Raw genomic sequence first — 288,358 nt, forward strand, 5'->3', positions numbered from 1 at the left:
ATGGAAATATCTACTCGGTCATCTGTGTATAGATGGAAATATCAACACCGCCATCTGTACAAACATGGAAATATCTGCACCGCTATCTGTATAAACATGGAAATATCTACACCGTGGTCTGTATAAACATGGAAATATGTACACCGCTATGTGTATAAACATGTTAATATATACACCGCTATCTCTATAAACATGGAAATATCTACACCGTGATCTGCATAAACATGGAAATATTTACAACGATATCTGTATAAACATGGAAATATCTACACCGCCTTCTCTATAAACATGGAAATATCTACACCGCCATCTGTATAAACATGGAAATACCTACAAGTCATCTGTACAAACATGGAAATATCTACACAGCCATCTGTATAAACATGGAAATATCTACACAGCCATCTGTATATACATGGAAATATCTACACCGCTATCTGTATAAACATGGAAATATCTACACCGCTGTCTCTATAAACATGGAAATAACTACACCGCTATCAGTAGAAACATGGAAATATCTACACCGCTGTCTCTATAAACCTGGAAATATCTACACCGTTATCTGTATTAACGTGGAAATACCTACACCGCTATCTGTATAGACGTGGAAATATCTACATCGCTATCTCTACAAACGTGGAAATATCTACACCGCTATCTGTATAAACATGGAAATATCTACACCGGTATGTGTATAAATGTGGAAATATCTGCACCGCTATGTGTATAAACTTTGAAATTTCTACACCACAATCTGTATAAAAGTGGAAATATATTCACCGCTATCTGTATAAACGTGGAAATATCTACACCGCTATCTCTATAAACGGGGAAATATCTTCAACGCTATCTGTATAAAAGTGGGAATATCTACACCGCTATCCCTATAAACGTGTAAACATTTACACGGCTATCTGTATGAACATGGAAATATTTACATCGCTATCTCTAAAAACATGGAAATATCTACACCGCTATGTCTATAAACATGAAAATATTTACACCGCTATCTGTATAATCATGGAAATATTTACACCGCTATCTGTAAAAACTTGGAAATATTTACACCGCTATGTCTATAAAAATGGAAATATCTACACCGCTATTTCCATAAACATGAAAATATCAACACTGATGTTTGTATGAACATGAAAATATCTACACCGCTACCTCTATAAACGTAGAAATATCTACATTGCTGTCTGTATAAACATGGAAATATCTACACCGCTATCTGTAAAAACATGGAAATATCTACACGGAAAACTGTATAAACATGGAAATAACTAGACAGTCATCTCTGTAAACATGGAAATATCTATACCGCTATCTGTATAAACATGGAAATACCCACACCGCTATCTATATAAACATGGATATACCCACATTGCTATCTGTATAAAGATGGAAATATCTGCACCGCTATCTTTATAAACATGGAAATAACTGCAACGCTATCTGTGTAAACATAGAAATATCTACACGGCTATTTGTGTAAACATGGAAATATCTGCACCGCTATCTCTATAAAGATGGAAATATCTACACCACTATCTGTAAAACGTGGAAATATCTACACCGCTCTCTGAATAAACCTGGAAATATCTACACCGATATCTGAATAAACATGGAAATATCTACATCGCTATCTGTATAAACAAGGAAATATCTACATCGCCATCTGTATAAACATGGAAAAACCTACACCGCAATCTGTATAAATATGGAAATATCCACACCGCTATCTCTATAAACATGGAAATACCTACACCGCTTTCCCTACAAACATGGAAATATCTACACTGCAATCTCTATATACATGGAAATATCTACACCGCCATCTCTATAAACATGAAAATATCTACACCGCCATCTTCAGAAACATGGATGTATCTACACCACCATCTGTATAAACATGGAAATATCTACACCGCTATATGTATAAACATAGAAATACCAACACCGTTATCTGTATAAACATAGAAATATCTACACCGCTATCTCTATAAACATGAAAATACTTACACCACCATATCTATAAGCAAGGAAATATTTACACCGCTATCTCTATAAACATAGAAATATCTACACCGCCATCCCAATAAACATGGAAATATCTACACCACCATTTGCATAAACATGGAAATATCTACACAGACATCTGTATAAAATGGAAATATCTACACTGCCATCTGTATAAACTTGGAAATATCTACACTGACATCTGTAGAAAGATGCAAATGTCTACAAAGTGATCAGTATAAACATGGGAATTTCTACACTGCTACCTGTATAAACATGGAAATATCTACACCACTATCTGTATCAACATGGAAATAACTACACCGCAATCTGTATAAACATGGAAATATCTACAATGCTATCTCTGTAAACATGGAAATATCTTCACAGCTATCTGTGTAAACTTGGAAATATCTACACCGCTATCTGTGTAAATTTGGCAAAACCTACACCGCAATCTGAGCAAAGATGGAAATATCTACACCGCTATCTCTGTAAACATGGAAATATCTACACCGCTGTCTGTATAAACAAGGAAATATCTACACCACCATCTGTAGAAACATGGAAATATCTTCACCGCAGTCTGTATAAACATGGAAATACCTACACCGCTATCTGTATAAATATGGAAATATCTACACTGCTATCTCTATAAACATGGAAATACCTACACCGCTTTCTCTATAAACATGAAAATATCTTCACTGCTATCTCTACATACATGGAAATATCTACACATCCATCTCTATAAACATGAAAATATCTACACCGCCATCTTCAGAAACATGGATGTATCTACACCGCCATCTGTATGAACATGGAAATATCTACACCACTATCTGTATAAACATGGATATACCTTCACTGCCATCTGTATAAACATGGAAATATCTACACCGCCATCTGTATAAAGATGGAAATATCTACACCGAAATCTGTATAAATATGGAAATACCTACACCGCTATCTCTATAGACATGGAAATATCTACACCGCAATCTGTATAAACATGAAAATATCTACACTGCCATCTGTATAAAGATGGAAAATTTACGCCGCAAGCTGTATAAACATGGAAATAACTACACCGCTATCTGTATAAACATGGAAATAACAACACCGGTATCTGTATAAACATGGAAATATTTACACAGCTATCTCTATAAACATGAAAATACTTACACCACCATCTCTATAAACATGGAGATATTTACACCGCTATCTCTATAAACATAGAAATAACTACACCGCCATCTCTATAAACATGGAAATTTCTACACCGCCATCTGAAAAAACATGGAAATACCTTCACAGACATCTGTATAAACATGGAAATATGTACACTGCCATCTCTATAAACTTGGAAATAACTACACTGACATCTGTAGAAAAATGGAAATGTCTTCAAAGCGATCTGTATAAACATGGGAATTTCTACACCGCTGCCTGTATAAACATGGAAATATCTACACCACTATCTGTAACAACATGGAAATAACTACACCGCAATCTGTATAAACACGGAAATATCTACACCGCTATCTGTATAAACATGGAAATATCTACAAAGCTATCTCTGTAAACATGGAAATATCTACGCAGCTATCTGTGTAAACTTGGAAATATCTACACAGATATCTGTGTAATTTGGCAATAACAACACCGCAGTCTGTGCAAAGATGGAAATACCTACACCGCTATCTCTGTAAACATGGAAATATCTACACCGATATCTGTATAAACATGGAAATATCTACACTGCCATCTGTATAAACATGGAAATATCTACACCGCCATCTGTAAACACATGGAAATATCTTCACAGCCATCTGTATAAACATTGAAATATCTACACCTCTATCTCTATAAACATGGAAATATCTACACCGCTATCTCTATAAACATGGAAATATCTACATCGCTATCTGTATAAACAGGGATATATCTCCACCGCTATCTGTATAAACATGGAAATATCTACACCGCTATCTGTATAAACAAGGAAATATCTACACCGATATCTGTAAAAACATGGAAATATCTACAACGCTATCTGTGTAAACATGGAAATATCTACACAGCTATCTGTGTAAAGTTGGAAATATCTACACAGCTATTTGTGTAAAAATGGAAATACCTAGACAGCAATCTGTGCAAAGATGGAAATAACTACACTGCTATCTCTGTAAACATGGCAATAGCTACACCGCTATGTGTATAAACATGGAAATATCTATACCGCAGTCTCTATAAACATGGAAATATCTCCACCGCTATCTGTATAAACATGAAAATATCTACACCGCTTTCTGTATAAACATGGACATATCTACACCGCACTTTGTATAAACATGGAAATATCTACAACACTATTTGTGGAAACATGGAAATATCTACAGAGCTATCTGTGTAAACTTGAAAATATCTACACAGCTATCTGCGTAAACATGGAAATATCTACACGGCAATCTGTGCAAAGATGGAAATAACTACACCGCTATCTCTGTAAACATGGAAATATCTACAACGCTACCTGTATAAACATGGAAATATCTGCACCGCTGTCTGTATAAACAAGGAAATATCTACACTGCCATCTGTAGAAACATGGAAATATCTACACCGCAATCTGTATAAACATGGAAATATCTACACTGTGATCTGAATAAACATGGAAATATCTACACCGCGATCTGTATAAACCTGGAAATAACTTCACGACGATCTGTATAAACATGGAAATATCTACACCGCTATCTGTATAAACATGGTAATATCTACACCACCAACTGTATAAACATGGAAATATCTACACTGCCATCTGTATGAACATGGTAATACCTACAATGCCATCTGTAGAAAGATGGAAATATCTACACCGCAATCTGCGTAAACATGGAAATATCTACAGCGATATCTGTATACACATGGAAATATCTACACCGTCATCTCTATAAACATGAAAATACCTACACCGCCATCTTCAGAAACATGGATGTATCTACAACGCCACCTGTGTAAACATGGAAATATCTACACCTCTATCTGTATAAACATGGAAATATCTTCACTGCCATCAGTATAAACATGGAAATATCTACACCGCCATCTGTATAAAGATGGAAATACCTACACCGCAATGTGTATAAATATGGAAATACCTACACCGCTATCTCTATAGACATGGAAATAACTACACCGCTATCTGTATAAACATGGAATTATCTACACTGCCATCTGTAAAAAGATGGAAATATCTATACCGCGAGCTGTGTAAACATGGAAATATCTACACCGCTATCTGTATATATATTAAAATACCAACAACGTTACCTGCATAAACATGGAAATATCTACACCGCTATTTCTATAAACCGGAAAATGCTTACACCACCATCTCTATAAACATGCAGATATTTACACCGCTATCTCTATAAACATAGGAATAACTACACCGCCATGTCTATAAATATGGAAATATCCACACCGCCATCTGCATAAACATGGAAATATCTACACAGACATCTGTATAAACATGGAAATATCTACACTGCCATTTCTATAAACATGAAAATATCTACACTGCCATCTTCAGAAACATGGATGTATCTACACCGCCATCTGAATAAACCTGGAAATATCTACACCACTATCTGTATAAACATGGAAATATCCTCACTGCCATCTGTATAAACATGAAAATATCTACACCGCCATCTGTATAAAGATGGAAATATCTACACCGCAATATGTATAAATATGGAAATACCTACACCGCTATCTCTATAGACATGGAAATATCTACACCGCTCTCTGTATAAACATGGAAATATATACACTGTCATCTGTATAAAGATGCAAATATCTACATCGCGAGATGTATAAACATGGAAATATCTACACCGCTATCTGTATAAACAAGGAAATACCAACACCGTTATCTGTATAAACATGGAAATATCTACACCGCTATCTGTGTAAATGTGGAAATATCTACAGCGATATCTGTAAAAACATGGAAATATCTACACCGCTATCTGCATAAACATGGAAATATCTACACCGCGATCTGTATAAACATGGAAATACCTACACCACGATCTGTATAAACATGGAAATATCTACACCGCCATATGTATAAACATGGAAATATCTACAAAGCTATCTCTATAAACATGGAAATATCTACACCGCGATCTGTATAAACATGGAAATATATACACTGTCATCTGTATAAACATGGAAATATCTAAACTGACATCTGTGGAATTATGGAAATATTTACACCACGATCTGTATAAATATGAAAATATCTACACCGATATCTGTGTAAAGATGGAAATATCTACACCGCAATCTGTGCAAAGATGGAAATATCTACACCGCTATCTCTGTAAACATGGAAATATCTACGCCAATATCTGTATAAACATGGAAATATCTACATCGCTATCTGTATAAACATGGATATATCTACACCGTTATCTGTATAAACATGGAAATATCTACACCGCTATCTGTATAAATATGGAAATATCTACACCGCCATTTGTGTAAACATACAAATATCTACAGAGTCATCTGTATACACATGGAAATATCTACACAGCCATCTGTATAAACATGGATGTATCTATAGAACTATCTCTATAAACATGGAAATACCTACAGCGCTATCTCTATAAACATGGAAATATCAACACCACAATCTCTACAAACATGGAAATATCTACACCGCCATGTATATGAACATGAAAATATCTACACTGCAATCTCCATAAACATGGGACTATCTACACCGCCTTCTGTATAAACATGGAAATATCTACACCGCTATCTGTATAAAGATGGAAATATCTACACCGCTATCTCTATAAACATGGAAATATCTACACAGCCATCTGTATAAACTTGGAAATATCTACAGTGCTATCCCTATAAATATGGAAATATCTACACCGCTATCTGTATAAACATGGAAATATCTACATCGCTATCTGTATAAACAGGGAAATATCTCCACCGCTATCTGTATAAACATGGAATAATCTGCACCGTAATCTTCATAAACATGGAAATATCTGCACTGCAATTTGGAAAAACATGGAAATCTCTACACAGTCATCTGTATAAACTTGGAAATATCTACACCTCCGTGAGTATAAACATGGAAATATCTACACTGCCGTCTGTATACACATGGAAACATCTCCACAGCTATCAGTATAAACATGGAAATATCTACACCGCTATCTCTATGAACATGGAAATACCTACACCGCTTTCTGTGTAAACATGGAAACGTCTACAGCGATATCTGTATAAACATGGAAATACCGACACCACTATCTGTATAAACTTGGAAATATCTACACTGCTATCTGTATAAACATGGAAATATCCACACTGCCATCTGTATAAACATGGAAATATCTGCACCGCTATGTGCATAAACATGGAAATATCTACTCTGCTATCTGTATAAACATGAAAATATCAACACCGCTCTCTGTATAAACACGCTAACATCCTCACCGCTATCTGTATAAACATGCAAATATCTACACCGCTATCTGTATAAATATGGAAATATCTACTCCACTGTCTCTGTAAAGATGGAAATGTCTACACCGCTATCTGTATAAGCATGGAAATATCTACACCGCTATCTCTATAAACATGAAAATATCTACACCGACGTCTATATAAAAATGGAAATACATACACAGTCATCTGTATAAACATGGAAATATCTACACTGCCATGTGTATAAACACGGCAATGTCAACACTGCTTCTGTATAAACATGGAAATATCTACACTGCTATCTGTATAAATATGGAAATATGTACAGCAATCTCTGTATAAAGATAGAAATATCTTCATCGCTATCTGTATAAACCTGGAAACATCTACACAGCTATCTGTATAAATATGGAAATATTTACACTGCTATCTCTTTAAACATGGAAATATCTACACCGCTATCTGTATAAACATGAAAGTATCTACACCGCTATTTGTAAAAATATGTAAATATCTACAACGCTTTCTCTATAAACATGGAAATATCTACACCGCTATCTTTATAAACATGGAAATCTCTACACCGCTGTCTCTATACACGTGGAAATATCTACACCGCCATCTGTTAAATCAAGGAAATATCTACACAGTCATATATATAAACTTGGAAATATCTAAACCACCATCTTTATAAACATGGAAATATCTACACCACTATCTTTATTAAGATGGAAATATCTACACCGCCATCTGTATAAACATGCAAATATCTACACAGTCATCTGTATAAACATGGAAATATCTACACCACCATCTCTATAAACATGGAAATATCAAGACTGCCAACTCTATACACATGGAAATATCTGCACAGCCATCTGTATAAACATGGAAATATCTACATCGCTATCTCTATAAACATGGAAATATCTACATGGCTATCTGTATAAACATGGAAATATCTACATCACTATCTGTATAAACATGGAAATATCTCCACCGCTGTCTCTATAAATATGGAAATATCTACACCACTATCTGTATAAACATGGAAATATCTACACCGCTATCTGTATAATCATGGAAATACCTACACCTTCTATCTGTATAAACATGGATACATCTACAACGCTATCTCTGTAAACATGGAAATATCTACAATGCTATCTGTGTAAACATGGAAATATCTACACAGCTGTCTGTGTAAACTCGGAAATATCTACACCACTATCTGTGTAAAGATGGAAATACCTACACCGCAATCTGTGAAAAGATGGAAATATCTACACCGCTATCTCTGTAAACACGGAAATATCAACACCACCATCTGCATAAACATGGAAACATCTACACTGCCATCTGTATAAACATGGAAATATCTACACAACCATCTCTATAAACATGGAAATATCTACACAGCCATCTGTATTAACATGGAAATATCTACACCTGTATCTGTATAAACATGGAAATACCTACACCGCTATCTGTATATACATGAAAATATCAACACCGCTATCTGTATAAACATGGAAATATCTACACCGCTATCCGTATAAACATGGAAATATGTACACCACTATCACTATAAACATGGAAATACCTACACCGCTATCACTATAAACATGGAAATATCTACACTGCTATATGTATAAATATGGAAATATCTACACCGCTATCTCTATAAACATGGAAATATCTTCACCACTATCTGTATAAACATGGAAATGTCTACACTGCTATCTCAATAAACATGGAAATATCTACACCGCCTTCTGTATAAACATGGAAATATCTACACTGCTACCCGTATAAAAATGGAAACATCTTCACCGCTATCTTTAAAAACATGGAATTATCTACACCGCGATCTGTAGAAACATGGAAATACCTACACCGCTATCTGTATAAACATGGAAATATCTACACCTCTGTCTCTATAAACATGGAAATATCTACACCGCTATCTCTATAAACATGGAAATATCTACACCGCCATCTTTAAAAACATGGAAATATCTACACACTCATCTGTATAAACATGGAAATATCTACACCATCATCTGTATAAACATGGAAATATCTACACTGCCAGGAGCTCAAGAGCAGCCTGGGCAATACAGCAAGGCCTCATCTCTACAAACAAATAAGAAATATTAGCTGGCCATGGTGGTGTGCACCTGTAGTCCCAGCTTCTTGGGAGGCTGAGGTGGGAGGATCCACGGAGCCCAGGAGTTTAAGGCTGCAGTGAGCTTGGATAACGACTGCACTCCAGCCTGGATGACAGAACAAGAATCTGTTTCAAAAAAGAAAAAAGAAAAAAAAACCTAAAAACTAAAAACTGGATGTAGTTTGCTAGTAACTAAACAGCAAATTAATTGTAACATGCTTACATATCAACGATGTCTTTCTTCTTTGATCATAAACCTGCTCACTAAGAAGCTGCTGAAGTCCATGTTAGTGACAGGTACATGTCTGCATCCTTGTCCTGACCTGCATCTTCTTTGATTGTCCCCATCTGTGTCTCCGACTGGCACTGCCGAACTGTCTTGCTACCTGATCTATGTTGTACTGAACCGGACTGCTAACTGATCAATGTTGTCGAGCTCACTGCACAAAGCTGTTCTTACAAGGTAGATTTCTGCCTGGAATAGCCATACTTACACTGTTTATATTCCTTACTCCTGACCCATCCAACGCAGCACAATTTCTATTTATTGCCATAGAAACATAGGTCATTTGGAAACACCTCCTTCATTTCTATGGAATGTTCAAACATTTCTGACATTTTGGACTCTGTTCTAGCCTCTTGTTAAGTATATCCAGAAAAGAGACAAAGCTTTATGGGGGGGGCTATATGCACACATATGCTATAGAATAAGCTATCTAAATGCTTAAAAATACTTTCCATCTGTCACCGCACCTTAATAGGTACACAGAAATTAAGTATGTGTATATCTGTCTGTATAGATACGTATAAATATATATCCCCAAAACAAAAACTCATTCTCTTACTTATACATAGGTAGAATATAGGTGAATATACATATACATTTATAGGTAGAACAAAAAAAACCTCAGCCTCTTTAGGGCCATGTGTTTTCTCTGAGTAATTGTCACAATTAATTAAAATACATGTGTATGCCTTTTTAGATAAATTTCATCAGACCAGTTTCTGTCTGGTTGGAAAATAATAACTGCCTATTTGCTAAGTGCCCCTGCCCCCATACTATGTTCCAGTGAACTAAAGACCTCTGGCAATCATATATTTACAACTCAGCAAGATTAAACAATTTATTGTTATTTATGACATCCAAGCTGTATCTTCTGTATTATATTCCACATTAGCATCTATCACCTTACATTTGGGAGATCCTGTCCAAAAAATGATTATGCCTCCTAACCAAACATTCAGCAGGGCTGCAGGAACAGGCCCCCTGAACAAACATTCTGCCAAAGTACTTTAAAGCACCGTGAGCTGCCACAGCTGTGCATTTTCAGATGACTCAGCAGATTAGCGTGGAGTCTCTTAGCCTCTGCTTGGTCTGTCCCTTTCAGTGATCTCTCACATGGCCCAGTCCATTCGGTTTGAAAATCCTCATGAAATGAGCAGATTATGATCTGGCTTCAGTAGAGGGCCATGGGGTGAGCATGGAGGGGAGAGGGTTTGCTCTTAACACAGCCTGAGCCTCAGAAAGGTTTCAGATGGAAAAGCATGGCACTGACTCAGCTCATGCTTAACAGGAAATAATGCACAGACCACACCAAAAAAGCCCTTTATGTTGTCTGAAAGTCTATGCCGGAGCAGCTGCTGCCACCTCATGTACTGTGATAGAGTGTGCATGTGTGTGTTTGTGTGTGCGTGAGTGTGAGTATGCACACAAATGTGTGCTGGGAGGGGGAGGAGATCACACCTTCCACAGTCGCCACCTCAGCCTTAGCTAGCAGCGTGGAGAATTGCCAAAAGTCAAGAGGAAGCTGCACCAAAGCAACTGTGATCACCACATCAGCAGGCGCTTTCTGGTTAGTAAAGCTACTGGGACTGAAAAACACACACGATCTCGTCCTTCTTTTATTTTAATCAGAGCAAACTATTTTTATAATAATTGTGTTATATGAATAAATAATTCATAATGCTGTAACCCATTATCACATTCAATCCTCCCAACAACCCTAGAAGATATGTAGACAAGTATTATTACTTTCCCTATTTTTATAAATGAGGAAATAAACCCCAGGAGGCTAGGCGACTTCCCCACGGTCATAGAAGTTGCAAACAGTAGTATCATGATTCAAATCCAAAGCTTCTCCTTTTGTCTTTATCATTTTAATTTTGAAGGTAATGCATATGCATGTATGATCTTTTAAATCCAGAGATGTATATGGAATAGATAGGAAAAGGGACTCTCCTTCCCCATTATACACCCCCTCCACCCAAGCTGTATACACTGTTGACTAGAGTATGTCCTTTCAATCCTATTTTCTATGCCTACATTATATACAGAAAAGCAGGATTACGTTACACACAATATTCCAGTCATTGCTGTTTTTCACCAACAAGCTATCATTCACATCTTTTTCATACTACATATAAATTTATATCATTTATTTTAGTGGCGTATATTGTGCAGTTGTGTCACAAGTTATGTACCTGTTCTCTGTTGAACATATAGATTTTTTCTGAGTTTTTCCTTAGCAAAATGCTGCAGTGAGTACCCTTGTACACAGATGTTTGTACATTTGTTCTAGAAAAATCTACAGCAAAGATTCTTAGATTAAGAGATTCCCAGGTTATTAGAAAACTACTCTATTAATTTAGATATATACTTCCAAATTGCCTGACCAAAAAGTTATGTCAATTTAACTTCTATGAACAGTATACAAACATGACAATTTTCCATCACCTACACCAACTCTGGGTAATTTCATCTTTTTTACAAGTTGATGGATTGTTTTAATTTATATTTCTCTGGTTATTAATAAGGTTGGCCACCTGTTCATGTGTTATTATTGATGATATTTGTATTGAATTGTTTGAATTTTCTTGATTTCAAAAAACGTTTTACATGTCATAGATATTAAATATTTGTTGTAAAACTCTCCTTCCAGTATTGTGTACGTGTTTGGTCAAGTAGAATAAACTCTCGTCCTCTGATTTCAGATTCCTTTCTCTTTCCATTAGAAATCCCTAAATGTAAAACTACATATTGATAGCTAAAAACCAGGATGTTTACTAGAGAAAAAGAATACAAAGGCAATAATTAAATATTATATTTATACAAAATACCTACTATTACAAACTTAAAAAGAGAAAGTAAAAGTCAAATGCTTCTACGACTTCAGACTAAGAAAAAGAACTTTTGAGGTTGAATGTTCCTGAAATTTTTCTTTTCATACAACTACGGACATGACTTCAAAAGTTGATGTGACTAAAAAATGTAAGATATGAAAGATATTTGAAGACTCAGAGAAGGTGGATTTTCATTTTAACAAGTCACATATATATTCTAGATATCCTCTTATTCGTAACTAAGAGAGTCAAATCAGATGAAAGAATCTAAAAATTTCCCTTTGACTGTGTTAAGTAGAAGTAGTAGAGGCATATTGGCCAAATCTTGAGTGTTTGCAAATTGACTCTTAAGGCTATAGGCTGGCACAGGTCATTGAAGCCCTAGCTTTTTATCTTTAATTTTAAAATCCCCAAACAATTTATACTAATTTTTCTTGTCCATTATTTCCAAATCATCTTGTTTAAAGGTTATTACAGTGCTTGCTCATGTTACTGTTGTCTAACAGAAGGGTATCCGGGGCCTTAAAACTGAGAGGGTTAGGATTAATGATTCCAATACCTATGCTTGGACATCTCCAAAAGTGGGTTCCAACTTCTTGTCCTCAAGTCTGTATAGAAACTAGCAAACTTCCAGAGTTCACAAAAGGCTCAAAGAGAACAGATGTTTTATAGAAAATTCTTAGAGCAAGTTTCACGCATAATGTTGCTGATGCGTGTCTGCCTTTTCAATAAACATCACTATGCTTTATCACAAGATTTAATAAAGCAGCTTAGTTAAAAATGCCATCTGGGTCTCTGGACACATTAAACAAAGCTTAAAATAACCACCCCAGCAACTGGGAGGACCCAGCTGTTCTCATAATCTGTCCCACTCCTTTTACTTCCCCATAAAAAGAGTGAATGAAGACCACAGACTAAAAGCATCCAGAAGGAACTGACACAAACAGGGAGATAGATGGAGCCAAGGGCTCCTGTAAGTTTGGTATTGCTCACATAATAGATTTGCTAATTCCACAACCTGCGGATGGTGATTAAGAACGGGAAGCAGAAAGAGGGAAGAGAGAATCATAGAAGGGCTCATTCAAGTTTTCTAATGTATCACAAACCTGTCCTCCCTAATGTCTGGATCATAGCAGCCCATTCCATTCACCTATTCTCTAGTGAACTCCAATAGAAAATACAAAGCCATCACCACCCAGTTCTTTCTCCCTTCTAGAGATGAGCTATTAGCCACCCAATCCCAGATTCTCAGATCCATTCCAGGAAAGAAGCCCTAGGTATTGAAGCACAGCTTTCCCTCCCTCCCTTCTTTCTTCCACCCCAAGATTTGTTCCCCAGATAGTTCTAGTAAATGCAAAACCAAGTATATTCTCATTCTTTAGAGCAACCAGCTTTTCATGGCCAACTGGAATCAAACACAACCTGCACAAACATCTATCTGGAGGACACTCCCAAGGCTCCTACTGAGCCAGCCTTCTGCATACCACTGCATTTCAGCTTCCTAGTTCACAAGACACTGAGACATTCTTGAATTCTGCAAGGTGCACTGTGTGTTAATATCTTGGCTGCTCAGCATGTGGCCAATAAAGGGCATGACTAGTCAACAAATAAATTTTCTCTTGGCTAAAACTTGCAACAAAACTGTAAGCTGTTTACCAAGGGGCCCACTACAGGTTATATTCAATATATACAGTCAAATCCTAACTATCTGAGATATATTCAGTTGACCATACACCTTTATATTGCAGTAAAAGGTCTTTACATTTCCCAGTGCTATCGATGTTACAAAGTGCTTTCATATGCAGTGCTTCATCTGATTTCCAGGATAATTAAATGATCCTGTCATACCTGATTTTTAGATGAGGAAACAAGTGGTTTCTGGGTATTTCAAGAGGCTAACGCATCTGCCCTCCAACTTGTATGTGAAAACCAAAAACAAAATTCCAAGGCCCTTCAACCATCTGAATGGAGTTTGACTCTTTTGGTCAATATATGGCAGAGCTAGGAAAAGAAGGTGAGTCTTCCAGCTGCTGATACAGGGTTTTTTCTGCCATACTCCATTACCTCCAAGGCTAAAGTCAAAAGAGGGTGTGGTTATCACATGAAAAAATCTGGTTTGGATTTCCCAAATGTGTATGTAGTATTTGGGGATTTACCTTAATTTAACCTACAGTTCTTTTGGGTTGTAACAGTCTGACTCCATTTTTGAAAACAAAACAAAATCGATTTTAAATGCTGAATTATAGATCTTTGCTGTCCAGTATGGTAGCTACTAACCACTTATGGTTATTTGCATTTCTATTTTAATTAATTAAAATTCAGTAAAATGCAAAATTCAGTTCTTCAGTTGCTCTAGCCACATTTCAAGTGTTACAGTAGTCACATATGGCTAGTGGCTGGGACAATGCAGATTATAGAACAGTTCCATCATCAAAGAAACTTCTATTAAACAGTGCTATTATATAATGTCATCTCCAGAGTAAGAAGACTTTAGAAAAAGTCAGAAACGGCCGGGTGCAGTGGCTCACACGTGAAATCCCAGCACTTTGGGAGGCCAAGGCAGGCAGATCCCTTGAGGTCAGGAGTTCAAGACCAGCCTGGCCGACATGGTGAAACCCCGTCCCTAGTAAAAATACAAAAAAATTAGCTAGGCGTGGTGGTGCATGCCTGTAACCCCAGCTACTCAGGAGGCTGAGTTGGGAGAATCACTGGAACCCAGGAGACAGAAGTTGTAGTGAGCCAAGATTGTGCCACTGCACTCTAGCCTGGGTGACAGAGCAAGACTCCATCTCAAAAAAAAAAAAAAAAGAAAAGAAATAGAAAAAGTCAGAAACATCTTGAGGCAGGCATAGTGCTGTCATCTGTCCAATATTGAAGATGATTTAAGAATAAGAAAGAAGAAGAGAACAAAGAAGAGAAAAAGAAGTTGCCTTAGGTGTACCTACCCAGAAAAGGACAAGGGCATTCCTGTAGTCATTGTGTTGTATTTTAGCTCTTAAACTTTTTAAGAGATTAGAATAATTTGACACATAGAAGATCTAAACCACTGAAGAGGCTCTGAAGCAGATAAAAGTAGAAAGAAAATAAAAAACTAATTAGTTACAAACTAAGCTTAACCACAATTCGTTTAAACGATACTATTTACTCTTCACATGATTGGTTTTTCTTTTGCTTTATAGTATGACATAGTTTATATCTTTAAAGGGGAATTAAAATATTTCTGGGAATTTTTAAAAGTAAGTTCACACAGCCGCATAAAAACTACAGAAACAGATAAAACCTATCTTCTCATTTATTCCCTAATCCATTCAAATTAAATATAAAAATCCAAGCAGCCAAAGTGATATTCAAAAAAGCAAAAGTGAGACAAAACAAAATTCATTTGTCACCTGTGGAGGTAGTTAGCTCACCTAATCTTCACTCCAAACACCAGTAATTTTTAAAAGACAGAAATAAACATATGTTCTGCCTTCCCGGAAGGAACTATGTTTCAGGGTAGCCAAATAACCCAGTTGTGAAGAAAATGGTCTGCTTATAGAAAAATGCCAGCTAAAACATGTAGATAGAATTAGAGAATTAGAAATTCACCATTTTGAAACCCCTAATGAAATAATCAACTCAAGCAAGGATCATTAATAAATGCTAAAACAATCAAGTAAGTATTGATACAGAATATAACTGAATATACACATGGTACAAAGTTCACGTCACAGACTACTGGCTTGACCCAAGGGGGAATATAGCAGAGGAGATAGGCAGTGATCACCCTAACCTTGCGATCATCTCACCATCACTAATGATGGGATGTGAATACACATTATTGCCTATGAAATAGTCTTTAAAAAAAGAAGTTGAACCTGAATCTAACTAAACCTTGCAATGGGCTGAACGTGTATGTCTTCCCCAAATTAATATGTTGACATCCTAACCCCAAAGGTGCTGGTATTAAAAGGTGGGGCCTTTAGGGGGTCATTAGATCATAAGGACAGAGGCTTCATGATTGGAATTAGTGCCCTTATAAAAGAGGCCCCAGAGAGCTAGCTAGTCTCTCCCACTATGTGAGGGCCCAGCAAGAAGGCCAATCTATGAACCAGAAAGTTGGTCCTAACCAGATATCAAAACCACATGCTCCTTGATTTTAAACTTGCTAGCCTCAAGGACTGTGAGAAATAAATTTCTGTTCTTTATAAGTCATCCAGTTTTTGGTATTTTGTTATAGCAGGCCTAAAAGCCTTTAGAACTAACTTCCAGTTAACCAGGAAAAAACAGAGTGAAAAGTTAAATGACACCATAAATAGCAACCAGAAAATTCCAGAAGGGGAAATATTCTACAGGACAACTGACTAGTTTTTCAACAAGTCAATTTCACTAAATAAATACATAAACAAAGAGTATGTGTATTTTCCAGGTTAAAACAGTCTTGAGCTAAATAATCAAATGCAATGTGTGTCCCTTGATTAGAAGAAACTAATTTGAACAAACCAGCCACAAAAGATATTTCAGGGAGACCAAGCTGGAAGGATCACTTGAGGCCAGGAGTTTGAGACCAGCCTGGGCAACGTAGTAAGACCTCCATCTCTACAAAAACAATAAATTAGCTGGGCATGGTGGTGTGCACCTCTAGTCCTAGCTACTCAGGAAGCTGAGGCAGGAAGATCACTTGAGCCCAGGAGTTTGAGGCTGCAATGAGCTATGATTGTTTCACTGCACTTCAGGCTGTGTGAAAGAGCAAGACTTTGTCTCAAAACATAAAAGGACATTTCATAATAATTGAGGAAATCTGAATGTGGACTGGGTAATAAATGATATAAAAAAGCCATTTTTTATTTTGTTTGAAAAGATGATTTTGTAGCTATACAGGAAAATGTTCTTATTTTTTTAGAAATCTGTACTAAAGAATTTAGGGGTAAAATATCATTTTCTTTAATATACTTTCAAACACAAGCAAAAAATAGTCATGACACAAATATAGCAAAATGTTTACAATCTATGTTCTATGCTTGCCTGTGAGTGCCATTAATCTCATCTCTCTGCTTTTCTGAAAGTTTGAAAATTTCAAAGTTTTATAATAAATTTTTTTACATCCCATAATTTTATAATAATTTTTTTAAAGTTTGAAGCAAATCAACAACTATAGCTTCAAAAATATCCTGACCCACAATAAACATTGAACAGGGTATATTTCTCCCATTTCCTAAAAAAGTTGGCCCAGGAAGGAGTATGAGAGCTGCCATAGCTCTCCCAAGGCTCATTATTCTCCATCACTCCATGGGAAATCCCAAAATAAATTTTTTAAAAAGTTGTTTAAATTTATAATGTTTTTGATTCTATAATAATTTTATAATAAAATAATTGTAAAATGTTTTTGATTTTATAATTTATAAAAATTTTTATACATGTTTATGTTTGAAATGTCTATTTCAAACTTTATGAGATATTAAAATATAAGTAATATAGTTCATCATTTTAGAAATGCCATGCTTTTCTTCTCCAGCAATTACATAATCAAAGAGTAACTGTAGTTTTTCCTAGAACATTGCTTTGTAGGCTGGGCATGGTGGTTCATGACACTTTAGGAGGCCAAGGCAGGCAGATCTCTTGAGATCAGGAGTTTGAGACTAGACTGGGCAACACAGAGAAACCCTATGAGTAGTAAAAACACAAAAATCAGCTGTGCGTAGTGGCGTGCACCTATAGCCCCAGCTACTCAGGAGGCTGAGGTGGGAAGATCACCTGAATCTGGGGAGGTCAAGGCTACAGTGAGCCAAGACTGTACCATTGCACTCCAGCCTGGGCAACAAAGTGAGACCCTGTGTCAAAAAAAAATGAAATTTAATTGAAAAAAAGAAAATTGCTTTGTAAAATTAACTTTTTCAATCAAAACCAAGATTTTTCAGATATAGAGAATGCAGCCCACTGGTCAGATTTGTCAGTTCAAAGAGAAAAAATTCTAGTTTCCTATTTTTCTAGCCTGCTTATGATTATCCAATAGGATATCAAAAAAGACCAAAGCCTTTGGGATCCATGTTCAGTATTCCTGAGTCTAACTCAGGATGCCAAATCAGGAGACAAGCACATTCTCATCAATTTTCAATCATTCGAGACCAATTTTGCTTATAATTATCCAGTTCTTTTAGACCACCTTTCTCCTGAAGCCAGCCTTATGGCTATTCACTTCACTTTAGCATAAGCCCCCAAGAAGGTGAACAAAATGAGGAAACGATTGGTTAAAGTTGGCGTTTGAAATTCTGAAACATGTCCACCATTCCCTTCACCCATGTCCGCCCCTCTTAGAAGTAGTACTTTCAGATTATTTAAGAGTCGATGCTTCTATGTGGATTTTGTCAGCTGTCCTTTATAACAGCTAGTGCGTTTAATTTGACTCTATTTCAAGCATATATTGACCTATGCTAATTATCTGTTAAAATAAATTCCACTCTTAGAGTTAATAAAGTGTGTTTGTCATGGAAGACCCATTGAAGTAAGAAGCTGAGGAGCCCTTATGGTAAAGTGGGACAAGAAATAATAAGACATAATAATTTTCCCATGCAAATCAACAACCGTAGCTTCAAAAATATCCTGACCCACAACAAGTATTGGACAGGCCATGTTTCTCTCACTCCCTAAAAAATTGGCTCGGGAAGGAGTATGAGAGCTCCCATAGCTCTCCCAAGGCTCATTATTCTCCATCACTCCACAGGAACAGCCTGTCAGAGAAGAGTGAAAGACCATTTGTCAACCTCTCTTCAACTCCCTGATTCTAGCCAAACTTCATCAATCTCAAGTGAGGAGCCAGAGAGAAATCAAACCCCATATATCCAGCATCATTGTCTACTGGAGTCAAAAATCACAATTCCACTACCCACCCCAACACCACTGGCCCTGTTTCTCCCAATTGCTTTTTATTGTGTTTTTTAAAAAATCCTCTTTTCCTATCCCTGCAACACCGAGAAGGAGGAATTATAGTAGATAAATATGAAGCATGGAGATCCTTTAAAAATGTTTCTAATAATAAATGAGAAAATGAAAAGGAAAGGGTTGGGAAGGAAGGAGGGAATACAAATGCCAGGGAAATGTTCAGTTTTGCTTTTAAAGATGTTAACACTCATTTATACATCTGCAAGACACTCCCCTTAAAGACAAGTTCTATGAGTGTGGGTCTGGTTGCATGAATAAGGATAAAATTACCTTTTTAGACGATGTTTCCCAGATATCATTCAGAGACCCCTGAAGTTAGGTAACCCTCTTGTAGATGTCCTTGAGATGCTGCTGGACCTGGGAAAGAGGAAACTGGGATACGGGTCTATGCCAAAAGGTGCTTCTAGTTATAGGACAGAGAGGAAAGGGGCAGAGGGAGAAAAACCCGAAGTCTGAGAATCTGGATTGCAGAAGACTACCGAGGTCGTGGGAGAAGGGAGAGAAAACAAGGATGAAAAGCGAAAGGGGAAGAGGCATGAAATGTTGTCAAATGTCAAAAGGCATTTGGAGAGAAGTTGGGAATTGCATTAAGAAAACCACTGCAAATCTCATTTCAGACCATTTAGAGATATGCCCCCTGGGAACTGCAAGCTCAGGCTGTTTAGCATCAAACAAATGGATCCACTCCATCCCTACCCTAATTAAATAAATCATTCAGTAATTCCACTGGGTTAAAGAACCAAAATATTAAAAACCTTCAGGACCTACTCTTGCCAAATATGTCAGGGATCGTGTGTGTGTGTGTGTGTGTGTGTGTGTGTGTGTGTTCTGAGACACCACTACTGTTAAATAGGCAGAGCTAAGACTTAGGGGACTGGCAGATTATTGCAAAAAGGGCACGGGGAAGAGGGACTATGTTGTGAGCCTGGGAAAGAAGTTTGTGTGGGGACTGTGGGCAGTGAACGCGTTGGGAACAATATGGAAAACTGGGAGCTGCCTTGGAATCTACAGGGCCGGGTAAGAGAATGTCCGAAAGAAAAATGAGCAGGTGCGGGATGTGTGCAGAGTCGGAGAAGAGTCCAGGGCACCCGGAGTGGCTCCAGGAACGACGGACACCCCTCAAGGCTTTTGGGGGCGGTGGGTACTAATAGAACCCAGTGTCCGGGGTGCGCCGGGGAGGCTGCGAGCGTGGCGGGAGTGGGGCGCTGGAGGGTGAGGACGCGGGAGTGAGGAAGCAAAGCCTGGGCCGGGCAGGGGCCTCCCAGCTGGGCCCGGAGGCAGCAGGGGGACAAGGGCTAGGAGAGGGCATGGCGGCAGCGCGGCGGGAAGCGAGGGGCATCCGGACACTCACCCCGTTGGCCGCAGCCATCTGCCCCACGATCTCGATGGCCGTCCTGCTAAAGTACCTGCCGTCGCTGCCCACCACCGTGGTGCAGCCCCGGCGGTCGCGCAGTTCGATGGACGATAGAACGCTCTGGATGAATTTGGGCAGGTAGTTGCGCTGGCCCTCGAAGAGGCCGGTAGGTCGCCGCAGACCCCCGCCGCCGGCCGGCCGCCGGTCCTCGTAGGGCGCGGTGGGCACTGTCAGCACCGGGATGGGGCTCCCCTCCGTGGCGCCTCCTGGCAGGTCCTGCTGAGGCTTCCGGGGCCGGAGGCAATCTGCAGCCTGCCGGGGGCCTCCGCCCACCTGGCGGCGCACCGGGACTCTGCCTCGCGCCCAGGCCCCCTCTCCAGCAGGTCGGCACCCTGCGCCCTGCACCCGCCCGCCTGGGGACTGCCCGCCCCTCCTCTCCGTGCGGCTGCTCGCTGACTCCCTCGGCGGAGATTGCTTCTGCCTTCCTGTAAAGTTTTCTCCCGCCCACCTTCTCCGCTGCCAGACCGCCCGAGGTGTCCTCAGTTTCTCCCCAAGTTGGACTCACTTTCGGGGTGTCCCAAAAGCCTGATTCCAGGGCCTGCTAGCCCGACCCCGGTGACGCCTGCACCCGCGCCTGGCCCCAGCCTTCACGCGTGATCGCCGCCCTCCGGGGCACACCCTCCGCCAGAAAACAGCCGGCGGGCGGCGAGACTTTGGGCAGAGTCCGGGTTCCTCTCCGGCGCCAGGCCCGTCTCCCTGCCTCCCTGGGAGTGCGCAGCCTACACGCACCAGTTTCTCCTTAGAACAAGCACGGGGAGGGATTTGGGAGGGGGCTGAAACCTTTTGCCATCAGCGAACAGCCTCAGCCAAAAATAACCCTGGAAAGGCGAGCTAAGAATGGTTATCTCCTGCCAGCGCTGAAATCGGAGGCTGGGCGCTGCATGTGGGGTGTGTGTGTGTGTGTGTGTGTCTGTGTGTGTGTACCCTCCCACCCCGACCATTTGTTGAAGGGAATCACCACTGTCAGACTTCAATCCAACAGGACCCACTCGAGCCATCCACACTTTCCCCAGCCTCCTCCAAAACAGCACACTTTCCGGTATGGACAATTCTTTTTTTTTTTTTTTTCACTTGTTTGTTTGTTGTGGTGGTTGCAACAGCAGCAACGCAGACGACACATATTTCCCTATTCTTCTCGCCCTTCTCACCCTCCCTACCCAGCTCCTGCCTTAGAAACAGGCTTGGCCTACACTGTATCTGTCCACACTGCCTGAACTCTTCCCTGAATTAATCGTTTTCAATAGGAGGGGGCTAAATCCCTTATTAATGCCCTACCAGGAGTGAATGAATAAAGCCAAGTTAAAGGGGAACTGGGTACCACATACTGTGCTAGGTTCCTTTGCATGTATCCTTTCATTCTGCTGGAGCTAAAGATGTTCTGCCTCCTCTCCATAAAACGCACCCAAACTCCAAAACCAGGAAATTCTCCATAGAAAATAGGAGTGAAGAGAGAAAAGACTAACAGGATAAACCCCAAAGCAGGAAGAAAGTTTTGTCTCCCATTTCGCTCAAGGAATTTTTGGACCCACCAAGGCTACTGTCCTGAAAGATCCTGCTGCTTCTCCTTCCCCAAATATTGTCCACTTCCTGAGAGTAAGGCTGACTTGCCGCAGGCTTATAAAGTGTTTGGTCACAGTAAGACAACTGTGAGTAATAACACACATTGTATACTGTTTTGCAATTGATAAAAGGCTTTGCATCTGTTTTTTCTTTGGAGGCTGAAGAAAAGAAGAATGGTATTCACGCAGTTCCCATTTTACAGAGGAAAACAAGAGGACTTTTTCTGTGAAGTCAGGAAAGTGGTTACAATGGTACTTTCTGCCTGTCCGAATTATGTATTGCCCCTCCCCTTTCTATTAATAACATTGAAGTGTGATGGGACAACCACTGAAGCTGTCAGTTGAAACCTGCTGGGACTTTTTAGCCATTCTCTTCAACATAAAGAATGGGTGTTTTTGGAGGGGGTGAGAGGAATGGGGAAATGTTGTCAAAGAGTACAATGTTTTAGTTGAGACAGGAAGAATACATTTTGTTGAGATCTACAGCACAGCATGGTGACTGTAGTTTACAATGAAGTATTGTGTATTTCAAAATTGCTAAGACAATAAATTTCAAATGTTCTCACCACAAAAAAGATAGGTTTTGAGGTGATGAATCTATTAATTCTCTGGATTTAATTATTCCACAATGTATACATATATCATAACATCACATAATACCTCCGTAAATACATACAATTTTAATTTGTCAATTAACAGTTTTTTAAAGGATAGTGTGGCCAGTTGGGGAGGTAGTTTTTTTTTTTTTTCCTCTAGTCTCTACTCAGTCTCCAAGATCCCATTCCCCATAAAATTCCTGTCACCCAGGTGGAGTGCAGTGGCACAATCATGGCTCACTGCACCCTCTCCCTCTTGGGCTCAAGCGATCCTCCCGCCTACAGGTACATGCCACCACGCCCAGCTAATTTTTGTAGCTTTTGTAGACATGGGGTTTCACCATGTTGCCTAGGCTGGTCTCGAACTCCTCAGCTCAATCAATCTGCCCACTTTAGCCTCCCACAGTGCTGGGATTACAGGTGGGAGCCACCAAGCCCAACCCATAAAGTTCCTAACTTTTTATCTCCCTGGGAGTGCACAGCCTACACACACCAGTTTCTTTTTAGAACATACTTAAGAGTCTTGGCTTAGCATCCAACAGACAGAACTTTAACACTTCCACGGATCTGTGCACCTGTCTATGGTGTGGGGTTTTTAAGATCTCTTTCTAATGACACTTTATTTTGCAAAGCAGGACAGTTTCATTCCCAGAAGAGCAGGTATGGTAAATCCTTTGTTCCAGTAATGAAGACAATGATCCAAACCCTAAGCCTCAGAGAATCCCAGAAACCCTCCAGGCCTCCATCTCTCTGCTCCTAGCACCTGCCTCTCTCTTGACATCAACATCATTCTCCCCTCTCACAGCCCAGCTCCTTCCACAGACCCAGGGATTAGGCACCAGCACCTCAGACTAGATTTTAGAGAATTACCATTCAAGAGGCAATCCTCTTCCCTTGGTTCCAATTTCAAGGTTCTCAAAGACTGGAACAGGGCAAGTTTGAGGCAATGTGCCCCATCGCATAGCCAGAAAGAACCTTACAGTGAAAAGGAAAACAATTCTTCCAAAGTAAGGGGGTGCTGATCCCCAGAGGGAGGACAGATGGGCAAACAAACAGTAACCGGGCCACCACATGCTTCACACTCACTGATCAAGGACTTCTAAAACCACTTTTCTTTTCTCTGAATTTATATAGGATTTTGTATCACTCATAAAGGAATGTCTTATAGGCTGATAACACCTTTCTATTCATGCTTACACTTAACGTTTAGGCTAGGATAATTTCCTAACCTCAGTGTCCTCACCTTAACATGGGAATTATTATAATCCCTACCTCATAAATTGTTGGGAGGATTAAAATACTTAGTAAAGTGCCTGACTAATAGAAAGGCATTCAATAAATGTTAGCTCTTCATGGTGTCATCATCATTATATTTACCATTATTACTAATCTCCTGTATTGCAAGAATTACAGTTTATATTTTTGTAGACCATCACTGTAGCTAAAGGGTCTTTGGGCCATAGGTGATATTCCATAAAGGTTGGTTAAATTGATCTGTGGTTTTTGACTATGGAAACTCAGAACTCCCTCAAAATGTACAAAACAGATTTACCTGCTAAATAAATCTGTTCAAAGCTGACCCCAGGTTTGATTGAATTAATTCCAATGAATTTGTCACAATGATGGAGAAAGGAAACTTAGAGGGCCCCACAGTTGTTTGCTGGTAAAATGAGAAGTTTGGATTAGATCAATGTTTCCCAAAATATTTTCCTCAGAATGTTAGTGCCCCTCGAATCCTGCACAAAGCAAGAGTTTCATGACCAAGTAGCTTTTAAAACTCCTGTACACTCTACTCCCATTCTTCACAATGCACACTTTCATATTAAAAGTTCTGAGAGGTCCTCAACAGAAGACATCACTTAACTTTTTTTTTTTTTAAGACAGATTCTCACTCTGTCACCCAGGCTGGAGTACAGTGGCCACCACTCCTGGCCTAAAAATTTTTTAACCTGGTGCTTCCCAATCTAAACTCACAGGGACCAGTTTTCTTAATGAAAGAGAATCAGACTAGCTTGTAACCATAGCTGGTGACACTCCCCTGTCCCATTCCTTGTATGTCCTCAGTGGACTAGGTCAGGAATAAATAAATTTTCCTGATTCTCAAGGGCTGGTCACTCCTTTGCACTGAGCTCAAAGCTTCTCTGTAGCATGGGTCACAATGAATGGTAGCCCTGATAGCCTAGAGTAGCCTTTCAGCCTTCTCTGAGCCTCTAAAGACTGAGGATCCTTGGCATGAAATGGAGCAACTGATATACCCTTGCTTCCCCTGGGGACTCTCTTGCTCTCAAAAAGGCATCAGCCATCATCTCCATCTAGAGAATATACTAGCTGACTCAGCTTGACCAGCCTGTACCAAAATGAGAATCTGGGTAAAATAAGCATTGAAACACTTCATTCCTTGTAGATTCACAAAACATATTAGCATATTAAAGACTATGAAGTTCTGCAGGAAAAAAAAACCTATTTAACTTTAATCCAACATTGCCAAGTTTTATTTGACCATGGAAGATTTTTCCAAACCACTTACAAACAGATCAAGGACATTAATCTTTCATGAAACACTAGATCCCCAGGGTCCTCTCCAGCTACATCATTCTGTGATTTTCTTTTTTATTTATGATGCATTAAAAGATTAATCTCTATCAGACTTCCATTTAGAAATTCACCAGAATGTGCAAAGGCAGCAGGTAAAATTGCTGAAGGGTATTATAAAAATACCCTCCAGTGATTTTTGAAACTTAAACTGAAATATTTATATAACTATATATTTCAGTTTGTATATTATATATATATGTATATACACACATATATATGTGTGTATATATATTGGTGTATGTATATCTATATCTATGTATATATGGCATTATATCCATTTTAGAGATGCAGAAACTGAGCTTTAGAGGGGGTGAGCAATTGGTCCAAAGCCACACAGCACACAGGTAGTCATTGATAAAGGTAAAAACAAGAGTTGAAGCCTGAGGTGTAAGGACACAGAGACAAGTACACAAATGTTTACAAGTTACACATATGACACGTGCCTTTAACATGAATTTCTTGAACATTCATTTAGAGGCCTTACAATGAAGACATCAGAGTGGCAGCAAGTTCTGTTGGAATCAGGGGAGCGTGTTCTTCTATAATCCCCTGGCTAACAGGAAAGCACACTGATTTGGCCCATGGTAGTTATACACTCCCATTGAGTCAGGGGCCACTTCTATGCACACAGGAGGTGCTAAAAATATGCTGTTGACTCATTGCCTCTAAGAGCAGAAGAAATGCCAAAAGTATAGGACAAGAGGCAGAAAAGCACACGGAAAAATGTCGTAGGGCAGTCCTCTGAGGAAGTGTTAGATCCCTTTGAAATCTGTCCAAACACTTTCTTGTGCTGGGGAAAGTCAATTACATATTTCAAGCAACCCCACATGTCATACGAGTATCTTGTACGTGTTTGTGTACTCGTGTCTGTGAACTTACATCTCAGACTTCAACTTCTCGCTCCCCACCCTTATCAATGACTGCCTGCATGGCCTTGGGCAAGTTGCTTTCCCTCTTCAAAGCTCAGTTTCTGCATCTATAAAATGGACATAATGCTACCTACCTCATGGGGTTAGTGATCACATTTAAGGAGCTAATATGTGGAAATTGCTTACACAGTACCTATCACATAATAAGGGTTTAATAAGTGTTTGATGTAATTGTTTTGATTATTACTACTATTACTAAAATAATAATTACTACAATAATAATGATTCTTATTCTCTATATTAGTATTATCTTTGAAAATGGGCATGGATTATGTCTATGTAACACTTTTGGCACAATATCTAGCATTATATCACACACAAATTAGAGAATTCATGTTATTAAGGATGAAAAAATATTTTTACTGACCCTTCAATTCTTCGTAAGTAACTGCAAAAGAAGCCATTATCCCAACACATGAAATAAAAAAGAAAATTCAGTTCCTCTGGAGTTTGTTTTTGGAGGTAGCCACAGGATACCTAAATTTTTTTTCTTTTCAGAGAGACCGAGGGGCTCACTAGGTTGACCAGGCTGGTCTTGAACTCCTGGTCTCAAGCCATCCTCCCACCTCAGCCTCCCAAAGTGCTGGGATTACATGCATGAGCCACCACATCCAGCCTACCTAAAATATTGAATGCTGTTAATAAATCTCCTGAGGCCAGCATAAGAAGGTGATGGGCAAAACTAATGCAGGTATGTTTTTCTGGCTTTTTCATGTATTGGGCCAAACTTTGAAAAGCACTTACTATTAATGGCTAACTTGCAAAATTTGTGATTTATTAAAAGCAGATTTTAATTGTTTTACCTAAAAATAATAGGCCTCTGATCTGCCAAACATGAAGATTTAATTTCTAGGTGTTCCCCACAATACCTAGAAACATCAGTGGAATCGATTATTAAACACTTTAGAACTATTCTCATCAAAGTTCTTTAATATATAATACAGCAAAAGAAAAGTTTCTTTTCTAAAGGCTTCTCTATACTTTTTTTAATAGTTGAATTTCATTTCTGAAGGCTCCTAAAAAGAATAGAATTTAGATCTTTATTAAAGAGGAAATATATTTTCCATGTTTAATTTAAATGACATTCCATCAGTCATTTGCAATCTTAGCCTACACGGAATTTCTTTTTTTGGTAGTTTTTATGTTTGGGCTTTAGGAGGGGATTCCCAATAATCTCTATATAAATATTTCTAATCTCTATATAAATATTTTAACATTTCAATGTAAATTAGTTTTTTAAAGCTATTTTATCCATAAAAATAATAAATTTGCATGGCTGAGGGTGAAATAATGTGTTACCAGGACCCCTCAGTTTTGGGGGTTGTGAGTAGTTCCCATCTTCATGTTCCTCCAGCCCAGCCCAAGCCTGGTTCTGGGCCTCCTCCCCATTTGCCAGGAACCACCATCCCCAGGGATTCTATGTGCCCTGCCTGACCAGTGTTCTCCATCAGAGTTTACCAATCTTTTGTTCATTCCCTCAGAGCACAGCTAAGCAAGAGTACACTAATTTGAAAATTAACTCAAGCAAATAGAGGAACAATATCCCCAACACATTGCATTTTAACATAGGGTTTCCTGGACACACTGTTTCAACCCAAGAGTTGGGCTAATAGTAGGAGTTCCATCTGCTAAAATACGGCTGTCAGCTTCAGAGGGAAATTCATGAACGTCTTCGTAGTTTGTTTTTACGTTTCACTTGGCACTGTTTCTAAAATTTCCTCTGAAGCCAAAAAATAAGTTATTTCCCAGCACACTGGGCACTTTTCATTTATCATTGGATTGATTTTTGTAACTTGCAGTAGGAGATGAAATCGACCAGGGGGTTCTTATCCAACAGACAGCAGCAAAACTCTTTGTGTATCTGCGTTCCTTTCAACAAGCGTGACTTCCTCAATGGCATCATTCGTGAGCGTAACACAGAGCTCAGCAATAACGTTTCTTCACTAACCCTACCAGGTATCCAACATAGGATGTTACTTCCTTTCACTGTTTTCCGACTCCTGGCAGATATTAATCATTGGGATTTGGGAACAAGGAAATAGAATTTCTGAGAATGCTTGGGAATTCCCAAATTCATACGATTTTCATAACACTTCACTTACAAGTTTTTGAAAAATAATAAGTGACTATAATAACAAGCAAATAGTCGTTTTTTTCTGTAACAGGATTATATGAAAAGTTTTAGTAGTCTTCTGTTTTTAAAAGATATGATAACAAATGATGATTTCTTATTATTAGGAGCCAACATATTGTAACAAGATTATAAAATCCAATAGCATTAATAGAGAAAACATTAAAAAGAAATGAATATTATCACAAAATAAATGCTAAAGAAAAGTCCTTTAAAGATTGAAAGGTAACACCACAAATACTTAATGCTTTAATCGTTGTTTACATGACATTGTTAAACAAGGCATCAATCATCCCCTCCAATACCATTTAAATAACATAACATTCTGATCTCCTGGCAAGATGAATAGCACTAGAAAGAAGCAACTGTCAAAATTGCCGATTTAAGGGCATATTCTGTTTCTAAAACTTGGCATTTCTTAGAAAACCTCTCATAGGATTTGTAAAACATATACTATGCCTAGGAACACATTAATATTTATTTGCAGAAATGGTTCACTGTTAGCAGTGGACAAGGCCATGAACACACACTTGTAACACAGCAACAGATACAAGAAAGTCTGACTGAGGCTCCTTTACTGCTCCTGTCCTGTTCACCTTAACTTTCATCTCCACATGTCAGTGCTTCCTCATCTTGCTTGACTTGAAGTCAGTGCATTTCTTCAAGCCAGTAAGTTCTCTATACTGACTATTAAGCTGTAATTTTCACAGGAAAATTAGAATGTTCCTTCCCATTTTCCTAATTTCTCAACTGATTTTTCTCAGAATTCAGAATCCATAAATATTGAAATGCCAGGAGAGAATTTCCAAATGGAAATGCTGTTCCCTTCGTCCATTTTCAGAAGAAACCGTAGGATAGTGTTATCCTTCTCTTCTCCAATTTTTTTTTTCCTGCAAACTTATGGTTATCACCTCTTTAAGTGAGTAGCTCACAATTTTGCCTCCCCTGCAAATGGTCCCAAAACAGTGAAGTGGGTCCTCTTTAGCTGTGTCTTTAGTACATAATCCTGCATTTCTGACCATATGCAGGGAGTGTGACCCAGGGAAGGATCCCTGACTCAATGGGATTTCTCTTGCTGTCTCTAGAATTTGAACACCGGAACCCAGACGTACAGAGGCTGGGAGCCATCGTGGTGTGCTATATTGATGACGGCAGCAGTGGGTGGTGTGGGGGCAGTTAATTGACAGCTACCTGTTGCTGACATCCCAGGAACTGCCTGAACCTCCTCTTTCCCAGTCATAAGATATCTAAGATTCTGCAGTATTCTTCGTTAAATCCTAGCATGGTTTAAGCTAGCCAGAATTAGGTTCTGTTGCTTTCAATCAACAGAACCTTAGCTAATACATTGTTATTTCCTGGTCTTTGTTCCTTTAATTTTCCAGGAAAAGAAGGGAAAATGGCTTACTGGTTTTAAAAAGAGACAAGGGACAACATACCATTTATGCAAAATTTAGAAGCACTCAAAGGAAACTCTGGAAAGTTCCTGAGACATATATATGTAGGATCAGCATAAAACTTGAACAGTGTATCTAGATCATGGTTGCCATGGTTGCCTTGACACAACGAACATCTGTATCAAGATCATATTTTCTTGGTGGGACAGAGAGAAGCACAAGGCGGGACTCACATTTACAGTAATCCTTGTTTTCCAGGAACCATACAACCCAGTTTGTCCAGAGCTGTTCATCTTAAGTTTGTTATCCCACCATAATTATAAATAGAACCTCCTTTTTCTCTCAAGAATATCCCACTTTGGATGATAATTTCTGTGACTACCCATTAAGAATATTTAATAACTATAGAAAACTGCTTCTCTATATTTTTTGTATGTTTGAAACATTTTATAACAGAAATATCTTTAAAGTTATCACCTACACAGAATATAGCTGCCAAATGCTCCTACTCTGCTATTCTAACCATGAATCCCTCTGGGGCCCCTTCCTCCTACGGCGCTTGTAAGGATGAAATGAAATAAGCTCTATGAAGTGCCCAACAGTGACCAACACTGAATAAAATACAGCCACCATAGGAGGCCTTCCCTTATGTTCACCAAACTCCTGATAAGTTATTCGGTGATGTTTTAATCTTAATATTTTATGTAGATTATACATTCATCTGATTCAAAATGCAAAAGGTACAAAAGCGTATACAGTTAAAAGTTTCCCAACCCACTACCATTTATCTCCCTGGAGGCAACTGTTTCCAGATTTTTGAATATCCTTAAAGAATATCATATGTATGGAAAAGAAAGATTATATATTTATATGCATCTGTGTATGCATTTTCCTATGAGAGGCTCACAAAGTCTCCTTGAAGAGATATCATTATTACAAATACCCCTCAATTTACAATGGGGTTATATTCCAATAAACTTATGAAAATATTGTAAGCTGAAAATGCATTTAATACACTTAACCTACTAAACATCATAGCTTAGCTCGGCCTACCTTAAACACTCACATTAACCTACAGTTAGGCAAAATCATCTAACAGAAAGCCCATTTTATAATAAAGTGGGCTTTGAATATCTCATGTAATATAATGAATACTGTACTGAAAGTGGAAAACAGAATGGTTGTATGAGTACTCAAAGTACAGCTTCTGCTGAATGTGTATTGCTTTCAAACTATCTTCAAGTTGAAAAATCATAAGTCAAAATATTCTAAGTCAGGGATTGTTTGTACTTCTACTTTACATGATGAAATTGAGCCTTGAAAAGATTAAGTGACTCGCCCAAGGTCACACTGGCAGTTAAATAGTGAAACTTGGATCCAAATTGTTCAGTCACTACATGTATTGTCTTGAAATTTGAAAAAGAGGAAGAGGAATTAAACTACTAAATTGAAGGACTATTTTAGGCATAGAAGAAGCAGATGCCTTCATGTCCAAGTGATTGTGAAAAGCCCACTTGCCCCAAAATATGTCTCCTGGTCATATGAAATTCCACCATTTCAGATTTTTACCTGGGGATTTAGAGTAATCTGCTGTTTTCCTAGAGCTCCCCTAAAATAGAAATAGAAAATTTTGGAAGGCTAAATATATGCTAACATTGGAAAACTCATTTTCTCCACTTCGTAAGGCAAGGTACTGAAGGAGGGGGCCCCACAGGCCGTGCAGGGACATCCTGGAGGCATGGGGAGAAGAAACTGAAAGGCAAGTTTGTATGGAACAAAGAATACCGATCTCAGGATTCTCCCTTGAACCTGCCCTAACTTTGTTCAAATAGACTTAGCCACTGACCTGCTGTCAAAAGACCACAGCCAATCTGACTTGTTTTCAATATAATGATGAATATTGATTTGGTCCCTTCATCCAACATTCTCAGCTGGATCTTTTTTGACCAAGGATATACATTACTAGGTGAGTACAGGCAGTTAATTCTTCCACACGGGACTTCGGAGTTTCTGAGTTAACCAGAATCACCCACCTTAACATCTGCCAGTTTATACCCCAAGTCCTGACCAGTGCCCCCTACCTGCTATGCCTCATGTTTTCAATAGAGCATAAAATCAGAAATGAAAGATGAAACATCATAGCCAATATCACACAAATACAAAGGATCCTAAGAAACTGCTAGGTATAATTACACACTAACTAATTGGATCATCTAGAAGAAATGGATAAATTCCCAGACACATAAAACCTACCAAGATTGACTCATGAAGAAATTTAAAAATCTGAACAGACTAATAGCAAGCAAGGAGGTTGAATCCGTAAGAAAATGTCTCCTATCAATGAAAAACCCAAAACCAGATAGCTTCCCAGATTAATTCTACCAAATATTTTAAGAAGAACTAATACCAGTCCTTCTCAAACTCTTCCAAAAAGCTGAAGTGGAGGGAATACTTCCAAACTCATCTTACAGGGCCAGCATTACCCTGATTCCAAAGCCAGACAAGAACACTACAAGAAAGGACAATGACAGGCCAATATCCTTGATCTACATAGATGCAAAAATCCTCAACAAAATCCTAGCAAACCAAATTCAATAGCACATTGAAAGAATCATTCACCATGATCATGTCATGGTTCAACATAAGCAAATCAATACATATAATATACCATATTAGAAAAATAAAGGATAGAAACTCTATGGCCATCACAATAGATATAGAAAAAGCTTTTGACAAAATTCGAAACCCTTTCATGGTGAAAAAAAAAAAAAACACCCAACAGATCACGTATTGAGGGACTGTATCCCAACAAAGTAAAGGTCATATATGACAAACCCATAGCTAACACCATGATCAATGGTGAAAAGTTGAAAATTTTCCTCTACCATCAGGAACAAGACAAGGATGCCCACAGACACCACTTCTCAGGGTAATTAGGCAAAAGAAAGAAATAAAAGGCATCCTAATAGGAAAGGAAGAAGTGAAACTGTCTCTACTGATGGCATGATCTTGTTATATATAGAAAACCCTACAAACTTCACGAAAAAAAGGTTAGAACTCAACACAAAGAAAGGAACAATAGACACTGGGGGACTCCAAAGGTGGGAGGGAAGGATGGTGGGAGCAAGGGTTGAAAAACTACCTATCGATTACTATGCTCACTGCTTGGGTGGTGGGATCATTAGAAGCCCAAACCTCAGCACCATGCAATATACCTGTTTAAGAAACCTGTACATCTACCCTCCTGACTCTAAAATGAAACATACAATATTTAAAAAACAAAAACAAATAAATACAATTTGAAAACTGTTAGAACTGAACTGATAGGTGAAATCAGTAAAGTTGTAGGATACAAAATCAACAGATAGAGCCTTGAACACAGCAACATCCAGCTGTCTGACACGAAAGTCTCAGGGGCAAGAAAACCTCTATATGAACTCAGAAACAATGAGCTAAGTTGTGTTTATGTCTGAAAGGATGTTAAGAACTTCATTCATGTTACATCAGAGCCAACAGAAAGAACCAACAGGAAACCTGTACCCAACAAACAGAAATGACAAGATGAAGGGAAAGCAGAGGTAAGGGCTTACCTTAGAAAGGGCAAGTGATTAGCTCAATATGCAATGCAATGTTTGCTCCTGAGCCAAAAATTTGTACAATAATTTGGACATTACTTGCACAACCAGAAAAATCAGCCACTCATTAGGAAAATGTGTTTCTGTAGAAGTCTTAGGACTCAGCTATCTATAATAACATGAAAAGACAATATTTTCATCCAAAATGAGTATTTTTGTTTGTCTTGGCTTGTTATTCTAACGTCAACAGCCTCTAAATAAACTGTTGAAGTACATGATATAACCACCTCTTTCTCCATCTTTCCCATTGCTCCCATAGGGTTTCAGTTGTGCAATTTCACCATTAGCAAAGCTTTTTGCTGAAATCTGGCTTTTCAAAGGGAGAGTATCCAGAAACAGAAGATGCTGATCTGGGAGGCTCTTCCTAATAGAACTGCTGCTTCAGTTTAACTTGAAAAAGCCCACACCCAGTTCCTAATGACAAACATCTGAACACCGGGTCTTCCCCTGAGCAAGACCATACTATGCCTCCTGCTCGCTCTGTTCTATAAGCAACCCACAGATTGCTTCCTGTGAAGAGGAGCCTGCAAGGGGAGCAGCATTCCACCAGACCCTGATTTAGCAAGATATTTCCATATCACTCCCCGAACCAGCTGGAAGTCCTCCACTGCTCTTGTGTAAAAATCTAACTCATCTCACTGAATTTCCTGATTTAAAAGTCTAATTCATTTCACCAAAAGTGTGACAGAAGGAAACCAAGTACACCATCTCTCTCTTACCAAACCAAAGCTATTGCATGTGCATTCTGGGGGGAAAACATGGTCCAAATATGTTATGGAGGGGGTGCCAGCCCAGTGTCATCCTCTTACTATTGCCATAGGATCTTGGCTGATGGCATCAGAGGAAAAACAAGTTTATCGATTACTTTCAACAATTAAGCTCACTCCTCCATGAAAAATATGTCACAAGTCCAATGTCTCTTATTAAAATAAGCACTGCAAAATATAAAGGAGTCACAGTTTTAAAATGGGACACACGTTCTCTAAGCAGTGAACCACGTTAGAGGTGCACTGTTTACAATGTATAAAGTCCCCTGGAGCCAGGGTTAGGAAGCGCATCTGTTCTTTGATGTTCTGGGATGAAGGAGAAAGGAAAATGTGCTGCCAGAAGTGAGTGGGAAGGAGCCCATGAGATAAAGGAAGTAAATCCATTTGCTGATTGCAATAATAATGGTAATACACGAAGCTATACATACATATATACATACATACATACATACATGCAAACTTTCACATTTTAAAAAAAAAAGAACTTAAGGCTTCCACTCATGTAATCAGCCCTTATGAACTCTCCTGATTAGCTGCAAGGAAAATCTTCCTTTCTCCTCTTTCTTGCACCATCCTGGGCTCCCTTTTGACTTTTTTTTTTTTTAACTTATAAACGAACAGCTCATATTCTGAAGTTTGTAGTCCCCTCCCGCCCCCTCTCTCTCTATACGGCTCATTTACATTGGCAGCTGTCGTGCTGCTGGGCATCCTCAAACCCACAAGTTTCCCTTTAATGTTTGAGCAGACAAACATGATCATGCACTAGGCATCACTGTGCCACTCAAAATGCTTTTTTGTTTTTTTTATTGCATCTGAGAGAAATCTCAAGGTTGCAAACCTGGAGTCAGAATTGTCTCCATGTGTCTCAGTGGGAAGAGTATCGTGTGAAGGAACAGGTTGATTCTACTAATCAAAAGGAATTTTTTTTGATATCAGGTCATCCTCCGAATGAATTTATATTACCGAGTGGAGGGTCACATGAAGAAAATGGTCAAACACCACCACCTAGAGCAAGAGCTGAGAAGTGCAGCGGAGCCGGGCTGTGTCAGGAAAGAAAAGCAAGCTGGGGCCTGGCTCAGCGCTCTCCCCTCTGCTCCTGTCTGTATGGAAAGATTAGGATGACAATGGCAGGAAGCCTGTGCACCTAGTGTGCATCACTTGAAGGGAACACACAGATTCCAGTAAACAGTTGGAAGGAAATGTTAATACCAGGCTCTACTAAACAATATCAAATGAGTCCTAGATGAGGCAAGCGACTTTCATCAAAGTTTCCTGATGCCTGAAAAGACACCCCAGGGGATCCTGCGCTACATGTGGTGTATGTAAATTAAGCGGGTTTTTTTCCCCTTTGTAATCAAGGCTCATACACAAACAAAATCACACTTTAGAAATGGCCTATTTCAACTTGTAACTAGCTTGCTTTCAGGGGCTCCAGGTCAAAATGAAATAGAGCACAAAGATGCTTTCTCCTTAGGGATCATACACAAATTCACTCTGTCCGTTTCTTTCCCACATGGAGCAACAAAGCCGTCAGACCTCTCCATCCACCCATCGGGTCCTTCCTGATTAAAGTGAGATAAATCACAGCCCTCTCTCTCCAGATGGCAGGCGACAAGAGGGGGATGCTTGCCTCAAGAAGTCCTCCCCATCCCTCTGCATTCATGCAAGCCCGAGCGGAGAGATGCAAGAAATTACGGATGCATTTTAATTCCCCAGACCCTGCAATTAAAAATGGAAATTTTTTGGCCACGCCTGTTGGCTCACGCCTGTAATCCCAGCACTTTCAGAGGCCGAGGTCGGCGGATCACCTGGGGTCAGGAGTTCGAGACCAGCCTGGCCAACATGGTGAAACCCTGTCTCTACTAAAAATACAAAAATTAGCTAGGAATGGTGGTGGGCGCCTGTAGTCCCAGCTACTCGGGAGGATGAGGCAGGAGAATCACTTGAACCCGGGAGGCAAAGTTTGCAGTGAGCCAAGGTCGCACCACTGCACTCCACTCTGGGTGACAAAGGAAGACTTCATCTCAAAAAATGTTTTTAAAAAATGGAAGTGTTGTTCTTTCATTTGTAAATGTGTTTTGGTAAAAGAGGGGCAGTTTAAGCAACCCTTTCTATTGTCTACATTGTTAAAATTCATCCGACATGGACTCTTGACTCCGTTTTGCCTGGGCAGACCCAATTCAAGCATTTACAACAGCTATAACCTCCTCAAATCAAAAAGAGGAATCAGCATTATTGCTAAGTTCAAATAAGGTCTTGTTTTATTTCATTTTTATTTTTGAATGCAGCCATTCCTCCATGTGCTGTCATCAGGTAAGATTGTCAGTCCTGATTAGGTAAAGGTATTATTACAAAATGCAATTCTTAAACATTCAGTGTCTAACTACACTTTTAATAAGCCTTTCCCCCTCCCCTATGTATTCTCCCTTAGACACCCCTTCTCAAATTTCAAATCACAGAAACTAAAATATGATGCCTAAAGAGAGCCTAGCGACTGCCCAGTCCTCTAATTTGATGAGTGGGAGTACTGAAGCCCAGAGGAGGTCAAGTAATTTGTTCCCAATGTCTTAGATAAGAAGAAGATGACCAGCTGGGAAATCCCACTCATGTCAAGGCAGAGGCACAGGGCCACAGACTGTGGTTGAATTGTGCCACACTCCTACATCCTTCTTTAGGAATCACAGAACATTCCTGTGTTGAGTCGGAGTCACTGACTTCCTTTTCAGGCTGATTGAGTTCTGTCCTTACAGGCTGCGACAAGAAGTTTTGGTATTATGCTACACCAAGACCATTTATCTAGTTCAAGAAATGCACAGTCCTTAGAGCCCAGCAACTTTCCCCATGTCCAGTAAATGTAGCTTCTCCATTAGAAGCTGTCAGAATGGAGCCTTCTGGCTCATCTTGATTTTGATTTGTGCCAGAATGAATGGTTGTGCTAAGACAGCTTTCCTAGCTGATAGAGAGCGAAACTTTTTTCTCATAATCTATAAAAAAATTAAATTAGAACTTTTTTCTCATAATCTGTGAAAAAATATTAAATTAAATCTGGCTCGTCTTGATTTTGATTTGTGCAAGAATGAATGGTTGTGCTAAGACAGCTTTCCTAGCTGATAGTGAGCAAAACTTTTTTCTCATAATCTATAAAAAATATTAAATTAGAAGCATAGAGTTTCTTTCATGACTTTTATCTTCCTGCAATTTTCTTGTGGGCATAAATGATTTGTTTTTATCCTGCCTGCCCCCCAATCCCTTTTCCAAGAGACTAAAAGAGTATCTAGTGCAAAGTGGAGACTCAAATATTTTTTAATAAACAGTGATCCCAGCCACCCAGTGCATGTTGCCAAATGCCAACCCCATAAATAATCAAACACATCATCTCATTCAGCCAATCAAAATCAAGTGCTACCTATTTTTTTAAGTTCTCATAGCCCTTGGGCATCTGCTTTCTCAGCATTTCCCAAACTTGAGTCATTCTCATCCTGCCTTCCTAATTTTGATCTGTCAATTACCTCTACTATTATTTATTTCATATATTTTTAAATAGACCCACTTTTGAAACTTAAATACACGCCTTTTAAAAGGAAGCTTTCTTACTACTATACATCAAAAGCCATTATTACTTGTTCTAAGTACTCATAACAACATGGTCACAACTATTAAAATTTACTAATGTGCATCCATATACTCTCTAAATTCATGGAGCATCTGCACACACTTTAAGAAACAATTCTGCATTACTCACTCAATTTTCTTGACATCCTTCTGAGGCAGGACAAACCTTGGGCCCAAAGAATTGAGGTAGGAGTCCAAGCAAGTTGCCAGCCACATAAAGGCAAACCTTGGCTCGGAAGTCAGGACTACCAGCCCCTAGGTTGTGGTTCATGCTCTTTCCTCTGCTCTCCAGAACCTCCTATCTCCAAGTGTAGTTAGCAGCCCAGATGCAGCAGCATCCTCTAGAGACTTGTTAAAAATGCAGAAGCTCAGGCTCCACACCAGGCCTATGCAGACTGAATCTGCATTTTAACAAGGTCCAGGTAATTCACGTGCACATTAAGTTTGAAAAGGCCTGGTCTAGATCAGCGGTTCTCTAACGTAGCAGCACATTAGAACCATCTGTAGAGACTTTAAAAATACCAGTGCCTGGGCTTCACCTCCCAGAGAATCTGACTTAAGTGTCTGGGGTTTGCCCTGAGTCTAGGTATTTTTAAAAACTCCTCAGCTTATACAAAGCTGGCAGGGCGGGCACAGTGGCTCATGCCTATAATCCCAACAGTTCGTGAGGCCAAAGTGGGCAGATTGCTTGAGTCCAGGAGTTTGAGATTAGCCTGGGCTAAAACCCCATCCCTACAAAAAAAAAAAATACAAAAAGTAGTTGGGCATGCTGGTGGCACATACCTGTAGTCCCGGCTACTCAGGAGGCTGAGTCCTCATTTCAACCCAGGAGGTCACGGTCTGGTCAACAGAGCAAGACCCTGTATCAAAACAAACAAACAAGCAAACAAAAAATGCTAGCAGCTTACCAGGTAGGGAGGCCTGTAGAGCCAAGTTTTCCAAATGGGGCTACATTAGTTGTTCCAGAACTTTAGCTGCATCAAAACCACCTGGATGGCTTGTTCAGCTACAGAGGGTCTGGCCATGCCCCTAGAGTTTCCAGCTGAGGGTCTGGAATGAGGCCCGATGATTTGCATTTCTAACAATCTCCAGGTGATGCTGATGCTGTGGGTCCAGGGACCACATTTTGAGAATCTATGCTAAATGAATCGGAGAAGACCAAAGCTCAAACTTATTCCAAGAACTTTTCAAGGCCCACCTGCAAGTTGTAGTGGAAGTAAGCATCTAAGGGTGCAAAAAAGTTTCACTGTAGACTAAGGCCTTTTACCTGAGCTCTCAAATGTTCACATTTCTCTTATCAACCTAAATAACAAACAGAGAGAGGCTCTCCACAAGAAAAAGATATTCGTTTGGAAACAGAGCCTTGCAATAGAAACAGGCAAGCCAGAGTAAACTATATGCATATTCACAGAGGTAAAGGAAGACAAAAGAAAAAATGAGGAAGATTATATGATCATTTGGAAATGATTATCCTTGGCTACAAAGATCAATAACAAAGGTGATGCCAGGCCCAGGTTGGACAGGCAGTTGTTGGGCAAATATCCTTCAGAATCATTGTTGTGTGCAAAGTTGCAATGGGCTTTGTGCAAGATTGTGTTTTTTGCAGTCTTCTGTGATAAGTTTTTGTTATCAGGCATACAAGCCCAAGAATCCTTTTTTGCATGGCCTTCCCTGGCTCTATTTGTCAGGGTTTTGGTTAGGGGAGGGGTATTTTTAACACTCTCAATGTAAAAAATGCCATAAGGTAGGTACCCCAATTGCTTGTTTCGTCTTCATAAAATAACTTTTCCACCCGAACAAAGTCTACACATAAATTGTAAAAATACCCTGGCATGCAGTCCGTGGAAAAGTCTGGAGTCATTCTCGGGGTTCCCACCCAGGTGGGCAAGCATAGCCACCACAGATAAACACAAAGTAGGGGTCCCCGCTGGGGTTCAGCGGCAGGCAGTGGCCCTGGTTCTGATATTTGGCTGAAAACACAGCTCCTCTTTGTCACCCTCAGGACATTTCAGCTATTTCCTAGATAATAATCTCACTTCACCCTGCACAAAACAGGCACATGATCATGTCACTCTGACCTGGTTTGAGTCCAAGGAGAATTTTGTTTTTAAAATAATTTAGGTTAGTAGTTAAAACATGAACTTTGGGCCAGGAGTGGTGGCCCATGCCTATAATCCCAGCACTTCATGAGGCCAAAGTGGGCAGATTGCTTGAGTCCAGGAGTTTGAGATTAGCCTGGGCTAAAACCCCATCCCTACAAAAAAAAAAAATACAAAAAGTAGTTGGGCATGGTGGTGGCACATACCTGTAGTCCCGGCTACTCAGGAGGCTGAGTCCTCGCTTGAACCCAGGAGGTCACGGACTGGTCAACAGAGCAAGACCCTGTATCAAAACAAAGAAACAAACAAACAAAAAATGCTAGCAGCTTACCAGCTAGGGAGGCCTGTAGAGGCAAGTTTTCCAAATGGGGCTACATTAGTTGTTCCAAAACTTTAGCTTCATCAAAACCACCTGGATGGCTTGTTCAGCTACAGAGGGTCTGGCCATGCCCCTAGAGTTTCCAGCTGAGGGTCTGGAATGAGGCCCGATGATTTGCATTTCTAACAATCTCCAGGTGATGCTGATGCTGTGGGTCCAGGGACCACATTTTGAGAATCTATGCTAAATGAATCGGAGAAGACCAAAGCTCAAACTTATTCCAAGAACTTTTCAAGGCCCACCTGCAAGTTGTAGTGGAAGTAAGCATCTAAGGGTGCAAAAAAGTTTCACTGTAGACTAAGGCCTTTTACCTGAGCTCTCAAATGTTCACATATCTCTTATCAACCTAAATAACAAACAGAGAGAGGCTCTCCACAAGAAAAAGATATTCGTTTGGAAACAGAGCCTTGCAATAGAAACAGGCAAGCCAGAGTAAACTATATGCATATTCACGGAGGTAAAGGAAGACAAAAGAAAAAATGAGGAAGATTATATGATCATTTGGAAATGACTATCCTTGGCTACAAAGATCAATAACAAAGGTGATGCCAGGCACAGGTTGGACAGGCAGTTGTTGGGCAAATATCCTTCAAAAGCATTGTTGAGTGCAAAGTTGCAATGGGCTTTGTGCAAGATTGTGTTTTTTGCAGTCGTCTGTGATAAGTTTTTGTTATCAGGCATACAAGCCCAAGAATCCTTTATTGCATGGCCTTTCCTGGCTCTATAAGCCAGGGTTTTGGTTAGGGTAGGGGTATTTTTAACACTCTCAATGTAAAAAATGACATAAGGTAGGTACCCCAATGACTTGTTTGGTCTTCATAAAATAAATTTTCATAAAATCTCTGTAAACGTGGAAATACCTACACCGCTATCTCTGTAAATGTGTAAACATTTACAACGCTATCTGTATAAACATGGAACTATTTACACCGCCGTCTCTATAAACATGGAAATATCTACACCGCTATCTCTATAAACATAGAAATATCTACACTGCTATCTCTATAAACATGGAAATATCTACACCGCTATATGTATAAACATGGAAATATCTACACTGCTGTCTCTATAAACATGGAAATATCTACACCTCTATCTGTATAAACATGGATATATCTACACCACTGTCTCTATAAACATGGAAGTATCTACAATGCTATCTCTATAAACACACAAATATCTACATCGCTGTCTCTATAAACATGGAAATATCTACACCGCTATCTCTATGAACATGGAAATATCTACACCGCTGTCTCTAGAAACATGGAAATATCTACAAGGCTATCTCTATAAACGTGGAAATATATACACCGCTATCTCTAAAAACATGGAAATATCTACACCGCTATCTCTATAAACGTGGGAACATCTACACCGCTAACTCTATAAACCTGGAAATATCTACACCGCTATAAGTATAAATGTGGAAATACCTACACCGCTATCTGCATAAACATGGAAATATCTACACCGCTATCTCTATAAACATGGAAATACTTACACCGCTATCTGTATAAACATGGAAATATTTACAAAGCTATCTCTATAAACATGGAAATATCTACACCGCTATCTCTATAAACATGGAAATATCTACACCACTATCTGTAAAACATGGAAACATCTACACCGTTGTCTGTATAAACATGGAAATATATACACGGCTATCTGTTTAAACATGGAAATATCTACACCACTGACTGTATAAACATGGAAATATCTACACCGCTATCTGTATAAACATGGAAATATCTACACCGCTGTCTCTATAAACATGGAAATATCTACACCGCTATCTGTAGAAACATGGAAATATGTACACCGCTGTCTCTATAATCCTGGAAATATCTACACCGTTATCTGTATTAACGTGGAAATACCTACACCACTATCTGTATAGACGTGGAAATATCTACATCGCTATCTTTACAAACCTGGAAATATCTACACCGCTATCTGTATAAACATGGAAATATCTACACCGGTATGTGTATAAACGTGGAAATATCTGCACCGCTATGTGTATAAACTTGGAAATTCGACACCGCAATCTGTATAAAAGTGGAAATATCTTCTCCGCTATCTGTATAAACATGGAAATATTTACAAAGTTATCTGTATAAACATGGAAATATCTACACTGCCGTCTGTATAAACATGGAAATATCTACACAGCCATGTGTATATACATGGAAATATCTACACCGCTATCTGTATAAACATGGAAATAACTACACCGCTATCTGTATAAACATGGAAATATCTACACCGCCATCTATATATCCATAGAAATATCTGTGACGCCACCTGTATAAACATGGAAATATCTACACTGTCATCTGTGTATAGATGGATATATCAACACTGCCATCTGTACAAAGATGGAAATACCTGCACCGCTATCTGTATAAACATGGAAATATCTACACCGCGGTCTGTATAAACATGGAAATATCTACACCGCTATCTGAATAAACATGGAAATATCTACACCGCTATCTCTATAAACATGGAAATATCTACACCTTGATCTGTATAAACATGGATATATTTACACCGCTGTCTGTATAAACATGGAAATATCTAAAACACTATCAGTGTAAACATGGAATTATCTACACAGCTATCTGGGTAAACATGGAAATATCTACACCGCTATCTGCATAAACATGGAAACATATACACCACGATCTGTATAAAAATGGAAATATCTACACCGCTCTCTGTATATACACGGAAATATCTACACCGCTATCTGCATAAACATGGAAAAACCTACAATGCCATCTGTATAAACATGGAAATATCTACACCGTGAGCTGAATAAACATGGAAATGTCTACACCGCTATGTGTATAAACATGGAAATATCAACACCACTATCTGTATAAACATGGAAATATCTACACCGCAATCTGAATAAACATGGAAATATCTACACCACTATTTCTGTAAACATGGAAATACCTACACCACCATCTCTATAAACATGGAAATATCTACACCGCTATCTCTGTAAACGTAGAAATATCTACTCCGCCATCTCTATATACATGGAAATATCTACACCGCCATCTGCATAAACATGGAAATATCTACACCTCTACCTGTATAAACATGCAAATATTTACACCGCTATCTGTATAAACATGGAAATATCTACACTGCTATCTGTATAAAGATGGAAATATCTCCACGGCCATCTGTATAAACATGGAAAGATCTCCACCGCTATCTGTATAAACATGGAAATATCTAAAACACTATCTGTATAAACATGGAAATATCTACAACACTATCTGTGTAAACATGGAAATATCTACACAGCTATCTGTGTAAACATGGAAATATTTACACCGCTACCTGTGTAAAGATGGAAATATCTACACCGCGATCTGTGCAAATATGGAAATATCTACACCGCTATCTCTGCAAACATGGAGATATCTAAACCGCTATCTGTATAAACATGGAAATATCTACACCTCTATCTGTATAAACGTGGAAATACCTACACCACTATCAGTATAAACATAGAAATATCTACACCACATTCTGTATAAACATGGAAATATCTACAACACCATGTCAATAAACATGGAAATACCTACACCGCTATCTGTATAAATGTGGAAATATCTACAACGCTATATCTATGAACATGGAAATGTCTACACTGTTATCTGTATAAACATGGAAATGTCTACATGGCTATCTCTATAAACGTGGAAATATCTACACCATAATCTGTTAAAACATGGATATATCTACACTGTCATCTGTATAAACATGGAAATATCTACAACTCCATCTATATAAACATGGAAATGTCTACAATGCCATCTGTATAAACATGGAAATATCTACACTGCCATCTGTATGAACATGGAAATATCTACACCGTTATCGCTATAAACATGGAAATACCTACACCGCCATGTGTATAAACATGGAAATATCTACACCGCTATCTGTAGAAACACGGAAATAACTTCACCGCTATTTGTAAAAACTTGGAAATATCTACACCGCCATCTGTATAAACATGGAAATAATTCCACCGCTATCTGTATAAACATCGAAATATTAAAACAGATATCTGTATAAATATGGAAATATCTACACTGCTATCTCTATGAACATGGAAATGTCTACACCAATATCTGTATAAACATGGAAATATCTACGTGGCTATCTCTATAAACATGGAAATATCTTCACCGATATGTCTATAAACATGGAAATGTCTACACCGCTATCTGTATAAACATGGAAAAATCTACACCGGCGTCTGTAAAAACATGAAAATATCAACACCGCTATCTGTATAAACATGGAAATATCTACACCGCTATCTTTATAAACATGGAAATATCTACACCGCTATCTGTATAAACTTGGAAATATCTACAACACTAGCTGTTGTAACATGGAAATATGTACACTGCTATCTGTGTAAACATGGAAATATGTACACCGCTATCTCTGTAACGATGGAAATATCTACACCACAATTTGTGCAAATATGGAAATATCTATGACGCTAAATCTGTAAACATGGAAATATCTACACCGCTATCTCTATAAACATGGAAATATCTACACCGCTATCAGTATAAACATGGAAATATCAACACCGCTATCTGTATAAACATGGAAATATCTACACCGCTATCTGTATAAATATGGAAATATCTACACCGCTATGTCTATAAACAGGGAAATGTCTACACCTCTATGTGTATAAACATGGAAATATCTACACAGTCATCTGTATAAACATGGAAATATCTGCACCTCCATCTGTATAAACATAGAAATATGTATAAACATGGAAATATCTACACAGCCATTTGTATAAACATGGAAATATCTACACCGCTATCTGTAGAAACATGGAAATACGTACACCGCAATGTGAATAAACATGGAAATATCTACACCGCCATCTCTAAAAACATGAAAATATCTACACAGTCATCTGTATAAACATGGAAATATCTACACCTCCATCGGTATAAACATGCAAATATCTACACTGCCGTCTGTATACACAAGGGAATATCTACACTGCCATCTGCATAAACATGGAAATATCTAAACCGCTATCTCTATAAACATGGAAATACCTACACCGCAATCTGTGTAAATATGGAAATATCTACACCACTATCTCTATAAACATAGAAATATCTACAATGCCATCTGTATAAACATGGAAATATCTACACTGCCATCTGTATGAACATGGAAATATCTACATCGCTATCTGTATAAACAGGGAAATAGCCACACCGCTATCTGTATAAACATGGAAATATCTACACCGCCATTTGTAAAAACATGGAAATATCTTCAATGCCATCTGTATAAACATGGAAATATCTACACTGCCATCTGTATAAACATGGAAATATCTACACAGCTATCTATATAAACCAGGAAATACCTACACCGCAATCTGTATATACATGGAAATATCTACACCGCTATCTGTATAAACTTGGAAATATCTACATCGCCGTCTGCATAAAGATGGAAATATCTCCACCGATATCTGTATAAACATGGAAATATCTACCTCGCTATTTGTATAAACATGGAAATATCTACATCGCTATATGTATAAACATGGATATATCTCCACCGCTATCTCTATAAACATGGATATACCTACACCACTATCTTTATAAACATGGAAATATCTACACCGCTCTCTGTATAAACATGGAAATATCTTCACCGCTATCTGTATAAACATGGAAATATCTACACCGCTATCTGTATATACATGGAAATATCTACACCGCTATCTGTATAAACATGGAATTATCTACACCGCTATCTGTATAAATATGGAAATACCTATACCGCTATCTTTATAAACATGGAAATGTCTACACCGCTATCTGCATAAACATGGAAATATCTACATGGCTATCTATATAAACTTGGAAATTTCTACACAGCTATCTATATAAACAAGGAAATAACTGCACCGCAATCTGTATAAACCTGGAAATAACTACACCGCTATCTGTATAAATATGGATATATCTACACCGCTATCTCTATAAACATGGAAAAGTCTACACAGCTATCTGTATAAACATGGAAATATCTACATGACTATGTCTATTAACATGGAAATATCTACACAGCCATCTGTATAAACATGGAAATATCTAAATGGCTATGTCTATTAACATGGAAATATCTACACCGCCATCTGTATAAACATGGAAATACCTACACAGTCATCTGTATAAACATTGAAATATCTACACCGCTGTCTCTATAAACATGGAAATACCTACACCGCAATTTGTATAAACATGGAAATACCTACACCGCTATCAGTAGAAACATGGAAATATCTACACCACTATCGGTAAAAACATGGAAATATATACACTGCCATCTGTATAAACATGGAAATAGCGACACCGTTATCTGTGTAATCATGGAAATATCTACACCAACATCTGAATAAACATGGAAACATCTACACAGCTATCTGTACAAATATGGATATAACTATACCGCTATCTTTATAAATATGGAAATATCTACAGCGCTATCTCTATAAACATGGAAATTTCTGCAACGCTATCTGTATAAACATGGAGATATCTACACGTTTATCTATGTAAACATGGAAATATCTAAAGAGCCTTCTGTATAAACATGGAAATAATTACAGAGTCATCTGTATAAACATGGTAATATCTACACCACCGTCTGTATAAACATGGAAATATCTACACTGCCATCTGTATAAACATGGAAATATCTACAAAGCCATCTATATAAAAATGGAAATATCTACACCGCTTTCTGTATGAACTTGGAAATATCCACACCGAAATCTGTATAAAAATGGAAATATCTACACCGCCTTCTGTAAAAACATGGAAATATCTAAACGGTCATCTGTTTAAACATGGAAATATCCACACTGCCATCTGTATACACATGGAAATGTACACAGCACTATCTGTATAAACATGGGAAAATCTACATCGCTATCTGTATGAACATGGAAATATCTACACCGCCATCTGTATAAACATGGAAATATCTACACCGCTATCAGTATAAATATGGAACTATCTACAACGCCATCTCTAAAAACATGGAAATATCTACACTACCATCTGTATAAATATGGAAATACCTACACCGCCATCTCTATAAATATAGAAATATCTACACCGCTACCTGTATAAACATGGAAATATCTACACCGCCATCTCTATAAATATAGAAATACCTACACCGCTACCTGTATAAAGATGGAAATATCTACAACACTATCTGTGTAAACATGGGAATACCTTCACAGTTATCTCTGTAAACATGGAAATACGTACACCGCAATCTGTGTAAAGATAGAAATGTCTTCTCCGCAATATGTGCAAATATGGAAATATCTACACCGCTATCTCTGTAAACCTGGGAATATCTATACCACTATCTGTATATACATGGAAATAAATACACTACTGTCTGTATAAACATGGAAATACCTACACTGCTATGTGTATAAATATGGAATTATCTACACCGCTATCTCTATAAACAGAGAAATATCTAAAACGACATCTGTATAAACATGGAAATATCTACACCGCCATCAGCATAAACACGGAAATAACTACACCGCCATCTGTATAAACATGGAAATATCTACACTGCCATCTCTATAAACATAGAAACATCAACACTGTCATCTGTAGAAAGATGGAAATATCTGCAACGAGATTTTCATAAACATGGAAATATCCACATCTCTACCTGTATAAACATGGAAATGTCTTCACCACTATCTGTATAAACATGGAAATATCTACACTGCCATTTGTATAAACCTGGAAATATCTACACTGCCATCTCTAAACACATGGAAATACGTACACCGCTATCTGTATAAGCATGGAAATATCTACACCGCTATCTTTATATACATGGAAATAACTACACCGCTATCTGTATAAACATGGGAATATCTACAATATCTGTGTAAACATGGAAATATCTACACAGCTCTCTGTGTCAACATGGAAATATGTACACCGCTCTCTGTGAAAGATGAAAAAATTTACATCGCAATCTGTGCAAATATCAAAATATCTACACCGCTATCTCTGTAAACATGGAAATATCTACCACGTTATGTGTATAAAATTGGAAATATATACACCGTTATCTGTACAAATATGGAAATATCTACACCACGATCTCTATAAACGTGGAAATGTCTACACCGCTATCTGCATATACATGGAAATATCTACACCGCTATCTGTATAAACTTGGAAATATCTACTCTGCTATCTCTATAAATTTTGAAATACCTACAACGTTGGCTCTATAAACATGGAAATGCCAACACCGCTATCTTTATAAACATGGAAATAACTACATGGCTATCTCTATAAACATCGAAATATCTACACCGCCATCTGTATAAACATGGAAATACCTACACAGTCATCTGTATAAACATGGAAACGTCTACACCACTATCTGCATAAATATGGAAATATCTACACTGCCATCTGTATAAACATGGAAATATCTACACCGCTATCTGTATAAACATGGAAATATCTACACAGCTATCTCTATGAACATGGAAATAGCTACACTGCTATCTGTATAAACATATAAATAGCGACACCACCATCTATATAAACATGGAAATATCTACACCGCCATCTGTATAAACATGGAAATATCTACAATGCCATCTGTAGAAAGATGGAAATATCTACACCGCAATCTGTGTAAACATGGAAAATCTACACTGATATCTGTAAAAACATGGAAATATCTACACCGCTATCTGTATAAACATGGAAATATCTACACCGCGATCTGTATAAACATGGAAATATGTACACCGCGATCTGTATAAACATGGAAATATCTACACCGCGATCTGTATAAACATGGAAATGTCTACACCACCATCTGTGTAAACATGGAAATATCTACACCGTTATCTGTATAAACATGGAAATATCTACACCGCCATCTGCGTGTCCATGGAAATATCTACGCCGCCGTCTGTATAAACATGGAAATATCTACACGGCCATCTGTGTATAGATGGAAATATCATCACCGCCATCTGTACAAACATGGAAATATCTGCACCGCTATCTCTATAAACATGGAAATATCTGCACTGCCATCTGTAAAAACATGGAAATACCTATACAGTCATCTGTATAAACATGGAAATATCTACACAGCCATCTGTATAAACATGTAAATATCTACACTGCCATCTCTATAAACATGGAAATATCTACACCGCCATCTCTATAAACATGAAAATGTCTACACTGCCATCTCCATAAACATGGAACTAACTACTCCGCCATCTGTATAAACATGGAAACATCTACACCGCCGTATGTGTGAATAAGGAAATATCTACAATGCCATCTGTATAAAGATATAAATATCTGCACCGCGAGCTGTATAAACATGGAAATATCTACACCGCTATCTGTATAAACGTGGAAATACCAACAACGCTATCGGTATAAACATGGAAATATCTACAACGCCATCTATATAAACATGGACATATCTACACCGCTATGTGTATAAACATGGAAATAGCTACACCGCTATCTCTATAAACATGGAAATATCTACACCGCTATCTGTATAAACATGGAAATATCTACACCGCGATCTGTATAAACATGGAAATATCTACACCGCTATCTGTAGAAAGATGGAAATATCTACACCGCTATCTCTATAAACATGGAAATATCTACACCGCTATCTCTATAAACATGGAAATATCTACACCGCTATCTGCATAAACATGGAAATATCTACATCGGTATTTGTATAAACAGGGAAATATCTCCACCGCTATCTGTATAAACATGGGAATATCTACACCGCGATCTGTATAAACATGGAAATATCTACACCGCGATCTGTATAAACATGGAAATATCTACACAGCCATCTGTATATACATGGAAATATCTACACCGCTATCTGTATAAACATGGAAATAACTACACCGCAATTTGTATAAACAAGGAAATATCTACACCGCCATCTGTTTAAACATGGAAATATATACACAGACATCTGTTTATACGTGGAGATATCTACACAACTATCTGTATAAACATGCCAATAACTGCACAGCTATATGTATAAATGTGGAAATATCTGCACCGCTATCCCTATAAACATGGTAATATCAGCACCGCGATCTGTATAAACATGGAAATATCTACACCATGATCTGTATAAACATGGAAATATCTACACCGCGATCTGTATAAACATGGAAATATCTACACCGTGATCTGTATAAACATGGAAATATCTACATCGCCATCTCTATAAACATGGAAATATCTACACCCCTATCTGTATAAACATGGAAATATCCACACAGCTATCTCTATAAATATGGGAAAAACAACACCGCTATCTCTATGAACATGGAAATATCTACACCGCAAATTGTATAAACATGGAAATATCTACAGCGCAATCAGTATAAACATGTAAATATCTACACCGCTATCTGTATAAACATGGAAATATCTCCACTGCTATCTCTATAAACATCGAAATATCTACACCGCCATCTGTATAAACATGGAAATACTTACAAAGTTATCCGTATAAACATGGAAATATCTACGCCACCATCTGTATAAACATGGAAATATCTACACAGCGATGTGAATATACATGGAAATATCTACACCGATATCTATATAAACATGGAAATAACCACACCACTATTTGTATAAACATGGAAATATCTCCACTGCTATCTCTATAAACATCGAAATATCTACACCGCCATCTGTATAAACTTGGAAATACTTACAAAGTTATCTGTATAAACATGGAAATATCTACACCGCCTTCTGTATAAACATGGAAATATCTACACAGCCATGTGTACATACTTGGAAATATCTACACCGCTCCCTATATAAACATGGAAATAAGGACAGCGCTGTCTGTATATACATGGATATATCTACACCGCCATCTACATATCCATAGTATTATCTGCGCCGCCATCTGTATAAACATGGAAATATCTACACCGCCATCTGCATGTCCCTGGAAATGTCTACACCGCCGTCTGTATAAACATGGAAATATCTACACGGCCATCTGTGTATAGATGGAAATATCATCACCGCCATCTGTACAAACATGGAAATATCTGCACCGCTATCTCTATAAACATGGAAATATCTGCACTGCCATCTGTAAAAACATGGAAATACCTATACAGTCATCTGTATAAACATGGAAATGTCTACAATGCCATCTGTATTCACATGGATATATCTACACAGCCATCTGTATAAACATGTAAATAGCTACACTGCAATCTCTATAAACATGGAAATATCTACACCGCTATCTCTATAAATATGAAAATATCTACACTGCCATCTCCATAAAGATGGAACTAACTACTCCGCCATCTGTATAAACATGGAAACATCTACACCGCCATATTTGTGAATAAGGAAATATCTACAATGCCATCTGTATAAAGATATAAATATCTGCACCACGAGCTGTATAAACATGGAAATATCTACATCGCTATCTGTATAAACGTGGAAATACCAACACCGCTATCGGTATAAACATGGAAATATCTACAACGCCATCTATATAAACATGGAAATATCTACACCGCTATGTCTATAAACATGGAAATACCTACACCGCTATCTGTATAAACATGGAAATATCTACACCGCTATCTGTATAAACATGGAAATATCTACACCGCTATCTGTATACACATGGAAATATCTACACCGCGATCTGTATAAACATGGAAATATCTACACCGCTATCTCTATAAACATGGAAATATCTACACCGCTATCTCTATAAACATGGAAATATCTACACCGCTATCTGCATAAACATGGAAATATCTACATCGGTATTTGTATAAACAGGGAAATATCTCCACCACTAACTGTGTAAACATGGAAATATCTACACCGCGATCTGTATAAACATGGAAATATCTACACCGCGATCTGCATAAACATGGAAATATCTGCATCTCTATTTGCATAAACATGGAAATATCTACACCGCGATCTGCATAAACATGGAAATATCTTAACCGCGATCTGTATAAACATGGAAGTATCTACACCGCTATCTGTATAAACATGGTAATATCTACACCACCATCTATATAAACATGGAAATATCTACACCGCCATCTGTATAAACATGGAAATATCTACAATGCCATCTGTAGAAAGATGGAAATATCTACACCGCAATCTGTGTAAACATGGAAATATCTACACCGCGATCTGTATAAACATGGAAATATCTACTCCGCGATCTGCATAAACATGGAAATATCTGCATCGCGATCTGTATAAACATGGAAATATCTACACCGCGATCTGCATAAACATGGAAATATCTGCATCTCTATTTGTATAAACATGGAAATATCTACACCGCGATCTGCATAAACATGGAAATATCTTCACCGCGATCTGTATAAACATGGAAGTATCTACACCGCTATCTGTATAAACATGGTAATATCTACACCACCATCTATATAAACATGGAAATATCTACACCGCCATCTGTATAAACATGGAAATATCTACAATGCCATCTGTAGAAAGATGGAAATATCTACACCGCAATCTGTGTAAACATGGAAAATCTACACTGATATCTGTAAAAACATGGAAATATCTACACCGCGATCTGTATAAACATGGAAATATCTACACCGCGTTCTGTATAAACATGGAAATATCTACACCGCGATCTGTATAAACATGGAAATATCTACACCACCATCTGTGTAAACATGGAAATATCTACACCGTTATCTGTATAAACATGGAAATATCTACACCGCCATCTGCATGTCCATGGAAATATCTACACCGCCGTCTGTATAAACATGGAAATATCTACACGGCCATCTGTGTATAGATGTAAATATCATCACCGCCATCTGTACAAACATGGAAATATCTGCACCGCTATCTCTATAAACATGGAAATATCTGCACTGCCATCTGTAAAAACATGGAAATACCTATACAGTCATCTGTATAAACATGGAAATATCTACAATGCCATCTGTATACACATGGAAATATCTACACAGCCATCCGTATAAACATGTAAATATCTAAACAGCTATCTCTATAAACATGGAAATATCTACACTGCCATCTCTATAAACATGAAAATATCTACACTGCCATCTCCATAAACATGGAACTAACTACTCCGCCATCTGTATAAACATGGAAACACTAACACCGCCATATGTGTGAATAAGGAAATATCTACAATGCCATCTGTATAAAGATATAAATATCTGCACCGCGAGCTGTATAAACATGGAAATATCTACATCGCTATCTGTATAAACGTGGAAATACCAACACCGCTATCGGTATAAACATGGAAATGTCTACAACGCCATCTATATAAACATGGAAATATCTACACCGCTATGTCTATAAACATGGAAATACCTACACCGCTATCTCTATAAACATGGAAATATCTACACCGCTATCTTTATAAACATGGAAATATCTACACTGCTATCTGTATACACATGGAAATATCTACCCCGCGATCTGTATAAACATGGAAATATCTACACCGCTATCTGTATAAAGATGGAAATATCTACACCGCTATCTGTATAAACATGGAAATATCTACACCGCTATCTGCATAAACATGGAAATATCTACATCGGTATTTGTATAAACAGGGAAATATCTCCACCGCTATCTGTGTAAACATGGAAATATCTACACCGCGATCTGTATAAACATGGAAATATCTACACCGCGATCAGCATAAACATGGAAATATCTGCATCGCGATCTGTATAAACATGGAAATATCTACACCACGATCTGCATAAACATGGAAATTTCTTCACCACGATCTGTATAAACATGGAAGTATCTACACCGCTATCTGTATAAACATGGTAATATCTACACCACCATCTATATAAACATGGAAATATCTACACCGCCATCTGTATAAACATGGAAATATCCACAATTCCATCTGTAGAAAGATGGAAATATCTACACCGCAATCTGTGCAAACATGGAAAATCTACACTGATATCTGTAAAAACATGGAAATATCTACACCGCTATCTGTATAAACATGGAAATATCTACACCGCGATCTGTATAAACATGGAAATATCTACACCGCGATCTGTATAAACATGGAAATATCTACACCGCGATCTGTATAAACATGGAAATATCTACACCACCATCTGTGTAAACATGGAAATATCTACACCGTTATCTGTATAAACATGGAAATATCTACACCGCCATCTGCATGTCCATGGAAATATCTACACCGCCGTCTGTATAAACATGGAAATATCTACACGGCCATCTGTGTATAGATGGAAATATCATCACCGCCATCTGTACAAACATGGAAATATCTGCACCGCTATCTCTATAAACATGGAAATATCTGCACTGCCATCTGTAAAAACATGGAAATACCTATACAGTCATCTGTATAAACATGGAAATATCTACAATGCCATCTGTATACACATGGAAATATCTACACAGCCATCTGTATAAACATGTAAATATCTACACTGCTATCTCTATAAACATGGAAATATCTACACCGCCATCTCTATCAACATGAAAATATCTACACTGCCATCTCCATAAACATGGAACTAACTACTCCGCCATCTGTACAAACATGGAAACATCTACACCGCCATATGTGTGAATAAGGAAATATCTACAATGCCATCTGTATAAAGATATAAATATCTGCACCGCGAGCTGTATAAACATGGAAATATCTACATCGCTATCTGTATAAACGTGGAAATACCAACACCGCTATCGGTATAAACATGGAAATATCGGCAACGCCATCTATATAAACATGGAAATATCTACACCGCTATGTCTATAAACATGGAAATACCTACACCGCTATCTCTATAAACATGGAAATACCTACACCGCTATCTGTATAAATATGGAAATATCTACACCGCTATCTGTATAAACATGGAAATATCTACACCGCGATCTGTATAAACATGGAAATATCTACACCGCTATCTGTATAAAGATGGAAAATCTACACCGCTATCTCTATAAACATGGAAATATCTACACCGCTATCTGCATAAACATGGAAATATCTACAACGGTATTTGTATAAACAGGGAAATATCTCCACCGCTATTTGTGTAAACATGGAAATATCTTCACCGCGATCTGTATAAACATGGAAATATCTACACCACGATCTGCACAAACATGGAAATATCTGCATCGCGATCTGTATAAACATGGAAATATCTACACCGCGATCTGCATAAACATGGAAATATCTTCACCACGATCTGTATAAACATGGAAGTATCTACACCGCTATCTGTATAAACATTTTAATAACTACACCAGCATCTATATAAACATGGAAATATCTACACCGCCATCTGTATAAACATGGAAATATCTACAATGCCATCTGTAGAAAGATGGAAATATCTACACCGCAATCTGTGTGAACATGGAAAATCTACACTGATATCTGTAAAAACATGGAAATATCTACACCGCTATCTGTATAAACATGGAAATATCTACACCGCAATCTGTATAAACATGGAAATATCTACACCGCGATCTGTATAAACATGGAAATATCTACACCACCATCTGTGTAAACATGGAAATATCTACACAGTTATCTGTATAAACATGGAAATATCTACACCGCCATCTGCATGTCCATGGAAAATCTACACCGCCGTCTGTATAAACATGGAAATATCTACACGGCCATCTGTGTAAACATGGAAATATCTACACCGTTATCTGTATAAACATGGAAATATCTACACCGCCATCTGCATGTCCATGGAAATATCTACACCGTCGTCTGTATAAACATGGAAATATCTACACGGCCACCTGTGTATAGATGGAAATATCATCACCGCCATCTGTACAAACATGGAAATATCTGCACTGCTATCTCTATAAACATGGAAATATCTGCACTGCCATCTGTAAAAACATGGAAATACCTATACAGTCATCTGTATAAACATGGAAATATCTACAATACCATCTGTATACACATGGAAATATCTACACAGCCATCTGTATAAACATGTAAATATATACACTGCTATCTCTATAAACATGGAAATATCTACACCGCCATCTCTATAAACATGAAAATATCTACACTGCCATCTCCATAAACATGGAGCTAACTACTCCGCCATCTGTATAAACATGGAAACATCTACACCGCCATATCTGTGAATAAGGAAATATCTACAATGCCATCTGTATAAAGATATAAATATCCGAACCGCGAGCTGTATAAACATGGAAATATCTACATCGCTGTCTGTATAAACGTGGAAATACCAACACCGCTATCGGTATAAACATGGAAATATCTACAACGCCATCTATATAAACATGGAAATATATTCACCGCTATGTCTATTAACATGGAAATACCTACACTGCGATCTGTATAAACATGGAAATATCTACACCGCTATCTCTATAAAGATGGAAATACCTACACCGCTATCTCTATAAACATGGAAATATCTACACCGCTATCTGCATAAACATGGAAATATCTACATCGGTATTTGTATAAACAGGGAAATGTCTCCACCGCTATCTGTGTAAACATGGAAATATCTACACCGTGATCTGTATAAACATGGAAATATCTACACCGTGACCTGCATAAACGTGGAAATATCTGCATCGCGATCTGTATAAACATGGAAATATCTACACCGCGATGTGCATAAACATGGAAATATCTTCACCTCGATCTGTATAAACATGGAAGTATCTACACCGCTATCTGTATAAACATGGTAATATCTACACCACCATCTATATAAACTTGGAAATATCTTCACCGCCATCTGTATAAACATGGAAATATCTACAATGCCATCTGTAGAAAGATGGAAATATCTACACCGCAATCTGTGTAAACATGGAAAATCTACACTGATATCTGTAAAAACATGGAAATATCTACACCGCTATCTGTATAAACATGGAAATATCTACACCGCGATCTGTATAAACATGGAAATATCTACACCGCGAGCTGTATAAACATGGAAATATCTACACCGCGATCTGTATAAACATGGAAATGTCTACACCACCATCTGTGTAAACATGGAAATATCTACACCGTTATCTGTATAAACATGGAAATATCTACACCGCCATCTGCATGTCCATGGAAATATCTACGCCGCCGTCTGTATAAACATGGAAATATCTACACGGCCATCTGTGTATAGATGGAAATATCATCACCGCCATCTGTACAAACATGGAAATATCTGCACCGTTATCTCTATAAACATGGAAATATCTGCACTGCTATCTGTAAAAACATGGAAATACCTATACAGTCATCTGTATAAACATGGAAATATCTACAATGCCATCTGTATACACATGGAAATATCTACACAGCCATCTGTATAAACATGTAAATATCTACACTGCTATCTCTATAAACATGGAAATATCTACACCGCCATCTCTATAAACATGAAAATATCTACACTGCCATCTCCATAAACATGGAACTAACTACTCCGCCATCTGTATAAACATGGAAACATCTACACCGCCGTATGTGTGAATAAGGAAATATCTACAATGCCATCTGTATAAAGATATAAATATCTCCACCGCGAGCTGTATAAACATGGAAAGAACTACATCGCTATCTGTATAAACGTGGAAATACCAACACCGCTATCGGTATAAACATGGAAATATCTACAACGCCATCTATATAAACATGGAAATATCTACACCGCTATGTGTATAAACATGGAAATAGCTACACCGCTATCTCTATAAACATGGAAACATCTACACCACTATCTGTATAAACATGGAAATATCTACACCGAGATCTCTATAAACATGGAAATATCTATACCGCGATCTGTATAAACATGGAAATATCTACACCGCTATCTGTATAAAGATGGAAATATCTACACCGCTATCCCTATAAACATGGAAATATCTACACCGCTATCTGCATAAACATGGAAATATCTACATCGGTATTTGTATAAACAGGGAAATATCTCCACCGCTATCTGTGTAAACATGGAAATATCTACACCGTGATCTGAATAAACATGGAAATATCTACACCGCGATCTGCATAAACATGGAAATATCTGCATCGCGATCTGTATAAACATGGAAATATCTACACCGCGATCTGCATAAACATGGAAATATCTTCACCACGATCTGTATAAACATGGAAGTATCTACACCGCTATCTGTATAAACATGGTAATATCTACACCACCATCTATATAAACATGGAAATATCTACACCGCCATCTGTATAAACATGGAAATATCTACAATGCCATCTGTAGAAAGATGGAAATATCTACACCGCAATCTGTGTAAACATGGAAAATCTACACTGATATCTGTAAAAACATGGAAATATCTTCACCGCTATCTGTATAAACATGGAAATATCTACACCGCGATCTGTATAAACATGGAAATATCTACACCGCGATCTGTATAAACATGGAAATATCTACACCGCGATCTGTATAAACATGGAAATATCTACACCACCATCTGTGTAAACATGGAAGTATCTACACCGTTATCTGTATAAACATGGAAATATCTACACCGCTATCTGTATAAAGATGGACATATCTACACCGCTATCTCTATAAACATGGAAATATCTACACCGCTATCTGCATAAACATGGAAATATCTACATCGGTATTTGTATAAACAGGGAAATATCTCCACCGCTATCTGTGTAAACATGGAAATATCTACACCGTTATCTGTATAAACATGGAAATATCTACACCGCCATCTGCATGTCCATGGAAATATCTACGCCGCCGTCTGTATAAACATGGAAATATCTACACGGCCATCTGTGTATAGATGGAAATATCATCACTGCCATCTGTACAAACATGGAAATATCTGCACCGCTATCTCTATAAACATGGAAATATCTGCACTGCCATCTGTAAAAACATGGAAATACCTCTACAGTCATCTGTATAAACATGGAAATATCTACAATGCCATCTGTATACACATGGAAATATCTACACAGCCATCTGTATAAACATGTAAATAGCTACACTGGTATCTCTATAAACATGGAATTATCTACACCGCCATCTCTATAAACATGAAAATATCTACACTGCCATCTCCATAAACATGGAACTAACTACTCCGCCATCTGTATAAACATGGAAACATCTACACCGCCGTATGTGTGAATAAGGAAATATCTACAATGCCATCTGTATAAAGATATAAATATCTGCACCGCGAGCTGTATAAACATGGAAATATCTACATCGCTATCTGTATAAACGTGGAAACACCAACACCGCTATCGGTATAAACATGGAAATATCTACAACGCCATCTATATAAACATGGAAATATCTACACCGCTATGTCTATAAACATGGAAATACCTACACCGCTATCTCTATAAACATGGAAATATCTACACCGCTATCTGTATAAACATGGAAATATCTACACCGCTATCTGTATAAACATGGGAATATCTACACCGCGATCTGTATAAACATGGAAATATCTACACCGCGATCTGTATAAACATGGAAATATCTACACCGCGAGCTGTATAAACATGGAAATATCTACACCGCGATCTGTATAAACATGGAATTGTCTACACCACCATCTGTGTAAACATGGAAATATCTACACCGTTATCTGTATAAACATGGAAATATCTACACCGCCATCTGCATGTCCATGGAAATATCTACGCCGCCGTCTGTATAAACATGGAAATATCTACACGGCCATCTGTGTATAGATGGAAATATCATCACCGCCATCTGTACAAACATGGAAATATCTGCACCGCTATCTCCATAAACATGGAAATATCTGCACTGCCATCTGTAAAAACATGGAAATACCTATACAGTCATCTGTATAAACATGGAAATATCTACAATGCCATCTGTATACACATGGAAATATCTACACAGCCTTCTGTATAAACATGTAAATATCTACACTGCTATCTCTAAAAACATGGAAATATCTACACCGCCATCTCTATAAACATGAAAATATCTACACTGCCATCTCCATAAACATGGAACTAACTACTACGCCATCTGTATAAACATGGAAACATCTACACCACCATATGTGTGAATAAGGAAATATCTACAATGCCATCTGTATAAAGATATAAATATCTGCACCGCGAGCTGTATAAACATGGAAATATCTACATCGCTATCTGTATAAACGTGGAAATACCAACACCGCTATCGGTATAAACATGGAAATATCTACAACGCCATCTATATAAACATGGAAATATCTACACCGCTATGTGTATAAACATGGAAATAGCTACACCGCTATCTCTATAAACATGGAAACATCTACACCGCTATCTGTATAAACATGGAAATATCTACACGGCGATCTGTATAAACATGGAAATATCTACACCGCGATCTGTATAAACATGGAAATATCTACACCGCTATCTGTATAAAGATGGAAATATCTACACCGATATCTCTATAAACATGGAAATATCTACACCGCTATCTGCATAAACATGGAAATATCTACATCGGTATTTGTATAAACAGGGAAATATCTCCACCGCTATCTGTGTAAACATGGAAATATCTACACCGTGATCTGAATAAACATGGAAATATCTGCACCGCGATCTGCATAAACATGGAAATATCTGCATCGCGATCTGTATAAACATGGAAATATCTACACCGCGATCTGCATAAACATGGAAATATCTTCACCACGATCTGTATAAACATGGAAGTATCTACACCGCTATCTGTATAAACATGGTAATATCTACACCACCATCTATATAAACAAGTAAATATCTACACCGCCATCTGTATAAACATGGAAATATCTACAATGCCATCTGTAGAAAGATGGAAATATCTACACCGCAATCTGTGTAAACATGGAAAATCTACACTGATATCTGTAAAAACATGGAAATATCTTCACCGCTATCTGTATAAACATGGAAATATCTACACCGCGAGCTGTATAAACATGGAAATATCTACACCGCGATCTGTATAAACATGGAAATGTCTACACCACCATCTGTGTAAACATGGAAATATCTACACCGTTATCTGTATAAACATGGAAATATCTACACCGCCATCTGCATGCCCATGGAAATATCTACGCCGCCGTCTGTATAAACATGGAAATATCTACACGGCCATCTGTGTATAGATGGAAATATCATCACCGCCATCTGTACAAACATGGAAATATCTGCACCGCTATCTCTATAAACATGGAAATATCTGCACTGCCATCTGTAAAAACATGGAAATACCTCTACAGTCATCTGTATAAACATGGAAATATCTACAATGCCATCTGTATACACATGGAAATATCTACACAGCCATCTGTATAAACATGTAAATATCTACACTGCTATCTCTATAAACATGGAAATATCTACACCGCCATCTCTGTAAACATGAAAATATCTACACTGCCATCTCCATAAACATGGAACTAACTACTCCGCCATCTGCAAAAACATGGAAACATCTACACCGCCGTATGTGTGAATAAGGAAATATCTACAATGCCATCTGTATAAAGATATAAATATCTGCACCGCGAGCTGTATAAACATGGAAATATCTACATCGCTATCTGTATAAACGTGGAAATACCAACACCGCTATCGGTATAAACCTGGAAATATCTACAACGCCATCTATATAAACATGGAAATATCTACACCGCTATGTCTATAAACATGGAAATACCTACACCGCTATCTCTATAAACATGGAAATATCTACACCGCTATCTGTATAAACATGGAAATATCTACACCGCTATCTGTATAAACATGGGAATATCTACACCGCGATCTGTATAAACATGGAAATATCTTCACCGCGATCTGTATAAACATGGAAATATCTACACCGCGAGCTGTATAAACATGGAAATATCTACACCGCGATCTGTATAAACATGGAAATGTCTACACCACCATCTGTGTAAACATGGAAATATCTACACCGTTATCTATATAAACATGAAAATATCTACACTGCCATCTCCATAAACATGGAACTAACTACTCCGCCATCTGTATAAACATGGAAACATCTACACCGCCGTATGTGTGAATAAGGAAATATCTACAATGCCATCTGTATAAAGATATAAATATCTCCACCGCGAGCTGTATAAACATGGAAATAACACCATCGCTATCTGTATAAACGTTGAAATACCAACACCGCTATCGGTATTAACGTGGAAATATCTACAACGCCATCTATATAAACATGGAAATATCTACACCGCTATGTGTATAAACATTGAAATAGCTACACCGCTATCTCTATAAACATGGAAACATCTACACCGCTATCTGTATAAACATGGAAATATCTACACCGAGATCTGTATAAACATGGAAATATCTACACCGCGATCTGTATAAACATGGAAATATCTACACCGCTATCTGTATAAAGATGGAAATATCTACACCGCTATCCCTATAAACATGGAAATATCTACACCGCTATCTGCATAAACATGGAAATATCTACATCGGTATTTGTATAAACAGGGAAATATCTCCACCGCTATCTGTGTAAACATGGAAATATCTACACCGTGATCTGAATAAACATGGAAATATCTACACCGCGATCTGCATAAACATGGAAATATCTGCATCGCGATCTGTATAAACATGGAAATATCTACACCGCGATCTGCATAAACATGGAAATATCTTCACCACGATCTGTATAAACATGGAAGTATCTACACCGCTATCTGTATAACCATGGTAATATCTACACCACCATCTATATAAACATGGAAATATCTACACCGCCATCTGTATAAACATGGAAATATCTACAATGCCATCTGTAGAAAGATGGAAATATCTACACCGCAATCTGTGTAAACATGGAAAATCTACACTGATATCTGTAAAAACATGGAAATATCTTCACCGCTATCTGTATAAACATGGAAATATCTACACCTCGATCTGTATAAACATGGAAATATCTACACCGCGATCTGTATAAACATGGAAATATCTACACCGCGATCTGTATAAACATGGAAATATCTACACCACCATCTGTGTAAACATGGAAATATCTACACCGCTATCTGTATAAACATGGGAATATCTACACCGCGATCTGTATAAACATGGAAATATCTACACCGCTATCTCTATAAAGATGGAAATATCTACACCACTATCTCTATAAACATGGAAATATCTACACCGCTATCTGCATAAACATGGAAATATCTACATCGGTATTTGTATAAACAGGGAAATATCTCCACCGCTATCTGTGTAAACATGGAAATATCTACACCGCGATCTGTATAAACATGGAAATATCTACACCGAGATCTGCATAAACATGGAAATATCTGCATCGCGATCTGTATAAACATGGAAATATCTACACCGCGATCTGCATAAACATGGAAATATCTTCACCACGATCTGTATAAACATGGAAGTATCTACAACGCTATCTGTATAAACATGGTAATATCTACACCACCATCTATATAAACATGGAAATATCTACACCGCCATCTGTATAAACATGGAAATATCTACAATGCCATCTATAGAAAGATGGAAATATCTACACCGCAATCTGTGTAAACATGGAAAATCTACACTGATATCTGTAAAAACATGGAAATATCTGCACCGCTATCTGTATAAACATGGAAATATCTACACCGCGATCTGTATAAACATGGAAATATCTACACCGCGATCTGTATAAACATGGAAATATCTACACCGCGATCTGTATAAACATGGAAATATCTACACCGCGATCTGTATAAACATGGAAATATCTACACCGCCATCTGCATGTCCATGGAAATATCTACACCGCCGTCTGTATAAACATTGAAATATCTACACGGCCATCTGTGTATAGATGGAAATATCATCACCGCCATCTGTACAAACATGGAAATATCTGCACTGCCATCTGTAAAAACATGGAAATGCCTATACAGTCATCTGTATAAACATGGAAATATCTACAATGCCATCTGTATACACATGGAAATATCTACACAGCCATCTGTATAAACATGTAAATATCTACACTGCTATCTCTATAAACATGGAAATATCTACACCGCCATCTCTCTAAACATGAAAATATCTACACTGCCATCTCCATAAAGATGGAACTAACTACTCCGCCATCTGTATAAACCTGGAAACATCTACACCGCCATATGTGTGAATAAGGAAATATCTACAATGCCATCTGTATAAAGATATAAATATCTGCACCGCGAGCTGTATAAACATGGAAATATCTACATCGCTATCTGTATAAACGTGGAAATACCAACACCGCTATCGGTATAAACATGGAAATATCTGCAACGCCATCTATATAAACATGGAAATATCTACACCGCTATGTCTATAAACATGGAAATACCTACACCGCTATCTCTATAAACATGGAAATATCTACACCGCTATCTGTATAAATATAGAAATATCTACACCGCTATCTGTATAAACATGGAAATATCTACACCGCGATCTGTATAAACATGGAAATATCTACACCGCTATCTGTATAAAGATGGAAAATCTACACCGCTATCTCTATAAACATGGAAATATCTACACCGCTATCTGCATAAACATGGAAATATCTACATCGGTATTTGTATAAACAGGGAAATATCTCCACCGCTATCTGTGTAAACATGGAAATATCTTCACCGCGATCTGTATAAACATGGAAATAGCTACACCACGATCTGCATAAACATGGAAATATCTGCATCGCGATCTGTATAAACATGGAAATATCTACACCACGATCTGCATAAACATGGAAATATCTTCACCACGATCTGTATAAACATGGAAGTATCTACACCGCTATCTGTATAAACATTTTAATATCTACACCACCATCTATATAAACATGGAAATATCTACACCGCCATCTGTATAAACATGGAAATATCTACAATGCCATCTGTAGAAAGATGGAAATATCTACACCGCAATCTGTGTAAACATGGAAAATCTACACTGATATCTGTAAAAACATGGAAATATCTACACCGCTATCTGTATAAACATGGAAATATCTACACCGCGATCTGTATAAACATGGAAATATCTACACCACGATCTATATAAACATGGAAATATCTACACCGCGATCTGTATAAACATGGAAATATCTACACCACCATCTGTGTAAACATGGGAATATCTACACCACCATCTGTGTAAACATGGAAATATCTACACCGCCATCTGCATGTCCATGGAAATATCTACACCGCCGTCTGTATAAACATGGAAATATCTACACGGCCATCTGTGTAAACATGGAAATATCTAAACCGTTATCTGTATAAACATGGAAATATCTACACCGACATCTGCATGTCCATGGAAATATCTACACCGCCGTCTGTATAAACATGGAAATATCTACACGGCCATCTGTGTATAGATGGAAATATCATCACCGCCATCTGTACAAACATGGAAATATCTGCACTGCTATCTCTATAAACATGGAAATATCTGCACTGCCATCTGTAAAAACATGGAAATACCTATACAGTCATCTGTATAAACATGGAAATATCTACAATACCATCTGTATACACATGGAAATATCTACACAGCCATCTGTATAAACATGTAAATATATACACTGCTATCTCTATAAACATGGAAATATCTACACCGCCATCTCTATAAACATGAAAATATCTACACTGCCATCTCCATAAACATGGAACTAACTACTCCGCCATCTGTATAAACATGGAAACATCTACACCGCCATATCTGTGAATAAGGAAATATCTACAATGCCATCTGTATAAAGATATAAATATCCGAACCGCGAGCTGTATAAACATGGAAATATCTACATCGCTATCTGTATAAACGTGGAAATACCAACACCGCTATCGGTAGAAACATGGAAATGTCTACAACGCCATCTATATAAACATGGAAATATATTCACCGCTATGTCTATTAACATGGAAATACCTACACCGCGATCTGTATAAACATGGAAATATCTACACCGCTATCTCTATAAAGATGGAAATATCTACACCGCTATCTCTATAAACATGGAAATATCTACACCGCTATCTGCATAAACATGGAAATATCAACATCGGTATTTGTATAAACAGGGAAATATCTCCACCGGTATCTGTTTAAACATGGAAATATCTACACCGTGATCTGTATAAACATGGAAATATCTACACCGCGATCTGCATAAACGTGGAAATATCTGCATCGCCATCTGTATAAACATGGAAATATCTACACCGCCATCTCTATCAACATGAAAATATCTACACTGCCATCTCCATAAACATGGAACTAACTACTCCGCCATCTGTATAAACATGGAAACATCTACACCGCCATATGTGTGAATAAGGAAATATCTACAATGCCATCTGTATAAAGATATAAATATCTGCACCGCGAGCTGTATAAACATGGAAATATCTACATCGCTATCTGTATAAACGTGGAAATATCAACACCGCTATCGGTATAAACATGGAAATATCTACAACGCCATCTATATAAACATGGAAATATCTACACCGCAATGTCTATAAACATGGAAATATCTACACCGCTATCTGTATAAACATGGAAATATCTACACCGCTATCTCTATAAACATGGAAATAACTACACCGCTATCTGCATAAACATAGAAATATCTACATCGGTATTTGTATAAACAGGGAAATATCTCCACCGCTATCTTTGTAAACATGGAAATATCTACACCGCGATCTGTATAAACATGGAAATATCTACACCGCGATCTGCATAAACATGGAAATATCTGCATCGCGATCTGTATAAACATGGAAATATCTACACCGCGATCTGCATAAACATGGAAATATCTTCAACACGATCTCTATAAACATGGAAGTATCTACACCGCTATCTGCATAAACATGGTAATATCTACACCACCATCTATATAAACATGGAAATATCTACACCGCCATCTGTATAAACATGGAAATATCTACAATGCCATCAGTAGAAAGATGGAAATATCTACACCGCAATCTGTGTAAACATGGAAAATCTACACTGATATCTGTAAAAACATGGAAATATCTACACCGCTATCTGTATAAACATGGAAATATCTACACCGCGTTCTGTATAAACATGGAAATATCTACACCGCGATCTGTATAAACATGGAAATATCTACACCGCGATCTGTATAAACATGGAAATATCTACAACGCGATCTTTATAAACATGGAAATATCTACACCGCCATCTGCATGTCCATGGAAATATCTACACCGCCGTCTGTATAAACATGGAAATATCTACACGGCCATCTGTGTATAGATGGAAATATCATCACCGCCATCTGTACAAACATGGAAATATCTGCACTGCCATCTGTAAAAACATGGAAATGCCTATACAGTCATCTGTATAAACATGGAAATATCTACAATGCCATCTGTATACACATGGAAATATCTACACAGCCATCTGTATAAACATGTAAATATCTACACTGCTATCTCTATAAACATGGAAATATCTACACCGCCATCTCTATAAACATGAAAATATCTACACTGCCATCTCCATAAACATGGAACTAACTACTCCGCCATCTGTATAAACATGGAAACATCTACACCGCCATATGTGTGAATAAGGAAATATCTACAATGCCATCTGTATAAAGATATAAATATCTGCACCGCGAGCTGTATCAACATGGAAATATCTACATCGCTATCTGTATAAACGTGGAAATACCAACACCGCTATCGGTATAAACATGGAAATATCTGCAACGCCATCTATATAAACATGGAAATATCTACACCGCTATGTCTATAAACATGGAAATACCTACACCGCTATCTGTATAAACATGGAAATATCTACACCGCTATCTGTATAAACATGGAAATATCTACACCGCTATCTGTATACACATGGAAATATCTACACCGCGATCTGTATAAACATGGAAATATCTACACCGCTATCTCTATAAACATGGAAATATCTACACCGCTATCTCTATAAACATGGAAATATCTACACCGCTATCTGCATAAACATGGAAATATCTACATCGGTATTTGTATAAACAGGGAAATATCTCCACCACTAACTGTGTAAACATGGAAATATCTACACCGCGATCTGTATAAACATGGAAATATCTACACCGCGATCTGCATAAACATGGAAATATCTGCATCTCTATTTGCATAAACATGGAAATATCTACACCGCGATCTGCATAAACATGGAAATATCTTAACCGCGATCTGTATAAACATGGAAGTATCTACACCGCTATCTGTATAAACATGGTAATATCTACACCACCATCTATATAAACATGGAAATATCTACACCGCCATCTGTATAAACATGGAAATATCTACAATGCCATCTGTAGAAAGATGGAAATATCTACACCGCAATCTGTGTAAACATGGAAATATCTACACCGCGATCTGTATAAACATGGAAATATCTACTCCGCGATCTGCATAAACATGGAAATATCTGCATCGCGATCTGTATAAACATGGAAATATCTACACCGCGATCTGCATAAACATGGAAATATCTGCATCTCTATTTGTATAAACATGGAAATATCTACACCGCGATCTGCATAAACATGGAAATATCTTAACCGCGATCTGTATAAACATGGAAGTATCTACACCGCTATCTGTATAAACATGGTAATATCTACACCACCATCTATATAAACATGGAAATATCTACACCGCCATCTGTATAAACATGGAAATATCTACAATGCCATCTGTAGAAAGATGGAAATATCTACACCGCAATCTGTGTAAACATGGAAAATCTACACTGATATCTGTAAAAACATGGAAATATCTACACCGCGATCTGTATAAACATGGAAATATCTACACCGCGATCTGTATAAACATGGAAATATCTACACCGCGATCTGTATAAACATGGAAATATCTACACCACCATCTGTGTAAACATGGAAATATCTACACCGTTATCTGTATAAACATGGAAATATCTACACCGCCATCTGCATGTCCATGGAAATATCTACACCGCCGTCTGTATAAACATGGAAATATCTACACGGCCATCTGTGTATAGATGGAAATATCATCACCGCCATCTGTACAAACATGGAAATATCTGCACCGCTATCTCTATAAACATGGAAATATCTGCACTGCCATCTGTAAAAACATGGAAATACCTATACAGTCATCTGTATAAACATGGAAATATCTACAATGCCATCTGTATACACATGGAAATATCTACACAGCCATCTGTATAAACATGTAAATATCTACACTGCTATCTCTATAAACATGGAAATATCTACACCGCCATCTCTATCAACATGAAAATATCTACACTGCCATCTCCATAAACATGGAACTAACTACTCCGCCATCTGTATAAACATGGAAACATCTACACCGCCATATGTGTGAATAAGGAAATATCTACAATGCCATCTGTATAAAGATATAAATATCTGCACCGCGAGCTGTATAAACATGGAAATATCTACATCGCTATCTGTATAAACGTGGAAATACCAACACCGCTATCGGTATAAACATGGAAATATCTGCAACGCCATCTATATAAACATGGAAATATCTACACCGCTATGTCTATAAACATGGAAATACCTACACCGCTATCTCTATAAACATGGAAATACCTACACCGCTATCTGTATAAATATGGAAATATCTACACCGCTATCTGTATAAACATGGAAATATCTACACCGCGATCTGTATAAACATGGAAATATCTACACCGCTATCTGTATAAAGATGGAAAATCTACACCGCTATCTCTATAAACATGGAAATATCTACACCGCTATCTGCATAAACATGGAAATATCTACAACGGTATTTGTATAAACAGGGAAATATCTCCACCGCTATTTGTGTAAACATGGAAATATCTTCACCGCGATCTGTATAAACATGGAAATATCTACACCACGATCTGCACAAACATGGAAATATCTGCATCGCGATCTGTATAAACATGGAAATATCTACACCGCGATCGGCATAAACATGGAAATATCTTCACCACGATCTGTATAAACATGGAAGTATCTACACCGCTATCTGTATAAACATTTTAATAACTACACCAGCATCTATATAAACATGGAAATATCTACACCGCCATCTGTATAAACATGGAAATATCTACAATGCCATCTGTAGAAAGATGGAAATATCTACACCGCAATCTGTGTGAACATGGAAAATCTACACTGATATCTGTAAAAACATGGAAATATCTACACCGCTATCTGTATAAACATGGAAATATCTACACCGCAATCTGTATAAACATGGAAATATCTACACCGCGATCTGTATAAACATGGAAATATCTACACCACCATCTGTGTAAACATGGAAATATCTACACAGTTATCTGTATAAACATGGAAATATCTACACCGCCATCTGCATGTCCATGGAAAATCTACACCGCCGTCTGTATAAACATGGAAATATCTACACGGCCATCTGTGTAAACATGGAAATATCTACACCGTTATCTGTATAAACATGGAAATATCTACACCGCCATCTGCATGTCCATGGAAATATCTACACCGTCGTCTGTATAAACATGGAAATATCTACACGGCCATCTGTGTATAGATGGAAATATCATCACCGCCATCTGTACAAACATGGAAATATCTGCACTGCTATCTCTATAAACATGGAAATATCTGCACTGCCATCTGTAAAAACATGGAAATACCTATACAGTCATCTGTATAAACATGGAAATATCTACAATACCATCTGTATACACATGGAAATATCTACACAGCCATCTGTATAAACATGTAAATATATACACTGCTATCTCTATAAACATGGAAATATCTACACCGCCATCTCTATAAACATGAAAATATCTACACTGCCATCTCCATAAACATGGAGCTAACTACTCCGCCATCTGTATAAACATGGAAACATCTACACCGCCATATCTGTGAATAAGGAAATATCTACAATGCCATCTGTATAAAGATATAAATATCCGAACCGCGAGCTGTATAAACATGGAAATATCTACATCGCTGTCTGTATAAACGTGGAAATACCAACACCGCTATCGGTATAAACATGGAAATATCTACAACGCCATCTATATAAACATGGAAATATATTCACCGCTATGTCTATTAACATGGAAATACCTACACTGCGATCTGTATAAACATGGAAATATCTACACCGCTATCTCTATAAAGATGGAAATATCTACACCGCTATCTCTATAAACATGGAAATATCTACACCGCTATCTGCATAAACATGGAAATATCTACATCGGTATTTGTATAAACAGGGAAATGTCTCCACCGCTATCTGTGTAAACATGGAAATATCTACACCGTGATCTGTATAAACATGGAAATATCTACACCGTGACCTGCATAAACGTGGAAATATCTGCATCGCGATCTGTATAAACATGGAAATATCTACACCGCGATCTGCATAAACATGGAAATATCTTCACCTCGATCTGTATAAACATGGAAGTATCTACACCGCTATCTGTATAAACATGGTAATATCTACACCACCATCTATATAAACTTGGAAATATCTTCACCGCCATCTGTATAAACATGGAAATATCTACAATGCCATCTGTAGAAAGATGGAAATATCTACACCGCAATCTGTGTAAACATGGAAAATCTACACTGATATCTGTAAAAACATGGAAATATCTACACCGCTATCTGTATAAACATGGAAATATCTACACCGCGATCTGTATAAACATGGAAATATCTACACCGCGAGCTGTATAAACAGGGAAATATCTACACCGCGATCTGTATAAACATGGAAATGTCTACACCACCATCTGTGTAAACATGGAAATATCTACACCGTTATCTGTATAAACATGGAATTATCTACACCGCCATCTGCATGTCCATGGAAATATCTACGCCGCCGTCTGTATAAACATGGAAATATCTACACGGCCATCTGTGTATAGATGGAAATATCATCACCGCCATCTGTACAAACATGGAAATATCTGCACCGTTATCTCTATAAACATGGAAATATCTGCACTGCCATCTGTAAAAACATGGAAATACCTATACAGTCATCTGTATAAACATGGAAATATCTACAATGCCATCTGTATACACATGGAAATATCTACACAGCCATCTGTATAAACATGTAAATATCTACACTGCTATCTCTATAAACATGGAAACATCTACACCACTATCTGTATAAACATGGAAATATCTACACCGAGATCTCTATAAACATGGAAATATCTATACCGCGATCTGTATAAACATGGAAATATCTACACCGCTATCTGTATAAAGATGGAAATATCTACACCGCTATCCCTATAAACATGGAAATATCTACACCGCTATCTGCATAAACATGGAAATATCTACATCGGTATTTGTATAAACAGGGAAATATCTCCACCGCTATCTGTGTAAACATGGAAATATCTACACCGTGATCTGAATAAACATGGAAATATCTACACCGCGATCTGCATAAACATGGAAATATCTGCATCGCGATCTGTATAAACATGGAAATATCTACACCGCGATCTGCATAAACATGGAAATATCTTCACCACGATCTGTATAAACATGGAAGTATCTACACCGCTATCTGTATAAACATGGTAATATCTACACCACCATCTATATAAACATGGAAATATCTACACCGCCATCTGTATAAACATGGAAATATCTACAATGCCATCTGTAGAAAGATGGAAATATCTACACCGCAATCTGTGTAAACATGGAAAATCTACACTGATATCTGTAAAAACATGGAAATATCTTCACCGCTATCTGTATAAACATGGAAATATCTACACCGCGATCTGTATAAACATGGAAATATCTACACCGCGATCTGTATAAACATGGAAATATCTACACCGCGATCTGTATAAACATGGAAATATCTACACCACCATCTGTGTAAACATGGAAGTATCTACACCGTTATCTGTATAAACATGGAAATATCTACACCGCTATCTGTATAAAGATGGACATATCTACACCGCTATCTCTATAAACATGGAAATATCTACACCGCTATCTGCATAAACATGGAAATATCTACATCGGTATTTGTATAAACAGGGAAATATCTCCACCGCTATCTGTGTAAACATGGAAATATCTACACCGTTATCTGTATAAACATGGAAATATCTACACCGCCATCTGCATGTCCATGGAAATATCTACGCCGCCGTCTGTATAAACATGGAAATATCTACACGGCCATCTGTGTATAGATGGAAATATCATCACTGCCATCTGTACAAACATGGAAATATCTGCACCGCTATCTCTATAAACATGGAAATATCTGCACTGCCATCTGTAAAAACATGGAAATACCTCTACAGTCATCTGTATAAACATGGAAATATCTACAATGCCATCTGTATACACATGGAAATATCTACACAGCCATCTGTATAAACATGTAAATAGCTACACTGGTATCTCTATAAACATGGAATTATCTACACCGCCATCTCTATAAACATGAAAATATCTACACTGCCATCTCCATAAACATGGAACTAACTACTCCGCCATCTGTATAAACATGGAAACATCTACACCGCCGTATGTGTGAATAAGGAAATATCTACAATGCCATCTGTATAAAGATATAAATATCTGCACCGCGAGCTGTATAAACATGGAAATATCTACATCGCTATCTGTATAAACGTGGAAATACCAACAACGCTATCGGTATAAACATGGAAATATCTACAACGCCATCTATATAAACATGGAAATATCTACACCGCTATGTCTATAAACATGGAAATACCTACACCGCTATCTCTATAAACATGGAAATATCTACACCGCTATCTGTATAAACATGGAAATATCTACACCGCTATCTGTATAAACATGGGAATATCTACACCGCGATCTGTATAAACATGGAAATATCTACACCGCGATCTGTATAAACATGGAAATATCTACACCGCGAGCTGTATAAACATGGAAATATCTACACCGCGATCTGTATAAACATGGAATTGTCTACACCACCATCTGTGTAAACATGGAAATATCTACACCGTTATCTGTATAAACATGGAAATATCTACACCGCCATCTGCATGTCCATGGAAATATCTACGCCGCCGTCTGTATAAACATGGAAATATCTACACGGCCATCTGTGTATAGATGGAAATATCATCACCGCCATCTGTACAAACATGGAAATATCTGCACCGCTATCTCCATAAACATGGAAATATCTGCACTGCCATCTGTAAAAACATGGAAATACCTATACAGTCATCTGTATAAACATGGAAATATCTACAATGCCATCTGTATACACATGGAAATATCTACACAGCCTTCTGTATAAACATGTAAATATCTACACTGCTATCTCTAAAAACATGGAAATATCTACACCGCCATCTCTATAAACATGAAAATATCTACACTGCCATCTCCATAAACATGGAACTAACTACTACGCCATCTGTATAAACATGGAAACATCTACACCACCATATGTGTGAATAAGGAAATATCTACAATGCCATCTGTATAAAGATATAAATATCTGCACCGCGAGCTGTATAAACATGGAAATATCTACATCGCTATCTGTATAAACGTGGAAATACCAACACCGCTATCGGTATAAACATGGAAATATCTACAACGCCATCTATATAAACATGGAAATATCTACACCGCTATGTGTATAAACATGGAAATAGCTACACCGCTATCTCTATAAACATGGAAACATCTACACCGCTATCTGTATAAACATGGAAATATCTACACGGCGATCTGTATAAACATGGAAATATCTACACCGCGATCTGTATAAACATGGAAATATCTACACCGCTATCTGTATAAAGATGGAAATATCTACACCGATATCTCTATAAACATGGAAATATCTACACCGCTATCTGCATAAACATGGAAATATCTACATCGGTATTTGTATAAACAGGGAAATATCTCCACCGCTATCTGTGTAAACATGGAAATATCTACACCGTGATCTGAATAAACATGGAAATATCTGCACCGCGATCTGCATAAACATGGAAATATCTGCATCGCGATCTGTATAAACATGGAAATATCTACACCGCGATCTGCATAAACATGGAAATATCTTCACCACGATCTGTATAAACATGGAAGTATCTACACCGCTATCTGTATAAACATGGTAATATCTACACCACCATCTATATAAACAAGTAAATATCTACACCGCCATCTGTATAAACATGGTAATATCTACAATGCCATCTGTAGAAAGATGGAAATATCTACACCGCAATCTGTGTAAACATGGAAAATCTACACTGATATCTGTAAAAACATGGAAATATCTTCACCGCTATCTGTATAAACATGGAAATATCTACACCGCGAGCTGTATAAACATGGAAATATCTACACCGCGATCTGTATAAACATGGAAATGTCTACACCACCATCTGTGTAAACATGGAAATATCTACACCGTTATCTGTATAAACATGGAAATATCTACACCGCCATCTGCATGCCCATGGAAATATCTACGCCGCCGTCTGTATAAACATGGAAATATCTACACGGCCATCTGTGTATAGATGGAAATATCATCACCGCCATCTGTACAAACATGGAAATATCTGCACCGCTATCTCTATAAACATGGAAATATCTGCACTGCCATCTGTAAAAACATGGAAATACCTCTACAGTCATCTGTATAAACATGGAAATATCTACAATGCCATCTGTATACACATGGAAATATCTACACAGCCATCTGTATAAACATGTAAATATCTACACTGCTATCTCTATAAACATGGAAATATCTACACCGCCATCTCTGTAAACATGAAAATATCTACACTGCCATCTCCATAAACATGGAACTAACTACTCCGCCATCTGCAAAAACATGGAAACATCTACACCGCCGTATGTGTGAATAAGGAAATATCTACAATGCCATCTGTATAAAGATATAAATATCTGCACCGCGAGCTGTATAAACATGGAAATATCTACATCGCTATCTGTATAAACGTGGAAATACCAACACCGCTATCGGTATAAACCTGGAAATATCTACAACGCCATCTATATAAACATGGAAATATCTACACCGCTATGTCTATAAACATGGAAATACCTACACCGCTATCTCTATAAACATGGAAATATCTACACCGCTATCTGTATAAACATGGAAATATCTACACCGCTATCTGTATAAACATGGGAATATCTACACCGCGATCTGTATAAACATGGAAATATCTTCACCGCGATCTGTATAAACATGGAAATATCTACACCGCGAGCTGTATAAACATGGAAATATCTACACCGCGATCTGTATAAACATGGAAATGTCTACACCACCATCTGTGTAAACATGGAAATATCTACACCGTTATCTATATAAACATGAAAATATCTACACTGCCATCTCCATAAACATGGAACTAACTACTCCGCCATCTGTATAAACATGGAAACATCTACACCGCCGTATGTGTGAATAAGGAAATATCTACAATGCCATCTGTATAAAGATATAAATATCTCCACCGCGAGCTGTATAAACATGGAAATAACATCATCGCTATCTGTATAAACGTTGAAATACCAACACCGCTATCGGTATAAACGTGGAAATATCTACAACGCCATCTATATAAACATGGAAATATCTACACCGCTATGTGTATAAACATGGAAATAGCTACACCGCTATCTCTATAAACATGGAAACATCTACACCGCTATCTGTATAAACATGGAAATATCTACACCGAGATCTGTATAAACATGGAAATATCTACACCGCGATCTGTATAAACATGGAAATATCTACACCGCTATCTGTATAAAGATGGAAATATCTACACCGCTATCCCTATAAACATGGAAATATCTACACCGCTATCTGCATAAACATGGAAATATCTACATCGGTATTTGTATAAACAGGGAAATATCTCCACCGCTATCTGTGTAAACATGGAAATATCTACACCGCGATCTGTATAAACATGGAAATATCTACACCGAGATCTGCATAAACATGGAAATATCTGCATCGCGATCTGTATAAACATGGAAATATCTACACCGCGATCTGCATAAACATGGAAATATCTTCACCACGATCTGTATAAACATGGAAGTATCTACAACGCTATCTGTATAAACATGGTAATATCTACACCACCATCTATATAAACATGGAAATATCTACACCGCCATCTGTATAAACATGGAAATATCTGCAATGCCATCTATAGAAAGATGGAAATATCTACACCGCAATCTGTGTAAACATGGAAAATCTACACTGATATCTGTAAAAACATGGAAATATCTGCACCGCTATCTGTATAAACATGGAAATATCTACACCGCGATCTGTATAAACATGGAAATATCTACACCGCGATCTGTATAAACATGGAAATATCTACACCGCGATCTGTATAAACATGGAAATATCTACACCGCGATCTGTATAAACATGGAAATATCTACACCGCCATCTGCATGTCCATGGAAATATCTACACCGCCGTCTGTATAAACATTGAAATATCTACACGGCCATCTGTGTATAGATGGAAATATCATCACCGCCATCTGTACAAACATGGAAATATCTGCACTGCCATCTGTAAAAACATGGAAATGCCTATACAGTCATCTGTATAAACATGGAAATATCTACAATGCCATCTGTATACACATGGAAATATCTACACAGCCATCTGTATAAACATGTAAATATCTACACTGCTATCTCTATAAACATGGAAATATCTACACCGCCATCTCTCTAAACATGAAAATATCTACACTGCCATCTCCATAAAGATGGAACTAACTACTCCGCCATCTGTATAAACCTGGAAACATCTACACCGCCATATGTGTGAATAAGGAAATATCTACAATGCCATCTGTATAAAGATATAAATATCTGCACCGCGAGCTGTATAAACATGGAAATATCTACATCGCTATCTGTATAAACGTGGAAATACCAACACCGCTATCGGTATAAACATGGAAATATCTGCAACGCCATCTATATAAACATGGCAATATCTACACCGCTATGTCTATAAACATGGAAATACCTACACCGCTATCTCTATAAACATGGAAATATCTACACCGCTATCTGTATAAATATGGAAATATCTACACCGCTATCTGTATAAACATGGAAATATCTACACCGCGATCTGTATAAACATGGAAATATCTACACCGCTATCTGTATAAAGATGGAAAATCTACACCGCTATCTCTATAAACATGGAAATATCTACACCGCTATCTGCATAAACATGGAAATATCTACATCGGTATTTGTATAAACAGGGAAATATCTCCACCGCTATCTGTGTAAACATGGAAATATCTTCACCGCGATCTGTATAAACATGGAAATAGCTACACCACGATCTGCATAAACATGGAAATATCTGCATCGCGATCTGTATAAACATGGAAATATCTACACCACGATCTGCATAAACATGGAAATATCTTCACCACGATCTGTATAAACATGGAAGTATCTACACCGCTATCTGTATAAACATTTTAATATCTACACCACCATCTATATAAACATGGAAATATCTACACCGCCATCTGTATAAACATGGAAATATCTACAATGCCATCTGTAGAAAGATGGAAATATCTACACCGCAATCTGTGTAAACATGGAAAATCTACACTGATATCTGTAAAAACATGGAAATATCTACACCGCTATCTGTATAAACATGGAAATATCTACACCGCGATCTGTATAAACATGGAAATATCTACACCACGATCTATATAAACATGGAAATATCTACACCGCGATCTGTATAAACATGGAAATATCTACACCACCATCTGTGTAAACATGGGAATATCTACACCACCATCTGTGTAAACATGGAAATATCTACACCGCCATCTGCATGTCCATGGAAATATCTACACCGCCGTCTGTATAAACATGGAAATATCTACACGGCCATCTGTGTAAACATGGAAATATCTAAACCGTTATCTGTATAAACATGGAAATATCTACACCGACATCTGCATGTCCATGGAAATATCTACACCGCCGTCTGTATAAACATGGAAATATCTACACGGCCATCTGTGTATAGATGGAAATATCATCACCGCCATCTGTACAAACATGGAAATATCTGCACCGCTATCTCTATAAACATGGAAATATCTGCACTGCCATCTGTAAAAACATGGAAATACCTATACAGTCATCTGTATAAACATGGAAATATCTACAATACCATCTGTATACACATGGAAATATCTACACAGCCATCTGTATAAACATGTAAATATATACACTGCTATCTCTATAAACATGGAAATATCTACACCGCCATCTCTATAAACATGAAAATATCTACACTGCCATCTCCATAAACATGGAACTAACTACTCCGCCATCTGTATAAACATGGAAACATCTACACCGCCATATCTGTGAATAAGGAAATATCTACAATGCCATCTGTATAAAGATATAAATATCCGAACCGCGAGCTGTATAAACATGGAAATATCTACATCGCTATCTGTATAAACGTGGAAATACCAACACCGCTATCGGTAGAAACATGGAAATGTCTACAACGCCATCTATATAAACATGGAAATATATTCACCGCTATGTCTATTAACATGGAAATACCTACACCGCGATCTGTATAAACATGGAAATATCTACACCGCTATCTCTATAAAGATGGAAATATCTACACCGCTATCTCTATAAACATGGAAATATCTACACCGCTATCTGCATAAACATGGAAATATCAACATCGGTATTTGTATAAACAGGGAAATATCTCCACCGGTATCTGTTTAAACATGGAAATATCTACACCGTGATCTGTATAAACATGGAAATATCTACACCGCGATCTGCATAAACGTGGAAATATCTGCATCGCCATCTGTATAAACATGGAAATATCTACACCGCCATCTCTATCAACATGAAAATATCTACACTGCCATCTCCATAAACATGGAACTAACTACTCCGCCATCTGTATAAACATGGAAACATCTACACCGCCATATGTGTGAATAAGGAAATATCTACAATGCCATCTGTATAAAGATATAAATATCTGCACCGCGAGCTGTATAAACATGGAAATATCTACATCGCTATCTGTATAAACGTGGAAATACCAACACCGCTATCGGTATAAACATGGAAATATCTACAACGCCATCTATATAAACATGGAAATATCTACACCGCAATGTCTATAAACATGGAAATATCTACACCGCTATCTGTATAAACATGGAAATATCTACACCGCTATCTCTATAAACATGGAAATAACTACACCGCTATCTGCATAAACATAGAAATATCTACATCGGTATTTGTATAAACAGGGAAATATCTCCACCGCTATCTTTGTAAACATGGAAATATCTACACCGCGATCTGTATAAACATGGAAATATCTACACCGCGATCTGCATAAACATGGAAATATCTGCATCGCGATCTGTATAAACATGGAAATATCTACACCGCGATCTGCATAAACATGGAAATATCTTCAACACGATCTCTATAAACATGGAAGTATCTACACCGCTATCTGCATAAACATGGTAATATCTACACCACCATCTATATAAACATGGAAATATCTACACCGCCATCTGTATAAACATGGAAATATCTACAATGCCATCAGTAGAAAGATGGAAATATCTACACCGCAATCTGTGTAAACATGGAAAATCTACACTCATATCTGTAAAAACATGGAAATATCTACACCGCTATCTGTATAAACATGGAAATATCTACACCGCGTTCTGTATAAACATGGAAATATCTACACCGCGATCTGTATAAACATGGAAATATCTACACCGCGATCTGTATAAACATGGAAATATCTACACCGCGATCTTTATAAACATGGAAATATCTACACCGCCATCTGCATGTCCATGGAAATATCTACACCGCCGTCTGTATAAACATGGAAATATCTACACGGCCATCTGTGTATAGATGGAAATATCATCACCGCCATCTGTACAAACATGGAAATATCTGCACTGCCATCTGTAAAAACATGGAAATGCCTATACAGTCATCTGTATAAACATGGAAATATCTACAATGCCATCTGTATACACATGGAAATATCTACACAGCCATCTGTATAAACATGTAAATATCTACACTGCTATCTCTATAAACATGGAAATATCTACACCGCCATCTCTATAAACATGAAAATATCTACACTGCCATCTCCATAAACATGGAACTAACTACTCCGCCATCTGTATAAACATGGAAACATCTACACCGCCATATGTGTGAATAAGGAAATATCTACAATGCCATCTGTATAAAGATATAAATATCTGCACCGCGAGCTGTATCAACATGGAAATATCTACATCGCTATCTGTATAAACGTGGAAATACCAACACCGCTATCGGTATAAACATGGAAATATCTGCAACGCCATCTATATAAACATGGAAATATCTACACCGCTATGTCTATAAACATGGAAATACCTACACCGCTATCTCTATAAACATGGAAATACCTACACCGCTATCTGTATAAATATGGAAATATCTACACCGCTATCTGTATAAACATGGAAATATCTACACCGCGATCTGTATAAACATGGAAATATCTACACCGCTATCTGTATAAAGATGGAAAATCTACACCGCTATCTCTATAAACATGGCAATATCTACACCGCTATCTGCATAAACATGGAAATATCTACATCGGTATTTGTATAAACAGGGAAATATCTCCACCGCTATTTGTGTAAACATGGAAATATCTTCACCGCGATCTGTATAAACATGGAAATATCTACACCACGATCTGCACAAACATGGAAATATCTGCATCGCGATCTGTATAAACATGGAAATATCTACACCGCGATCTGCATAAACATGGAAATATCTTCACCACGATCTGTATAAACATGGAAGTATCTACACCGCTATCTGTATAAACATTTTAATAACTACACCACCATCTATATAAACATGGAAATATCTACACCGCCATCTGTATAAACATGGAAATATCTACAATGCCATCTGTAGAAAGATGGAAATATCTACACCGCAATCTGTGTGAACATGGAAGATCTACACTGATATCTGTAAAAACATGGTAATATCTACACCGCTATCTGTATAAACATGGAAATATCTACACCGCAATCTGTATAAACATGGAAATATCTACACCGCGATCTGTATAAACATGGAAATATCTACACCGCGATCTGTATAAACATGGAAATATCTACACCACCATCTGTGTAAACATGGAAATATCTACACAGTTATCTGTATAAACATGAAAATATCTACACCGCCATCTGCATGTCCATGGAAATATCTACACCGCCGTCTGTATAAAGATGGAAATATCTACACGGCCATCTGTGTAAACATGGAAATATCTAAACCGTTATCTGTATAAACATGGAAATATCTACACCGACATCTGCATGTCCATGGAAATATCTACACTGCCGTCTGTATAAACATGGAAATATCTACACGGCCATCTGTGTATAGATGGAAATATCATCACCGCCATCTGTACAAACATGGAAATATCTGCACTGCTATCTCTATAAACATGGAAATATCTGCACTGCCATCTGTAAAAACATGGAAATACCTATACAGTCATCTGTATAAACATGGAAATATCTACAATACCATCTGTATACACATGGAAATATCTACACAGCCATCTGTATAAACATGTAAATATATACACTGCTATCTCTATAAACATGGAAATATCTACACCGCCATCTCTATAAACATGAAAATATCTACACTGCCATCTCCATAAACATGGAACTAACTACTCCGCCATCTGTATAAACATGGAAACATCTACACCGCCATATCTGTGAATAAGGAAATATCTACAATGCCATCTGTATAAAGATATAAATATCCGAACCGCGAGCTGTATAAACATGGAAATATCTACATCGCTATCTGTATAAACGTGGAAATACCAACACCGCTATCGGTAGAAACATGGAAATGTCTACAACGCCATCTATATAAACATGGAAATATATTCACCGCTATGTCTATTAACATGGAAATACCTACACCGCGATCTGTATAAACATGGAAATATCTACACCGCTATCTCTATAAAGATGGAAATATCTACACCGCTATCTCTATAAACATGGAAATATCTACACCGCTATCTGCATAAACATGGAAATATCAACATCGGTATTTGTATAAACAGGGAAATATCTCCACCGGTATCTGTTTAAACATGGAAATATCTACACCGTGATCTGTATAAACATGGAAATATCTACACCGCGATCTGCATAAACGTGGAAATATCTGCATCGCCATCTGTATAAACATGGAAATATCTACACCGCCATCTCTATCAACATGAAAATATCTACACTGCCATCTCCATAAACATGGAACTAACTACTCCGCCATCTGTATAAACATGGAAACATCTACACCGCCATATGTGTGAATAAGGAAATATCTACAATGCCATCTGTATAAAGATATAAATATCTGCACCGCGAGCTGTATAAACATGGAAATATCTACATCGCTATCTGTATAAACGTGGAAATACCAACACCGCTATCGGTATAAACATGGAAATATCTACAACGCCATCTATATAAACATGGAAATATCTACACCGCAATGTCTATAAACATGGAAATATCTACACCGCTATCTGTATAAACATGGAAATATCTACACCGCTATCTGTATAAACATGGAAATAACTACACCGCTATCTGCATAAACATAGAAATATCTACATCGGTATTTGTATAAACAGGGAAATATCTCCACCGCTATCTTTGTAAACATGGAAATATCTACACCGCGATCTGTATAAACATGGAAATATCTACACCGCGATCTGCATAAACATGGAAATATCTGCATCGCGATCTGTATAAACATGGAAATATCTACACCGCGATCTGCATAAACATGGAAATATCTTCAACACGATCTCTATAAACATGGAAGTATCTACACCGCTATCTGCATAAACATGGTAATATCTACACCACCATCTATATAAACATGGAAATATCTACACCGCCATCTGTATAAACATGGAAATATCTACAATGCCATCAGTAGAAAGATGGAAATATCTACACCGCAATCTGTGTAAACATGGAAAATCTACACTCATATCTGTAAAAACATGGAAATATCTACACCGCTATCTGTATAAACATGGAAATATCTACACCGCGTTCTGTATAAACATGGAAATATCTACACCGCGATCTGTATAAACATGGAAATATCTACACCGCGATCTGTATAAACATGGAAATATCTACACCGCGATCTTTATAAACATGGAAATATCTACACCGCCATCTGCATGTCCATGGAAATATCTACACCGCCGTCTGTATAAACATGGAAATATCTACACGGCCATCTGTGTATAGATGGAAATATCATCACCGCCATCTGTACAAACATGGAAATATCTGCACTGCCATCTGTAAAAACATGGAAATGCCTATACAGTCATCTGTATAAACATGGAAATATCTACAATGCCATCTGTATACACATGGAAATATCTACACAGCCATCTGTATAAACATGTAAATATCTACACTGCTATCTCTATAAACATGGAAATATCTACACCGCCATCTCTATAAACATGAAAATATCTACACTGCCATCTCCATAAACATGGAACTAACTACTCCGCCATCTGTATAAACATGGAAACATCTACACCGCCGTATGTGTGAATAAGGAAATATCTACAATGCCATCTGTATAAAGATATAAATATCTGCACCGCGAGCTGTATCAACATGGAAATATCTACATCGCTATCTGTATAAACGTGGAAATACCAACACCGCTATCGGTATAAACATGGAAATATCTGCAACGCCATCTATATAAACATGGAAATATCTACACCGCTATGTCTATAAACATGGAAATACCTACACCGCTATCTCTATAAACATGGAAATACCTACACCGCTATCTGTATAAATATGGAAATATCTACACCGCTATCTGTATAAACATGGAAATATCTACACCGCGATCTGTATAAACATGGAAATATCTACACCGCTATCTGTATAAAGATGGAAAATCTACACCGCTATCTCTATAAACATGGCAATATCTACACCGCTATCTGCATAAACATGGAAATATCTACATCGGTATTTGTATAAACAGGGAAATATCTCCACCGCTATTTGTGTAAACATGGAAATATCTTCACCGCGATCTGTATAAACATGGAAATATCTACACCACGATCTGCACAAACATGGAAATATCTGCATCGCGATCTGTATAAACATGGAAATATCTACACCGCGATCTGCATAAACATGGAAATATCTTCACCACGATCTGTATAAACATGGAAGTATCTACACCGCTATCTGTATAAACATTTTAATAACTACACCACCATCTATATAAACATGGAAATATCTACACCGCCATCTGTATAAACATGGAAATATCTACAATGCCATCTGTAGAAAGATGGAAATATCTACACCGCAATCTGTGTGAACATGGAAGATCTACACTGATATCTGTAAAAACATGGTAATATCTACACCGCTATCTGTATAAACATGGAAATATCTACACCGCAATCTGTATAAACATGGAAATATCTACACCGCGATCTGTATAAACATGGAAATATCTACACCACCATCTGTGTAAACATGGAAATATCTACACAGTTATCTGTATAAACATGAAAATATCTACACCGCCATCTGCATGTCCATGGAAATATCTACACCGCCGTCTGTATAAAGATGGAAATATCTACACGGCCATCTGTGTAAACATGGAAATATCTAAACCGTTATCTGTATAAACATGGAAATATCTACACCGACATCTGCATGTCCATGGAAATATCTACACTGCCGTCTGTATAAACATGGAAATATCTACACGGCCATCTGTGTATAGATGGAAATATCATCACCGCCATCTGTACAAACATGGAAATATCTGCACTGCTATCTCTATAAACATGGAAATATCTGCACTGCCATCTGTAAAAACATGGAAATACCTATACAGTCATCTGTATAAACATGGAAATATCTACAATACCATCTGTATACACATGGAAATATCTACACAGCCATCTGTATAAACATGTAAATATATACACTGCTATCTCTATAAACATGGAAATATCTACACCGCCATCTCTATAAACATGAAAATATCTACACTGCCATCTCCATAAACATGGAACTAACTACTCCGCCATCTGTATAAACATGGAAACATCTACACCGCCATATCTGTGAATAAGGAAATATCTACAATGCCATCTGTATAAAGATATAAATATCCGAACCGCGAGCTGTATAAACATGGAAATATCTACATCGCTATCTGTATAAACGTGGAAATACCAACACCGCTATCGGTAGAAACATGGAAATGTCTACAACGCCATCTATATAAACATGGAAATATATTCACCGCTATGTCTATTAACATGGAAATACCTACACCGCGATCTGTATAAACATGGAAATATCTACACCGCTATCTCTATAAAGATGGAAATATCTACACCGCTATCTCTATAAACATGGAAATATCTACACCGCTATCTGCATAAACATGGAAATATCAACATCGGTATTTGTATAAACAGGGAAATATCTCCACCGGTATCTGTTTAAACATGGAAATATCTACACCGTGATCTGTATAAACATGGAAATATCTACACCGCGATCTGCATAAACGTGGAAATATCTGCATCGCCATCTGTATAAACATGGAAATATCTACACCGCCATCTCTATCAACATGAAAATATCTACACTGCCATCTCCATAAACATGGAACTAACTACTCCGCCATCTGTATAAACATGGAAACATCTACACCGCCATATGTGTGAATAAGGAAATATCTACAATGCCATCTGTATAAAGATATAAATATCTGCACCGCGAGCTGTATAAACATGGAAATATCTACATCGCTATCTGTATAAACGTGGAAATACCAACACCGCTATCGGTATAAACATGGAAATATCTACAACGCCATCTATATAAACATGGAAATATCTACACCGCAATGTCTATAAACATGGAAATATCTACACCGCTATCTGTATAAACATGGAAATATCTACACCGCTATCTCTATAAACATGGAAATAACTACACCGCTATCTGCATAAACATAGAAATATCTACATCGGTATTTGTATAAACAGGGAAATATCTCCACCGCTATCTTTGTAAACATGGAAATATCTACACCGCGATCTGTATAAACATGGAAATATCTACACCGCGATCTGCATAAACATGGAAATATCTGCATCGCGATCTGTATAAACATGGAAATATCTACACCGCGATCTGCATAAACATGGAAATATCTTCAACACGATCTCTATAAACATGGAAGTATCTACACCGCTATCTGCATAAACATGGTAATATCTACACCACCATCTATATAAACATGGAAATATCTACACCGCCATCTGTATAAACATGGAAATATCTACAATGCCATCAGTAGAAAGATGGAAATATCTACACCGCAATCTGTGTAAACATGGAAAATCTACACTCATATCTGTAAAAACATGGAAATATCTACACCGCTATCTGTATAAACATGGAAATATCTACACCGCGTTCTGTATAAACATGGAAATATCTACACCGCGATCTGTATAAACATGGAAATATCTACACCGCGATCTGTATAAACATGGAAATATCTACACCGCGATCTTTATAAACATGGAAATATCTACACCGCCATCTGCATGTCCATGGAAATATCTACACCGCCGTCTGTATAAACATGGAAATATCTACACGGCCATCTGTGTATAGATGGAAATATCATCACCGCCATCTGTACAAACATGGAAATATCTGCACTGCCATCTGTAAAAACATGGAAATGCCTATACAGTCATCTGTATAAACATGGAAATATCTACAATGCCATCTGTATACACATGGAAATATCTACACAGCCATCTGTATAAACATGTAAATATCTACACTGCTATCTCTATAAACATGGAAATATCTACACCGCCATCTCTATAAACATGAAAATATCTACACTGCCATCTCCATAAACATGGAACTAACTACTCCGCCATCTGTATAAACATGGAAACATCTACACCGCCATATGTGTGAATAAGGAAATATCTACAATGCCATCTGTATAAAGATATAAATATCTGCACCGCGAGCTCTATCAACATGGAAATATCTACATCGCTATCTGTATAAACGTGGAAATACCAACACCGCTATCGGTATAAACATGGAAATATCTGCAACGCCATCTATATAAACATGGAAATATCTACACCGCTATGTCTATAAACATGGAAATACCTACACCGCTATCTCTATAAACATGGAAATACCTACACCGCTATCTGTATAAATATGGAAATATCTACACCGCTATCTGTATAAACATGGAAATATCTACACCGCGATCTGTATAAACATGGAAATATCTACACCGCTATCTGTATAAAGATGGAAAATCTACACCGCTATCTCTATAAACATGGCAATATCTACACCGCTATCTGCATAAACATGGAAATATCTACATCGGTATTTGTATAAACAGGGAAATATCTCCACCGCTATTTGTGTAAACATGGAAATATCTTCACCGCGATCTGTATAAACATGGAAATATCTACACCACGATCTGCACAAACATGGAAATATCTGCATCGCGATCTGTATAAACATGGAAATATCTACACCGCGATCTGCATAAACATGGAAATATCTTCACCACGATCTGTATAAACATGGAAGTATCTACACCGCTATCTGTATAAACATTTTAATAACTACACCACCATCTATATAAACATGGAAATATCTACACCGCCATCTGTATAAACATGGAAATATCTACAATGCCATCTGTAGAAAGATGGAAATATCTACACCGCAATCTGTGTGAACATGGAAAATCTACACTGATATCTGTAAAAACATGGAAATATCTACACCGCTATCTGTATAAACATGGAAATATCTACACCGCAATCTGTATAAACATGGAAATATCTACACCGCGATCTGTATAAACATGGAAATATCTACACCGCGATCTGTATAAACATGGAAATATCTACACCACCATCTGTGTAAACATGGAAATATCTACACAGTTATCTGTATAAACATGAAAATATCTACACCGCCATCTGCATGTCCATGGAAATATCTACACCGCCGTCTGTATAAAGATGGAAATATCTACACGGCCATCTGTGTAAACATGGAAATATCTAAACCGTTATCTGTATAAACATGGAAATATCTACACCGACATCTGCATGTCCATGGAAATATCTACACTGCCGTCTGTATAAACATGGAAATATCTACACGGCCATCTGTGTATAGATGGAAATATCATCACCGCCATCTGTACAAACATGGAAATATCTGCACTGCTATCTCTATAAACATGGAAATATCTGCACTGCCATCTGTAAAAACATGGAAATACCTATACAGTCATCTGTATAAACATGGAAATATCTACAATACCATCTGTATACACATGGAAATATCTACACAGCCATCTGTATAAACATGTAAATATATACACTGCTATCTCTATAAACATGGAAATATCTACACCGCCATCTCTATAAACATGAAAATATCTACACTGCCATCTCCATAAACATGGAACTAACTACTCCGCCATCTGTATAAACATGGAAACATCTACACCGCCATATCTGTGAATAAGGAAATATCTACAATGCCATCTGTATAAAGATATAAATATCCGAACCGCGAGCTGTATAAACATGGAAATATCTACATCGCTATCTGTATAAACGTGGAAATACCAACACCGCTATCGGTAGAAACATGGAAATGTCTACAACGCCATCTATATAAACATGGAAATATATTCACCGCTATGTCTATTAACATGGAAATACCTACACCGCGATCTGTATAAACATGGAAATATCTACACCGCTATCTCTATAAAGATGGAAATATCTACACCGCTATCTCTATAAACATGGAAATATCTACACCGCTATCTGCATAAACATGGAAATATCTACATCGGTATTTGTATAAACAGGGAAATATCTCCACCGCTATCTGTTTAAACATGGAAATATCTACACCGTGATCTGTATAAACATGGAAATATCTACACCGCGATCTGCATAAACGTGGAATTATCTGCATCGCCATCTGTATAAACATGGAAATATCTACACCGCCATCTCTATCAACATGAAAATATCTACACTGCCATCTCCATAAACATGGAACTAACTACTCCGCCATCTGTATAAACATGGAAACATCTACACCGCCATATGTGTGAATAAGGAAATATCTACAATGCCATCTGTATAAAGATATAAATATCTGCACCGCGAGCTGTATAAACATGGAAATATCTACATCGCTATCTGTATAAACGTGGAAATACCAACACCGCTATCGGTATAAACATGGAAATATCTACAACGCCATCTATATAAACATGGAAATATCTACACCGCAATGTCTATAAACATGGAAATACTTACACCGCTATCTCTATAAACATGGAAATATCTACACCGCTATCTGTATAAACATGGAAATATCTACACCGCTATCTCTATAAACATGGAAATAACTACACCGCTATCTGCATAAACATAGAAATATCTACATCGGTATTTGTATAAACTGGGAAATATCTCCACCGCTATCTTTGTAAACATGGAAATATCTACACCGCGATCTGCATAAACATGGAAATATCTACACCGCGATCTGCATAAACATGGAAATATCTGCATCGCGATCTGTATAAACATGGAAATACCTACACCGCGATCTGCATAAACATGGAAATATCTTCAACACGATCTGTATAAACATGGAAGTATCTACACCGCTATCTGCATAAACATGGTAATATCTACACCACCATCTATATAAACATGGAAATATCTACACCGCCATCTGTATAAACATGGAAATATCTACAATGCCATCAGTAGAAAGATGGAAATATCTACACCGCAATCTGTGTAAACATGGAAAATCTACACTGATATCTGTAAAAACATGGAAATATCTACACCGCTATCTCTATAAACATGGAAATATCTACACCGCGATCTGTATAAACATGGAAATATCTACACCGCGATCTGTATAAACATGGAAATATCTACACCGCGATCTGTATAAACATGGAAATATCTACACCGCGATCTGTATAAACATGGAAATATCTACACCGCGATCTGTATAAACATGGAAATATCTACACCGCCATCTGCATGTCCATGGAAATATCTACACCGCCGTCTGTATAAACATGGAAATATCTACACGGCCATCTGTGTATAGATGGAAATATCATCACCGCCATCTGTACAAACATGGAAATATCTGCACTGCCATCTGTAAAAACATGGAAATGCCTATACAGTCATCTGTATAAACATGGAAATATCTACAATGCCATCTGTATACACATGGAAATATCTACACAGCCATCTGTATAAACATGTAAATATCTACACTGCTATCTCTATAAACATGGAAATATCTACACCGCCATCTGTATAAACATGAAAATATCTACACTGCCATCTCCATAAACATGGAACTAACTACTCCGCCATCTGTATAAACATGGAAACATCTACACCGCCATATGTGTGAATAAGGAAATATCTACAATGCCATCTGTATAAAGATATAAATATCTGCACCGCGAGCTGTATAAACATGGAAATATCTACATCGCTATCTGTATAAACGTGGAAATACCAACACCGCTATCGGTATAAACATGGAAATATCTGCAACGCCATCTATATAAACATGGAAATATCTACACCGCTTTGTCTATAAACATGGAAATACCTACACCGCTATCTCTATAAACATGGAAATATCTACACCGCTATCTGTATAAATATGGAAATATCTACACCGCTATCTGTATAAACATGGAAATATCTACACCGCGATCTGTATAAACATGGAAATATCTACACCGCTATCTGTATAAAGATGGAAAATCTACACCGCTATCTCTATAAACATGGAAATATCTACACCGCTATCTGCATAAACATGGAAATATCTACATCGGTATTTGTATAAACAGGGAAATATCTCCACCGCTATCTGTGTAAACATGGAAATATCTTCACCGCGATCTGTATAAACATGGAAATATCTACACCACGATCTGCATAAACATGGAAATATCTGCATCGCGATCTGTATAAACATGGAAATATCTACACCGCGATCTGCATAAAGAGGGAAATATCTTCACCACGATCTGTATAAACATGGACGTATCTACACCGCTATCTGTATAAACATTTTAATATCTACACCACCATCTGTATAAACATGGAAATATCTACAATGCCATCTGTAGAAAGATGGAAATATCTACCCCGCAATCTGTGTAAACATGGAAAATCTACACTGATATCTGTAAAAACATGGAAATATCTACACCGCTATCTGTATAAACATGGAAATATCTACACCGCGATCTGTATAAACATGGAAATATCTACACCGCGATCTGTATAAACATGGAAATATCTACACCGCGATCTGTATAAACATGGAAATATCTACACCACCATCTGTGTAAACATGGAAATATCTACACAGTTATCTGTATAAACATGGAAATATCTACACCGCCATCTGCATGTCCATGGAAATATCTACACCGCCGTCTGTATAAACATGGAAATATCTACACGGCCATCTGTGTAAACATGGAAATATCTAAACCGTTATCTGTATAAACATGGAAATATCTACACCGACATCTGCATGTCCATGGAAATATCTACACCGCCGTCTGTATAAACATGGAAATATCTACACGGCCATCTGTGTATAGATGGAAATATCATCACCGCCATCTGTACAAACATGGAAATATCTGCACTGCTATCTCTATAAACATGGAAATATCTGCACTGCCATCTGTAAAAACATGGAAATACCTATACAGTCATCTGTATAAGCATGGAAATATCTACAATACTATCTGTATACACATGGAAATATCTACACAGCCATCTGTATAAACATGTAAATATATACACTGCTATCTCTATAAACATGGAAATATCTACACCGCAATCTCTATAAACATGAAAATATCTACACTGCCATCTCCATAAACATGGAACTAACTACTCCGCCATCTGTATAAACATGGAAACATCTACACCGCCATATCTGTGAATAAGGAAATATCTACAATGCCATCTGTATAAAGATATAAATATCCGAACCGCGAGCTGTATAAACATGGAAATATCTACATCGTTATCTGTATAAACGTGGAAATACCAACAACGCTATCGGTATAAACATGGAAATATCTACAACGCCATCTATATAAACATGGAAATATATTCACCGCTATGTCTATTAACATGGAAATACCTACACCGCGATCTGTATAAACATGGAAATATCTACACCGCTATCTCTATAAAAATGGAAATATCTACACTGCTATATCTATAAACATGGAAATATCTACACCGCTATCTGCATAAACATGGAAATATCTACATTGGTATTTGTATAAACAGGGAAATATCTCCACCGCTATCTGTTTAAACATGGAAATATCTACACCGTGATCTGTATAAACATGGAAATATCTACACCGCGATCGGCATAAACGTGGAAATATCTGCATCGCGATCTGTATAAACATGGAAATATCTACACCGCCATCTGTATCAACATGAAAATATCTACACTGCCATCTCCATAAACATGGAACTAACTACTCCGCCATCTGTATAAACATGGAAACATCTACACCGCCATATGTGTGAATAAGGAAATATCTACAATGCCATCTGTATAAAGATATAAATATCTGCACCGCGAGCTGTATAAACATGGAAATATCTACATCGCTATCTGTATAAACGTGGAAATACCAACACCGCAATCGGTATAAACATGGAAATATCTACAACGCCATCTATATAAACATGGAAATATCTACACCGCAATGTCTATAAACATGGAAATACTTACACCGCTATCTCTATAAACATGGAAATATCTACACCGCTATCTGCATAAACATGGAAATATCTACACCGCTATCTCTATAAACATGGAAATAACTACACCGCTATCTGCATAAACAGAAATATCTACATCGGTATTTGTATAAACAGGGAAATATCTCCACCGCTATCTTTGTAAACATGGAAATATCTACACCACGATCTGCATAAACATGGAAATATCTGCATCGCGATCTGTATAAACATGGAAATATCTACACCGCGATCTGCATAAACATGGAAATATGTTCAACACGATCTGTATAAACATGGAAGTATCTACACCGCTATCTGCATAAACATGGTAATATCTACACCACCATCTATATAAACATGGAAATATCTACACCGCCATCTGTATAAACATGGAAATATCTACACCGCGAGCTGTATAAACATGGATATATCTACACCGCGATCTGTATAAACATGGAAATATCTACACCGCCATCTGCATGTCCATGGAAATATCTACACCGCCGTCTGTATAAACATGGAAATATCTACACGGCCATCTGTGTATAGATGGAAATATCATCACCGCCATCTGTACAAACGTGGAAATATCTGCACTGCCATCTGTAAAAACATGGAAATGCCTATACTGTCATCTGTATAAACATGGAAATATCTACAATGCCATCTGTATACACATGGAAATATCTACACAGCCATCTGTATAAACATGTAAATATCTACACTGCTATCTCTATAAACATGGAAATATCTACACCGCCATCTCTATAAACATGAAAATATCTACACTGCCATCTCCATAAACATGGAACTAACTACTCCGCCATCTGTATAAACATGGAAACATCTACACCGCCATATGTGTGAATAAGGAAATATCTACAATGACATCTGTATAAAGATATAAATATCTGCACCGCGAGCTGTATAAACATGGAAATATCTACATCGCTATCTGTATAAACGTGGAAATGCCAACACCGCTATCGGTATAAACATGGAAATATCTGCAACGCCATCTATATAAACATGGAAATATCTACACTGCTATGGCTATAAACATGGAAATACCTACACCGCTATCTCTATAAACATGGAAATATCTACACCGCTATCTGTATAAATATGGAAATATCTACACCGCTATCTGTATAAACATGGAAATATCTACACCGCGATCTGTATAAACATGGAAATATCTACACCGCTATCTGTATAAAGATGGAAAATCTACACCGCTATCTCTATAAACATGGAAATATCTACACCGCTATCTGCATAAACATGGAAATATCTACATCGGTATTTGTATAAACAGGGAAATAACTCCACCGCTATCTGTGTAAACATGGAAATATCTTCACCGCGATCTGTATAAACATGGAAATATCTACACCACGATCTGCATAAACATGGAAATATCTGCATCGCGATCTGTATAAACATGGAAATATCTACACCGTCGTCTGTATAAACATGGAAATATCTACACGGCCATCTGTGTATAGATGGAAATATCATCACCGCCATCTGCATGTCCATGGAAATACCTACGCCGCCGTCTGTATAAACATGGAAATATCTACACGGCCATCTGTGTATAGATGGAAATATCATCACCGCCATCTGTACAAACATGGAAATATCTGCACCGTTATCTCTATAAACATGGAAATATCTGCACTGCCATCTGTAAAAACATGGAAATACCTATACAGTCATCTGTATAAACATGGAAATATCTACAATGCCATCTGTATACACATGGAAATATCTACACAGCCATCTGTATAAACATGTAAATATCTACACTGCTATCTCTATAAACATGGAAATATCTACACCGCCATCTCTATAAACATGAAAATATCTACACTGCCATCTCCATAAACATGGAACTAACTACTCCGCCATCTGTATAAACATGGAAACATCTACACCGCCGTATGTGTGAATAAGGAAATATCTACAATGCCATCTGTATAAAGATATAAATATCTCCACCGTGAGCTGTATAAACATGGAAATAACTACATCGCTATCTGTATAAACGTGGAAATGCCAACACCGCTATCGGTATAAACATGGAAATATCTACAACGCCATCTATATAAACATGGAAATATCTACACCGCTATGTGTATAAACATGGAAATAGCTACACCGCTATCTCTATAAACATGGAAACATCTACACCACTATCTGTATAAACATGGAAATATCTACACCGAGATCTCTATAAACATGGAAATATCTACACCGCGATCTGTATAAACATGGAAATATCTACACCGCTATCTGTATAAAGATGGAAATATCTACACCGCTATCCCTATAAACATGGAAATATCTACACCGCTATCTGCATAAACATGGAAATATCTACATCGGTATTTGTATAAACAGGGAAATATCTCCACCGCTATCTGTGTAAACATGGAAATATCTACACCGTGATCTGAATAAACATGGAAATATCTACACCGCGATCTGCATAAACATGGAAATATCTGCATCGCGATCTGTATAAACATGGAAATATCTACACCGCGATCTGCATAAACATGGAAATATCTTCACCACGATCTGTATAAACATGGAAGTATCTACACCGCTATCTGTATAAACATGGTAATATCTACACCACCATCTATATAAACATGGAAATATCTACACCGCCATCTGTATAAACATGGAAATATCTACAATGCCATCTGTAGAAAGATGGAAATATCTACACCGCAATCTGTGTAAACATGGAAAATCTACACTGATATCTGTAAAAACATGGAAATATCTTCACCGCTATCTGGATAAACATGGAAATATCTACACCGCGATCTGTATAAACATGGAAATATCTACACCGCGATCTGTATAAACATGGAAATATCTACACCGCGATCTGTATAAACATGGAAATATCTACACCACCATCTGTGTAAACATGGAAGTATCTACACCGTTATCTGTATAAACATGGAAATATCTACACCGCTATCTCTATAAAGATGGAAATATCTACACCACTATCTCTATAAACATGGAAATATCTACACCGCTATCTGCATAAACATGGAAATATCTACATCGGTATTTGTATAAACAGGGAAATATCTCCACCGCTATCTGTGTAAACATGGAAATATCTACACCGCGATCTGTATAAACATGGAAATATCTACACCGAGATCTGCATAAACATGGAAATATCTGCATCGCGATCTGTATAAACATGGAAATATCTACACCGCGATCTTCATAAACATGGAAATATCTTCACCACGATCTGTATAAACATGGAAGTATCTACACCGCTATCTGTATAAACATGGTAATATCTACACCACCATTTATATAAACATGGAAATATCTACACCGCCATCTGTATAAACATGGAAATATCTACAATGCCATCTGTAGAAAGATGGAAATATCTACACCGCAATCTGTGTAAACATGGAAAATCTACACTGATATATTTAAAAACATGGAAATATCTACACCGCTATCTGTATAAACATGGAAATATCTACACCGCGATCTGTATAAACATGGAAATATCTACACCGCGATCTGTATAAACATGGAAATATCTACACCGCGATCTGTATAAACATGGAAATGTCTACACCACCACCTGTGTAAACATTGAAATATCTACACCGTTATCTGTATAAACATGGAAATATCTACACCGCCATCTGCGTGTCCATGGAAATATCTACGCCGCCGTCTGTATAAACATGGAAATATCTACACGGCCATCTGTGTATAGATGGAAATATCATCACCGCCATCTGTACAAACATGGACATATCTGCACCGCTATCTCTATAAACATGGAAATATCTGCACTGCCATCTGTAAAAACATGGAAATACCTATACAGTCATCTGTATAAACATGGATATATCTACAATGCCATCTGTATACACATGGAAATATCTACACAGCCATCTGTATAAACATGTAAATATCTACACTGCTATCTCTATAAACATGGAAATATCTACACCGCCATCTCTATAAACATGAAAATATCTACACTGCCATCTCCATAAACATGGAACTAACTACTCCGCCATCTGTATAAACATGGAAACATCTACACCGCCGTATGTATGAATAAGGAAATATCTACAATGCCATCTGTATAAAGATATAAATATCTGCACCGTGAGCTGTATAAACATGGAAATATCTACACCGCTATCTGTATAAACGTGGAAATACCAACACCGCTATCGGTATAAACATGGAAATATCTACAACGCCATCTATATCAACATGGACATATCTACACCGCTATGTGTATAAACATGGAAATAGCTACACCGCTATCTCTATAAACATGGAAATATCTACACCGCTATCTGTATAAACATGGAAATATCTACACCGCGATCTGTATAAACATGGAAATATCTACACCGCTATCTGTATAAAGATGGAAATATCTACACCGCTATCTCTATAAACATGGAAATATCTACACCGCTATCTGCATAAACATGGAAATATCTACATCGGTATTTGTATAAACAGGGAAATATCTCCACCGCTATCTGTGTAAACATGGAAATATCTACACCGTTATCTGTATAAACATGGAAATATCTACACCGCCATCTGCATGTCCATGGAAATATCTACGCCACCGTCTGTATAAACATGGAAATATCTACACGGCCATCTGTGTATAGATGGAAATATCATCACTGCCATCTGTACAAACATGGAAATATCTGCACCGCTATCTCTATAAACATGGAAATATCTGCACTGCCATCTGTAAAAACATGGAAATACCTCTACAGTCATCTGTATAAACATGGAAATATCTACAATGCCATCTGTATACACATGGAAATATCTACACAGCCATCTGTATAAACATGTAAATAGCTACACTGGTATCTCTATAAACATGGAATTATCTACACCGCCATCTCTATAAACATGAAAATATCTACACTGCCATCTCCATAAACATGGAACTAACTACTCCGCCATCTGTATAAACATGGAAACATCTACACCGCCGTATGTGTGAATAAGGAAATATCTACAATGCCATCTGTATAAAGATATAAATATCTGCACCGTGAGCTGTATAAACATGGAAATATCTACACCGCTATCTGTATAAACGTGGAAATACCAACACCGCTATCGGTATAAACATGGAAATATCTACAACGCCATCTATATAAACATGGAAATATCTACACCGCTATGTCTATAAACATGGAAATACCTACACCGCTATCTCTATAAACATGGAAATATCTCCACCGCTATCTGTATAAACATGGAAATATCTACACCGCTATCTGTATAAACATGGGAATATCTACACCGCGATCTGTATAAACATGGAAATATCTACACCGCGATCTGTATAAACTTGGAAATATCTACACCGCGAGCTGTATAAACATGGAAATATCTACACCGCGATCTGTATAAACATGGAATTGTCTACAACACCATCTGTGTAAACATGGAAATATCTACACCGTTATCTGTATAAACATGGAAATATCTACACCGCCATCTGCATGTCCATGGAAATATCTACGCCGCCGTCTGTATAAACATGGAAATATCTACACGGCCATCTGTGTATAGATGTAAATATCATCACCGCCATCTGTACAAACATGGAAATATCTGCACCGCTATCTCCATAAACATGGAAATATCTGCACTGCCATCTGTAAAAACATGGAAATACCTATACAGTCATCTGTATAAACATGGAAATATCTACAATGCCATCTGTATACACATGGAAATATCTACACAGCCTTCTGTATAAACATGTAAATATCTACACTGCTATCTCTAAAAACATGGAAATATCTACACCGCCATCTCTATAAACATGAAAATATCTACACTGCCATCTCCATAAACATGGAACTAACTACTACGCCATCTGTATAAACATGGAAACATCTACACCACCGTATGTGTGAATAAGGAAATATCTACAATGCCATCTGTATAAAGATATAAATATCTGCACCGCGAGCTGTATAAACATGGAAATAACTACATCGCTATCTGTATAAACGTGGAAATACCAACACCGCTATCGGTATAAACATGGAAATATCTACAACGCCATCTATATAAACATGGAAATATCTACACCGCTATGTGTATAAACATGGAAATAGCTACACCGCTATCTCTATAAACATGGAAACATCTACACCGCTATCTGTATAAACATGGAAATATCTACACGGCGATCTGTATAAACATGGAAATATCTACACCGCGATCTGTATAAACATGGAAATATCTACACCGCTATCTGTATAAAGATGGAAATATCTACACCGATATCTCTATAAACATGGAAATATCTACACCGCTATCTGCATAAACATGGAAATATCTACATCGGTATTTGTATAAACAGGGAAATATCTCCACCGCTATCTGTGTAAACATGGAAATATCTACACCGTGATCTGAATAAACATGGAAATATCTGCACCGCGATCTGCATAAACATGGAAATATCTGCATCGCGATCTGTATAAACATGGAAATATCTACACCGCGATCTGCATAAACATGGAAATATCTTCACCACGATCTGTATAAACATGGAAGTATCTACACCGCTATCTGTATAAACATGGTAATATCTACACCACCATCTATATAAACATGGAAATATCTACACCGACATCTGTATAAACATGGAAATATCTACAATGCCATCTGTAGAAAGATGGAAATATCTACACCGCAATCTGTGTAAACATGGAAAATCTACACTGATATCTGTAAAAACATGGAAATATCTTCACCGCTATCTGTATAAACATGGAAATATCTACACCGCGAGCTGTATAAACATGGAAATATCTACACCGCGATCTGTATAAACATGGAAATGTCTACACCACCATCTGTGTAAACACGGAAATATCTACACCGTTATCTGTATAAACATGGAAATATCTACACCGCCATCTGCATGCCCATGGAAATATCTACGCCGCCGTCTGTATAAACATGGAAATATCTACACGGCCATCTGTGTATAGATGGAAATATCATCACCGCCATCTGTACAAACATGGAAATATCTGCACCGCTATCTCTATAAACATGGAAATATCTGCACTGCCATCTGTAAAAACATGGAAATACCTCTACAGTCATCTGTATAAACATGGAAATATCTACAATGCCATCTGTATACACATGGAAATATCTACACAGCCATCTGTATAAACATGTAAATATCTACACTGCTATCTCTATAAACATGGAAATATCTACACCGCCATCTCTGTAAACATGAATATATCTACACTGCCATCTCCATAAACATGGAACTAACTACTCCGCCATCTGTATAAACATGGAAACATCTACACCGCCGTATGTGTGAATAAGGAAATATCTACAATGCCATCTGTATAAAGATATAAATATCTGCACCGCGAGCTGTATAAACATGGAAATATCTACATCGCTATCTGTATAAACGTGGAAATACCAACACCGCTATCGGTATAAACGTGGAAATATCTACAACGCCATCTATATAAACATGGAAATATCTACACCGCTATGTCTATAAACATGGAAATACCTACACCGCTATCTCTATAAACATGGAAATATCTACACCGCTATCTGTATAAACATGGAAATATCTACACCGCTATCTGTATAAACATGGGAATATCTACACCGCGATCTGTATAAACATGGAAATATCTTCACCGCGATCTGTATAAACATGGAAATATCTACACCGCGAGCTGTATAAACATGGAAATATCTACACCGCGATCTGTATAAACATGGAAATGTCTACACCACCATCTGTGTAAACATGGAAATATCTACACCGTTATCTATATAAACATGAAAATATCTACACTGCCATCTCCATAAACATGGAACTAACTACTCCGCCATCTGTATAAACATGGAAACATCTACACCGCCATCTGTATAAACATGGAAATATCTACAATGCCATCTGTAGAAAGATGGAAATATCTACACCGCAATCTGTGTAAACATGGAAAATCTACACTGATATATTTAAAAACATGGAAATATCTACACCGCTATCTGTATAAACATGGAAATATCTACACCGCGATCTGTATAAACATGGAAATATCTACACCGCGATCTGTATAAACATGGAAATATCTACACCGCGATCTGTATAAACATGGAAATGTCTACACCACCACCTGTGTAAACATTGAAATATCTACACCGTTATCTGTATAAACATGGAAATATCTACACCGCCATCTGCGTGTCCATGGAAATATCTACGCCGCCGTCTGTATAAACATGGAAATATCTACACGGCCATCTGTGTATAGATGGAAATATCATCACCGCCATCTGTACAAACATGGACATATCTGCACCGCTATCTCTATAAACATGGAAATATCTGCACTGCCATCTGTAAAAACATGGAAATACCTATACAGTCATCTGTATAAACATGGATATATCTACAATGCCATCTGTATACACATGGAAATATCTACACAGCCATCTGTATAAACATGTAAATATCTACACTGCTATCTCTATAAACATGGAAATATCTACACCGCCATCTCTATAAACATGAAAATATCTACACTGCCATCTCCATAAACATGGAACTAACTACTCCGCCATCTGTATAAACATGGAAACATCTACACCGCCGTATGTATGAATAAGGAAATATCTACAATGCCATCTGTATAAAGATATAAATATCTGCACCGTGAGCTGTATAAACATGGAAATATCTACACCGCTATCTGTATAAACGTGGAAATACCAACACCGCTATCGGTATAAACATGGAAATATCTACAACGCCATCTATATCAACATGGACATATCTACACCGCTATGTGTATAAACATGGAAATAGCTACACCGCTATCTCTATAAACATGGAAATATCTACACCGCTATCTGTATAAACATGGAAATATCTACACCGCGATCTGTATAAACATGGAAATATCTACACCGCTATCTGTATAAAGATGGAAATATCTACACCGCTATCTCTATAAACATGGAAATATCTACACCGCTATCTGCATAAACATGGAAATATCTACATCGGTATTTGTATAAACAGGGAAATATCTCCACCGCTATCTGTGTAAACATGGAAATATCTACACCGTTATCTGTATAAACATGGAAATATCTACACCGCCATCTGCATGTCCATGGAAATATCTACGCCACCGTCTGTATAAACATGGAAATATCTACACGGCCATCTGTGTATAGATGGAAATATCATCACTGCCATCTGTACAAACATGGAAATATCTGCACCGCTATCTCTATAAACATGGAAATATCTGCACTGCCATCTGTAAAAACATGGAAATACCTCTACAGTCATCTGTATAAACATGGAAATATCTACAATGCCATCTGTATACACATGGAAATATCTACACAGCCATCTGTATAAACATGTAAATAGCTACACTGGTATCTCTATAAACATGGAATTATCTACACCGCCATCTCTATAAACATGAAAATATCTACACTGCCATCTCCATAAACATGGAACTAACTACTCCGCCATCTGTATAAACATGGAAACATCTACACCGCCGTATGTGTGAATAAGGAAATATCTACAATGCCATCTGTATAAAGATATAAATATCTGCACCGTGAGCTGTATAAACATGGAAATATCTACACCGCTATCTGTATAAACGTGGAAATACCAACACCGCTATCGGTATAAACATGGAAATATCTACAACGCCATCTATATAAACATGGAAATATCTACACCGCTATGTCTATAAACATGGAAATACCTACACCGCTATCTCTATAAACATGGAAATATCTCCACCGCTATCTGTATAAACATGGAAATATCTACACCGCTATCTGTATAAACATGGGAATATCTACACCGCGATCTGTATAAACATGGAAATATCTACACCGCGATCTGTATAAACTTGGAAATATCTACACCGCGAGCTGTATAAACATGGAAATATCTACACCGCGATCTGTATAAACATGGAATTGTCTACAACACCATCTGTGTAAACATGGAAATATCTACACCGTTATCTGTATAAACATGGAAATATCTACACCGCCATCTGCATGTCCATGGAAATATCTACGCCGCCGTCTGTATAAACATGGAAATATCTACACGGCCATCTGTGTATAGATGTAAATATCATCACCGCCATCTGTACAAACATGGAAATATCTGCACCGCTATCTCCATAAACATGGAAATATCTGCACTGCCATCTGTAAAAACATGGAAATACCTATACAGTCATCTGTATAAACATGGAAATATCTACAATGCCATCTGTATACACATGGAAATATTACACAGCCTTCTGTATAAACATGTAAATATCTACACTGCTATCTCTAAAAACATGGAAATATCTACACCGCCATCTCTATAAACATGAAAATATCTACACTGCCATCTCCATAAACATGGAACTAACTACTACGCCATCTGTATAAACATGGAAACATCTACACCACCGTATGTGTGAATAAGGAAATATCTACAATGCCATCTGTATAAAGATATAAATATCTGCACCGCGAGCTGTATAAACATGGAAATAACTACATCGCTATCTGTATAAACGTGGAAATACCAACACCGCTATCGGTATAAACATGGAAATATCTACAACGCCATCTATATAAACATGGAAATATCTACACCGCTATGTGTATAAACATGGAAATAGCTACACCGCTATCTCTATAAACATGGAAACATCTACACCGCTATCTGTATAAACATGGAAATATCTACACGGCGATCTGTATAAACATGGAAATATCTACACCGCGATCTGTATAAACATGGAAATATCTACACCGCTATCTGTATAAAGATGGAAATATCTACACCGATATCTCTATAAACATGGAAATATCTACACCGCTATCTGCATAAACATGGAAATATCTACATCGGTATTTGTATAAACAGGGAAATATCTCCACCGCTATCTGTGTAAACATGGAAATATCTACACCGTGATCTGAATAAACATGGAAATATCTGCACCGCGATCTGCATAAACATGGAAATATCTGCATCGCGATCTGTATAAACATGGAAATATCTACACCGCGATCTGCATAAACATGGAAATATCTTCACCACGATCTGTATAAACATGGAAGTATCTACACCGCTATCTGTATAAACATGGTAATATCTACACCACCATCTATATAAACATGGAAATATCTACACCGACATCTGTATAAACATGGAAATATCTACAATGCCATCTGTAGAAAGATGGAAATATCTACACCGCAATCTGTGTAAACATGGAAAATCTACACTGATATCTGTAAAAACATGGAAATATCTTCACCGCTATCTGTATAAACATGGAAATATCTACACCGCGAGCTGTATAAACATGGAAATATCTACACCGCGATCTGTATAAACATGGAAATGTCTACACCACCATCTGTGTAAACACGGAAATATCTACACCGTTATCTGTATAAACATGGAAATATCTACACCGCCATCTGCATGCCCATGGAAATATCTACGCCGCCGTCTGTATAAACATGGAAATATCTACACGGCCATCTGTGTATAGATGGAAATATCATCACCGCCATCTGTACAAACATGGAAATATCTGCACCGCTATCTCTATAAACATGGAAATATCTGCACTGCCATCTGTAAAAACATGGAAATACCTCTACAGTCATCTGTATAAACATGGAAATATCTACAATGCCATCTGTATACACATGGAAATATCTACACAGCCATCTGTATAAACATGTAAATATCTACACTGCTATCTCTATAAACATGGAAATATCTACACCGCCATCTCTGTAAACATGAATATATCTACACTGCCATCTCCATAAACATGGAACTAACTACTCCGCCATCTGTATAAACATGGAAACATCTACACCGCCGTATGTGTGAATAAGGAAATATCTACAATGCCATCTGTATAAAGATATAAATATCTGCACCGCGAGCTGTATAAACATGGAAATATCTACATCGCTATCTGTATAAACGTGGAAATACCAACACCGCTATCGGTATAAACGTGGAAATATCTACAACGCCATCTATATAAACATGGAAATATCTACACCGCTATGTCTATAAACATGGAAATACCTACACCGCTATCTCTATAAACATGGAAATATCTACACCGCTATCTGTATAAACATGGAAATATCTACACCGCTATCTGTATAAACATGGGAATATCTACACCGCGATCTGTATAAACATGGAAATATCTTCACCGCGATCTGTATAAACATGGAAATATCTACACCGCGAGCTGTATAAACATGGAAATATCTACACCGCGATCTGTATAAACATGGAAATGTCTACACCACCATCTGTGTAAACATGGAAATATCTACACCGTTATCTATATAAACATGAAAATATCTACACTGCCATCTCCATAAACATGGAACTAACTACTCCGCCATCTGTATAAACATGGAAACATCTACACCGCCGTATGTGTGAATAAGGAAATATCTACAATGCCATCTGTATAAAGATATAAATATCTCCACCGCGAGCTGTATAAACATGGAAATAACAACATCGCTATCTGTATAAACGTGGAAATACCAACACCGCTATCGGTATAAACGTGGAAATATCTACAACGCCATCTATATAAACATGGAAATATCTACACCGCTATGTGTATAAACATGGAAATAGCTACACCGCTATCTCTATAAACATGGAAACATCTACACCGCTATCTGTATAAACATGGAAATATCTACACCGAGATCTGTATAAACATGGAAATATCTACACCGCGATCTGTATAAACATGGAAATATCTACACCGCTATCTGTATAAAGATGGAAATATCTACACCGCTATCCCTATAAACATGGAAATATCTACACCGCTATCTGCATAAACATGGAAATATCTACATCGGTATTTGTATAAACAGGGAAATATCTCCACCGCTATCTGTGTAAACATGGAAATATCTACACCGTGATCTGAATAAACATGGAAATATCTACACCGCGATCTGCATAAAAATGGAAATATCTGCATCGCGATCTGTATAAACATGGAAATATCTACACCGCGATCTGCATAAACATGGAAATATCTTCACCACGATCTGTATAAACATGGAAGTATCTACACCGCTATCTGTATAACCATGGTAATATGTACACCACCATCTATATAAACATGGAAATATCTACACCGCCATCTGTATAAACATGGAAATATCTACAATGCCATCTGTAGAAAGATGGAAATATCTACACCGCAATCTGTGTAAACATGGAAAATCTACACTGATATCTGTAAAAACATGGAAATATCTTCACCGCTATCTGTATAAACATGGAAATATCTACACCTCGATCTGTATAAACATGGAAATATCTACACCGCGATCTGTATAAACATGGAAATATCTACACCGCGATCTGTATAAACATGGAAATATCTACACCACCATCTGTGTAAACATGGAAATATCTACACCGCTATCTGTATAAACATGGGAATATCTACACCGCGATCTGTATAAACATGGAAATATCTACACCGCTATCTCTATAAAGATGGAAATATCTACACCACTATCTCTATAAACATGGAAATATCTACACCGCTATCTTCATAAACATGGAAATATCTACATCGGTATTTGTATAAACAGGGAAATATCTCCACCGCTATCTGTGTAAACATGGAAATATCTACACCGCGATCTGTATAAACATGGAAATATCTACACCGAGATCTGCATAAACATGGAAATATCTGCATCGCGATCTGTATAAACATGGAAATATCTACACCGCGATCTGCATAAACATGGAAATATCTTCACCACGATCTGTATAAACATGGAAGTATCTACAACGCTATCTGTATAAACATGGTAATATCTACACCACCATCTATATAAACATGGAAATATCTACACCGCCATCTGTATAAACATGGAAATATCTACAATGCCATCTATAGAAAGATGGAAATATCTACACCGCAATCTGTGTAAACATGGAAAATCTACACTGATATCTGTAAAAACATGGAAATATCTGCACCGCTATCTGTATAAACATGGAAATATCTACACCGCGATCTGTATAAACATGGAAATATCTACACCGCGATCTGTATAAACATGGAAATATCTACACCGCGATCTGTATAAACATGGAAATGTCTACACAACCATCTGTGTAAACATGGAAATATCTACACCGTTATCTGTATAAACATGGAAATATCTACACCGCCATCTGCGTGTCCATGGAAATATCATCACCGCCATCTGTACAAACATGGAAATACCTGCACCGCTATCTCTATAAACATGGAAATATCTGCACTGCCATCTGTAAAAACATGGAAATACCTATACAGTCATCTGTATAAACATGGAAATATCTACACTGCCATCTGTATACACATGGAAATATCTACACAGCCATCTGTATAAACATGTAAATATCTACACTGCTATCTCTATAAACATAGAAATATCTACACCGCCATCTCTATAAACATGAAAATATCTACACTGCCATCTCCATAAACATGGAACTAACTACTCCGCCATCTGTATAAACATGGAAACATCTACACCGCCGTATGTGTGAATAAGGAAATATCTACAATGCCATCTGTATAAAGATATAAATATCTGCAACGCGAGCTGTATAAACATGGAAATATCTACATCGCTATCTGTATAAACGTGGAAATACCAACACCGCTATCGGCATAAACATGGAAATATCTACAACGCCATCTATAGAAACATGGAAATATCTACACCGCTATGTCTATAAACATGGAAATACCTACACCGCTATCTCTATAAACATGGAAATATCTACACCGCTATCTGTATAAACATGGAAATATCTACACCGCGATCTGTATAAACATGGAAATATCTACACCGCTATCTGTATAAAGATGGAAATATCTACACCGCTATCTCTATAAACATGGAAATATCTACACCGCTATCTGCATAAACATGGAAATATCTACATCGGTATTTGTATAAACACGGAAATATCTCCACCGCTATCTGTGTAAACATGGAAATATCTACACCGTGATCTGAATAAAGATGGAAATATCTACACCGCGATCTGCATAAACATGGAAATATCTGCATCGCGATTTGTATAAACATGGAAATATCTACACCGCGATCTGCATAAACATGGAAATATCTTCACCACGATCTGTATAAACATGGAAGCATCTACACCGCTATCTGTATAAACATGGTAATATCTACACCACCATATATATAAACATGGAAATATCTACACCGCCATCTGTATAAACATGGAAATATATACAATGCCATCTGTAGAAAGATGGAAATATCCACACCGCAATCTGTGTAAACATGGAAAATCTACACTGATATCTGTGAAAACATGGAAATACCTTCACCGCTATCTGTATAAAGATGGAAATATCTACACCGCGATCTGTATAAACATGGAAATATCTACACCGCGATCTGCATAAACATGGAAATATCTTCACCACGATCTGTATAAACATGGAAGTATCTAAACCGCTATCTGTATAAACATGGTAATATCTACACCACCATCTATATAAACATGGAAATATCTTCACCTCGATCTGTATAAACATGGAAGTATCTACACCGCTATCTGTATAAACATGGTAATATCTACACCACCATCTATATAAACATGGAAATAGCTACACCGCCATCTGTATAAACATGGAAATATCTACAATGCCATCTGTAGAAATATGGAAATATCTACACCGCAATCTGTGTAAACATGGAAAATCTACACTGATATGTGTAAAAACATGGAAATATCTACACCGCTATCTGTATAAACATGGAAATATCTACACCGCGATCTGTATAAACATGGAAATATCTACACCGCGATCTGTATAAACATGGAAATATCTACACCGCGATCTGTATAAACATGGAAATGTCTACACCACCATCTGTGTAAACATGGAAATATCTACACCGTTATCTGTATAAACATGGAAATATCTACACCGCCATCTGCGTGTGCATGGAAATATCTACGCCGCCGTCTGTATAAACATGGAAATATCTACACGGCCATCTGTGTATAGATGGAAATATCATCACCGCCATCTGTACAAACATGGAAATATCTGCACCGCTATCTCTATAAACATGGAAATATCTGCACTGCCATCTGTAAAAACATGGAAATACCTCTACAGTCATCTGTATAAACATGGAAATATCTACAATGCCATCTGTATACACATGGAAATATCTACACAGCCATCTGTATAAACATGTAAATATCTACACTGCTATCTCTATAAACATAGAAATATCTACACCGCCATCTCTATAAACATGAAAATATCTACACTGCCATCTCCATAAACATGGAACTAACTACTCCGCCATCTGTATAAACATGGAAACATCTACACCGCCGTATGTGTGAATAAGGAAATATCTACAATGCCATCTGTATAAAGATATAAATATCTGCAACGCGAGCTGTATAAACATGGAAATATCTACATCGCTATCTGTATAAACGTGGAAATACCAACACCGCTATCGGTATAAACATGGAAATACCTACAACGCCATCTATATAAACATGGAAATATCTACACCGCTATGTCTATAAACATGGAAATACCTACACCGCTATCTCTATAAACATGGAAATATCTACACCGCTATCTGTATAAACATGGAAATATCTACACCGCGATCTGTATAAACATGGAAATATCTACACCGCTATCTGTATAAAGATGGAAATATCTACACCGCTATCTCTATAAACATGGAAATATCTACACCGCTATCTGCATAACCATGGAAATATCTACATCGGTATTTGTATAAACAAGGAAATATCTCCACCGCTATCTGTGTAAACATGGAAATATCTACACCGCGATCTGTATAAACATGGAAATATCTACACCGTGATCTGCGTAAATATGGAAATATCTGCATCGCGATCTGTATAAACATGGAAATATCTACACCGCGATCTGCATAAACATGGAAATATCTTCACCACGATCTGTATAAACATGGAAGTATCTACACCGCTATCTGTATAAACATGGTAATATCTACACCACCATCTATATAAACATGGAAATATCTACACCGCCATCTGTATAAACATGGAAATATCTACAATGCCATCTGTAGAAAGATGGAAATATCTAAACCGCAATCTGTGTAAACATGGAAAATCTACACTGATATCTGTAAAAACATGGAAATATCTTCACCGCTATCTGCATAAACATGGAAATATCTACACCGTGATCTGTATAAACATGGAAATATCGACACCGAGATCTGTATAAACATGGAAATATCTACACCGCGATCTGTATAAACATGGAAATATCTACACCACCATCTGTGTAAACATGGAAATATCTACACCGTTATCTGTATAAACATGGAAATATCTACACCGCCATCTGCATGTCCATGGAAATATCTACGCCGCCGTCTGTATAAACATGTAAATATCCACACGGCCATCTGTGTATAGATGGAAATATCATCACCGCCATCTGTACAAACATGGAAATATCTGCACCGCTATCTCTATAAACATGGAAATATCTGCACTGCCATCTGTAAAAACATGGAGATACCTCTACAGTCATCTGTATAAACATGGAAATATCTACAATGCCATCTGTATACACATGGAAATATCTACACAGCCATCTGTATAAACATGTAAATATCTACACTGCTATCTCTATAAACATGGAAATATCTACACCGCCATCTCTATAAACATGGAAATATCTACACTGCCATCTCCATAAACATGGAACTAACTACTCCGCCATCTGTATAAACATGGAAACATCTACACTGCCGTTTGTGTGAATAAGGAAATATCTACAATGCCATCAGTATAAAGATATAAATATCTGCACCGCGAGCTGCATAAACATGGAAATATCTACATCGCTATCTGTATAAACGTGGAAATACCAACACCGCTATCGGTATAAAGATGGAAATATCTACAATGCCATCTATATAAACATGGAAATATCTACACCGCTATGTCTATAAACATGGAAATACCTACACCGCTATCTCTATAAACATGGAAATATATACACCGCTATCTGTATAAACATGGAAATATCTACACCACTATCTGTATAAACATGGAAATATCTACACCGCGATCTGTATAAACATGGAAATATCTACACCGCTATCTCTATAAACATGGAAATATCTACACCGCTATCTCTATAAACATGGAAATATCTACACCGCTATCTGCATAAACATGGAAATATCTACATCGGTATTTGTATAAACAGGGAAATATCTCCACCGCTATCTGTGTAAACATGGAAATATCTACACCGCGATCTGTATAAACATGGAAATATCTACACCGCGATCTGCATAAACATGGAAATATCTTCACCACGATCTGTATAAACATGGAAGTATCTACACCGCTATCTGTATAAACATGGTAATATCTACACCACCATCTATATAAACATGGAAATATCTACACCGCCATCTGTATAAACATGGAAATATCTACAATGCCATCTGTAGAAAGATGGAAATATCTACACCGCAATCTGTGTAAACATAGAAAATCTACACTGATATCTGTAAAAACATGGAAATATCTACACCGCTATCTGTATAAACATGGAAATATCTACACCGCGATCTGTATAAACATGGAAATATCTACACCGCGATCTGTATAAACATGGAAATATCTACACCGCGGTCTGTATAAACATGGAAATGTCTACACCACCATCTGTGTAAACATGGAAATATCTACACCGTTATCTGTATAAACATGGAAATATCTACACTGCCATCTGCATGTCCATGGAAATATCTACGCCGCCGTCTGTATAAACATGGAAATATCTACACGCCCATCTGTGTATAGATGGAAATATCATCACCGTAATCTGTACAAACATGGAAATATCTGCACCGCTATCTCTATAAACATGGAAATATCTGCACTGCCATCTGTAAAAACATGGAAATACCTCTACAGTCATCTGTATAAACATGGAAATATCTACAATGCCATCTGTATACACATGGAAATATCTACACAGCCTTCTGTACAAACATGTAAATATCTACACTGCTATCTCTATAAACATGGAAATATCTACACCGCCATCTCTATAAACATGAAAATATCTACACTGCCATCTCCATAAACATGGAACTAACTACTCCGCCATCTGTATAAACATGGAAACATCTACACCGCCGTATGTGTGAATAAGAAAATATCTACAATGCCATCTGTATAAAGATATAAATATCTGCACCGCGAGCTGTATAAACATGGAAATAACTACATCGCTATCTGTATAAACGTGGAAATACCAACACCGCTATCGGTATAAACATGGAAATATCTACAACGCCATCTATATAAACATGGAAATATCTACACCGCTATGTGTATAAACATGGAAATAGCTACACCGCTATCTCTATAAACATGGAAACATCTACACCGCTATCTGTATAAACATGGAAATATCTACACCGCGATCTGTATAAACATGGAAATATCTACACCGCGATCTGTATAAACATGGAAATATCTACACCGCTATCTGTATAAAGATGGAAATATCTACACCGCTATCTCTATAAACATGGAAATATCTACACCGCTATCTGCATAAACATGGAAATATCTACATCGGTATTTGTATAAACAGGGAAATATCTCCACCGCTATCTGTGTAAACATGGAAATATCTACACCGTGATCTGAATAAACATGGAAATATCTACACCGCGATCTGCATAAACATGGAAATATCTGCATCGCGATCTGTATAAACATGGAAATATCTACACCTCGATCTGCATAAACATGGAAATATCTTCACCACGATCTGTATAAACTTGGAAGTATCTACACCGCTATCTGTATAAACATGGTAATATCTACACCACCATCTATATAAACATGGAAATATCTACACCGCCATCTGTATAAACATGGAAATATCTACACCGTTATCTGTATAAACATGGAAATATCTACACCGCCATCTGCATGTCCATGGAAATATCTACGCCGCCGTCTGTATAAACATGGAAATATCTACACGGCCATCTGTGTATAGATGGAAATATCATCACCGCCATCTGTACAAACATGGAAATATCTGCACCGCTATCTCTATAAACATGGAAATATCTGCACTGCCATCTGTAAAAACATGGAAATACCTATACAGTCATCTGTATAAACATGGAAATATCTACAATGCCATCTGTATACACATGGAAATATCTACACAGCCATCTGTATAAACATGTAAATATCTACACTGCTATCTCTATAAACATGGAAATATCTACACCGCCATCTCTATAAACATGAAAATATCTACACTGCCATCTCCATAAACATGGAACTAACTACTCCGCCATCTGTATAAACATGGAAACATCTACACCGCCGTATGTGTGAATAAGGAAATATCTACAATGCCATCTGTATAAAGATATAAATATCTCCACCGCGAGCTGTATAAACATGGAAATAACAACATCGCTATCTGTATAAACGTGGAAATACCAACACCGCTATCGGTATAAACATGGAAATATCTACAACGCCATCTATATAAACATGGAAATATCTACACCGCTATGTGTATAAACATGGAAATAGCTACACCGCTATCTCTATAAACATGGAAACATCTACACCGCTATCTGTATAAACATGGAAATATCTACACCGAGATCTGTATGAACATGGAAATATCTACACCGCGATCTGTATAAACATGGAAATATCTACACCGCTATCTGTATAAAGATGGAAATATCTACACCGCTATCCCTATAAACATGGAAATATCTACACCGCTATCTGCATAAACATGGAAATATCTACATCGGTATTTGTATAAACAGGGAAATATCTCCACCGCTATCTGTGTAAACATGGAAATATCTACACCGTGATCTGAATAAACATGGAAATATCTACACCGCGATCTGCATAAACATGGAAATATCTGCATCGCGATCTGTATAAACATGGAAATATCTACACCGCGATCTGCATAAACATGGAAATATCTTCACCAGGATCTGTATAAACATGGAAGTATCTACACCGCTATCTGTATAACCATGGTAATATCTACACCACCATCTATATAAACATGGAAATATCTACACCGCAATCTGTATAAACATGGAAATATCTACAATGCCATCTGTAGAAAGATGGAAATATCTACACCGCAATCTGTATAAACATGGAAAATCTACACTGATATCCGTAAAAACATGGAAATATCTTCACCGCTGTCTGTATAAACATGGAAATATCTACACCGCGATCTGTATAAACATGGAAATATCTACACCGCGATCTGTATAAACATGGAAATATCTACACCGCGATCTGTATAAACATGGAAATATCTACACCACCATCTGTGTAAACATGGAAATATCTACACCGCTATCTGTATAAACATGGGAATATCTACACCGCGATCTGTATAAACATGGAAATATCTACACCGCTATCTCTATAAAGATGGAAATATCTACACCACTATCTCTATAAACATGGAAATATCTACACCGCTATCTGCATAAACATGGAAATATCTACATCGGTATTTGTATAAACAGGGAAATATCTCCACCGCTATCTGTGTAAACATGGAAATATCTACACCGCGATCTGTATAAACATGGAAATATCTACACCGAGATCTGCATAAACATGGAAATATCTGCATCGCGATCTGTATAAACATGGAAATATCTACACCGCGATCTGCATAAACATGGAAATATCTTCACCACGATCTGTATAAACATGGAAGTATCTACAACGCTATCTGTATAAACATGGTAATATCTACACCACCATCTATATAAACATGGAAATATCTACACCGCCATCTGTATAAACATGGAAATATCTACAATGCCATCTGTAGAAAGATGGAAATATCTACACCGCAATCTGTGTAAACATGGAAAATCTGCAATGATATCTGTAAAAACATGGAAATATCTGCATCGCTATCTGTATAAACATGGAAATATCTACACCGCGATCTGTATAAACATGGAAATATCTACACCGCGTTCTGTATAAACATGGAAATATCTACACCGCGATCTGTATAAACATGGAAATGTCTACACAACCATCTGTGTAAACATGGAAATATCTACACCGTTATCTGTATAAACATGGAAATATCTACACCGCCATCTGCGTGTCCATGGAAATATCTACACCGCCGTCTGTATAAACATGGAAATATCTACACGGCCATCTGTGTATAGATGGAAATATCATCACCGCCATCTGTACAAACATGGAAATATCTGCACCGCTATCTCTATAAACATGGAAATATCTGCACTGCCATCTGTAAAAACATGGAAATACCTATACAGTCATCTGTATAAACATGGAAATATCTACACTGCCATCTGTATACACATGGAAATATCTACACAGCCATCTGTATAAACATGTAAATATCTACACTGCTATCTCTATAAACATGGAAATATCTACACCGCCATCTCTATAAACATGAAAATATCTACACTGCCATCTCCATAAACATGGAACTAACTACTCCGCCATCTGTATAAACATGGAAACATCTACACCGCCGTATGTGTGAATAAGGAAATATCTACAATGCCATCTGTATAAAGATATAAATATCTGCACCGCGAGCTGTATAAACATGGAAATATCTACATCGCTATCTGTATAAACGTGAAAATACCAACACCGCTATCGGTATAAACATGGAAATATCTACAACGCCATCTATATAAACATGGACATATCTACACCGCTATGTGTATAAACATGGAAATAGCTACACCGCTATTTCTATAAACATGGAAATATCTACACCGCTATCTGTATAAACATGGAAATATCTACACCGCGATCTCTATAAACATGGAAATATCTACACCGCTATCTGTATAAAGATGGAAATATCTACACCGCTATCTCTATAAACATGGAAATATCTACACCGCTATCTGCATAAACATGGAAATATCTAAATCGGTATTTGTATAAACAGGGAAATATCTCCACCGCTATCTGTGTAAACATGGAAATATCTACACCGTGATCTGAATAAAGATGGAAATATCTACACCGCGATCTGCATAAACATGGAAATATCTGCATCGCGATTTGTATAAACATGGAAATATCTACACCGCGATCTGCATAAACATGGAAATATCTTCACCACGATCTGTATAAACATGGAAGTATCTACACCGCTATCTGTATAAACATGGTAATATCTACACCACCATATATATAAACATGGAAATATCTACACCGCCATCTGTATAAACATGGAAATATATACAATGCCATCTGTAGAAAGATGGAAATATCTACACCGCAATCTGTGTAAACATGGAAAATCTACACTGATATCTGTAAAAACATGGAAATACCTTCACCGCTATCTGTATAAACATGGAAATATCTACACCGCGATCTGTATAAACATGTAAATATCTACACCGCGATCTGTATAAACATGGAAATATCTACACCGCGATCTGTATAAACATGGAAATATCTTCACCACCATCTGTGTAAACCTGGAAATATCTACACCGTTATCTGTATAAACATGGAAATATCTACACCGCCATCTGCATGTCCATGGAAATATCTACGCCGCCGTCTGTATAAACATGGAAATATCTACACGGCCATCTGTGTATAGATGGAAATATCATCACCGCCATCTGTACAAACATGGAAATATCTGCACCGGTATCTCTATAAACATGGAAATATCTGCACTGCCATCTGTAAAAACATGGAAATACCTCTACAGTCATCTGTATAAACATGGAAATATCTACAATGCCATCTGTATACACATGGAAATATCTACACAGCCATCTGTATAAACATGTAAATATCTACACTGCTATCTATATAAACATGGAAATATCTACACCGCCATCTCTATAAACATGAAAATATCTACACTGCCATCTCCATAAACATGGAACTAACTACTCCGCCATCTGTATAAACATGGAAACATCTACACCGCCGTATGTGTGAATAAGGAAATATCTACAATGCCATCTGTATAAAGATATAAATATCTGCACCGCGAGCTGTATAAACATGGAAATATCTACATCGCTATCTGTATAAACGTGGAAATACCAACACCGCTATCGGTATAAACATGGAAATATCTACAACGCCATCTATATAAACATGGAAATATCTACACCGCTATGTCTATAAACATGGAAATACCTACACCGCTATCTCTATAAACATGGAAATATCTACACCGCTATCTGTATAAACATGGAAATATCTACACCGCTATCTGTATAAACATGGGAATATCTACACCACGATCTGTATAAACATGGAAATATCTACACCGCTATCTCTATAAAGATGGAAATATCTACACCACTATCTCTATAAACATGGAAATATCTACACCGCTATCTGCATAAACATGGAAATATCTACATCGGTATTTGTATAAACAGGGAAATATCTCCACCGCTATCTGTGTAAACATGGAAATATCTACACCGCGATCTGTATAAACATGGAAATATCTACACCGAGATCTGCATAAACATGGAAATATCTGCATCGCGATCTGTATAAACATGGAAATATCTACACCGCGATCTGCATAAACATGGAAATACCTTCACCTCGATCTGTATAAACATGGAAGTATCTACACCGCTATCTGTATAAACATGGTAATATCTACACCACCATCTATATAAACATGGAAATAGCTACACCGCCATCTGTATAAACATGGAAATATCTTCAATGCCATCTGTAGAAAGATGGAAATATCTACACCGCAATCTGTGTAAACATGGAAAATCTACACTGATATGTGTAAAAACATGGAAATATCTACACCGCTATCTGTATAAACATGGAAATATCTACACCGCGATCTGTATAAACATGGAAATATCTACACCGCGATCTGTATAAACATGGAAATATCTACACCGCGATCTGTATAAACATGGAAATGTCTACACCACCATCTGTGTAAACATGGAAATATCTACACCGTTATCTGTATAAACATGGAAATATCTACACCGCCATCTGCGTGTGCATGGAAATATCTACGCCGCCGTCTGTATAAACATGGAAATATCTACACGGCCATCTGTGTATAGATGGAAATATCATCACCGCCATCTGTACAAACATGGAAATATCTGCACCGCTATCTCTATAAACATGGAAATATCTGCACTGCCATCTGTAAAAACATGGAGATACCTCTACAGTCATCTGTATAAACATGGAAATATCTACAATGCCATCTGTATACACATGGAAATATCTACACAGCCATCTGTATAAACATGTAAATATCTACACTGCTATCTCTATAAACATGGAAATATCTACACCGCCATCTCTATAAACATGAAAATATCTACACTGCCATCTCCATAAACATGGAACGAACTACTCCGCCATCTGTATAAACATGGAAACATCTACACTGCCGTTTGTGTGAATAAGGAAATATCTACAATGCCATCTGTATAAAGATATAAATATCTGCACCGCGAGCTGCATAAACATGGAAATATCTACATCGCTATCTGTATAAACGTGGAAATACCAACACCGCTATCGGTATAAAGATGGAAATATCTACAACGCCATCTATATAAACATGGAAATATCTACACCGCTATGTCTATAAACATGGAAATACCTACACCGCTATCTATATAAACATGGAAATATATACACCGCTATCTGTATAAACATGGAAATATCTACACCACTATCTGTATAAACATGGAAATATCTACACCGCGATCTGTATAAACATGGAAATATCTACACCGCTATCTCTATAAACATGGAAATATCTACACCGCTATCTCTATAAACATGGAAATATCTACACCGCTATCTGCATAAACATGGAAATATCTACATCGGTATTTGTATAAACAGGGAAATATCTCCACCGCTATCTGTGTAAACATGGAAATATCTACACCGCGATCTGTATAAACATGGAAATATCTACACCGCGATCTGCATAAACATGGAAATATCTTCACCACGATCTGTATAAACATGGAAGTATCTACACCGCTATCTGTATAAACATGGTAATATCTACACCACCATCTATATAAACATGGAAATATCTTCACCTCGATCTGTATAAACATGGAAGTATCTACACCGCTATCTGTATAAACATGGTAATATCTACACCACCATCTATATAAACATGGAAATAGCTACACCGCCATCTGTATAAACATGGAAATATCTACAATGCCATCTGTAGAAAGATGGAAATATCTACACCGCAATCTGTGTAAACATGGAAAATCTACACTGATATGTGTAAAAACATGGAAATATCTACACCGCTATCTGTATAAACATGGAAATATCTACACCGCGATCTGTATAAACATGGAAATATCTACACCGCGATCTGTATAAACATGGAAATATCTACACCGCGATCTGTATAAACATGGAAATGTCTACACCACCATCTGTGTAAACATGGAAATATCTACACCGTTATCTGTATAAACATGGAAATATCTACACCGCCATCTGCGTGTGCATGGAAATATCTACGCCGCCGTCTGTATAAACATGGAAATATCTACACGGCCATCTGTGTATAGATGGAAATATCATCACCGCCATCTGTACAAACATGGAAATATCTGCACCGCTATCTCTATAAACATGGAAATATCTGCACTGCCATCTGTAAAAACATGGAAATACCTCTACAGTCATCTGTATAAACATGGATATATCTACAATGCCATCTGTATACACATGGAAATATCTACACAGTCATCTGTATAAACATGTAAATATCTACACTGCTATCTCTATAAACATAGAAATATCTACACCGCCATCTCTATAAACATGAAAATATCTACACTGCCATCTCCATAAACATGGAACTAACTACTCCGCCATCTGTATAAACATGGAAACATCTACACCGCCGTATGTGTGAATAAGGAAATATCTACAATGCCATCTGTATAAAGATATAAATATCTGCAACGCGAGCTGTATAAACATGGAAATATCTACATCGCTATCTGTATAAACGTGGAAATACCAACACCGCTATCGGTATAAACATGGAAATATCTACAACGCCATCTATATAAACATGGAAATATCTACACTGCTATGTCTATAAACATGGAAATACCTACACCGCTATCTCTATAAACATGGAAATATCTACACCGCTATCTGTATAAACATGGAAATATCTACACCGCGATCTGTATAAACATGGAAATATCTACACCGCTATCTGTATAAAGATGGAAATATCTACACCGCTATCTCTATAAACATGGAAATATCTACACCGCTATCTGCATAACCATGGAAATATCTACATCGGTATTTGTATAAACAGGGAAATATCTCCACCGCTATCTGTGTAAACATGGAAATATCTACACCGCGATCTGTATAAACATGGAAATATCTACACCGTGATCTGCGTAAATATGGAAATACCTGCATCGCGATCTGTATAAACATGGAAATATCTACACCGCGATCTGCATAAACATGGAAATATCTTCACCACGATCTGTATAAACATGGAAGTATCTACACCGCTATCTGTATAAACATGGTAATATCTACACCACCATCTATATAAACATGGAAATATCTACACCGCCATCTGTATAAACATGGAAATATCTACAATGCCATCTGTAGAAAGATGGAAATATCTACACCGCAATCTGTGTAAACATGGAAAATCTACACTGATATCTGTAAAAACATGGAAATATCTTCACCGCTATCTGCATAAACATGGAAATATCTACACCGTGATCTGTATAAACATGGAAATATCGACACCGAGATCTGTATAAACATGGAAATATCTACACCGCGATCTGTATAAACATGGAAATATCTACACCACCATCTGTGTAAACATGGAAATATCTACACCGTTATCTGTATAAACATGGAAATATCTACACCGCCATCTGCATGTCCATGGAAATATCTACGCCGCCGTCTGTATAAACATGTAAATATCCACACGGCCATCTGTGTATAGATGGAAATATCATCACCGCCATCTGTACAAACATGGAAATATCTGCACCGCTATCTCTATAAACATGGAAATATCTGCACTGCCATCTGTAAAAACATGGAGATACCTCTACAGTCATCTGTATAAACATGGAAATATCTACAATGCCATCTGTATACACATGGAAATATCTACACAGCCATCTGTATAAACATGTAAATATCTACACTGCTATCTCTATAAACATGGAAATATCTACACCGCCATCTCTATAAACATGAAAATATCTACACTGCCATCTCCATAAACATGGAACTAACTACTCCGCCATCTGTATAAACATGGAAACATCTACACTGCCGTTTGTGTGAATAAGGAAATATCTACAATGCCATCAGTATAAAGATATAAATATCTGCACCGCGAGCTGCATAAACATGGAAATATCTACATCGCTATCTGTATAAACGTGGAAATACCAACACCGCTATCGGTATAAAGATGGAAATATCTACAACGCCATCTATATAAACATGGAAATATCTACACCGCTATGTCTATAAACATGGAAATACCTACACCGCTATCTCTATAAACATGGAAATATATACACCGCTATCTGTATAAACATGGAAATATCTACACCACTATCTGTATAAACATGGAAATATCTACACCGCGATCTGTATAAACATGGAAATATCTACACCGCTATCTCTATAAACATGGAAATATCTACACCGCTATCTCTATAAACATGGAAATATCTACACCGCTATCTGCATAAACATGGAAATATCTACATCGGTATTTGTATAAACAGGGAAATATCTCCACCGCTATCTGTGTAAACATGGAAATATCTACACCGCGATCTGTATAAACATGGAAATATCTACACCGCGATCTGCATAAACATGGAAATATCTTCACCACGATCTGTATAAACATGGAAGTATCTACACCGCTATCTGTATAAACATGGTAATATCTACACCACCATCTATATAAACATGGAAATATCTACACCGCCATCTGTATAAACATGGAAATATCTACAATGCCATCTGTAGAAAGATGGAAATATCTACACCGCAATCTGTGTAAACATGGAAAATCTACACTGATATCTGTAAAAACATGGAAATATCTACACCGCTATCTGTATAAACATGGAAATATCTACACCGCGATCTGTATAAACATGGAAATATCTACACCGCGATCTGTATAAACATGGAAATATCTACACCGCGATCTGTATAAACATGGAAATGTCTACACCACCATCTGTGTAAACATGGAAATATCTACACCGTTATCTGTATAAACATGGAAATATCTACACTGCCATCTGCATGTCCATGGAAATATCTACGCCGCCGTCTGTATAAACATGGAAATATCTACACGCCCATCTGTGTATAGATGGAAATATCATCACCGCCATCTGTACAAACATGGAAATATCTGCACCGCTATCTCTATAAACATGGAAATATCTGCACTGCCATCTGTAAAAACATGGAAATACCTCTACAGTCATCTGTATAAACATGGAAATATCTACAATGCCATCTGTATACACATGGAAATATCTACACAGCCATCTGTATAAACATGTAAATATCTACACTGCTATCTCTATAAACATGGAAATATCTACACCGCCATCTCTATAAACATGAAAATATCCACACTGCCATCTCCATAAACATGGAACTAACTACTCCGCCATCTGTATAAACATGGAAACATCTACACCGCCGTATGTGTGAATAAGGAAATATCTACAATGCCATCTGTATAAAGATATAAATATCTGCACCGCGAGCTGTATAAACATGGAAATATCTACAGCGCTATCTGTATAAACGTGGAAATACCAACACCGCTATCGGTATAAACATGGAAATATCTACAACGCCATCTATATAAACATGGAAATATCTACACCGCTATGTCTATAAACATGGAAATACCTACACCGCTATCTCTATAAACATGGAAATATCTACACCGCTATCTGTATAAACATGGAAATATCTACACCGCGATCTGTATAAACATGGAAATATCTACACCGCTATCTGTATAAAGATGGAAATATCTACACCGCTATCTCTATAAACATGGAAATATCTACACCGCTATCTGCATAACCATGGAAATATCTACATCGGTATTTGTATAAACAGGGAAATATCTCCACCGCTATCTGTGTAAACATGGAAATATCTACACCGCGATCTGTATAAACATGGAAATATCTACACCGTGATCTGCGTAAACATGGAAATATCTGCATCGCGATCTGTATAAACATGGAAATATCTACACCGCGATCTGCATAAACATGGAAATATCTTCACCGCGATCTGTATAAACATGGAAGTATCTACACCGCTATCTGTATAAACATGGTAATATCTACACCACCATCTATATAAACATGGAAATATCTACACCGCCATCTGTATAAACATGGAAATATCTACAATGCCATCTGTAGAAAGATGGAAATATCTACACCGCAATCTGTGTAAACATGGAAAATCTACACTGATATCTGTAAAAACATGGAAATATCTTCACCGCTATCTGCATAAACATGGAAATATCTACACCGTGATCTGTATAAACATGGAAATATCGACACCGCGATCTGTATAAACATGGAAATATCTACACCGCGATCTGTATAAACATGGAAATATCTACACCACCATCTGTGTAAACATGGAAATATCTACACCGTTATCTGTATAAACATGGAAATATCTACACCGCCATCTGCATGTCCATGGAAATATCTACGCCGCCGTCTGTATAAACTTGTAAATATCCACACGGCCATCTGTGTATAGATGGAAATATCATCACCGCCATCTGTACAAACATGGAAATATCTGCACCGCTATCTCTATAAACATGGAAATATCTGCACTGCCATCTGTAAAAACATGGAGATACCTCTACAGTCATCTGTATAAACATGGAAATATCTACAATGCCATCTGTATACACATGGAAATATCTACACAGCCATCTGTATAAACATGTAAATATCTACACTGCTATCTCTATAAACATGGAAATATCTACACCGCCATCTCTATAAACATGAAAATATCTACACTGCCATCTCCATAAACATGGAACTAACCACTCCGCCATCTGTATAAACATGGAAACATCTACACCGCCGTATGTGTGAATAAGGAAATATCTACAATGCCATCTGTATAAAGATATAAATATCTGCACCGCGAGCTGCATAAACATGGAAATATCTACATCGCTATCTGTATAAACGTGGAAATACCAACACCGCTATCGGTATAAAGATGGAAATATCTACAACGCCATCTATATAAACATGGAAATATCTACACCGCTATGTCTATAAACATGGAAATACCTACACCGCTATCTCTATAAACATGGAAATATCTACACCGCTATCTGTATAAACATGGAAATATCTACACCGCGATCTGTATAAACATGGAAATATCTACACCGCTATCTCTATAAACATGGAAATATCTACAAAGCCATCTGCATGTCCATGGAAATGTCTACACCGCCGTCTGTATAAACATGGAAATATCTACACGCCCATCTGTGTATAGATGGAAATATCATCAGCGCCATCTGTACAAACATGGAAATACCTACACCGCTATCTCTATAAAGATGGAAATATCTACACCGCTATCTCTATAAACATTGAAATATCTACACCGCTATCTGCATAAACATGGAAATATCTACATCGGTATTTGTATAAACAGGGAAATATCTCCACCGCTATCTGTGTAAACATGGAAATATCTACACCGCGATCTGTATAAACATGGAAATATCTACACCGCGATCTGCATAAACATGGAAATATCTGCATCGCCATCTGTATAAACATGGAAATATCTACACCACGATCTGCATAAACATGGAAATATCTTCACCGCGATCTGTATTAACATGGAAGTATCTACACCGCTATCTGTATAAACATGGTAATATCTACACCACCATCTATATAAACATGGAAATATCTACACCGCCATCTGTATAAACATGGAAATATCTACAATGCCATCTGTAGAAAGATGGAAATATCTACACCGCAATCTGTGTAAACATGGAAAACCTACACTGATATCTGTAAAAACATGGAAATTTCTACACCGCTATCTGTATAAACATGGAAATATCTACACCGCGATCTGTATAAACATGGAAATATCTACACCGCGATCTGTATTAACATGGAAATATCTACACCGCGATCTGTATAAACATGGAAATATCTACACCACGATCTGTATAAACATGGAAATATCTACACCCCCATCTGTGTAAACATGGAAATATCTACAGCGTTATATGTATAAACATGGAAATATCTACACCGCCATCTGCATGTCCATGGAAACATCTACAGCGCCGTCTGTATAAACATGGAAATATCTACACGGCCATCTGTGTATAGATGGAAATTTCATCAGCGCCATCTGTACAAACATGGAAATATCTGCACCCCTATCTCTATAAACATGGAAATATCTGCACTGCCATCTGTAAAAACATGGAAATACCTATACAGTCATCTGTATAAACATGGAAATATCTACAATGCCATCTGTATACACATGGAAATATCTACACAGCCATCTGTATAAACATGTAAATATCTACACTGCTATCTCTATAAACATGGAAATATCTACACCGCCATCTCTATAAACATGAAAATATCTACACTGCCATCTCCATAAACATGGAACTAACTACTCCGCCATCTGTATAAACATGGAAACATCTACACCGCCGTATGTGTGAATAAGGAAATATCTACAATGCCATCTGTATAAAGATATAAATATCTGCACCGCGAGCTGTATAAACATGGAAATATCTACATCGCTATCTGTATAAACGTGGAAATACCAACACCGCTATCGGTATAAACATGGAAATATCTACAACGCCATCTATATAAACATGGAAATACCTACACCGCTATGTCTATAAACATGGAAATACCTACACCGCTATCTCTATAAACATGGAAATATCTACACCGCTATCTGTATAAACATGGAAATATCTACACCGCTATCTGTATAAACATGGAAATATCTACACCGCGATCTGTATAAACATGGAAATACCTACACCGCTATCTCTATAAAGATGGAAATATCTACACCGCTATCTCTATAAACATGGAAATATCTACACCGCTATCTGCATAAACATGGAAATATCTACATCGGTATTTGTATAAACAGGGAAATATCTCCACCGCTATCTGTGTAAACATGGAAATATCTACACCGCGATCTGTATAAACATGGAAATATCCACACCGCGATCTGCTTAAACATGGAAATATCTGCATCGCGATCTGTATAAACATGGAAATATCTACACCGCGATCTGCATAAACATGGAAATATCTTCACCACGATCTGTATAAACATGGAAGTATCTACACCGCTATCTGTATAAACATGGTAATATCTACACCACCATCTATATAAACATGGAAATATCTACACCGCCATCTGTATAACCATGGAAATATCTACAATGCCATCTGTAGAAAGATGGAAATATCTACACCGCAATCTGTGTAAACATGGAAAACCTACACTGCTATCTGTAAAAACATGGAAATTTCTACACCGCTATCTGTATAAACATGGAAATATCTACACCGCGATCTGTATAAACATGGAAATATCTACACCGCGATCTGTATAAACATGGAAATATCTACACCGCGATCTGTATAAACATGGAAATATCTACACCATGATCTGTATAAACATGGAAATATCTACACCACCATCTGTGTAAACATGGAAATATCTACAGCGTTATCTGTATAAACATGGAAATATCTACACCGCCATCTGCATGTCCATGGAAATATCTACACCGCCGTCTGTATAAACATGGAAATATCTACACGGCCATCTGTGTATAGATGGAAATATCATCAGCGCCATCTGTACAAACATGGAAATATCTGCACCGCTATCTCTATAAACATGGAAATATCTGCACTGCCATCTGTAAAAACATGGAAATACCTATACAGTCATCTGTATAAACATGGAAATGTCTACAATGCCATCTGTATACACATGGAAATATCTACACAGCCATCTGTATAAACATGTAAATATCTACACTGCTATCTCTATAAACATGGAAATATCTACACCGCCATCTCTATAAACATGAAAATATCTACACTGCCATCTCCATAAACATGGAACTAACCACTCCGCCATCTGTATAAACATGGAAACATCTACACCGCCGTATGTGTGAATAAGGAAATATCTACAATGCCATCTGTATAAAGATATAAATATCTGCACCGCGAGCTGCATAAACATGGAAATATCTACATCGCTATCTGTATAAACGTGGAAATACCAACACCGCTATCGGTATAAAGATGGAAATATCTACAACGCCATCTATATAAACATGGAAATATCTACACCGCTATGTCTATAAACATGGAAATACCTACACCGCTATCTCTATAAACATGGAAATATCTACACCGCTATCTGTATAAACATGGAAATATCTACACCGCGATCTGTATAAACATGGAAATATCTACACCGCTATCTCTATAAACATGGAAATATCTACAAAGCCATCTGCATGTCCATGGAAATGTCTACACCGCCGTCTGTATAAACATGGAAATATCTACACGCCCATCTGTGTATAGATGGAAATATCATCAGCGCCATCTGTACAAACATGGAAATACCTACACCGCTATCTCTATAAAGATGGAAATATCTACACCGCTATCTCTATAAACATTGAAATATCTACACCGCTATCTGCATAAACATGGAAATATCTACATCGGTATTTGTATAAACAGGGAAATATCTCCACCGCTATCTGTGTAAACATGGAAATATCTACACCGCGATCTGTATAAACATGGAAATATCTACACCGCGATCTGCATAAACATGGAAATATCTGCATCGCCGTCTGTATAAACATGGAAATATCTACACCACGATCTGCATAAACATGGAAATATCTTCACCGCGATCTGTATTAACATGGAAGTATCTACACCGCTATCTGTATAAACATGGTAATATCTACACCACCATCTATATAAACATGGAAATATCTACACCGCCATCTGTATAAACATGGAAATATCTACAATGCCATCTGTAGAAAGATGGAAATATCTACACCGCAATCTGTGTAAACATGGAAAACCTACACTGATATCTGTAAAAACATGGAAATTTCTACACCGCTATCTGTATAAACATGGAAATATCTACACCGCGATCTGTATAAACATGGAAATATCTACACCGCGATCTGTATTAACATGGAAATATCTACACCGCGATCTGTATAAACATGGAAATATCTACACCACGATCTGTATAAACATGGAAATATCTACACCCCCATCTGTGTAAACATGGAAATATCTACAGCGTTATATGTATAAACATGGAAATATCTACACCGCCATCTGCATGTCCATGGAAACATCTACAGCGCCGTCTGTATAAACATGGAAATATCTACACGGCCATCTGTGTATAGATGGAAATTTCATCAGCGCCATCTGTACAAACATGGAAATATCTGCACCCCTATCTCTATAAACATGGAAATATCTGCACTGCCATCTGTAAAAACATGGAAATACCTATACAGTCATCTGTATAAACATGGAAATATCTACAATGCCATCTGTATACACATGGAAATATCTACACAGCCATCTGTATAAACATGTAAATATCTACACTGCTATCTCTATAAACATGGAAATATCTACACCGCCATCTCTATAAACATGAAAATATCTACACTGCCATCTCCATAAACATGGAACTAACTACTCCGCCATCTGTATAAACATGGAAACATCTACACCGCCGTATGTGTGAATAAGGAAATATCTACAATGCCATCTGTATAAAGATATAAATATCTGCACCGCGAGCTGTATAAACATGGAAATATCTACATCGCTATCTGTATAAACGTGGAAATACCAACACCGCTATCGGTATAAACATGGAAATATCTACAACGCCATCTATATAAACATGGAAATACCTACACCGCTATGTCTATAAACATGGAAATACCTACACCGCTATCTCTATAAACATGGAAATATCTACACCGCTATCTGTATAAACATGGAAATATCTACACCGCTATCTGTATAAACATGGAAATATCTACACCGCGATCTGTATAAACATGGAAATACCTACACCGCTATCTCTATAAAGATGGAAATATCTACACCGCTATCTCTATAAACATGGAAATATCTACACCGCTATCTGCATAAACATGGAAATATCTACATCGGTATTTGTATAAACAGGGAAATATCTCCACCGCTATCTGTGTAAACATGGAAATATCTACACCGCGATCTGTATAAACATGGAAATATCCACACCGCGATCTGCTTAAACATGGAAATATCTGCATCGCGATCTGTATAAACATGGAAATATCTACACCGCGATCTGCATAAACATGGAAATATCTTCACCACGATCTGTATAAACATGGAAGTATCTACACCGCTATCTGTATAAACATGGTAATATCTACACCACCATCTATATAAACATGGAAATATCTACACCGCCATCTGTATAACCATGGAAATATCTACAATGCCATCTGTAGAAAGATGGAAATATCTACACCGCAATCTGTGTAAACATGGAAAACCTACACTGCTATCTGTAAAAACATGGAAATTTCTACACCGCTATCTGTATAAACATGGAAATATCTACACCGCGATCTGTATAAACATGGAAATATCTACACCGCGATCTGTATAAACATGGAAATATCTACACCGCGATCTGTATAAACATGGAAATATCTACACCATGATCTGTATAAACATGGAAATATCTACACCACCATCTGTGTAAACATGGAAATATCTACAGCGTTATCTGTATAAACATGGAAATATCTACACCGCCATCTGCATGTCCATGGAAATATCTACACCGCCGTCTGTATAAACATGGAAATATCTACACGGCCATCTGTGTATAGATGGAAATATCATCAGCGCCATCTGTACAAACATGGAAATATCTGCACCGCTATCTCTATAAACATGGAAATATCTGCACTGCCATCTGTAAAAACATGGAAATACCTATACAGTCATCTGTATAAACATGGAAATGTCTACAATGCCATCTGTATACACATGGAAATATCTACACAGCCATCTGTATAAACATGTAAATATCTACACTGCTATCTCTATAAACATGGAAATATCTACACCACCATCTCTATAAACATGAAAATATCTACACTGCCATCTCCATAAACATGGAACTAACTACTCCGCCATCTGTATAAACATGGAAACATCTACACCGCCGTATGTGTGAATAAGGAAATATCTACAATGCCATCTGTATAAAGATATAAATATCTGCACCGCGAGCTGTATAAACATGGAAATATCTACATCGCTATCTGTATAAACGTGGAAATACCAACACCGCTATCGGTATAAACATGGAAATATCTACAACGCCATCTATATAAACATGGAAATACCTACACCGCTATGTCTATAAACATGGAAATACCTACACCGCTATCTCTATAAACATGGAAATATCTACACCGCTATCTGTATAAACATGGAAATATCTACACCGCTATCTATATAAACATGGAAATATCTACACCGCGATCTGTATAAACATGGAAATACCTACACCGCTATCTCTATAAAGATGGAAATATCTACACCGTTATCTCTATAAACATTGAAATATCTACACCGCTATCTGCATAAACATGGAAATATCTACATGGGTATTTGTATAAACAGGGAAATATCTCCACCGCTATCTGTGTAAACATGGAAATATCTACACCGCGATCTGTATAAACATGGAAATATCTACACCGCGATCTGCATAAACATGGAAATATCTGCATCGCCGTCTGTATAAACATGGAAATATCTACACCACGATATGCATAAACATGGAAATATCTTCACCACGATCTGTATTAACATGGAAGTATCTACACCGCTATCTGTGTAAACATGGTAATATATACACCACCATCTATATAAACATGGATATATCTACACCGCCATCTGTATAAACATGGAAATATCTACAATGCCATCTGTAGAAAGATGGAAATATCTACACCGCAATCTGTGTAAACATGGAAAACCTACACTGATATCTGTAAAAACATGGAAATTTCTACACCGCTATCTGTATAAACATGGAAATATCTACACCGCGATCTGTATAAACATGGAAATATCTACACCGCGATCTGTATTAACATGGAAATATCTACACCGCGATCTGTATAAACATGGAAATATCTACACCACGATCTGTATAAACATGGAAATATCTACACCACCATCTGTGTAAACATGGAAATATCTACAGCGTTATCTGTATAAACATGGAAATATCTACACCGCCATCTGCATGTCCATGGAAATATCTACAGCGCCGTCTGTACAAACATGGTAATATCTACACGGCCTTCTGTGTATAGATGGAAATATCATCAGCGCCATCTGTACAAACATGGAAATATCTGCACCCCTATCTCTATAAACATGGAAATATCTGCACTGCCATCTGTAAAAACATGGAAATACCTATACAGTCATCTGTATAAACATGGAAATATCTACAATGCCATCTGTATACACATGGAAATATCTACACAGCCATCTGTATAAACATGTAAATATCTACACTGCTATCTCTATAAACATGGAAATATCTACACCGCCATCTCTATAAACATGAAAATACCTACACTGCCATCTCCATAAACATGGAACTAACTACTCCGCCATCTGTATAAACATGGAAACATCTACACCGCCGTATGTGTGAATAAGGAAATATCTACAATGCCATCTGTATAAAGATATAAATATCTGCACCGCGAGCTGTATAAACATGGAAATATCTACATCATTATCTGTATAAACGTGGAAATACCAACACCGCTATCGGTATAAACATGGGAATATCTACAACGCCATCTATATAAACATGGAAATATCTACACCGCTATGTCTATAAACATGGAAATACCTACACCGCTATCTCTATAAACATGGAAATATCTACACCGCTATCGGTATAAATATGGAAATATCTACACCGCTATCTGTATAAACATGGAAATATCTACACCGCGATCTGTATAAACATGGAAATATCTACACCGCTATCTGTATAAAGATGGAAATATCTACACCGCTATCTCTATGAACATGGAAATATCTACACCGCTATCTGCATAAACATGGAAATATCTACATCGGTATTTGTATAAACAGGGAAATATCTCCACCGCTATCTGTGTAAACATGGAAATATCTACACCGCGATCTGTATAAACATGGAAATATGTACACCGCGATCTGCATAAACATGGAAATATCTGCATCGCGATCTGTATAAACATGGAAGTATCTACACCGCTATCTGTATAAACATGGTAATATCTACACCACCATCTATATAAACATGGAAATATCTACACCGCCATCTGTATAACCATGGAAATATCTACAATGCCATCTGTAGAAAGATGGAAATATCTACACCGCAATCTGTGTAAACATGGAAAACCTACACTGATATCTGTAAAAACATGGAAATTTCTACACCGCTATCTGTATAAACATGGAAATATCTACACCGCGATCTGTATAAACATGGAAATATCTACACCGCTATGTCTATAAACATGGAAATACCTACACCGCTATCTCTATAAACATGGAAATATCTACACCGCTATCTGTATAAACATGGAAATATCTACACCGCTATCTGTATAAACATGGAAATATCTACACCGCGATCTGTATAAACATGGAAATATCTACACCGCAATCTGTATAAACATGGAAATATCTACACCGCGATCTGTATAAACATGGAAATATCTACACCACCATCTGTGTAAACATGGAAGTATCTACACCGTTATCTGTATAAACATGGAAATATCTACACCGCCATCTGCATGTCCATGGAAATATCTACACCGCCGTCTGTATAAACATGGAAATATCTACACGGCCATCTGTGTATAGATGGAAATATCATCACCGCCATCTGTACAAACATGGAAATATCTGCACCGATATCTCTATAAACATGTAAATATCTGCACTGCCATCTGTAAAAACATGGAAATAACTATACAGTCATCTGTATAAACATGGAAATATCTACAATGCCATCTGTATACACATGGAAATATCTACACAGCCATCTGTATAAACATGTAAATATCTACACTGCTATCTCTATAAACATGGAAATATCTACACCGCCATCTCTATAAATATGAAAATATCTACACTGCCATCTCCATAAACATGGAACTAACTACTCCGCCATCTGTATAATCATGGAAACATCTACACCGCCATATGTGTGAATAAGGAAATATCTACAATGCCATCTGTATAAAGATATAAATATCTGCACCGCGAGCTGTATAAACATGGAAATATCTACATCGCTATCTGTATAAATGTGGAAATACCAACACCGCTATCGGTATAAACATGGAAATATCTACAACGCCATCTATATGAACATGGAAATACCTACACCGCTATGTCTATAAACATGGAAATACCTACACCGCTAACTCTATATACATGGAAATATCTACACTGCTATCTGTATAAACATGGAAATATCTACACCGCTATCTGTATGAAGATGGAAATATCTACACCGCTATCTGCATAAACATGGAAATATCTACATCGGTATTTGTATAAACAGGGAAATATCTCCACCGCTATCTGTGTAAACATGGAAATATCTACACCGCGATCTGTATAAACATGGAAATATCTACACCGCGATCTGCATAAACATGGAAATATCTTCACCACGATCTGTATAAACATGGAAGTATCTACACCGCTATCTGTATAAACATGGTAATATCTACACCACCATCTATATAAACATGGAAATATCTACACCGCCATCTGTATAAACATGGAAATATCTACAATGCCATCTGTAGAAAGATGGAAATATCTACACCGCAATCTGTGTAAACATGGAAAATCTACACTGATATCTGTAAAAACATGGAAATATCTACACCGCTATCTGTATAAACATGGAAATATCTACACCGCGATCTGTATAAACATGGAAATATCTACACCGCGATCTGTATAAACATGGAAATATCTACACCGCGATCTGTATAAACATGGAAATGTCTACACCACCATCTGTGTAAACATGGAAATATCTACACCGTTATCTGTATAAACATGGAAATATCTACACTGCCATCTGCATGTCCATGGAAATATCTACGCCGCCGTCTGTATAAACATGGAAATATCTACACGCCCATCTGTGTATAGATGGATATATCATCACCGTAATCTGTACAAACATGGAAATATCTGCACCGCTATCTCTATAAACATGGAAATATCTGCACTGCCATCTGTAAAAACATGGAAATACCTCTACAGTCATCTGTATAAACATGGAAATATCTACAATGCCATCTGTATACACATGGAAATATCTACACAGCCTTCTGTACAAACATGTAAATATCTACACTGCTATCTCTATAAACATGGAAATATCTACACCGCCATCTCTATAAAAATGAAAATATCTACACTGCCATCTCCATAAACATGGAACTAACCACTCCGCCATCTGTATAAACATGGAAACATCTACACCGCCGTATGTGTGAATAAGGAAATATCTACAATGCCATCTGTATAAAGATATAAATATCTGCACCGCGAGCTGCATAAACATGGAAATATCTACATCGCTATCTGTATAAACGTGGAAATACCAACACCGCTATCGGTATAAAGATGGAAATATCTACAACGCCATCTATATAAACATGGAAATATCTACACCGCTATGTCTATAAACATGGAAATACCTACACCGCTATCTCTATAAACATGGAAATATCTACACCGCTATCTGTATAAACATGGAAATATCTACACCGCGATCTGTATAAACATGGAAATATCTACACCGCTATCTCTATAAACATGGAAATATCTACAAAGCCATCTGCATGTCCATGGAAATGTCTACACCGCCGTCTGTATAAACATGGAAATATCTACACGCCCATCTGTGTATAGATGGAAATATCATCAGCGCCATCTGTACAAACATGGAAATACCTACACCGCTATCTCTATAAAGATGGAAATATCTACACCGCTATCTCTATAAACATTGAAATATCTACACCGCTATCTGCATAAACATGGAAATATCTACATCGGTATTTGTATAAACAGGGAAATATCTCCACCGCTATCTGTGTAAACATGGAAATATCTACACCGCGATCTGTATAAACATGGAAATATCTACACCGCGATCTGCATAAACATGGAAATATCTGCATCGCCGTCTGTATAAACATGGAAATATCTACACCACGATCTGCATAACCATGGAAATATCTTCACCACGATCTGTATTAACATGGAAGTATCTACACTGCTATCTGTATAAACATGGTAATATCTACACCACCATCTATATAAACATGGAAATATCTACACCGCCATCTGTATAAACATGGAAATATCTACAATGCCATCTGTAGAAAGATGGAAATATCTACACCGCAATCTGTGTAAACATGGAAAACCTACACTGATATCTGTAAAAACATGGAAATTTCTACACCGCTATCTGTATAAACATGGAAATATCTACACCGCGATCTGTATAAACATGGAAATATCTACACCGCGATCTGTATTAACATGGAAATATCTACACCGCGATCTGTATAAACATGGAAATATCTACACCACGATCTGTATAAACATGGAAATATCTACACCACCATCTGTGTAAACATGGAAATATCTACAGCGTTATATGTATAAACATGGAAATATCTACACCGCCATCTGCATGTCCATGGAAACATCTACAGCGCCGTCTGTATAAACATGGAAATATCTACACGGCCATCTGTGTATAGATGGAAATTTCATCAGCGCCATCTGTACAAACATGGAAATATCTGCACCCCTATCTCTATAAACATGGAAATATCTGCACTGCCATCTGTAAAAACATGGAAATACCTATACAGTCATCTGTATAAACATGGAAATATCTACAATGCCATCTGTATACACATGGAAATATCTACACAGCCATCTGTATAAACATGTAAATATCTACACTGCTATCTCTATAAACATGGAAATATCTACACCGCCATCTCTATAAACATGAAAATATCTACACTGCCATCTCCATAAACATGGAACTAACTACTCCGCCATCTGTATAAACATGGAAACATCTACACCGCCGTATGTGTGAATAAGGAAATATCTACAATGCCATCTGTATAAAGATATAAATATCTGCACCGCGAGCTGTATAAACATGGAAATATCTACATCGCTATCTGTATAAACGTGGAAATACCAACACCGCTATCGGTATAAACATGGAAATATCTACAACGCCATCTATATAAACATGGAAATACCTACACCGCTATGTCTATAAACATGGAAATACCTACACCGCTATCTCTATAAACATGGAAATATCTACACCGCTATCTGTATAAACATGGAAATATCTACACCGCTATCTGTATAAACATGGAAATATCTACACCGCGATCTGTATAAACATGGAAATACCTACACCGCTATCTCTATAAAGATGGAAATATCTACACCGCTATCTCTATAAACATGGAAATATCTACACCGCTATCTGCATAAACATGGAAATATCTACATCGGTATTTGTATAAACAGGGAAATATCTCCACCGCTATCTGTGTAAACATGGAAATATCTACACCGCGATCTGTATAAACATGGAAATATCCACACCGCGATCTGCTTAAACATGGAAATATCTGCATCGCGATCTGTATAAACATGGAAATATCTACACCGCGATCTGCATAAACATGGAAATATCTTCACCACGATCTGTATAAACATGGAAGTATCTACACCGCTATCTGTATAAACATGGTAATATCTACACCACCATCTATATAAACATGGAAATATCTACACCGCCATCTGTATAACCATGGAAATATCTACAATGCCATCTGTAGAAAGATGGAAATATCTACACCGCAATCTGTGTAAACATGGAAAACCTACACTGCTATCTGTAAAAACATGGAAATTTCTACACCGCTATCTGTATAAACATGGAAATATCTACACCGCGATCTGTATAAACATGGAAATATCTACACCGCGATCTGTATAAACATGGAAATATCTACACCGCGATCTGTATAAACATGGAAATATCTACACCATGATCTGTATAAACATGGAAATATCTACACCACCATCTGTGTAAACATGGAAATATCTACAGCGTTATCTGTATAAACATGGAAATATCTACACCGCCATCTGCATGTCCATGGAAATATCTACACCGCCGTCTGTATAAACATGGAAATATCTACACGGCCATCTGTGTATAGATGGAAATATCATCAGCGCCATCTGTACAAACATGGAAATATCTGCACCGCTATCTCTATAAACATGGAAATATCTGCACTGCCATCTGTAAAAACATGGAAATACCTATACAGTCATCTGTATAAACATGGAAATGTCTACAATGCCATCTGTATACACATGGAAATATCTACACAGCCATCTGTATAAACATGTAAATATCTACACTGCTATCTCTATAAACATGGAAATATCTACACCACCATCTCTATAAACATGAAAATATCTACACTGCCATCTCCATAAACATGGAACTAACTACTCCGCCATCTGTATAAACATGGAAACATCTACACCGCCGTATGTGTGAATAAGGAAATATCTACAATGCCATCTGTATAAAGATATAAATATCTGCACCGCGAGCTGTATAAACATGGAAATATCTACATCGCTATCTGTATAAACGTGGAAATACCAACACCGCTATCGGTATAAACATGGAAATATCTACAACGCCATCTATATAAACATGGAAATACCTACACCGCTATGTCTATAAACATGGAAATACCTACACCGCTATCTCTATAAACATGGAAATATCTACACCGCTATCTGTATAAACATGGAAATATCTACACCGCTATCTATATAAACATGGAAATATCTACACCGCGATCTGTATAAACATGGAAATACCTACACCGCTATCTCTATAAAGATGGAAATATCTACACCGTTATCTCTATAAACATTGAAATATCTACACCGCTATCTGCATAAACATGGAAATATCTACATGGGTATTTGTATAAACAGGGAAATATCTCCACCGCTATCTGTGTAAACATGGAAATATCTACACCGCGATCTGTATAAACATGGAAATATCTACACCGCGATCTGCATAAACATGGAAATATCTGCATCGCCGTCTGTATAAACATGGAAATATCTACACCACGATATGCATAAACATGGAAATATCTTCACCACGATCTGTATTAACATGGAAGTATCTACACCGCTATCTGTGTAAACATGGTAATATATACACCACCATCTATATAAACATGGAAATATCTACACCGCCATCTGTATAAACATGGAAATATCTACAATGCCATCTGTAGAAAGATGGAAATATCTACACCGCAATCTGTGTAAACATGGAAAACCTACACTGATATCTGTAAAAACATGGAAATTTCTACACCGCTATCTGTATAAACATGGAAATATCTACACCGCGATCTGTATAAACATGGAAATATCTACACCGCGATCTGTATTAACATGGAAATATCTACACCGCGATCTGTATAAACATGGAAATATCTACACCACGATCTGTATAAACATGGAAATATCTACACCACCATCTGTGTAAACATGGAAATATCTACAGCGTTATCTGTATAAACATGGAAATATCTACACCGCCATCTGCATGTCCATGGAAATATCTACAGCGCCGTCTGTACAAACATGGTAATATCTACACGGCCTTCTGTGTATAGATGGAAATATCATCAGCGCCATCTGTACAAACATGGAAATATCTGCACCCCTATCTCTATAAACATGGAAATATCTGCACTGCCATCTGTAAAAACATGGAAATACCTATACAGTCATCTGTATAAACATGGAAATATCTACAATGCCATCTGTATACACATGGAAATATCTACACAGCCATCTGTATAAACATGTAAATATCTACACTGCTATCTCTATAAACATGGAAATATCTACACCGCCATCTCTATAAACATGAAAATACCTACACTGCCATCTCCATAAACATGGAACTAACTACTCCGCCATCTGTATAAACATGGAAACATCTACACCGCCGTATGTGTGAATAAGGAAATATCTACAATGCCATCTGTATAAAGATATAAATATCTGCACCGCGAGCTGTATAAACATGGAAATATCTACATCATTATCTGTATAAACGTGGAAATACCAACACCGCTATCGGTATAAACATGGGAATATCTACAACGCCATCTATATAAACATGGAAATATCTACACCGCTATGTCTATAAACATGGAAATACCTACACCGCTATCTCTATAAACATGGAAATATCTACACCGCTATCGGTATAAACATGGAAATATCTACACCGCTATCTGTATAAACATGGAAATATCTACACCGCGATCTGTATAAACATGGAAATATCTACACCGCTATCTGTATAAAGATGGAAATATCTACACCGCTATCTCTATGAACATGGAAATATCTACACCGCTATCTGCATAAACATGGAAATATCTACATCGGTATTTGTATAAACAGGGAAATATCTCCACCGCTATCTGTGTAAACATGGAAATATCTACACCGCGATCTGTATAAACATGGAAATATGTACACCGCGATCTGCATAAACATGGAAATATCTGCATCGCGATCTGTATAAACATGGAAGTATCTACACCGCTATCTGTATAAACATGGTAATATCTACACCACCATCTATATAAACATGGAAATATCTACACCGCCATCTGTATAACCATGGAAATATCTACAATGCCATCTGTAGAAAGATGGAAATATCTACACCGCAATCTGTGTAAACATGGAAAACCTACACTGATATCTGTAAAAACATGGAAATTTCTACACCGCTATCTGTATAAACATGGAAATATCTACACCGCGATCTGTATAAACATGGAAATATCTACACCGCTATGTCTATAAACATGGAAATACCTACACCGCTATCTCTATAAACATGGAAATATCTACACCGCTATCTGTATAAACATGGAAATATCTACACCGCTATCTGTATAAACATGGAAATATCTACACCGCGATCTGTATAAACATGGAAATATCTACACCGCAATCTGTATAAACATGGAAATATCTACACCGCGATCTGTATAAACATGGAAATATCTACACCACCATCTGTGTAAACATGGAAGTATCTACACCGTTATCTGTATAAACATGGAAATATCTACACCGCCATCTGCATGTCCATGGAAATATCTACACCGCCGTCTGTATAAACATGGAAATATCTACACGGCCATCTGTGTATAGATGGAAATATCATCACCGCCATCTGTACAAACATGGAAATATCTGCACCGATATCTCTATAAACATGTAAATATCTGCACTGCCATCTGTAAAAACATGGAAATAACTATACAGTCATCTGTATAAACATGGAAATATCTACAATGCCATCTGTATACACATGGAAATATCTACACAGCCATCTGTATAAACATGTAAATATCTACACTGCTATCTCTATAAACATGGAAATATCTACACCGCCATCTCTATAAATATGAAAATATCTACACTGCCATCTCCATAAACATGGAACTAACTACTCCGCCATCTGTATAATCATGGAAACATCTACACCGCCATATGTGTGAATAAGGAAATATCTACAATGCCATCTGTATAAAGATATAAATATCTGCACCGCGAGCTGTATAAACATGGAAATATCTACATCGCTATCTGTATAAATGTGGAAATACCAACACCGCTATCGGTATAAACATGGAAATATCTACAACGCCATCTATATGAACATGGAAATACCTACACCGCTATGTCTATAAACATGGAAATACCTACACCGCTAACTCTATATACATGGAAATATCTACACTGCTATCTGTATAAACATGGAAATATCTACACCGCTATCTGTATGAAGATGGAAATATCTACACCGCTATCTGCATAAACATGGAAATATCTACATCGGTATTTGTATAAACAGGGAAATATCTCCACCGCTATCTGTGTAAACATGGAAATATCTACACCGCGATCTGTATAAACATGGAAATATCTACACCGCGATCTGCATAAACATGGAAATATCTTCACCACGATCTGTATAAACATGGAAGTATCTACACCGCTATCTGTATAAACATGGTAATATCTACACCACCATCTATATAAACATGGAAATATCTACACCGCCATCTGTATAAACATGGAAATATCTACAATGCCATCTGTAGAAAGATGGAAATATCTACACCGCAATCTGTGTAAACATGGAAAATCTACACTGATATCTGTAAAAACATGGAAATATCTACACCGCTATCTGTATAAACATGGAAATATCTACACCGCGATCTGTATAAACATGGAAATATCTACACCGCGATCTGTATAAACATGGAAATATCTACACCGCGATCTGTATAAACATGGAAATGTCTACACCACCATCTGTGTAAACATGGAAATATCTACACCGTTATCTGTATAAACATGGAAATATCTACACTGCCATCTGCATGTCCATGGAAATATCTACGCCGCCGTCTGTATAAACATGGAAATATCTACACGCCCATCTGTGTATAGATGGATATATCATCACCGTAATCTGTACAAACATGGAAATATCTGCACCGCTATCTCTATAAACATGGAAATATCTGCACTGCCATCTGTAAAAACATGGAAATACCTCTACAGTCATCTGTATAAACATGGAAATATCTACAATGCCATCTGTATACACATGGAAATATCTACACAGCCTTCTGTACAAACATGTAAATATCTACACTGCTATCTCTATAAACATGGAAATATCTACACCGCCATCTCTATAAAAATGAAAATATCTACACTGCCATCTCCATAAACATGGAACTAACCACTCCGCCATCTGTATAAACATGGAAACATCTACACCGCCGTATGTGTGAATAAGGAAATATCTACAATGCCATCTGTATAAAGATATAAATATCTGCACCGCGAGCTGCATAAACATGGAAATATCTACATCGCTATCTGTATAAACGTGGAAATACCAACACCGCTATCGGTATAAAGATGGAAATATCTACAACGCCATCTATATAAACATGGAAATATCTACACCGCTATGTCTATAAACATGGAAATACCTACACCGCTATCTCTATAAACATGGAAATATCTACACCGCTATCTGTATAAACATGGAAATATCTACACCGCGATCTGTATAAACATGGAAATATCTACACCGCTATCTCTATAAACATGGAAATATCTACAAAGCCATCTGCATGTCCATGGAAATGTCTACACCGCCGTCTGTATAAACATGGAAATATCTACACGCCCATCTGTGTATAGATGGAAATATCATCAGCGCCATCTGTACAAACATGGAAATACCTACACCGCTATCTCTATAAAGATGGAAATATCTACACCGCTATCTCTATAAACATTGAAATATCTACACCGCTATCTGCATAAACATGGAAATATCTACATCGGTATTTGTATAAACAGGGAAATATCTCCACCGCTATCTGTGTAAACATGGAAATATCTACACCGCGATCTGTATAAACATGGAAATATCTACACCGCGATCTGCATAAACATGGAAATATCTGCATCGCCGTCTGTATAAACATGGAAATATCTACACCACGATCTGCATAACCATGGAAATATCTTCACCACGATCTGTATTAACATGGAAGTATCTACACTGCTATCTGTATAAACATGGTAATATCTACACCACCATCTATATAAACATGGAAATATCTACACCGCCATCTGTATAAACATGGAAATATCTACAATGCCATCTGTAGAAAGATGGAAATATCTACACCGCAATCTGTGTAAACATGGAAAACCTACACTGATATCTGTAAAAACATGGAAATTTCTACACCGCTATCTGTATAAACATGGAAATATCTACACCGCGATCTGTATAAACATGGAAATATCTACACCGCGATCTGTATTAACATGGAAATATCTACACCGCGATCTGTATAAACATGGAAATATCTACACCACGATCTGTATAAACATGGAAATATCTACACCACCATCTGTGTAAACATGGAAATATCTACAGCGTTATATGTATAAACATGGAAATATCTACACCGCCATCTGCATGTCCATGGAAACATCTACAGCGCCGTCTGTATAAACATGGAAATATCTACACGGCCATCTGTGTATAGATGGAAATTTCATCAGCGCCATCTGTACAAACATGGAAATATCTGCACCCCTATCTCTATAAACATGGAAATATCTGCACTGCCATCTGTAAAAACATGGAAATACCTATACAGTCATCTGTATAAACATGGAAATATCTACAATGCCATCTGTATACACATGGAAATATCTACACAGCCATCTGTATAAACATGTAAATATCTACACTGCTATCTCTATAAACATGGAAATATCTACACCGCCATCTCTATAAACATGAAAATATCTACACTGCCATCTCCATAAACATGGAACTAACTACTCCGCCATCTGTATAAACATGGAAACATCTACACCGCCGTATGTGTGAATAAGGAAATATCTACAATGCCATCTGTATAAAGATATAAATATCTGCACCGCGAGCTGTATAAACATGGAAATATCTACATCGCTATCTGTATAAACGTGGAAATACCAACACCGCTATCGGTATAAACATGGAAATATCTACAACGCCATCTATATAAACATGGAAATACCTACACCGCTATGTCTATAAACATGGAAATACCTACACCGCTATCTCTATAAACATGGAAATATCTACACCGCTATCTGTATAAACATGGAAATATCTACACCGCTATCTGTATAAACATGGAAATATCTACACCGCGATCTGTATAAACATGGAAATACCTACACCGCTATCTCTATAAAGATGGAAATATCTACACCGCTATCTCTATAAACATGGAAATATCTACACCGCTATCTGCATAAACATGGAAATATCTACATCGGTATTTGTATAAACAGGGAAATATCTCCACCGCTATCTGTGTAAACATGGAAATATCTACACCGCGATCTGTATAAACATGGAAATATCCACACCGCGATCTGCTTAAACATGGAAATATCTGCATCGCGATCTGTATAAACATGGAAATATCTACACCGCGATCTGCATAAACATGGAAATATCTTCACCACGATCTGTATAAACATGGAAGTATCTACACCGCTATCTGTATAAACATGGTAATATCTACACCACCATCTATATAAACATGGAAATATCTACACCGCCATCTGTATAACCATGGAAATATCTACAATGCCATCTGTAGAAAGATGGAAATATCTACACCGCAATCTGTGTAAACATGGAAAACCTACACTGCTATCTGTAAAAACATGGAAATTTCTACACCGCTATCTGTATAAACATGGAAATATCTACACCGCGATCTGTATAAACATGGAAATATCTACACCGCGATCTGTATAAACATGGAAATATCTACACCGCGATCTGTATAAACATGGAAATATCTACACCATGATCTGTATAAACATGGAAATATCTACACCACCATCTGTGTAAACATGGAAATATCTACAGCGTTATCTGTATAAACATGGAAATATCTACACCGCCATCTGCATGTCCATGGAAATATCTACACCGCCGTCTGTATAAACATGGAAATATCTACACGGCCATCTGTGTATAGATGGAAATATCATCAGCGCCATCTGTACAAACATGGAAATATCTGCACCGCTATCTCTATAAACATGGAAATATCTGCACTGCCATCTGTAAAAACATGGAAATACCTATACAGTCATCTGTATAAACATGGAAATGTCTACAATGCCATCTGTATACACATGGAAATATCTACACAGCCATCTGTATAAACATGTAAATATCTACACTGCTATCTCTATAAACATGGAAATATCTACACCACCATCTCTATAAACATGAAAATATCTACACTGCCATCTCCATAAACATGGAACTAACTACTCCGCCATCTGTATAAACATGGAAACATCTACACCGCCGTATGTGTGAATAAGGAAATATCTACAATGCCATCTGTATAAAGATATAAATATCTGCACCGCGAGCTGTATAAACATGGAAATATCTACATCGCTATCTGTATAAACGTGGAAATACCAACACCGCTATCGGTATAAACATGGAAATATCTACAACGCCATCTATATAAACATGGAAATACCTACACCGCTATGTCTATAAACATGGAAATACCTACACCGCTATCTCTATAAACATGGAAATATCTACACCGCTATCTGTATAAACATGGAAATATCTACACCGCTATCTATATAAACATGGAAATATCTACACCGCGATCTGTATAAACATGGAAATACCTACACCGCTATCTCTATAAAGATGGAAATATCTACACCGTTATCTCTATAAACATTGAAATATCTACACCGCTATCTGCATAAACATGGAAATATCTACATGGGTATTTGTATAAACAGGGAAATATCTCCACCGCTATCTGTGTAAACATGGAAATATCTACACCGCGATCTGTATAAACATGGAAATATCTACACCGCGATCTGCATAAACATGGAAATATCTGCATCGCCGTCTGTATAAACATGGAAATATCTACACCACGATATGCATAAACATGGAAATATCTTCACCACGATCTGTATTAACATGGAAGTATCTACACCGCTATCTGTGTAAACATGGTAATATATACACCACCATCTATATAAACATGGAAATATCTACACCGCCATCTGTATAAACATGGAAATATCTACAATGCCATCTGTAGAAAGATGGAAATATCTACACCGCAATCTGTGTAAACATGGAAAACCTACACTGATATCTGTAAAAACATGGAAATTTCTACACCGCTATCTGTATAAACATGGAAATATCTACACCGTGATCTGTATAAACATGGAAATATCTACACCGCGATCTGTATTAACATGGAAATATCTACACCGCGATCTGTATAAACATGGAAATATCTACACCACGATCTGTATAAACATGGAAATATCTACACCACCATCTGTGTAAACATGGAAATATCTACAGCGTTATCTGTATAAACATGGAAATATCTACACCGCCATCTGCATGTCCATGGAAATATCTACAGCGCCGTCTGTACAAACATGGTAATATCTACACGGCCTTCTGTGTATAGATGGAAATATCATCAGCGCCATCTGTACAAACATGGAAATATCTGCACCCCTATCTCTATAAACATGGAAATATCTGCACTGCCATCTGTAAAAACATGGAAATACCTATACAGTCATCTGTATAAACATGGAAATATCTACAATGCCATCTGTATACACATGGAAATATCTACACAGCCATCTGTATAAACATGTAAATATCTACACTGCTATCTCTATAAACATGGAAATATCTACACCGCCATCTCTATAAACATGAAAATACCTACACTGCCATCTCCATAAACATGGAACTAACTACTCCGCCATCTGTATAAACATGGAAACATCTACACCGCCGTATGTGTGAATAAGGAAATATCTACAATGCCATCTGTATAAAGATATAAATATCTGCACCGCGAGCTGTATAAACATGGAAATATCTACATCATTATCTGTATAAACGTGGAAATACCAACACCGCTATCGGTATAAACATGGGAATATCTACAACGCCATCTATATAAACATGGAAATATCTACACCGCTATGTCTATAAACATGGAAATACCTACACCGCTATCTCTATAAACATGGAAATATCTACACCGCTATCGGTATAAACATGGAAATATCTACACCGCTATCTGTATAAACATGGAAATATCTACACCGCGATCTGTATAAACATGGAAATATCTACACCGCTATCTGTATAAAGATGGAAATATCTACACCGCTATCTCTATGAACATGGAAATAACTACACCGCTATCTGCATAAACATGGAAATATCTACATCGGTATTTGTATAAACAGGGAAATATCTCCACCGCTATCTGTGTAAACATGGAAATATCTACACCGCGATCTGTATAAACATGGAAATATGTACACCGCGATCTGCATAAACATGGAAATATCTGCATCGCGATCTGTATAAACATGGAAGTATCTACACCGCTATCTGTATAAACATGGTAATATCTACACCACCATCTATATAAACATGGAAATATCTACACCGCCATCTGTATAACCATGGAAATATCTACAATGCCATCTGTAGAAAGATGGAAATATCTACACCGCAATCTGTGTAAACATGGAAAACCTACACTGATATCTGTAAAAACATGGAAATTTCTACACTGCTATCTGTATAAACATGGAAATATCTACACCGCGATCTGTATAAACATGGAAATATCTACACCGCTATGTCTATAAACATGGAAATACCTACACCGCTATCTCTATAAACATGGAAATATCTACACCGCTATCTGTATAAACATGGAAATATCTACACCGCTATCTGTATAAACATGGAAATATCTACACCGCGATCTGTATAAACATCGAAATATCTACACCGCAATCTGTATAAACATGGAAATATCTACACCGCGATCTGTATAAACATGGAAATATCTACACCACCATCTGTGTAAACATGGAAGTATCTACACCGTTATCTGTATAAACATGGAAATATCTACACCGCCATCTGCATGTCCATGGAAATATCTACACCGCCGTCTGTATAAACATGGAAATATCTACACGGCCATCTGTGTATAGATGGAAATATCATCACCGCCATCTGTACAAACATGGAAATATCTGCACCGATATCTCTATAAACATGTAAATATCTGCACTGCCATCTGTAAAAACATGGAAATAACTATACAGTCATCTGTATAAACATGGAAATATCTACAATGCCATCTGTATACACATGGAAATATCTACACAGCCATCTGTATAAACATGTAAATATCTACACTGCTATCTCTATAAACATGGAAATATCTACACCGCCATCTCTATAAATATGAAAATATCTACACTGCCATCTCCATAAACATGGAACTAACTACTCCGCCATCTGTATAATCATGGAAACATCTACACCGCCATATGTGTGAATAAGGAAATATCTACAATGCCATCTGTATAAAGATATAAATATCTGCACCGCGAGCTGTATAAACATGGAAATATCTACATCGCTATCTGTATAAACGTGGAAATACCAACACCGCTATTGGTATAAACATGGAAATATCTACAACGCCATCTATATGAACATGGAAATACCTACACCGCTATGTCTATAAACATGGAAATACCTACACCGCTAACTCTATATACATGGAAATATCTACACTGCTATCTGTATAAACATGGAAATATCTACACCGCTATCTGTATGAAGATGGAAATATCTACACCGCTATCTGCATAAACATGGAAATATCTACATCGGTATTTGTATAAACAGGGAAATATCTCCACCGCTATCTGTGTAAACATGGAAATATCTACACCGCGATCTGTATAAACATGGAAATATCTACACCGCGATCTGCATAAACATGGAAATATCTTCACCACGATCTGTATAAACATGGAAGTATCTACACCGCTATCTGTATAAACATGGTAATATCTACACCACCATCTATATAAACATGGAAATATCTACACCGCCATCTGTATAAACATGGAAATATCTACAATGCCATCTGTAGAAAGATGGAAATATCTACACCGCAATCTGTGTAAACATGGAAAATCTACACTGATATCTGTAAAAACATGGAAATATCTACACCGCTATCTGTATAAACATGGAAATATCTACACCGCGATCTGTATAAACATGGAAATATCTACACCGCGATCTGTATAAACATGGAAATATCTACACCGCGATCTGTATAAACATGGAAATGTCTACACCACCATCTGTGTAAACATGGAAATATCTACACCGTTATCTGTATAAACATGGAAATATCTACACTGCCATCTGCATGTCCATGGAAATATCTACGCCGCCGTCTGTATAAACATGGAAATATCTACACGCCCATCTGTGTATAGATGGAAATATCATCACCGTAATCTGTACAAACATGGAAATATCTGCACCGCTATCTCTATAAACATGGAAATATCTGCACTGCCATCTGTAAAAACATGGAAATACCTCTACAGTCATCTGTATAAACATGGAAATATCTACAATGCCATCTGTATACACATGGAAATATCTACACAGCCTTCTGTACAAACATGTAAATATCTACACTGCTATCTCTATAAACATGGAAATATCTACACCGCCATCTCTATAAACATGAAAATATCTACACTGCCATCTCCATAAACATGGAACTAACTACTCCGCCATCTGTATAAACATGGAAACATCTACACCGCCGTATGTGTGAATAAGAAAATATCTACAATGCCATCTGTGTAAAGATATAAATATCTGCACCGCGAGCTGTATAAACATGGAAATAACTACATCGCTATCTGTATAAACGTGGAAATACCAACACCGCTATCGGTATAAACATGGAAATATCTACAACGCCATCTATATAAACATGGAAATATCTACACCGCTATGTGTATAAACATGGAAATAGCTACACCGCTATCTCTATAAACATGGAAACATCTACACCGCTATCTGTATAAACATGGAAATATCTACACCGCGATCTGTATAAACATGGAAATATCTACACCGCGATCTGTATAAACATGGAAATATCTACACCGCTATCTGTATAAAGATGGAAATATCTACACCGCTATCTCTATAAACATGGAAATATCTACACCGCTATCTGCATAAACATGGAAATATCTACATCGGTATTTGTATAAACAGGGAAATATCTCCACCGCTATCTGTGTAAACATGGAAATAACTACACCGTGATCTGAATAAACATGGAAATATCTACACCGCGATCTGCATAAACATGGAAATATCTGCATCGCGATCTGTATAAACATGGAAATATCTACACCTCGATCTGCATAAACATGGAAATATCTTCACCACGATCTGTATAAACTTGGAAGTATCTACACCGCTATCTGTATAAACATGGTAATATCTACACCACCATCTATATAAACATGGAAATATCTACACCGCCATCGGTATAAACATGGAAATATCTACACCGTTATCTGTATAAACATGGAAATATCTACACCGCCATCTGCATGTCCATGGAAATATCTACGCCGCCGTCTGTATAAACATGGAAATATCTACACGGCCATCTGTGTATAGATGGAAATATCATCACCGCCATCTGTACAAACATGGAAATATCTGCACCGCTATCTCTATAAACATGGAAATATCTGCACTGCCATCTGTAAAAACATGGAAATACCTATACAGTCATCTGTATAAACATGGAAATATCTACAATGCCATCTGTATACACATGGAAATATCTACACAGCCATCTGTATAAACATGTAAATATCTACACTGCTATCTCTATAAACATGGAAATATCTACACCGCCATCTCTATAAACATGAAAATATCTACACTGCCATCTCCATAAACATGGAACTAACTACTCCGCCATCTGTATAAACATGGAAACATCTACACCGCCGTATGTGTGAATAAGGAAATATCTACAATGCCATCTGTATAAAGATATAAATATCTCCACCGCGAGCTGTATAAACATGGAAATAACAACATCGCTATCTGTATAAACGTGGAAATACCAACACCGCTATCGGTATAAACATGGAAATATCTACAACGCCATCTATATAAACATGGAAATATCTACACCGCTATGTGTATAAACATGGAAATAGCTACACCGCTATCTCTATAAACATGGAAACATCTACACCGCTATCTGTATAAACATGGAAATATCTACACCGAGATCTGTATAAACATGGAAATATCTACACCGCGATCTGTATAAACATGGAAATATCTACACCGCTATCTGTATAAAGATGGAAATATCTACACCGCTATCCCTATAAACATGGAAATATCTACACCGCTATCTGCATAAACATGGAAATATCTACATCGGTATTTGTATAAACAGGGAAATATCTCCACCGCTATCTGTGTAAACATGGAAATATCTACACCGTGATCTGAATAAACATGGAAATATCTACACCGCGATCTGCATAAACATGGAAATATCTGCATCGCGATCTGTATAAACATGGAAATATCTACACCGCGATCTGCATAAACATGGAAATATCTTCACCACGATCTGTATAAACATGGAAGTATCTACACCGCTATCTGTATAACCATGGTAATATCTACACCACCATCTATATAAACATGGAAATATCTACACCGCAATCTGTATAAACATGGAAATATCTACAATGCCATCTGTAGAAAGATGGAAATATCTACACCGCAATCTGTATAAACATGGAAAATCTACACTGATATCCGTAAAAACATGGAAATATCTTCACCGCTATCTGTATAAACATGGAAATATCTACACCGCGATCTGTATAAACATGGAAATATCTACACCGCGATCTGTATAAACATGGAAATATCTACACCGCGATCTGTATAAACATGGAAATATCTACACCACCATCTGTGTAAACATGGAAATATCTACACCGCTATCTGTATAAACATGGGAATATCTACACCGCGATCTGTATAAACATGGAAATATCTACACCGCTATCTCTATAAAGATGGAAATATCTACACCACTATCTCTATAAACATGGAAATATCTACACCGCTATCTGCATAAACATGGAAATATCTACATCGGTATTTGTATAAACAGGGAAATATCTCCACCGCTATCTGTGTAAACATGGAAATATCTACACCGCGATCTGTATAAACATGGAAATATCTACACCGAGATCTGCATAAACATGGAAATATCTGCATCGCGATCTGTATAAACATGGAAATATCTACACCGCGATCTGCATAAACATGGAAATATCTTCACCACGATCTGTATAAACATGGAAGTATCTACAACGCTATCTGTATAAACATGGTAATATCTACACCACCATCTATATAAACATGGAAATATCTACACCGCCATCTGTATAAACATGGAAATATCTACAATGCCATCTGTAGAAAGATGGAAATATCTACACCGCAATCTGTGTAAACATGGAAAATCTGCAATGATATCTGTAAAAACATGGAAATATCTGCATCGCTATCTGTATAAACATGGAAATATCTACACCGCGATCTGTATAAACATGGAAATATCTACACCGCGTTCTGTATAAACATGGAAATATCTACACCGCGATCTGTATAAACATGGAAATGTCTACACAACCATCTGTGTAAACATGGAAATATCTACACCGTTATCTGTATAAACATGGAAATATCTACACCGCCATCTGCGTGTCCATGGAAATATCTACACCGCCGTCTGTATAAACATGGAAATATCTACACGGCCATCTGTGTATAGATGGAAATATCATCACCGCCATCTGTACAAACATGGAAATATCTGCACCGCTATCTCTATAAACATGGAAATATCTGCACTGCCATCTGTAAAAACATGGAAATACCTATACAGTCATCTGTATAAACATGGAAATATCTACACTGCCATCTGTATACACATGGAAATATCTACACAGCCATCTGTATAAACATGTAAATATCTACACTGCTATCTCTATAAACATGGAAATATCTACACCGCCATCTCTATAAACATGAAAATATCTACACTGCCATCTCCATAAACATGGAACTAACTACTCCGCCATCTGTATAAACATGGAAACATCTACACCGCCGTATGTGTGAATAAGGAAATATCTACAATGCCATCTGTATAAAGATATAAATATCTGCACCGCGAGCTGTATAAACATGGAAATATCTACATCGCTATCTGTATAAACGTGAAAATACCAACACCGCTATCGGTATAAACATGGAAATATCTACAACGCCATCTATATAAACATGGACATATCTACACCGCTATGTGTATAAACATGGAAATAGCTACACCGCTATTTCTATAAACATGGAAATATCTACACCGCTATCTGTATAAACATGGAAATATCTACACCGCGATCTGTATAAACATGGAAATATCTACACCGCTATCCGTATAAAGATGGTAATATCTACACCGCTATCTCTATAAACATGGAAATATCTACACCGCTATCTGCATAAACATGGAAATATCTAAATCGGTATTTGTATAAACAGGGAAATATCTCCACCGCTATCTGTGTAAACATGGAAATATCTACACCGTGATCTGAATAAAGATGGAAATATCTGCACCGCGATCTGCATAAACATGGAAATATCTGCATCGCGATTTGTATAAACATGGAAATATCTACACCGCGATCTGCATAAACATGGAAATATCTTCACCACGATCTGTATAAACATGGAAGTATCTACACCGCTATCTGTATAAACATGGTAATATCTACACCACCATATATATAAACATGGAAATATCTACACCGCCATCTGTATAAACATGGAAATATATACAATGCCATCTGTAGAAAGATGGAAATATCTACACCGCAATCTGTGTAAACATGGAAAATCTACACTGATATCTGTAAAAACATGGAAATACCTTCACCGCTATCTGTATAAACATGGAAATATCTACACCGCGATATGTATAAACATGGAAATATCTACACCGCGATCTGTATAAACATGGAAATATCTACACCGCGATCTGTATAAACATGGAAATATCTTCACCACCATCTGTGTAAACCTGGAAATATCTACACCGTTATCTGTATAAACATGGAAATATCTACACCGCCATCTGCATGTCCATGGAAATATCTACGCCGCCATCTGTATAAACATGGAAATATCTACACGGCCATCTGTGTATAGATGGAAATATCATCACCGCCATCTGTACAAACATGGAAATATCTGCACCGGTATCTCTATAAACATGGAAATATCTGCACTGCCATCTGTAAAAACATGGAAATACCTCTACAGTCATCTGTATAAACATGGAAATATCTACAATGCCATCTGTATACACATGGAAATATCTACACAGCCATCTGTATAAACATGTAAATATCTACACTGCTATCTATATAAACATGGAAATATCTACACCGCCATCTCTATAAACATGAAAATATCTACACTGCCATCTCCATAAACATGGAACTAACTACTCCGCCATCTGTATAAACATGGAAACATCTACACCGCCGTATGTGTGAATAAGGAAATATCTACAATGCCATCTGTATAAAGATATAAATATCTGCACCGCGAGCTGTATAAACATGGAAATATCTACATCGCTATCTGTATAAACGTGGAAATACCAACACCGCTATCGGTATAAACATGGAAATATCTACAACGCCATCTATATAAACATGGAAATATCTACACCGCTATGTCTATAAACATGGAAATACCTACACCGCTATCTCTATAAACATGGAAATATCTACACCGCTATCTGTATAAACATGGAAATATCTACACCGCTATCTGTATAAACATGGGAATATCTACACCACGATCTGTATAAACATGGAAATATCTACACCGCTATCTCTATAAAGATGGAAATATCTACACCACTATCTCTATAAACATGGAAATATCTACACCGCTATCTGCATAAACATGGAAATATCTACATCGGTATTTGTATAAACAGGGAAATATCTCCACCGCTATCTGTGTAAACATGGAAATATCTACACCGCGATCTGTATAAACATGGAAATATCTACACCGAGATCTGCATAAACATGGAAATATCTGCATCGCGATCTGTATAAACATGGAAATATCTACACCGCGATCTGCATAAACATGGAAATACCTTCACCTCGATCTGTATAAACATGGAAGTATCTACACCGCTATCTGTATAAACATGGTAATATCTACACCACCATCTATATAAACATGGAAATAGCTACACCGCCATCTGTATAAACATGGAAATATCTTCAATGCCATCTGTAGAAAGATGGAAATATCTACACCGCAATCTGTGTAAACATGGAAAATCTACACTGATATGTGTAAAAACATGGAAATATCTACACCGCGATCTGTATAAACATGTAAATGTCTACACCACCATCTGTGTAAACATGGAAATATCTACACCGTTATCTGTATAAACATGGAAATATCTACACCGCCATCTGCGTGTGCATGGAAATATCTACGCCGCCGTCTGTATAAACATGGAAATATCTACACGGCCATCTGTGTATAGATGGAAATATCATCACCGCCATCTGTACAAACATGGAAATATCTGCACCGCTATCTCTATAAACATGGAAATATCTGCACTGCCATCTGTAAAAACATGGAGATACCTCTACAGTCATCTGTATAAACATGGAAATATCTACAATGCCATCTGTATACACATGGAAATATCTACACAGCCATCTGTATAAACATGTAAATATCTACACTGCTATCTCTATAAACATGGAAATATCTACACCGCCATCTCTATAAACATGAAAATATCTACACTGCCATCTCCATAAACATGGAACTAACTACTCCGCCATCTGTATAAACATGGAAACATCTACACTGCCGTTTGTGTGAATAAGGAAATATCTACAATGCCATCTGTATAAAGATATAAATATCTGCACCGCGAGCTGCATAAACATGGAAATATCTACATCGCTATCTGTATAAACGTGGAAATACCAACACCGCTATCGGTATAAAGATGGAAATATCTACAACGCCATCTATATAAACATGGAAATATCTACACCGCTATGTCTATAAACATGGAAATACCTACACCGCTATCTATATAAACATGGAAATATATACACCGCTATCTGTATAAACATGGAAATATCTACACCACTATCTGTATAAACATGGAAATATCTACACCGCGATCTGTATAAACATGGAAATATCTACACCGCTATCTCTATAAACATGGAAATATCTACACCGCTATCTCTATAAACATGGAAATATCTACACCGCTATCTGCATAAACATGGAAATATCTACATCGGTATTTGTATAAACAGGGAAATATCTCCACCGCTATCTGTGTAAACATGGAAATATCTACACCGCGATCTGTATAAACATGGAAATATCTACACCGCGATCTGCATAAACATGGAAATATCTTCACCACGATCTGTATAAACATGGAAGTATCTACACCGCTATCTGTATAAACATGGTAATATCTACACCACCATCTATATAAACATGGAAATATCTTCACCTCGATCTGTATAAACATGGAAGTATCTACACCGCTATCTGTATAAACATGGTAATATCTACACCACCATCTATATAAACATGGAAATAGCTACACCGCCATCTGTATAAACATGGAAATATCTACAATGCCATCTGTAGAAAGATGGAAATATCTACACCGCAATCTGTGTAAACATGGAAAATCTACACTGATATGTGTAAAAACATGGAAATATCTACACCGCTATCTGTATAAACATGGAAATATCTACACCGCGATCTGTATAAACATGGAAATATCTACACCGCGATCTGTATAAACATGGAAATATCTACACCGCGATCTGTATAAACATGGAAATGTCTACACCACCATCTGTGTAAACATGGAAATATCTACACCGTTATCTGTATAAACATGGAAATATCTACACCGCCATCTGCGTGTGCATGGAAATATCTACGCCGCCGTCTGTATAAACATGGAAATATCTACACGGCCATCTGTGTATAGATGGAAATATCATCACCGCGATCTGTACAAACATGGAAATATCTGCACCGCTATCTCTATAAACATGGAAATATCTGCACTGCCATCTGTAAAAACATGGAAATACCTCTACAGTCATCTGTATAAACATGGATATATCTACAATGCCATCTGTATACACATGGAAATATCTACACAGCCATCTGTATAAACATGTAAATATCTACACTGCTATCTCTATAAACATAGAAATATCTACACCACCATCTCTATAAACATGAAAATATCTACACTGCCATCTCCATAAACATGGAACTAACTACTCCGCCATCTGTATAAACATGGAAACATCTACACCGCCGTATGTGTGAATAAGGAAATATCTACAATGCCATCTGTATAAAGATATAAATATCTGCAACGCGAGCTGTATAAACATGGAAATATCTACATCGCTATCTGTATAAACGTGGAAATACCAACACCGCTATCGGTATAAACATGGAAATATCTACAACGCCATCTATGTAAACATGGAAATATCTACACTGCTATGTCTATAAACATGGAAATACCTACACCGCTATCTCTATAAACATGGAAATATCTACACCGCTATCCGTATAAACATGGAAATATCTACACCGCGATCTGTATAAACATGGAAATATCTACACCGCTATCTGTATAAAGATGGAAATATCTACACCGCTATCTCTATAAACATGGAAATATCTACACCGCTATCTGCATAACCATGGAAATATCTACATCGGTATTTGTATAAACAGGGAAATATCTCCACCGCTATCTGTGTAAACATGGAAATATCTACACCGCGATCTGTATAAACATGGAAATATCTACACCGTGATCTGCGTAAATATGGAAATACCTGCATCGCGATCTGTATAAACATGGAAATATCTACACCGCGATCTGCATAAACATGGAAATATCTTCACCACGATCTGTATAAACATGGAAGTATCTACACCGCTATCTGTATAAACATGGTAATATCTACACCACCATCTATATAAACATGGAAATATCTACACCGCCATCTGTATAAACATGGAAATATCTACAATGCCATCTGTAGAAAGATGGAAATATCTACACCGCAATCTGTGTAAACATGGAAAATCTACACTGATATCTGTAAAAACATGGAAATATCTTCACCGCTATCTGCATAAACATGGAAATATCTACACCGTGATCTGTATAAACATGGAAATATCGACACCGAGATCTGTATAAACATGGAAATATCTACACCGCGATCTGTATAAACATGGAAATATCTACACCACCATCTGTGTAAACATGGAAATATCTACACCGTTATCTGTATAAACATGGAAATATCTACACCGCCATCTGCATGTCCATGGAAATATCTACGCCGCCGTCTGTATAAACATGTAAATATCCACACGGCCATCTGTGTATAGATGGAAATATCATCACCGCCATCTGTACAAACATGGAAATATCTGCACCGCTATCTCTATAAACATGGAAATATCTGCACTGCCATCTGTAAAAACATGGAGATACCTCTACAGTCATCTGTATAAACATGGAAATATCTACAATGCCATCTGTATACACATGGAAATATCTACACAGCCATCTGTATAAACATGTAAATATCTACACTGCTATCTCTATAAACATGGAAATATCTACACCGCCATCTCTATAAACATGAAAATATCTACACTGCCATCTCCATAAACATGGAACTAACTACTCCGCCATCTGTATAAACATGGAAACATCTACACTGCCGTTTGTGTGAATAAGGAAATATCTACAATGCCATCAGTATAAAGATATAAATATCTGCACCGCGAGCTGCATAAACATGGAAATATCTACATCGCTATCTGTATAAACGTGGAAATACCAACACCGCTATCGGTATAAAGATGGAAATATCTACAACGCCATCTATATAAACATGGAAATATCTACACCGCTATGTCTATAAACATGGAAATACCTACACCGCTATCTCTATAAACATGGAAATATATACACCGCTATCTGTATAAACATGGAAATATCTACACCACTATCTGTATAAACATGGAAATATCTACACCGCGATCTGTATAAACATGGAAATATCTACACCGCTATCTCTATAAACATGGAAATATCTACACCGCTATCTCTATAAACATGGAAATATCTACACCGCTATCTGCATAAACATGGAAATATCTACATCGGTATTTGTATAAACAGGGAAATATCTCCACCGCTATCTGTGTAAACATGGAAATATCTACACCGCGATCTGTATAAACATGGAAATATCTACACCGCGATCTGCATAAACATGGAAATATCTTCACCACGATCTGTATAAACATGGAAGTATCTACACCGCTATCTGTATAAACATGGTAATATCTACACCACCATCTATATAAACATGGAAATATCTACACCGCCATCTGTATAAACATGGAAATATCTACAATGCCATCTGTAGAAAGATGGAAATATCTACACCGCAATCTGTGTAAACATGGAAAATCTACACTGATATCTGTAAAAACATGGAAATATCTACACCGCTATCTGTATAAACATGGAAATATCTACACCGCGATCTGTATAAACATGGAAATATCTACACCGCGATCTGTATAAACATGGAAATATCTACACCGCGATCTGTATAAACATGGAAATGTCTACACCACCATCTGTGTAAACATGGAAATATCTACACCGTTATCTGTATAAACATGGAAATATCTACACTGCCATCTGCATGTCCATGGAAATATCTACGCCGCCGTCTGTATAAACATGGAAATATCTACACGCCCATCTGTGTATAGATGGAAATATCATCACCGCCATCTGTACAAACATGGAAATATCTGCACCGCTATCTCTATAAACATGGAAATATCTGCACTGCCATCTGTAAAAACATGGAAATACCTCTACAGTCATCTGTATAAACATGGAAATATCTACAATGCCATCTGTATACACATGGAAATATCTACACAGCCATCTGTATAAACATGTAAATATCTACACTGCTATCTCTATAAACATGGAAATATCTACACCGCCATCTCTATAAACATGAAAATATCCACACTGCCATCTCCATAAACATGGAACTAACTACTCCGCCATCTGTATAAACATGGAAACATCTACACCGCCGTATGTGTGAATAAGGAAATATCTACAATGCCATCTGTATAAAGATATAAATATCTGCACCGCGAGCTGTATAAACATGGAAATATCTACAGCGCTATCTGTATAAACGTGGAAATACCAACACCGCTATCGGTATAAACATGGAAATATCTACAACGCCATCTATATAAACATGGAAATATCTACACCGCTATGTCTATAAACATGGAAATACCTACACCGCTATCTCTATAAACATGGAAATATCTACACCGCTATCTGTATAAACATGGAAATATCTACACCGCGATCTGTATAAACATGGAAATATCTACACCGCTATCTGTATAAAGATGGAAATATCTACACCGCTATCTCTATAAACATGGAAATATCTACACCGCTATCTGCATAACCATGGAAATATCTACATCGGTATTTGTATAAACAGGGAAATATCTCCACCGCTATCTGTGTAAACATGGAAATATCTACACCGCGATCTGTATAAACATGGAAATATCTACACCGTGATCTGCGTAAACATGGAAATATCTGCATCGCGATCTGTATAAACATGGAAATATCTACACCGCGATCTGCATAAACATGGAAATATCTTCACCGCGATCTGTATAAACATGGAAGTATCTACACCGCTATCTGTATAAACATGGTAATATCTACACCACCATCTATATAAACATGGAAATATCTACACCGCCATCTGTATAAACATGGAAATATCTACAATGCCATCTGTAGAAAGATGGAAATATCTACACCGCAATCTGTGTAAACATGGAAAATCTACACTGATATCTGTAAAAACATGGAAATATCTTCACCGCTATCTGCATAAACATGGAAATATCTACACCGTGATCTGTATAAACATGGAAATATCGACACCGCGATCTGTATAAACATGGAAATATCTACACCGCGATCTGTATAAACATGGAAATATCTACACCACCATCTGTGTAAACATGGAAATATCTACACCGTTATCTGTATAAACATGGAAATATCTACACCGCCATCTGCATGTCCATGGAAATATCTACGCCGCCGTCTGTATAAACTTGTAAATATCCACACGGCCATCTGTGTATAGATGGAAATATCATCACCGCCATCTGTACAAACATGGAAATATCTGCACCGCTATCTCTATAAACATGGAAATATCTGCACTGCCATCTGTAAAAACATGGAGATACCTCTACAGTCATCTGTATAAACATGGAAATATCTACAATGCCATCTGTATACACATGGAAATATCTACACAGCCATCTGTATAAACATGTAAATATCTACACTGCTATCTCTATAAACATGGAAATATCTACACCGCCATCTCTATAAACATGAAAATATCTACACTGCCATCTCCATAAACATGGAACTAACCACTCCGCCATCTGTATAAACATGGAAACATCTACACCGCCGTATGTGTGAATAAGGAAATATCTACAATGCCATCTGTATAAAGATATAAATATCTGCACCGCGAGCTGCATAAACATGGAAATATCTACATCGCTATCTGTATAAACGTGGAAATACCAACACCGCTATCGGTATAAAGATGGAAATATCTACAACGCCATCTATATAAACATGGAAATATCTACACCGCTATGTCTATAAACATGGAAATACCTACACCGCTATCTCTATAAACATGGAAATATCTACACCGCTATCTGTATAAACATGGAAATATCTACACCGCGATCTGTATAAACATGGAAATATCTACACCGCTATCTCTATAAACATGGAAATATCTACAAAGCCATCTGCATGTCCATGGAAATGTCTACACCGCCGTCTGTATAAACATGGAAATATCTACACGCCCATCTGTGTATAGATGGAAATATCATCAGCGCCATCTGTACAAACATGGAAATACCTACACCGCTATCTCTATAAAGATGGAAATATCTACACCGCTATCTCTATAAACATTGAAATATCTACACCGCTATCTGCATAAACATGGAAATATCTACATCGGTATTTGTATAAACAGGGAAATATCTCCACCGCTATCTGTGTAAACATGGAAATATCTACACCGCGATCTGTATAAACATGGAAATATCTACACCGCGATCTGCATAAACATGGAAATATCTGCATCGCCGTCTGTATAAACATGGAAATATCTACACCACGATCTGCATAAACATGGAAATATCTTCACCACGATCTGTATTAACATGGAAGTATCTACACCGCTATCTGTATAAACATGGTAATATCTACACCACCATCTATATAAACATGGAAATATCTACACCGCCATCTGTATAAACATGGAAATATCTACAATGCCATCTGTAGAAAGATGGAAATATCTACACCGCAATCTGTGTAAACATGGAAAACCTACACTGATATCTGTAAAAACATGGAAATTTCTACACCGCTATCTGTATAAACATGGAAATATCTACACCGCGATCTGTATAAACATGGAAATATCTACACCGCGATCTGTATTAACATGGAAATATCTACACCGCGATCTGTATAAACATGGAAATATCTACACCACGATCTGTATAAACATGGAAATATCTACACCACCATCTGTGTAAACATGGAAATATCTACAGCGTTATATGTATAAACATGGAAATATCTACACCGCCATCTGCATGTCCATGGAAACATCTACAGCGCCGTCTGTATAAACATGGAAATATCTACACGGCCATCTGTGTATAGATGGAAATTTCATCAGCGCCATCTGTACAAACATGGAAATATCTGCACCCCTATCTCTATAAACATGGAAATATCTGCACTGCCATCTGTAAAAACATGGAAATACCTATACAGTCATCTGTATAAACATGGAAATATCTACAATGCCATCTGTATACACATGGAAATATCTACACAGCCATCTGTATAAACATGTAAATATCTACACTGCTATCTCTATAAACATGGAAATATCTACACCGCCATCTCTATAAACATGAAAATATCTACACTGCCATCTCCATAAACATGGAACTAACTACTCCGCCATCTGTATAAACATGGAAACATCTACACCGCCGTATGTGTGAATAAGGAAATATCTACAATGCCATCTGTATAAAGATATAAATATCTGCACCGCGAGCTGTATAAACATGGAAATATCTACATCGCTATCTGTATAAACGTGGAAATACCAACACCGCTATCGGTATAAACATGGAAATATCTACAACGCCATCTATATAAACATGGAAATACCTACACCGCTATGTCTATAAACATGGAAATACCTACACCGCTATCTCTATAAACATGGAAATATCTACACCGCTATCTGTATAAACATGGAAATATCTACACCGCTATCTGTATAAACATGGAAATATCTACACCGCGATCTGTATAAACATGGAAATACCTACACCGCTATCTCTATAAAGATGGAAATATCTACACCGCTATCTCTATAAACATGGAAATATCTACACCGCTATCTGCATAAACATGGAAATATCTACATCGGTATTTGTATAAACAGGGAAATATCTCCACCGCTATCTGTGTAAACATGGAAATATCTACACCGCGATCTGTATAAACATGGAAATATCCACACCGCGATCTGCTTAAACATGGAAATATCTGCATCGCGATCTGTATAAACATGGAAATATCTACACCGCGATCTGCATAAACATGGAAATATCTTCACCACGATCTGTATAAACATGGAAGTATCTACACCGCTATCTGTATAAACATGGTAATATCTACACCACCATCTATATAAACATGGAAATATCTACACCGCCATCTGTATAACCATGGAAATATCTACAATGCCATCTGTAGAAAGATGGAAATATCTACACCGCAATCTGTGTAAACATGGAAAACCTACACTGCTATCTGTAAAAACATGGAAATTTCTACACCGCTATCTGTATAAACATGGAAATATCTACACCGCGATCTGTATAAACATGGAAATATCTACACCGCGATCTGTATAAACATGGAAATATCTACACCGCGATCTGTATAAACATGGAAATATCTACACCATGATCTGTATAAACATGGAAATATCTACACCACCATCTGTGTAAACATGGAAATATCTACAGCGTTATCTGTATAAACATGGAAATATCTACACCGCCATCTGCATGTCCATGGAAATATCTACACCGCCGTCTGTATAAACATGGAAATATCTACACGGCCATCTGTGTATAGATGGAAATATCATCAGCGCCATCTGTACAAACATGGAAATATCTGCACCGCTATCTCTATAAACATGGAAATATCTGCACTGCCATCTGTAAAAACATGGAAATACCTATACAGTCATCTGTATAAACATGGAAATGTCTACAATGCCATCTGTATACACATGGAAATATCTACACAGCCATCTGTATAAACATGTAAATATCTACACTGCTATCTCTATAAACATGGAAATATCTACACCACCATCTCTATAAACATGAAAATATCTACACTGCCATCTCCATAAACATGGAACTAACTACTCCGCCATCTGTATAAACATGGAAACATCTACACCGCCGTATGTGTGAATAAGGAAATATCTACAATGCCATCTGTATAAAGATATAAATATCTGCACCGCGAGCTGTATAAACATGGAAATATCTACATCGCTATCTGTATAAACGTGGAAATACCAACACCGCTATCGGTATAAACATGGAAATATCTACAACGCCATCTATATAAACATGGAAATACCTACACCGCTATGTCTATAAACATGGAAATACCTACACCGCTATCTCTATAAACATGGAAATATCTACACCGCTATCTGTATAAACATGGAAATATCTACACCGCTATCTATATAAACATGGAAATATCTACACCGCGATCTGTATAAACATGGAAATACCTACACCGCTATCTCTATAAAGATGGAAATATCTACACCGTTATCTCTATAAACATTGAAATATCTACACCGCTATCTGCATAAACATGGAAATATCTACATGGGTATTTGTATAAACAGGGAAATATCTCCACCGCTATCTGTGTAAACATGGAAATATCTACACCGCGATCTGTATAAACATGGAAATATCTACACCGCGATCTGCATAAACATGGAAATATCTGCATCGCCGTCTGTATAAACATGGAAATATCTACACCACGATATGCATAAACATGGAAATATCTTCACCACGATCTGTATTAACATGGAAGTATCTACACCGCTATCTGTGTAAACATGGTAATATATACACCACCATCTATATAAACATGGAAATATCTACACCGCCATCTGTATAAACATGGAAATATCTACAATGCCATCTGTAGAAAGATGGAAATATCTACACCGCAATCTGTGTAAACATGGAAAACCTACACTGATATCTGTAAAAACATGGAAATTTCTACACCGCTATCTGTATAAACATGGAAATATCTACACCGCGATCTGTATAAACATGGAAATATCTACACCGCGATCTGTATTAACATGGAAATATCTACACCGCGATCTGTATAAACATGGAAATATCTACACCACGATCTGTATAAACATGGAAATATCTACACCACCATCTGTGTAAACATGGAAATATCTACAGCGTTATCTGTATAAACATGGAAATATCTACACCGCCATCTGCATGTCCATGGAAATATCTACAGCGCCGTCTGTACAAACATGGTAATATCTACACGGCCTTCTGTGTATAGATGGAAATATCATCAGCGCCATCTGTACAAACATGGAAATATCTGCACCCCTATCTCTATAAACATGGAAATATCTGCACTGCCATCTGTAAAAACATGGAAATACCTATACAGTCATCTGTATAAACATGGAAATATCTACAATGCCATCTGTATACACATGGAAATATCTACACAGCCATCTGTATAAACATGTAAATATCTACACTGCTATCTCTATAAACATGGAAATATCTACACCGCCATCTCTATAAACATGAAAATACCTACACTGCCATCTCCATAAACATGGAACTAACTACTCCGCCATCTGTATAAACATGGAAACATCTACACCGCCGTATGTGTGAATAAGGAAATATCTACAATGCCATCTGTATAAAGATATAAATATCTGCACCGCGAGCTGTATAAACATGGAAATATCTACATCATTATCTGTATAAACGTGGAAATACCAACACCGCTATCGGTATAAACATGGGAATATCTACAACGCCATCTATATAAACATGGAAATATCTACACCGCTATGTCTATAAACATGGAAATACCTACACCGCTATCTCTATAAACATGGAAATATCTACACCGCTATCGGTATAAACATGGAAATATCTACACCGCTATCTGTATAAACATGGAAATATCTACACCGCGATCTGTATAAACATGGAAATATCTACACCGCTATCTGTATAAAGATGGAAATATCTACACCGCTATCTCTATGAACATGGAAATATCTACACCGCTATCTGCATAAACATGGAAATATCTACATCGGTATTTGTATAAACAGGGAAATATCTCCACCGCTATCTGTGTAAACATGGAAATATCTACACCGCGATCTGTATAAACATGGAAATATGTACACCGCGATCTGCATAAACATGGAAATATCTGCATCGCGATCTGTATAAACATGGAAGTATCTACACCGCTATCTGTATAAACATGGTAATATCTACACCACCATCTATATAAACATGGAAATATCTACACCGCCATCTGTATAACCATGGAAATATCTACAATGCCATCTGTAGAAAGATGGAAATATCTACACCGCAATCTGTGTAAACATGGAAAACCTACACTGATATCTGTAAAAACATGGAAATTTCTACACCGCTATCTGTATAAACATGGAAATATCTACACCGCGATCTGTATAAACATGGAAATATCTACACCGCTATGTCTATAAACATGGAAATACCTACACCGCTATCTCTATAAACATGGAAATATCTACACCGCTATCTGTATAAACATGGAAATATCTACACCGCTATCTGTATAAACATGGAAATATCTACACCGCGATCTGTATAAACATGGAAATATCTACACCGCAATCTGTATAAACATGGAAATATCTACACCGCGATCTGTATAAACATGGAAATATCTACACCACCATCTGTGTAAACATGGAAGTATCTACACCGTTATCTGTATAAACATGGAAATATCTACACCGCCATCTGCATGTCCATGGAAATATCTACACCGCCATCTGTATAAACATGGAAATATCTACACGGCCATCTGTGTATAGATGGAAATATCATCACCGCCATCTGTACAAACATGGAAATATCTGCACCGATATCTCTATAAACATGTAAATATCTGCACTGCCATCTGTAAAAACATGGAAATAACTATACAGTCATCTGTATAAACATGGAAATATCTACAATGCCATCTGTATACACATGGAAATATCTACACAGCCATCTGTATAAACATGTAAATATCTACACTGCTATCTCTATAAACATGGAAATATCTACACCGCCATCTCTATAAATATGAAAATATCTACACTGCCATCTCCATAAACATGGAACTAACTACTCCGCCATCTGTATAATCATGGAAACATCTACACCGCCATATGTGTGAATAAGGAAATATCTACAATGCCATCTGTATAAAGATATAAATATCTGCACCGCGAGCTGTATAAACATGGAAATATCTACATCGCTATCTGTATAAACGTGGAAATACCAACACCGCTATCGGTATAAACATGGAAATATCTACAACGCCATCTATATGAACATGGAAATACCTACACCGCTATGTCTATAAACATGGAAATACCTACACCGCTAACTCTATATACATGGAAATATCTACACTGCTATCTGTATAAACATGGAAATATCTACACCGCTATCTGTATGAAGATGGAAATATCTACACCGCGATCTGTATAAACATGGAAATACCTACACCGCTATCTCTATAAAGATGGAAATATCTACACCACTATCTCTATAAACATGGAAATATCTACACCGCTATCTGCATAAACATGGAAATATCTACATCGGTATTTGTATAAACAGGGAAATATCTCCACCGCTATCTGTGTAAACATGGAAATATCTACACCGCGATCTGTATAAACATGGAAATATCTACACCGCGATCTGCATAAACATGGAAATATCTGCATCGCGATCTGTATAAACATGGAAATATCTACACCGCGATCTGCATAAACATGGAAATATCTTCACCACGATCTGTATAAACATGGAAGTATCTACACCGCTATCTGTATAAACATGGTAATATCTACACCACCATCTATATAAACATGGAAATATCTACACCGCCATCTGTATAACCATGGAAATATCTACAATGCCATCTGTAGAAAGATGGAAATATCTACACCGCAATCTGTGTAAACATGGAAAACCTACACTGCTATCTGTAAAAACATGGAAATTTCTACACCGCTATCTGTATAAACATGGAAATATCTACACCGCGATCTGTATAAACATGGAAATATCTACACCGCGATCTGTATAAACATGGAAATATCTACACCGCGATCTGTATAAACATGGAAATATCTACACCACGATCTGTATAAACATGGAAATATCTACACCACCATCTGTGTGAACATGGAAATATCTACAGCGTTATCTGTATAAACATGGAAATATCTACACCGCCATCTGCATGTCCATGGAAATATCTACACCGCCGTCTGTATAAACATGGAAATATCTACACGGCCATCTGTGTATAGATGGAAATATCATCAGCGCCATCTGTACAAACATGGAAATATCTGCACCGCTATCTCTATAAACATGGAAATATCTTCACTGCCATCTGTAAAAACATGGAAATACCTATACAGTCATCTGTATAAACATGGAAATATCTACAATGCCATCTGTATACACATGGATATATCTACACAGCCATCTGTATAAACATTTAAATATCTACACTGCTATCTCTATAAACATGGAAATATCTACACCGCCATCTCTATAAACATGAAAATATCTACACTGCCATCTCCATAAACATGGAACTAACTACTCCGCCATCTGTATAAACATGGAAACATCTACACCGCCGTATGTGTGAATAAGGAAATATCTACAATGCCATCTGTATAAAGATATAAATATCTGCACCGCGAGCTGTATAAACATGGAAATATCTACATCGCTATCTGTATAAATGTGGAAATACCAACACCGCTATCGGTATAAACATGGAAATATCTACAACGCCATCTATATAAACATAGAAATACCTACACCGCTATGTCTATAAACATGGAAATACCTACACCGCTATCTCTATAAACATGGAAATATCTACACCGCTATCTGTATAAACATGGAAATATCTACACCGCTATCTGTATAAACATGGAAATATCTACACCGCTATCTGTATAAACATGGAAATATCTACACCGCGATCTGTATAAACACGGAAATACCTACACCGCTATCTCTATAAACACGGAAATATCTACACCGCTATCTCTATAAACATGGAAATATCTACACCGCTATCTGCATAAACATGGAAATATCTACATCGGTATTTGTATAAACAGGGAAATATCTCCACCGCTATCTGTGTAAACATGGAAATATCTACACCGCGATCTGTATAAACATGGAAATATCTACACCGCGATCTGCATAAACATGGAAATATCTGCATCGCGGTCTGTATAAACATGGAAATATCTACACCACGATCTGCATAAACATGGAAATATCTTCACCACGATCTGTATAAACATGGAAGTATCTACACCGCTATGTGTATAAACATGGTAATATCTACACCACCATCTATATAAACATGGAAATATCTACACCGCCATCTGTATAACCATGGAAATATCTACAAAGCCATCTGTAGAAAGATGGAAATATCTACACCGCAATCTGTGTAAACATGGAAAACCTACACTGATATCTGTAAAAACATGGAAATTTCTACACCGCTATCTGTATAAACATGGAAATATCTACACCGCGATCTGTATAAACATGGAAATATCTACACCGCGATCTGTATTAACATGGAAATATCTACACCGCGATCTGTATAAACATGGAAATATCTACACCACGATCTGTATAAACATGGAAATATGTACACCACCATCTGTGTAAACATGGAAATATCTACAGCGTTATCTGTATAAATATGGAAATATCTACACCGCCATCTGCATGTCCATGGAAACATCTACAGCGCCGTCTGTATAAACATGGAAATATCTACACGGCCATCTGTGTATAGATGGAAATATCATCAGCGCCATCTGTACAAACATGGAAATATCTGCACCCCTATCTCTATAACCATGGAAATATCTACACTGCCATCTGTAAAAACATGGAAATACCTATACAGTCATCTGTATAAACATGGAAATATCTACAATGCCATCTGTATACACATGGAAATATCTACACAGCCATCTGTATAAACATGTAAATATCTACACTGCTATCTCTATAAACATGGAAATATCTACACCGCCATCTCTATAAACATGAAAATATCTACACTGCCATCTCCATAAACATGGAACTAACTACTCCGCCATCTGTATAAACATGGAAACATCAACACCGCCGTATGTGTGAATAAGGAAATATCTACAATGCCATCTGTATAAAGATATAAATATCTGCACCGCGAGCTGTATAAACATGGAAATATCTACATCGATATCTGTATAAACGTGGAAATACCAACACCGCTATCGGTATAAACATGGAAATATCTAGAACGCCATCTATATAAACCTGGAAATATCTACACCGCGATCTGTATAAACATGGAAATATCTACACCGCTATCTGTATAAAGATGGAAATATCTACACCGCGATCTGTATAAACAGGGAAATATCTACACCGCGATCTGTATAAACATGGAAATATCTACACCGCGATCTGTATAAACATGGAAATATCTACACCACCATCTGTGTAAATATGGAAGTATCTACACCGTTATCTGTATAAACATGGAAATATCTACACCGCCATCTGCATGTCCATGGAAATATCTACACCGCCGTCTGTATAAACATGGAAATATCTACACGGCCATCTGTGTATAGATGGAAATATCATCACCGCCATCTGTACAAACATGGAAATATCTGCACCGATATCTCTATAAACATGTAAATATCTGCACTGCCATCTGTAAAAACATGGAAATAACTATACAGTCATCTGTATAAACATGGAAATATCTACAATGCCATCTGTATACACATGGAAATATCTACACAGCCATCTGTATAAACATGTAAATATCTACACTGCTATCTCTATAAACATGGAAATATCTACACCGCCATCTCTATAAATATGAAAATATCTACACTGCCATCTCCATAAACATGGAACTAACTACTCCGCCATCTGTATAATCATGGAAACATCTACACCGCCATATGTGTGAATAAGGAAATATCTACAATGCCATTTGTATAAAGATATAAATATCTGCACCGCGAGCTGTATAAACATGGAAATATCTACATCGCTATCTGTATAAACGTGGAAATACCAACACCGCTATCATTATAAACATGGAAATATCTACAACGCCATCTATATAAACATGGAAATACCTACACCGCTATGTCTATAAACATGGAAATACCTACACCGCTAACTCTATATACATGGAAATATCTACACTGCTATCTGTATAAACATGGAAATATCTACACCGCTATCTGTATAAACATGGAAATATCTACACCGCGATCTGTATAAACATGGAAATACCTACACCGCTATCTCTATAAAGATGGAAATATCTACACCGCTATCTCTATAAACATGGAAATATCTACACCGCTATCTGCATAAACATGGAAATATCTACATCGGTATTTGTATAAACAGGGAAATATCTCCACCGCTATCTGTGTAAACATGGAAATATCTACACCGCGATCTGTATAAACATGGAAATATCTACACCGCGATCTGCATAAACATGGAAATATCTGCATCGCGGTCTGTATAAACATGGAAATATCTACACCACGATCTGCATAAACATGGAAATATCTTCACCACGATCTGTATAAACATGGAAGTATCTACACCGCTATCTGTATAAACATGGTAATATCTACACCACCATCTATATAAACATGGAAATATCTACACCGCCATCTGTATAACCATGGAAATATCTACAATGCCATCTGTAGAAAGATGGAAATATCTACACCGCAATCTGTGTAAACATGGAAAACCTACACTGCTATCTGTAAAAACATGGAAATTTCTACACCGCTATCTGTATAAACATGGAAATATCTACACCGCAATCTGTATAAACATGGAAATATCTACACCGCGATCTGTATAAACATGGAAATATCTACACCGCGATCTGTATAAACATGGAAATATCTACACCACGATCTGTATAAACATGGAAATATCTACACCACCATTTGTGTAAACATGGAAATATCTACAGCGTTATCTGTATAAACATGGAAATATCTACACCGCCATCTGCATGTCCATGGAAATATCTACACCGCCGTCTGTATAAACATGGAAATATCTACACGGCCATCTGTGTATAGATGGAAGTATCATCAGCGCCATCTGTACAAACATGGAAATATCTGCACCGCTATCTCTATAAACATGGAAATATCTGCACTGCCATCTGTAAAAACATGGAAATACCGATACAGTCATCTGTATAAACATGGAAATGTCTACAATGCCATCTGTATACACATGGAAATATCTACACAGCCATCTGTATAAACATGTAAATATCTACACTGCTATCTCTATAAACATGGAAATATCTACACCGCCATCTCTATAAACATGAAAATATCTACACTGCCATCTCCATAAACATGGAACTAACTACTCCGCCATCTGTATAAACATGGAAACATCTACACCGCCGTATGTGTGAATAAGGAAATATCTACAATGCCATCTGTATAAAGATATAAATATCTGCACCGCGAGCTGTATAAACATGGAAATATCTACATCGCTATCTGTATAAACGTGGAAATACCAACACCGCTATCGGTATAAACATGGAAATATCTAGAACGCCATCTATATAAACCTGGAAATATCTACACCGCGATCTGTATAAACATGGAAATATCTACACTGCTATCTGTATAAAGATGGAAATATCTACACCGCGATCTGTATAAACATGGAAATATCTACACCGCGATCTGTATAAACATGGAAATATCTACACCGCGATCTGTATAAACATGGAAATATCTACACCACCATCTGTGTAAACATGGAAGTATCTACACCGTTATCTGTATAAACATGGAAATATCTACACCGCCATCTGCATGTCCATGGAAATATCTACACCGCCGCCTGTATAAACATGGAAATATCTACACGGCCATCTGTGTATAGATGGAAATATCATCACCGCCATCTGTACAAACATGGAAATATCTGCACCGATATCTCTATAAACATGTAAATATCTGCACTGCCATCTGTAAAAACATGGAAATAACTATACAGTCATCTGTATAAACATGGAAATATCTACAATGCCATCTGTATACACATGGAAATATCTACACAGCCATCTGTATAAACATGTAAATATCTACACTGCTATCTCTATAAACATGGAAATATCTACACCGCCATCTGTATAAACATGGAAATATCTACAATGCCATCTGTAGAAAGATGGAAATATCTACACCGCAATCTGTGTAAACATGGAAAACCTACACTGATATCTGTAAAAACATGGAAATTTCTACACCGCTATCTGTATAAACATGGAAATATCTACACCGCGATCTGTATAAACATGGAAATATGTACACCGCGATCTGTATTAACATGGAAATATCTACACCGCGATCTGTATAAACATGGAAATATCTACACCACGATCTGTATAAACATGGAAATATCTACACCACCATCTGTGTAAACATGGAAATATCTACAGCGTTATCTGTATAAACATGGAAATATCTACACCGCCATCTGCATGTCCATGGAAATATCTACAGCGCCGTCTGTACAAACATGGTAATATCTACACGGCCTTCTGTGTATAGATGGAAATATCATCAGCGCCATCTGTACAAACAAGGAAATATCTGCACCCCTATCTCTATAAACATGGAAATATCTGCACTGCCATCTGTAAAAACATGGAAATACCTATACAGTCATCTGTATAAACATGGAAATATCTACAATGCCATCTGTATAGACATGGAAATATCTACACAGCCATCTGTATAAACATGTAAATATCTACACTGCTATCTCTATAAACATGGAAATATCTACACCGCCATCTCAATAAATATGAAAATATCTACACTGCCATCTCCATAAACATGGAACTAACTACTCCGCCATCTGTATAATCATGGAAACATCTACACCGCCATATGTGTGAATAAGGAAATATCTACAATGCCATCTGTATAAAGATATAAATATCTGCACCGCGAGCTGTATAAACATGGAAATATCTACATCGCTATCTGTATAAACGTGGAAATACCAACACCGCTATCGGTATAAACATGGAAATATCTACAACGCCATCTATATGAACATGGAAATACCTACACCGCTATGTCTATAAACATGGAAATACCTACACCGCTAACTCTATATACATGGAAATATCTACACTGCTATCTGTATAAACATGGAAATATCTACACCGCTATCTGCATAAACATGGAAATATCTACATCGGTATTTGTATAAACAGGGAAATATCTCCACCGCTATCTGTGTAAACATGGAAATATCTACACCGCGATCTGTATAAACATGGAAATATCTACACCGCGATCTGCATAAACATGGAAATATCTGCATCGCGATCTGTATAAACATGGAAATATCTACACCGCGATCTGCATAAACATGGAAATATCTTCACCACGATCTGTATAAACATGGAAGTATCTACACCGCTATCTGTATAAACATGGTAATATCTACACCACCATCTATATAAACATGGAAATATCTACACCGCCATCTGTATAACCATGGAAATATCTACAATGCCATCTGTAGAAAGATGGAAATATCTACACCGCAATCTGTGTAAACATGGAAAACCTACACTGCTATCTGTAAAAACATGGAAATTTCTACACCGCTATCTGTATAAACATGGAAATATCTACACCGCGATCTGTATAAACATGGAAATATCTACACCGCTATCTGTATGAAGATGGAAATATCTACACCGCGATCTGTATAAACATGGAAATACCTACACCGCTATCTCTATAAAGTTGGAAATATCTACACCACTATCTCTATAAACATGGAAATATCTACACCGCTATCTGCATAAACATGGAAATATCTACACCGCTATCTGTATGAAGATGGAAATATCTACACCGCGATCTGTATAAACATGGAAATACCTACACCGCTATCTCTATAAAGATGGAAATATCTACACCACTATCTCTATAAACATGGAAATATCTACACCGATATCTGCATAAACATGGAAATATCTACATCGGTATTTGTATAAACAGGGAAATATCTCCACCGCTATCTGTGTAAACATGGAAATATCTACACCGCGATCTGTATAAACATGGAAATATCTACACCGCGATCTGCATAAACATGGAAATATCTGCATCGCGATCTGTATAAACATGGAAATATCTACAACGCCATCTATATGAACATGGAAATACCTACACCGCTATGTCTATAAACATGGAAATACCTACACCGCTAACTCTATATACATGGAAATATCTACACTGCTATCTGTATAAACATGGAAATATCTATACCGCTATCTGTATGAAGATGGAAATATCTACACCGCGATCTGTATAAACATGGAAATACCTACACCGCTATCTCTATAAAGATGGAAATATCTACACCACCATCTGTGTAAACATGGAAGTATCTACACCGTTATCTGTATAAACATGGAAATATCTACACCGCCATCTGCATGTCCATGGAAATATCTACACCGCCGTCTGTATAAACATGGAAATATCTACACGGCCATCTGTGTATAGATGGAAATATCATCACCGCCATCTGTACAAACATGGAAATATCTGCACCGATATCTCTATAAACATGTAAATATCTGCACTGCCATCTGTAAAAACATGGAAATAACTATACAGTCATCTGTATAAACATGGAAATATCTACAATGCCATCTGTATACACATGGAAATATCTACACAGCCATCTGTATAAACATGTAAATATCTACACTGCTATCTCTATAAACATGGAAATATCTACACCGCCATCTCTATAAATATGAAAATAGCTACACTGCCATCTCCATAAACATGGAACTAACTACTCCGCCATCTGGATAATCATGGAAACATCTACACCGCCATATGTGTGAATAAGGAAATATCTACAATGCCATCTGTATAAAGATATAAATATCTGCACCGCGAGCTGTATAAACATGGAAATATCTACATCGCTATCTTTATAAACGTGGAAATACCAACACCGCTATCGGTATAAACATGGAAATATCTACAACGCCATTTATATGAACATGGAGATACCTACACCGCTATGTCTATAAAGATGGAAATACCTACACCGCTAACTCTATATACATGGAAATATCTACACTGCTATCTGTATAAACATGGAAATATCTACACCGCTATCTGTATGAAGATGGAAATATCTACACCGCGATCTGTATAAACATGGAAATACCTACACCGCTATCTCTATAAAGATGGAAATATCTACACCACTATCTCTATAAACATGGAAATATCTACACCGCTATCTGCATAAACATGGAAATATCTACATCGGTATTTGTATAAACAGGGAAATATCTCCACCGCTATCTGTGTAAACATGGAAATATCTACACCGCGATCTGTATAAACATGGAAATATCTACACCGCGATCTGCATAAACATGGAAATATCTGCATCGCAATCTGTATAAACATGGAAATATCTACACCGCGATCTGCATAAACATGGAAATATCTTCACCACGATCTGTATAAACATGGAAGTATCTACACCGCTATCTGTATAAACATGGTAATATCTACACCACCATCTATATAAACATGGAAATATCTACACCGCCATCTGTATAACCATGGAAATATCTACAATGCCATCTGTAGAAAGATGGAAATATCTACACCACAATCTGTGTAAACATGGAAAACCTACACTGCTATCTGTAAAAACATGGAAATTTCTACACCGCTATCTGTATAAACATGGAAATATCTACACCGCGATCTGTATAAACATGGAAATATCTACACCGCGATCTGTATAAACATGGAAATATCTACACCACGATCTGTATAAACATGGAAATATCTACACCACCATCTGTGTAAACATGGAAATATCTACAGCGTTATCTGTATAAACATGGAAATATCTACACCGCCATCTGCATGACCATGGAAATATCTACACCGCCGTCTGTATAAACATGGAAATATCTACACGGCCATCTGTGTATAGATGGAAATATCATCAGCGCCATCTGTACAAACATGGAAATATCTGCACCGCTATCTCTATAAACATGGAAATATCTGCACTGCCATCTGTAAAAACATGGAAATACCTCTACAGTCATCTGTATAAACATGGAAATATCTACAATGCCATCTGTATACACATGGAAATATCTACACAGCCATCTGTATAAACATGTAAATATCTACACTGCTATCTCTATAAACATGGAAATATCTACACCGCCATCTCTATAAACATGAAAATATCTACACTGCCATCTCCATAAACATGGAACTAACTACTCCGCCATCTGTATAAACATGGAAACATCTACACCGCCGTATGTGTGAATAAGGTAATATCTACAATGCCATCTGTATAAAGATATAAATATCTGCACCGCGAGCTGTATAAACATGGAAATATCTACATCGCTATCTGTATAAACGTGGAAATACCAACACCGCTATCGGTATAAACATGGAAATATCTACAACGCCATCTATATAAACATGGAAATACCTACACCGCTATGTCTATAAACATGGAAATACCTACACCGCTATCTCTATAAACATGGAAATATCTACACCGCTATCTGTATAAACATGGAAATATCTACACCGCGATCTGTATAAACATGGAAATATCTACACCGCGATCTGTATAAACATGGAAATATCTACACCGCGATCTGTATAAACATGGAAATGTCTACACCACCATCTGTGTAAACATGGAAATATCTACACCGTTATCTGTATAAACATGGAAATATCTACACCGCCATCTGCGTGTGCATGGAAATATCTACGCCGCCGTCTGTATAAACATGGAAATATCTACACGGCCATCTGTGTATAGATGGAAATATCATCACCGCCATCTGTACAAACATGGAAATATCTGCACCGCTATCTCTATAAACATGGAAATATCTGCACTGCCATCTGTAAAAACATGGAAATACCTCTACAGTCATCTGTATAAACATGGATATATCTACAATGCCATCTGTATACACATGGAAATATCTACACAGCCATCTGTATAAACATGTAAATATCTACACTGCTATCTCTATAAACATAGAAATATCTACACCGCCATCTCTATAAACATGAAAATATCTACACTGCCATCTCCATAAACATGGAACTAACTACTCCGCCATCTGTATAAACATGGAAACATCTACACCGCCGTATGTGTGAATAAGGAAATATCTACAATGCCATCTGTATAAAGATATAAATATCTGCAAAGCGAGCTGTATAAACATGGAAATATCTACATCGCTATCTGTATAAACGTGGAAATACCAACACCGCTATCGGTATAAACATGGAAATATCTACAACGCCATCTATATAAACATGGAAATATCTACACCGCTATGTCTATAAACATGGAAATACCTACACCGCTATCTCTATAAACATGGAAATATCTACACCGCTATCTGTATAAACATGGAAATATCTACACCGCGATCTGTATAAACATGGAAATATCTACACCGCTATCTGTATAAAGATGGAAATATCTACACCGCTATCTCTATAAACATGGAAATATCTACACCGCTATCTGCATAACCATGGAAATATCTACATCGGTATTTGTATAAACAGGGAAATATCTCCACCGCTATCTGTGTAAACATGGAAATATCTACACCGCGATCTGTATAAACATGGAAATATCTACACCGTGATCTGCGTAAATATGGAAATACCTGCATCGCGATCTGTATAAACATGGAAATATCTACACCGCGATCTGCATAAACATGGAAATATCTTCACCACGATCTGTATAAACATGGAAGTATCTACACCGCTATCTGTATAAACATGGTAATATCTACACCACCATCTATATAAACATGGAAATATCTACACCGCCATCTGTATAAACATGGAAATATCTACAATGCCATCTGTAGAAAGATGGAAATATCTACACCGCAATCTGTGTAAACATGGAAAATCTACACTGATATCTGTAAAAACATGGAAATATCTTCACCGCTATCTGCATAAACATGGAAATATCTACACCGTGATCTGTATAAACATGGAAATATCGACACCGAGATCTGTATAAACATGGAAATATCTACACCGCGATCTGTATAAACATGGAAATATCTACACCACCCTCTGTGTAAACATGGAAATATCTACACCGTTATCTGTATAAACATGGAAATATCTTCACCGCCATCTGCATGTCCATGGAAATATCTACGCCGCCGTCTGTATAAACATGTAAATATCCACACGGCCATCTGTGTATAGATGGAAATATCATCACCGCCATCTGTACAAACATGGAAATATCTGCACCGCTATCTCTATAAACATGGAAATATCTGCACTGCCATCTGTAAAAACATGGAGATACCTCTACAGTCATCTGTATAAACATGGAAATATCTACAATGCCATCTGTATACACATGGAAATATCTACACAGCCATCTGTATAAACATGTAAATATCTACACTGCTATCTCTATAAACATGGAAATATCTACACCGCCATCTCTATAAACATGAAAATATCTACACTGCCATCTCCATAAACATGGAACTAACTACTCCGCCATCTGTATAAACATGGAAACATCTACACTGCCGTTTGTGTGAATAAGGAAATATCTACAATGCCATCAGTATAAAGATATAAATATCTGCACCGCGAGCTGCATAAACATGGAAATATCTACATCGCTATCTGTATAAACGTGGAAATACCAACACCGCTATCGGTATAAAGATGGAAATATCTACAACGCCATCTATATAAACATGGAAATATCTACACCGCTATGTCTATAAACATGGAAATACCTACACCGCTATCTCTATAAACATGGAAATATATACACCGCTATCTGTATAAACATGGAAATATCTACACCACTATCTGTATAAACATGGAAATATCTACACCGCGATCTGTATAAACATGGAAATATCTACACCGCTATCTCTATAAACATGGAAATATCTACACCGCTATCTCTATAAACATGGAAATATCTACACCGCTATCTGCATAAACATGGAAATATCTACATCGGTATTTGTATAAACAGGGAAATATCTCCACCGCTATCTGTGTAAACATGGAAATATCTACACCGCGATCTGTATAAACATGGAAATATCTACACCGCGATCTGCATAAACATGGAAATATCTTCACCACGATCTGTATAAACATGGAAGTATCTACACCGCTATCTGTATAAACATGGTAATATCTACACCACCATCTATATAAACATGGAAATATCTACACCGCCATCTGTATAAACATGGAAATATCTACAATGCCATCTGTAGAAAGATGGAAATATCTACACCGCAATCTGTGTAAACATGGAAAATCTACACTGATATCTGTAAAAACATGGAAATATCTACACCGCTATCTGTATAAACATGGAAATATCTACACCGCGATCTGTATAAACATGGAAATATCTACACCGCGATCTGTATAAACATGGAAATATCTACACCGCGATCTGTATAAACATGGAAATGTCTACACCACCATCTGTGTAAACATGGAAATATCTACACCGTTATCTGTATAAACATGGAAATATCTACACTGCCATCTGCATGTCCATGGAAATATCTACGCCGCCGTCTGTATAAACATGGAAATATCTACACGCCCATCTGTGTATAGATGGAAATATCATCACCGCCATCTGTACAAACATGGAAATATCTGCACCGCTATCTCTATAAACATGGAAATATCTGCACTGCCATCTGTAAAAACATGGAAATACCTCTACAGTCATCTGTATAAACATGGAAATATCTACAATGCCATCTGTATACACATGGAAATATCTACACAGCCATCTGTATAAACATGTAAATATCTACACTGCTATCTCTATAAACATGGAAATATCTACACCGCCATCTCTATAAACATGAAAATATCCACACTGCCATCTCCATAAACATGGAACTAACTACTCCGCCATCTGTATAAACATGGAAACATCTACACCGCCGTATGTGTGAATAAGGAAATATCTACAATGCCATCTGTATAAAGATATAAATATCTGCACCGCGAGCTGTATAAACATGGAAATATCTACAGCGCTATCTGTATAAACGTGGAAATACCAACACCGCTATCGGTATAAACATGGAAATATCTACAACGCCATCTATATAAACATGGAAATATCTACACCGCTATGTCTATAAACATGGAAATACCTACACCGCTATCTCTATAAACATGGAAATATCTACACCGCTATCTGTATAAACATGGAAATATCTACACCGCGATCTGTATAAACATGGAAATATCTACACCGCTATCTGTATAAAGATGGAAATATCTACACCGCTATCTCTATAAACATGGAAATATCTACACCGCTATCTGCATAACCATGGAAATATCTACATCGGTATTTGTATAAACAGGGAAATATCTCCACCGCTATCTGTGTAAACATGGAAATATCTACACCGCGATCTGTATAAACATGGAAATATCTACACCGTGATCTGCGTAAATATGGAAATACCTGCATCGCGATCTGTATAAACATGGAAATATCTACACCGCGATCTGCATAAACATGGAAATATCTACACCGCGATCTGTATAAACATGGAAATATCTACACCACCATCTGTGTAAACATGGAAGTATCTACACCGTTATCTGTATAAACATGGAAATATCTACACCGCCATCTGCATGTCCATGGAAATATCTACACCGCCGTCTGTATAAACATGGAAATATCTACACGGCCATCTGTGTATAGATGGAAATATCATCACCGCCATCTGTACAAACATGGAAATATCTGCACCGATATCTCTATAAACATGTAAATATCTGCACTGCCATCTGTAAAAACATGGAAATAACTATACAGTCATCTGTATAAACATGGAAATATCTACAATGCCATCTGTATACACATGGAAATATCTACACAGCCATCTGTATAAACATGTAAATATCTACACTGCTATCTCTATAAACATGGAAATATCTACACCGCCATCTGTATAAACATGGAAATATCTACAATGCCATCTGTAGAAAGATGGAAATATCTACACCGCAATCTGTGTAAACATGGAAAACCTACACTGATATCTGTAAAAACATGGAAATATCTACACCGCTATCTGTATAAACATGGAAATATCTACACCGCGATCTGTATAAACATGGAAATATGTACACCGCGATCTGTATTATCATGGAAATATCTACACCGCGATCTGTATAAACATGGAAATATCTACACCACGATCTGTATAAACATGGAAATATCTACACCACCATCGGTGTAAACATGGAAATATCTACAGCGTTATCTGTATAAACATGGAAATATCTACACCGCCATCTGCATGTCCATGGAAATATCTACAGCGCCGTCTGTACAAACATGGTAATATCTACACGGCCTTCTGTGTATAGATGGAAATATCATCAGCGCCATCTGTACAAACATGGAAATATCTGCACCCCTATCTCTATAAACATGGAAATATCTGCACTGCCATCTGTAAAAACATGGAAATACCTATACAGTCATCTGTATAAACATGGAAATATCTACAATGCCATCTGTATAGACATGGAAATATCTACACAGCCATCTGTATAAACATGTAAATATCTACACTGCTATCTCTATAAACATGGAAATATCTACACCGCCATCTCAATAAATATGAAAATATCTACACTGCCATCTCCATAAACATGGAACTAACTACTCCGCCATCTGTATAATCATGGAAACATCTACACCGCCATATGTGTGAATAAGGAAATATCTACAATGCCATCTGTATAAAGATATAAATATCTGCACCGCGAGCTGTATAAACATGGAAATATCTACATCGCTATCTGTATAAACGTGGAAATACCAACACCGCTATCGGTATAAACATGGAAATATCTACAACGCCATCTATATGAACATGGAAATACCTACACCGCTATGTCTATAAACATGGAAATACCTACACCGCTAACTCTATATACATGGAAATATCTACACTGCTATCTGTATAAACATGGAAATATCTACACCGCTATCTGCATAAACATGGAAATATCTACATCGGTATTTGTATAAACAGGGAAATATCTCCACCGCTATCTGTGTAAACATGGAAATATCTACACCGCGATCTGTATAAACATGGAAATATCTACACGGCGATCTGCATAAACATGGAAATATCTGCATCGCGATCTGTATAAACATGGAAATATCTACACCGCGATCTGCATAAACATGGAAATATCTTCACCACGATCTGTATAAACATGGAAGTATCTACACCGCTATCTGTATAAACATGGTAATATCTACACCACCATCTATATAAACATGGAAATATCTACACCGCCATCTGTATAACCATGGAAATATCTACAATGCCATCTGTAGAAAGATGGAAATATCTACACCGCAATCTGTGTAAACATGGAAAACCTACACTGCTATCTGTAAAAACATGGAAATTTCTACACCGCTATCTGTATAAACATGGAAATATCTACACCGCGATCTGTATAAACATGGAAATATCTACACCGCGATCTGTATAAACATGGAAATATCTACACCGCGATCTGTATAAACATGGAAATATCTACACCATGATCTGTATAAACATGGAAATATCTACACCACCATCTGTGTAAACATGGAAATATCTACAGCGTTATCTGCATAAACATGGAAATATCTACACCGCCATCTGCATGTCCATGGAAATATCTACACCGCCGTCTGTATAAACATGGAAATATCTACACGGCCATCTGTGTATAGATGGAAATATCATCAGCGCCATCTGTACAAACATGGAAATATCTGCACCGCTATCTCTATAAACATGGAAATATCTGCACTGCCATCTGTAAAAACATGGAAATACCTATACAGTCATCTGTATAAACATGGAAATGTCTACAATGCCATCTGTATACACATGGAAATATCTACACAGCCATCTGTATAAACATGTAAATATCTACACTGCTATCTCTATAAACATGGAAATATCTACACCGCCATCTCTATAAACATGAAAATATCTACACTGCCATCTCCATAAACATGGAACTAACTACTCCGCCATCTGTATAAACATGGAAACATCTACACCGCCGTATGTGTGAATAAGGAAATATCTACAATGCCATCTGTACAAAGATATAAATATCTGCACCGCGAGCTGTATAAACATGGAAATATCTACATCGCTATCTGTATAAACGTGGAAATACCAACACCGCTATCGGTATAAACATGGAAATATCTACAACGCCATCTATATAAACATGGAAATACCTACACCGCTATGTCTATAAACATGGAAATACCTACACCGCTATCTCTATAAACATGGAAATATCTACACCGCTATCTGTATAAACATGGAAATATCTACACCGCTATCTATATAAACATGGAAATATCTACACCGCGATCTGTATAAACATGGAAATACCTACACCGCTATCTCTATAAAGATGGAAATATCTACACCGCTATCTCTATAAACATTGAAATATCTACACCGCTATCTGCATAAACATGGAAATATCTACATGGGTATTTGTATAAACAGGGAAATATCTCCACCGCTATCTGTGTAAACATGGAAATATCTACACCGCGATCTGTATAAACATGGAAATATCTACACCGCGATCTGCATAAACATGGAAATATCTGCATCGCCGTCTGTATAAACATGGAAATATCTACACCACGATATGCATAAACATGGAAATATCTTCACCACGATCTGTATTAACATGGAAGTATCTACACCGCTATCTGTGTAAACATGGTAATATATACACCACCATCTATATAAACATGGAAATATCTACACCGCCATCTGTATAAACATGGAAATATCTACAATGCCATCTGTAGAAAGATGGAAATATCTACACCGCAATCTGTGTAAACATGGAAAACCTACACTGATATCTGTAAAAACATGGAAATTTCTACACCGCTATCTGTATAAACATGGAAATATCTACACCGCGATCTGTATAAACATGGAAATATCTACACCGCGATCTGTATTAACATGGAAATATCTACACCGCGATCTGTATAAACATGGAAATATCTACACCACGATCTGTATAAACATGGAAATATCTACACCACCATCTGTGTAAACATGGAAATATCTACAGCGTTATCTGTATAAACATGGAAATATCTACACCGCCATCTGCATGTCCATGGAAATATCTACAGCGCCGTCTGTACAAACATGGTAATATCTACACGGCCTTCTGTGTATAGATGGAAATATCATCAGCGCCATCTGTACAAACATGGAAATATCTGCACCCCTATCTCTATAAACATGGAAATATCTGCACTGCCATCTGTAAAAACATGGAAATAACTATACAGTCATCTGTATAAACATGGAAATATCTACAATGCCATCTGTATACACATGGAAATATCTACACAGCCATCTGTATAAACATGTAAATATCTACACTGCTATCTCTATAAACATGGAAATATCTACACCGCCATCTCTATAAACATGAAAATACCTACACTGCCATCTCCATAAACATGGAACTAACTACTCCGCCATCTGTATAAACATGGAAACATCTACACCGCCGTATGTGTGAATAAGGAAATATCTACAATGCCATCTGTATAAAGATATAAATATCTGCACCGCGAGCTGTATAAACATGGAAATATCTACATCACTATCTGTATAAACGTGGAAATACCAACACCGCTATCGGTATAAACATGGGAATATCTACAACGCCATCTATATAAACATGGAAATATCTACACCGCTATGTCTATAAACATGGAAATACCTACACCGCTATCTCTATAAACATGGAAATATCTACACCGCTATCGGTATAAACATGGAAATATCTACACCGCTATCTGTATAAACATGGAAATATCTACACCGCGATCTGTATAAAAATGGAAATATCTACACCGCTATCTGTATAAAGATGGAAATATCTACAACGCTATCTCTATGAACATGGAAATATCTACACCGCTATCTGCATAAACATGGAAATATCTACATCGGTATTTGTATAAACAGGGAAATATCTCCACCGCTATCTGTGTAAACATGGAAATATCTACACCGCGATCTGTATAAACATGGAAATATGTACACCGCGATCTGCATAAACATGGAAATATCTGCATCGCGATCTGTATAAACATGGAAGTATCTACACCGCTATCTGTATAAACATGGTAATATCTACACCACCATCTATATAAACATGGAAATATCTACACCGCCATCTGTATAACCATGGAAATATCTACAATGCCATCTGTAGAAAGATGGAAATATCTACACCGCAATCTGTGTAAACATGGAAAACCTACACTGATATCTGTAAAAACATGGAAATTTCTACACCGCTATCTGTATAAACATGGAAATATCTACACCGCGATCTGTATAAACATGGAAATATCTACACCGCTATGTCTATAAACATGGAAATACCTACACCGCTATCTCTATAAACATGGAAATACCTACACCGCTATGTCTATAAACATGGAAATACCTACACCGCTATCTCTATAAACATGGAAATATCTACACCGCTATCTGTATAAACATGGAAATATCTACACCGCTATCTATATAAACATGGAAATATCTACACCGCGATCTGTATAAACATGGAAATACCTACACCGCTATCTCTATAAAGATGGAAATATCTACACCGCTATCTCTATAAACATTGAAATATCTACACCGCTATCTGCATAAACATGGAAATATCTACATGGGTATTTGTATAAACAGGGAAATATCTCCACCGCTATCTGTGTAAACATGGAAATATCTACACCGCGATCTGTATAAACATGGAAATATCTACACCGCGATCTGCATAAACATGGAAATATCTGCATCGCCGTCTGTATAAACATGGAAATATCTACACCACGATATGCATAAACATGGAAATATCTTCACCACGATCTGTATTAACATGGAAGTATCTACACCGCTATCTGTGTAAACATGGTAATATATACACCACCATCTATATAAACATGGAAATATCTACACCGCCATCTGTATAAACATGGAAATATCTACAATGCCATCTGTAGAAAGATGGAAATATCTACACCGCAATCTGTGTAAACATGGAAAACCTACACTGATATCTGTAAAAACATGGAAATTTCTACACCGCTATCTGTATAAACATGGAAATATCTACACCGCGATCTGTATAAACATGGAAATATCTACACCGCGATCTGTATTAACATGGAAATATCTACACCGCGATCTGTATAAACATGGAAATATCTACACCACGATCTGTATAAACATGGAAATATCTACACCACCATCTGTGTAAACATGGAAATATCTACAGCGTTATCTGTATAAACATGGAAATATCTACACCGCCATCTGCATGTCCATGGAAATATCTACAGCGCCGTCTGTACAAACATGGTAATATCTACACGGCCTTCTGTGTATAGATGGAAATATCATCAGCGCCATCTGTACAAACATGGAAATATCTGCACCCCTATCTCTATAAACATGGAAATATCTGCACTGCCATCTGTAAAAACATGGAAATAACTATACAGTCATCTGTATAAACATGGAAATATCTACAATGCCATCTGTATACACATGGAAATATCTACACAGCCATCTGTATAAACATGTAAATATCTACACTGCTATCTCTATAAACATGGAAATATCTACACCGCCATCTCTATAAACATGAAAATACCTACACTGCCATCTCCATAAACATGGAACTAACTACTCCGCCATCTGTATAAACATGGAAACATCTACACCGCCGTATGTGTGAATAAGGAAATATCTACAATGCCATCTGTATAAAGATATAAATATCTGCACCGCGAGCTGTATAAACATGGAAATATCTACATCACTATCTGTATAAACGTGGAAATACCAACACCGCTATCGGTATAAACATGGGAATATCTACAACGCCATCTATATAAACATGGAAATATCTACACCGCTATGTCTATAAACATGGAAATACCTACACCGCTATCTCTATAAACATGGAAATATCTACACCGCTATCGGTATAAACATGGAAATATCTACACCGCTATCTGTATAAACATGGAAATATCTACACCGCGATCTGTATAAACATGGAAATATCTACACCGCTATCTGTATAAAGATGGAAATATCTACACCGCTATCTCTATGAACATGGAAATATCTACACCGCTATCTGCATAAACATGGAAATATCTACATCGGTATTTGTATAAACAGGGAAATATCTCCACCGCTATCTGTGTAAACATGGAAATATCTACACCGCGATCTGTATAAACATGGAAATATGTACACCGCGATCTGCATAAACATGGAAATATCTGCATCGCGATCTGTATAAACATGGAAGTATCTACACCGCTATCTGTATAAACATGGTAATATCTACACCACCATCTATATAAACATGGAAATATCTACACCGCCATCTGTATAACCATGGAAATATCTACAATGCCATCTGTAGAAAGATGGAAATATCTACACCGCAATCTGTGTAAACATGGAAAACCTACACTGATATCTGTAAAAACATGGAAATTTCTACACCGCTATCTGTATAAACATGGAAATATCTACACCGCGATCTGTATAAACATGGAAATATCTACACCGCTATGTCTATAAACATGGAAATACCTACACCGCTATCTCTATAAACATGGAAATATCTACACCGCTATCTGTATAAACATGGAAATATCTACACCGCTATCTGTATAAACATGGAAATATCTACACCGCGATCTGTATAAACATGGAAATATCTACACCGCAATCTGTATAAACATGGAAATATCTACACCGCGATCTGTATAAACATGGAAATATCTACACCACCATCTGTGTAAACATGGAAGTATCTACACCGTTATCTGTATAAACATGGAAATATCTACACCGCCATCTGCATGTCCATGGAAATATCTACACCGCCGTCTGTATAAACATGGAAATATCTACACGGCCATCTGTGTATAGATGGAAATATCATCACCGCCATCTGTACAAACATGGAAATATCTGCACCGATATCTCTATAAACATGTAAATATCTGCACTGCCATCTGTAAAAACATGGAAATAACTATACAGTCATCTGTATAAACATGGAAATATCTACAATGCCATCTGTATACACATGGAAATATCTACACAGCCATCTGTATAAACATGTAAATATCTACACTGCTATCTCTATAAACATGGAAATATCTACACCGCCATCTCTATAAATATGAAAATATCTACACTGCCATCTCCATAAACATGGAACTAACTACTCCGCCATCTGTATAATCATGGAAACATCTACACCGCCATATGTGTGAATAAGGAAATATCTACAATGCCATCTGTATAAAGATATAAATATCTGCACCGCGAGCTGTATAAACATGGAAATATCTACATCGCTATCTGTATAAACGTGGAAATACCAACACCGCTATCGGTATAAACATGGAAATATCTACAACGCCATCTATATGAACATGGAAATACCTACACCGCTATGTCTATAAACATGGAAATACCTACACCGCTAACTCTATATACATGGAAATATCTACACTGCTATCTGTATAAACATGGAAATATCTACACCGCTATCTGTATGAAGATGGAAATATCTACACCGCGATCTGTATAAACATGGAAATACCTACACCGCTATCTCTATAAAGATGGAAATATCTACACCACTATCTCTATAAACATGGAAATATCTACACCGCTATCTGCATAAACATGGAAATATCTACATCGGTATTTGTATAAACAGGGAAATATCTCCACCGCTATCTGTGTAAACATGGAAATATCTACACCGCGATCTGTATAAACATGGAAATATCTACACCGCGATCTGCATAAACATGGAAATATCTGCATCGCGATCTGTATAAACATGGAAATATCTACACCGCGATCTGCATAAACATGGAAATATCTTCACCACGATCTGTATAAACATGGAAGTATCTACACCGCTATCTGTATAAACATGGTAATATCTACACCACCATCTATATAAACATGGAAATATCTACACCGCCATCTGTATAACCATGGAAATATCTACAATGCCATCTGTAGAAAGATGGAAATATCTACACCGCAATCTGTGTAAACATGGAAAACCTACACTGCTATCTGTAAAAACATGGAAATTTCTACACCGCTATCTGTATAAACATGGAAATATCTACACCGCGATCTGTATAAACATGAAAATATCTACACCGCGATCTGTATAAACATGGAAATATCTACACCGCGATCTGTATAAACATGGAAATATCTACACCACGATCTGTATAAACATGGAAATATCTACACCACCATCTGTGTAAACATGGAAATATCTACAGCGTTATCTGTATAAACATGGAAATATCTACACCGCCATCTGCATGTCCATGGAAATATCTACACCGCCGTCTGTATAAACATGGAAATATCTACACGGCCATCTGTGTATAGATGGAAATATCATCAGCGCCATCTGTACAAACATGGAAATATCTGCACCGCTATCTCTATAAACATGGAAATATCTTCACTGCCATCTGTAAAAACATGGAAATACCTATACAGTCATCTGTATAAACATGGAAATATCTACAATGCCATCTGTATACACATGGAAATATCTACACAGCCATCTGTATAAACATTTAAATATCTACACTGCTATCTCTATAAACATGGAAATATCTACACCGCCATCTCTATAAACATGAAAATATCTACACTGCCATCTCCATAAACATGGAACTAACTACTCCGCCATCTGTATAAACATGGAAACATCTACACCGCCGTATGTGTGAATAAGGAAATATCTACAATGCCATCTGTATAAAGATATAAATATCTGCACCGCGAGCTGTATAAACATGGAAATATCTACATCGCTATCTGTATAAATGTGGAAATACCAACACCGCTATCGGTATAAACATGGAAATATCTACAACGCCATCTATATAAACATAGAAATACCTACACCGCTATGTCTATAAACATGGAAATACCTACACCGCTATCTCTATAAACATGGAAATATCTACACCGCTATCTGTATAAACATGGAAATATCTACACCGCTATCTGTATAAACATGGAAATATCTACACCGCGATCTGTATAAACACGGAAATACCTACACCGCTATCTCTATAAAGATGGAAATATCTACACCGCTATCTCTATAAACATGGAAATATCTACACCGCTATCTGCATAAACATGGAAATATCTACATCGGTATTTGTATAAACAGGGAAATATCTCCACCGCTATCTGTGTAAACATGGAAATATCTACACCGCGATCTGTATAAACATGGAAATATCTACACCGCGATCTGCATAAACATGGAAATATCTGCATCGCGGTCTGTATAAACATGGAAATATCTACACCACGATCTGCATAAACATGGAAATATCTTCACCACGATCTGTATAAACATGGAAGTATCTACACCGCTATGTGTATAAACATGGTAATATCTACACCACCATCTATATAAACATGGAAATATCTACACCGCCATCTGTATAACCATGGAAATATCTACAAAGCCATCTGTAGAAAGATGGAAATATCTACACCGCAATCTGTGTAAACATGGAAAACCTACACTGATATCTGTAAAAACATGGAAATTTCTACACCGCTATCTGTATAAACATGGAAATATCTACACCGCGATCTGTATAAACATGGAAATATCTACACCGCGATCTGTATTAACATGGAAATATCTACACCGCGATCTGTATAAACATGGAAATATCTACACCACGATCTGTATAAACATGGAAATATGTACACCACCATCTGTGTAAACATGGAAATATCTACAGCGTTATCTGTATAAATATGGAAATATCTACACCGCCATCTGCATGTCCATGGAAACATCTACAGCGCCGTCTGTATAAACATGGAAATATCTACACGGCCATCTGTGTATAGATGGAAATATCATCAGCGCCATCTGTACAAACATGGAAATATCTGCACCCCTATCTCTATAACCATGGAAATATCTACACTGCCATCTGTAAAAACATGGAAATACCTATACAGTCATCTGTATAAACATGGAAATATCTACAATGCCATCTGTATACACATGGAAATATCTACACAGCCATCTGTATAAACATGTAAATATCTACACTGCTATCTCTATAAACATGGAAATATCTACACCGCCATCTCTATAAACATGAAAATATCTACACTGCCATCTCCAGAAACATGGAACTAACTACTCCGCCATCTGTATAAACATGGAAACATCAACACCGACGTATGTGTGAATAAGGAAATATCTACAATGCCATCTGTATAAAGATATAAATATCTGCACCGCGAGCTGTATAAACATGGAAATATCTACATCGATATCTGTATAAACGTGGAAATACCAACACCGCTATCGGTATAAACATGGAAATATCTAGAACGCCATCTATATAAACCTGGAAATATCTACACCGCGATCTGTATAAACATGGAAATATCTACACCGCTATCTGTATAAAGATGGAAATATCTACACCGCGATCTGTATAAACATGGAAATATCTACACCGCGATCTGTATAAACATGGAAATATCTACACCGCGATCTGTATAAACATGGAAATATCTACACCACCATCTGTGTAAATATGGAAGTATCTACACCGTTATCTGTATAAACATGGAAATATCTACACCGCCATCTGCATGTCCATGGAAATATCTACACCGCCGTCTGTATAAACATGGAAATATCTACACGGCCATCTGTGTATAGATGGAAATATCATCACCGCCATCTGTACAAACATGGAAATATCTGCACCGATATCTCTATAAACATGTAAATATCTGCACTGCCATCTGTAAAAACATGGAAATAACTATACAGTCATCTGTATAAACATGGAAATATCTACAATGCCATCTGTATACACATGGAAATATCTACACAGCCATCTGTATAAACATGTAAATATCTACACTGCTATCTCTATAAACATGGAAATATCTACACCGCCATCTCTATAAATATGAAAATATCTACACTGCCATCTCCATAAACATGGAACTAACTACTCCGCCATCTGTATAATCATGGAAACATCTACACCGCCATATGTGTGAATAAGGAAATATCTACAATGCCATCTGTATAAAGATATAAATATCTGCACCGCGAGCTGTATAAACATGGAAATATCTACATCGCTATCTGTATAAACGTGGAAATACCAACACCGCTATCATTATAAACATGGAAATATCTACAACGCCATCTATATAAACATGGAAATACCTACACCGCTATGTCTATAATCATGGAAATACCTACACCGCTAACTCTATATACATGGAAATATCTACACTGCTATCTGTATAAACATGGAAATATCTACACCGCTATCTGTATAAACATGGAAATATCTACACCGCGATCTGTATAAACATGGAAATACCTACACCGCTATCTCTATAAAGATGGAAATATCTACACGGCTATCTCTATAAACATGGAAATATCTACACCGCTATCTGCATAAACATGGAAATATCTACATCGGTATTTGTATAAACAGGGAAATATCTCCACCGCTATCTGTGTAAACATGGAAATATCTACACCGCGATCTGTATAAACATGGAAATATCTACACCGCGATCTGCATAAACATGGAAATATCTGCATCGCGGTCTGTATAAACATGGAAATATCTACACCACGATCTGCATAAACATGGAAATATCTTCACCACGATCTGTATAAACATGGAAGTATCTACACCGCTATCTGTATAAACATGGTAATATCTACACCACCATCTATATAAACATGGAAATATCTACACCGCCATCTGTATAACCATGGAAATATCTACAATGCCATCTGTAGAAAGATGGAAATATCTACACCGCAATCTGTGTAAACATGGAAAACCTACACTGCTATCTGTAAAAACATGGAAATTTCTACACCGCTATCTGTATAAACATGGAAATATCTACACCGCAATCTGTATAAACATGGAAATATCTACACCGCGATCTGTATAAACATGGAAATATCTACACCGCGATCTGTATAAACATGGAAATATCTACACCACGATCTGTATAAACATGGAAATATCTACACCACCATCTGTGTAAACATGGAAATATCTACAGCGTTATCTGTATAAACATGGAAATATCTACACCGCCATCTGCATGTCCATGGAAATATCTACACCGCCGTCTGTATAAACATGGAAATATCTACACGGCCATCTGTGTATAGATGGAAGTATCATCAGCGCCATCTGTACAAACATGGAAATATCTGCACCGCTATCTCTATAAACATGGAAATATCTGCACTGCCATCTGTAAAAACATGGAAATACCGATACAGTCATCTGTATAAACATGGAAATGTCTACAATGCCATCTGTATACACATGGAAATATCTACACAGCCATCTGTATAAACATGTAAATATCTACACTGCTATCTCTATAAACATGGAAATATCTACACCGCCATCTCTATAAACATGAAAATATCTACACTGCCATCTCCATAAACATGGAACTAACTACTCCGCCATCTGTATAAACATGGAAACATCTACACCGCCGTATGTGTGAATAAGGAAATATCTACAATGCCATCTGTATAAAGATATAAATATCTGCACCGCGAGCTGTATAAACATGGAAATATCTACATCGCTATCTGTATAAACGTGGAAATACCAACACCGCTATCGGTATAAACATGGAAATATCTAGAACGCCATCTATATAAACCTGGAAATATCTACACCGCGATCTGTATAAACATGGAAATATCTACACCGCTATCTGTATAAAGATGGAAATATCTACACCGCGATCTGTATAAACATGGAAATATCTACACCGCGATCTGTATAAACATGGAAATATCTACACCGCGATCTGTATAAACATGGAAATATCTACACCACCATCTGTGTAAACATGGAAGTATCTACACCGTTATCTGTATAAACATGGAAATATCTACACCGCCATCTGCATGTCCATGGAAATATCTACACCGCCGTCTGTATAAACATGGAAATATCTACACGGCCATCTGTGTATAGATGGAAATATCATCACCGCCATCTGTACAAACATGGAAATATCTGCACCGATATCTCTATAAACATGTAAATATCTGCACTGCCATCTGTAAAAACATGGAAATAACTATACAGTCATCTGTATAAACATGGAAATATCTACAATGCCATCTGTATACACATGGAAATATCTACACAGCCATCTGTATAAACATGTAAATATCTACACTGCTATCTCTATAAACATGGAAATATCTACACCGCCATCTCTATAAACATGAAAATATCTACACTGCCATCTCCATAAACATGGAACTAACTACTCCGCCATCTGTATAAACATGGAAACATCAACACCGCCGTATGTGTGAATAAGGAAATATCTACAATGCCATCTGTATAAAGATATAAATATCTGCACCGCGAGCTGTATAAACATGGAAATATCTACATCGATATCTGTATAAACGTGGAAATACCAACACCGCTATCGGTATAAACATGGAAATATCTAGAACGCCATCTATATAAACCTGGAAATATCTACACCGCGATCTGTATAAACATGGAAATATCTACACCGCTATCTGTATAAAGATGGAAATATCTACACCGCGATCTGTATAAACATGGAAATATCTACACCGCGATCTGTATAAACATGGAAATATCTACACCGCGATCTGTATAAACATGGAAATATCTACACCACCATCTGTGTAAATATGGAAGTATCTACACCGTTATCTGTATAAACATGGAAATATCTACACCGCCATCTGCATGTCCATGGAAATATCTACACCGCCGTCTGTATAAACATGGAAATATCTACACGGCCATCTGTGTATAGATGGAAATATCATCACCGCCATCTGTACAAACATGGAAATATCTGCACCGATATCTCTATAAACATGTAAATATCTGCACTGCCATCTGTAAAAACATGGAAATAACTATACAGTCATCTGTATAAACATGGAAATATCTACAATGCCATCTGTATACACATGGAAATATCTACACAGCCATCTGTATAAACATGTAAATATCTACACTGCTATCTCTATAAACATGGAAATATCTACACCGCCATCTCTATAAATATGAAAATATCTACACTGCCATCTCCATAAACATGGAACTAACTACTCCGCCATCTGTATAATCATGGAAACATCTACACCGCCATATGTGTGAATAAGGAAATATCTACAATGCCATTTGTATAAAGATATAAATATCTGCACCGCGAGCTGTATAAACATGGAAATATCTACATCGCTATCTGTATAAACGTGGAAATACCAACACCGCTATCATTATAAACATGGAAATATCTACAACGCCATCTATATAAACATGGAAATACCTACACCGCTATGTCTATAAACATGGAAATACCTACACCGCTAACTCTATATACATGGAAATATCTACACTGCTATCTGTATAAACATGGAAATATCTACACCGCTATCTGTATAAACATGGAAATATCTACACCGCGATCTGTATAAACATGGAAATACCTACACCGCTATCTCTATAAAGATGGAAATATCTACACCGCTATCTCTATAAACATGGAAATATCTACACCGCTATCTGCATAAACATGGAAATATCTACATCGGTATTTGTATAAACAGGGAAATATCTCCACCGCTATCTGTGTAAACATGGAAATATCTACACCGCGATCTGTATAAACATGGAAATATCTACACCGCGATCTGCATAAACATGGAAATATCTGCATCGCGGTCTGTATAAACATGGAAATATCTACACCACGATCTGCATAAACATGGAAATATCTTCACCACGATCTGTATAAACATGGAAGTATCTACACCGCTATCTGTATAAACATGGTAATATCTACACCACCATCTATATAAACATGGAAATATCTACACCGCCATCTGTATAACCATGGAAATATCTACAATGCCATCTGTAGAAAGATGGAAATATCTACACCGCAATCTGTGTAAACATGGAAAACCTACACTGCTATCTGTAAAAACATGGAAATTTCTACACCGCTATCTGTATAAACATGGAAATATCTACACCGCAATCTGTATAAACATGGAAATATCTACACCGCGATCTGTATAAACATGGAAATATCTACACCGCGATCTGTATAAACATGGAAATATCTACACCACGATCTGTATAAACATGGAAATATCTACACCACCATCTGTGTAAACATGGAAATATCTACAGCGTTATCTGTATAAACATGGAAATATCTACACCGCCATTTGCATGTCCATGGAAATATCTACACCGCCGTCTGTATAAACATGGAAATATCTACACGGCCATCTGTGTATAGATGGAAGTATCATCAGCGCCATCTGTACAAACATGGAAATATCTGCACCGCTATCTCTATAAACATGGAAATATCTGCACTGCCATCTGTAAAAACATGGAAATACCGATACAGTCATCTGTATAAACATGGAAATGTCTACAATGCCATCTGTATACACATGGAAATATCTACACAGCCATCTGTATAAACATGTAAATATCTACACTGCTATCTCTATAAACATGGAAATATCTACACCGCCATCTCTATAAACATGAAAATATCTACACTGCCATCTCCATAAACATGGAACTAACTACTCCGCCATCTGTATAAACATGGAAACATCTACACCGCCGTATGTGTGAATAAGGAAATATCTACAATGCCATCTGTATAAAGATATAAATATCTGCACCGCGAGCTGTATAAACATGGAAATATCTACATCGCTATCTGTATAAACGTGGAAATACCAACACCGCTATCGGTATAAACATGGAAATATCTAGAACGCCATCTATATAAACCTGGAAATATCTACACCGCGATCTGTATAAACATGGAAATATCTACACCGCTATCTGTATAAAGATGGAAATATCTACACCGCGATCTGTATAAACATGGAAATATCTACACCGCGATCTGTATAAACATGGAAATATCTACACCGCGATCTGTATAAACATGGAAATATCTACACCACCATCTGTGTAAACATGGAAGTATCTACACCGTTATCTGTATAAACATGGAAATATCTACACCGCCATCTGCATGTCCATGGAAATATCTACACCGCCGTCTGTATAAACATGGAAATATCTACACGGCCATCTGTGTATAGATGGAAATATCATCACCGCCATCTGTACAAACATGGAAATATCTGCACCGATATCTCTATAAACATGTAAATATCTGCACTGCCATCTGTAAAAACATGGAAATAACTATACAGTCATCTGTATAAACATGGAAATATCTACAATGCCATCTGTATACACATGGAAATATCTACACAGCCATCTGTATAAACATGTAAATATCTACACTGCTATCTCTATAAACATGGAAATATCTACACCGCCATCTGTATAAACATGGAAATATCTACAATGCCATCTGTAGAAAGATGGAAATATCTACACCGCAATCTGTGTAAACATGGAAAACCTACACTGATATCTGTAAAAACATGGAAATTTCTACACCGCTATCTGTATAAACATGGAAATATCTACACCGCGATCTGTATAAACATGGAAATATGTACACCGCGATCTGTATTAACATGGAAATATCTACACCGCGATCTGTATAAACATGGAAATATCTACACCACGATCTGTATAAACATGGAAATATCTACACCACCATCTGTGTAAACATGGAAATATCTACAGCGTTATCTGTATAAACATGGAAATATCTACACCGCCATCTGCATGTCCATGGAAATATCTACAGCGCCGTCTGTACAAACATGGTAATATCTACACGGCCTTCTGTGTATAGATGGAAATATCATCAGCGCCATCTGTACAAACATGGAAATATCTGCACCCCTATCTCTATAAACATGGAAATATCTGCACTGCCATCTGTAAAAACATGGAAATACCTATACAGTCATCTGTATAAACATGGAAATATCTACAATGCCATCTGTATAGACATGGAAATATCTACACAGCCATCTGTATAAACATGTAAATATCTACACTGCTATCTCTATAAACATGGAAATATCTACACCGCCATCTCAATAAATATGAAAATATCTACACTGCCATCTCCATAAACATGGAACTAACTACTCCGCCATCTGTATTATCATGGAAACATCTACACCGCCATATGTGTGAATAAGGAAATATCTACAATGCCATCTGTATAAAGATATAAATATCTGCACCGCGAGCTGTATAAACATGGAAATATCTACATCGCTATCTGTATAAACGTGGAAATACCAACACCGCTATCGGTATAAACATGGAAATATCTACAACGCCATCTATATGAACATGGAAATACCTACACCGCTATGTCTATAAACATGGAAATACCTACACCGCTAACTCTATATACATGGAAATATCTACACTGCTATCTGTATAAACATGGAAATATCTACACCGCTATCTGCATAAACATGGAAATATCTACATCGGTATTTGTATAAACAGGGAAATATCTCCACCGCTATCTGTGTAAACATGGAAATATCTACACCGCGATCTGTATAAACATGGAAATATCTACACCGCGATCTGCATAAACATGGAAATATCTGCATCGCGATCTGTATAAACATGGAAATATCTACACCGCGATCTGCATAAACATGGAAATATCTTCACCACGATCTGTATAAACATGGAAGTATCTACACCGCTATCTGTATAAACATGGTAATATCTACACCACCATCTATATAAACATGGAAATATCTACACCGCCATCTGTATAACCATGGAAATATCTACAATGCCATCTGTAGAAAGATGGAAATATCTACACCGCAATCTGTGTAAACATGGAAAACCTACACTGCTATCTGTAAAAACATGGAAATTTCTACACCGCTATCTGTATAAACATGGAAATATCTACACCGCGATCTGTATAAACATGGAAATATCTACACCGCTATCTGTATGAAGATGGAAATATCTACACCGCGATCTGTATAAACATGGAAATACCTACACCGCTATCTCTATAAAGTTGGAAATATCTACACCACTATCTCTATAAACATGGAAATATCTACACCGCTATCTGCATAAACATGGAAATATCTACACCGCTATCTGTATGAAGATGGAAATATCTACACCGCGATCTGTATAAACATGGAAATACCTACACCGCTATCTCTATAAAGATGGAAATATCTACACCACTATCTCTATAAACATGGAAATATCTACACCGCTATCTGCATAAACATGGAAATATCTACATCGGTATTTGCATAAACAGGGAAATATCTCCACCGCTATCTGTGTAAACATGGAAATATCTACACCGCGATCTGTATAAACATGGAAATATCTACACCGCGATCTGCATAAACATGGAAATATCTGCATCGCGATCTGTATAAACATGGAAATAACTACAACGCCATCTATATGAACATGGAAATACCTACACCGCTATGTCTATAAACATGGAAATACCTACACCGCTAACTCTATATACATGGAAATATCTACACTGCTATCTGTATAAACATGGAAATATCTATACCGCTATCTGTATGAAGATGGAAATATCTACACCGCGATCTGTATAAACATGGAAATACCTACACCGCTATCTCTATAAAGATGGAAATATCTACACCACCATCTGTGTAAACATGGAAGTATCTACACCGTTATCTGTATAAACATGGAAATATCTACACCGCCATCTGCATGTCCATGGAAATATCTACACCGCCGTCTGTATAAACATGGAAATATCTTCACGGCCATCTGTGTATAGATGGAAATATCATCACCGCCATCTGTACAAACATGGAAATATCTGCACCGATATCTCTATAAACATGTAAATATCTGCACTGCCATCTGTAAAAACATGGAAATAACTATACAGTCATCTGTATAAACATGGAAATATCTACAATGCCATCTGTATAGACATGGAAATATCTACACAGCCCTCTGTATAAACATGTAAATATCTACACTGCTATCTCTATAAACATGGAAATATCTACACCGCCATCTCTATAAATATGAAAATAGCTACACTGCCATCTCCATAAACATGGAACTAACTACTCCGCCATCTGTATAATCATGGAAACATCTACACCGCCATATGTGTGAATAAGGAAATATCTACAATGCCATCTGTATAAAGATATAAATATCTGCACCGCGAGCTGTATAAACATGGAAATATCTACATCGCTATCTGTATAAACGTGGAAATACCAACACCGCTATCGGTATAAACATGGAAATATCTACAACGCCATCTATATGAACATGGAGATACCTACACCGCTATGTCTATAAACATGGAAATACCTACACCGCTAACTCTATATACATGGAAATATCTACACTGCTATCTGTATAAACATGGAAATATCTACACCGCTATCTGTATGAAGATGGAAATATCTACACCGCGATCTGTATAAACATGGAAATACCTACACCGCTATCTCTATAAAGATGGAAATATCTACACCACTATCTCTATAAACATGGAAATATCTACACCGCTATCTGCATAAACATGGAAATATCTACATCGGTATTTGTATAAACAGGGAAATATCTCCACCGCTATCTGTGTAAACATGGAAATATCTACACCGCGATCTGTATAAACATGGAAATATCTACACCGCGATCTGCATAAACATGGAAATATCTGCATCGCAATCTGTATAAACATGGAAATATCTACACCGCGATCTGCATAAACATGGAAATATCTTCACCACGATCTGTATAAACATGGAAGTATCTACACCGCTATCTGTATAAACATGGTAATATCTACACCACCATCTATATAAACATGGAAATATCTACACCGCCATCTGTATAACCATGGAAATATCTACAATGCCATCTGTAGAAAGATGGAAATATCTACACCGCAATCTGTGTAAACATGGAAAACCTACACTGCTATCTGTAAAAACATGGAAATTTCTACACCGCTATCTGTATAAACATGGAAATATCTACACCGCGATCTGTATAAACATGGAAATATCTACACCGCGATCTGTATAAACATGGAAATATCTACACCGCGATCTGTATAAACATGGAAATATCTACACCACGATCTGTATAAACATGGAAATATCTACACCACCATCTGTGTAAACATGGAAATATCTACAGCGTTATCTGTATAAACATGGAAATATCTACACCGCCATCTGCATGTCCATGGAAATATCTACACCGCCGTCTGTATAAACATGGAAATATCTACACGGCCATCTGTGTATAGATGGAAATATCATCAGCGCCATCTGTACAAACATGGAAATATCTGCACCGCTATCTCTATAAACATGGAAATATCTGCACTGCCATCTGTAAAAACATGGAAATACCTCTACAGTCATCTGTATAAACATGGAAATATCTACAATGCCATCTGTATACACATGGAAATATCTACACAGCCATCTGTATAAACATGTAAATATCTACACTGCTATCTCTATAAACATGGAAATATCTACACCGCCATCTCTATAAACATGAAAATATCTACACTGCCATCTCCATAAACATGGAACTAACTACTCCGCCATCTGTATAAACATGGAAACATCTACACCGCCGTATGTGTGAATAAGGAAATATCTACAATGCCATCTGTATAAAGATATAAATATCTGCACCGTGAGCTGTATAAACATGGAAATATCTACATCGCTATCTGTATAAACGTGGAAATACCAACACCGCTATCGGTATAAACATGGAAATATCCACAACGCCATCTATATAAACATGGAAATATCTACACCGCTATGTCTATAAACATGGAAATAACTACACCGCTATCGGTATAAACATGGAAATATCTACACCGCTATCGGTATAAACATGGAAATATCTACACCGCTATCTGTATAAACATGGAAATATCTACACCGCGATCTGTATAAACATGGAAATATCTACACCGCTATCTGTATAAAGATGGAAATATCTACACCGCTATCTCTATAAACATGTAAATATCTACACCGCTATCTGCATAAACAAGGAAATATCTACATCGGTATTTTTATAAACAGGGAAATATCTCCACCGCTATGTGTGTAAACATGGAAATATCTACACCGTGATCTGAATAAACATGGAAATATCTACACCGAGATCTGCATAAACATGGAAATATCTGCATCGCGATCTGTATAAACATGGAAATATCTACACCGCGATCTGCATAAACATGGAAATATCTTCACCACGATCTGTATAAACATGGAAGTATCTACACCGCTATCTGTATAAACATGGTAATATCTACACCACCATATATATAAACATGGAAATATCTACACTGCCATCTGTATAAACATGGAAATATCTACAATGCCATCTGTAGAAAGATGGAAATATCTACACCACAATCTGTGTAAACATGGAAAATCTACACTGATATCTGTAAAAACATGGAAATACCTTCACCGCTATCTGTATAAACATGGAAATATCTACACCGTGATCTGTGTAAACATGGAAATATCTACACCGTGATCTGTATAAACATGGAAATATCTACACCACCATCTGTGTAAACATGGAAATATCTACACCGTTATCTGTATAAACATGGAAATATCTACACCGCCATCTGCATGTCCATGGAAATATCTACGCCGCCGTCTGTATAAACATGGAAATATCTACACGGCCATCTGTGTATAGATGGAAATATCATCACCGCCATCTGTACAAACATGGAAATATCTGCACCGCTATCTCTATAAACATGGAAATATCTGCACTGCCATCTGTAAAAACATGGAAATACCTATACAGTCATCTGTATAAACATGGAAATATCTACAATGCCATCTGTATACACATGGAAATATCTACACAGCCATCGGTATAAACATGTAAATATCTACACTGTTATCTCTATAAACATGGAAATATCTACACCGCCATCTCTATAAACATGAAAATATCTACACTGCCATCTCCATAAACATGGAACTAACTACTCCGCCATCTGTATAAACATGGAAACATCTACACCGCCGTATGTGTGAATAAGGAAATATCTACAATGCCATCTGTATAAAGATATAAATATCTGCACCACGAGCTGTATAAACATGGAAATATCTACATCGCTATCTGTATAAACGTGGAAATACCAACACCGCTATCGGTATAAACATGGAAATATCTACAACGCCATCTATATAAACATGGAAATATCTACACCGCTATGTCTATAAACATGGAAATACCTACACCGCTATCTCTATAAACATGGAAATATCTACACCGCTATCTGTATAAACATGGAAATATCTACACCGCTACCTGTATAAACATGGGAATATCTACACCGCGATCTGTATAAACATGGAAATATCTACACCGCTATCTCTATAAAGATGGAAATATCTACAGCGTTATCTGTATAAACATGGAAATATCTACACCGCCATCTGCATGTCCATGGAAATATCTACACCGCCGTCTGTATAAACATGGAAATATCTACACGGCCATCTGTGTATAGATGGAAATATCATCAGCGCCATCTGTACAAACATGGAAATATCTGCACCGCTATCTCTATAAACATGGAAATATCTGCACTGCCATCTGTAAAAACATGGAAATACCTATACAGTCATCTGTATAAACATGGAAATATCTACAATGCCATCTGTATAAAGATATAAATATCTGCACCACGAGCTGTATAAACATGGAAATATCTACATCGCTATCTTTATAAACGTGGAAATACCAACACCGCTATCGGTATAAACATGGAAATATCTACAACGCCATCTATATGAACATGGAGATACCTACACCGCTATGTCTATAAAGATGGAAATACCTACACCGCTAACTCTATATACATGGAAATATCTACACTGCTATCTGTATAAACATGGAAATATCTACACCGCTATCTGTATGAAGATGGAAATATCTACACCGCGATCTGTATAAACATGGAAATACCTACACCGCTATCTCTATAAAGATGGAAATATCTACACCACTATCTCTATAAACATGGAAATATCTACACCGCTATCTGCATAAACATGGAAATATCTACATCGGTATTTGTATAAACAGGGAAATATCTCCACCGCTATCTGTGTAAACATGGAAATATCTACACCGCGATCTGTGTAAACATGGAAATATCTACACCGAGATCTGCATAAACATGGAAATATCTGCATCGCAATCTGTATAAACATGGAAATATCTACACCGCGATCTGCATAAACATGGAAATATCTTCACCACGATCTGTATAAACATGGAAGTATCTACACCGCTATCTGTATAAACATGGTAATATCTACACCACCATCTATATAAACATGGAAATATCTACACCGCCATCTGTATAACCATGGAAATATCTACAATGCCATCTGTAGAAAGATGGAAATATCTACACCGCAATCTGTGTAAAAATGGAAAACCTACACTGCTATCTGTAAAAACATGGAAATTTCTACACCGCTATCTGTATAAACATGGAAATATCTACACCGCGATCTGTATAAACATGGAAATATCTACACCGCGATCTGTATAAACATGGAAATATCTACACCGCGATCTGTATAAACATGGAAATATCTACACCACGATCTGTATAAACATGGAAATATCTACACCACCATCTGTGTAAACATGGAAATATCTACAGCGTTATCTGTATAAACATGGAAATATCTACACCGCCATCTGCATGTCCATGGAAATATCTACACCGCCGTCTGTATAAACATGGAAATATCTACACGGCCATCTGTGTATAGATGGAAATATCATCAGCGCCATCTGTACAAACATGGAAATATCTGCACCGCTATCTCTATAAACATGGAAATATCTGCACTGCCATCTGTAAAAACCTGGAAATACCTCTACAGTCATCTGTATAAACATGGAAATATCTACAATGCCATCTGTATACACATGGAAATATCTACACAGCCATCTGTATAAACATGCAAATATCTACACTGCTATCTCTATAAACATGGAAATATCTACACCGCCATCTCTATAAACATGAAAATATCTACACTGCCATCTCCATAAACATGGAACTAACTACTCCGCCATCTGTATAAACATGGAAACATCTACACCGCCGTATGTGTGAATAAGGAAATATCTACAATGCCATCTGTATAAAGATATAAATAACTGCACCGCGAGCTGTATAAACATGGAAATATCTACATCGCTATCTGTATAAACGTGGAAATACCAACACCGTTATCGGTATAAACATGGAAATATCTACAACGCCATCTATATAAACATGGAAATACCTACACCGCTATGTCTATAAACATGGAAATACCTACACCGCTATCTCTATAAACATGGAAATATCTACACCGCTATCTGTATAAACATGGAAATATCTACACCGCTATCTGTATAAACATGGAAATATCTACACCGCGATCTGTATAAACATGGAAATGCCTACACCGCTATCTCTATAAAGATGGAAATATCTACACCGCTATCTCTATAAACATGGAAATATCTACACCGCTATCTGCATAAACATGGAAATATCTACATCGGTATTTGCATAAACAGGGAAATATCTCCACCGCTATCTGTGTAAACATGGAAATATCTACACCGCGATCTGTATAAACATGGAAATATCTACACCGCGATCTGCATAAACATGGAAATATCTGCATCGCGGTCTGTATAAACATGGAAATATCTACACCACGATCTGCATAAACATGGAAATAACTTCACCACGATCTGTATAAACATGGAAGTATCTACACCGCTATCTGTATAAACATGGTAATATCTACACCACCATCTATATAAACATGGAAATATCTACACCGCCATCTGTATAAACATGGAAATATCTACAATGCCATCTGTAGAAAGATGGAAATATCTACACCGCAATCTGTGTAAACATGGAAAACCTACACTGATATCTGTAAAAACATGGAAATTTCTACACCGCTATCTGTATAAACATGGAAATATCTACACCGCGATCTGTATAAACATGGAAATATCTACACTGCGATCTGTATAAACATGGAAATATCTACACCGCGATCTGTATAAACATGGAAATATCTACACCACGATCTGTATAAACATGGAAATATCTACACCACCATCTGTGTAAACATGGAAATATCTACAGCGTTATCTGTATAAACATGGAAATATCTACACCGCCATCTGCATGTCCATGGAAACGTCTACAGCGCCGTCTGTATAAACATGGAAATATCTACACGGCCATCTGTGTATAGATGGAAATATCATCAGCGCCATCTGTACAAACATGGAAATATCTGCACCCCTATCTCTATAAACATGGAAATATCTGCACTGCCATCTGTAAAAACATGGAAATACCTATACAGTCATCTGTATAAACATGGAAATATCTACAATGCCATCTGTATACACATGGAAATATCTACACAGCCATCTGTATAAACATGTAAATATCTACACTGCTATCTCTATAAACATGGAAATATCTACACCGCCATCTCTATAAACATGAAAATATCTACACTGCCATCTCCATAAACATGGAACTAACTACTCCGCCATCTGTATAAACATGGAAACATCTACACGGCCGTATGTGTGAATAAGGAAATATCTACAATGGCATCTGTATAAAGATATAAATATCTGCACCGCGAGCTGTATAAACATGGAAATATCTACATCGCTATCTGTATAAACGTGGAAATACCAACACCGCTATCGGTATAAACATGGAAATATCTACAACGCCATCTATATAAACATGGAAATATCTACACTGCTATGTCTATAAACATGGAAATACCTACACCGCTATCTCTATAAACATGGAAATATCTACACCGCTATCGGTATAAACATGGAAATATCTACACCGCTATCTGTATAAACATGGAAATATCTACACTGCGATCTGTATAAACATGGAAATATCTACACCGCTATCTGTATAAAGATGGAAATATCTACACCGCTATCTCTATAAACATGGAAATATCTACACCGCTATCTGCATAAACATGGAAATATCTACATCGGTATTTGTATAAACAGGGAAATATCTCCACCGCTATCTGTGTAAACATGGAAATATCTACACCGCGATCTGTATAAACATGGAAATATCTACACCGCGATCTGCGTAAACATGGAAATATCTGCATCACGATCTGTATAAACATGGAAATATCTACACCGCGATCTGCATAAACATGGAAATATCTTCACCACGATCTGTATAAACATGGAAGTATCTACACCGCTATCTGTATAAACATGGTAATATCTACACCACCATCTATATAAACATGGAAATATCTACACCGCCATCTGTATAAACATGGAAATATCTACAATGCCATCTGTAGAAAGATGGAAATATCTACACCGCAATCTGTGTAAACATGGAAAACCTACACTGATATCTGTAAAAACATGGAAATATCTACACTGCTATCTGTATAAACATGGAAATATCTACACCGCGATCTGTATAAACATGGAAATATCTACACCGCGATCTGTATAAACATGGAAATATCTACACCGCGATCTGTATAAACATGGAAATATCTACACCACGATCTGTATAAACATGGAAATATCTACACCACCATCTGTGTAAACATGGAAATAACTACACTGTTATCTGTATAAACATGGAAATATCTACACCGCCATCTGCATGTCCATGGAAATATCTATGCCGCCGTCTGTATAGACATGGAAATATCTACACGGCCATCTGTGTATAGATGGAAATATCATCACCGCCATCTGTACAAACATGGAAATATCTGCACCGCTATCTCTATAAACATGGAAATATCTGCACTGCCATCTGTAAAAACATGGAAATACCTATACAGTCATCTGTATAAACATGGAAATATCTACAATGCCATCTGTATACACATGGAAATATCTACACAGCCATCTGTATAAACATGTAAATATCTCCACTGCTATCTCTATAAACATGGAAATATCTACACCGCCATCTCTATAAACATGAAAATATCTACACTGCCATCTCCATAAACATGGAACTAACTACTCCGCCATCTGTATAAACATGGAAACATCTACACCGCCGTATGTGTGAATAAGGAAATATCTACAATGCCATCTGTATAAAGATATAAATATCTGCACCGTGAGCTGTATAAACATGGAAATATCTACATCGCTATCTGTATAAACGTGGAAATACCAACACCGCTATCGGTATAAACATGGAAATATCCACAACGCCATCTATATAAACATGGAAATATCTACACCGCTATGTCTATAAACATGGAAATAACTACACCGCTATCGGTATAAACATGGAAATATCTACACCGCTATCGGTATAAACATGGAAATATCTACACCGCTATCTGTATAAACATGGAAATATCTACACCGCGATCTGTATAAACATGGAAATATCTACACCGCTATCTGTATAAAGATGGAAATATCTACACCGCTATCTCTATAAACATGTAAATATCTACACCGCTATCTGCATAAACAAGGAAATATCTACATCGGTATTTTTATAAACAGGGAAATATCTCCACCGCTATGTGTGTAAACATGGAAATATCTACACCGTGATCTGAATAAACATGGAAATATCTACACCGAGATCTGCATAAACATGGAAATATCTGCATCGCGATCTGTATAAACATGGAAATATCTACACCGCGATCTGCATAAACATGGAAATATCTTCACCACGATCTGTATAAACATGGAAGTATCTACACCGCTATCTGTATAAACATGGTAATATCTACACCACCATATATATAAACATGGAAATATCTACACTGCCATCTGTATAAACATGGAAATATCTACAATGCCATCTGTAGAAAGATGGAAATATCTACACCACAATCTGTGTAAACATGGAAAATCTACACTGATATCTGTAAAAACATGGAAATACCTTCACCGCTATCTGTATAAACATGGAAATATCTACACCGTGATCTGTGTAAACATGGAAATATCTACACCGTGATCTGTATAAACATGGAAATATCTACACCACCATCTGTGTAAACATGGAAATATCTACACCGTTATCTGTATAAACATGGAAATATCTACACCGCCATCTGCATGTCCATGGAAATATCTACGCCGCCGTCTGTATAAACATGGAAATATCTACACGGCCATCTGTGTATAGATGGAAATATCATCACCGCCATCTGTACAAACATGGAAATATCTGCACCGCTATCTCTATAAACATGGAAATATCTGCACTGCCATCTGTAAAAACATGGAAATACCTATACAGTCATCTGTATAAACATGGAAATATCTACAATGCCATCTGTATACACATGGAAATATCTACACAGCCATCGGTATAAACATGTAAATATCTACACTGTTATCTCTATAAACATGGAAATATCTACACCGCCATCTCTATAAACATGAAAATATCTACACTGCCATCTCCATAAACATGGAACTAACTACTCCGCCATCTGTATAAACATGGAAACATCTACACCGCCGTATGTGTGAATAAGGAAATATCTACAATGCCATCTGTATAAAGATATAAATATCTGCACCACGAGCTGTATAAACATGGAAATATCTACATCGCTATCTGTATAAACGTGGAAATACCAACACCGCTATCGGTATAAACATGGAAATATCTACAACGCCATCTATATAAACATGGAAATATCTACACCGCTATGTCTATAAACATGGAAATACCTACACCGCTATCTCTATAAACATGGAAATATCTACACCGCTATCTGTATAAACATGGAAATATCTACACCGCTACCTGTATAAACATGGGAATATCTACACCGCGATCTGTATAAACATGGAAATATCTACACCGCTATCTCTATAAAGATGGAAATATCTACACCACTATCTCTATAAACATGGAAATATCTACACCGCTATCTGCATAAACATGAAAATATCTACATCGGTATTTGTATAAACAGGGAAATATCTCCACCGCTATCTGTGTAAACATGGAAATATCTACACCGCTATCTGTATAAACATGGAAATATCTACACCGAGATCTGCATAAACATGGAAATATCTGCATCGCGATCTGTATAAACATGGAAATATCTACCCCGCGATCTGCATAAACATGGAAATATCTTCACCTCGATCTGTATAAACATGGAAGTATCTACACCGCTATCTGTATAAACATGGTAATATCTACACTACCATCTATATAAACATGGAAATAGCTACACCGCCATCTGTATAAACATGGAAATATCTATAATGCCATCTGTAGAAAGATAGAAATATCTACACCGCAATCTGTGTAAACATGGAAAATCTACACTGATATCTGTAAAAACATGGAAATATCTACACCGCTATCTGTATAAACATGGAAATATCTACACCGCGATCTGTATAAACATGGAAATATCTACACCGCGATCTGTATAAACATGGAAATATCTACACCGCGATCTGTATAAACATGGAAATGTCTACACCACCATCTGTGTAAACATGGAAATATCTACACCGTTATCTGTATAAACATGGAAATATCTACACCGCCATCTGCGTGTGCATGGAAATATCTATGCCGCCGTCTGTATAAACATGGAAATATCTACACGGCCATCTGTGTATAGATGGAAATATCGTCACCGCCATCTGTACAAACATGGAACTATCTGCACCGCTATCTCTATAAACATGGAAATATCTGCACTGCCATCTGTAAAAACATGGAAATACCTCTACAGTCATCTGTATAAACATGGAAGTATCTACAATGCCATCTGTATACACATGGAAATATCTACACAGCCATCTGTATAAACATGTAAATATCTACACTGCTATCTCTATAAACATGGAAATATCTACACCGCCATCTCTATAAACATGAAAATATCTACACTGCCATCTCCATAAACATGGAACTAACTACTCCGCCATCTGTATAAACATGGAAACATCTACACCGCCGTATGTGTGAATAAGGAAATATCTACAATGCCATCTGTATAAAGATATAAATATCTGCACCGCGAGCTGTATAAACATGGAAATATCTACATCGCTATCTGTATAAACGTGGAAATACCAACACCGCTATCGGTATAAACATGGAAATATCTACAACGCCATCTATATAAACATGGAAATATCTACACCGCTATGTCTATAAACATGGAAATACCTACACCGCTATCTCTATAAACATGGAAATATCTACACCGCTATCTGTATAAACATGGAAATATCTACACCGCTATCTGTATAAACATGGGAATATCTACACCGCGATCTGTATAAACATGGAAATATCTACACCGCTATCTCCATAAAGATGGAAATATCTACACCACTATCTCTATAAACATGGAAATATCTACACCGCTATCTGCATAAACATGGAAATATCTACATCGGTATTTGTATAAACAGGGAAATATCTCCACCGCTATCTGTGTAAACATGGAAATATCTACACTGCGATCTGTATAAACATGGAAATATCTACACCGAGATCTGCATAAACATGGAAATATCTGCATCGCGATCTGTATAAACATGGAAATATCTACACCGCGATCTGCATAAACATGGAAATATCTTCACCTCGATCTGTATAAACATGGAAGTATCTACACCGCTATCTGTATAAACATGGTAATATCTACACCACCATCCATATAAACATGGAAATAGCTACACCGCCATCTGTATAAACATGGAAATATCTACAATGCCATCTGTAGAAAGATGGAAATATCTACACCGCAATTTGTGTAAACATGGAAAATCTACACTGATATCTGTAAAAACATGGAAATATCTACACCGCTATCTGTATAAACATGGAAATATCTACACCGCGATCTGTATAAACATGGAAATATCTACACCGCTATCTGTATAAAGATAGAAATATCTACACCGCTATCTCTATAAACATGGAAATATCTACACCGTTATCTGCATAAACATGGAAATATCTACATCGGTATTTGTATAAACAGGGAAATATCTCCACCGCTATCTGTGTAAACATGGAAATATCTACACCGCGATCTGTATAAACATGGAAATATCTACACCGCGATCTGCATAAACATGGAAATATCTGCATCGCGATCTGTATAAACATGGAAATATCTGCACCGCGATCTGCATAAACATGGAAATATCTTCACCACGATCTGTATAAACATGGAAGTATCTACACCGCTATCTGTATAAACATGGTAATATCTACACCACCATCTATATAAACATGGAAATATCTACACCGCCATCTGTATAACCATGGAAATATGTACAATGCCATCTGTAGAAAGATGGAAATATCTACACCGCAATCTGTGTAAACATGGAAAACCTACACTGATATCTGTAAAAACATGGAAATTTCTACACCGCTATCTGTATAAACATGGAAATATCTACACCGCGATCTGTATAAACATCGAAATATCTACACCGCGATCTGTATAAACATGGAAATATCTACACCGCGATCTGTATAAACATGGAAATATCTACACCACGATTTGTATAAACATGGAAATATCTACACCACCATCTGTGTAAACATGGAAATATCTACAGCGTTATCTGTATAAACATGGAAATATCTACACCGCCATCTGCATGTCCATGGAAATATCTACACCGCCATCTGTATAAACATGGAAATATCTACACGGCCATCTGTGTATAGATGGAAATATCATCAGCGCCATCTGTACAAACATGGAAATATCTGCACCGCTATCTCTATAAACATGGAAATATCTGCACTGCCATCTGTAAAAACATGGAAATACCTATACAGTCATCTGTATAAACATGGAAATATCTACAATGCCATCTGTATACACATGGAAATATCTACACAGCCATCTGTATAAACATGTAAATATCTACACTGCTATCTCTATAAACATGGAAATATCTACACCGCCATCTCTATAAACATGAAAATATCTACACTGCCGTCTCCATAAACATGGAACTAACTACTCCGCCATCTGTATAAACATGGAAACATCTACACCGCCGTATGTGTGAATAAGGAAATATCTACAATGCCATCTGTATAAAGATATAAATATCTGCACCGCGAGCTGTATAAACATGGAAATATCTACATCGCTATCTGTATAAACGTGGAAATACCAACACCGCTATCGGTATAAACATGGAAATATCTACAACGCCATCTATATAAACATGGAAATACCTACACCGCTATGTCTATAAACATGGAAATACCTACACCGCTATCTGTATATACATGGAAATCTCTACACTGCTATCTGTATAAACATGGAAATATCTACACCGCTATCTGTATAAACATGGAAATATCTACACCGCGATCTGTATAAACATAGAAATACCTACACCGCTATCTCTACAAAGATGGAAATATCTACACCACTATCTCTATAAACATGGAAATATCTACACCGCTATCTGCATAAACATGGAAATATCTACATCGGTATGTGTATAAACAGGGAAATATCTCCACCGCTATCTGTGTAAACATGGAAATATCTACACCGCGATCTGTATAAACATGGAAATATCTACACCGCGATCTGCATAAACATGGAAATATCTGCATCGCGGTCTGTATAAACATGGAAATATCTATACCACGATCTGCATAAACATGGAAATATCTTCACCACGATCTGTATTAACATGGAAGTATCTACACCGCTATCTGTATAAACATGGTAATATCTACACCACCATCTATATAAACATGGAAATATCTACACCGCCATCTGTATAAACATGGAAATATCTACAATGCCATCTGTAGAAAGATGGAAATATCTACACCGCAATCTGTGTAAACATGGAAAACCTACACTGATATCTGTAAAAACATGGAAATTTCTACACCGCTATCTGTATAAACATGGAAATATCTACACCGCAATCTGTATAAACATGGAAATATCTACACCGCAATCTGTATTAACATGGAAATATCTACACCGCGATCTGTATAAACATGGAAATATCTACACCACGATCTGTATAAACATGGAAATATCTACACCACCATCTGTGTAAACATGGAAATATCTACAGCGTTATCTGTATAAACATGGAAATATCTACACCGCCATCTGCATGTCCATGGAAATATCCACAGCGCCGTCTGTACAAACATGGTAATATCTACACGGCCTTCTGTGTATAGATGGAAATATCATCAGCGACATCTGTACAAACATGGAAATATCTGCACCCCTATCTCTATAAACATGGAAATATCTGCACTGCCATCTGTAAAAACATGGAAATACCTATACAGTCATCTGTATAAACATGGAAATATCTACAATGCCATCTGTATACACATGGAAATATCTACACAGCCATCTGTATAAACATGTAAATATCTACACAGCTATCTCTATAAACATGGAAATATCTACACCGCCATCTCTATAAACATGAAAATATCTACACTGCCGTCTCCATAAACATGGAACTAACTACTCCGCCATCTGTATAAACATGGAAACATCTACACCGCCGTATGTGTGAATAAGGAAATATCTACAATGCCATCTGTATAAAGATATAAATTTCTGCACCGCGAGCTGTATAAACATGGAAATATCTACATCGCTATCTGTATAAACGTGGAAATACCAACACCGCTATCGGTATAAACATGGAAATATCTACACCGCTATCTGTATAAACATGGAAATATCTACACCGCGATCTGTATAAACGTGGAAATATCTACACCGCTATCTGTATAAAGATGGAAATATCTACACCGCTATCTCTATAAACATGGAAATATCTACACCGCTATCTGCATAAACATGGAAATATCTACATCGGTATTTGTATAAACAGGGAAATATCTCCACCGCTATCTGTGTAAACATGGAAATATCTACACCGCGATCTGTATAAACATGGAAATATCTACACCGCGATCTGCATAAACATGGAAATATCTGCATCACGATCTGTATAAACATGGAAATATCTACACCGCGATCTGCATAAACATGGAAATATCTTCACCACGATCTGTATAAACGTGGAAGTATCTACACCGCTATCTGTATAAACATGGTAATATCTACACCACCATCTATATAAACATGGAAATATCTACACCGCCATCTGTATAAACATGGAAATATCTACAATGCCATCTGTAGAAAGATGGAAATATCTACACCGCAATCTGTGTAAACATGGAAAACCTACACTGATATCTGTAAAAACATGGAAATATCTACACCGCTATCTGTATAAACATGGAAATATCTACACCGCGATCTGTATAAACATGGAAATATCTACACCGCGATCTGTATAAACATGGAAATATCTACACCGCGATCTGTATAAACATGGAAATATCTACACCACGATCTGTATAAACATGGAAATATCTACACCACCATCTGTGTAAACATGGAAATAACTACACTGTTATCTGTATAAACATGGAAATATCTACACCGCCATCTGCATGTCCATGGAAATATCTATGCCGCCGTCTGTATAGACATGGAAATATCTACACGGCCATCTGTGTATAGATGGAAATATCATCACCGCCATCTGTACAAACATGGAAATATCTGCACCGCTATCTCTATAAACATGGAAATATCTGCACTGCCATCTGTAAAAACATGGAAATACCTATACAGTCATCTGTATAAACATGGAAATATCTACAATGCCATCTGTATACACATGGAAATATCTACACAGCCATCTGTATAAACATGTAAATATCTCCACTGCTATCTCTATAAACATGGAAATATCTACACCGCCATCTCTATAAACATGAAAATATCTACACTGCCATCTCCATAAACATGGAACTAACTACTCCGCCATCTGTATAAACATGGAAACATCTACACCGCCGTATGTGTGAATAAGGAAATATCTACAATGCCATCTGTATAAAGATATAAATATCTGCACCGCGAGCTGTATAAACATGGAAATATCTACATCGCTATCTGTATAAACGTGGAAATACCAACACCGCTATCGGTATAAACATGGAAATATCCACAACGCCATCTATATAAACATGGAAATATCTACACCGCTATGTCTATAAACATGGAAATAACTACACCGCTATCTCTATAAACATGGAAATATCTACACCGCTATCGGTATAAACATGGAAATATCTACACCGCGATCTGTATAAACATGGAAATATCTACACCGCGATCTGTATAAACATGGAAATATCTACACCGCTATCTGTATAAAGATGGAAATATCTACACCGCTATCTCTATAAACATGGAAATATCTACACCGCTATCTGCATAAACAAGGAAATATCTACATCGGTATTTTTATAAACAGGGAAATATCTCCACCGCTATGTGTGTAAACATGGAAATATCTACACCGTGATCTGAATAAACATGGAAATATCTACACCGAGATCTGCATAAACCTGGAAATATCTGCATCGCGATCTGTATAAACATGGAAATATCTACACCGCGATCTGCATAAACATGGAAATATCTTCACCACGATCTGTATAAACATGGAAGTATCTACACCGCTATCTGTATAAACATGGTAATATCTACACCACCATATATATAAACATGGAAATATCTACACTGCCATCTGTATAAACATGGAAATATCTACAATGCCATCTGTAGAAAGATGGAAATATCTACACCGCAATCTGTGTAAACATGGAAAATCTACACTGATGTCTGTAAAAACATGGAAATACCTTCACCGCTATCTGTATAAACATGGAAATATCTACACCGCGATCTGTATAAACATGGAAATATCTACACCGTGATCTGTATAAACATGGAAATATCTACACCACCATCTGTGTAAACATGGAAATATCTACACCGTTATCTGTATAAACATGGAAATATCTACACCGCCATCTGCATGTCCATGGAAATATCTACGCCGCCGTCTGTATAAACATGGAAATATCTACACGGCCATCTGTGTATAGATGGAAATATCATCACCGCCATCTGTACAAACATGGAAATATCTGCACCGCTATCTCTATAAACATGGAAATATCTGCACTGCCATCTGTAAAAACATGGAAATACCTCTACAGTCATCTGTATAAACATGGAAATATCTACAATGCCATCTGTATACACATGGAAATATCTACACAGCCATCTGTATAAACATGTAAATATCTACACTGCTATCTCTATAAACATGGAAATATCTACACCGCCATCTCTATAAACATGAAAATATCTACACTGCCATCTCCATAAACATGGAACTAACTACTCCGCCATCTGTATAAACATGGAAACATCTACACCGCCGTATGTGTGAATAAGGAAATATCTACAATGCCATCTGTATAAAGATATAAATATCTGCACCACGAGCTGTATAAACATGGAAATATCTACATCGCTATCTGTATAAACGTGGAAATACCAACACCGCTATCGGTATAAACATGGAAATATCTACAACGCCATCTATATGAACATGGAGATACCTACACCGCTATGTCTATAAAGATGGAAATACCTACACCGCTAACTCTATATACATGGAAATATCTACACTGCTATCTGTATAAACATGGAAATATCTACACCGCTATCTGTATGAAGATGGAAATATCTACACCGCGATCTGTATAAACATGGAAATACCTACACCGCTATCTCTATAAAGATGGAAATATCTACACCACTATCTCTATAAACATGGAAATATCTACACCGCTATCTGCATAAACATGGAAATATCTACATCGGTATTTGTATAAACAGGGAAATATCTCCACCGCTATCTGTGTAAACATGGAAATATCTACACCGCGATCTGTATAAACATGGAAATATCTACACCGCGATCTGCATAAACATGGAAATATCTGCATCGCAATCTGTATAAACATGGAAATATCTACACCGCGATCTGCATAAACATGGAAATATCTTCACCACGATCTGTATAAACATGGAAGTATCTACACCGCTATCTGTATAAACATGGTAATATCTACACCACCATCTATATAAACATGGAAATATCTACACCGCCATCTGTATAACCATGGAAATATCTACAATGCCATCTGTAGAAAGATGGAAATATCTACACCGCAATCTGTGTAAACATGGAAAACCTACACTGCTATCTGTAAAAACATGGAAATTTCTACACCGCTATCTGTATAAACATGGAAATATCTACACCGCGATCTGTATAAACATGGAAATATCTACACCGCGATCTGTATAAACATGGAAATATCTACACCGCGATCTGTATAAACATGGAAATATCTACACCACGATCTGTATAAACATGGAAATATCTACACCACCATCTGTGTAAACATGGAAATATCTACAGCGTTATCTGTATAAACATGGAAATATCTACACCGCCATCTGCATGTCCATGGAAATATCTACACCGCCGTCTGTATAAACATGGAAATATCTACACGGCCATCTGTGTATAGATGGAAATATCATCAGCGCCATCTGTACAAACATGGAAATATCTGCACCGGTATCTCTATAAACATGGAAATATCTGCACTGCCATCTGTCAAAACATGGAAATACCTCTACAGTCATCTGTATAAACATGGAAATATCTACAATGCCATCTGTATACACATGGAAATATCTACACAGCCATCTGTATAAACATGTAAATATCTACACTGCTATCTCTATAAACATGGAAATATCTACACCGCCATCTCTATAAACATGAAAATATCTACACTGCCATCTCCATAAACATGGAACTAACTACTCCGCCATCTGTATAAACATGGAAACATCTACACCGCCGTATGTGTGAATAAGGAAATATCTACAATGCCATCTGTATAAAGATATAAATATCTGCACCGCAAGCTGTATAAACATGGAAATATCTACATCGCTATCTGTATAAACGTGGAAATACCAACACCGCTATCGGTATAAACATGGAAATATCTACAACGCCATCTATATAAACATGGAAATACCTACACCGCTATGTCTATAAACATGGAAATACCTACACCGCTATCTCTATAAACATGGAAATATCTACACCGCTATCTGTATAAACATGGAAATATCTACACCGCTATCTGTATAAACATGGAAATATCTACACCGCGATCTGTATAAACATGGAAATACCTACACCGCTATCTCTATAAAGATGGAAATATCTACACCGCTATCTCTATAAACATGGAAATATCTACACCGCTATCTGCATAAACATGGAAATATCTACATCGGTATTTGCATAAACAGGGAAATATCTCCACCGCTATCTGTGTAAACATGGAAATATCTACACCGCGATCTGTATAAACATGGAAATATCTACACCGCGATCTGCATAAACATGGAAATATCTGCATCGCGGTCTGTATAAACATGGAAATATCTACACCACGATCTGCATAAACATGGAAATAACTTCACCACGATCTGTATAAACATGGAAGTATCTACACCGCTATCTGTATAAACATGGTAATATCTACACCACCATCTATATAAACATGGAAATATCTACACCGCCATCTGTATAAACATGGAAATATCTACAATGCCATCTGTAGAAAGATGGAAATATCTACACCGCAATCTGTGTAAACATGGAAAACCTACACTGATATCTGTAAAAACATGGAAATTTCTACACCGCTATCTGTATAAACATGGTAATATCTACACCGCGATCTGTATAAACATGGAAATATCTACACTGCGATCTGTATAAACATGGAAATATCTACACCGCGATCTGTATAAACATGGAAATATCTACACCACGATCTGTATAAACATGGAAATATCTACACCACCATCTGTGTAAACATGGAAATATCTACAGCGTTATCTGTATAAACATGGAAATATCTACACCGCCATCTGCATGTCCATGGAAACGGCTACAGCGCCGTCTGTATAAACATGGAAATATCTACACGGCCATCTGTGTATAGATGGAAATATCATCAGCGCCATCTGTACAAACATGGAAATATCTGCACCCCTATCTCTATAAACATGGAAATATCTGCACTGCCATCTGTAAAAACATGGAAATACCTATACAGTCATCTGTATAAACATGGAAATATCTACAATGCCATCTGTATACACATGGAAATATCTACACAGCCATCTGTATAAACATGTAAATATCTACACTGCTATCTCTATAAACATGGAAATATCTACACCGCCATCTCTATAAACATGAAAATATCTACACTGCCATCTCCATAAACATGGAACTAACTACTCCGCCATCTGTATAAACATGGAAACATCTACACCGCCGTATGTGTGAATAAGGAAATATCTACAATGGCATCTGTATAAAGATATAAATATCTGCACCGCGAGCTGTATAAACATGGAAATATCTACATCGCTATCTGTATAAACGTGGAAATACCAACACCGCTATCGGTATAAACATGGAAATATCTACAACGCCATCTATATAAACATGGAAATATCTACACTGCTATGTCTATAAACATGGAAATACCTACACCGCTACCTCTATAAACATGGAAATATCTACACCGCTATCGGTATAAACATGGAAATATCTACACCGCTATCTGTATAAACATGGAAATATCTACACCGCGATCTGTATAAACATGGAAATATCTACACCGCTATCTGTATAAAGATGGAAATATCTACACCGCTATCTCTATAAACATGGAAATATCTACACCGCTATCTGCATAAACATGGAAATATCTACATCGGTATTTGTATAAACAGGGAAATATCTCCACCGCTATCTGTGTAAACATGGAAATATCTACACCGCGATCTGTATAAACATGGAAATATCTACACCGCGATCTGCATAAACATGGAAATATCTGCATCACGATCTGTATAAACATGGAAATATCTACACCGCGATCTGCATAAACATGGAAATATCTTCACCACGATCTGTATAAACATGGAAGTATCTACACCGCTATCTGTATAAACATGGTAATATCTACACCACCATCTATATAAACATGGAAATATCTACACCGCCATCTGTATAAACATGGAAATATCTACAATGCCATCTGTAGAAAGATGGAAATATCTACACCGCAATCTGTGTAAACATGGAAAACCTACACTGATATCTGTAAAAACATGGAAATATCTACACCGCTATCTGTATAAACATGGAAATATCTACACCGCGATCTGTATAAACATGGAAATATCTACACCGCGATCTGTATAAACATGGAAATATCTACACCGCGATCTGTATAAACATGGAAATATCTACACCACGATCTGTATAAACATGGAAATATCTACACCACCATCTGTGTAAACATGGAAATAACTACACTGTTATCTGTATAAACATGGAAATATCTACACCGCCATCTGCATGTCCATGGAAATATCTATGCCGCCGTCTGTATAGACATGGAAATATCTACACGGCCATCTGTGTATAGATGGAAATATCATCACCGCCATCTGTACAAACATGGAAATATCTGCACCGCTATCTCTATAAACATGGAAATATCTGCACTGCCATCTGTAAAAACATGGAAATACCTATACAGTCATCTGTATAAACATGGAAATATCTACAATGCCATCTGTATACACATGGAAATATCTACACAGCCATCTGTATAAACATGTAAATATCTCCACTGCTATCTCTATAAACATGGAAATATCTACACCGCCATCTCTATAAACATGAAAATATCTACACTGCCATCTCCATAAACATGGAACTAACTACTCCGCCATCTGTATAAACATGGAAACATCTACACCGCCGTATGTGTGAATAAGGAAATATCTACAATGCCATCTGTATAAAGATATAAATATCTGCACCGCGAGCTGTATAAACATGGAAATATCTACATCGCTATCTGTATAAACGTGGAAATACCAACACCGCTATCGGTATAAACATGGAAATATCCACAACGCCATCTATATAAACATGGAAATATCTACACCGCTATGTCTATAAACATGGAAATAACTACACCGCTATCTCTATAAACATGGAAATATCTACACCGCGATCTGTATAAACATGGAAATATCTACACCGCGATCTGTATAAACATGGAAATATCTACACCGCTATCTGTATAAAGATGGAAATATCTACACCGCTATCTCTATAAACATGGAAATATCTACACCGCTATCTGCATAAACAAGGAAATATCTACATCGGTATTTTTATAAACAGGGAAATATCTCCACCGCTATGTGTGTAAACATGGAAATATCTACACCGTGATCTGAATAAACATGGAAATATCTACACCGAGATCTGCATAAACCTGGAAATATCTGCATCGCGATCTGTATAAACATGGAAATATCTACACCGCGATCTGCATAAACATGGAAATATCTTCACCACGATCTGTATAAACATGGAAGTATCTACACCGCTATCTGTATAAACATGGTAATATCTACACCACCATATATATAAACATGGAAATATCTACACTGCCATCTGTATAAACATGGAAATATCTACAATGCCATCTGTAGAAAGATGGAAATATCTACACCGCAATCTGTGTAAACATGGAAAATCTACACTGATATCTGTAAAAACATGGAAATACCTTCACCGCTATCTGTATAAACATGGAAATATCTACACCGCGATCTGTATAAACATGGAAATATCTACAGCGTTATCTGTATAAACATGGAAATATCTACACCGCCATCTGCATGTCCATGGAAACGGCTACAGCGCCGTCTGTATAAACATGGAAATATCTACACGGCCATCTGTGTATAGATGGAAATATCATCAGCGCCATCTGTACAAACATGGAAATATCTGCACCCCTATCTCTATAAACATGGAAATATCTGCACTGCCATCTGTAAAAACATGGAAATACCTATACAGTCATCTGTATAAACATGGAAATATCTACAATGCCATCTGTATACACATGGAAATATCTACACAGCCATCTGTATAAACATGTAAATATCTACACTGCTATCTCTATAAACATGGAAATATCTACACCGCCATCTCTATAAACATGAAAATATCTACACTGCCATCTCCATAAACATGGAACTAACTACTCCGCCATCTGTATAAACATGGAAACATCTACACCGCCGTATGTGTGAATAAGGAAATATCTACAATGGCATCTGTATAAAGATATAAATATCTGCACCGCGAGCTGTATAAACATGGAAATATCTACATCGCTATCTGTATAAACGTGGAAATACCAACACCGCTATCGGTATAAACATGGAAATATCTACAACGCCATCTATATAAACATGGAAATATCTACACTGCTATGTCTATAAACATGGAAATACCTACACCGCTACCTCTATAAACATGGAAATATCTACACCGCTATCGGTATAAACATGGAAATATCTACACCGCTATCTGTATAAACATGGAAATATCTACACCGCGATCTGTATAAACATGGAAATATCTACACCGCTATCTGTATAAAGATGGAAATATCTACACCGCTATCTCTATAAACATGGAAATATCTACACCGCTATCTGCATAAACATGGAAATATCTACATCGGTATTTGTATAAACAGGGAAATATCTCCACCGCTATCTGTGTAAACATGGAAATATCTACACCGCGATCTGTATAAACATGGAAATATCTACACCGCGATCTGCATAAACATGGAAATATCTGCATCACGATCTGTATAAACATGGAAATATCTACACCGCGATCTGCATAAACATGGAAATATCTTCACCACGATCTGTATAAACATGGAAGTATCTACACCGCTATCTGTATAAACATGGTAATATCTACACCACCATCTATATAAACATGGAAATATCTACACCGCTATCTGTATAAATATGGAAATATCTACAATGCCATCTGTAGAAAGATGGAAATATCTACACCGCAATCTGTGTAAACATGGAAAACCTACACTGATATCTGTAAAAACATGGAAATATCTACACCGCTATCTGTATAAACATGGAAATATCTACACCGCGATCTGTATAAACATGGAAATATCTACACCGCGATCTGTATAAACATGGAAATATCTACACCGCGATCTGTATAAACATGGAAATATCTACACCACGATCTGTATAAACATGGAAATATCTACACCACCATCTGTGTAAACATGGAAATAACTACACTGTTATCTGTATAAACATGGAAATATCTACACCGCCATCTGCATGTCCATGGAAATATCTATGCCGCCGTCTGTATAGACATGGAAATATCTACACGGCCATCTGTGTATAGATGGAAATATCATCACCGCCATCTGTACAAACATGGAAATATCTGCACCGCTATCTCTATAAACATGGAAATATCTGCACTGCCATCTGTAAAAACATGGAAATACCTATACAGTCATCTGTATAAACATGGAAATATCTACAATGCCATCTGTATACACATGGAAATATCTACACAGCCATCTGTATAAACATGTAAATATCTCCACTGCTATCTCTATAAACATGGAAATATCTACACCGCCATCTCTATAAACATGAAAATATCTACACTGCCATCTCCATAAACATGGAACTAACTACTCCGCCATCTGTATAAACATGGAAACATCTACACCGCCGTATGTGTGAATAAGGAAATATCTACAATGCCATCTGTATAAAGATATAAATATCTGCACCGCGAGCTGTATAAACATGGAAATATCTACATCGCTATCTGTATAAACGTGGAAATACCAACACCGCTATCGGTATAAACATGGAAATATCCACAACGCCATCTATATAAACATGGAAATATCTACACCGCTATGTCTATAAACATGGAAATAACTACACCGCTATCTCTATAAACATGGAAATATCTACACCGCTATCGGTATAAACATGGAAATATCTACACCGCGATCTGTATAAACATGGAAATATCTACACCGCGATCTGTATAAACATGGAAATATCTACACCGCTATCTGTATAAAGATGGAAATATCTACACCGCTATCTCTATAAACATGGAAATATCTACACCGCTATCTGCATAAACAAGGAAATATCTACATCGGTATTTTTATAAACAGGGAAATATCTCCACCGCTATGTGTGTAAACATGGAAATACCTACACCGTGATCTGAATAAACATGGAAATATCTACACCGAGATCTGCATAAACCTGGAAATATCTGCATCGCGATCTGTATAAACATGGAAATATCTACACCGCGATCTGCATAAACATGGAAATATCTTCACCACGATCTGTATAAACATGGAAGTATCTACACCGCTATCTGTATAAACATGGTAATATCTACACCACCATATATATAAACATGGAAATATCTACACTGCCATCTGTATAAACATGGAAATATCTACAATGCCATCTGTAGAAAGATGGAAATATCTACACCGCAATCTGTGTAAACATGGAAAATCTACACTGATATCTGTAAAAACATGGAAATACCTTCACCGCTATCTGTATAAACATGGAAATATCTACACCGCGATCTGTATAAACATGGAAATATCTACACCGTGATCTGTATAAACATGGAAATATCTACACCACCATCTGTGTAAACATGGAAATATCTACACCGTTATCTGTATAAACATGGAAATATCTACACCGCCATCTGCATGTCCATGGAAATATCTACGCCGCCGTCTGTATAAACATGGAAGTATCTACACGGCCATCTGTGTATAGATGGAAATATCATCACCGCCATCTGTACAAACATGGAAATATCTGCACCGCTATCTCTATAAACATGGAAATATCTGCACTGCCATCTGTAAAAACATGGAAATACCTCTACAGTCATCTGTATAAACATGGAAATATCTACAATGCCATCTGTATACACATGGAAATATCTACACAGCCATCTGTATAAACATGTAAATATCTACACTGCTATCTCTATAAACATGGAAATATCTACACCGCCATCTCTATAAACATGAAAATATCTACACTGCCATCTCCATAAACATGGAACTAACTACTCCGCCATCTGTATAAACATGGAAACATCTACACCGCCGTATGTGTGAATAAGGAAATATCTACAATGCCATCTGTATAAAGATATAAATATCTGCACCACGAGCTGTATAAACATGGAAATATCTACATCGCTATCTGTATAAACGTGGAAATACCAACACCGCTATCGGTATAAACATGGAAATATCTACAACGCCATCTATATAAACATGGAAATATCTACACCGCTATGTCTATAAACATGGAAATACCTACACCGCTATCTCTATAAACATGGAAATATCTACACCGCTATCTGTATAAACATGGAAATATCTACACCGCTACCTGTATAAACATGGGAATATCTACACCGCGATCTGTATAAACATGGAAATATCTACACCGCTATCTCTATAAAGATGGAAATATCTACAGCGTTATCTGTATAAACATGGAAATATCTACACCGCCATCTGCATGTCCATGGAAATATCTACACCGCCGTCTGTATAAACATGGAAATATCTACACGGCCATCTGTGTATAGATGGAAATATCATCAGCGCCATCTGTACAAACATGGAAATATCTGCACCGCTATCTCTATAAACATGGAAATATCTGCACTGCCATCTGTAAAAACATGGAAATACCTATACAGTCATCTGTATAAACATGGAAATATCTACAATGCCATCTGTATAAAGATATAAATATCTGCACCGCGAGCTGTATAAACATGGAAATATCTACATCGCTATCTTTATAAACGTGGAAATACCAACACCGCTATCGGTATAAACATGGAAATATCTACAACGCCATCTATATGAACATGGAGATACCTACACCGCTATGTCTATAAAGATGGAAATACCTACACCGCTAACTCTATATACATGGAAATATCTACACTACTATCTGTATAAACATGGAAATATCTACACCGCTATCTGTATGAAGATGGAAATATCTACACCGCGATCTGTATAAACATGGAAATACCTACACCGCTATCTCTATAAAGATGGAAATATCTACACCACTATCTCTATAAACATGGAAATATCTACACCGCTATCTGCATAAACATGGAAATATCTACATCGGTATTTGTATAAACAGGGAAATATCTCCACCGCTATCTGTGTAAACATGGAAATATCTACACCGCGATCTGTATAAACATGGAAATATCTACACCGCGATCTGCATAAACATGGAAATATCTGCATCGCAATCTGTATAAACATGGAAATATCTACACCGCGATCTGCATAAACATGGAAATATCTTCACCACGATCTGTATAAACATGGAAGTATCTACACCGCTATCTGTATAAACATGGTAATATCTACACCACCATCTATATAAACATGGAAATAGCTACACCGCCATCTGTATAACCATGGAAATATCTACAATGCCATCTGTAGAAAGATGGAAATATCTACACCGCAATCTGTGTAAACATGGAAAACCTACACTGCTATCTGTAAAAACATGGAAATTTCTACACCGCTATCTGTATAAACATGGAAATATCTACACCGCGATCTGTATAAACATGGAAATATCTACACCGCGATCTGTATAAACATGGAAATATCTACACCGCGATCTGTATAAACATGGAAATATCTACACCACGATCTGTATAAACATGGAAATATCTACACCACCATCTGTGTAAACATGGAAATATCTACAGCGTTATCTGTATAAACATGGAAATATCTACACCGCCATCTGCATGTCCATGGAAATATCTACGCCGCCGTCTGTATAAACATGGAAATATCTACACGGCCATCTGTGTATAGATGGAAATATCATCAGCGCCATCTGTACAAACATGGAAATATCTGCACCGCTATCTCTATAAACATGGAAATATCTGCACTGCCATCTGTAAAAACCTGGAAATACCTCTACAGTCATCTGTATAAACATGGAAATATCTACAATGCCATCTGTATACACATGGAAATATCTACACAGCCATCTGTATAAACATGTAAATATCTACACTGCTATCTCTATAAACATGGAAATATCTACACCGCCATCTCTATAAACATGAAAATATCTACACTGCCATCTCCATAAACATGGAACTAACTACTCCGCCATCTGTATAAACATGGAAACATCTACACCGCCGTATGTGTGAATAAGGAAATATCTACAATGCCATCTGTATAAAGATATAAATATCTGCACCGCGAGCTGTATAAACATGGAAATATCTACATCGCTATCTGTAGAAACGTGGAAATACCAACACCGCTATCGGTATAAACATGGAAATATCTACAACGCCATCTATATAAACATGGAAATACCTACACCGCTATGTCTATAAACATGGAAATACCTACACCGCTATCTCTATAAACATGGAAATATCTACACCGCTATCTGTATAAACATGGAAATATCTACACCGCTATCTGTATAAACATGGAAATATCTACACCGCGATCTGTATAAACATGGAAATACCTACACCGCTATCTCTATAAAGATGGAAATATCTACACCGCTATCTCTATAAACATGGAAATATCTACACCGCTATCTGCATAAACATGGAAATATCTACATCGGTATTTGCATAAACAGGGAAATATCTCCACCGCTATCTGTGTAAACATGGAAATATCTACACCGCGATCTGTATAAACATGGAAATATCTACACCGCGATCTGCATAAACATGGAAATATCTGCATCGCGGTCTGTATAAACATGGAAATATCTACACCACGATCTGCATAAACATGGAAATAACTTCACCACGATCTGTATAAACATGGAAGTATCTACACCGCTATCTGTATAAACATGGTAATATCTACACCACCATCTATATAAACATGGAAATATCTACACCGCCATCTGTATAAACATGGAAATATCTACAATGCCATCTGTAGAAAGATGGAAATATCTACACCGCAATCTGTGTAAACATGGAAAACCTACACTGATATCTGTAAAAACATGGAAATTTCTACACCGCTATCTGTATAAACATGGAAATATCTACACCGCGATCTGTATAAACATGGAAATATCTACACTGCGATCTGTATAAACATGGAAATATCTACACCGCGATCTGTATAAACATGGAAATATCTACACCACGATCTGTATAAACATGGAAATATCTACACCACCATCTGTGTAAACATGGAAATATCTACAGCGTTATCTGTATAAACATGGAAATATCTACACCGCCATCTGCATGTCCATGGAAACGTCTACAGCGCCGTCTGTATAAACATGGAAATATCTACACGGCCATCTGTGTATAGATGGAAATATCATCAGCGCCATCTGTACAAACATGGAAATATCTGCACCCCTATCTCTATAAACATGGAAATATCTGCACTGCCATCTGTAAAAACATGGAAATACCTATACAGTCATCTGTATAAACATGGAAATATCTACAATGCCATCTGTATACACATGGAAATATCTACACAGCCATCTGTATAAACATGTAAATATCTACACTGCTATCTCTATAAACATGGAAATATCTACACCGCCATCTCTATAAACATGAAAATATCTACACTGCCATCTCCATAAACATGGAACTAACTACTCCGCCATCTGTATAAACATGGAAACATCTACACCGCCGTATGTGTGAATAAGGAAATATCTACAATGGCATCTGTATAAAGATATAAATATCTGCACCGTGAGCTGTATAAACATGGAAATATCTACATCGCTATCTGTATAAACGTGGAAATACCAACACCGCTATCGGTATAAACATGGAAATATCTACAACGCCATCTATATAAACATGGAAATACCTACACTGCTATGTCTATAAACATGGAAATACCTACACCGCTATCTCTATAAACATGGAAATATCTACACCGCTATCGGTATAAACATGGAAATATCTACACCGCTATCTGTATAAACATGGAAATATCTACACTGCGATCTGTATAAACATGGAAATATCTACACCGCTATCTGTATAAAGATGGAAATATCTACACCGCTATCTCTATAAACATGGAAATATCTACACCGCTATCTGCATAAACATGGAAATATCTACATCGGTATTTGTATAAACAGGGAAATATCTCCACCGCTATCTGTGTAAACATGGAAATATCTACACCGCGATCTGTATAAACATGGAAATATCTACACCGCGATCTGTATAAACATGGAAATATCTACACCGCGATCTGCATAAACATGGAAATATCTTCACCACGATCTGTATAAACATGGAAGTATCTACACAGCTATCTGTATAAACATGGTAATATCTACACCACCATCTATATAAACATGGAAATATCTACACCGCCATCTGTATAACCATGGAAATATCTACAATGCCATCTGTAGAAAGATGGAAATATCTACACCGCAATCTGTGTAAACATGGAAAACCTACACTGCTATCTGTAAAAACATGGAAATTTCTACACCGCTATCTGTATAAACATGGAAATATCTACACCGCGATCTGTGTAAACATGGAAATATCTACACCGCGATCTGTATAAACATGGAAATATCTACACCGCGATCTGTATAAACATGGAAATATCTACACCACGATCTGTATAAACATGGAAATATCTACACCACCATCTGTGTAAACATGGAAATATCTACAGCGTTATCTGTATAAACATGGAAATATCTACACCGCCATCTGCATGTCCATGGAAATATCTACACCGCCGTCTGTATAAACATGGAAATATCTACACGGCCATCTGTGTATAGATGGAAATATCATCAGCGCCATCTGTAGAAACATGGAAATATCTGCACCGCTATCTCTATAAACATGGAAATATCTGCACTGCCATCTGTAAAAACATGGAAATACCTATACAGTCATCTGTATAAACATGGAAATATCTACAATGCCATCTGTATAAAGATATAAATATCTGCACCGCGAGCTGTATAAACATGGAAATATCTACATCGCTATCTTTATAAACGTGGAAATACCAACACCGCTATCGGTATAAACATGGAAATATCTACAACGCCATCTATATGAACATGGAGATACCTACACCGCTATGTCTATAAAGATGGAAATACCTACACCGCTAACTCTATATACATGGAAATATCTACACTGCTATCTGTATAAACATGGAAATATCTACACCGCTATCTGTATGAAGATGGAAATATCTACACCGCGATCTGTATAAACATGGAAATACCTACACCGCTATCTCTATAAAGATGGAAATATCTACACCACTATCTCTATAAACATGGAAATATCTACACCGCTATCTGCATAAACATGGAAATATCTACATCGGTATTTGTATAAACAGGGAAATATCTCCACCGCTATCTGTGTAAACATGGAAATATCTACACCGCGATCTGTATAAACATGGAAATATCTACACCGCGATCTGCATAAACATGGAAATATCTGCATCGCAATCTGTATAAACATGGAAATATCTACACCGCGATCTGCATAAACATGGAAATATCTTCACCACGATCTGTATAAACATGGAAGTATCTACACCGCTATCTGTATAAACATGGTAATATCTACACCACCATCTATATAAACATGGAAATATCTACACCGCCATCTGTATAACCATGGAAATATCTACAATGCCATCTGTAGAAAGATGGAAATATCTACACCGCAATCTGTGTAAACATGGAAAACCTACACTGCTATCTGTAAAAACATGGAAATTTCTACACCGCTATCTGTATAAACATGGAAATATCTACACCGCGATCTGTATAAACATGGAAATATCTACACCGCGATCTGTATAAACATGGAAATATCTACACCGCGATCTGTATAAACATGGAAATATCTACACCACGATCTGTATAAACATGGAAATATCTACACCACCATCTGTGTAAACATGGAAATATCTACAGCGTTATCTGTATAAACATGGAAATATCTACACCGCCATCTGCATGTCCATGGAAATATCTACACCGCCGTCTGTATAAACATGGAAATATCTACACGGCCATCTGTGTATAGATGGAAATATCATCAGCGCCATCTGTACAAACATGGAAATATCTGCACCGCTATCTCTATAAACATGGAAATATCTGCACTGCCATCTGTAAAAACCTGGAAATACCTCTACAGTCATCTGTATAAACATGGAAATATCTACAATGCCATCTGTATACACATGGAAATATCTACACAGCCATCTGTATAAACATGTAAATATCTACACTGCTATCTCTATAAACATGGAAATATCTACACCGCCATCTCTATAAACATGAAAATATCTACACTGCCATCTCCATAAACATGGAACTAACTACTCCGCCATCTGTATAAACATGGAAACATCTACACCGCCGTATGTGTGAATAAGGAAATATCTACAATGCCATCTGTATAAAGATATAAATAACTGCACCGCGAGCTGTATAAACATGGAAATATCTACATCGCTATCTGTATAAACGTGGAAATACCAACACCGTTATCGGTATAAACATGGAAATATCTACAACGCCATCTATATAAACATGGAAATACCTACACCGCTATGTCTATAAACATGGAAATACCTACACCGCTATCTCTATAAACATGGAAATATCTACACCGCTATCTGTATAAACATGGAAATATCTACACCGCTATCTGTATAAACATGGAAATATCTACACCGCGATCTGTATAAACATGGAAATGCCTACACCGCTATCTCTATAAAGATGGAAATATCTACACCGCTATCTCTATAAACATGGAAATATCTACACCGCTATCTGCATAAACATGGAAATATCTACATCGGTATTTGCATAAACAGGGAAATATCTCCACCGCTATCTGTGTAAACATGGAAATATCTACACCGCGATCTGTATAAACATGGAAATATCTACACCGCGATCTGCATAAACATGGAAATATCTGCATCGCGGTCTGTATAAACATGGAAATATCTACACCACGATCTGCATAAACATGGAAATAACTTCACCACGATCTGTATAAACATGGAAGTATCTACACCGCTATCTGTATAAACATGGTAATATCTACACCACCATCTATATAAACATGGAAATATCTACACCGCCATCTGTATAAACATGGAAATATCTACAATGCCATCTGTAGAAAGATGGAAATATCTACACCGCAATCTGTGTAAACATGGAAAACCTACACTGATATCTGTAAAAACATGGAAATTTCTACACCGCTATCTGTATAAACATGGAAATATCTACACCGCGATCTGTATAAACATGGAAATATCTACACTGCGATCTGTATAAACATGGAAATATCTACACCGCGATCTGTATAAACATGGAAATATCTACACCACGATCTGTATAAACATGGAAATATCTACACCACCATCTGTGTAAACATGGAAATATCTACAGCGTTATCTGTATAAACATGGAAATATCTACACCGCCATCTGCATGTCCATGGAAACGTCTACAGCGCCGTCTGTATAAACATGGAAATATCTACACGGCCATCTGTGTATAGATGGAAATATCATCAGCGCCATCTGTACAAACATGGAAATATCTGCACCCCTATCTCTATAAACATGGAAATATCTGCACTGCCATCTGTAAAAACATGGAAATACCTATACAGTCATCTGTATAAACATGGAAATATCTACAATGCCATCTGTATACACATGGAAATATCTACACAGCCATCTGTATAAACATGTAAATATCTACACTGCTATCTCTATAAACATGGAAATATCTACACCGCCATCTCTATAAACATGAAAATATCTACACTGCCATCTCCATAAACATGGAACTAACTACTCCGCCATCTGTATAAACATGGAAACATCTACACCGCCGTATGTGTGAATAAGGAAATATCTACAATGGCATCTGTATAAAGATATAAATATCTGCACCGCGAGCTGTATAAACATGGAAATATCTACATCGCTATCTGTATAAACGTGGAAATACCAACACCGCTATCGGTATAAACATGGAAATATCTACAACGCCATCTATATAAACATGGAAATATCTACACTGCTATGTCTATAAACATGGAAATACCTACACCGCTATCTCTATAAACATGGAAATATCTACACCGCTATCGGTATAAACATGGAAATATCTACACCGCTATCTGTATAAACATGGAAATATCTACACTGCGATCTGTATAAACATGGAAATATCTACACCGCTATCTGTATAAAGATGGAAATATCTACACCACTATCTCTATAAACATGGAAATATCTACACCGCTATCTGCATAAACATGGAAATATCTACATCGGTATTTGTATAAACAGGGAAATATCTCCACCGCTATCTGTGTAAACATGGAAATATCTACACCGCGATCTGTATAAACATGGAAATATCTACACCGCGATCTGCATAAACATGGAAATATCTGCATCACGATCTGTATAAACATGGAAATATCTACACCGCGATCTGCATAAACATGGAAATATCTTCACCACGATCTGTATAAACATGGAAGTATCTACACCGCTATCTGTATAAACATGGTAATATCTACACCACCATCTATATAAACATGGAAATATCTACACCGCCATCTGTATAAACATGGAAATATCTACAATGCCATCTGTAGAAAGATGGAAATATCTACACCGCAATCTGTGTAAACATGGAAAACCTACACTGATATCTGTAAAAACATGGAAATATCTACACTGCTATCTGTATAAACATGGAAATATCTACACCGCGATCTGTATAAACATGGAAATATCTACACCGCGATCTGTATAAACATGGAAATATCTACACCGCGATCTGTATAAACATGGAAATATCTACACCACGATCTGTATAAACATGGAAATATCTACACCACCATCTGTGTAAACATGGAAATAACTACACTGTTATCTGTATAAACATGGAAATATCTACACCGCCATCTGCATGTCCATGGAAATATCTATGCCGCCGTCTGTATAGACATGGAAATATCTACACGGCCATCTGTGTATAGATGGAAATATCATCACCGCCATCTGTACAAACATGGAAATATCTGCACCGCTATCTCTATAAACATGGAAATATCTGCACTGCCATCTGTAAAAACATGGAAATACCTATACAGTCATCTGTATAAACATGGAAATATCTACAATGCCATCTGTATACACATGGAAATATCTACACAGCCATCTGTATAAACATGTAAATATCTCCACTGCTATCTCTATAAACATGGAAATATCTACACCGCCATCTCTATAAACATGAAAATATCTACACTGCCATCTCCATAAACATGGAACTAACTACTCCGCCATCTGTATAAACATGGAAACATCTACACCGCCGTATGTGTGAATAAGGAAATATCTACAATGCCATCTGTATAAAGATATAAATATCTGCACCGTGAGCTGTATAAACATGGAAATATCTACATCGCTATCTGTATAAACGTGGAAATACCAACACCGCTATCGGTATAAACATGGAAATATCCACAACGCCATCTATATAAACATGGAAATATCTACACCGCTATGTCTATAAACATGGAAATAACTACACCGCTATCGGTATAAACATGGAAATATCTACACCGCTATCGGTATAAACATGGAAATATCTACACCGCTATCTGTATAAACATGGAAATATCTACACCGCGATCTGTATAAACATGGAAATATCTACACCGCTATCTGTATAAAGATGGAAATATCTACACCGCTATCTCTATAAACATGTAAATATCTACACCGCTATCTGCATAAACAAGGAAATATCTACATCGGTATTTTTATAAACAGGGAAATATCTCCACCGCTATGTGTGTAAACATGGAAATATCTACACCGTGATCTGAATAAACATGGAAATATCTACACCGAGATCTGCATAAACATGGAAATATCTGCATCGCGATCTGTATAAACATGGAAATATCTACACCGCGATCTGCATAAACATGGAAATATCTTCACCACGATCTGTATAAACATGGAAGTATCTACACCGCTATCTGTATAAACATGGTAATATCTACACCACCATATATATAAACATGGAAATATCTACACTGCCATCTGTATAAACATGGAAATATCTACAATGCCATCTGTAGAAAGATGGAAATATCTACACCGCAATCTGTGTAAACATGGAAAATCTACACTGATATCTGTAAAAACATGGAAATACCTTCACCGCTATCTGTATAAACATGGAAATATCTACACCGTGATCTGTATAAACATGGAAATATCTACACCGTGATCTGTATAAACATGGAAATATCTACACCACCATCTGTGTAAACATGGAAATATCTACACCGTTATCTGTATAAACATGGAAATATCTACACCGCCATCTGCATGTCCATGGAAATATCTACGCCGCCGTCTGTATAAACATGGAAATATCTACACGGCCATCTGTGTATAGATGGAAATATCATCACCGCCATCTGTACAAACATGGAAATATCTGCACCGCTATCTCTATAAACATGGAAATATCTGCACTGCCATCTGTAAAAACATGGAAATACCTATACAGTCATCTGTATAAACATGGAAATATCTACAATGCCATCTGTATACACATGGAAATATCTACACAGCCATCGGTATAAACATGTAAATATCTACACTGTTATCTCTATAAACATGGAAATATCTACACCGCCATCTCTATAAACATGAAAATATCTACACTGCCATCTCCATAAACATGGAACTAACTACTCCGCCATCTGTATAAACATGGAAACATCTACACCGCCGTATGTGTGAATAAGGAAATATCTACAATGCCATCTGTATAAAGATATAAATATCTGCACCACGAGCTGTATAAACATGGAAATATCTACATCGCTATCTGTATAAACGTGGAAATACCAACACCGCTATCGGTATAAACATGGAAATATCTACAACGCCATCTATATAAACATGGAAATATCTACACCGCTATGTCTATAAACATGGAAATACCTACACCGCTATCTCTATAAACATGGAAATATCTACACCGCTATCTGTATAAACATGGAAATATCTACACCGCTACCTGTATAAACATGGGAATATCTACACCGCGATCTGTATAAACATGGAAATATCTACACCGCTATCTCTATAAAGATGGAAATATCTACACCACTATCTCTATAAACATGGAAATATCTACACCGCTATCTGCATAAACATGGAAATATCTACATCGGTATTTGTATAAACAGGGAAATATCTCCACCGCTATCTGTGTAAACATGGAAATATCTACACCGCTATCTGTATAAACATGGAAATATCTACACCGAGATCTGCATAAACATGGAAATATCTGCATCGCGATCTGTATAAACATGGAAATATCTACCCCGCGATCTGCATAAACATGGAAATATCTTCACCTCGATCTGTATAAACATGGAAGTATCTACACCGCTATCTGTATAAACATGGTAATATCTACACTACCATCTATATAAACATGGAAATAGCTACACCGCCATCTGTATAAACATGGAAATATCTATAATGCCATCTGTAGAAAGATAGAAATATCTACACCGCAATCTGTGTAAACATGGAAAATCTACACTGATATCTGTAAAAACATGGAAATATCTACACCGCTATCTGTATAAACATGGAAATATCTACACCGCGATCTGTATAAACATGGAAATATCTACACCGCGATCTGTATAAACATGGAAATATCTACACCGCGATCTGTATAAACATGGAAATGTCTACACCACCATCTGTGTAAACATGGAAATATCTACACCGTTATCTGTATAAACATGGAAATATCTACACCGCCATCTGCGTGTGCATGGAAATATCTATGCCGCCGTCTGTATAAACATGGAAATATCTACACGGCCATCTGTGTATAGATGGAAATATCGTCACCGCCATCTGTACAAACATGGAACTATCTGCACCGCTATCTCTATAAACATGGAAATATCTGCACTGCCATCTGTAAAAACATGGAAATACCTCTACAGTCATCTGTATAAACATGGAAGTATCTACAATGCCATCTGTATACACATGGAAATATCTACACAGCCATCTGTATAAACATGTAAATATCTACACTGCTATCTCTATAAACATGGAAATATCTACACCGCCATCTCTATAAACATGAAAATATCTACACTGCCATCTCCATAAACATGGAACTAACTACTCCGCCATCTGTATAAACATGGAAACATCTACACCGCCGTATGTGTGAATAAGGAAATATCTACAATGCCATCTGTATAAAGATATAAATATCTGCACCGCGAGCTGTATAAACATGGAAATATCTACATCGCTATCTGTATAAACGTGGAAATACCAACACCGCTATCGGTATAAACATGGAAATATCTACAACGCCATCTATATAAACATGGAAATATCTACACCGCTATGTCTATAAACATGGAAATACCTACACCGCTATCTCTATAAACATGGAAATATCTACACCGCTATCTGTATAAACATGGAAATATCTACACCGCTATCTGTATAAACATGGGAATATCTACACCGCGATCTGTATAAACATGGAAATATCTACACCGCTATCTCCATAAAGATGGAAATATCTACACCACTATCTCTATAAACATGGAAATATCTACAACGCTATCTGCATAAACATGGAAATATCTACATCGGTATTTGTATAAACAGGGAAATATCTCCACCGCTATCTGTGTAAACATGGAAATATCTACACTGCGATCTGTATAAACATGGAAATATCTACACCGAGATCTGCATAAACATGGAAATATCTGCATCGCGATCTGTATAAACATGGAAATATCTACACCGCGATCTGCATAAACATGGAAATATCTTCACCTCGATCTGTATAAACATGGAAGTATCTACACCGCTATCTGTATAAACATGGTAATATCTACACCACCATCTATATAAACATGGAAATAGCTACACCGCCATCTGTATAAACATGGAAATATCTACAATGCCATCTGTAGAAAGATGGAAATATCTACACCGCAATTTGTGTAAACATGGAAAATCTACACTGATATCTGTAAAAACATGGAAATATCTACACCGCTATCTGTATAAACATGGAAATATCTACACCGCGATCTGTATAAACATGGAAATATCTACACCGCTATCTGTATAAAGATAGAAATATCTACACCGCTATCTCTATAAACATGGAAATATCTACACCGTTATCTGCATAAACATGGAAATATCTACATCGGTATTTGTATAAACAGGGAAATATCTCCACCGCTATCTGTGTAAACATGGAAATATCTACACCGCGATCTGTATAAACATGGAAATATCTACACCGCGATCTGCATAAACATGGAAATATCTGCATCGCGATCTGTATAAACATGGAAATATCTGCACCGCGATCTGCATAAACATGGAAATATCTTCACCACGATCTGTATAAACATGGAAGTATCTACACCGCTATCTGTATAAACATGGTAATATCTACACCACCATCTATATAAACATGGAAATATCTACACCGCCATCTGTATAACCATGGAAATATGTACAATGCCATCTGTAGAAAGATGGAAATATCTACACCGCAATCTGTGTAAACATGGAAAACCTACACTGATATCTGTAAAAACATGGAAATTTCTACACCGCTATCTGTATAAACATGGAAATATCTACACCGCGATCTGTATAAACATCGAAATATCTACACCGCGATCTGTATAAACATGGAAATATCTACACCGCGATCTGTATAAACATGGAAATATCTACACCACGATTTGTATAAACATGGAAATATCTACACCACCATCTGTGTAAACATGGAAATATCTACAGCGTTATCTGTATAAACATGGAAATATCTACACCGCCATCTGCATGTCCATGGAAATATCTACACCGCCATCTGTATAAACATGGAAATATCTACACGGCCATCTGTGTATAGATGGAAATATCATCAGCGCCATCTGTACAAACATGGAAATATCTGCACCGCTATCTCTATAAACATGGAAATATCTGCACTGCCATCTGTAAAAACATGGAAATACCTATACAGTCATCTGTATAAACATGGAAATATCTACAATGCCATCTGTATACACATGGAAATATCTACACAGCCATCTGTATAAACATGTAAATATCTACACTGCTATCTCTATAAACATGGAAATATCTACACCGCCATCTCTATAAACATGAAAATATCTACACTGCCGTCTCCATAAACATGGAACTAACTACTCCGCCATCTGTATAAACATGGAAACATCTACACCGCCGTATGTGTGAATAAGGAAATATCTACAATGCCATCTGTATAAAGATATAAATATCTGCACCGCGAGCTGTATAAACATGGAAATATCTACATCGCTATCTGTATAAACGTGGAAATACCAACACCGCTATCGGTATAAACATGGAAATATCTACAACGCCATCTATATAAACATGGAAATACCTACACCGCTATGTCTATAAACATGGAAATACCTACACCGCTATCTGTATATACATGGAAATATCTACACTGCTATCTGTATAAACATGGAAATATCTACACCGCTATCTGTATAAACATGGAAATATCTACACCGCGATCTGTATAAACATGGAAATACCTACACCGCTATCTCTACAAAGATGGAAATATCTACACCACTATCTCTATAAACATGGAAATATCTACACCGCTATCTGCATAAACATGGAAATATCTACATCGGTATGTGTATAAACAGGGAAATATCTCCACCGCTATCTGTGTAAACATGGAAATATCTACACCGCGATCTGTATAAACATGGAAATATCTACACCGCGATCTGCATAAACATGGAAATATCTGCATCGCGGTCTGTATAAACATGGAAATATCTATACCACGATCTGCATAAACATGGAAATATCTTCACCACGATCTGTATTAACATGGAAGTATCTACACCGCTATCTGTATAAACATGGTAATATCTACACCACCATCTATATAAACATGGAAATATCTACACCGCCATCTGTATAAACATGGAAATATCTACAATGCCATCTGTAGAAAGATGGAAATATCTACACCGCAATCTGTGTAAACATCGAAAACCTACACTGATATCTGTAAAAACATGGAAATTTCTACACCGCTATCTGTATAAACATGGAAATATCTACACCGCAATCTGTATAAACATGGAAATATCTACACCGCAATCTGTATTAACATGGAAATATCTACACCGCGATCTGTATAAACATGGAAATATCTACACCACGATCTGTATAAACATGGAAATATCTACACCACCATCTGTGTAAACATGGAAATATCTACAGCGTTATCTGTATAAACATGGAAATATCTACACCGCCATCTGCATGTCCATGGAAATATCCACAGCGCCGTCTGTACAAACATGGTAATATCTACACGGCCTTCTGTGTATAGATGGAAATATCATCAGCGACATCTGTACAAACATGGAAATATCTGCACCCCTATCTCTATAAACATGGAAATATCTGCACTGCCATCTGTAAAAACATGGAAATACCTATACAGTCATCTGTATAAACATGGAAATATCTACAATGCCATCTGTATACACATGGAAATATCTACACAGCCATCTGTATAAACATGTAAATATCTACACAGCTATCTCTATAAACATGGAAATATCTACACCGCCATCTCTATAAACATGAAAATATCTACACTGCCGTCTCCATAAACATGGAACTAACTACTCCGCCATCTGTATAAACATGGAAACATCTACACCGCCGTATGTGTGAATAAGGAAATATCTACAATGCCATCTGTATAAAGATATAAATTTCTGCACCGCGAGCTGTATAAACATGGAAATATCTACATCGCTATCTGTATAAACGTGGAAATACCAACACCGCTATCGGTATAAACATGGAAATATCTACAACGCCATCTATATAAACATGGAAATATCTACACCGCTATGTCTATAAACATGGAAATACCTACACTGCTATCTCTATAAACATGGAAATATCTACACCGCTATCGGTATAAACATGGAAATATCTACACCGCTATCTGTATAAACATGGAAATATCTACACCGCGATCTGTATAAACATGGAAATATCTACACCGCTATCTGTATAAAGATGGAAATATCTACACCGCTATCTCTATAAACATGGAAATATCTACACCGCTATCTGCATAAACATGGAAATATCTACATCGGTATTTGTATAAACAGGGAAATATCTCCACCGCTATCTGTGTAAACATGGAAATATCTACACCGCGATCTGTATAAACATGGAAATATCTACACCGCGATCTGCGTAAACATGGAAATATCTGCATCGCAATCTGTATAAACATGGAAATATCTACACCGCGATCTGCATAAACATGGAAATATCTTCACCACGATCTGTATAAACATGGAAGTATCTACACCGCTATCTGTATAAACATGGTAATATCTACACCACCATCTATATAAACATGGAAATATCTACACCGCCATCTGTATAACCATGGAAATATCTACAATGCCATCTGTAGAAAGATGGAAATATCTACACCGCAATCTGTGTAAACATGGAAAACCTACACTGCTATCTGTAAAAACATGGAAATTTCTACACCGCTATCTGTATAAACATGGAAATATCTACACCGCGATCTGTGTAAACATGGAAATATCTACACCGCGATCTGTATAAACATGGAAATATCTACACCGCGATCTGTATAAACATGGAAATATCTACACCACGATCTGTATAAACATGGAAATATCTACACCACCATCTGTGTAAACATGGAAATATCTACAGCGTTATCTGTATAAACATGGAAATATCTACACCGCCATCTGCATGTCCATGGAAATATCTACACCGCCGTCTGTATAAACATGGAAATATCTACACGGCCATCTGTGTATAGATGGAAATATCATCAGCGCCATCTGTAGAAACATGGAAATATCTGCACCGCTATCTCTATAAACATGGAAATATCTGCACTGCCATCTGTAAAAACATGGAAATACCTATACAGTCATCTGTATAAACATGGAAATATCTACAATGCCATCTGTATAAAGATATAAATATCTGCACCGCGAGCTGTATAAACATGGAAATATCTACATCGCTATCTTTATAAACGTGGAAATACCAACACCGCTATCGGTATAAACATGGAAATATCTACAACGCCATCTATATGAACATGGAGATACCTACACCGCTATGTCTATAAAGATGGAAATACCTACACCGCTAACTCTATATACATGGAAATATCTACACTGCTATCTGTATAAACATGGAAATATCTACACCGCTATCTGTATGAAGATGGAAATATCTACACCGCGATCTGTATAAACATGGAAATACCTACACCGCTATCTCTATAAAGATGGAAATATCTACACCACTATCTCTATAAACATGGAAATATCTACACCGCTATCTGCATAAACATGGAAATATCTACATCGGTATTTGTATAAACAGGGAAATATCTCCACCGCTATCTGTGTAAACATGGAAATATCTACACCGCGATCTGTATAAACATGGAAATATCTACACCGCGATCTGCATAAACATGGAAATACCTGCATCGCAATCTGTATAAACATGGAAATATCTACACCGCGATCTGCATAAACATGGAAATATCTTCACCACGATCTGTATAAACATGGAAGTATCTACACCGCTATCTGTATAAACATGGTAATATCTACACCACCATCTATATAAACATGGAAATATCTACACCGCCATCTGTATAACCATGGAAATATCTACAATGCCATCTGTAGAAAGATGGAAATATCTACACCGCAATCTGTGTAAACATGGAAAACCTACACTGCTATCTGTAAAAACATGGAAATTTCTACACCGCTATCTGTATAAACATGGAAATATCTACACCGCGATCTGTATAAACATGGAAATATCTACACCGCGATCTGTATAAACATGGAAATATCTACACCGCGATCTGTATAAACATGGAAATATCTACACCACGATCTGTATAAACATGGAAATATCTACACCACCATCTGTGTAAACATGGAAATATCTACAGCGTTATCTGTATAAACATGGAAATATCTACACCGCCATCTGCATGTCCATGGAAATATCTACACCGCCGTCTGTATAAACATGGAAATATCTACACGGCCATCTGTGTATAGATGGAAATATCATCAGCGCCATCTGTACAAACATGGAAATATCTGCACCGCTATCTCTATAAACATGGAAATATCTGCACTGCCATCTGTAAAAACATGGAAATACCTCTACAGTCATCTGTATAAACATGGAAATATCTACAATGCCATCTGTATACACATGGAAATATCTACACAGCCATCTGTATAAACATGTAAATATCTACACTGCTATCTCTATAAACATGGAAATATCTACACCGCCATCTCTATAAACATGAAAATATCTACACTGCCATCTCCATAAACATGGAACTAACTACTCCGCCATCTGTATAAACATGGAAACATCTACACCGCCGTATGTGTGAATAAGGATATATCTACAATGCCATCTGTATAAAGATATAAATATCTGCACCGCGAGCTGTATAAACATGGAAATATCTACATCGCTATCTGTATAAACGTGGAAATACCAACACCGCTATCGGTATAAACATGGAAATATCTACAACGCCATGTATATAAACATGGAAATACCTACACCGCTATGTCTATAAACATGGAAATACCTACACCGCTATCTCTATAAACATGGAAATATCTACACCGCTATCTGTATAAACATGGAAATATCTACACCGCTATCTGTATAAACATGGAAATATCTACACCGCGATCTGTATAAACATGGAAATACCTACACCGCTATCTCTATAAAGATGGAAATATCTACACCGCTATCTCTATAAACATGGAAATATCTACACCGCTATCTGCATAAACATGGAAATATCTACATCGGTATTTGCATAAACAGGGAAATATCTCCACCGCTATCTGTGTAAACATGGAAATATCTACACCGCGATCTGTATAAACATGGAAATATCTACACCGCGATCTGCATAAACATGGAAATATCTGCATCGCGGTCTGTATAAACATGGAAATATCTACACCACGATCTGCATAAACATGGAAATAACTTCACCACGATCTGTATAAACATGGAAGTATCTACACCGCTATCTGTATAAACATGGTAATATCTACACCACCATCTATATAAACATGGAAATATCTACACCGCCATCTGTATAAACATGGAAATATCTACAATGCCATCTGTAGAAAGATGGAAATATCTACACCGCAATCTGTGTAAACATGGAAAACCTACACTGATATCTGTAAAAACATGGAAATTTCTACACCGCTATCTGTATAAACATGGAAATATCTACACCGCGATCTGTATAAACATGGAAATATCTACACTGCGATCTGTATAAACATGGAAATATCTACACCGCGATCTGTATAAACATGGAAATATCTACACCACGATCTGTATAAACATGGAAATATCTACACCACCATCTGTGTAAACATGGAAATATCTACAGCGTTATCTGTATAAACATGGAAATATCTACACCGCCATCTGCATGTCCATGGAAATATCTACACCGCCGTCTGTATAAACATGGAAATATCTACACGGCCATCTGTGTATAGATGGAAATATCATCAGCGCCATCTGTACAAACATGGAAATATCTGCACCGCTATCTCTATAAACATGGAAATATCTGCACTGCCATCTGTAAAAACATGGAAATACCTATACAGTCATCTGTATAAACATGGAAATATCTACAATGCCATCTGTATACACATGGAAATATCTACACAGCCATCTGTATAAACATGTAAATATCTACACTGCTATCTCTATAAACATGGAAATATCTACACCGCCATCTCTATAAACATGAAAATATCTACACTGCCGTCTCCATAAACATGGAACTAACTACTCCGCCATCTGTATAAACATGGAAACATCTACACCGCCGTATGTGTGAATAAGGAAATATCTACAATGCCATCTGTATAAAGATATAAATATCTGCACCGCGAGCTGTATAAACATGGAAATATCTACATCGCTATCTGTATAAACGTGGAAATACCAACACCGCTATCGGTATAAACATGGAAATATCTACAACGCCATCTATATAAACATGGAAATATCTACACCGCTATGTCTATAAACATGGAAATACCTACACTGCTATCTCTATAAACATGGAAATATCTACACCGCTATCGGTATAAACATGGAAATATCTACACCGCTATCTGTATAAACATGGAAATATCTACACCGCGATCTGTATAAACATGGAAATATCTACACCGCTATCTGTATAAAGATGGAAATATCTACACCGCTATCTCTATAAACATGGAAATATCTACACCGCTATCTGCATAAACATGGAAATATCTACATCGGTATTTGTATAAACAGGGAAATATCTCCACCGCTATCTGTGTAAACATGGAAATATCTACACCGCGATCTGTATAAACATGGAAATATCTACACCGCGATCTGCATAAACATGGAAATATCTGCATCGCAATCTGTATAAACATGGAAATATCTACACCGCGATCTGCATAAACATGGAAATATCTTCACCACGATCTGTATAAACATGGAAGTATCTACACCGCTATCTGTATAAACATGGTAATATCTACACCACCATCTATATAAACATGGAAATATCTACACCGCCATCTGTATAACCATGGAAATATCTACAATGCCATCTGTAGAAAGATGGAAATATCTACACCGCAATCTGTGTAAACATGGAAAACCTACACTGCTATCTGTAAAAACATGGAAATTTCTACACCGCTATCTGTATAAACATGGAAATATCTACACCGCGATCTGTGTAAACATGGAAATATCTACACCGCGATCTGTATAAACATGGAAATATCTACACCGCGATCTGTATAAACATGGAAATATCTACACCACGATCTGTATAAACATGGAAATATCTACACCACCATCTGTGTAAACATGGAAATATCTACAGCGTTATCTTTATAAACATGGAAATATCTACACCGCCATCTGCATGTCCATGGAAATATCTACACCGCCGTCTGTATAAACATGGAAATATCTACACGGCCATCTGTGTATAGATGGAAATATCATCAGCGCCATCTGTAGAAACATGGAAATATCTGCACCGCTATCTCTATAAACATGGAAATATCTGCACTGCCATCTGTAAAAACATGGAAATACCTATACAGTCATCTGTATAAACATGGAAATATCTACAATGCCATCTGTATAAAGATATAAATATCTGCACCGCGAGCTGTATAAACATGGAAATATCTACATCGCTATCTTTATAAACGTGGAAATACCAACACCGCTATCGGTATAAACATGGAAATATCTACAACGCCATCTATATGAACATGGAGATACCTACACCGCTATGTCTATAAAGATGGAAATACCTACACCGCTAACTCTATATACATGGAAATATCTACACTGCTATCTGTATAAACATGGAAATATCTACACCGCTATCTGTATGAAGATGGAAATATCTACACCGCGATCTGTATAAACATGGAAATACCTACACCGCTATCTCTATAAAGATGGAAATATCTACACCACTATCTCTATAAACATGGAAATATCTACACCGCTATCTGCATAAACATGGAAATATCTACATCGGTATTTGTATAAACAGGGAAATATCTCCACCGCTATCTGTGTAAACATGGAAATATCTACACCGCGATCTGTATAAACATGGAAATATCTACACCGCGATCTGCATAAACATGGAAATATCTGCATCGCAATCTGCATAAACATGGAAATATCTACACCGCGATCTGCATAAACATGGAAATATCTTCACGACGATCTGTATAAACATGGAAGTATCTACACCGCTATCTGTATAAACATGGTAATATCTACACCACCATCTATATAAACATGGAAATATCTACACCGCCATCTGTATAACCATGGAAATATCTACAATGCCATCTGTAGAAAGATGGAAATATCTACACCGCAATCTGTGTAAACATGGAAAACCTACACTGCTATCTGTAAAAACATGGAAATTTCTACACCGCTATCTGTATAAACATGGAAATATCTACACCGCGATCTGTATAAACATGGAAATATCTACACCGCGATCTGTATAAACATGGAAATATCTACACCGCGATCTGTATAAACATGGAAATATCTACACCACGATCTGTATAAACATGGAAATATCTACACCACCATCTGTGTAAACATGGAAATATCTACAGCGTTATCTGTATAAACATGGAAATATCTACACCGCCATCTGCATGTCCATGGAAATATCTACACCGCCGTCTGTATAAACATGGAAATATCTACACGGCCATCTGTGTATAGATGGAAATATCATCAGCGCCATCTGTACAAACATGGAAATATCTGCACCGCTATCTCTATAAACATGGAAATATCTGCACTGCCATCTGTAAAAACATGGAAATACCTCTACAGTCATCTGTATAAACATGGAAATATCTACAATGCCATCTGTATACACATGGAAATATCTACACAGCCATCTGTATAAACATGTAAATATCTACACTGCTATCTCTATAAACATGGAAATATCTACACCGCCATCTCTATAAACATGAAAATATCTACACTGCCATCTCCATAAACATGGAACTAACTACTCCGCCATCTGTATAAACATGGAAACATCTACACCGCCGTATGTGTGAATAAGGAAATATCTACAATGCCATCTGTATAAAGATATAAATATATGCACCGCGAGCTGTATAAACATGGAAATATCTACATCGCTATCTGTATAAACGTGGAAATACCAACACCGCTATCGGTATAAACATGGAAATATCTACAACGCCATCTATATAAACATGGAAATACCTACACCGCTATGTCTATAAACATGGAAATACCTACACCGCTATCTCTATAAACATGGAAATATCTACACCGCTATCTGTATAAACATGGAAATATCTACACCGCTATCTGTATAAACATGGAAATATCTACACCGCGATCTGTATAAACATGGAAATACCTACACCGCTATCTCTATAAAGATGGAAATATCTACACCGCTATCTCTATAAACATGGAAATATCTACACCGCTATCTGCATAAACATGGAAATATCTACATCGGTATTTGCATAAACAGGGAAATATCTCCACCGCTATCTGTGTAAACATGGAAATATCTACACCGCGATCTGTATAAACATGGAAATATCTACACCGCGATCTGCATAAACATGGAAATATCTGCATCGCGGTCTGTATAAACATGGAAATATCTACACCACGATCTGCATAAACATGGAAATAACTTCACCACGATCTGTATAAACATGGAAGTATCTACACCGCTATCTGTATAAACATGGTAATATCTACACCACCATCTATATAAACATGGAAATATCTACACCGCCATCTGTATAAACATGGAAATATCTACAATGCCATCTGTAGAAAGATGGAAATATCTACACCGCAATCTGTGTAAACATGGAAAACCTACACTGATATCTGTAAAAACATGGAAATTTCTACACCGCTATCTGTATAAACATGGAAATATCTACACCGCGATCTGTATAAACATGGAAATATCTACACTGCGATCTGTATAAACATGGAAATATCTACACCGCGATCTGTATAAACATGGAAATATCTACACCACGATCTGTATAAACATGGAAATATCTACACCACCATCTGTGTAAACATGGAAATATCTACAGCGTTATCTGTATAAACATGGAAATATCTACACCGCCATCTGCATGTCCATGGAAACGTCTACAGCGCCGTCTGTATAAACATGGAAATATCTACACGGCCATCTGTGTATAGATGGAAATATCATCAGCTCCATCTGTACAAACATGGAAATATCTGCACCCCTATCTCTATAAACATGGAAATATCTGCACTGCCATCTGTAAAAACATGGAAATACCTATACAGTCATCTGTATAAACATGGAAATATCTACAATGCCATCTGTATACACATGGAAATATCTACACAGCCATCTGTATAAACATGTAAATATCTACACTGCTATCTCTATAAACATGGAAATATCTACACCGCCATCTCTATAAACATGAAAATATCTACACTGCCATCTCCATAAACATGGAACTAACTACTCCGCCATCTGTATAAACATGGAAACATCTACACCGCCGTATGTGTGAATAAGGAAATATCTACAATGGCATCTGTATAAAGATATAAATATCTGCACCGCGAGCTGTATAAACATGGAAATATCTACATCGCTATCTGTATAAACGTGGAAATACCAACACCGCTATCGGTATAAACATGGAAATATCTACAACGCCATCTATATAAACATGGAAATACCTACACTGCTATGTCTATAAACATGGAAATACCTACACCGCTATCTCTATAAACATGGAAATATCTACACCGCTATCGGTATAAACATGGAAATATCTACACCGCTATCTGTATAAACATGGAAATATCTACACTGCGATCTGTATAAACATGGAAATATCTACACCGCTATCTGTATAAAGATGGAAATATCTACACCGCTATCTCTATAAACATGGAAATATCTACACCGCTATCTGCATAAACATGGAAATATCTACATCGGTATTTGTATAAACAGGGAAATATCTCCACCGCTATCTGTGTAAACATGGAAATATCTACACCGCGATCTGTATAAACATGGAAATATCTACACCGCGATCTGCATAAACATGGAAATATCTGCATCACGATCTGTATAAACATGGAAATATCTACACCGCGATCTGCATAAACATGGAAATATCTTCACCACGATCTGTATAAACATGGAAGTATCTACACCGCTATCTGTATAAACATGGTAATATCTACACCACCATCTATATAAACATGGAAATATCTACACCGCCATCTGTATAAACATGGAAATATCTACAATGCCATCTGTAGAAAGATGGAAATATCTACACCGCAATCTGTGTAAACATGGAAAACCTACACTGATATCTGTAAAAACATGGAAATATCTACACTGCTATCTGTATAAACATGGAAATATCTACACCGCGATCTGTATAAACATGGAAATATCTACACCGCGATCTGTATAAACATGGAAATATCTACACCGCGATCTGTATAAACATGGAAATATCTACACCACGATCTGTATAAACATGGAAATATCTACACCACCATCTGTGTAAACATGGAAATAACTACACTGTTATCTGTATAAACATGGAAACATCTACACCGCCGTATGTGTGAATAAGGAAATATCTACAATGCCATCTGTATAAAGATATAAATATCTGCACCGTGAGCTGTATAAACATGGAAATATCTACATCGCTATCGGTATAAACATGGAAATATCTACACCGCTATCTGTATAAAGATGGAAATATCTACACCGCTATCTCTATAAACATGGAAATATCTACACCGCTATCTGTATAAAGATGGAAATATCTACACCGCTATCTCTATAAACATGGAAATATCTACACCGCTATCTGCATAAACAAGGAAATATCTACATCGGTATTTTTATAAACAGGGAAATATCTCCACCGCTATGTGTGTAAACATGGAAATATCTACACCGTGATCTGAATAAACATGGAAATATCTACACCGAGATCTGCATAAACATGGAAATATCTGCATCGCGATCTGTATAAACATGGAAATATCTACACCGCGATCTGCATAAACATGGAAATATCTTCACCACGATCTGTATAAACATGGAAGTATCTACACCGCTATCTGTATAAACATGGTAATATCTACACCACCATATATATAAACATGGAAATATCTACACTGCCATCTGTATAAACATGGAAATATCTACAATGCCATCTGTAGAAAGATGGAAATATCTACACCGCAATCTGTGTAAACATGGAAAATCTACACTGATATCTGTAAAAACATGGAAATACCTTCACCGCTATCTGTATAAACATGGAAATATCTACACCGTGATCTGTATAAACATGGAAATATCTACACCGTGATCTGTATAAACATGGAAATATCTACACCACCATCTGTGTAAACATGGAAATATCTACACCGTTATCTGTATAAACATGGAAATATCTACACCGCCATCTGCATGTCCATGGAAATATCTACGCCGCCGTCTGTATAAACATGGAAATATCTACACGGCCATCTGTGTATAGATGGAAATATCATCACCGCCATCTGTACAAACATGGAAATATCTGCACCGCTATCTCTATAAACATGGAAATATCTGCACTGCCATCTGTAAAAACATGGAAATACCTATACAGTCATCTGTATAAACATGGAAATATCTACAATGCCATCTGTATACACATGGAAATATCTACACAGCCATCTGTATAAACATGTAAATATCTACACTGCTATCTCTATAAACATGGAAATATCTACACCGCCATCTCTATAAACATGAAAATATCTACACTGCCATCTCCATAAACATGGAACTAACTACTCCGCCATCTGTATAAACATGGAAACATCTACACCGCCGTATGTGTGAATAAGGAAATATCTACAATGCCATCTGTATAAAGATATAAATATCTGCACCACGAGCTGTATAAACATGGAAATATCTACATCGCTATCTGTATAAACGTGGAAATACCAACACCGCTATCGGTATAAACATGGAAATATCTACAACGCCATCTATATAAACATGGAAATATCTACACCGCTATGTCTATAAACATGGAAATACCTACACCGCTATCTCTATAAACATGGAAATATCTACACCGCGATCTGTATAAACATGGAAATATCTACACCGCTATCTCTATAAAGATGGAAATATCTACACCACTATCTCTATAAACATGGAAATATCTACACCGCTATCTGCATAAACATGGAAATATCTACATCGGTATTTGTATAAACAGGGAAATATCTCCACCGCTATCTGTGTAAACATGGAAATATCTACACCGCTATCTGTATAAACATGGAAATATCTACACCGAGATCTGCATAAACATGGAAATATCTGCATCGCGATCTGTATAAACATGGAAATATCTACCCCGCGATCTGCATAAACATGGAAATATCTTCACCTCGATCTGTATAAACATGGAAGTATCTACACCGCTATCTGTATAAACATGGTAATATCTACACTACCATCTATATAAACATGGAAATAGCTACACCGCCATCTGTATAAACATGGAAATATCTATAATGCCATCTGTAGAAAGATAGAAATATCTACACCGCAATCTGTGTAAACATGGAAAATCTACACTGATATCTGTAAAAACATGGAAATATCTACACCGCTATCTGTATAAACATGGAAATATCTACACCGCGATCTGTATAAACATGGAAATATCTACACCGCGATCTGTATAAACATGGAAATATCTACACCGCGATCTGTATAAACATGGAAATGTCTACACCACCATCTGTGTAAACATGGAAATATCTACACCGTTATCTGTATAAACATGGAAATATCTACACCGCCATCTGCGTGTGCATGGAAATATCTATGCCGCCGTCTGTATAAACATGGAAATATCTACACGGCCATCTGTGTATAGATGGAAATATCGTCACCGCCATCTGTACAAACATGGAACTATCTGCACCGCTATCTCTATAAACATGGAAATATCTGCACTGCCATCTGTAAAAACATGGAAATACCTCTACAGTCATCTGTATAAACATGGAAGTATCTACAATGCCATCTGTATACACATGGAAATATCTACACAGCCATCTGTATAAACATGTAAATATCTACACTGCTATCTCTATAAACATGGAAATATCTACACCGCCATCTCTATAAACATGAAAATATCTACACTGCCATCTCCATAAACATGGAACTAACTACTCCGCCATCTGTATAAACATGGAAACATCTACACCGCCGTATGTGTGAATAAGGAAATATCTACAATGCCATCTGTATAAAGATATAAATATCTGCACCACGAGCTGTATAAACATGGAAATATCTACATCGCTATCTGTATAAACGTGGAAATACCAACACCGCTATCGGTATAAACATGGAAATATCTACAACGCCATCTATATAAACATGGAAATATCTACACCGCTATGTCTATAAACATGGAAATACCTACACCGCTATCTCTATAAACATGGAAATATCTACACCGCTATCTGTATAAACATGGAAATATCTACACCGCTATCTGTATAAACATGGGAATATCTACACCGCGATCTGTATAAACATGGAAATATCTACACCGCTATCTCCATAAAGATGGAAATATCTACACCACTATCTCTATAAACATGGAAATATCTACACCGCTATCTGCATAAACATGGAAATATCTACATCGGTATTTGTATAAACAGGGAAATATCTCCACCGCTATCTGTGTAAACATGGAAATATCTACACTGCGATCTGTATAAACATGGAAATATCTACACCGAGATCTGCATAAACATGGAAATATCTGCATCGCGATCTGTATAAACATGGAAATATCTACACCGCGATCTGCATAAACATGGAAATATCTTCACCTCGATCTGTATAAACATGGAAGTATCTACACCGCTATCTGTATAAACATGGTAATATCTACACCACCATCTATATAAACATGGAAATAGCTACACCGCCATCTGTATAAACATGGAAATATCTACAATGCCATCTGTAGAAAGATGGAAATATCTACACCGCAATTTGTGTAAACATGGAAAATCTACACTGATATCTGTAAAAACATGGAAATATCTACACCGCTATCTGTATAAACATGGAAATATCTACACCGCGATCTCTATAAACGTGGAAATATCTACACCGCGATCTGAATAAACATGGAAATATCTACACCGCGATCTGTATAAACATGGAAATGTCTACACAACCATCTGTGTAAACATGGAAATATCTACACCGTTATCTGTATAAACATGGAAATATCTACACCGCCATCTGCGTGTGCATGGAAATATCTACGCCGCCGTCTGTATAAACATGGAAATATCTACACGGCCATCTGTGTATAGATGGAAATATCATCACCGCCATCTGTACAAACATGGAAATATCTGCACCGCTATCTCTATAAACATGGAAATATCTGCACTGCCATCTGTAAAAACATGGAAATACCTCTACAGTCATCTGTATAAACATGGAAATATCTACAATGCCATCTGTATACACATGGAAATATCTACACAGCCATCTGTATAAACATGTAAATATCTACACTGCTATCTCTATAAACATAGAAATATCTACACCGCCATCTCTATAAACATGAAAATATCTACACTGCCATCTCCATAAACATGGAACTAACTACTCCGCCATCTGTATAAACATGGAAACATCTACGCCGCCGTATGTGTGAATAAGGAAATATCTACAATGCCATCTGTATAAAGATATAAATATCTGCAACGTGAGCTGTATAAACATGGAAATATCTACATCGCTATCTGTATAAACGTGGAAATACCAACACCGCTATCGGTATAAACATGGAAATATCTACAACGCCATCTATATAAACATGGAAATATCTACACCGCTATGTCTATAAACATGGAAATACCTACACCGCTATCTCTATAAACATGGAAATATCTACACCGCTATCTGTATAAACATGGAAATATCTACACCGCGATCTGTATAAACATGGAAATATCTACACCGCTATCTGTATAAAGATAGAAATATCTACACCGCTATCTCTATAAACATGGAAATATCTACACCGTTATCTGCATAAACATGGAAATATCTACATCGGTATTTGTATAAACAGGGAAATATCTCCACCGCTATCTGTGTAAACATGGAAATATCTACACCGCGATCTGTATAAACATGGAAATATCTACACCGCGATCTGCATAAACATGGAAATATCTGCATCGCGATCTGTATAAACATGGAAATATCTGCACCGCGATCTGCATAAACATGGAAATATCTTCACCACGATCTGTATAAACATGGAAGTATCTACACCGCTATCTGTATAAACATGGTAATATCTACACCACCATCTATATAAACATGGAAATATCTACACCGCCATCTGTATAACCATGGAAATATGTACAATGCCATCTGTAGAAAGATGGAAATATCTACACCGCAATCTGTGTAAACATGGAAAACCTACACTGATATCTGTAAAAACATGGAAATTTCTACACCGCTATCTGTATAAACATGGAAATATCTACACCGCGATCTGTATAAACATCGAAATATCTACACCGCGATCTGTATAAACATGGAAATATCTACACCGCGATCTGTATAAACATGGAAATATCTACACCACGATTTGTATAAACATGGAAATATCTACACCACCATCTGTGTAAACATGGAAATATCTACAGCGTTATCTGTATAAACATGGAAATATCTACACCGCCATCTGCATGTCCATGGAAATATCTACACCGCCGTCTGTATAAACATGGAAATATCTACACGGCCATCTGTGTATAGATGGAAATATCATCAGCGCCATCTGTACAAACATGGAAATATCTGCACCGCTATCTCTAAAAACATGGAAATATCTGCACTGCCATCTGTAAAAACATGGAAATACCTATACAGTCATCTGTATAAACATGGAAATATCTACAATGCCATCTGTATACACATGGAAATATCTACACAGCCATCTGTATAAACATGTAAATATCTACACTGCTATCTCTATAAACATGGAAATATCTACACCGCCATCTCTATAAACATGAAAATATCTACACTGCCGTCTCCATAAACATGGAACTAACTACTCCGCCATCTGTATAAACATGGAAACATCTACACCGCCGTATGTGTGAATAAGGAAATATCTACAATGCCATCTGTATAAAGATATAAATATCTGCACCGCGAGCTGTATAAACATGGAAATATCTACATCGCTATCTGTATAAACGTGGAAATACCAACACCGCTATCGGTATAAACATGGAAATATCTACAACGCCATCTATATAAACATGGAAATACCTACACCGCTATGTCTATAAACATGGAAATACCTACACCGCTATCTGTATATACATGGAAATATCTACACTGCTATCTGTATAAACATGGAAATATCTACACCGCTATCTGTATAAACATGGAAATATCTACACCGCGATCTGTATAAACATGGAAATACCTACACCGCTATCTCTACAAAGATGGAAATATCTACACCACTATCTCTATAAACATGGAAATATCTACACCGCTATCTGCATAAACATGGAAATATCTACATCGGTATGTGTATAAACAGGGAAATATCTCCACCGCTATCTGTGTAAACATGGAAATATCTACACCGCGATCTGTATAAACATGGAAATATCTACACCGCGATCTGCATAAACATGGAAATATCTGCATCGCGGTCTGTATAAACATGGAAATATCTATACCACGATCTGCATAAACATGGAAATATCTTCACCACGATCTGTATTAACATGGAAGTATCTACACCGCTATCTGTATAAACATGGTAATATCTACACCACCATCTATATAAACATGGAAATATCTACACCGCCATCTGTATAACCATGGAAATATCTACAATGCCATCTGTAGAAAGATGGAAATATCTACACCGCAATCTGTGTAAACATGGAAAACCTACACTGCTATCTGTAAAAACATGGAAATTTCTACACCGCTATCTGTATAAACATGGAAATATCTACACCGCGATCTGTGTAAACATGGAAATATCTACACCGCGATCTGTATAAACATGGAAATATCTACACCGCGATCTGTATAAACATGGAAATATCTACACCACGATCTGTATAAACATGGAAATATCTACACCACCATCTGTGTAAACATGGAAATATCTACAGCGTTATCTGTATAAACATGGAAATATCTACACCACCATCTGCATGTCCATGGAAATATCTACACCGCCGTCTGTATAAACATGGAAATATCTACACGGCCATCTGTGTATAGATGGAAATATCATCAGCGCCATCTGTACAAACATGGAAATATCTGCACCGCTATCTCTATAAACATGGAAATATCTGCACTGCCATCTGTAAAAACATGGAAATACCTATACAGTCATCTGTATAAACATGGAAATATCTACAATGCCATCTGTATAAAGATATAAATATCTGCACCGCGAGCTGTATAAACATGGAAATATCTACATCGCTATCTTTATAAACGTGGAAATACCAACACCGCTATCGGTATAAACATGGAAATATCTACAACGCCATCTATATGAACATGGAGATACCTACACCGCTATGTCTATAAAGATGGAAATACCTACACCGCTAACTCTATATACATGGAAATATCTACACTGCTATCTGTATAAACATGGAAATATCTACACCGCTATCTGTATGAAGATGGAAATATCTACACCGCGATCTGTATAAACATGGAAATACCTACACCGCTATCTCTATAAAGATGGAAATATCTACACCACTATCTCTATAAACATGGAAATATCTACACCGCTATCTGCATAAACATGGAAATATCTACATCGGTATTTGTATAAACAGGGAAATATCTCCACCGCTATCTGTGTAAACATGGAAATATCTACACCGCGATCTGTATAAACATGGAAATATCTACACCGCGATCTGCATAAACATGGAAATATCTGCATCGCAATCTGTATAAACATGGAAATATCTACACCGCGATCTGCATAAACATGGAAATATCTTCACCACGATCTGTATAAACATGGAAGTATCTACACCGCTATCTGTATAAACATGGTAATATCTACACCACCATCTATATAAACATGGAAATATCTACACCGCCATCTGTATAACCATGGAAATATCTACAATGCCATCTGTAGAAAGATGGAAATATCTACACCGCAATCTGTGTAAACATGGAAAACCTACACTGCTATCTGTAAAAACATGGAAATTTCTACACCGCTATCTGTATAAACATGGAAATATCTACACCGCGATCTGTATAAACATGGAAATATCTACACCGCGATCTGTATAAACATGGAAATATCTACACCGCGATCTGTATAAACATGGAAATATCTACACCACGATCTGTATAAACATGGAAATATCTACACCACCATCTGTGTAAACATGGAAATATCTACAGCGTTATCTGTATAAACATGGAAATATCTACACCGCCATCTGCATGTCCATGGAAATATCTACACCGCCGTCTGTATAAACATGGAAATATCTACACGGCCATCTGTGTATAGATGGAAATATCATCAGCGCCATCTGTACAAACATGGAAATATCTGCACCGCTATCTCTATAAACATGGAAATATCTGCAATGCCATCTGTAAAAACATGGAAATACCTCTACAGTCATCTGTATAAACATGGAAATATCTACAATGCCATCTGTATACACATGGAAATATCTACACAGCCATCTGTATAAACATGTAAATATCTACACTGCTATCTCTATAAACATGGAAATATCTACACCGCCATCTCTATAAACATGAAAATATCTACACTGCCATCTCCATAAACATGGAACTAACTACTCCGCCATCTGTATAAACATGGAAACATCTACACCGCCGTATGTGTGAATAAGGATATATCTACAATGCCATCTGTATAAAGATATAAATATCTGCACCGCGAGCTGTATAAACATGGAAATATCTACATCGCTATCTGTATAAACGTGGAAATACCAACACCGCTATCGGTATAAACATGGAAATATCTACAACGCCATCTATATAAACATGGAAATACCTACACCGCTATGTCTATAAACATGGAAATACCTACACCGCTATCTCTATAAACATGGAAATATCTACACCGCTATCTGTATAAACATGGAAATATCTACACCGCTATCTGTATAAACATGGAAATATCTACACCGCGATCTGTATAAACATGGAAATACCTACACCGCTATCTCTATAAAGATGGAAATATCTACACCGCTATCTCTATAAACATGGAAATATCTACACCGCTATCTGCATAAACATGGAAATATCTACATCGGTATTTGCATAAACAGGGAAATATCTCCACCGCTATCTGTGTAAACATGGAAATATCTACACCGCGATCTGTATAAACATGGAAATATCTACACCGCGATCTGCATAAACATGGAAATATCTGCATCGCGGTCTGTATAAACATGGAAATATCTACACCACGATCTGCATAAACATGGAAATAACTTCACCACGATCTGTATAAACATGGAAGTATCTACACCGCTATCTGTATAAACATGGTAATATCTACACCACCATCTATATAAACATGGAAATATCTACACCGCCATCTGTATAAACATGGAAATATCTACAATGCCATCTGTAGAAAGATGGAAATATCTACACCGCAATCTGTGTAAACATGGAAAACCTACACTGATATCTGTAAAAACATGGAAATATCTACACTGCTATCTGTATAAACATGGAAATATCTACACCGCGATCTGTATAAACATGGAAATATCTACACCGCGATCTGTATAAACATGGAAATATCTACACCGCGATCTGTATAAACATGGAAATATCTACACCACGATCTGTATAAACATGGAAATATCTACACCACCATCTGTGTAAACATGGAAATAACTACACCGTTATCTGTATAAACATGGAAATATCTACACCGCCATCTGCATGTCCATGGAAATATCTATGCCGCCGTCTGTATAAACATGGAAATATCTACACGGCCATCTGTGTATAGATGGAAATATCATCACCGCCATCTGTACAAACATGGAAATATCTCCACCGCTATCTCTATAAACATGGAAATATCTGCACTGCCATCTGTAAAAACATGGAAATACCTATACAGTCATCTGTATAAACATGGAAATATCTACAATGCCATCTGTATACACATGGAAATATCTACACAGCCATCGGTATAAACATGTAAATATCTACACTGCTATCTCTATAAACATGGAAATATCTACACCGCCATCTCTATAAACATGAAAATATCTACACTGCCATCTCCATAAACATGGAACTAACTACTCCGCCATCTGTATAAACATGGAAACATCTACACCGCCGTATGTGCGAATAAGGAAATATCTACAATGCCATCTGTATAAAGATATAAATATCTGCACCACGAGCTGTATAAACATGGAAATATCTACATCGCTATCTGTATAAACGTGGAAATACCAACACCGCTATCGGTATAAACATGGAAATATCTACAACGCCATCTATATAAACATGGAAATATCTACACCGCTATGTCTATAAACATGGAAATACCTACACCGCTATCTCTATAAACATGGAAATATCTACACCGCTATCTGTATAAACATGGAAATATCTACACCGCTACCTGTATAAACATGGGAATATCTACACCGCGATCTGTATAAACATGGAAATATCTACACCGCTATCTCTATAAAGATGGAAATATCTACACCACTATCTCTATAAACATGGAAATATCTACACCGCTATCTGCATAAACATGGAAATATCTACATCGGTATTTGTATAAACAGGGAAATATCTCCACCGCTATCTGTGTAAACATGGAAATATCTACACCGCTATCTGTATAAACATGGAAATATCTACACCGAGATCTGCATAAACATGGAAATATCTGCATCGCGATCTGTATAAACATGGAAATATCTACCCCGCGATCTGCATAAACATGGAAATATCTTCACCTCGATCTGTATAAACATGGAAGTATCTACACCGCTATCTGTATAAACATGGTAATATCTACAATACCATCTATATAAACATGGAAATAGCTACACCGCCATCTGTATAAACATGGAAATATCTATAATGCCATCTGTAGAAAGATAGAAATATCTACACCGCAATCTGTGTAAACATGGAAAATCTACACTGATATCTGTAAAAACATGGAAATATCTACACCGCTATCTGTATAAACATGGAAATATCTACACCGCGATCTGTATAAACATGGAAATATCTACACCGCGATCTGTATAAACATGGAAATATCTACACCGCGATCTGTATAAACATGGAAATATCTACACCGCGATCTGTATAAACATGGAAATGTCTACACCACCATCTGTGTAAACATGGAAATATCTACACCGTTATCTGTATAAACATGGAAATATCTACACCGCCATCTGCGTGTGCATGGAAATATCTATGCCGCCGTCTGTATAAACATGGAAATATCTACACGGCCATCTGTGTATAGATGGAAATATCATCACCGCCATCTGTACAAACATGGAACTATCTGCACCGCTATCTCTATAAACATGGAAATATCTGCACTGCCATCTGTAAAAACATGGAAATACCTCTACAGTCATCTGTATAAACATGGAAGTATCTACAATGCCATCTGTATACACATGGAAATATCTACACAGCCATCTGTATAAACATGTAAATATCTACACTGCTATCTCTATAAACATGGAAATATCTACACCGCCATCTCTATAAACATGAAAATATCTACACTGCCATCTCCATAAACATGGAACTAACTACTCCGCCATCTGTATAAACATGGAAACATCTACACCGCCGTATGTGTGAATAAGGAAATATCTACAATGCCATCTGTATAAAGATATAAATATCTGCACCACGAGCTGTATAAACATGGAAATATCTACATCGCTATCTGTATAAACGTGGAAATACCAACACCGCTATCGGTATAAACATGGAAATATCTACAACGCCATCTATATAAACATGGAAATATCTACACTGCTATGTCTATAAACATGGAAATACCTACACCGCTATCTCTATAAACATGGAAATATCTACACCGCTATCTGTATAAACATGGAAATATCTACACCGCTATCTGTATAAACATGGGAATATCTACACCGCGATCTGTATAAACATGGAAATATCTACACCGCTATCTCCATAAAGATGGAAATATCTACACCACTATCTCTATAAACATGGAAATATCTACACCGCTATCTGCATAAACATGGAAATATCTACATCGGTATTTGTATAAACAGGGAAATATCTCCACCGCTATCTGTGTAAACATGGAAATATCTACACTGCGATCTGTATAAACATGGAAATATCTACACCGAGATCTGCATAAACATGGAAATATCTGCATCGCGATCTGTATAAACATGGAAATATCTACACCGCGATCTGCATAAACATGGAAATATCTTCACCTCGATCTGTATAAACATGGAAGAATCTACACCGCTATCTGTATAAACATGGTAATATCTACACCACCATCTATATAAACATGGAAATAGCTACACCGCCATCTGTATAAACATGGAAATATCTACAATGCCATCTGTAGAAAGATGGAAATATCTACACCGCAATTTGTGTAAACATGGAAAATCTACACTGATATCTGTAAAAACATGGAAATATCTACACCGCTATCTGTATAAACATGGAAATATCTACACCGCGATCTGTATAAACGTGGAAATATCTACACCGCGATCTGTATAAACATGGAAATATCTACACCGCGATCTGTATAAACATGGAAATGTCTACACCACCATCTGTGTAAACATGGAAATATCTACACCGTTATCTGTATAAACATGGAAATATCTACACCGCCATCTGCGTGTGCATGGAAATATCTACGCCGCCGTCTGTATAAACATGGAAATATCTACACGGCCATCTGTGTATAGATGGAAATATCATCACCGCCATCTGTACAAACATGGAAATATCTGCACCGCTATCTCTATAAACATGGAAATATCTGCACTGCCATCTGTAAAAACATGGAAATACCTCTACAGTCATCTGTATAAACATGGAAATATCTACAATGCCATCTGTATACACATGGAAATATCTACACAGCCATCTGTATAAACATGTAAATATCTACACTGCTATCTCTATAAACATAGAAATATCTACACCGCCATCTCTATAAACATGAAAATATCTACACTGCCATCTCCATAAACATGGAACTAACTACTCCGCCATCTGTATAAACATGGAAACATCTACACCGCCGTATGTGTGAATAAGGAAATATCTACAATGCCATCTGTATAAAGATATAAATATCTGCAACGTGAGCTGTATAAACATGGAAATATCTACATCGCTATCTGTATAAACGTGGAAATACCAACACCGCTATCGGTATAAACATGGAAATATCTACAACGCCATCTATATAAACATGGAAATATCTACACCGCTATGTCTATAAACATGGAAATACCTACACCGCTATCTCTATAAACATGGAAATATCTACACCGCTATCTGTATAAACATGGAAATATCTACACCGCGATCTGTATAAACATGGAAATATCTACACCGCTATCTGTATAAAGATAGAAATATCTACACCGCTATCTCTATAAACATGGAAATATCTACACCGTTATCTGCATAAACATGGAAATATCTACATCGGTATTTGTATAAACAGGGAAATATCTCCACCGCTATCTGTGTAAACATGGAAATATCTACACCGCGATCTGTATAAACATGGAAATATCTATACCGCGATCTGCATAAACATGGAAATATCTGCATCGCGATCTGTATAAACATGGAAATATCTGCACCGCGATCTGCATAAACATGGAAATATCTTCACCACGATCTGTATAAACATGGAAGTATCTACACCGCTATCTGTATAAACATGGTAATATCTACACCCCCATCTATATAAACATGGAAATTTCTACACCGCTATCTGTATAAACATGGAAATATCTACACCGCGATCTGTATAAACATGGAAATATCTACACCGCGATCTGTATAAACATGGAAATATCTACACCGCGATCTGTATAAACATGGAAATATCTACACCGCGATCTGTATAAACATGGAAATATCTACACCACCATCTGTGTAAACATGGAAATATCTACAGCGTTATCTGTATAAACATGGAAATATCTACACCGCCATCTGCATGTCCATGGAAATATCTACACCGCCGTCTGTATAAACATGGAAATATCTACACGGCCATCTGTGTATAGATGGAAGTATCATCAGCGCCATCTGTACAAACATGGAAATATCTGCACCGCTATCTCTATAAACATGGAAATATCTGCACTGCCATCTGTAAAAACATGGAAATACCGATACAGTCATCTGTATAAACATGGAAATGTCTACAATGCCATCTGTATACACATGGAAATATCTACACAGCCATCTGTATAAACATGTAAATATCTACACTGCTATCTCTATAAACATGGAAATGTCTACACCGCCATCTCTATAAACATGAAAATATCTACACTGCCATCTCCATAAACATGGAACTATCTACTCCGCCATCTGTATAAACATGGAAACATCTACACCGCCGTATGTGTGAATAAGGAAATATCTACAATGCCATCTGTATAAAGATATAAATATCTGCACCGCGAGCTGTATAAACATGGAAATATCTACATCGCTATCAGTATAAACGTGGAAATACCAACACCGCTATCGGTATAAACATGGAAATATCTAGAACGCCATCTATATAAACCTGGAAATATCTACACCGCGATCTGTATAAACATGGAAATATCTACACCGCTATCTGTATAAAGATGGAAATATCTACACCGCGATCTGTATAAACTTGGAAATATCTACACCGCGATCTGTATAAACATGGAAATATCTACACCGCGATCTGTATAAACATGGAAATATCTACACCACCATCTGTGTAAACATGGAAGTATCTACACCGTTATCTGTATAAACATGGAAATATCTACACCGCCATCTGCATGTCCATGGAAATATCTACACCGCCGTCTGTATAAACATGGAAATATCTACACGGCCATCTGTGTATAGATGGAAATATCATCACCGCCATCTGTATAAACATGGAAATATCTGCACCGATATCTCTATAAACATGTAAATATCTGCACTGCCATCTGTAAAAACATGGATATAACTATACAGTCATCTGTATAAACATGGAAATATCTACAATGCCATCTGTATACACATGGAAATATCTACACAGCCATCTGTATAAACATGTAAATATCTACACTGCTATCTCTATAAACATGGAAATATCTACACCGCCATATGTATAAACATGGAAATATCTACAATGCCATCTGTAGAAAGATGGAAATATCTACACCGCAATCTGTGTAAACATGGAAAACCTACACTGATATCTGTAAAAACATGGAAATTTCTACACCGCTATCTGTATAAACATGGAAATATCTACACCGCGATCTGTATAAACATGGAAATATCTACACCGCGATCTGTATTAACATGGAAATATCTACACCGCGATCTGTATAAACATGGAAATATCTACACCACGATCTGTATAAACATGGAAATATCTACACCACCATCTGTGTAAACATGGAAATATCTACAGCGTTATCTGTATAAACATGGAAATATCTACACCGCCATCTGCATGTCCATGGAAATATCTATAGCGCCGTCTGTACAAACATGGTAATATCTACACGGCCTTCTGTGTATAGATGGAAATATCATCAGCGCCATCTGTACAAACATGGAAATATCTGCACCCCTATCTCTATAAACATGGAAATACCTACACCGCTATCTCTATAAACATGGAAATATCTACACCGCTATCGGTATAAACATGGAAATATCTACACCGCTATCTGTATAAACATGGAAATATCTACACCGCGATCTGTATAAACATGGAAATATCTACACCGGTATCTGTATAAAGATGGAAATATCTACACCGCTATCTCTATGAACATGGAAATATCTACACCGCTATCTGCATAAACATGGAAATATCTACATCGCTATTTGTATAAACAGGGAAATATCTCCACCGCTATCTGTGTAAACATGGAAATATCTACACCGCGATCTGTATAAACATGGAAATATCTACACCGCGATCTGCATAAACATGGAAATATCTGCATCGCGATCTGTCTAAACATGGAAGTATCTACACCGCGATCTGCATAAACATGGAAATATCTTCAGCACGATCTGTATAAACATGGAAGTATCTACACCGCTATCTGTATAAACATGGTAATATCTACACCACCATCTATATAAACATGGAAATATCTACACCGCCATCTGTATAACCATGGAAATATGTACAATGCCATCTGTAGAAAGATGGAAATATCTACACCGCAATCTGTGTAAACATGGAAAACCTACACTGATATCTGTAAAAACATGGAAATTTCTACACCGCTATCTGTATAAACATGGAAATATCTACACCGCGATCTGTATAAACATGGAAATATCTACACCGCTATGTCTATAAACATGGAAATACCTACACCGCTATCTCTATAAACATGGAAATATCTACACCGCTATCTGTATAAACATGGAAATATCTACACCGCGATCTGTATAAACATGGAAATATCTACACCGCAATCTGTATAAACATGGAAATATCTACACCGCGATCTGTATAAACATGGAAATATCTACACCACCATCTGTGTAAACATGGAAGTATCTACACCGTTATCTGTATAAACATGGAAATATCTACACCGCCATCTGCATGTCCATGGAAATATCTACACCGCCGTCTGTATAAACATGGAAATATCTACACGGCCATCTGTGTATAGATGGAAATATCATCACCGCCATCTGTACAAACATGGAAATATCTGCACCGATATCTCTATAAACATGTAAATATCTGCACTGCCATCTGTAAAAACATGGAAATAACTATACAGTCATCTGTATAAACATGGAAATATCTACAATGCCATCTGTATAGACATGGATATATCTACACAGCCATCTGTATAAACATGTAAATATCTACACTGCTATCTCTATAAACATGGAAATATCTACACCGCCATCTCTATAAATATGAAAATAGCTACACTGCCATCTCCATAAACATGGAACTAACTACTCCGCCATCAGTATAATCATGGAAACATCTACACCGCCATATGTGTGAATAAGGAAATATCTACAATGCCATCTGTATAAAGATATAAATATCTGCACCGCGAGCTGTATAAACATGGAAATATCTACATCGCTATCTGTATAAACGTGGAAATACCAACACCGCTATCGGTATAAACATGGAAATATCTACAACGCCATCTATATGAACATGGAGATACCTACACCGCTATGTCTATAAACATGGAAATACCTACACCGCTAACTCTATATACATGGAAATATCTACACTGCTATCTGTATAAACATGGAAATATCTACACCGCGATCTGTATAAACATGGAAATATCTACACCGGTATCTGTATAAAGATGGAAATATCTACACCGCTATCTCTATGAACATGGAAATATCTACACCGCTATCTGCATAAACATGGAAATATCTACATCGGTATTTGTATAAACAGGGAAATATCTCCACCGCTATCTGTGTAAACATGGAAATATCTACACCGCGATCTGTATAAACATGGAAATATCTACACCGCGATCTGCATAAACATGGAAATATCTGCATCGCGATCTGTATAAACATGGAAATATCTGCACCGCGATCTGCATAAACATGGAAATATCTTCACCACGATCTGTATAAACATGGAAGTATCTACACCGCTATCTGTATAAACATGGTAATATCTACACCACCATCTATATAAACATGGAAATATCTACACCGCCATCTGTATAACCATGGAAATATGTACAATGCCATCTGTAGAAAGATGGAAATATCTACACCGCAATCTGTGTAAACATGGAAAACCTACACTGATATCTGTAAAAACATGGAAATTTCTACACCGCTATCTGTATAAACATGGAAATATCTACACCGCGATCTGTATAAACATCGAAATATCTACACCGCGATCTGTATAAACATGGAAATATCTACACCGCGATCTGTATAAACATGGAAATATCTACACCACGATTTGTATAAACATGGAAATATCTACACCACCATCTGTGTAAACATGGAAATATCTACAGCGTTATCTGTATAAACATGGAAATATCTACACCGCCATCTGCATGTCCATGGAAATATCTACACCGCCGTCTGTATAAACATGGAAATATCTACACGGCCATCTGTGTATAGATGGAAATATCATCAGCGCCATCTGTACAAACATGGAAATATCTGCACCGCTATCTCTAAAAACATGGAAATATCTGCACTGCCATCTGTAAAAACATGGAAATACCTATACAGTCATCTGTATAAACATGGAAATATCTACAATGCCATCTGTATACACATGGAAATATCTACACAGCCATCTGTATAAACATGTAAATATCTACACTGCTATCTCTATAAACATGGAAATATCTACACCGCCATCTCTATAAACATGAAAATATCTACACTGCCGTCTCCATAAACATGGAACTAACTACTCCGCCATCTGTATAAACATGGAAACATCTACACCGCCGTATGTGTGAATAAGGAAATATCTACAATGCCATCTGTATAAAGATATAAATATCTGCACCGCGAGCTGTATAAACATGGAAATATCTACATCGCTATCTGTATAAACGTGGAAATACCAACACCGCTATCGGTATAAACATGGAAATATCTACAACGCCATCTATATAAACATGGAAATACCTACACCGCTATGTCTATAAACATGGAAATACCTACACCGCTATCTGTATATACATGGAAATATCTACACTGCTATCTGTATAAACATGGAAATATCTACACCGCTATCTGTATAAACATGGAAATATCTACACCGCGATCTGTATAAACATGGAAATACCTACACCGCTATCTCTACAAAGATGGAAATATCTACACCACTATCTCTATAAACATGGAAATATCTACACCGCTATCTGCATAAACATGGAAATATCTACATCGGTATGTGTATAAACAGGGAAATATCTCCACCGCTATCTGTGTAAACATGGAAATATCTACACCGCGATCTGTATAAACATGGAAATATCTACACCGCGATCTGCATAAACATGGAAATATCTGCATCGCGGTCTGTATAAACATGGAAATATCTATACCACGATCTGCATAAACATGGAAATATCTTCACCACGATCTGTATTAACATGGAAGTATCTACACCGCTATCTGTATAAACATGGTAATATCTACACCACCATCTATATAAACATGGAAATATCTACACCGCCATCTGTATAACCATGGAAATATCTACAATGCCATCTGTAGAAAGATGGAAATATCTACACCGCAATCTGTGTAAACATGGAAAACCTACACTGCTATCTGTAAAAACATGGAAATTTCTACACCGCTATCTGTATAAACATGGAAATATCTACACCGCGATCTGTGTAAACATGGAAATATCTACACCGCGATCTGTATAAACATGGAAATATCTACACCGCGATCTGTATAAACATGGAAATATCTACACCACGATCTGTATAAACATGGAAATATCTACACCACCATCTGTGTAAACATGGAAATATCTACAGCGTTATCTGTATAAACATGGAAATATCTACACCACCATCTGCATGTCCATGGAAATATCTACACCGCCGTCTGTATAAACATGGAAATATCTACACGGCCATCTGTGTATAGATGGAAATATCATCAGCGCCATCTGTACAAACATGGAAATATCTGCACCGCTATCTCTATAAACATGGAAATATCTGCACTGCCATCTGTAAAAACATGGAAATACCTATACAGTCATCTGTATAAACATGGAAATATCTACAATGCCATCTGTATAAAGATATAAATATCTGCACCGCGAGCTGTATAAACATGGAAATATCTACATCGCTATCTTTATAAACGTGGAAATACCAACACCGCTATCGGTATAAACATGGAAATATCTACAACGCCATCTATATGAACATGGAGATACCTACACCGCTATGTCTATAAAGATGGAAATACCTACACCGCTAACTCTATATACATGGAAATATCTACACTGCTATCTGTATAAACATGGAAATATCTACACCGCTATCTGTATGAAGATGGAAATATCTACACCGCGATCTGTATAAACATGGAAATACCTACACCGCTATCTCTATAAAGATGGAAATATCTACACCACTATCTCTATAAACATGGAAATATCTACACCGCTATCTGCATAAACATGGAAATATCTACATCGGTATTTGTATAAACAGGGAAATATCTCCACCGCTATCTGTGTAAACATGGAAATATCTACACCGCGATCTGTATAAACATGGAAATATCTACACCGCGATCTGCATAAACATGGAAATATCTGCATCGCAATCTGTATAAACATGGAAATATCTACACCGCGATCTGCATAAACATGGAAATATCTTCACCACGATCTGTATAAACATGGAAGTATCTACACCGCTATCTGTATAAACATGGTAATATCTACACCACCATCTATATAAACATGGAAATATCTACACCGCCATCTGTATAACCATGGAAATATCTACAATGCCATCTGTAGAAAGATGGAAATATCTACACCGCAATCTGTGTAAACATGGAAAACCTACACTGCTATCTGTAAAAACATGGAAATTTCTACACCGCTATCTGTATAAACATGGAAATATCTACACCGCGATCTGTATAAACATGGAAATATCTACACCGCGATCTGTATAAACATGGAAATATCTACACCGCGATCTGTATAAACATGGAAATATCTACACCACGATCTGTATAAACATGGAAATATCTACACCACCATCTGTGTAAACATGGAAATATCTACAGCGTTATCTGTATAAACATGGAAATATCTACACCGCCATCTGCATGTCCATGGAAATATCTACACCGCCGTCTGTATAAACATGGAAATATCTACACGGCCATCTGTGTATAGATGGAAATATCATCAGCGCCATCTGTACAAACATGGAAATATCTGCACCGCTATCTCTATAAACATGGAAATATCTGCAATGCCATCTGTAAAAACATGGAAATACCTCTACAGTCATCTGTATAAACATGGAAATATCTACAATGCCATCTGTATACACATGGAAATATCTACACAGCCATCTGTATAAACATGTAAATATCTACACTGCTATCTCTATAAACATGGAAATATCTACACCGCCATCTCTATAAACATGAAAATATCTACACTGCCATCTCCATAAACATGGAACTAACTACTCCGCCATCTGTATAAACATGGAAACATCTACACCGCCGTATGTGTGAATAAGGATATATCTACAATGCCATCTGTATAAAGATATAAATATCTGCACCGCGAGCTGTATAAACATGGAAATATCTACATCGCTATCTGTATAAACGTGGAAATACCAACACCGCTATCGGTATAAACATGGAAATATCTACAACGCCATCTATATAAACATGGAAATACCTACACCGCTATGTCTATAAACATGGAAATACCTACACCGCTATCTCTATAAACATGGAAATATCTACACCGCTATCTGTATAAACATGGAAATATCTACACCGCTATCTGTATAAACATGGAAATATCTACACCGCGATCTGTATAAACATGGAAATACCTACACCGCTATCTCTATAAAGATGGAAATATCTACACCGCTATCTCTATAAACATGGAAATATCTACACCGCTATCTGCATAAACATGGAAATATCTACATCGGTATTTGCATAAACAGGGAAATATCTCCACCGCTATCTGTGTAAACATGGAAATATCTACACCGCGATCTGTATAAACATGGAAATATCTACACCGCGATCTGCATAAACATGGAAATATCTGCATCGCGGTCTGTATAAACATGGAAATATCTACACCACGATCTGCATAAACATGGAAATAACTTCACCACGATCTGTATAAACATGGAAGTATCTACACCGCTATCTGTATAAACATGGTAATATCTACACCACCATCTATATAAACATGGAAATATCTACACCGCCATCTGTATAAACATGGAAATATCTACAATGCCATCTGTAGAAAGATGGAAATATCTACACCGCAATCTGTGTAAACATGGAAAACCTACACTGATATCTGTAAAAACATGGAAATATCTACACTGCTATCTGTATAAACATGGAAATATCTACACCGCGATCTGTATAAACATGGAAATATCTACACCGCGATCTGTATAAACATGGAAATATCTACACCGCGATCTGTATAAACATGGAAATATCTACACCACGATCTGTATAAACATGGAAATATCTACACCACCATCTGTGTAAACATGGAAATAACTACACCGTTATCTGTATAAACATGGAAATATCTACACCGCCATCTGCATGTCCATGGAAATATCTATGCCGCCGTCTGTATAAACATGGAAATATCTACACGGCCATCTGTGTATAGATGGAAATATCATCACCGCCATCTGTACAAACATGGAAATATCTCCACCGCTATCTCTATAAACATGGAAATATCTGCACTGCCATCTGTAAAAACATGGAAATACCTATACAGTCATCTGTATAAACATGGAAATATCTACAATGCCATCTGTATACACATGGAAATATCTACACAGCCATCGGTATAAACATGTAAATATCTACACTGCTATCTCTATAAACATGGAAATATCTACACCGCCATCTCTATAAACATGAAAATATCTACACTGCCATCTCCATAAACATGGAACTAACTACTCCGCCATCTGTATAAACATGGAAACATCTACACCGCCGTATGTGCGAATAAGGAAATATCTACAATGCCATCTGTATAAAGATATAAATATCTGCACCACGAGCTGTATAAACATGGAAATATCTACATCGCTATCTGTATAAACGTGGAAATACCAACACCGCTATCGGTATAAACATGGAAATATCTACAACGCCATCTATATAAACATGGAAATATCTACACCGCTATGTCTATAAACATGGAAATACCTACACCGCTATCTCTATAAACATGGAAATATCTACACCGCTATCTGTATAAACATGGAAATATCTACACCGCTACCTGTATAAACATGGGAATATCTACACCGCGATCTGTATAAACATGGAAATATCTACACCGCTATCTCTATAAAGATGGAAATATCTACACCACTATCTCTATAAACATGGAAATATCTACACCGCAATCTGCATAAACATGGAAATATCTACATCGGTATTTGTATAAACAGGGAAATATCTCCACCGCTATCTGTGTAAACATGGAAATATCTACACCGCTATCTGTATAAACATGGAAATATCTACACCGAGATCTGCATAAACATGGAAATATCTGCATCGCGATCTGTATAAACATGGAAATATCTACCCCGCGATCTGCATAAACATGGAAATATCTTCACCTCGATCTGTATAAACATGGAAGTATCTACACCGCTATCTGTATAAACATGGTAATATCTACAATACCATCTATATAAACATGGAAATAGCTACACCGCCATCTGTATAAACATGGAAATATCTATAATGCCATCTGTAGAAAGATAGAAATATCTACACCGCAATCTGTGTAAACATGGAAAATCTACACTGATATCTGTAAAAACATGGAAATATCTACACCGCTATCTGTATAAACATGGAAATATCTACACCGCGATCTGTATAAACATGGAAATATCTACACCGCGATCTGTATAAACATGGAAATATCTACACCGCGATCTGTATAAACATGGAAATATCTACACCGCGATCTGTATAAACATGGAAATGTCTACACCACCATCTGTGTAAACATGGAAATATCTACACCGTTATCTGTATAAACATGGAAATATCTACACCGCCATCTGCGTGTGCATGGAAATATCTATGCCGCCGTCTGTATAAACATGGAAATATCTACACGGCCATCTGTGTATAGATGGAAATATCATCACCGCCATCTGTACAAACATGGAACTATCTGCACCGCTATCTCTATAAACATGGAAATATCTGCACTGCCATCTGTAAAAACATGGAAATACCTCTACAGTCATCTGTATAAACATGGAAGTATCTACAATGCCATCTGTATACACATGGAAATATCTACACAGCCATCTGTATAAACATGTAAATATCTACACTGCTATCTCTATAAACATGGAAATATCTACACCGCCATCTCTATAAACATGAAAATATCTACACTGCCATCTCCATAAACATGGAACTAACTACTCCGCCATCTGTATAAACATGGAAACATCTACACCGCCGTATGTGCGAATAAGGAAATATCTACAATGCCATCTGTATAAAGATATAAATATCTGCACCACGAGCTGTATAAACATGGAAATATCTACATCGCTATCTGTATAAACGTGGAAATACCAACACCGCTATCGGTATAAACATGGAAATATCTACAACGCCATCTATATAAACATGGAAATATCTACACCGCTATGTCTATAAACATGGAAATACCTACACCGCTATCTCTATAAACATGGAAATATCTACACCGCTATCTGTATAAACATGGAAATATCTACACCGCTACCTGTATAAACATGGGAATATCTACACCGCGATCTGTATAAACATGGAAATATCTACACCGCTATCTCTATAAAGATGGAAATATCTACACCACTATCTCTATAAACATGGAAATATCTACACCGCAATCTGCATAAACATGGAAATATCTACATCGGTATTTGTATAAACAGGGAAATATCTCCACCGCTATCTGTGTAAACATGGAAATATCTACACCGCTATCTGTATAAACATGGAAATATCTACACCGAGATCTGCATAAACATGGAAATATCTGCATCGCGATCTGTATAAACATGGAAATATCTACCCCGCGATCTGCATAAACATGGAAATATCTTCACCTCGATCTGTATAAACATGGAAGTATCTACACCGCTATCTGTATAAACATGGTAATATCTACAATACCATCTATATAAACATGGAAATAGCTACACCGCCATCTGTATAAACATGGAAATATCTATAATGCCATCTGTAGAAAGATAGAAATATCTACACCGCAATCTGTGTAAACATGGAAAATCTACACTGATATCTGTAAAAACATGGAAATATCTACACCGCTATCTGTATAAACATGGAAATATCTACACCGCGATCTGTATAAACATGGAAATATCTACACCGCGATCTGTATAAACATGGAAATATCTACACCGCGATCTGTATAAACATGGAAATATCTACACCGCGATCTGTATAAACATGGAAATGTCTACACCACCATCTGTGTAAACATGGAAATATCTACACCGTTATCTGTATAAACATGGAAATATCTACACCGCCATCTGCGTGTGCATGGAAATATCTATGCCGCCGTCTGTATAAACATGGAAATATCTACACGGCCATCTGTGTATAGATGGAAATATCATCACCGCCATCTGTACAAACATGGAACTATCTGCACCGCTATCTCTATAAACATGGAAATATCTGCACTGCCATCTGTAAAAACATGGAAATACCTCTACAGTCATCTGTATAAACATGGAAGTATCTACAATGCCATCTGTATACACATGGAAATATCTACACAGCCATCTGTATAAACATGTAAATATCTACACTGCTATCTCTATAAACATGGAAATATCTACACCGCCATCTCTATAAACATGAAAATATCTACACTGCCATCTCCATAAACATGGAACTAACTACTCCGCCATCTGTATAAACATGGAAACATCTACACCGCCGTATGTGTGAATAAGGAAATATCTACAATGCCATCTGTATAAAGATATAAATATCTGCACCACGAGCTGTATAAACATGGAAATATCTACATCGCTATCTGTATAAACGTGGAAATACCAACACCGCTATCGGTATAAACATGGAAATATCTACAACGCCATCTATATAAACATGGAAATATCTACACTGCTATGTCTATAAACATGGAAATACCTACACCGCTATCTCTATAAACATGGAAATATCTACACCGCTATCTGTATAAACATGGAAATATCTACACCGCTATCTGTATAAACATGGGAATATCTACACCGCGATCTGTATAAACATGGAAATATCTACACCGCTATCTCCATAAAGATGGAAATATCTACACCACTATCTCTATAAACATGGAAATATCTACACCGCTATCTGCATAAACATGGAAATATCTACATCGGTATTTGTATAAACAGGGAAATATCTCCACCGCTATCTGTGTAAACATGGAAATATCTACACTGCGATCTGTATAAACATGGAAATATCTACACCGAGATCTGCATAAACATGGAAATATCTGCATCGCGATCTGTATAAACATGGAAATATCTACACCGCGATCTGCATAAACATGGAAATATCTTCACCTCGATCTGTATAAACATGGAAGAATCTACACCGCTATCTGTATAAACATGGTAATATCTACACCACCATCTATATAAACATGGAAATAGCTACACCGCCATCTGTATAAACATGGAAATATCTACAATGCCATCTGTAGAAAGATGGAAATATCTACACCGCAATTTGTGTAAACATGGAAAATCTACACTGATATCTGTAAAAACATGGAAATATCTACACCGCTATCTGTATAAACATGGAAATATCTACACCGCGATCTGTATAAACGTGGAAATATCTACACCGCGATCTGTATAAACATGGAAATATCTACACCGCGATCTGTATAAACATGGAAATGTCTACACCACCATCTGTGTAAACATGGAAATATCTACACCGTTATCTGTATAAACATGGAAATATCTACACCGCCATCTGCGTGTGCATGGAAATATCTACGCCGCCGTCTGTATAAACATGGAAATATCTACACGGCCATCTGTGTATAGATGGAAATATCATCACCGCCATCTGTACAAACATGGAAATATCTGCACCGCTATCTCTATAAACATGGAAATATCTGCACTGCCATCTGTAAAAACATGGAAATACCTCTACAGTCATCTGTATAAACATGGAAATATCTACAATGCCATCTGTATACACATGGAAATATCTACACAGCCATCTGTATAAACATGTAAATATCTACACTGCTATCTCTATAAACATAGAAATATCTACACCGCCATCTCTATAAACATGAAAATATCTACACTGCCATCTCCATAAACATGGAACTAACTACTCCGCCATCTGTATAAACATGGAAACATCTACACCGCCGTATGTGTGAATAAGGAAATATCTACAATGCCATCTGTATAAAGATATAAATATCTGCAACGTGAGCTGTATAAACATGGAAATATCTACATCGCTATCTGTATAAACGTGGAAATACCAACACCGCTATCGGTATAAACATGGAAATATCTACAACGCCATCTATATAAACATGGAAATATCTACACCGCTATGTCTATAAACATGGAAATACCTACACCGCTATCTCTATAAACATGGAAATATCTACACCGCTATCTGTATAAACATGGAAATATCTACACCGCGATCTGTATAAACATGGAAATATCTACACCGCTATCTGTATAAAGATAGAAATATCTACACCGCTATCTCTATAAACATGGAAATATCTACACCGTTATCTGCATAAACATGGAAATATCTACATCGGTATTTGTATAAACAGGGAAATATCTCCACCGCTATCTGTGTAAACATGGAAATATCTACACCGCGATCTGTATAAACATGGAAATATCTACACCGCGATCTGCATAAACATGGAAATATCTGCATCGCGATCTGTATAAACATGGAAATATCTGCACCGCGATCTGCATAAACATGGAAATATCTTCACCACGATCTGTATAAACATGGAAGTATCTACACCGCTATCTGTATAAACATGGTAATATCTACACCCCCATCTATATAAACATGGAAATTTCTACACCGCTATCTGTATAAACATGGAAATATCTACACCGCGATCTGTATAAACATGGAAATATCTACACCGCGATCTGTATAAACATGGAAATATCTACACCGCGATCTGTATAAACATGGAAATATCTACACCGCGATCTGTATAAACATGGAAATATCTACACCACCATCTGTGTAAACATGGAAATATCTACAGCGTTATCTGTATAAACATGGAAATATCTACACCGCCATCTGCATGTCCATGGAAATATCTACACCGCCGTCTGTATAAACATGGAAATATCTACACGGCCATCTGTGTATAGATGGAAGTATCATCAGCGCCATCTGTACAAACATGGAAATATCTGCACCGCTATCTCTATAAACATGGAAATATCTGCACTGCCATCTGTAAAAACATGGAAATACCGATACAGTCATCTGTATAAACATGGAAATGTCTACAATGCCATCTGTATACACATGGAAATATCTACACAGCCATCTGTATAAACATGTAAATATCTACACTGCTATCTCTATAAACATGGAAATGTCTACACCGCCATCTCTATAAACATGAAAATATCTACACTGCCATCTCCATAAACATGGAACTATCTACTCCGCCATCTGTATAAACATGGAAACATCTACACCGCCGTATGTGTGAATAAGGAAATATCTACAATGCCATCTGTATAAAGATATAAATATCTGCACCGCGAGCTGTATAAACATGGAAATATCTACATCGCTATCAGTATAAACGTGGAAATACCAACACCGCTATCGGTATAAACATGGAAATATCTAGAACGCCATCTATATAAACCTGGAAATATCTACACCGCGATCTGTATAAACATGGAAATATCTACACCGCTATCTGTATAAAGATGGAAATATCTACACCGCGATCTGTATAAACTTGGAAATATCTACACCGCGATCTGTATAAACATGGAAATATCTACACCGCGATCTGTATAAACATGGAAATATCTACACCACCATCTGTGTAAACATGGAAGTATCTACACCGTTATCTGTATAAACATGGAAATATCTACACCGCCATCTGCATGTCCATGGAAATATCTACACCGCCGTCTGTATAAACATGGAAATATCTACACGGCCATCTGTGTATAGATGGAAATATCATCACCGCCATCTGTATAAACATGGAAATATCTGCACCGATATCTCTATAAACATGTAAATATCTGCACTGCCATCTGTAAAAACATGGATATAACTATACAGTCATCTGTATAAACATGGAAATATCTACAATGCCATCTGTATACACATGGAAATATCTACACAGCCATCTGTATAAACATGTAAATATCTACACTGCTATCTCTATAAACATGGAAATATCTACACCGCCATATGTATAAACATGGAAATATCTACAATGCCATCTGTAGAAAGATGGAAATATCTACACCGCAATCTGTGTAAACATGGAAAACCTACACTGATATCTGTAAAAACATGGAAATTTCTACACCGCTATCTGTATAAACATGGAAATATCTACACCGCGATCTGTATAAACATGGAAATATCTACACCGCGATCTGTATTAACATGGAAATATCTACACCGCGATCTGTATAAACATGGAAATATCTACACCACGATCTGTATAAACATGGAAATATCTACACCACCATCTGTGTAAACATGGAAATATCTACAGCGTTATCTGTATAAACATGGAAATATCTACACCGCCATCTGCATGTCCATGGAAATATCTATAGCGCCGTCTGTACAAACATGGTAATATCTACACGGCCTTCTGTGTATAGATGGAAATATCATCAGCGCCATCTGTACAAACATGGAAATATCTGCACCCCTATCTCTATAAACATGGAAATACCTACACCGCTATCTCTATAACCATGGAAATATCTACACCGCTATCGGTATAAACATGGAAATATCTACACCGCTATCTGTATAAACATGGAAATATCTACACCGCGATCTGTATAAACATGGAAATATCTACACCGGTATCTGTATAAAGATGGAAATATCTACACCGCTATCTCTATGAACATGGAAATATCTACACCGCTATCTGCATAAACATGGAAATATCTACATCGGTATTTGTATAAACAGGGAAATATCTCCACCGCTATCTGTGTAAACATGGAAATATCTACACCGCGATCTGTATAAACATGGAAATATCTACACCGCGATCTGCATAAACATGGAAATATCTGCATCGCGATCTGTCTAAACATGGAAATATCTACACCGCGATCTGCATAAACATGGAAATATCTTCAGCACGATCTGTATAAACATGGAAGTATCTACACCGCTATCTGTATAAACATGGTAATATCTACACCACCATCTATATAAACATGGAAATATCTACACCGCCATCTGTATAACCATGGAAATATGTACAATGCCATCTGTAGAAAGATGGAAATATCTACACCGCAATCTGTGTAAACATGGAAAACCTACACTGATATCTGTAAAAACATGGAAATTTCTACACCGCTATCTGTATAAACATGGAAATATCTACACCGCGATCTGTATAAACATGGAAATATCTACACCGCTATGTCTATAAACATGGAAATACCTACACCGCTATCTCTATAAACATGGAAATATCTACACCGCTATCTGTATAAACATGGAAATATCTACACCGCGATCTGTATAAACATGGAAATATCTACACCGCAATCTGTATAAACATGGAAATATCTACACCGCGATCTGTATAAACATGGAAATATCTACACCACCATCTGTGTAAACATGGAAGTATCTACACCGTTATCTGTATAAACATGGAAATATCTACACCGCCATCTGCATGTCCATGGAAATATCTACACCGCCGTCTGTATAAACATGGAAATATCTACACGGCCATCTGTGTATAGATGGAAATATCATCACCGCCATCTGTACAAACATGGAAATATCTGCACCGATATCTCTATAAACATGTAAATATCTGCACTGCCATCTGTAAAAACATGGAAATAACTATACAGTCATCTGTATAAACATGGAAATATCTACAATGCCATCTGTATAGACATGGATATATCTACACAGCCATCTGTATAAACATGTAAATATCTACACTGCTATCTCTATAAACATGGAAATATCTACACCGCCATCTCTATAAATATGAAAATAGCTACACTGCCATCTCCATAAACATGGAACTAACTACTCCGCCATCAGTATAATCATGG

This window comes from Pan troglodytes, chromosome 20, assembly GCF_028858775.2.
Source record: "Pan troglodytes isolate AG18354 chromosome 20, NHGRI_mPanTro3-v2.0_pri, whole genome shotgun sequence".
NCBI classification, from domain to species: Eukaryota; Metazoa; Chordata; class Mammalia; order Primates; family Hominidae; genus Pan; species Pan troglodytes.